General features: G+C 39.9%; 1 non-coding gene across 1 annotated transcript; it reads left to right on the top strand.

Annotated features, from left to right (window-relative positions):
- The first annotated feature begins 32538 nt into the window (after positions 1 to 32538).
- Positions 32539 to 32653, top strand: LOC118254026 (U5 spliceosomal RNA). The gene has a single exon (XR_004780577.1). It is a non-coding gene; the product is annotated as a U5 spliceosomal RNA (small nuclear RNA).
- Positions 32654 to 288358: the final 255705 nt, after the last annotated feature.

Genomic DNA, 288358 nt, shown 5'->3' with positions numbered 1-288358 from the left:
GGATCCGGTGGTGTAAGGTGCTGCACAGAGAAGTGAGCTTGCAGTCTAAGTTTAGCACACCCTACAGCCCTGTGGATGGGTGTACGTTACATTCTGGCTGCAATAAAATTAGCCCAGTAGTGATTTATTATTGATATCAAATAAAAATCCAATTGATAATCTAGATTCTCTACCTCCAGGAGAATATTTTCTTTCCTTTTTTAAGATGCCAGCCAATGTTTTATAATCACAGCCTCTGAGAAGCCTGAAACTATAAATGGAACATTATAGTAATTCAAGTGGAGAACTCTCTTCCACTCCATTTCATCGCTATTTGTTTTGAGTAACTTATATTGTCATCCGAGCCTTTTTTCCTCCTGGAAGGGTGCAGCTCCACTCATTGTGGTTATGCCAGCTGCCTGCATTAGCTCACTGAGCGCACTCCCTGTAGCCCAGCCGGGTATTGTCTTTCAAACTAAACAAATAATTTTATTTTAAAAAGAGAGAGAAAGAAAGAGAAAATGTCAGCCAGCCACCCCGATTCCCCATAGCTCCGCTTTCGCTGGCTTTTGTGACCACTGTGGCTGAGGTTGTGTGCTCTGTACACAGGGAATGACTGCCTGACAATAACAAGGAATGATCTCTTACTAAAATCTACATTTAAATATATATATAAAGGGATTTTTTTATTAACTTTAATATATATATATAAAGATAGTGATATGAGAGGGAGGAATGGTTTTAAAATTAAGAGAGGAGATTTAGATCAGATGTTAGGAGGAAACTCTGTGCAATGAGGGTGGTGAGGCCTTGGCCCAGGCTGCCAGAGGAGCCGTGGGTGCCCCATCCCCGGAGGTACCCAAGGCCAGGCAGGGGGTCCCTGCCCATGGCAGGGGATGGAGCAAGGTGAGCTTCAAGCTCCCTCTCAAACCAAGCCATTCTATCATTCCACGCCAGTCTATTTATTATCTATCAGACTGGATGAGGCCCATGTCCACCATCCTGGTGTCACATTTTGGCAGAGACCAACACTTCACGAGAAAGCACAGGATGCCAGGGTGACAGCAAGTGTGGAGACGGCAGATTATGGGAATTTAATTCCTTGAATGCTAAGCATATGTGTACGTGCATATGCATGTGAGAATATACATGTGTGTTAAGAAGCCATTGTTAATAAAAACAAAAATGATATTGATAGTTGATTATTGGTTCTGTTTTTACCACTTCATACTTGATCACAGTGAAATTCCAAGAATATAAAGCTAATATTTCAATTCAAGTGGGATTTCAAGCTTGACTCTTTCTCACTTTTAAAAAATGCAAATAACTAATTTGAGTCAGGATAGAGACCTTTTGAATACCAAAGTAATATTAAAATAAAAACATAGTTTCATGTTATGCAAGTATCAATATCCATTGATTAAGGTCTGATCTTTCAAAAAATAACATGTAATAGTTATTCACTTTAAATGTTAACTACTGTTAACTGGTAGGTATGTTGGCTGCTTTTTAAATAACTTAATTGCTTTTCAAAACATTTGTGGTGAGAAGGAAACTCCAAATGTATGGGACAAAGCTCTATTCATATTAATAGCAGGCAGTACTGTCCCAGACCGCTGTACAACACGGCACAGCATGGACTTGGGGATTTATTGAAGAGGTTGGAGTCATGGAGGTTTAATCCTATGTCCTTCTTTGTTTCTTTATCTTCATCTTCTCCTCTTTGTTTCTCAGTTTTGCCAACTATAAACCACAGATAATAAAACTGACAAACTAGCCTAGCTCTTAAAAACAGAATTTTGCTGTTACAGATTGTAAGAAATTTTCAACTGTGTTCTTCATACAGTGAACATTCTACCTGATTAGACGATTACTATAATTGATACCAGAAATTGATATAAATTTTCTGAAAATATAAGTGCTATTTCAGAGCAGTTGCAAGTCTTGAAGGAATCTGATCAACTGTAGTAAATAACCAGGAACTTCATTAATTTTCACTGCATATCTGAATATAATATTTATAGATAGAAATACATAGAGCTTTTAACTCTGTATGCAAACCAACATTCATTTCAGAGAATATAAATCTTTCAATTAAAAGTCTTTGAACTGAAAATGTGCCTGCTGTGAGTAACTTAAGATGTAAGTGTATCAAGTGGCATGGACACCAAACTAAAAATAGATAAATGAATTCTTAAAATTATAATCAAGCAGAATTTCCTTTCTTTCTACTTCTGTAAGTAAGAAGTAAGGGAAATCTTTCTCGTCATTAGGAAAGCCGTGAAGGTATAGAGCGGGAGCTAAAGCAACTGCAGCATCCATCAGGCAGGTTTGTGAGGGATGAAACCCCACCACAGGTGCTGACACATGCTCTAGGGCCAGCCCCACACACTTTGCAAGCCCACGCTCACCGTTGCTGCACTCTTGTTAGAATTATTTTTCCTCTTTAGCTCAGACAAAACAGCAACATTTGCTTTTCTCCGTTTTCTTTCTTTTTTATTTTTTTTTTAATATTCATGTAGACGACCACTTGCTAGGCACACCATCACACTTTCCGTTCTCCTCAAAGGAAGAAGGAAGGAGAATTGATGCTACTTGTAAACCTTGTTTCCATGTTTTCCTTTTTTTTTTTTTTTTGTCACTTTATTTTAGCACACCAGTAAAACTCTACCACATAACCAACTTTTAATTTAGGCCAGCTGACGAATACAGCCTAATAATAGCTTAACAACAAATAACTGTGGAAAGGACAGTCTGTATTGATATTAAGCTATTTAAAATGCCTCATTTCCCTCTAATTATAAAAAGAAAAGCAACTGAAAACAAAGTAAAGGTGTGGCACAACCATTAGCGCCTAACCAAAATTCCTACATGCAGCCTCCCAGAAGTGTGGATTCGGCTAGAGTACAAGTAAAATACAACGTGCCCAAGCTTTTGTTTTATAAGGCAAAAAAAGCTAACCAAAGTGTAGTTTGTAATTCTCTTGCTAAGACAATATTAAGGAGAGAGAGAATGGGCCTGACCAGCAAATAATTATTCAGCAAAAAATATGTGCAGGTGAAATGAAACTTCATCTTTGGTTTGGAACTTCTTAGCCTTTGAATGTATTTGCAAGAAAATCGCAACAAATTTCCAGTGAAACTTCTCCCATTGCATCCCTTGTTAAGGTTCTACCTCATAACGTCAACATGAAATATTTTCAGTTGTGAGGGAAGTATATATATTTTTTTCCCTGCACAAAATATTTTGCCAAAAAATATAGCAGACCTGCAAGATTTTTCAAGCATCTCTTCGGGTGTCTCAATCTCCATCATTTATAAAATATATATGTATATATATATTTTTTTTCTTAGTCTCAAATTGTTGTTTTTACCCTAGAGAGCATTCAAACTATCTGCATATTAGACAGTATTTAAACTATCTATCTGCACATGAGTCAGAGTCAGTCAGGGAGGCCACAAGTAGTGCAACTTTGGGTCATATCCTAAGGAAAATACCATCTGAATTCCCTGGAAGCACCAGGAAAATGAAGGGACATCTGGGGCAGGCCCCATTCTTTCAGTGAAAGTCCCCGGAGAACCTTCATAGGTGGCCATAGGCCCGCTCTGAGGAGCTCCATGCAAACCTATCCCAAAGGGACCTTCCGAACCCACGTTCTGGTGAACAGCAGGGCAAAAGCAGGTGGAACAGGGTCTGACGCCCGGGCGATGGGCTCAGCAAACACGTCCATTTCCAGTGACTCTAACAGTCGGGAAAGAATCTTGACAAAACAAATGGCTCCCCATAAACATGTCTAAGGAAATTAAGATGCTACAACTGATCCGCTTTAATAAAATTACGCAGTCGGCTCTGTTTCCAAAGTTAGTCACTGTATTTTCTGCATCACGCCATGCAATTAATCCTTCCTAAAATAAACGGACTGATTAAAATTCCATTATCCTGACAGTTCACAATAAACCATGGGACCAATGATCCCCTTTCTTTTTAACCATTTAAGCCATTATAATTAATTCTGGATTTATGTCATTTGCTGGTAAATGTTACGATCACCTTACTAACTACTTAAACAATTTCAAACAGTTGCACTCGTTCTCAAACATGTAAGCAATGGACAATAATTGAACTATTTAACCTGATTCACATTTCATGAAGTTTCCTTTATACACAAAGCTCAGTATTGAGTTGCTGGGGTCTAGTTTGTTTGCCTTTTTTTTTTTTTCAGTATCTAATTAAATGTTCATAAAAAAAAAAAAGTTAACACTTCGGAAAAAGATGGGGAAGTGTCTCAATTTGCCTTCATGATTATTTTTGTCTCACATTCAATTTGTGAGTGGAAAGAGACCTCTGAAGAACATTCTTTTATATTATTATTTCAAACATGCTAAAATAATGCCAATATTTTTCTTACCAAATTTTCTGCAATTTATTTTTGCCCAGACTCAACCTTCCTTAGCATGCCCTGTGTTTTAGGATGACAACCACTACACTCATAAAAACACATGAAGTTATAACCATTTTTCCCAACGGAATCAGCTTTTGCTCAGAATGCTCTAGTTTTTACAGCAAACACTCCAAGAAATGAAACCAATCCTACAATCGAGCTTATTCCAGGTAAAACTATTTGAGATTTCCTTTGGCCTCTTTCTGCCATCCCTCCTGGCCCAGCCGTGCCAGAGCTGCTCCCACCAGACCCCACCATCCTGGCTTGGGAGGGCGCTTGGCCATCACCACTCTCCAGCCCCTGATAACCTCCCAGTTCTCATGACAGTTGTGTCACACCAAGCACAAGTCTTGGTTTGCTGTCAACCCCTCCTGACCTGGCTGCCTTATTCAGGCAGGACTGCTTGAATCAATTTTCACAGGACTGGGGGGTTGTGAGATTCCCCCCTTGTCCCTATCTGTGGCCAAAACGATGAGATGCAGTTCTTCTACACAGTACAGTGACTGTGCAAAATATGAAGAGAACAGCTAGCTTGGAGAAGGTGGATTTACTAAATCAACTGCTCTCTTGCCTGTATTTTGTGGGTACAATTTCTTCTGTACATTAAAATTTCCAAAAAGAAATCTAAATATAAAATGAGGTGATACAATGCTAATAAAATTACCACTTAAATAGACTGGTCTTGGTTTTGGAAAAGAATTTCAAAATTTTAGCTGTAATTCAAAAACTGTGATTGCAAACAGAGATATAATCTCCAATATTTTAGAAGGTGGAAATCCATTTTCTAACCAGCCCTACTTATGACTGGGTAGATGGTTTACTTATCCAAACTAACACTGACCTTCAAAAATGTTAGGGTTGATGTCAGTGTTTGGGCTGAGGTTTGGTTTGGCTAGTTCTTATTTTTCCATAGCAGTTTACCCATCCCTAGAAGAGATGCAGCTCTGAAATGAAATAAAAAGAATAATGCTAAGCACACATAGGCCAAACCGAGCTTCTACTTAATAAAAATAATAAAAAACCCTCTTAACTCATCTTTATCTGGTTGCACACAGTGCTTTTTAACACAGCAGCTGATCACATTATGAAAACCATCAACCATAATAGCAGTGCCTGATGAAAAGGAGGAAAGAAAACAGATTTATTAAACAGCTAAACGTTGTTTACATTGATAAATGAGCCTTTCTAGAGATCCCAAAGTTCATTTTAAAACCCTTTTTTAGCAGCTATGTAGCTGGCCAGCTGCGGGAGCCTCCTGGGATTCCCCCAGTGTCGTTCGCAGAAACCTTCCTTCTAAGTTTCTCCCGAGGTCTCCTGAGCTGTGCCCAGGTGCTGAGATTTAAGGATGTGCTATTCCTCACATCGGCTGCACAGGATGGACTCTCGCCCATACTGTCAGCACCCTGCGAACAAGAAAAGGCCTTCTTTGTGCGCTCTCTCAAGGCCCTGCACTGTGGCTATCTCATTCTGTTTCGAATTAACATTGGTGGCGATTTCCGCTGGGTTTGCTTTGTAGAAAGACCTCTATGTTCTGCGGCGGCTCTCCAATTGCAGGGCGCCATGGGAGGCTGCAGGCAGATGCAAATAGTGTTGTCTCAGGTCGCTGCCGTGGTTTTGCTCGCCTAAGAGGCTTAGAAGCAAAGAGATGGGGGTTCGGCCATTAGCAGGCCGGTTGGGCACAAAGAACAGAAAATTGGGTTTCAAGATATAGGGCGAGCTTTGCACGATGTGTTTTGTGCCAAACAGCGATGACTGCAACGCTGAGTGCAAAAATTCTGTCTTCCTTCCTTTGGCCTCCAAAAACGATGGAAAGGTTGTGCGTATTCATTGGGATAGCTGCAGAAATCAGAAAGGATGACGCCAAAATACGTTATTGTTACAGAATATGCAGGACAGGATACAAAAGCCCAATAGTATCTAGTGAAAGAGCTGCAGAGAGTATTAGATCACAACCTAGACGTGATATAAATTTTAATCCAAGGTACAGTGTTTAGACAAATCATTCCTGAGTCGTGCTCCAATCTCAGAGGTCCCATGTACTCCAACCACCAGGAAACGTGCGGAGCGAGGGGCAGCGCCTGGCAAGGAGTGCCGACTTCCTGCGGCTGCATTTTCCTGCACTCGTAGCAAGATCACAGACAATATATATAGGCCTGTACAAACATACAAGGATGATTAATACTTCCTTGTGATTAATGGCATGTTTACTCCAAGGAATTACTCAATAATTACATGAATGTTTTTCCAATCCTTTGATATATTTTATTACTTTACAGCAAGCTGCACCGTAGATGCATCATGAGATATGGAAAAAAGTCAGGGTCAAAGCTGTGCTTCTGATGCCGTGTCACCAGCCCTGCTCATGGCCACAGACATCCTCTCAACAGTTTGGTTTGGGCTTATGGGTTGTGAATTGCCCCATGGTGGCTGAGCTGACAGTACAGAAAGTACAAAAAGCCTTGTCCATGTATATATTTGGTAGAAACCAGTTTCAAAAAGGGAAGAGTATTGTACTCAAATTGCGCCCACAGTCCCAGAATAGATGGATGTTTTTGCAAAAGCAGACGGGAGAGTTAACTTGTTGACACTGTACTTTAAACAGTAGGATTCAAAGTCAACAGAAGGTTGGTGAAAATATCTCTTCAGATTTATTTATTTATTTAATTGCATTAAACAAAACTTGCCTTTACTTCCCAATAAACCAACAAATAAACCGAAAACGGGCCAGTTTTGCCAGCATATTCCAGTTTGGCAATGCAGATTTAATGCAGTTCAATCAGCATGGTTGTGGGGTTAAATATCTGAAGAATATTTTGCATGTCATGTATTTTTCAGGCATGCATCTAACAGCTCGGTGGAACCGTAAGCATTATGCCCAAGCGGTCTTCCTCATTGCTCCCAGGAGCACTGGGGAACAAGCAAGGCTTGAGACCTTAAACAGAAAACAGCCAAAGCAGCTCCGCAATAGCATTAAACGTGCATCGGTGCACGCACACGCGCTCACATACACATGCTATTTTTCCTCCTTCCTTTTCCTTTTTCTTCTCTTCTTTACCACTGCATTTTGCAATGCAGTGGTTTTTTGAACATATCTCTTAACAAGCAAATGATATTTGTAAATACAGTTATAGTTAATAATAATTACACTCTGCATTTTCAGGTAGATTGCAAGCTATGTGAAATGTGGAAACTTACAGCAGGAAATACATTTTTATTTATATTTTGTGTAAACCTGTTTATTAATTAAACACGTTAAAAAGTCAAAAAGAACATTAAAATGATCACTATCTAAAAATATTATATAAAAAATAACCCTATAATAACATATTATATAATACTATATATATTAAATTTTATATATATTAAATATAATATTTTAAAACATTTTCCCTCACAGCATTTTATTATAATGGCAGACAATCTAGCACATACAGTGGTCTGAGCACAGTAGGCTTACTGGAAAGGAAATGCAAGTTTCAAAATGTATATGCAGTATCCAATTGCATTACAGATACAGCTTCAGCTATAACGAACTATTTTCTTAATGACTGTCTAGAGGAAAAAATCACTGAAATGATGGATTAGACATCTCTTATAATTGTTCATTTAAAAACCCATTCATCTCCTCTGGACTCCACAGTGAATTGCTATAGACAGACCAGACTTTAGAAGCATTATGAAAATGCAGGACTTGGGCAGGAAGAGCTCAGATGGGAGGAGATACCAAAAGTGAAGGGATATGTAAAAATAATAATAATAATAATTTCCTCCACCCAGCCCTGAAGGATGATGCCCACTTTAAGGAATCCCACAATGATAAACGGGTTTCCTATCACCACAGTGATCCAGAAATCATTTTATTGTCCTTATAACATATGTAATTCTCTCCATCTCCTTCCAAAGACAGAAACTATTTCAGGTTTATGCCTGAGCAACCTTTAGGCACCTTACAGGATATTTGGGAGTATTCTGAATTCAGGCTTTTGTTTTCTAGCTTCTCTGGTGCAAAGAGGAATGGATTTATATTTAGTCTGTGTTTCTGTGACTATTTTATAAACACAGGAGTTCTGAGACAAAATAATAATACTGTGAAAATGGACCAACCGCAGTGATGGCAAATATATGGATCACATTTTAGTTTACAGTTACACAGAAAATGTTTTGCTAAAGTGGTGGTCCACAATGTAAGACTCACTTTTAATTACCCAGTACACTCATATTTTAGTCAAAAAGTAAATAGATAACAGAGATAGAAAGAAGGACAAGAATTTCAGTGATCATGAAGTCATTGACTAGACAACTGAAATGACATATTTTATTAATTTAACTTTGGCTGCATAGCCATAGCATTCCATTGCCTGCATAGGAATGTTTGATTTTAAGCTTTTATCTTTCCGGAGAATATTTTTTGCCCTTAAATATGTGAAGGTTATTTGTCTAACTCTGTTAAATTTCTAACTGCATTAGCAAATACTGTTTACTATTATTTAAACTAAAGTTAAAATTATTAGATATGAGATGAGGGCAATGAAATAGGAAACAATAACATTTACTTTTCCTTGTCCAGTAAATAATAAATATTTTAGATTTCTTACTTTAACTGTTCATTTGACTTTCCAGTCAGAAGCATTATTACTAAATATATAGTTTATTAGTATATTAGTAAAGAGTTGCTGTAGGAAAAGACTAGATGTTAAATTACATTTTCAGCTATCTTGACATGCCATATTTGGCACAGCTTTCTCAGTGAACAAGCTGGTCTATATATTTCTGAGGAATTAAAACCATATGGCAACACCTTAAAAAAAAATCCTTCCCTGGAAGCATCCTTGGTGTTTTCAAAATGTATATGAATTAAATATAGTCATATTTATTTATAAAGGATCTGTTAGGATTAGACATAGGCCCTCACTTCTGCTCCAAGAATGAAACTGCCAATATACTGCTCTAAGTCAAAACTTAGTGACTTTGTTTCTAGTAATAGCCCCTTCGACGCTAAATTGAACAATGTATTTTATTTTGGCTAAGCTCAACTTTAGTGATGACTGTTAAATTAGGACATTGATTAGAGGATGGGAACTTTCCCCTGCCAAGCCAGATAACTGGTATGATAATATTATCACTTAAAGGAGATTCCGGTCTTCAGTGTCGTTGGAAGGACTTCAGAAGACTTTAAATTAAGAGAAAATATTTGGATAGATATTAGCTAGTGCTCTGTGAATCAGTACTGAAACGGGCTTGGAGCATCCCTAGTTTAAGGGCAGCCGGCATGTGCAGGAGGCAGGAGACCTCAGAGCTGTTGAGGCACAAAGCTCCTTCCAAAATTCACATTCAGGAAACAGGACCAGGAAGGTGGCACAAGTGAGCTCTGGACAGATACAGTAGTGCTCCTTAAGTTCATCAACGGTTGTCTAATATTAATATTTAGAAGGTCTCCAATCTCTCCGAGGAGATGAGGAGGAGGGGGGTTGCAGTGCCTTCTCTTCCTCATGCACTTGAAATGGAAAAAGGTGCCCCTCTTGTTGAATGACCTGGTGACATTATAAGCTTTGACAAGAAGAGAAAACTCCTCCAACTCCTACCCAGCCCAAGATGTGGTCAAATATATGACTTAAGCGGAAAGCATTTGATTAGATGAATGTAGGTATATAAAACCATTCAATTTGGTATAGATATTTTGATATAGGAAACATATTTTCAATTTTGTATTTTATGTCAGTGAGGAAGCATGTAAAAACTTTTCAGCAATATAATACCCTAAAAACTAAAGCCCTCAATTTTCCCCCTCCTCTTTTCCTATATACTTCTTGTATATTTGCACATTTGGCTATGATGACAATTAGTTCTGTGCTACGGGACTGGATTGATTTCGCTTTCTGGGTCTCGTCCAGCTAAAACGTTACAGGTTCAAATACAGAAGCCTCTGGTTAATGAACTCCAGAAAGTGTAAAATACTGAGGCCCTGCAGTTACACGATCACCCTTCCGAACAGAAGCACTAATATCTAACAAGGCGAGCTACTGTTCTACCCTTTAGAAGAAGCTCATAAAAAGTAGGTTTAATTTGTCTGGGAAAAATAGACTTTAAAAAAGTGGTATAAGTTCCCTGGTGGAAAAACATGCTTCTATTATGAAGCCTTCCCACCAAATGTCTTGGAAATTAGGCAAAGTTAACATGTCCAGTTGGAGCTGAGCCAGGAACTGAACAGTGGATGTTCTCTTGTAAAAATCCTGAAAGCTGCAAGTAACCCATAAACAGTTTGCAGAGTGAGTCAAAATGGACCATTTTATGTTCCCTAATGGAAATACAGCTTATTTGTACATGGATTCAAAGTAACAATGTGATGTCATCAAATGATTTAAGGTCAGAAGCATAGCAAGAGTCAATATACAGTGGTGGATGGAAACATCCTATTCTTACTGAAGTATTTTGGAGGAACGTCCAGCACTAGGGTTTGTCTTGGCCCTTTGGAGCTAGTACAGGAAAACCTCAGCAGCTCTATTCCTGGAATTGTAAGGTGGGAAGTTTACTGTAACCATCAGTCTAAGGTGGGCTTCCAGGACTATTAGTGAAGTTTGCATTCAGCTCAGAAGAAAAGAGAAATTTCCCAAAGAAAAGCACACCTCTGACTGACATGACCAAACGATCAGTATTCAGCCTTATCTCCAGAATTAACACTGAAATTTGCAGATCAGATTAAAAGCACAAATGGTTTTGAATCAGGTATTCTAGTTCACAGATTTGCTGTGGAAAAAATGCACACCTGAAAAAAGTCTCCCTTGAGGATCAAGCTTCCTCCAAAGCAAGGGGAGGCGGGATGTCCCTCAACCTTTGACTTACTGCCAGAGGCCCTTTTCTTGCATTCTGAAATGTGAGATTTGATCTCTTCTTTCACAATATGATTTTAATTTGTAAAGTGGTTTTGAGCCTGTGGCAGAAAAACCAGAAGGTTGAAGTGTTGTCCAGCACTGATACACATTTTTTTCCAAAACTTTAGAACCAGATGGGCTAAGAAGAGTCCTTCCACATGTCTTTGAAAGGCAGAAAACAGCAGTGGAAAGTTCAAATGAGGTGCTTGCAAACAGATAAATATGCAAATTTTGCCCAGATAATATAACTCCCATAGATTATTTAGAGCAGCAAAAGCTTGTTCATCAGCAGTTAGCTTCTTAACTTCTTGAAGTAAAGTTTGACAGTGGCTCTTGAGCCATTTCTATTATTTACATCATGCCATTTAGTTCATTACTGTTATACTTAATTATTAAGATAAGAAAACATACACATCTTTTGGATTTGGATCTTGCTTTGCACTTAGTTATAACGGGTTGTTATAACATTTATTTGTTTAAGAACTTACTATATACTGGTCTAGCTCAACTGCTTACTGAAAAAGCCAATACACAATCTCTAATTAAGGATGAATTTTGGAACGTGAACTTATGTCTGAACTGCATGTTCTGGTCTCAGTATGAATATTAAAAGTTTCATAAGAAATAGTATAGCTGACATGAGTGGATAAATGGAGAATATAATTAATAGAAAGGATTCTGATTAAATAACTGAAGATACATGCATGGATCATAGAGCACACTCAGGTATCTCCCCAGGACATTGCATTCTTTACAGTCCCAGCTGGCTTTCCTTTACAGATGTTTTCCTACATGGTTTGGTGAAGTGAGTAGGATGACTAGAAACAAACACAGGCACAGCAAAATGACATGAGATTACCAAGGTCAGATGGAGGTAAATGGTAGAATATAGTAGATCTCTATTCCCTGACTCCCAATCCATGGGTCTTTTCTTATTCCATGGATTGCATGGTCCATCTTGTCTAAGAAAATTTCTGAAATAAGTTGGGAGCTTGCTCTTTGAAAAGATATGGGAAATATTCAGTCAGTTATGGAGAAATTTTGGGGAAACTTTCATTTGGGAAAAAACAGTTCATTGTTTACTGAAAAAAATTAAACCTATAATTTTCAGGTTTATTTATTTTGATGAAAACTTCTAAATCAGTTCTACTTATTTATGTTTGCAAGCAGTGCACTCATTTGTCTTTAATTTTGGCGGTAGGTCAGTTGCAAATTCAGTGGAACAAGTCACTATTTAATCACCTTTCTGTATTTCATGGCAGCTGCCAATTAGAAGGTGGGAGAGAGGTACGGATAGGCAAGAACCATCTGGTGTACTCTAAAAGTAGATAATTTAGGAATGACATTTATTTGTATAAAAAATAGTGCCTTCTCTTACCTACCTGTTAGGCATGGCCCTTTCATGAATCTTGCCCACTGTTGCAAGAAAAGCAAATTGGAATAAAATGAGATGCCAAGAACAGCACTTGCTGGTTGGGAACATTACTGTTTTATTATAGGAAAATGCCTGTATCACACTCATAAAGAAACTATTAAAAATGTAGGTAGGCTACCCTTTCTACCTCCTTCCACATACCCACACCTACGCACAAAACCTTCCTTTCTTCTGAGCCCCAGTTTCAGCCAATTTCTTTATGAGGGTTGTGTCTAACCGAGCATCAGGAAAGTCACAGACAAGGAAGGGTATGAGTGGGAGGAATCATTCTGTTGCCATTACGATTCCATAAAATTTCAGTCCAAAAGGTGTAGCTTGGGATGCAGTGAGTTCACTCATACACACAAAGTCTGCATAGGAAAGGAGTGCCTACAAACCCAAATATACACATCAGCATGTGTAGGCTCGTAACCTTTGTACTTGTCCTGCAATAAGTAGACATGATTCTGAAAGATTTAGTTAGATACACGCTAAAATGTTGCTGAGAAAGAGAAATTCAAGAGGAGAATTAACAAACTGCCTTCCTCTTCAGCCTTTTGGTTGAGCTGTGTGGAGCTGGAGTTGAGCAGAAGCCACTAAATAAAGCAAGGAATTTAAATGTTGTTTTCTTGCAAGTTGACTGAAACCAAATATACTTGATAACAGGGCTAAGTCCTTGTGGGAGCTGAGCCGAGTCTTTCACACATTTCCTCAGGTAGGAAACCGCTGTGCAACATTTCAAAGAAACGTCCCTCCCATTTTTCTTAAAAGAGCTCTTTAGTGACTCCCTAGGTTGTGGTTTCTGAGTCCCACACACTGGACATGCCACTGGTTCTTTATAGGACATGGTATATGGGAGTCTCTCAGGAACATATTTTGCCTCGTTTACAGATCCACACTCCCACCCTGTGGCATTACCTGGCCTGGAAAGCCCACAGAAGACAGAGCTCCCTCGCTCCAGCCAGGCCCATAGCCTTGCTTTTGGGACATGCTCTTGCCTCCAAGCTTATAAATAAGGATGAGTCTCAGGGATTACACAGGAAAAAGAGGACACAATTCAAAAGTGTTTTAGAGTAACCTTGAGGACAGCAAAACTCAGAGCTCAGTCCTCTTCATGCACAGTAAAAATTGAAATTATGTTCACTGTATCAAGAAAGATCCTCTGGATTTCTACCAGATGGGACAGAGGAATTTAACATCTGGAATTCATCCAAAGGCTAAAAGATCTTATAACTATAATGTCTGTGCTAGACTATTTCATTTCTATACAGTATTTTCATTTCCAATTAGAATATACATGCACTCAAATCACTATGCATGTAACTTTCTTATGGCAGCCTCTCACAGAGGGTTAGCATAGCAGTTCTCGAGAACTATTATGGCTTCAGCCTACCTTGGGTTCTCCACATCCAGATTCCCAATTTTTGTTATGCCATTGTAAATCTAGAGAAACTGCAGTGATTTTAGTGAACTCGGTCTAGTGGAAAGCCAAAGTAAATACAATGAGTTGTCAAAGAAGTTATATCACATCTACACTAGGATAACTGAAAGCATAATTTGCACTATTTTTTAATAATATGGTGTCCTAGCTCATTAAGAATGAGATCCTGCAAGCACTTACATACGTGAGTAACTTCCTTCATGAGAGTAGACCCTGTGCTGTCTATTTTTGTGAAGAATGCCAATATGCCAGATGTTGGGACTTCAGCAGAAACCACCCTGACTTACACCAGCTAAAGCTCTGGTTTACCATGCATTTCTCATACAGAGAAATGTCTGCTGGGTCCTTCTGATAACGTCCCCAGGAGATGATAAAAATAATAGCTAAGAAGCCTCGAAACAGGTTTCTGGCAAACACTGTAAATCTGTAGAGCAGAAAATCTTGAGACTTAAGGATGGGGTGGTGGGGATGGTAAAAGACTTAAAAATAGGATTGGCTTCGAGTGACAGTCTCAGAGTCAGATGAGAGATGAAACTTCTGGCTCCTTTGAACTATTTGGCACTGAAATCATACAAAAGCTGGGAAGGAAGTTACAATTCAGAAAGAAATCCTTCATGTTCAGATAATCTTCTTGCTAGCAGAATCTGATCCCTCAATTCTCCTTCCTGTGAAGCAACAATAAAGATAACTCCTGTCACAGCCACTGCTATTACTGCAACGGAGCAGAACAGTCTTCCCAGCCAGCTGTATCCCACCACAGCAACAAACACTCATTACCACATTTATATTTCAGAAGAGTAAATGATGTTACATCTTGCCTAAACAGTGTGCTGGTAGCACCAGACCCATTGGGAACAGATGAGCAAAACGAGAGCAATAGAAAGGATAAATTCAAAGGTGAGATCTTGGTCCCATTAAATGCAGTGGTAGCACTCTCACTGTTTTCTAAATCTGGGCTTTGCCCCAGATTAGATTCCAGTGACACAATTTTCCATGGTGGCATGGTATGATTGAGGTAAAGCATTGCATTCAGCTCCTTCCATTTAAACTATTTCTGGGATATAGGAATGAAGAACGGAGTTTGTTGGGGGTTTGTTTTCAATGAAAAGGTGTTCCAATATACCTTTAAAAAATATGTTCCAGAGAAAACATAAGGAAATTAAGTTTGGGTATGGCTACACAGCCATTTCCCCCAGCCCCCAGCCCAGATTCACTTAGAGACATTAAACATCATCTTGATATTTCATTTTGAAGGCTCCTTTCTTCAGCCTTTTAGAAACAAATTTTACCTTGCATACAGTTGTAAATAAAAAAGTAACAAAATCAATTCATCATGGACTTTTATGAAGTGAAGAGAAAGCTAGCACACACCATTGGTTATAAATTGATTTCTGAAGGCATAAGGACCAATAAAGCGCATTTCTTATTTGCCCCCATCTACTTGCGTGGAGTTTCCTACAGGTCAGAAGGCACACGAGCTAAGGTCAACCCCTAGGGTGTATAATTTGCAACACAGTGCCTTCATTTCAGAGCTTCCCTGCCACAAGGCGCAAATATGTTTTCCTTGGCCAGAGGAACTGTATGAAATAAATTATTCTGCAGCCAGTCTGACAGAGCTGGGCATGGGGTACAGAGAACTGGACAATTTCCCAGTGGCCTCTTGCCTAGAATTTGTTCTGAATACATGAAGCTGAGCAAGATTTGCAGAAGACAGATGTGGAGAGTGTGCATTAATTCCCAATTCAAGTTTATCTCTTCATGTCACAAAAGGACAATGTGTTGCTTCAGCAAATCTCACTTAGCAGAACGCGATGTGACTTCTGCCATAGCTGGGAAACTCAAATGTATCTATGCCTTAGGATGTTTAAGGTGCTTGCTCTCAAACCTAGTGTCTTATCATATATTTCACGGCTGTACAGAAAGACTTCTAGGTTAAATTTGTTGCTGGTGTAACTCTATCAAAGCCATGTGTGCAGGGCTCTTGTCACAGGTTACGTGACAGTGTGAACCTTACGGCAATAGAGCTTATCTGATAAAGGGGTAAAAACAGGACATGCAATATTCCTTTTGTTTTGAAATATATGCTTCCATTTTGACCAGAAAAAAAGAAAAAAAAAATACCCTTAGCTTTTGCTTTAGATGTTGAAGGTCAGATTAAAAAAGCTATTTTGGTGAAGAAAGTCAGCAAGATGAACTTACGGAGGTTTGCTTTTAAAAATACAATTGTGTATGATCATTAAGTAAATACTCTTTTCTGTTCTGTTTGACTCTAGACATGTACCTGTCCTGCCTCCCAAATCTTCAATATATTTAATGTTTAAATGCACACATACAACAAATGCAAGGAAGACAGGGCAGGGAGGAAGGAATTGGGGAGAGGGGAGACAAGAACTACTGGTGTAGTTAATACAAAAATATTAAAAAGCTAACCAAGTCACTGAGTTTGCTATTGGGAAAAAAAATCATGTAAATGAGAATTTGCCATTTACACAATCATATGTTATGACATTGCAGTGATACAGACTTTTGGGTTTCTTAAGAAATAGACATGCAGATATTGCTTAACAGACAATGCTATCCAAAGACTCTAGCCTCTCAGGCAGAAAGGTAATATATGCTAACTATGGGATTTTATATCTGTAGAATAATATACATTGTGCCAGCAGGTGGAAAATAACCACTCTCTTTATTATATAGCCTTAGCATGCAAAAGTTGAAATATTAACACTATTGAACACAGACCTACAATCACCTCTTTCTGTCCTGCAAGACTATTAACGCAATTTCACGGAATCCACCCTAGCAGTTTATGAATTTGCAAAATAAAATACAATAGTCCTGTTAGTAAATTCAGGCATCTTTCTGTCCTGTGTCAGTTGTTTCAGTGCTTCTTGATAATATCTGCTATCTACCCAGAAGTTGCCTGAGACTCCTAGCTACTACAACAGGTGATACCAAGCCATGACTGCCTTTTCTGCATATTTTGCATGATCCCCAAGGAATCTGAAAGGTAACAACTGCCCCATATGTCTAGGTAGCTGCAGAAAATCTCCCCTGAAAAAATCTCCCCACAATTAAGTGCTTGAGTGGCTGCCACAGAGGCAGATTAAAGATCCAGAGAAATCAAGAACTGTATAGTTGGCAAACACTAGTACAGGCCAGGCTGGAATTGCCATGGGTACTGACTCCTGAAAAGAGTTAAAATAGAAAATATATATCTCAGCAGCTCCATGTCATGGAATACCATCAAGATTCAGAACAAAGGATAAATCATACAGATTTAAATAAAATAAATTTGTTTAGAATGAAACTATGTTTTTTGGTGAGGGAGAAGATAATTGTAAGAAAACTTTACTGACTTCCTGGAGAATCTGTTGATTAAGAAAGAAACTTTGATTTTTAAATTGAGGAAAAAGCCTGGGATCCCTCTCTTTCTCTGAGTTATTCTACACATTTACTGAAAAGGAAAATACTATGACACAGGAAAAATGAGGTCCAGAAGTTGCTTCTGCACTAGGTCATACAGTAGCTGCTTGGAAGGACAAGTCCAAATCAAAGGCAATGCAAGGTGATGGTTTCATACACTGAAATTTTGACTGCATTGCTTATTGAGGCTTTTTTCTGCCTGAAAAACAAACATTTTAAAACAGCTGCATCCCGCATTGCATATAACAAAGTGGAAAATGCGTTCCTTTCAGCCTTCAAATTTGAAAGCAAAGACCTAATACAGCAAAAGTCTATCAACTGTGATAAGATAAATCCTGCATTATTAAAAGTGAGAGGAGGAGAATTCTGGTGCTAGTGACTATCTGAGTGTGTTCCCAGAAAGTCTGGCTATTATTTCATCTTGAATATTCATTCAAAATAGTTGGGAAGTCAAAGCACAGCAAATATCTCCTGGCGCTTGTTGGACATACCTGGTACATTATTTAATAGTTAAGTGGGTAATGGTGTGAAATAAGCCTACAAAAACCAACACACTTCATAGTTAATATTTTTTCAAAGTGTAGTTAAGTTACTATGACACATCTGTCATAACTCTTATGGGGTGCTTCATAATGTGTCTGATCTTATATACTCCGGGCTGTAATGTATCTCTTGAACTGCACTAGACCTATGGAAACTGAATATCCGCAGGTCAACGGCAATATATTTAATAGTGTCAATAGAGTATATAGTTACAACGGTAGGGTGTAATAATGCCGAAGTCTCATCTTGTTCTAAAGGATCTTCTTTTCCACCTGTGCACTGACTTACGAAGCTTTGCAATTCATTTTCCTGGAGGAGACCAGCACCCAGGTGGGATTCTGGCATCATGTTGTGTGCTGCCATGGCACAGGGCTCTCCGCCTGATAAAAGCCCTGATTTCTGCATGCATCAGTCCTGCAAGGAGCTCTCTGAAATCTCCTAGGCAAGGAAAGGAGAGTGTCACAGAGTCCTGTGAAGCTGATGAATGCTTTCATGTACTGGACTGGACAGTGAGGTAAGAATTTCCAGTCTGAGAGACAGTCCTACCATTACATTTTAGCTAAAAATGCTCAAACTGAAGGTGAAAAAATAGCATTCACGTCTCATTTTCCATAACTGAAAAAAAAAAAAAAAAAAAAAGAAAACCATAACCTGTTGTGATGGTGCTTGAAGCCTCAGCCGGGGCTCCCAGTCCCTGAAGGCTGTGGTGAGAGAGGTGAGAGAGCGAGGTCGCCGAGAGGCCAGGAGGGCTGTGAAGCCCACACACACCTTGCTGTAGTAGGTCAGCCTCCTCCAAGTCTGGATTCAGGGATAAAAATCATGGGGCAAAGCCTCCCCAGAGCCTTGCCTCTTCCTCACACAGTGACAGACTGATTTCATGTAATGCTGGCCTCCTACAGACGGTTATTACTCAACTCCTGTTCTTTCATTAACACAGCATCTCTATTGCAGCTGAGAAACTGTGCCAGTGGAGAGCAAACGATGGTGAAATCTCCAGCTGTTCTCCAAACTGAACCTCCAAAAGGAGCAGATGTTGCCTTAGCACACCGGGAAAAACAGACTGCTTATTAAGGTTGCCTGCTACAGACTGCAGAGCCTGACACAAATTGCAATTAAAAAAAATCTACCTCATTAATCCATTACATTTATTATTTTATAACTTTATTGAGATGAAGAACTGTTAATACTAAGGATCTGCATTCTAGATGAAAGTAAATTTGCATTCTTAAATTTTATTATAAAAAATAGGGAGTCTAAAAAGTTGAAGGAATAACTGAGCAGCACTGCCATAACTCATTTACTCTCTTGTCAACATCACTTCAAGAATTGTTTTAAAGGATGGCATGGGACCATCCACAGGGGCTGAGGTGAGCACTTTCTAAAAGCTGGATCAGTCCACACAGCTTTAGCACACTGACCCAAGGTTCTTATATATATATTTAATAACAACAATGCAAGAGATTGAATGTTTACTGATGAACAAAGTTGCATTTGGTACTCTTGCTATGACTGAGAAGGACCTACATCAATACCTAAGCAAACCAAGAATTTTGTTCTATTCTTGGAAGTGACCCTTTTGTATCCACAACTGCTCTCCAGGCGTTCAAATGAAGAGGAGCAGAGAGGCAGACAGTGATCTGCGTGACAGCAGGTCTGGTACATCTGGGCCTCAGACACCTACAGCTATGGGATTCCCATTCAATACAGCACGAAGTGTGAAATTTGGAAGTCTTGATTTTCACTAGCAAACTGTGGGTCTGGGCTGGCTTTGCTTTTATTTTTTAATCCACATAAAAGGAGAAGAATCCAATGTAACAGCCAGCTACCGAAATTATTCCTGTATTACCAGCAACGAAGGTTTGAGTCTTGAAATATGTTGGATTCCTCCACACTTTGAGAATGAGGAGTGGATTGTACTTTATGGGTACCCGTGATTAATTGCTATAGTTTTAGGTCAAATTGTCTCACAGAGCCCGAGCTCTGCTTCGTGTTAAGTGCTGACTTCCAGGATTTTGGCTGAGCTCAGCAGGGAGATGGGAGTCATTTCCAGGGAACAGACTTAGCTCCAGATTCTGATTTCAGAGAAACCTGAGGGTGTCCGGAATATTTCTTCAAACCTAAACCCTTCTCCCTGGCTTGGACAAAGACACAAAAACCGACTCCACTTAGCTCAGTCTGCAAGACACAAAGAGGGTGAGCAGAATTGTGAGTTCTTGATAATATTGTCCAACTTTGAAATATTTACTGGAGTTCCCTTTTAATAGAGTTAACATTATCAAATGATTTGAGGGGGCATATTAAATGTGGAGCAGACACCTAACTGTACGGCAATAGGGGCAGTGCTTCAGCTCCAACATTTAGCACTTATCTCTGCACAAAAGCAAGTAACTCCAGAGCCTCCCATCCCGATGTCTGGGGTATGGGCTTTGCATACAGCACAAAGCTTATAGCTGAAAGGGTTAATGACAGGGTTTCCACCTAGAGGCTCTTCTTTAAAAATGAAATGAAATGAAATGGAAAGAACTCAAATCAAATCAGATCCTCCATCCTTCTGATAGAATGGTGCTAAAAGGTTAACTTACAAAATGGTATTGCTCTTGGGCCGATCCTGTGGTGGCTCTGTGGTTTCCGCCTATATAAATTTGATAATATTTTACAAATGCAGTATATGAAATATATTCTTAACATGTGTTTAATACATTTACAATCTATTAAAATGAAAAACAGAATATGCTTCAAATAGTGCTTGGCTATTTGCTTAATGCAGTATGTCTGGAACATGTTAAACATTATTTTAGAGGTAATTGAAACATTTCACACACATTCACCCTGCGTACTGTATGTGTGTACTGCGTGCACTTTGGGGGCAAATCTCGCCCCGAGCACACAGCCTGAGTATCCAGGCTGCAGACCGAGAGGTCCTGTTGGAGGTTCCTGGCATTTCCCTTCCTGCAGAGGTGCCCCGGTCCCCATGGCTCTCCCAAGGAAGCATAATTCCTCTCTTCCTTCGCCCCACTGGCTTACGGCCAGGGGTTCCTTGTAGCTTAGGGCTCTCTGCATCCCTCAGCTTCAGTTTTGCTAAATAAATTTGATCCAAATTTACTTTGGGCAACTGGTTACCGAGGCACAGCATATTATTTCAGCTCACTTCGGCACACAGCCTGTCAAAGCGGCCATTAAATACTTCTCAGATGAATATTTATGTAAATACACATGGTACAGGAATATTCCTGCGTAAGTATTTGCTTAGTTTCACAACATGTTCCTCTCACTCATGCCAATGTTCCCAAAAAGTGAACAAGGTGTATAGAATAATGATGGAGAGAATTCCTCGCTCTTACTCAAATAAATGGCCACAAAGACTTGATTATAGTATTTTCCTTGTTATCTCTAAATAATCATTCCATGTCCCATATGTCCCCCATATTAATACACTATACGCATGTATTTAAGGTGATTGAGTGGCTATCCTTACTCCAGGGAAGCAGTGCAGTTTAATGGACACAAGTGAAAAATGTGTTTATTTCCAATGGGAAAAGAATAAAAATGAAACAACAGTTGTGATGTGTCCCATGCATCTGACTTCCCTATGCCACTACCTTCTCATTATCTGCCTGTGTACAACATATACTTTTCAGACTAGAAACTTAAGCTTAGCTTGCCATACAGCTTTATGTTTTCCCATTCTTTCAACCTAGCTCAACAAATAATAAATATTTGTATATTATTTATATATGTATATATAATATATATGTATATTATATATTATTATAAGAAATATAATAATAAATATCATAAATATTGATAGAGATAGTAGTTAAGCTTCTAGCTGGCTGTCAGAAAAGTTGTACTTCGTGTTGAGAGATTTGTTGCTTGGAAGAAGGCCATGTATGTACAATGCAAACTCCTAAAGCTAAAAAGTCAGGGTTTGCTCTGTGTGCATGTGGATGTTTTGCTTAGCACTTAGCATCCAACCCCTTTGCTAGAAAAGGAGCTAGGAAAGCAAATTAATTATGGAGAAAACATGAGAGATGAGAAGGGAGAAGATCCTTGTTCCCATGAAAACAAGATAACAGCAATAATCAGCCATTTTCTGTCTTATTCTTAGCTGGCAGTCTCATACAGTATGGGCCCTGATATCTCAACTTCGTTTTCCCAGTAGAGCCTTTTAGTACATGTACTGCCTCCTCCTAACTTTTTTTCATCTTTCTAAAATCTTTTCCCTTTGCCAAGTAATGTGGGCAGCTATAAATTTGTTCTGGTTGTGGTAACTACAAGTTATTTATCATTTCAACTTTGGTTGAGACACAAATTTTAGCTGGGAGCCATTAGAAATAATAATAATAAAAAAAATCATCAAAGCTTAAAACAGCCTAAATTAGGTCTCATTACAGTGGTTTGTGGATGTTCAATAATATCTGTATGATCCTTTTTCTATAGCTTCTTCAGTGAATTCCCTTAGTACATTCATTCAGGTAAGATGGCCCTTGAAATGAATTCATACAAGAAAGTAGATCAATCATTTTATAAGGACAGCTCAAGCCAGAGAGCATAATTTTAATGTATCATATTTCTGTCCCTCTTTGCATTTGGGCTATACCTCAAGCAAGCAGCTAATGGAAAGGAGAGACTGTACTCTGTATTCCAGTTTCTTCAAAGGAAATAACTTCTTTCAATTTGAGGTTGTGCTGGGTAATTATTCTTTTAAGAGAAGAATTATTACACAATAAATAAATAAATAAAACCTCCTGTTGTCTTAATGTGCTCTATTCATGCAGCCAGACGCTTTAAGATATTTTGTAAGGATTTCAACTGGAAGACAGTTGCTGGCAAGTACTACATAATATGAAAGGTTCTTACTAAAAGGAGATTGCTAATTGCAGTCATAAATGTCCTACGTACCAGGACTTGAATGCCTATCTCAAAGGCAAGGGTATCTCTATCAGATTCTGAATGCCCCCAGAAAGTTTTTATTTGAAGCTGATTTTCATGTTCATGGTAGATCTTAAATGTAAATGTTGTCATCGATACTAGGTCTGTCATCTGAATAAACCAATAAAAAGTAGAGTTGAAAGAGTCCAGCATGGCAAAAGCCCCAGTACTGAATTTCTTCAAGTAGTGCACAGGGGGTGGAACAAACAGTTGTCCAGAGATACAGGAGCAGATATTACACATTTGGTGTAGAAGAGAAGTGGAGAAGCTGTATCACTCACATCTGTAGTGATTGCTTCTGTACTTTGTACTGACAAGAGCCAAAACCCTAAATCGGCCCCATGGCTTAGAAATAATTTCTAGTCCTCTGGATAACAAACATTATTAACTCTTTCTGCTGGTGTACAAGGCTTTTTTTTTTTTTTTTTTTTTTTTTTTCAGTTTTAGTGTGTGAAAAGTTTTCTCACCATTTTTCAACTTTCACCTAAGGGCAAGGAAGGGCAAATATCTATCTACACAATTTGCTTCTCATTTAAAAATTCTCAGCATTCACAATGCTGTGAAACAGAGACACGGCCAGCAAAGAATTTTAGTTTGTGTACTTTACATTTTTGGCAAGTCAGGTTTTATTCCTTGCCTTCTCCCTTTCCTTTCATCTCATCTTCTCCTCCTTCAAGCCACTCTGTCCAAACCCAGCTTGCCCTTTCAGCCCAGGAGCCTAAAGGAAAGTTTGTAGATTAAAAATTTGAATAAACTTCATTTGAACAGTAAACAAGCAAAAAATGACCACATTGGTGTCATGTTCCTGATAAATATTAGGCCTGACGTAGGTTGGGGTTTTTCTTTGGACTTCTGCTTGCTGTTTGCGTTCCAGGAATACTTTTTTTTTTTTTAATCTTTTTTTTTTTTTTTTTAATTAGGTCTTTTCTTCTTCTTCTTCTTCACCTTATTCTAAGTTATTTTTTCATTATATTGTATTGAAGTTCTCAAAAAGTAGACTTTGTGTCTGAAAAACAACCAGACATGCATGTCCTCTGAAAAGCAATTTCCACATGAAAAGTAAAGAAAGCTGCCAATGCAGGAATTATTTAACTCAAGCAGAACTTATTAATGATAAGGCAATTCTGAAATATCCACCGGATTCTTTGCCTCATCCTATGCTGAGTTATAGCTTCTCATGTGACTCGAGCAATTTTTAAAGCAAAGAATGGCAAAAGAGGGACAGAAGGCACAAGTCATCACGTGAAAGAAATGGAAAAAGACAGGTTTTTGTATATGGTACAGAAAGATGGACCATAAGATAAGACTCAGAAAATGATCACAGGTCTTCAGAAATGGGTGAGATTATGACAAATTGGACTTTCCAGGTCTTGGAAGCCTCAAGTGGTTTTTTTTTTTATTATTGTTATTATTGTTATTATTGTTATTATTATTATTTTATTTTATTTTATTTTTTATTCAGAGCAGTGTTTCAAATATAGGAGTGGCTGAACCGCAAAGAAATCTGACTGCCCACATACTTTTTCCAGTGAGTCTCTTTCTGAAAACAGGTGACTTTGCTGGTGAGGAATGAAAGGTTTTAAAAATCTGCTCAATTGCTAAACATAAAATAAAGATTAATCAACATGTGGGAGATCTGAATACCATCCTCTACTAAAAGGCTCAAGTTCTGAATTCTTTTAACAACACAAGTAATTTCAGCAAGCCCTGAATAAAAGTGTTAGGGTAGAATCTAAAGAAATTAAGAAATCTGAGCCCAATACTGCACATTCCACTGAAAAGGTTTGCTTGGACCAGTGGTCCCAACAAGGAGATGTCAGAGAGGCACTGGCTTGTGTCCAGTCCAGAGCTCACTGGAGAGTGTACAATAATTTTCCTTATCTTGAGGGGGACAGGATCAAATCATAGGTGGGATAAAGCTACTCAGAAAAGTAAAGGAGCCGTCAGTGAGTTCACTGCATTCTGGGACCAGCTGAAAAGAACAGGCAGTGCTGAACAGGCAACCCAGAATGTGACTGGGAAATATCTGGGAAATCTGATGATGCATCTTTGCGGAGACTGGCCCCATCTCTAGCCCTGACACAAGACCCTTCTTATATTGAAGCTGTTTTTAAAATCCTGGACAAATTCTGCAAAATACGCTTTAGTCAGCATTCGGTTGAATTTTAGTAATGGTCAGCTATGTTTTGTCTCTCTTTTTTTTTTTTTCTTTTTTTTTTCTTTTTTTTTTTTTTTCTCTCAGTCTGTTCACCTTTATCAGTCCTGTTTTGCATCCCTTTGTTCAGCCTGCTATTCTCTTAGACTGAAAAGTACCTGCGGCAGGGTCTGCCTGCCTTTTATTCTGTGTTTATCACAGAAGGGACCTGTCTGAGACCTACACACACTGGTAAATAACAATACAGCTGATGGCTTTGTTTCAATAGCATTCATGTCCTACTTTCTGAAAATACTGCAACAGTTGAATTTATGATAATACCTAGTCACGACAAGTGGGATCTGAGCTGATAAATACCAGAAGAATGAATGAGCACTGCAGCCAGACAGCAAGAGCATTCACCTGATCTCTCTGGATAGGGAATAAATAAAGAAACAAACAATTCTGAATGTTAAATACCCTTAATTGACTGATCAACAATAACATATACTATGTATTTAGTGCAGTATTTTTCTTCAACTATTCAGATTTTTTTTTTTATTTTTTTATTTTTTTCCCTTCACTACCATTGCATTATCTATAAGAATTCTGCAACTGCTCCACCTAAGGCTGTGGTCTAAGATGGGCTGGGCATGTTTATTTGTACTTAGACTGGAAACCTCCAAAAATAAATTATAAACCAGGTGTATCGAGAAGTGATGCTAAGTGACTCAAGAGGTGGCATCCGGCCCACTGAGTCAATACTGCACTGAAGATCTGGCACCGAGTGAGGACACAATGTCTTCTTGCTGGAGCCTTATGCAAAACAAGGCATCAAACTTCCAGATTTTCATATGTAATATAGCATATTGTTTTCTCTTCATTTTCTTAGGTTTCATGAGCTTGCAGCTGGGAAAGTGAATCTAGGTTTTCTGAATAAGAGACAAGGCCTGTTGGAATTAAGAATGGGTTACTCTCAACCCATAGCTACTCAACACTTTGTCAGGAAGCCCAAGAAGATGGTAATGCTGGAACACCCCAACCTAATTCCAGGCTGCCTTAAAGCTGGAGGACTTGACTGGGCTCTCAAGCCTGGACTCACCAGTCCCTGATGAACAGCAGCAGCACAAACTCACCATCTTTCCCATTAGGATGCATTTCCCTCCCAACATTACAACCCTTGCTGCTGGAGGGAACAGAAATTGCATATGTTCTGCAGCTAACAAGATGACTCACGACTACTGCCAATAGTGTTTGTTGTACAAATATTGCTCAGACAAAATAAACAAAATAATCACTGGCTGGCAGTCTCCCTCTGCCACCGCAGAAATGGAAGTGTCATCTATTTTGGTGGTCAAGCTGCAAACGGGCAAAGAGATCTCAGCCTCGCCCCGGTACCGAGAGTGACACCACACGCTGTGGCAGCCAGGAGCTGAAACATCGGGGGCCAGGCCAACACCAATTTCATATCCAAAATCGAAAGGAAAGGAGATCATAATACATGCCAGGAGAGCAGCTTTGGCTTTTACGTTTCCTGAGTGAAGCAGTCTTTCAGGGAGGGTCCCTTGCCCACACCGATACGGCCGGACACAGTGCCAGCCACGCTACCGCAAAAGGGACAGCCACTGGCGTGTCCCACGGCAAACAGCTCCCACTGGGACAGAGATGCTTCATGGCAGCCCGGCTACATCACTCTGTAAACCTATTGTTGTTGACTTGCCATTACATAATTTCCACCAGCATAAATCAGCGTGTGTTTAGAGATGAAATTTGGTCAGCAGGGTCTGAGAGCTTTCCAAGTTTCATGGCTAGTTAGCTCCATATTACTTCCCCAAATGCTCCTATCTTTGCCTGCTCCTACAGAAGTTTCCAGTCTCATTCTAAATGACTTATTCCTTTTTTTTTTTTTTTTCTCTAAGAAAGTAAAATCTGTGTGCTTTCTTATTAAGCCACTTTATTCTTGGCAGGCTTTGAAAAAAGGCCCTACTTCAGCAATTTAAGCTTTTCTTCCTGGAGGCACAATACTCAGACACGAGGAAAAGTAAGTCAAGAAGACAAAATAAACATTTTTTTTTTTCAGGAAGACTCTAAGCCAACTGGAACTTTCAATGAATGATTGAGAGACTAGTGCTTTTGATATGCGCAAATACATCCCAGCAATGCATACCCCATGCAGGCATACACCACAGTGCTGCATATTGCAGACTTGTAGTGGCAAGGGGGGAAACTCTAAGAGATATTGGACTTTGTCCCCAACATATTGGCTTCGAAATGCACATACTGCTCAGTAAAGGTTGTACACGTTTATGAATGACTCAATTAAATTTCTATTACCTGGAAAAAAAGGAGGAAAGGAAAGAACCACTGTTTTTGAGTTGTTCATAAAATATTCCAGAATAGCCCAGGATCTAGAGTGTTTGACAAAATCCTAAAGCTTGCATTTACCTTCTACTCTCCATTTACCTGCTCAAATAAGATAAAGCAAATATCACCGGATTAATATTGTGGTCTTACTCAGACCAGATTTATTAAAAAAAATATTCAGGATCTTTAGTAGTATATCGCACTCTGCTGTCTTCTTTAAACTGAAGCATTTTTATCTAGCAAAGAGGATCCAAATGCCTGATTGGAGAATGCATCAAAATAATTAGTGGGAAATCAGTGGGAAAGTGATTCACACAACTACAAAAATTACACTAATAGAAATTGCCAAATAGTTCTGGGCATAGAAATCATTGCCTTGAAATATCCTCGAGCACCTTGAGCAGAGGACACCCATGTACACATCATATGTCCTAGAACCTGTACAAATTGACTCATGAATTTGCTCATGGATGTCAAGTCAGCTTCTTGCTCCTAATTACTTCTTTTACTGAAGACAAAAGAGCAGAACCTCCCACACAGGAGGCGGAAAGAAATGCATTTAATCCATGACCCTGCCTGACTGTACAAGGTTTGTGTGTCTAGCACTACTTCAGGGCTTCACCCTTGAGGTGACCAGGGAAGAAAGTCACAGTGAGAGGAGTTCTGGAACCTCTCCCGGCAAGTTCAGATTAGTTTTGTTCTTGAGGATGAAGAAAACTAGGGGATTAAAACAAACTCTGAAATCATGGACTCTTCAAAAACAAATTAATGCCAACAGTTCCTGCTCTAATTACCCCTGCAGGCAGCATTTTAATTCACGAGGCTGGCAGAACCACATAGGGCAGGAAAGCAAACCGTATCAAGGTGGAACTGAAACCAGAGGACCAGCATATTTACTGTGATTGCAAACGCCACCTTCTGTGTGCTTAATGCTCTTGAAATTTATTCCATGTTTATGTGATTGATATGGGAGAGAGAAATGCAGTTCAAGCCCAGTTCAACATGGCCCATGAAACCTTCTCTATTCAGATGGCCTTATACATGAAATAGCTCTGCACCACTTCTGTTCCCCTATAACTGAAATTGAATTTGAAGTTCAGGTTATGCAACAACATAGCATTGTCTCATTTTATTAAGGCCACCAGCTTCTGGAGGTCTTTGGCATGTTATTGTTCTCAATTAACACACTTCTCCTCTTTCTCTCTGGAATCCTTCCCGCTGGTTTGCATTGTAATAATACCTCCAACGTATAGTCTCCGAGATAGATTTCAATTTGTGAGGCCAGTTTCACTTCATAACCCGCTATTCACAGCCCCCATTCTAACATGCTGCATTAATTAGGAGGACATTAGTAGAAACAAACAAACAAACTTTTTTTTTTTTTTTTCTTAAGAGATTGCATTTGTGTGTGCAATGAATCTTTACATTAGAAAAAGCAGTCAGCAAACGAAGCCAGACAGTAGCTGTGTCTTTTGGCAATGGGAATAATCTAATAAAACATCACCTTTCAAAGACAAAAAGAAAAAGAAAAAATCTTTCTCTGGACACTCAGTAACGTCACCTCAGCACGAAATATATTCCACTCTTGGTTTGTGTTTTTTGGACCAATGCAGCTTAGGATGGTTGTTATCCCAAAACCATGCCACCAGAGTTGGAATTAATAATATAAACGGTGCGCCCAAGCTCTGATTGACAGCTCTGATTCTGTTAATACCTTCTAGTTGGTCTTCTACCACGGTCACAAGTTAAAATTTATTTTGACAAGCTTTCTGCTAGTTATGGAGGCTAGAAGCTTTATACCGGGGTATCCAGTGATTAAATATCTGGCATAGATTATCAAAAACTATAGGGAAAGGCAAGGAAGGCCTCTTGATGACAAACTAGATCCTGCAGTGCATAGAACTTGGTTTTAATTAAGTTATTACCTTCCTTAATAGGAAGTAGCTGCTCCTTTGTTCTTTTGCAAGTCAGCAGACAGTAACTGAGCGTGGAATGTAAGCAACTCAATTAAGGAAAGGCTGCCTTGATGGATGCTTGCCTGTACATGGAGGTCGCCCCGCTAAAGTACCTGCTGGTTTCTGTTTCACCCGGTGGAGACTGCCACTGCAATGAGCAGCACAGGATTTCTGGGGTGACAGTGTCATGGCTCAGGCATATAAACTCTGCGAGGGTCAAAATGAGTAATTCAGGATTAAGAGGAGAGCTCCTGGGCTTAATCAGTGGATTCATAGTAATTAAAGGCAGAAAGCTCTATGAGTCAACCCATTTATTTCCCAGGGCAGTGGCAGGACTGTCTCTATAGTTCATTTTCTATAAGGCCTCAGTGCACTGGATGAGTATTTCAAAGATTTTTCATAAGAGAGACTTCTGTATTCTGCCTCTGTATAATCTTTTTGATCACCTGTACCAGTAGCATTCAATAGCAGTAACAGAGAAGCCAAGAAAAGCCTATTTCTTCCTTCACTTCCACAGCAGTAGCTTATAAATCTAGAGCCACCACTGTTCCAAATATTATGATTGAGTCCGATTCTGATTTCACTGATAGCAATTTTACTTCACAAAATGTCAGTAACGTCAGCATTAAGTGCAAAATCAGATCCATTAGTTTTCACTTTAATCTCATAAAATTGACTCTAATCACTAATTACAGCAGGAAAAACCCGAGGTGTTGAGTCTGCAAGCAAAACTAAAATCAGTTATTGTAGAAAAGGGCAGCACAACTCACAGAGGGATGTCTGAAATAATCCATTTCTATTCTTTACCCCTCTGGAACCATCTTTCCTGCAGACTTAAAAATTCCCTGTGGAGCAAAATGTGATATCAAACTCACTCCAGTCACCTAGTCTTTATAGAATATTAGTTGATGTAGTGTAAGACTATAAAATCCCATGGGATACTGCAGAAAACTGCTATGTAGGCTATTCTTGTACAGAATCAATCAACAGCAACAAACATCCCATACCATAGCCCTGCTGGTGACGGTTTGTATGGAAGTGCAGTCAAGCACAGATGCTACATATGGTCACGAGAATCGCTCGTATAGAGGGAGTAGCCACCCAAAACTAAATTCAGACTATACACTTTACAAAGAGGTAATACCCGTGAAGGGTTTATTAGGAAAAAAGAGACAGAGAGTTTAAAAGAAAATGAGAACAAGGCCATTTTCAGAAGTCTAAACTTTTTTGGTCAGAGCCTACAAGTGAAGGTGTCAGTCACTTCTCTCTCTTTGTGGATTACTGAACCTGTGTGTGAAGGTAGTAGAACTGTTGCAATGTTTAAGAAATGGGTATTTAATGTCTTTAAATAGTGAAAACAGGGAAACATTTTAATAGCAAAGGAATACCAAGCACATTCCATACTATGCTGTATGATAATCTCAGATATTTTATTACACTGAAATCTGGAAGGACTGCTCAGCACGCCCTGTCCGTAGAGCTAATAGGAGGAGCAGTACTGAACTGACACCTCACTTCAGATGGGGCCATAGGCTATAAAGATACCATGGTTGCCAGCAGATCTCACAGTCAAAAATGGGAAAATTACTAAAAGACCAAGTGGAGTTAAAATTAGAAGTCTTACTTGCTACAAGGGAATGGGAATAATTGCTACAATAAAAGAGTATAATTCTATTATTGTTATTACAGTTATAATAACAATAATATAACAATTATTATGTTTCATTATAGCAATACTTGTGATTGTAATAACTGATTTAGACAAGACACCAATCTGTAGTACAAATCTTTTTTTTTCTTTTTTTTTTTTTTTCTGCACACAGTCCTTGCTGCTTGAAAGAAAGATATTCTGAAACCTGTTGATTATACATTTGTGTCTGAAGGGTGAGGGCTTTTTTCAGTTAATTCATAAGAAATTTTAGGACCTCAACTGTTCACTACCAAGTACTTTCACTCTGGCTGAAAGGAGAGATTTTATTCAGGAGTAACTACTGATTCATCAGAAGAGGAAATAACAGAAAATCAGATCAGAGAGATACGACTTTGGGGATGGTCCTATAGGGAATGGGTCCTCAGTAAATACTTTAATTAATAAAAGAGCTAGAGCTTGCCTTGAGAACGTATCCAGAGAAGACAATAAATGTAGAACAGCTTCTCTTGTGCTAAGCTAGCATGTTCCCAAATAGACACATGGGAGATACGATTGCATAAAACATTGGTTGCACATAAACTAGGAATGTTCCTGTGAGGCAAGCCTCATGTTGACAGCTTAAGTATCACTGAATAAAAAGCTAATCTCATCGTAGACAATGACCTGGTTGCACAGTCTTCATCATGGATAGCATCAGCTACAATTGTATAAAAGGTAACTGAGATTTAAAATATGAATATTTGTTTCTTGGGAAGAGTCTTAGCTAACAGATGGTTCAAGATTGCTTCCAAACTCCTTGTAGCAACAGGCACAAAATGCTTTAGGAGAGTTCATTTGTAAATAGATACCATCAGAATAAATTGGTATGTAGGGATCAGGAAAGATCCTACCTTGGTGGCATATCATAGATTATTTCATTTCTGCATTATGCTTTTTTGTTTCATCAATGCATTGGAGCCATTTCAAAAGGCAGTGAATGATCTAGTACAGGCTTTCCGCATGGATGACATGCTCTTTTATGAAAATAACTTCCCAAAATTCTTGCATATTGAGCTAGCCAAATACATTTCATTTCACATTAGTTCAGCATGAAACTTCATCTTCTCATAGTGTCTTCAGAGCGTTATTGTTCCAGCAATGTCAATCCCCACCAGCTATGCGCACGGTTCCTTTTGATGAGCTCCCCAGCCAGACTATGATGCTGTGCTACTCTGGGCTGACGTGTGTAATTAATCCTGGGAGTTATGAAAGTCCAGGTACATAATGAGGGATGTTGGGAAAGGGATGTGTATCCAAGTGGAACTTTCTCAAATTTGTGAACCAGGACTGGACTTTCTTGCAGGCTATATTCATCATATCACAGCTTCTCTGCAGATTCATCTGCACACTGCTCTCTGGTTTCTCTTCAGATCCTATAAATCTTTTGCCTTTTACAAACAATTTCCATGGAGAGAAACTCATGAGTTTCATCACTGATTTTTTTTTTTTTTTTTCAGGCACCGTATTTGATATTTTACTTGGAGGTTGGTTAATATCCAGGCATCCTTTAGACAATTATGAAGCTTTTGTATAGGAAATGAACATCTAATCCCCAGATCCCATGAGACTATGCACCCTTATAGAAGGAATATGGTTTTCAAGAAAATCCTTTGCCCTTTGCTTTAAGAAAACCCTTTGCCCTAAGTCTCATAAAACAAAGCAGCTTAGGGATCTTTGCAATAGCAGGGCTGAACTAAACATGCTTAACAAAGTTTCCCTTTGTCAACAGCATTTTAGTGAGGTTCCCTCCTGCAGGATGAGTGTCAGGCTTCAGGCTAATCTCTGTAATTCTTTAACTAGAGATTTGCACGTTATTAAGTGGTAGTTTTCTCTGTGGGTGGAAAGCTATCATGCAGTAGAACATTCCTCCTGATGGAAAGCTCAAATGCTTCATTCTTCACATAAGAGGCCAATGCTGTGTGTCTCAGCTGAAGGACAAAAATGGCAAAGGAAATCAGAATAAAATCCCTATTGAAAGAGGGGATTATATTCACCACATCTATCCATAGGCTGTGGGCAAGTGGAGATTTCTTAAGTTAGCCCCAACCATTAATTAGCCTCTACAGGTAATTACAGATTTTGAAATGATCATTGCTGAGCATAGTCAACAATCACAGCTTGGATTGCATGGGACAAACTAGGAGATAGTGTTACACTGTGAAAAAGTACTGAAGAAGCTAGCAAACCTCAGGGTCTGTCTACTTCCAGCATCCACAACAAAGACTATCTTTTACTGTCATTTCAGCTAAATCTTGATAATCTTGATTCTTTTCTACTGGGAGACATGTTCCACACACAGCCTTTTAAACATAGTAAGCTTGTTACATCAGAGACTTGTTTTTGTTTTTGTTTTTGGCTAATACTATCCTTTTATAGACAGTAAGAAAAAAATACTTTCACTTTTTATAACTGGGTACCAAATGTTTAAAGGTAAACTACCTCAGACCCTCTGGTCTGAGATAGAGCTCCTACAAACAAGGTCCACGCATAGCACACCAGCCCTGCACCAGTACAAACAGTGGGGAAAGTGAGAAACATGCAGGAGGCTGGCACGCTAAGTTCTACGCGAATCTGCAAGGTGGGAAATCAGAAGGAAACTCTCCATGCTCTATTGAAGCCATTTTGGTGAATAATCTACTCAAGCCTTTGGCAAACCAGGGACATTTCTCTGAAACAATCCATCCCATTGTCATTTATTAAGATTGCTTCCACATCCAACTTTAAACCTCCTTCCCTTAACAAACAGAGGGCCAAACTCCCCTGAGGTCTTTACAATGGCTTTGCTGGGTCCCTGTGCAGGCAAACTCCTGTTGGCACTGCGATTTGATCCTCAAGCTTCATCTTGAATTCATTTGCGTGTGGCATTTGCATGCTGATTTCTTTGACGCCCTAATGGTTCAATTTCAAAGCACATCTTTTCCCTTTTATCTCTAGCTGAATGAGATGTCTCAATAAGCGCCAGATAAAGACGGAAGTCTTTTGTCTGAAAGCACACAGGCATGGCCAGCTGTGATGAAAACTGGCTGAAGTTTCACAGGCTGCTTGTCTGCCTCCAAACTGGAGCTCCAGCTCCTTTCAGTCTGGAGGAGCAGAGTAGGGGAAAAGGCCTTTCTTGTACACATGGTTGCCAAAACAGCTGAGCGTCTTCCAGTGTTTATTTTTCCTTCCAGAAGTTATTTTTGAGAAAGGGTTTGAGGGGAGCAAAAGGGAAGGGATCAACAGGGAAGAAAGAAAGAAAAAGAGAGCAGACAATAACAGTTAAATCAGTGATTTGTATCATATGAGGTATTAGATGGAACACCATCTTTATACTGAAAGTAGACACTGCCGTTTGCATTTGAGCCTCTGAGCCAGACGTTATTCAGTTGTTTAACAGTGGGATGTCCCTGTGCTTTTTTTTTTCTTTTTTTTTTCTGATTTTAAAAAGACTTGCCTTTGTGCCTTTGAGTTAGTTGACCTGTTGAATACAAACGGTCTGGCATTGAAAAACAAAGGTTATTTTTTGAGCCAGCTAATAGTGAACAAAATTGTGTCTATCTTAAAAAAAAAAAAAAAGTCAATAGGCCTACAGGATGGCATAATTAAGGAAGGATTATTACAAAATCAAGGGTACTAGTAAGGTGTGCATTTTGAATAATATTTTTACAGGTTTTAAGAGATCTACCAAATATGAAACCTCCTATACAGTACTCAACACTGGTTACATACCAACCACATTTGCTCAGGGTGGTGCATTAGAAATTGGAAAGATCTAATTCTACTGCCTAAGCCAAAAAAATCTAGATGGTGAGTTTGTTCCCCAAATGATCTGCCCCGAAGCTAAAGCAAGATTATGTGTTTTTCATGGAGTTATTGAAAACATACTGAATTTAAGCTCAAGAGGTCTTGACACGTGGAGAACAGTTTAAAGCCTGCAAGGCCATGATGCTTGTTAGGATTATACATGGTGGAGACTGACTAGCAGTTGCCGATTTTGGTCTCATTACAGCCTGTAATGCGGTTTGTGCAGATTGTAGCTTGGCATGGGCTGCTCTCTGTAAAACCAAGGAGTAAGAGCTACCGGCGCATCTTTGACCACACTTTGCACAAAGACTTGGGTGTCAACCTAAACGCTAACACTCCTGCCAAACCAGCGCCATTTTATTAGCCTTTCAGTAGAATGACAAAGAAACACAGCTTCCCTGCAGGAGCTCCAAGGGGTTAAATTCGCTTGGAGAAAGGAAAGTCAGATGGGCTAGTCTCAAATAAGCCGCCCATCTGGGAAATGTCAAGTTTTCTCACAATGTTTTTAAGGGTTTGTAATGTGGCTGATCGTTTGCATGCATGAAAACAGCATGGGAATGCAATATTTCCTACTATATGTGTGGTGGAGCCCTCCAGTCCAGCTGTATTTTCCTTGTCATGTTCTTGAATTCTGACACCATTTAGAACATGCCAGTTACTACCGTAGAAAATGCATTTTCATTCTGTTCCTTGGATGAAAAGCACATTAAGGCAGAAGAGAAAAAACAGCAAATTCTGAAGTTAAAGTTATCAGTGAGGTCTCTTTTGCCTCCCCCCCCCTTTTTTTTCCTTTTTTTTTTTTTTTTTTTTTTTAACAACATATAATTTCATCAGGGGGTTGAGTAGGTGGGGGTAAAACTCAGTTTGACACCATCCTAAAAATGAGAATGTGAAAGTCTGGGCTTGATGCCACAGAGGAAGAGAGAGAATGATGACAACATTACTGTCACTATATTACCACACACTGTAAATTAAAGTTAGTGGTAGGCAGTTTAAGCAGTATTCCTGTCTGATTCATTAAAAAAATACAGTAGCTATATGGGCACAAAAGTCTTGTTCTTCATGTATCTGATATATGATTGGAAAGTTGCATTATATCCTGTCTTGAGGAAAGGCCTGTGCTCTCGGCATCCCAGGCAGAACAGCAAATTTGTAGCCATTGACTTCTGCGGATAGGACCCCATGCCTGATGTGTTGGCCATGTCTGAGGAGAATCGTCGCTGAAATATGTGAGCCAGATCCTCCGTAGGTGTAAACTGGCAAATCCCTATTAAAGTTAATGATTTACTGATTTAGTCCAGCTGAGGTCTGGCACTCTGTGTGCAAGTGTCAAGAAGAGGAACTATTTATTCCTAAGTGAACCATTAACTTCGGGTCCTTTATGTTCATCTCTGCAGTTAAAATTCCTACTGCATTTCTTCAAAAGAAAAAAGGGTGATATATACGTGAGTCATATGTCTACATACCAGGCACCATGAACAGCAGAAGCTGTAATTAGTACTTCTCAATAAAGCTATATGAGTAACTGGCTTCTCCTTTTACTGCCAAGTCAAGTATAAACTTTTTGGATCAAATTATTACAAAAATATTTTAATGCAAATTGATACATCACAATGTGCTTCTTGGGGGTAAAATAATGCTCAGAATTTCATTTAGATTCAGGTCTGTTTAGTTATATTTTAATTTGACGGAATTTTGGAAAGCAAAAGTCATGTCAGGAAGAAAAGAACATTTCACTGTCAAACAGCAAAACAAAGTTTTCTGAATACACCCTATAGACATATGTATAGACATATATATCATTCCAATGAGTAACTGAGCAAGAACAAGATGAGTACAGTATGCAAAGGTGTCTCTAAAACTACATATTTTTCACCAAAATATGTTTTATCAGAACATTTTCACCCAGCTATATTACTTTCTGCAGAGACTTCTACAAGAAAACATATATTTTCTAGGATTATCTGCAGTGCCTGTTGTTTGTATTACCTTGTCTGTCTACTTAACCATTCATCTAACCTAGACAGTATTTACAGACAAGAGTAAAGGAGATTGAGGCCTCCACATGACCACAACTGGTACAGTAGGTCCTTTTGCAGTGGAGGTCAGGTTATCCATCCACACAGGTAGCAGAGATGGATGCACTGCTCTCTCTGCTTCGTTTGCAGACAACTATGACACCGTTTGAGCCCATGGTGTTTGATATCAGAATGTTTTTTATTCTGTTTTTCCTAAATCTAAAGCTCATTTATGGCTGCGTGACTATAACACACAGGCCTAATGGAGCTGTTGAAAAGAAAAAGAGTAACAAAGCTGAGAGCTGTTGGCCTTGTTTCTGTTCCTGTAATTTATGCACTTATGGTTGCTGCTGTGCTTCATTTTTAAGGTGTCTGAGGTTAAAATATTAAAAAAAAAAAAAAAAAAAAAAAAGGAAAAGAAAGGAAAGGAAAGCAAAGCAAAATCTATAAAGCATTATTATTGTACTTGTTTAATGATAAGAAACTCTTTCTATTTGGTGACTACTTCTGCCTGTTTAATATTCTTGTTTTTCTCCTCTGAGTGGAGGAGAAATCTTGCTTGAATACCACATCTAGCAGTTCAGGTTTGAAATTACTTGGCTTTGGTAGTCAGCAGTATTTCTGCAACTTGTAGCCCACTTCTGCAGACAGAAGAGGCTCATACTGGGGTCACAGCAAGCTGTAGTGGCAGCCATGGGAAAGGTAAGCCTCGCAGAGTGTAATTATCACTGTTTGATGCATGTTGTCCATGCAGAGATTGGTGGATAAAGCAACTTCATTAAATAAAAATGGAGGGGAAAAAAAAAGAAAAAAAAAAGAAAAAAAAAAAAAAAGGAAACAAGCCTCTCTTCTTTAATGCGACCAAAATACACTGACTTCTGTTCCCTCTACAACGACTAAACAGCAGGTTTCCACCAGATGAGCTATATGAGAACATAATTTGTCTCAATGCCTTATTTTGTGGTTGGGATGGGCAATTAAAAAGCCATACACATGCAATAGTCAAGTCCCAGACTCACACCTAATAACTGTACTGCACATCATCACGGCTTCAGACAAAACAATTACATGCAAAAAGACAGACCTATTACTAATCCCACCAAGGACTTTGCGCAATCAGATACTTCCAAGAAATAGGATCATATTTCCTGAAGTGTCTTAAAGTTATCATTGACTTGTTACATGAGATTTTCCAAATACACTCTGGATGGAATATCATTCTTGGTGACTTCCAGTTCTTAATGAGTCACCTCTTTACAATCACTCAAGAACAATGAGTATGCTACTGATTTCAGCGTGCCAAAATTTTAATTTTAGTAGGCTCATTTCTTGAAAAAAGAATTTGTTGCTGATTCCAGTGACGGAGAAGAAAATAAAAGTCTTTGTTTTTACCACCTTTAGTCCTAATAATAAATGAATGTGTAGTGGCTTCAGCCAGTATTATTACTTAGAACATTCATACAAAAAAAAATATCATTTTAGGTCAGCCAAAACTATTGGCGAATTTGAGTCAAACAGAAAGAAGAAAAATATTAAAAAGACAAAATTTTTATCTTGAAGCTTAAAAATGTAATGACCACAGGAATGCAACAATATGAGATCTAAAATGTTACTGAAAGCATAAAATAATTTCCCCTGTGATAGATATCAGAACACCTCTTATTTCAGTTTGCTGGTTTGATTTATTTATTGCTTTGGTGCTCACAAGTTGAGCAGACTGGGTTGGAAAGCAATCTGAGTACAAGCTGTGAAAACTCATAGAATATCTGAGTTGGAAGGGACCCACAAAGATCATCGAGTCCAACTCCTGGGTCCCCAAAGAAATAAAAGTCAGATCATGTGTCTGAGAGAGTTTTCCACACACTTCTTGAACTCAGTCAGGCTTGGTGCTGTGACCACTTCCCTGGGGAGCCTGTTCCAGTGCCCGACTACCCTCTCGGTGAAGAACCTTTTCCTGATATCCAGTCTGAAAAAAAAATACAGTTCCTGCTTCCTGCTGGGCATGGGCTGGGCTGTGCCATGGGAAGGCCGCAGCGAGCAGGCCGCAGCAAGCAGGCCGGGCCAGGCCGCAGAATCTGGCCAGGACATCTCCTCTCAGAACATCCATTTCAACATTACAAAATTTCATCTAAACTTGTAGCTACCTGAGAATGAAATGGAGATAGAAATTATGAAACAGATTTTTGTTATTATTATTTATATATATATATATTTACTTCTGGAAGTTTTCTAACTCTTTGCTATGCTGGTGAATAATTTTATCCAGAGAAAACAAAGCCACAGCCACTGGACATGAACTTCTCTTCTTTTCTCGTTTTTGCGAAAGACAATCATACATGTCCATGCACACTATGAATGTGAAATGTATGCACAAACAGTGGCACAAGACTGAACAGCAATTTGAAGTAGAATATTCTGGTGAAGCTAAAATTATTCAAAATGTGAGTTCCAGCTCTTAAAGATGATTCTACTCAGAACTCTGCTTTAATGAACACTTGGCCAGGATTAATAAATAAATCAGCTATTTTTCTGAGATTTGATTTCATCAAACGTCATTAGACAAACTCCTATGGAATGTTTAACATGACATTGCTCTTATCTAGCTGCCCAGCATGGGACTGCTTTTTGGAATCATCCGATACATTTATTAAAAGCCTTCAGAAGGTCACTCACACTGCAAACTAAGGTCAGCCATAATAATGTCTGTATTTAGATGGATGAACTGCTCTGGGCTCCCCCACCTGCTGAAGGGTCTAATGAGCCAGCTGAGAGTTCCTGTCATAGCAAACATACCCCTTCTCAGTTATAACCCATAGAGTAGGTTGAAAATGCGTGAGCATGTAGAGCTTTAGGAATAGGCATTTGACAGTGATGAAAGAAATAAAAACAGGCCCAGAAGGAACACTGACACGGAGCTGAAAAAAAAAAAAAAAAGTTCGCCTACACTACGGCGAAAGATATAACGCGTTTCACTCTGAACTCTGAGCACGGACCTTATTTATGTCTCTTTTAAACCAGATTGCTAGTGAGTGATACGGTTTGTTTCTACAAGGATCCTGCGGTAACAGTCACAGAGAGCGAAACAGCCTCAGGTGCAGACAGGCCACCGTAAAGCCTTCCACACTGCTCGGCCTCCTCCAAAACGTCGTGTTACTGTGCAGACAGCCCATCCATTACGTCCTGTAGAAGGAGATGATAGGGATACCAGGCTTGGAGAAGGATTCTGCTTCATTTCCTCAAGAAAGGAGCCTAAATTTACTACGCAATACAGATGCTGTTGCCCCACCTGTTTCAGAATCATTTGTTTGTTAGTCAGAGTAACTTAAATGGTGGCATTTAGGGAAGGACGTTTAGGGGCTGGTGTGTCAATCAGATGATGATGGGAGGGCATGGCTGCAGCCAGAGGAGCTCTGTTACCTCCACTAATGGCACACAGCTTTCCGTGTGCCAAGATTACACACCACAGTGACCAACCTCCTGCCAGCCACGACACAATAAAATACAGATGTGTACTTCTTAAAACAGAAACTGAGCAAGTGAAAGAAAATAGATTTGGCACATGGAGCTGGGGTAGGCTACAGGCTTCCCAACAGGCACAAAAGGCCACCACAGCGGTGCGGGTGTGACAACCAAGGCCATCCCCTGTCCCATGCCGAGGCAGGAGCGGGCTGGGCACCGCCTGAGGGGACGCAGAGGAGGGGAGCTGTCGGGAACGCCCCGCTGACAGGAGCGTGGCTGCTCCTTCTCTCTCTCTATCTGAAATCCATGAAAATCGTTCAAAATTAACCAGTCTATACACATATATTTATCTAAATACGAACGCCAGGTAAAAACTGGCACCGCCGCTAAGGGCTGAGAGGAAAAAAGCGGTCTCGCAGCGGCGGCACGGCGCTGCCATCTGCAGGGCGACGGCGGCAACGCGGCCTCGGGCCCTGCGGGCCAGGCAGGGCCGGCCAGAAGCAGGGTGAGGCAGTGAGGAACAGGCAGCGACAGGAGATGGAAGAAACAGGCAGGACAGGACCCGAGAAGGCACAGAAAGGATCAGCCCAGATGGGGCAGGTGGTGCCTGCGTGAGCAGGCCTCAGCCATGGTGGAGCAGCCTGAAGCCATGACAGGGCCCTGAAGAAGCGCACCGTTGCCTTCACTGGGTCTGAAGTATTTCAGATCATTAGAACAGGGACTGTCACGTGTCTTGTGCACTCCAGTTGTAGTACCAAGCCAGGCCAGTGTTAAGCCTGGTGCAATGACAAGATCACACTAAGAAGTTATATTGATAACCATGGTATTTACAGCACATCACTAATAATGCCACTGGGGCAAATCCTCTGAAGGAAATTAGGGTAATCTAGGAACCATGTGAGGGTAAAAGTTCTGTGCTAAACTGGGGTGTTACTGTGTGAAACCTTGTGAGAATCATAGAATCATTAGGGCTGGAAAGGACCTCCAAGATCATCTGGTCCAACCACCACCCTACCACGAATATCACCCTACCACCAATATCACCCACTAAACCACGTCCCTAAGCACCATGTCCAACCTTTCCTTAAACACCCCCAGGGATGGTGACTCCACCACCTCCTTGGGCAACCAGTTCCAATGCCTGACTACTCTTTCTGAGAAGAAATATCTCCTTATTTCCACCCTAAACCTTCCTTGGCCATTGAGGCCATTCCCTCTAGTCCTACTGCTCATTAAAAGTGACTTATTGGTCATCATGCTGAGTTTCCCACTCACCATTGGGAAACTCAGGTATAAAAAGGGGTTATTTAGGATTGAAGGACAGGGAATTGTTCAAAAGGCCCATGGTAGGGGAGGTCTTAACTAGAGACAGGACATTTTGCTGTAAACTTGATCATGAATTCACTACTGCCCTTCATTCAGTAGGAACAGTCAAACCTCTTTCTTTCTGTGATCTGTTGGGGGTACTTAGATTATTCTTTACTATTAGTCACATTCGCTGCCCTGTGATGAGGCTTAGCACTAATTTCTGCAGGTGACAAGATGATGTAATGGTGCAAAGGTACCTCTGAAACTCAGCAAAATTAAACAATTTGCTTCCTACTAACTCACTGTAGGTTAATGCAGAGAAATGAGTGATGTCAACTAGTCTTTATTCACAATGCAGTCAGGCAGAGTCATGAAAAATTACAAAAAGAGAAACATGATATTTTTTCCTAGTGAAGAGGCAGCTTTCAGCTTCAGGCTTCTGAAAGGTTTATGAGAAATTTTCAGAAATATTTAAATTTAGAAATAAAGAAACTAGTATCCCTTAGAAGTGAATCATTGCCTGGAGCATGTATATATATGTATTATCTATTCCACTGAGCTGTAATAAACAAAAACTACCTTACTTCAGAAAGCGGACAGCCTATGGGTCAGGTTTAGCATAATAGCTGTTTTTTAGGCAAAGATCTGTACAGCTTTGGTGCCTTGGCTTTGCTATTGTAAACTGTCTGCTTAGCTTCATTTCAAAGCATGGGGGTTTGAAATCAATCATGGTTTGCTTTTGGTTGATACTTGTTTGCTCTACTTCTCAGCTTTTAATACTTCACGGCACTGACTCAGAAGTCTGTGCCAAGAACTGCATCACGTTGATATGAACAAAACTCTTGCAAATTCAGGCTGGCCCTCAAAATCCATTAGTGCCCTAGGAAATTCAGGAGTTGGAATCGTCGCAATAGAAAGGTATAGATTTGGTTTACATATGTTGACATGAGGATCTCAGTTGCACCCGTTATGAGAGTAACCGCACTTGGTGATGAGTGAGTGGGTTCTCCAAGGGGGAATGGAAAAATCAGAAATGGACCCTGTGTGGGAGCAATACGCTAAGGTGCTGACAGCTTAATGAATAACTTGACTGTTATGACAGTAGGACACCTTGCAGTTCCAAGAGCAAATATTTGAAATCATATGCAATGCAGGAAATGTATATATGTATGTAGAGAATACATGGCTTACCCGTATCACTAACAGATGGTCTATGTTTTCACTTCAGAGGTTTTCTTCTGCGCAATCATGAGTTACTGGGGGTGAGAGTGAATCCATAGCTTGCAACTGATGACATAAAATGGAACAGTGTATTAAAGTTCCCTTTTTTATGGTGGCCATATGGCTCAGAGGTTTTGGTAACAGCTAATTAAGATATTTGCCTGTAGCGCCCCCCCCCCCCCCCCCCATAAACCTATATCTCCTTCTACTGCTCCAAAAGCTCTAGTTAGCCGAGATGGTAAAACAAGGTGGTGATTATAAGAAGATTCTTTACAGATATATCTGTATTAAAAAAAAAAAAAAAAAGAAGGTGGGGGGAGGGAGAGAGAGAAAAGAGAAAAAAGGATTCTGGTCCTATGCACTGTTATTTACATTCTTCTAAAGCTCCAGTGGATTATGAAGACAAAATCTGGCTTTTGTCTAAAGCAGGCTTTAGGGTTCATATTAAAGAGGAGAATTTGCAAGGATCTGGAAATACCATTTTCTGCCATGTATCAGTTCTGGGGACTTGAAGACTGTTCCAGATTTACTTATCCGGAGCCTCTTTTACACCATCATTCCCTAACACAACTGAAATCAGGCAGCCCTTCTTTTCTATGAAGGCTGTGAACAGCTGATCCCATCAAGAGTTATTCTCTCTTGAGAATGGATGGGAATCCTTGAAATTCATGGCTTTGGGGATTTTCTTCACTTATTCAGGGGTGGTTAGTATCTTTTGCAGAATGCTCAGATTTTGAGCACCTTTTTTCCTTAAAAGTAACTATTTTGCAAAGAAGCTGTGACATTTTTCATTAAGAAATTCACTCTTTAGCCTCCTGTTCGAGAATACTATTTGGTTTTATCAATTTGTACTGTGTATTAGGAATAGGATATTTTTCTGTTTCCAGAAAATAGACCTTTATGAATGTTCTGCTCATATTAGCTAAAAAAAAAAAAAAAAAAAAAAAAAAACAACTTTGGAAGCTGAAGACAGCGAATTATTAATTATTTAAAGCAGCAGAAAGAACAGACCGATCCACAATAGAAAAAGAACATGATGGAACTCTGGAACTCCAGTCAAACTGTTCCTACAGGACTGGTGGAGGAAAAGAAAAAAAAAAATAGACTGCCTATTGACACAATGCTGTAGGAATTTATTCAGTACTAATGTAATTGATGTGAATAATTGGGGGGAATAGATCATTATGATTAACTGAAATTCACTTTTTGTTGTTGTTGTTGTATTAACTGCTAATAAGGAGAATTAGTGCACGAGGTTTCCTTAAAGGAAGCACTTCTTCCCATGCTCACTACCGTTTTAGCTTTACTTTTCTGGTTGTTACGTACATCTCACAGTTCATCTTGTGGGAGTCAACTTTCCAGTCCTACATACAGAATTTGGTAGGGCTCAGTCCTTGGGGAAAGAACAGTCCAACACAAGCATTTCATGTGAGCCTGGCAAGGTAATTGTCTCCTGCAGCTGTCAGGACTAATCACTCAATGCAAACCAGGCCCCAGCATTTGTGGTAGCCTGAGGGCAAGCAAAATATCAATTGGGCTACAAATCAAGACTGCAGCATCCTCTTGCACCATGAATCAGTTAAATGAGACAGGCAATTCAAGTGCTAAGTCAACATGGTCTGTATAAACAGGAGTTTGAAAACTGTATTTCAGTGATTTGCTTCACCTTATTTTTAGAAGGCAACTAAAAAAGAGAGAGAACATGAATAAACTGCTTGGGCTGGGCAGACTAATTTGGATAAAATAACCATAATCCTGATGTCATCACAGAAATTCCGGCTGAATATATATATAATCTATGTTGGTGGTTGGAAAAAATTTGATCAACTTTAAAAAAAAAAAAACACTCTATACTTCATTCACGTTCATTTAATTGCAAACTGAAGCAGAAGTATAGTATACTAGATGTCACTTGAAATGTTTGTATTCATCTGAAAGCAAAGACTAGGTTATCCAGCAAGAAAGGTGGTGCATTTGTGATTTGCAGACTGATTTACAGATAAAGAAACTGGAATCAGCTTTGCAGAGAAGAGCCTTCTAAGTAGGAAAACCTTGTGACAATAAGCTGAGAGATGAAACTTGGCAATTTTGCCTGAATGTGTAGTTTCCACTCATCCCAAATTCACATTTGAGGATGTGACTCAAAACCAGAAGAAAATTGCAACATAAGTCCAGGAAATTATATGCCACTAATTAATAGTGGAATAGTGATGATTACGTAATTATCTTTTTGTATAAAAGCAGCAGTAAATAATTTCCAATGAGTTCGATGGACTGCACTGGTCATAAAAAGAATAAAAGACAGTAAAATGGGCAATAACAAAATCAGCTGCTGCCATCTCGCCGCGGATGAGACGTCTCCTAAGGTGTGGTCGCATATGCCCTTGTCCAGACACTTTGTAGATTATTCTTGAGGCAGTGACATCATCGGGAAGAAAAGCATTGGACATGCCATATTTACTGCCAGTTTAGTGGTAGCTCTTTCAGTCCAGCGTAGACAGGCATGGCTGAACAGAATTTCATCTCTGAACACAGAATTGGAGGAAAAAGAACCAAATATAATAAGAAAAAAAGGGAAAAAAAGAAAAAGCAGGCCAAAAATGACGTTATATGTACAAGCAGCTTTCTGTTTAGACTGGGACACCACTGTACTGGGTATGAAGTATAATGTTGTGCTGATAAGGGGTAGCTCCTGCCTGAGTCTCCTCCCACAGTCTCCATCTGTACCAAATCATTCACGTCTACCGTCTGTCTGGCATCATTGATTTTCTTTCAAGGTAAATATTTTCCTTCACTAACATGTCCAGTAATGGGAACCCAGCCCATTTGCACCATCTTAAGTAGGTGATATCCGTGTGTTTCTATAATATATGTTTGTAACACACATCAGTACTCAAAATGCATTCTCCTCTCACTTACACTGCTTCTGCACTGATGTAACTCCAATACCTCTGCTAATCCTTTCTTACACTATGGGGAGAATAAGAGTCTTAGTGTTTCTAAATATGAAGCTACCAATATAGTACAGACCCTTGATTGTATGTGCCAGCTGTGTAGAGCACAGCCTTGGACATCAGTTTCGACTCATCAGATGTGGATTTAAATAATCATAACATCCACATCTCGTTTGCGACCAAAGATGAAAGAGATTTCAAAATGATGGAATAAATAAATGGGGTTTGGGAGACTGAGACAGGAGTACCTACTCAAGATGGAGAACAGGCTCAAAGTCGAGCTTTAGTCTAGCATCATAATAAATGAGTATTTCTACTTTGAACTGGAATAAAGTAAAAATACTATGGCATAGAAATTGGTAAAGATATTGAGTGTCATCACTTTGGAATTGAATCAATCTTTAGGAGTATAGGGAAGCTTCATACTTGAAGTTTTATCATTGGGGTGTCCAAACCTGTGAGAATAAAAATAAAAAGCTTATATACTTTCATGGAAAAGGGTCATTCTCTTCAACCGAATTAAAAAAAAAAAATCCATGTGAATTAAAAACAAAATCCATGTTCTTCTCTGCTTTTTCTTCTTGCATTTCTCTGGTCTATGCAGGAAAACAAAATAAAAAAATGTGGAAGTGGCTGAAGTACCTAAATTTCTCTTCTGAGAAATTTTATGTAGAAAAGGTGGATTCTGCTGTTGTATCCTATGAGATGTGCTTGCACTCACTTCCACTGTAAAATGTCATCTTGGAAAAAAAGGGAAGGAAGCCAATCTGTGTACTCTGCATCATCCACACAAGCAGAAGCCCTGTATTGAAGATCATGTGTCAGGTCTTGAAATGCAAAACCAACTCAAGTATATCAGCCGCTGCTGTCACAGAATGGGACAGAAGACGACGTCAAGTAAACATCATCTTTATCAGAAAGGAGGGGGACTATGAGGCTATTGCTTGCAACTTGCTCAAAGTTCTGGGAAAGGGGTAAGGCTCATTAGAGCCGGATATCTGTGCCGACTTCCCGCTCCCCCGACTGCCACTTGATTCTAGACGTGAAGAACAGACAAAAACTTATCATTGCCAGTGTCTTTAAAGATGCCCACACATGTTCCCTGCAGACCAGAGAGAGGGGAAAAAAGCCTATTTTGTCTGGACAGGTATCAGTTTTAAGCTTGTCTTATCTTCACACACCCACCAACCTCCCCATGTGGGAGCGGGACTATCGCTGTACAGTGTGCAGGGTGAACTCCAGCTCTGCCTTCTGAGGACTGATAAGAAGGGATGCATGAATTGCCCTTTTCAGCCAAGCTCACGGTGTGCAGCCAATCTTTATCTCCAGTCTTAAGGAAGGAAAAGCAGAAACCAGCTAAAAGCCTTTCTTTCCCCTATTCTCTGATATTCTATAAGTCACATTGGGAGATTAATATTGCAACCCTTCCCTCCTCCTCCCCAACCCCCCAAAAATCCCCATTGCAAATAAGCAGGCTGATAAATTTCAAAATAAAAACAGATGTGGCAGGAAGAATGATTTATGGACTCCCCTAAACACTTCAGTTTTTATATAATGCCAAAGGTTTTTATGCCTTTTTCCCCCCCCCAGTTTTATTGTCTACGTAGTATTATTCAACCTATTTCTACTTCCAGATTCAGACAGGAAGAGAGAATAGGACCAATACCCAAGTGAACAAGCATGGGAAGATTGAAGCACTACGACGATGTCATAGATCCAAACTGATGGCTGCAGTTTACAGATGCAAAACGGGAAAAAAAATGTGGAAAGGAAGGAGGAGAACGGCAAACAAAATTCCTCTCTTCCCCAGCTGCCTAGTGGAAAGTCAATTAACAAAATGCAATAAATGGAACTCTTTATTGGTCAGTAAGGAGAAAGAAGAAATAACTAGAACAGGGAAAAGTAAAACTGAGGGTGATAAGTATGGTAGTGAAAAAAACAAACAGAAGTGAAGGGAAAATGCTATGCTCAAGTGCCAGCTAAAGAACGGTAAATTCATCTGAAATACATTCCAAGAACTTCCAGCTACTCCCAGTCAGCTTCTTGCCTTTAGGCAGTGATCCTACCTAATGTACGCTGCTGTCCTTGGGAAGGAGTACAGATTAAGTCATGCAGAAATGCATGTATTTGGAGGAGAAACTTGGGGAATAAATTTCCATGGCATGGAAAGGGGGTTCAGTGGCTTAAATTCACATTTACAACATATATTATTGAGAGTAACTGGCAGTCTTGGGATGCTTCTAGTTTTGAAAACTCAAGCTTCAGATACCTTAAATGGGAGCTGATAGTACAATTACTGATATTTGGTTATTAAAATCTTCATTGAATGACTATATCTGCAAGACATTCAAATTATTTTCCCGCTGTACTCAAGGCCTTACGGTAACAAATCTGTTGAATTTATTTTTACTATGTATAAGCTTATTTTTTAAATTTCATGTCATGTTAAGCTTCCCCAAAGACACATGCAAATGCCCCTATCAGTGTACAGGTAAATCCCCAATAAACCGGGAGAAAATGTGCTTTGCTGGACAACATCCAGGAGAGGAGGTGCTTGAACTTGAGGCAGTCGCATGGCACAGTTGCTGGTATCTGTGTGCTGGTTCAGATCACATGCTATCTAGATTTCTTTGCTGGCTTTCTAGCATTTCATGCCTGTTTTCACTCAAGTGTTTATTTCTATAAACAGACCTAACCTTAGAAAACAATATAATGACATCCTTCCTGGGGGAGGAGGGGGAGAGAAGTTTCCTCAAATTACTCAGGAGGGTTTCCGCTGGTGTTTTATTTTCAATAATCCAAGAGGTAAATGGCCGCTTTTGAACTCTGCCCTCTGCCCTTTTTATTTTGCAACTTGGGCAAAGATCAAGCCCAGAGTCAAAAGTGTCAGCAAAAATGCCTGTGATATGCGTGTGCTTTCCTTTATGAAAGTCCTTCTGATTTTGTTTACAGAATTTGTTATAAACTCAGAGTCCAGATTAAAAGCAAATGTCTAAGTGTCCTGTGGGGAATTGCAGAGTTGAGGATGCAGCATCTAAGAGATGCACAGGGTCAATAGGGAGTTATGAGCATTACCAGGGAAAAGGGAGCAGAGTTATGATAAAGGTGAAATGTGGACATTGAGGTCATGAAGAGGTCTAAAGGTAAAGGTGGAGAAGAAAAAAAAAAGTCAGACAAAGTACCACAACCACACCAAAAACAAGACAAAACAGCACAGGAACAAAAAAAAAAAAAAAGAACAGGAAAAAAAAATCTGTTCAAAGTGGTCCAAACTTCTAGCAATATGGCAGAATCCCTGGTGAAGAAAAATCTACCAAAAATGTAAAATAGAAACAGTCCAAGACAGAATTTACCAAACCATGCTGAAAACAGAAAAAAATCTAGATATCTAGGGCTCCTTCTGAACACATCAAAAGGCATTTAGTAGCATGACGTGCAGAGAAAGATGACATGAGGGAAAGCCAACTGTATGCCTACTTATTCACTTTTCATACCCCTCCATCCCAACCTTTATATGAATGTTGGCATGCCATCTTCTGTTACCTACTGCGTCAAGACCTCTGTGCCACAGACCCAAGGGGTAATAAAACCCTTGGCTAAAATATATAGTTTAGCAGTAACATGTCCTTTTAGATTATCAAATAGCATTTTTCATTTTGAGGAAGGATCTGGAAACACCGGAGAGGCAAATGGACTAAATAGGTCTCTTTTCTTCAGAAAGAGCTTCATGGTAATTGCTGCTGACAGGGCTCCTCTACAGCAGTAAGGTCTCAGGAAGAGCTGGAAGCCATCTTAGAGCTGATTAACAGGAGGTGTTATCCCTGACCCCTGTCATGCCGCGAACAGCTCTAGGCCCAGCACCAGTGATAGGGAAGTGGTGGATATTAGTTGATCTGGGATAGGATTAGGAGGAAGTGGATGAGAAGTAAATTGATTTAAGTTGGTTCCTGAAATGACTATAGATAACCAAAAAAAAAAAAGCAATCAAGTTATAACTATTTTGAGGCTGTTAGTGCAACTGTTGAGAGTCATTTGTGACAGGGCTTAGAGAACCAAATTTGTGACGTGGTGAAGGTGGGGCTGTCTACAGTGCTCGGAGTCCTCCAGAACAAAACCACTTTGGATACCCCCACCTACAATGTATGCAGGTGGATGGGAGCCCAACATGGAGAACCTCTTGAAATTACCTTAGTTACAATCACACCTAATTAGTAAAAAGAAAAGGATACAAAATGCTGCACCACAGTGCATACATTCAACTGAACAACAACCTGTAGGCACTACTAACTGGTATGGAACTGAAGTATCATCTTGCAACTAATGATCTGGATTTTTCTTTAAGCTACACTAAAAGACTCTTCGCATTTTGTGCAACTTAGCAACTATACTGTAGCCTACGTAGCTTTAAGCATATTTGATTTCATTTAAGTAAAATGGGCAACTGTATAGCCCCAAGAGTCTCTTTAATGGGTCACTCATCCATCAGGTTAGTGGGCAACAGGCTGCTTGTCCTTTGTGGATTGTTCGTACTCTTACAGCACAGCATCCCTCCAGCTCTCCCGAGAGCTGCTTTGAAATGGCCAGCATATACCGAGGATATATTCAGATTTCACTTTACCCTGGCTGTCAAACTTTGTGTATTTTTCCAATGTCAAACAGATTTTAAGATTGAGGAAGGAGATAATGTGATGATAAAAAGACTTGACCATTTTAAAGGTAGCTTTTAAAATATTATATATAGCATGGGACAATTTACTTTTTCCCCAAAAATCTCAGTGTTAATGGAACATGTATACATAGACTGGGCCAGAAACATACTTTCATAAAGAAAATGTGTGCATTACTCTTACGTGCATGTGCACATGCATGGACACAATCAAACATGGTGCTGGATTTTTAGTTTTTCCTCTAAGGAATATTTTAAACTTTCTTTTCTATCAGCTTGTAAAACATTATTTTTATTCTTCCTTTAATGGCCTGGGCTAATTACTTACAGTGACCTTTGACCTTCAAGTGCCTTCATTTATGGTAGCGCATTCCTTTCAACAGAAACATATTGGCTTGATTTTACAGGGTGCTGATGTCTGGCCTGGCAGCCCAAGCCTCAGCAGTCCTACCACCATCTACAGTACAGCCAGGTTTTTGGAGTCCAAAGCATCATCCTTGCACAGGCAAAGTTGCTCAAAAACTGAAAATCTCACCTGAGCAGAAACACCAAGATTTGCTTTCAGTATTAAGATTCTGCCATTGGAATTTATTTCAGGCAAAAATGCATAAATCAGATTTGGAAAACTGTGGAAACATCTTAGCTAGATCAGGGAATGAAGCAAAGTTTCATTTCACTGGTGGAAAGTCCCACCTGGTTTAATACAACCATACAACCTAACTTCTCAGGGGGACTGAGCCCTGCACAGCCAAACCATACAATTGCTGTTAATTGCTACATGATCTAGATCTAGCAATTTTTGGTGAGGTATCACTGCATTTAATTTCCACAAATTAATATACCATATGGAATACTTTTAGTGCTCAAATTTTCTAAGAACAGGAGCCTGCTCCCCACTATTTAATAGTAAAATCCAGGCATATCACCAGGTTCCAAAACTGTTGCTAGAATTTGGCAAGGTTACTCTGGTGAAAACATCATGAAAGAGTTCTGTTAAATACATGCATGTTCCTGAAAATAAAGAGACCCAAGATCCTGGAATATCTATTACAAGCATCAACGGGATCCCATGAAAGCAAGGAATTTGAGGTGGTCTCGTGGTTGGAGCAATTGGTCAAGTTTTAAAAAAAATATACCTTCCATTTTTGACAAATTATTTAATATTTTAACATGGAAGTTGCTCAACCTTCTGGCCCCTGTTCAAATAGTCATGAAAGCCCCATATTAATTTAAAATACAGGAGCAACTCCAACTCCATTCAAAAAGATACTTGGATGCATGGCTGAATTCTTGAACAGGATGGGCAAACTGAAATGGGTTTTCTGTCCCAGCTTTTTATATTCAACAGAACTCACGTCTTGTGATGGGGAGCAGTTACATAAATATATTAAAGCTACTCAAATGCTATTGAGATGATAGAAACAGCTAGCTAAACAAAATATCTGTGGATATTCTGCAGTACAAAAAAAATTGTCAGTGCTTGTGTACCTAAAAAGGCAAAGCAAAGGAGATGCACAGAAGGAGATGCACTCAGCTTGCTTGAGAAAGAAAATGAAGGGTTGTGCAGAAAATGAATATGTTCCTAGGTGTTTTGCAGTAGTAACATAGTTTTCATGATAAGCCTTTAAGCTTCAGGGTTATTTTTCTTGGGTCTTTTTAGATTCTTTTTTCTTCCTCAGCCTCCTCTGCACTAATACAGACTCTCAGAGAAAGACCATTTACTTGCTCTGTTGTCAACGCATCTGGACATCTTGTCAAAACAATATAATTTTACTTTGTAACTTTTTGACACTGGTATTTATTGCACCTGTCTTTAGTCATGATTTATGACTTGTCTGGTGAGTATTACTCTACAGCTCCAAGTTTACAATACCAGATAAGTGAAGCATTTGAAGTCCCGAATGGGCTACAGATTTATAGATGTATATTCCTCTCCCCTCCTCCAAAAAGGGAAATTAAGATGAGCATTTTCTCCCATTTTTCTGGGTGGTAGAAAGCAAGACAATTGAAAGTTCTTTGGAAAGAAAAAAAGACTAATGCTATCTGCTGCTGTCCCTATTAGGAGGATTACAGTTAAGTGATCTTTGTTAGGGGCATGCTCTGCAGTCAAAGTAGGGTTTTGTTTTAGTTAATTGATAGCTGGCTATCTGTACAGCATTTTAACACCAAAACTGTGCATCAGTAGCAGGGACATAGCATTATGACTCTTGGAGCATTTGGAAGTTTATCCATCAATTTGACATTCTGAATTACTAGGTTTGTAACACATTTCCTAGGATAATACAATCTACTTAACTCTAAAAGGCCAAATAGGTAAATATCAGCTTCACCTGAGTAGCCTCACTGAACAAAATTCACACAGATAATGTTAACTGCCTATGAAAAAACTGTCATAGAATGAAAATCTAAACATTTCATTAAAATAATCTTACATTGTAAAAAAAAGGACTAAAAACTAGGTTTGGAGCCCTAATCAACCTGACAGCATCCCTTAAATATATAATATGCTTGAAAGGTATTTATTATTCTGCTGCTGTTAGAGCGGGTCTTTCAAATTTGCCAGACTTTAAAACAAATCCGGGCTTCCTTCCTAGTCAACGTTCTTTTCAAATCTGATCCGGTATTGCAGCTGTAACACAAGACTGTTGACACAGTTTGGGTGTTGCAATACAAGTATCCCTCCAGCATATCTCTCATCTAAGCCAAAGCAACATGTGAACATGTGAATGTCAGACAAAATTGTTTTGTAAACATACAGTCACTTTCATTTGTCAAAATTTCATTAAATTATAAAGGAATTTGACAGGGCTTACTAACATAACCCCCTAGGGATATATGTATTAGCAAGGTTCCCCGCGCTTATCATTTTTCTGTTCATTCATCTCCACCAGTCTGATGCTTTGATAGAAATCAGGTGGAAATCAGACACTGCAAGTGCTGAGGAGCTCCGGAAAGAAAAGCTGAGGCTTCTTTTCCAAGTACTTTTTAGTGCTTTAAAGATAAATCAAATCTCTTTATGAAGGGTACATAGCAAACCACAGTACGAGGAGGCAGAGAAACCCCTCGCTCACCAAGCCATTGTCTCAAATACAGCTTGAGACCAGCAAAAGCCAGTGACTTCCTGTAACGAAGCAACACAGGACCTGGTGTCTGGAGACAACACGGATTGGCTCTCTTGCCCCAAACTTTGCACATTCTCAAATCCTTTGATGGACTGCCAATGAAAATATTGGGCAGGCATCAACTGTGAGGTTGCCATGGAGATCTAGTAAGCCAGGGCAGTGGGAGCACAGATTTAAATCAGCAGGACTTTAACAAAAGCCTTGATTCAGTGGTGAGTTCTTAGGTTAGATGCTTCTGGGCTTTAGCAGGGTGCGCAGAAAATTGTGAATTTACTACAAAGCTTGCTAAGCAATTGCAAACCACGATTCCTTCAGGGAAGAAAGCACAACCCTACTTTTCTTTCTGATTCAAGACTGACCTTTTGAATTCTTCCTTGCCCCTTAAAATGAGAAATAATGAGGCTTGCTCTGTAACAGAGAAAGGCAACTCATTGCCTTTTGGACATACCTGCATTACAGTTTTGGCTCACAGAATTATGCCATCAGTTGCTACATGTTCTCAGCTCACAAATTACTTGCTGCTTTGAAAAGGTAGCAGAAATACCTCCCATTGCTGTGACAGTCACAGAGAACAATGTCTGTACACAAAGCTGATCGACCTTATATTTGTCACAGAAAAAAACATTAAATATTTTTATCATTAGAGAGCCTGCTGTCAATTTGTTTTATAATGCTGCAAATACAGAAAACCTTGACAGAGTAGACAGACATAGCAAAGCACTATGCTTTCAAAACCCCCTCATTTCAGCTGTTGTGCACAAAACTGTGTATGGAGACATTTAAATTTCAATGTGACTGCATTTAAAGCAATATTAGACTCATTTAATGTATTTTCATATTTTTTTCTGTAACAGCCAGCAAGTTTGTGGGATAATTGTGTATAAACTAATGTGAATTTGTACTCGCATGAAGTAGCTGGTTCTAGTTTAAAAATAGAACTTACAAATTTAGCAACTGAACTCCTTAAATGTGATGAGCATAAGACTTGAATTTAGAAAGAAAAACTAAGATTTTACTATATTATGAGGCTTTAAATGCAGAATGAAAATAATGTTAAAATAAGAAACTTGATTGTTTACAGATTTCCATCTAACTAGAAATATTTTCAGGCACTTATAACAGTAATTAAATTATACATCTTGATAAACAAGCACAAATTACGTGAAATTTTATATGAAGTTTAAATGAACCTCAGACCATTTAAAGATTATCTTAGGAGAATTCTTGAAGCACCAAGCACTAAGGGCTTTTCTAAAAATTTGAGTGCTGATGTTCTTTTCTAGAAGTCACAGAGACTGGTTTCAGGTTCAATGGCAGCAAAATGAGATAAATAATCTCTATCCACAGCCATTCAACTGAGCACAGTTCGGTGGTAGAAGACATGATGTATGATATTCAATAAGGAAGAACAACCAGTAGAAGCAATCATTTTAAACAGATGCCAGTGTGGCAATAATAGCTAACATATGAAAGGAACAGTAAGCTTCATGTTTCTGTCTTCAATACCATCACCAGCAGAGATCAGGCTGAATTTCTATACAGACATGTTACTCCACAGTTCTGCACCCTATGGAAGGGTTTAATCCTCCATTGAAGCAACTGGCAATGTCAAAAAACCCTGGTAGCCAGGCTTTGGTTTCAGTTTATTTTACATTATCAGTGAAATGGGGAACAAATTTCAACCCAGAACATTTATCCATTTAAATTATATGGAATTTTGCTGTTATTCTCGGTGTCACCGGACTTAATCCAGTGTACAAGGCTTGATGGAGCTTTCACTGGAATTGAACCAGAACATCCAGAATGCCACGTGGAACTGATGTTCCTTCCACATGCACCTGCCTTATCTGAAACATACCTAGATGGGTTTACACCAGATAACTATTTCATTATTGACCTGAGAGATCAGGATTAAATCCTTAACAGAGAACATGATGAAAGTCCAAGAGACTTTGCATTGGCTCTGGTTTGTTGATAAAATTGCACTAAACAAATGATAATTTCTTTAACACTACCACCAGACAGTTAGGATGTTATACCAGCACACAGTGCTTCCATTTCTTTTATATATAAGAAGCACAAGTGAATTCTTTTGGTAGAAATTGGGGAAAACTGCATTGCTACTCATGCTTAACCAACTCTACCAGTGAGTTGCCAAGCTCATGACATCATCACTGGCAACATGTGAGCTTCAGATTAGAAGTAGCCTGATGACATCAGCCTTCCAGTTTCTATCTAACAGATGGTTTCTGTATATTGTGCAATTTTAGATCATTATTCATGGTTTTGGTCAGTATAATTCAGGAAGCAAAAAAACTGCCAAGAAAAATTGACCTGGAACTAGTTCAAAGAGACTAAATTATTTTATTGATTAGACTCCTTAGCTTTCATTTTCCAGCAAAGCCATCATGAATCATCAATACACAATAATATCTGAGTAATTTCTATGTGAGCTGAATTAAGTGCTCCAAAACAAGGTAAGCTTTGAAGGATTAGGCCTACAAGCTGTTTGAAAACAAGATAGTTAAGAAGATTTTCTAGGCAGTCCTGAAAGGGGGCCAGAAACTATTTACTGAGGCAAGTGGTTTGTTTGAACTGGATTTTTATTTATTTTCATATTATACTTGTTGACTTCATATCCGCCTTCAGCTCAAACACTCTGGAGAGGCCTGTTTTTCACCAACATGAACATAGGCCAGAAAGGAAGCACCTTTTGAGAGGCCTCATCAGGCACAGGCCCAGCACTGAGATAAAGCACTGTGCAGGCCCAGCAGGGCAAGCTTGGAGGAGGGAGGGAAACAGAGAGGGAAGGAGAGTAAGAGAAGGCCTTGGAATCTTTTTATTACAAAGATTTACAAGAGCGCAGACATACAGAAGCCTTCATGTAACAAATATTCAGAGGGCAGTGATGAGTGAAGCTACACAATTCATGTCTAGTATACACATACCAGTCAGATTCATATATAGCACAGAGTACACAGGTTTATCACCAAAGCATGCTATGATAGAGATCATCTCCCTTCTGACCAAATATTCTTCTGACTGACTTGGTTTGCAGGCATAGATTGCCCCAACCATCTTGGTGGCAGCAGAAACCAGGGAGGCAGTTGTAGAGAGAAAAAGGGGAAACAGTTGAAAGAAACTATCCAAACTTAGCTTTTGGGCCTTGCTCACCATCAAAAATGATACCTGACTATCACTCCTATATCAACTCTGAGGCCCTTTGAGATTGAAAAAGATGGACTAAGTGCCAGGTTTGCCATTTAGTTCCCTAGTGTCCTCTAGCCACTATTGGGAGGCAGAAAATGATTTTTTTTTTTTTTTAAAAAAACCAGCATTCTCCTTGTGAGATCTACAGTTATTTAAATCCATTTGGTGATTTGCTAGAACCCACCAGTGGAGTATTTTTGGAGTAACAATGCTAAATGGTGAGTTGCACATTGCAGGGACTCCTCCTGCATATACCAGGACTTGCCTGAAGAAAATGAACTGCTGAAATTTTGGGAATCCTTCAGCTACTGGTGTGAATAACATCAACATGCTGGACAGAGATTTTCTTTTCACGAAGGACTTATGCAGAATACTATTTAATCTTCGTGGGAGTCCCGTCATTTGTAGAAAAGACCTCAGTAGCAAGAAATCAGAGGACAATTTCTTTCCCATGGAACAGAATGAACCATTGCATTTCAAGCAAAGCACCTCAGTTAGCCTATTTTCAAACTGAATATTTATGATTCCTGCTATTGACAGTCAGGCTGTTCCCTAAACTGGATGCATTCTTGCCTTAGATTTTTATGAGCAGCAAAACACACCTTAGCCAGGTCAAATATCTATTACCTTTACAATAACTAAGGTTTCTGTATATTGTCTCTGCTGAGATTTTGGTTGTTTGTTCTCCAAAGACAAGAACTTTCAGTTTTATAAGAGTATAATGCAAAAATACCACATAGAAATATTAGAACTAATAATCTTTCAGTTCTTTGCTGCACAGAAGAAAATGTAACAGCTGCTCTACAGGCACTTTTCCTCTTTTCTTGTCACATTTAAATAAAAGACTATTAAGATTTAGCTATGTAAGATGTTTTAAGCCTATGCTCATTAATACAATCCTTCAAATATTTCTGTACAGAAAACCTACTTATGAAAAATGCACAAGTATAACTTTTCATGTGGTAAGTTCCACATTACTACTATATGTGCTAACTTTACCAAGATTTTTAGAATAAAATCCTAGAGATTACTAGATGCTGTTTAACTAAATATCTTCTTATCAAACTATGTTGGTTTGCCAGATCTAAATATTTAGGAAAGACATCCTAGTTTAATTAAAATCTTTATGGGGAAAAAATTCAGGCCTTCCCTTTCCAAGTCAGAGAGAACTAAAATACAGCATGTAAAATCTGTCTTTCCATCCCAAAACATATGGTTTGACACAATTCTGTTTTGTAAGAATATTTTACAAGTTTGGGTTTTGTTCTAATGTAAAATTAAAATAAATTTTAAAACTTTGAGGTTGGCTGCAAAGCCGGAAGTACTGCTCAAATGCCAAAGTTAACACCTAGTTTTTGTTACTTAAGTTGCAGGTGCTGAGGTTGCAAAAGTTGGGAGAGTTTTTTTTTTTTTTTTAAGAGAGGCCCGGATTTTAAAAATCCTGTGCATAATGCAGACACCCTATTTTTGGCATGCTGCAACTTGACCCCAGTAACACAGCTGTACATGCAAACTGGTATCATCTGTACAACATGATTTTGGTAGAAATGTTTATACCACATCAGAAATGTAATTGGAAGAAAGGGTTGTGCACAGAGCATTTTCAGGTGGAGTGAAAGATTCTTCAATACCAGCACTGCTGACATTCTTGACTGAAAGAAGAATGAGTATCCTCAAAAGCAAATGCCTACTTAATTACCATTTTTATTCCTTCATTTTGTTTGACAGAATAGAAGCCTACTTGTAAGATTATCATAGAACCATTCAGGTTGGAAAATAGAAGATCACTAAGATCATCTAGTCCAACCTTTAACCTAGTAAGGGTAGAAGCATTACATTGTCAAGAGTTTCCAAGCTGATCAGCTTCCCCTAGAGTGGCTCTGGCGGAGATTATCAACCATGATAAACTGCTCTGTACTCTCATTTCCCACTAATAGCGTTCTGAATCTGAATGGAAACCCAAAATATTTTTCCATTTTAGAAAGAACGTCCAAGAAAGCCCAGTCACAAAGCCCAGGGTTGTCAACAACAATAAAAAGATTGAAAATGACCTGTCTTAACCTGAGGGAAGGCTAAACTAAAAGTCTTACCTCTTTAGATGATTATCCAAATTTTTCATGAAAACTAATCATAACCATAAAAATGTTCTTAGATATTCCTTCTCCATACATATATAGCCAATAAGTGAACAAAGACTCCCTAAAATTTGGATTTTTATTAAGAGTTAGTATTTATTGCCAAGAAACATTTTGTCTTCTGGTTATTTTGGGTTTTTGTTTGCCAACCATTTGAGTAGAAAAATATTTCTTCCTTCCTGATTTCAATAGCCAAATGAAAATCAATGTAGTGATCAAGACTCAATTCTTTTCTTTCAAATCTCATGCATTAAGTACTTTTCTCAAACACTTCCAAATTGGACAGCATCCCTCTCTGAACATCCTACTTCAGGAAGGGGAAAAAAATACATTTTCCTTATCAGTTTTGTGAGGATCAGCTCAGAATTTTTGTAGTATTTAGCACACCACATGGAGGAGACAGCATGGATTTGGAGGAGGATGTCTACAGATAAGAAGTTTCTCTTGGCTATGTTTGCCAAAACCATGTAACATGCTGATGAATATTTGCTTTATCCCATTTCAATGTTTTGTCTTCATTTTCTTGCTCGTAAAGGAGAAAGTCCTGCTTGAAAAAATGGAGAGGGAATATTGCACATGCTTAATATGACCTATATTTGCTATTGCCTAAGTAATCTAGTGAAATATTAGCCAGCTGGAATGGGGGAGATGATGCTTGCATAGTTCTCCAACAGTGACCCTTGAGGACTGGAACATAGATGTATTAGTTATAGCCAGAAGGGAGCACTTTGTCTCCTAAATCCCTTGGAGTAAGTTGGTTTTTCTTGCCAGTCTGCAGTTGATTGAGTCATCACAGGTCAGTGATGACTGTGGATAAATATTGCCTTTGAAGACGTCAGACTTTAAAAAACAGTACAATAAATTCCCTGCACTTGGGCCGAGTCAAATTAGCAGGATTGCAGCAGTCACAGCTGGTGTGAAAGGAATATCTGTGGAACCTAAACCAACACCACCATGTGGAGACCTGTGTAACAAAGAGCATTGGACTCATGTTGTTTTCAAGGCTTCTTCTCCTGGGGCATTTGCAATTACTTTGTTTCCTGGGCTTTCCCTGTCCCCATCTATGCTTTTCCAGGAAATCAAAGTCCATACAAACAGTACAATATACAAAACTTGAATGTTTCAGATGGAAGGTGGAATTTATTCATCTATTGTTCAGGAGTATCAAGACAAAGACCACCAACCTTCTAATTTGACTGAAATAGACATACAAGGAAGAAAAGATGGCATTCAAACCTCCCCACAGGTCCTCACCTTCAGCAACATCATGATGCCTAACAAAAGGATCTGACTATATCCTGTCAGCTCCATATGCAGAATATTTCATGCAGCATTCCCAATGAAAGCATGCAGATTTTACTAATATATTACAATGAACAATTAAATATAGAATCTGTTAATGTTCACTGAAGATTATATTCCTATGAATGGAATTGTCATTCTTGGACAGGCAGAAGGTCAAGAAGATGATTTCCCCCTTTAGCTTCTCTGAAATTAACCCCAAAATTCAACATCAAGACCAGCTATAGATTAAAAACCCTTGTTTTTCAAGACCTATTTTGCTTCTTAATGGATTAAAATAGTTCCCAGCTGTGCAAAGTTCTCATTATGTTCATTACTTATAATGCACCTCACAATGAGATGATTAATTCAGCACACTTGCAGACCCCTCATTGAATGCTGTTGATTAAGCAATTATGTTAATCCACTTGTGTTTGTTTTCTCACTGCTCTGATGATGGTCAGGGCCAATTTCTTTGCTGAATTATTTCATGTACATGCTAGCAGCTTTGCTAACATTTGCAAAGGCCAAACCCACAATTCACTAACAATATGAAGGTGAAAATTGCAGATTGTCTCCAGTGTATTTTGGATTACTAAGAAAAGTACTTAACTTTATTATGATTCTTCCTTTTTTGGGCCAGCTCTTGTAGTGGAGTGACTTTTTTTTTTTTTTTTAAATTTTGGCTTTAACACTGAAGTGAAATCTTCAGGCCAAGTAGGGATGAATCTTCATCTCTTTTCGTACTGATTTTATTCAATAGATCTCATATTTCCACTAGACTCATAATAAAATTGTTTTTGGAAATGTTGTACGGATGGATATGCAAGGACCCCAAGTATCATGCCACTCAGTCAGAAACCTGGTGTCTGCAGGAGGAACCTGACCAACTCAAGTTGACTACCACCATGAAAGATGAACAATTGCTCTTCTTACTTGCCATAGATTCAATCTCTACTTTGATATAAAGCAGTAGATGACTAGAAGAATATTCTCCTACCTTTAGATGAAAGTATTTTTGACAGTAACAAAAATGGAAAGGGAAATACTGTGGTAGGAGAAATAGGCAATGTATTTTAAACAGTCTTTGCTCAGTTTAGTTGGATGGGGCAGTGGTTCTTTAAGTATATTTGTCAGTTACCTACAAAGACATGTGATGGAAATATTTTCTAGCAGCCAGAAACATCCTGCCCTATGCAATACACTCAGCTCTCTGGGTGTCCGAGGAACCACCAGCGATCATTTGTAATAGTTGTCGTTTACCGTTCCGCCAGCTTAGCCAGCCACGATGGCCAGCTTCAGTGGAAAGGAAAGGAAAGACTGAACTGAGTTATACCTCAACAGACTAAACAGTAACCCCGCAGCAGTGCCCAGCTTTAGTTTGGTCGAATCACTGGCGGATCTCATGAATAATAGACACATGAAAAATGCTAACAGACTTCCCACCCGTCAGAGGAGCCAAAACCAAAACGCAAAATATTCATACAAGCCAAACCTGAATGCCACTACCTATCTTAAAAGACCTTTGATAACTTTTGAGTTCCCTATTTAGGAAAAATGATAGCAGCTTATCAATGCAAAGCTGCAAGATCCATGATAACCTCCAAGGCTTTCTATTTTTTGCCATTCTTTTCCTTAGTTTTTGCATTTGAGTTTATATTTACAACAGCTCCACCAATGCTTTCTGAATACAGACCATCAGTGACCACAGCTTTTATTTCGGGAGGTCCATTTCCGTAGCAACAGCTCATAAAAGATACTAAATAAAGCTTAGATCTCTGCAGCTCAGGTTGATATATTATATATTAGTCACTGCAGCGTGTTGACGGCTTTCCTGCAATGTGGCCTGTATCTTTTTTATTATGTACATTCTTGGTGAGTGTTGGGGAGATTGATCCCATTCTGGTATCCAGATTTTAAAACAGATGTGAGGCAAAAAGCTGCAGAGGGTGCAGGGAACGGGTGCAAAAATCGAAAGACCCTGAGAAAAAGCCTTGTAGGGAGCTGCTGAGGTTTGTCCAAGAGGGCTGAACTAGCCTGATACCAGAGTAAAAACACCTTGAGGAAAGGAAAGCACAAGTTGCTGAATAAACCTAGATTTACTAGCAAAGGATTAGTGTGATTAGCAAAGGGAACTATTAAGGAATCAGCAAGTTCTCTACATCTTTTGTCTTCAGATCAAGAGCAGACACTTTTCTAGCAGTGATGTTCTAGATAGATGGAGATTACTGTTATTGGTAGGATGCAACAGTGAAATTTAATGTTAAACTACAGAATCAGGTATTGTCTTCTAGATTTAAATTATATTCATCAATTAATAAAATTTCATCAAGGTTGTCAGAGGGTTTAATCAGGGGGTTTAATTCAAAACAAGCTTCTTTCCAAATAAAATCTTTGAGAGGCTTTGAGAGGAAGCATTATCCCACCTCAAAAAAAAAAAATCCACCAACATTCCTGTTGTAGGATTAAAAAAAAATCAAATAAAGCCTGAAGGACAGTTGGCAGTCATAGGAAAATATTTAACCTTACAGTAATGAATACTTTTCTTTGTTCTTTCCAACTCCTCCAAAAAGCAGCATTATCTGGTCTTTTCTAGCAGCACTGTAACTTAAAGGTAGATCACAGAACAATTATTTTTGTGCCATCCAGTACTCTGATCTCTTTTTATCTGCCCCCTTATCCTCCCCATGAACTGAGAGTTCTGTAACTGTTTTTATATATATTTTTTATAATCTGCTTCAAGGAACCAAGAGTTCCTAGTACTTCACAAGGCAGTTAAGTACAGTGTGGAATTTGCTCTTAATATTCATCCACATGTTTTATGAATTTCCATATTTGAGCTTAAACCTGGAGTCCAAAGACAGACTTGTTTTAATTCATTTATGTCTTAAATTCAACACCAGTTTCTATGTTCTCCTATTTTGGGAAACCTGAGTTGAATTTCTTAGCAGAGGAGAAAACCGATCAGAATTTTTTTTCTCCTTAAAAACTGTACTAAGATTGTGTAGCCAGCTGTTACTCTCAGGCCAAACTCCCATCAAGTTCAGCAGAAGGCGCTTGCCATAACGTAACATTAGAAATCATGAAAATCCCAATAGGCATAAGGAGGTGTTGAAGGGGGGTCAAGGAGCATGATAGACATGAAAAGGCTTTTTTTTGCAGCTGGTTCCTTTCTCCTATCAACTGTACAAAGACAGGCAAGGGAGAGGGAGGGCAGCAGAGAAGCGAAGCTGGATTATGAAAGGGGCACGCTTTCCATCCATGTTCAGGAAGCCAGGGAGACAAAAGGCACACAGCAGCAACCACATGGCAAGGGGGCTTCAGAAAACAGGCTACTTCCCCTGTTGTTTCCTCAGAAGTCCAGAATCCATTGCTTAGTTTGTTTTTCCAAGGAAATAATTAAAGATGTGGATTAAAAAAAGGTAACAAAAGACTGACCCTTCTTTTTTTCCCCCCCCCCCTCCTTTTTTTCCTGCCTGTCTGCTTTAAGGGAAATCATTTTCATACCCCCCTTCCGCTCTCCATACACAATGACAGCCCCAACACTGGGGCAGGGATTGGTTTACATCCCAGTAGAAGGGAATACTTAAGGAAACCTTTGGCAGTATTATGGATTGAAGTGCAAGGAGATGGTTTTATCAGGAGGCTTCAAGGCTATTATTGTCCAAATAAACACTTGCTTTGCCAGACATGATCTACAGCTGCTGCACAGAGACCCTTGAATTTCATCTGAATTTCAATCTCCACGTCCTTTCTGCCTTTCCCACTTCACTGTTTTCAGACCTGAATAGCCTACTGTACTGGATTACTTCATTTTTTCCATCTTAATAGGCTTCACTAGGCTCTGACTCCTGACTTCCTGCCCACGACTCTAGTCCCCACTTCATCTAGATTTAGGAAGCTTTAACACATCCCTTCCCCAACACACACACACCCATTTGCCAGGGGACCGGATGCTCCCCCAGACCTCGCTATCATGATGCAGCATTTCTCTGCTGATCAGAGCAGTGCTATTTCAGCACAGCAAAACCCCGTGCTGATACACGCCTCCTCACACGCATTAGAGGCAAATTGCTTAAAAAAAAAAGTAAGAAGTGGCTGAGCCAAGCTCACCAAAATAGTTGTTAAACCCTTATCATTTTCCACTTTCTGATATCCATGCTGTTCTGTAGTCTGGCAAACAGACGCTTAAGTGACAAAGTACAGCAGGAGAAGCTGTTTCTGCAGCATCGTTGTGATATAAGAAAATAGATTAAGCTTCACTAAGAAGACCATTTCTAAGTAATTTCAAAGACAGATCTGCAAAAGGAAAAGAGTAGGAAGGAATGTTTCAATTTGTTTTCCTCACAGAAAAAAAAATATTTCAGAAAGAATTTATTCCAGCAAAACAGCCAGGAATATAAAGCTCTTTATATAATATCTTCAGAAGTTATCTTCTGCTTACTCTTCCTTCTCAGTCTTGGTTTAGAAATTCTGAAGTCTAAATGGTCATGTTATCTTTATCATATTAGGTATTTTAACGCAAAATATACTCACTACCAAAACCACTGAAAAACTAGATAAGCCAATACACTCATACTGAATTTAGCTCATAACTTACCTGAGCAACTCTCTGTAGCACAGCTCCCATAGACAAACCAGCTTCTTCCAAGCTCGCTTAGGCTAAATACTAAATATTCAACCCAACTATAGCACAAAGCAGGAACTTTACTACAAGCGGTTCCCCAAAGATGCCAAACTCAGCAGAGCCCCCAGGGGAGGGTTATATTCAGGGTCTGCCTCGTAGTGCAATCGTTCACACCTGGGTGCTCAGACCCAAATGTTTTTGGCCTTGCACCATCAAGACTGCTCAAAGTTCCAGCTGGGATCACTCTCTTCTGTTGGTTTGCCCTAGAAATAGTACTCCAAGTCTTGTGTGTAGCATTGTTTAGCATTCTAATTAATATCCTGACTTTAATTACACAATTTGCCAGATATATAAACTGTTTTCTATAATAAACACAGGAAAAGCAGCCTTCCAATAAGGGGAATCTTTGTTTGAACTTCCTAAGAATTACACTAGTACTGGCACGCACAATGATACCCTAGATGTGCTGTTAATGCTGTTCTAATATATATAATAACCTCTTAATGATTAGAGATGCAGAAAAAGGTTGGGTAAATGTAGCTCCCACATTTTGATTTCTATCACAAATTCAGAAATATTCATTTATAATATTTAAACTTGAGAGCTGTCAAGTTGGAACTGCAGATCTCATATCGATAGCCCATATTGATAGCTCTGAGCTTTGCCCCTAAACTCAGTATCTTTTTAACTCCGTGCGCCAATCTGAATGTTTTCCTCCTGCCACCAAGAAGGGTTCAGATCTGTGGCCCCACTAAAGGACTACAGAAACAGAAGAGCCAAACCACTGTGTCGTAATTGTTCAAGACATTCCATGCTTACTTCAGTTTAGAGAGCAGATCACACATCCATTTCTGCCTAACCTAGAAATCCCAATAAAACCTTGCCCCTGATTCTTACTCACACCACAGACATGATGTTTCATGTACTGGTTTTTGCAGGTGATGTTTTAGAGAGCAACTGCATGGCTTACAGCAAACAAGCCAAGCTTTAAAGGACAGTTGGGTTTTATCTGGTACTTTGGTTTGTTCTTGAGTAGCTGAAAAATTACTAAGCTGGGTTTTCTGTTCTTTTATCCATTATCCTTCTTTCTGGATCTTGTGAAGGTAAGTTTTTTATCACCAGTCCATGTCTGGAGCAGTGGTGGTTCCTGCAGCTCCCCCTTTAGGATGCAGATAGGGGTTTTGCATGGGGATAGCACACAGAGGCATCCTCAGATGATGATTACACTGTGGCTCACTTCTGTAGGAGGCAGCCAGGTCTGAGCTCTCTGAGTGTGTAGGTTTTGTTTGTTTTTTATACCTGAAAAGCAAGACTTCATAAGTTTTGCATTTCAAACCTTAATCTTTAAGTTCCTCACTTTCCACCACCTACTCAAAAACTGAATGCAACATTTCTAAACCACTTCAACTTGATATACCCCATTTAGTTTGCGAAATCTAAAGAAGCCTTTCACAGTTCTCTTGGTGATGGGCATTGGCATTAAATGTAGCATGTGGGAGCCCCTTGCTTTGAATTTCCTTGGGGCATAGACAAGCCATGTTGTTCCTGCACCTTGATGAAATGATGAGACAAGAAGGAACCTTGTCTTACTTAGCTGACTTTGGGTCTGGGCTTCAAAAGCTGCTGTCAACCAGGAAGGGGTAGATGTTTAGACCATTAACATTTTCTCCTTGATTGGTCTGGAAAAATAGAGAGCCTTCCTTTCATGCTAGCAAATGCAATATACATATGCAAAATAAATACAAGTTTAGTTTCTTTCTACACTGCAGTTTACTACAAATAAACAGAGCTGTCCTTCACAGACACACCAGCAGGATTCCTCAAAATGTAGCACAACTTACAGAACTGTAGGACAGTTGTTACAGTCCTTGATTATGTCGTCAGCACATCTCTATCTGTTTTCCCATGAAATTGAAGTAATTAATGGCTTAACACATGCCTGTGGTTGAACCGTGACCCTACAGATATGATAGTAAAACTATCGGGATTTTTTATTTATGTCTGTTTCCATTAGAAAAAAAAGTATTCCTGAGACTCAGCTATGTGCATGACTTTTCTTTCACTTTGCAAGTGACCAACTTTCAGTCTTTCTATTAAAAATAAAAATTTAGAGCACAGCAAGCAAAGATAAATGTGTTCAATCACCTTCCAACCAGAAGTGCTGTTTTATTTATTTATTTATATATCTTGCAGGTGTCTCTATTGGGCAGGGTCACAATTAATACATGTGCTTGCATCTATTCAATTGTGTTTGAACGGTTTTTTTGGCAAGCTCCTGATAGTATTCATTAATTCCTTAAACTATTGGTTTCAAATAAAATAAGGGAAGGTCCCGGAAAATTTTCCATTCCCATTGTGATTTCTCAATCTCTTTGAAATAACCTCAGGACAGTGCTAAAGCAGGACGCTATTTTTCTCTTTTGAACCCTGTTGAGGTAGACACTTCCATCACTGCTCTGTATGTTGTGTCATCTCTCTCCATTTTGAGAGCCCTACCATCCTGAAAACATCAGACTTGACATGAAACCAGCAGTAAGCTGCATCTGATAATGAGTCTTCATGTACCTGTGTGGTCTGATGTCAGAGAAATAGCTTAGAAATGGGAAATCAGATGAAATTACACGATTCTTATCTCCCCCCACCCCACCCCCCACCCTGTAGAGGGCACAAGCTACTGATTTAGAAATTCCTTAAAATGAAGGGAAACTAGCAAAAAATATTTTTCATGAAGTTTTCAGGACTTGTAGCAGAAATTAGCAAGGGGCCCTAAGGTAGTTATCGACTATGCAAGACTATTGTTTATTTTTACACAGGAACTAAAGGAGAAAATATCTATGCTTATTTTTCTTTACTTAGCTGAAGAAATTGTATAGCTTTTTGAAAGGGTTAAATAATTTCCTTCTTTCCTGCACTCCTAAAGCTTTTCTTGCATGCATGTGTGTGTGAGTGTGAGGTTCCCCACTAACCACAACTCTGTTTTCCAAAAGGAAATTAAAATGAAATACATCAGGCATGCTGGGATTTCACACTTCAGAGACTTATAAAGCAGTGTCGCCTGTTTAAATTGATTGTCACTTTAACTGCCCACAGCTACTCTTCGGGAAGGGAGCTTAAGGTTTTACTGTTCTTAATGGGACAATATCTCTCTTCCAATGACTTAATTTAGGTTGTGCTGAAACTCCTATTAAAAGCAGGACTGTTAATATTTCATTGAAAATGCCAATGATGTCAGGAGTAGCAACAGAAAGTTACCTGCCAGGCTACAAGAAAACCATCCTTTTCCCTTGTGATTTGCTAACGTCCCACAGGAGGGAGGAAAGAAGCGTACGAAGGATTGCATGAAACCTCCACCCTCCTCAGGGCTGAGTCCCTTTGTTTCTTCATGGTCTGCAACTTTACTCGCTGTTTTATTGTTTGTGCCTATACCATTATTACTTTCATGATAACAAGTTTGTAAGTAAAGTATCACAGATATTACCAACAAAAATGGCCAGAGGGTCTTGAGAACAGGGAGTTAAGACCTTCCCATTTCTACGCTGCTCATTTCTGGGTCTCTTTTCACAGGAGTTGAGGAGAACAATGAGCGTGGAGACGGGAAGCAAAGAAGCAATGGTGGCTTTAACAGAGAAATAGCTACAGTCTCACAGATACACCATAAATGTGAATGTTTGAACATTGTGCAACACATCTTCAGCCAACGTAAATTTTTGTACTTTCCTGATTGCAAACTCTAAGCAGTTATGACACTGAACAGCGCTAGAGGTTGCATTTCCAGAATTTCTTTAAAATCAGGCAACTCTGTTTCTTGGGTAAAAGGAGAGCTCTTACTATGCGCTTAGCAAACTAAAGCTGTATATTTCTCCACCATGAAAAAAAAGGAAAGGAAAGGAAAGGAAAGGAAAGGAAAGGAAAGGAAAGGAAAGGAAAGGAAAGGAAAGGAAAGGAAAGGAAAGGAAAGGAAAGGAAAGGAAAGGAAGGGAAAGGAAAGGAAAGGAAAGGAAAGGAAAGGAAAGGAAAGGAAAGGAAAGGAAAGGAAAGGAAAGGAAAGGAAAGGAAAGGAAAGGAAAGGAAAGGAAAGGAAAGGAAAGGAAAGGAAAGGAAAGGAAAGGAAAGGAAAGGAAAGGAAGGGAAAGGAAAGGAAAGGAAAGGAAAGGAAGGGAAAGGAAAGGAAAGGAAAGGAAAGGAAAGGAAAGGAAAGGAAAGGAAAGGAAAGGAAAGGAAAGGAAAGGAAAGGAAAGGAAGGGAAGGGAAGGGAAGGGAAGGGAAGGGAAGGGAAGGAAAGGAAAGGAAAGGAAAGGAAAGGAAAGGAAAGGAAAGGAAAGGAAAGGAAAGGAAAGGAAAGGAAAGGAAAGGAAAGGAAAGGAAAGGAAAGGAAAGGAAAGGAAAGGAAAGGAAAGGAAAGGAAAGGAAAGGAAAGGAAAGGAAAGGAAAGGAAAAAAAAGTGTGGGGGGGAAACCATTATGGCAATAGCAGCCAGAACGTTCACCAAGCCTGCAAGCCAAGGCTCCCCACTCCCAGCTGAAGTGCCCATGGAATATATTATTTCTTGAAGATCCCATCTTATTGGAAAAACCCAGAGGTCAAAAGAAGATCTCTGAATAAATTTTAAGGTGTTCATAAAATTCACTCAGTGCTCAAGTACTGGGTGTGATGCAGTGCCAGGACGGGTGCCACAGCGCAGTCCCTGCAAGGGGCTGGAGAGGAGGCACGGAGGGACAAGGAGCACATTGTCCTGACCCTCCACACACAGCACCATGTGGCCGCCTACCAGGAAAGTGAAATATTACTATTTTGAAATATCTCGTTGAATCTTAGATTCTTTAGGGACTGCTGAAGCCCTAAGGACTCTACTTTAGGCCCCGCAGTTAACATTTTATTGCTATGGGCTCCATATATTAAATGGGGAGAAGGATATTTTCCAATTTTGAGGTTGTCAGCAGTCATTTCTGTTTGCAAGTTTGACACATACATCATCTTAGGAATTTATTTGACTGACAAATGCTGTCCAACCCAAACTGAGCCATGCGCATAGATCTCACTGACTATGAGATTGAGAGTTATTTACAATGCTGTGGGATAATAATTGCATATTAAAATGAAATAAGTACCATACGACGAAACCTGAAGTGAGCATTTACCACATTTTAGTGCAAAATATTTGGTTCCTTGAAATTTCCTTCTACTGTTATTAAATCTAACTTTTGGGCCTAAACTTGTGTTCGTTACAGTGTCAAATATAAAGCAATTAGAATGTTCCCCTTTCAATAGTAATATATGAATTTTTTATTATTGGATGTGGCTATTAGACATCATCAGGCTTGTGTTTCCTGAATGCTGATTATAGAAAACCATGTCAGAATAAGAACAGTGAAAAAAAGACATTTTCAAATCTTAAAAGGAAAGGCTTTTAATCTGTGGGGTGGAGGAGGTTTTATAGGAATAATATATTGACAGGGAAAGGCTGCAATACTACAAGCTTTATTGTCCTGAAGTCTCATTTCATAATTTGGGAACACAGTTCTAGTTTATGAGTACAGGGCAGAAAGGGTAGCTAGTTATAAAATAGCATTAATATAAATCAAAGTTGTTACAGAAAGAATGAGCAGGTTACGTTTAAGATATTTCAAAGCTTCTAGCTTTAGAGAAATAGGAAATGACATATATATACACAGAGATCCCAGAAGAAAAATACAATATGCAATTAAGTGTCAAGGAAGGACGCTGGATATGTATTGATATACTGCAAAAGTGAAATCTGTGTGGCAAAGTCATTTGAAAGGAAGCTGTGGCTCCCATGCTACTTAATTTCCCTGGTCATTCCCCGCTTCCCTTCCTTGAATAATCCACAAAGAAACCAAACTCCAAAAGCCATTACCAGCATAGCACTGGAGTACAATAGTGTTTATGGCACTTTGCTTGCCCCGCCAGGGACTCCTGCAGTGGGAACCTCAGCAGTCTGTGTAAGGCCTACCAGCAAAATGAAATGAAGATTGACCAGACAAACCTCTTAGAATAATGGGATAAGTGGAGAGGATTTATCCAAACAGGAAACATTAATTTTCCACTTGTGAGGCTGCTCTTCTTGTCCATCACTTTGGATCCTGATGAATGTTTCTTTTCAGCCAAGGGCTCCTGACAGCTTTATACAGCAGCACAATTAACTGGCAGTGATGGACATGTATTGTTCAGGGGGGACTATGTTTGATTTTAACCTGAATTTAGCCACTCTCCATATTTTAAGCAGTGTCAATCACATATTCGTGCTTTGACTTCAGTAAGTGTTTGATTCTTGTCCCATCTGACCTGGATCATAAGGAGACACTTGGATGATGGCAGAGCTTTCAACAATGCCCCAGTTGGACTTTCCTTATTGCCCCATGCTTATGGAGATCCTGGCCCAGCTTATTCCAAACCCGTTACAGCACTGGGGAAGTTTCAGGTTTTGAAGTTCCTGCCCGCACTCTCAAATGCATTTTACCTGAAGTTCTGCAGCATCAGATATTGAGAAATATCAGGTTCTCCTTAGGGCACCCGCCTTTGCTGTCATCTGTCCTCCCCTTCAAGGAGAAGATAAATAGAATGTAGCAGCAGCATTTAAAACACTGCTATACTCAACTCTACTCTATTGCAGAAAAGTAATTAAAATCCTAGCTGCTGACTCTTTCCCCTGGGATCAAATTTTTACTGGAAATGAAAAGGAAAGGTGGTTGAACTGTGGAAACATTTACCAGCTGCAGGTATAATACTGTGTCTGTTGTCAGAGTGAACATTTCATTGGTTTATTTCTGGAGGATTATTTAGAGGGTTGTGGTCTTACGTCCAGGTCTCAAGAAAAAAAAAATATAGCCTATGAGGTGTGCCTTCTTTCTACAGAATAGTGATTTGTTATGTGTTTGTCTGAGTTAAATATAGCAGCCAGTCATTTTGCACAGTCCGATATTTTATCCTGCTAACTTTTAAAAAAGAAAAAGAAAAAAAAAAAAAAGGGAAATTCTTGTTTGGATAGATGAAAAAGTCAGCAGAAAAGCCACAGTTCTTACGTTTTCTTACGTTTGTTTCCCTGCAGGTTCAAGTGCTCAGTATTGTAAAATTCAACAATCAGTCAATATGATCAGGCAGTTTCAGCACCACATTTTGATGCTCTCTGTTGACCATTTTCTGGCCAGTGACAATTCCTCATCCCTATAAAACCTTTATGGGAGAAGAATAATTGTGTATCATTGAACACACCTTGATTTTATGGGAGGGAGGAGAGAAATGCAGATGGCCTTACTAATGTTTACCTGTCCTAACAGAAGGTCCTCTGTCCCACTGCTCGTGCTGCTGCTTGAGGTCGTCAGCTATGCACATCCTGCAGATTTCCTGGGTCAGGATGAAAGGAATAATAGAAATGTTATACTGCACTGGTAATTGGGTAAGCTCTGAGGTTAAAGCAGCTTACCAAGTCACGTGGATGGTGCTTTCTTGTTTTTTATCAAAATTTGTGGAATTTTCTTAGATACCTTTTTTTCCTTCTTGAACAGATTCAGTTTTCTCTAGCCACAAGTAGTCTGTGCTGTTGCAGGAGGCTTCAGTTGTTCAGTTCCCAAGCTTCGCTGGGAAATACCAGCTTAACAGCAGTATCTCTGAATGACATCCAGCAGAGATATTTATTTTTCCTCAACAAGATTTATTTGGCGCCCGTCCAGGGCTCAGCCTTTTCCCTGTACTCCCTTGGATTTTCCTGGAGTTGCCCACTTTTCCTGACTGCCTGCATTCATGGCTCTGACCTGAGCAGCCCACAGCCAAGTACATCTCTCTGCACAGGGAAAGGTGCCTGCCATTCCTTTCATATCGGTTTGCTTTAGGAACTAGGTTCACTGTGTCGTTTCATACCCTCACTATGCGACACTTACTGCCATACTGAGGTTTCTTCTTAGATACACTTTCTGCATTATCTTCCCTTACATTCTCATTACGGTCTGTAATGGGATAAAGACACATATTGAAAAATCCTGTCTACTTTGGGCATGAGACTATTTACTTAAGCTAGCTGACTTACATATTTTGGTTTAATAATTATGACTCTGCTCCCTTGTAACAATCTAGTGAACCCTACTATTTTCTCCCACTGAAGACCAAAAAAATATTTACACAGCATTGTGCTCCTCAGGCTAAACACTGATGTGATGCTCCACTAATCATGGGAATCAGTGCAAAGATAATCGATTAATTTTTTTTTTTTTTCCAATGATATTTGAACCAAGCCTACATGGAGAAGACAGTGAGCCTTTGTCTGCAGGTGGGAAGGAGAAGGGGAAAGAGATGCTTCCTGTCTTTAAGGTGAAGAAATGTACCTCGACTCACTTTTGTTAGGAGGAAATGATACTGAATGGAGCAATAAGTGAATCTAAAATATTTTCTTGGTTGTGAGTGGGAGCTAGCAATGCATCTGAAGTATCACTTGTGTCTATATAAAAATGGAATACCATCAAAAAAGCTTCTTGGCAGAACTGGTACCTACTGTGGCCAGCTGAAGGTGAATGTGCTGTTCCCTCTGTTATTTGACTGGGCAATCGTGTCCAACGGGAAGATGAATAACACCTAGGATAGGAGAGAAGCTGTGCTGAACCTGGGCGGCTATCCAGAAGCAGCTTCTCTGGAAGCAGATAAGCTTAGTGCAAACAGACAGACCTCACCAACGTCCCCACAGCTCTTGGGTTTGCTGTTAGCTTTGGAAATACTCTATTTTAATTTTTTTCCTAACAAATGAGAAAATGGTTTGGCCCTCTTTGTCCAATTTGTCTGGAATAAGGAGGCTAAGAGTTTCATGGCAATGTCTCTTTTCCTTGTGGTTCCAGACAGATATGTCAAAAGAAAAGGAAGATGGGGAAAAAACAAAGAACTATCTGAACATATCCTACTTGGTGTGATTTATACACCAAGGGACTATTTTTGTTGTTTTACACTTTCAGTGCCAATTTTCCTTTCCCTACTTAGAATAGATCAAGAAGGACCACATTATGGGCCTGCTGTTGTTTGTGCTGATGGTAATCTGGCTACCAAAGTCAAGTTAGAATGAGTAAGCTTTTCTATCTTTATCATTTATGATTTGAAGTTTCAGTAGATCTCTTGCTTAATCCAGGGGAAAGTACCACGAGTAGGAACATACTTTGGTTTGCAGTTTATTTTTCTCTGCTTTCCCTTGCCTAATTCAAACAAACCAACATTTTCTTTGATTGGTATTACTAAATTGAAGGATGGTATTTCTCTGGAGTCTCCCTGCTACTCCTGGTGGGTTGGATGTGGGTTGTTACAATAAACATAATGAGATGCTGGAAACAGCTGGAGTGATACCAAGTTGTGGGCTACTTATTTCTTAATCAAGCTTGTTAAATAAACAAAGCATCAAGGCTGAAAAGTGAAAATTTAATTATCTGTTCATTACTAAAGCTGCTATTGAATCATGAACTGTGAAGACAGCAAAAAAAAAAAAAAAGTACAATATAATTTCAAAATGTGATGTATTAGTTTTGGAAATAGAATCTACTGATGTGGCTTGAAGATAGCAGTGTGTGAATCCAGAGATATCTTGGCTTAATGCTATTCTAGGGTCCAGATTTCAAAATATAATTATGGACACTTTCCTCTTTCACTTGTTAACAATTTTCCATAGGTTTTGTCTTGTTCCATTCAGAAAATGTCAGTGATGTTGAGGGCAATCCATGATTTGAATTTCACGTGATGAACTGTAGCTCGTAAGTTAATCAACTCGGAAGCTGATGTTAGTAGGCATGAACTGGTTATAGTAAAAGTATAGAAAAAAATATAGTAGAAGTATCTTCCAGAGATTTTTTTCTCCTCAAAAAACAAAAAACAAAAAAAAAAAAAAAAAAACAAAACCAACTTTTACTGAGACTCTAAAGCTGATGAAATCATTGATCAATCTCTTAACAAGGGAATAAATATGCATTAAGCTGTTTGTGCTGATGGACTGCTCTACATGCTTGTCTGAAATAGTAATCTCTTATGAGCATGGTCATCTGCCACCAGGTACAAGAAATATATTGCTTTACATTAAGAAATCTATTATTATGTGTTGGTTTCAGTGTTTTATTTATTAAATTAGATGATTTATCAATGCAACTTTTAGATGACAACATTAATAAAACCTCTAGAGAAGACTGCAAAATTAATGCCATGTAGCTCTGTTAGAGTGCCAAGTCCAGAGCTAAAGCAAGACGATTGTCAATTAAATATTTCACCACAATTTTTTCATTGCCTCTCAGTAACATGCAATTGCAAGAGGACGTCTTTTCAACCCAACTTCTGTTCAGTCCATTAAAGGATTTGCCAGAAGCTCACTTCTCACGTGGACAGGGAGGAAGCAAGAATCTTTGGATGCTTTTTCACTGATGCAGTCCTACCATTACACCTGACTCCTCCAGACACAGTCATGCTCAATAGAATCTCTTGGGACTTTTTAGTCATCTAGTTCCCTGATACTTGCTTATTGTTAAGCTAACTGGTTAACTGGTTGGAAGACCAGTTTCTGGGTCAAAGCTATTCACTTACTGGCTGTAAAATGCGATGTATGTAATTCAGATTGCTAAGGCATCAACTGGGTTAAACCTCCTCTAGCAGCTTAAGTGTCTGACATTCCTTTTGCTACAAAGCCATCATGATCAGAAATGTTCAAGTTTTTGTTTTACTCCATGAAAATGAAGTGATTAGGGTGGGGAAGGTGCTTCACATTCAAGAGCTTTTTTCTCTTTCCTGGGGTAATCATTTACATTTATATATGTATATACATGCGCGCACACACATAAACATATAAATATATATTGTTTTTGCCCAGCTCTTAAAAATGTTCTGCATCTAGTGCATGAAGCCACATTTACCACTAGCTGGAGAGAAAACATATTAATATGAAATCAAATATTTGGCTTGTTGAATGCAAGATGTAATTACATTCACTTGAACACACTTACACCTGGGAAAGAAACCATACTTATGGGAAAAAAATAATTTTCAAAGGTGTTTTCATGTCTATCCTGGGAGAGAGAAAAAGTGTGGGTGACTTTGCTCTAAATATAATAATGTGCTTCTTTTAAAAAAAATATATCTGAAATTTTTTATGCCACAGCTCAAATCCTGTAATTACAAAGTAGCCTTTGCAAAGAAGTTTTTTACCTAATTAGTACTTATTGGGTTCATGGAGCAACTTTTTCACTAAGGGCTTAAAAAAAAGCTTTTTAGAGAAAACATCCAAAAATAGAGGACTAAAGATTTGGCTTCTCTCTGATCCCTGGCAGACCCCACCTCTTGACTTGTATTTGGTCATAAACAATTTTAACCACTTTCCAGACAAGTAAGATGAACCTTGCTGAGGACAGGGTGGTGGTTCTTTCCTGGGAGAGCTGTAGCTGTAAAATGAAGGATGCACAGACAAGTGGGTTTGGAGTAGCAGCTGCTACAATGCACAGCCCACGAACTGAAGAGAACTGAGCAGTCAAGTGTGTGAAATAAGTCCCATCCTGAACAGTGTTGGTAAAAAACAGCCGTTTCTGTTTTCTTGGGACCTCAGTCTAAAAAGTACAGGCTTTAATGTAAGCAGTCTGGTAGTTTGTTTAATATTGGTAGAGTCTCCCATTTTCCTAAAACTAAGCTCATGCTTGATTATATTGCTGTACCAAAGGAAGCCTGAGATAGGTGAGATAAAATAAGGTAATGAATGTAGACATTTACCTTTCCAGGTAGATTGTTTGCTCCATATTACTTTACCTTAGACTTTATACTTTCTGTTTAATTTCTGACTATAATAATCTTTAATATCAAACAGAAGCAGGAAAGGCTTTTATTTTCAAACATTTGCAGCCAAATTTTGGCAGCCTAAGAGCTACAACTGCATCCCTCGTGTAACCTCGTTCAAAGCAAAATAGATTTTAATCAGGTCTAAATTTGTCCCTAAAGATTCAGATAAGTTTCAAACAAGCCGTAGAGATGGTGTAACTCAATATTCTGCAAAATATAAAGCTTATTACATTTTTATTATTTTATTTTATTTTATTTTATTATTTTATTTTATTTTATTTTAGCTGGTTTTCATCTAGCCTAAATAAATGACTGGGCTACAAGAATTACCCTGCAATTGTTTGCATGTCCAATAGGCCATGGTGGAAGCTCCAGGGCTGCAATAGAGAAGGATGCAGTGCCTGGAAGATGTCACTGATTGTTAACTTCTTTTGTTTGCTTTACAAGCAAACCCACTTAAAACAATTCCTAAAATTGGTTTCAACTGCCTCTCTGTTTGTACACATGTAATTTAAGTGTTGTTTTTTAAGACAGTATAGTATCGAGAAATAGAGCAGGACAAAAGTTAGCGTTCAGAACTGTCATTAACACCACTGGTGGATGCCACCAATTTACAATTAGACAACTCCTGTGGTTGAAACACTTGCTTGTCTAATCACAAGAGAGCCAAAGGAACCTCATCTCCATTGTTCAATTTCATTGAATCTTTGTATCTTCAGTACAAAAGCAGATCTTTCCAGACTTCCCCTGGATGCATCCCTTCTCTGATCTGTGCCATTTCTGCAACACAAAGTAAAATTCAGCCTTATAGTAACATCCTGGATCTGTTTCTTTTGGGGTAGGCTGTTTTTCCTTCCCTGCAAGTTAAACGGGATGTTCAAAGCCTTGGAAGAAGGACTAAAATAATCAGCAATTTATTTGACAGCTGAGAGTATGCTTTTGTAGCTGTCAATCAACTTCTGGAAAGCCACAGACTGTAAGGCTGAGGTAATGTGCAAAATGAGACACATGTGTGCAAAAAACACTGTCCCTAAGTGTTTTCAAAGTGTCAGCATTGCCAAATACACTCAGTATTCAGTGTTCATAAATAAGCTTCAGTTCCTAACTTGTTTTAGGTTTCCTAGCAGCTTAAATAACTTCTGGACATTTAATAAATGACAATCACATAGACTTCTATATAGCCCTTTTATTAAGGGCTCTCAAAAACATTTGATGCGTGCTAATTATCTAAACATACAATCACCACTGAGGGAGAGGGATGAGTATCCCTGGGCAGGGATAGAGATAGCATCTTTATGGCTATTTTTATGGCTCTATCTTTATGACTTCAAAGCTAACTTTTTTCCAACATTTCAAGAGGATAAGGGAGATGAAACCTGGGTAAGGCAGGAAACTGTGGCAGCTGGTAGATTTATTCCTACTTACTTTTGGTTTGTGGAAGCCGTTTTCAGGGGTAGTTCTGAATTTGGGGGTTAAAAAGGGAATATGCTATTTTTATGGACTCCATTCAAAACACTCTAAAGCTTGATGCTGTTGCAGAGAACTTCGTTTACTTTCAAATTAAACCTTCAGTGTTGATATTGAAGGGATATATTTCAACATATCTGAAAAAAACTTGCATCCTCCTTCTCCCCCTGCCAATTGTTCCTTTCTCCAAATTGTAATATGGCAGAAAAAAAAAAAAAAGAAATATTCTTTCTAAATCAGCATAAAAAATGACAAGAAATTCTGAAACTTTCCAGGTTCCCCCAAAATCCCAATCAGCCTCAGCATGGTCCTGCTCCGGACCCCCACATCTCAGCTCTGCACGCTGCGGTAATGGAGTACTCAATGGGTAACTCATGCTCTGAGGATTTCTCTTTGCTCTACCTGTCTGTGCCATAGGATTGGAAGCCTGAATCCCCCTGCCATATCCCCAGGGGGCTCCTGAGCTTGCTGGTTCACTCAGAGCTTGCGCATTGCTGCATGGCCAAAAATCCCACCATGCCTGAAGCTCAACAATTGCAAGAGCTGAAGGCTTCTTTTCACACAAATAAAGCAACCCAAATGGGACTTAGAGGAGGAAGGCTTTAGCTCTTGATATGTCGTTCACCTGTAGGTGCTTGGTGCTAAAGGAAAACGTCTGTTTTTCTTATTTTCTCTATTTTTTTTCCATTTGGCAGTTGAAGCACTGAAGGTAGTTCCCTTCATTTGCCAGTGTTTGCTCAGGTCAGTCCCATCTTGCAGTTTCTATTCTTTGTTTTCTTTGCATCCCGTTGCTTTTGATATCAAGCCAAGTTCTTGGCTAAAGCAACGTCAGTCTATCCCCGTGGTCCCACCGAGCTGGCCCTACTGCATCCCTGTGCACAGCCCAGAGCCCCAGCCCTCAGTCTCACAGTCTGCCCAGGTTTTATTTTAAAACAGAACTGTCTGAGACAGCATTGGAAAATACCAAAATCCCAAGGTGGACTTGTTTAAAAACCCTACAAAAATAATTGCAGCTTACTGAAAACACTAAAAGTCATTTCAGAAGTTCATATGCATGTTTGAAGATTGGACAGTTTATAATCAAGCAAAGATTCAATGAAATTTTACCTCAGGCTAATATATTTTGTCAACCTTTTTATTTTTCAAACTATGTGTCTGTGGCTATTTTCTGCTGTCCAAAATACCTTGCATCCTTCTTCATCATGGTGATGGTTACTGAAAGGCCCGTGGCACAGTGCTGCGGCCACCATCGCAGCCAGCGAGGGAGCCTGATCTTTTAGTGAACTTTTTCTCTGTGGCAACGCATTCCTCGTGATTTGCAGTTGTATTTATGATGTGTTGTAGAACATTTCCAGCTCAGACCCAGCAGGCACAGGAGGAACCCACAGTTGTTGGGTTGGTATTTGGAGAGGGAATCTCCTCAGCTGGACTTGAAGGCCACAGAATTTCACACACACAGGCCTGTAACGAGGCCAATAAGTCGTGTTTAGCTAACATCTATCTTCCAAGACAGAGCTTAAATTAGATCAGACTTCAAGAGAGGTAGAATGCACCAGTTCCTCAGGCTCTTCCTATAAAAAGTCACTCCTCCTTTTTAAAAATGGATATCCTATTTTTATCTTCATTTTGGCTTTAGTTTGTTGTTTTTATGCTTTTCTCTGGTGGGATGGAAAGTCTCTCTTGCCAGATATTGTGTTCCCTTTATGCATGGCTGCCACAAAAGTGTGCTTACCTGAATTGGTTTTGTTCTATTTAGTCTATGTAATGGTGATAAAAGAAATCTGATACTTAGTTCAGCAACCTTAATACGCAGCAGCATCCCACAGTCATTTTTATAGTCTACATTAAAGTTACTGTGATTTAATCAAGTCTCGATCTTCTCTCTGGCTAACTACAGAAACTGAACACCTTACAGTTTTCACAGAGCAGCTTTTCTTTTCCAAGTCTCAAATCTTCTTCTCGCTTTCTATAGCCCCTCTGTAATTTTTCAACATCTTTCTTTTTATAATTCCCTACATCACAGAGCTGTGCTTTCAGAACATAAAATAATCTCAGTCAATTCATCCTATGTGCATTTTAGTGATTCCTAGTTACAGTAACCATTATTGTGCCCTGCCCTCAAGTTGCATATTTTGAAAAAAATAAAATAAAAAATAAAAACTCTCTAAAAGAAAGTAAAAAAAAAAATCCACCAAAATAAAAAACCTTTAAACACTTGCTAGTTCCACTCCCCCCAAAATTTGTGAGGCTTCAGTCATTCATTTTTAACATTTATTCATACATATACAAATCTTTCATTAAGAGTCTTTCATTACATTACGGTCCAGCCTTTTGCACATTACACACACACACACACACACACACACCCCTTAATTTTTTCAGTAATAATGTGAAGGACATTATTATAACACGATCATTTTATTCTCCAAATCTCCATCTGTCTTCCTAGGTGCTCCTTTAAATTTTACTTCTTCCCTAAAGATAAACGATTGCTCATTTTACTTCTGTGGTGCTATTCTCAGGTATTGTATCTCTCTTAGGTAAGGTTTACTGGCCTTCTTCATTTCTGGCTCCCATATCACATATCTCCAGAAGGCCTGCAGCTATGTGACTACCTGCTCCTTCCCTTGGGTGCACTGTCTCTTTGCTAGCCATGTCTTCTGAAATCCTTCCAATAACGCCTGAAGTTCTGTGGGACTTTCACATGAAATTTTAGAAGGGGATTTTATTTTTTTTTTTAACATATAACACAAGTTTTCTCTCTCTATATATATAGACATATATATAAAGCTTTTTTATATGTGTCTTAATTTGAGATGTGTGCAGACCCATGAAAAATCTCCATACTGTTCAACTTAAGATTTCTAGCACTGATAACAATTGCATGCCAAAATTCTTCGCTTGCTTTTTGCCTTTTACTTATTTACCTTCTCTGACTTTTACTTCCATGCTCCCATTAAGATTGAAAAGTATATTGAGTCCAAATCCACTCCAGAACATAAACTTGAGTCTGAGTAACCTTCACATCTGCCAAATACCTCACCTCTCACTCACTTTAAGTCAACGTACAGAGAAAACTCTAAATATATCTGATCATCCCATCTATTTACCTTAAATAAGAGCTATTTGGATGATGCATGCAAGCAAAAATGTACTCATGTCCTGGAGTAACTTAGCAGAAGAATACAAAACACAAATTAGATCAGGAGGTTTGTGCCTATCATCAGAATGTACATTATTATGTGCACTACCTAAGCCACAATCTCTTTTGCAGCATTTAAAACCTGTTACTGATGGAGGTGCTTTTCAGTATGAGGAAAGACTTAACTGGGCCACGAAGTTACAGGACTACATATAGTCCAAAATTTTGACTGTATAATCTATATGGCATAGTAATTTACCGGCACAAGATGGTTCATGTTCTGGATACCAGTAAGGTGGAGAGCAGAGACAAAGATTTTATGGGCTGAATGAGTCCAATAGCTTTTGCAGTATTGGTATAAAATGCAAATCATTTTCTACAGTGATACACGTATGAGATAGACACTGACAGATACGAGAGGACTTTGGGTGATATCCATCAAAGCCATGAGAATGCCATTCATAAATCTCACTGAAATTTCCTCGAGGGCTCTTGGCTGTTGTTTCCTTGGCCTGATGCTCTGCAGTTTACCACTGTTGGCATTTATGCTGTGTATGTAATTTTGAGCTGGATAGTCTTGAAACCATTTAACTTGTGGAAGTAAATTGCTTGGAGCACTATGAAAATATCATTGAGACTGTGTGGTTTTTAAACTCTTTTTCACTGTACTGTGTTACTGAATTATTTCCAGCTGCTTCTAGACGCTCTTTGTTGCCTTGCAATAGTAAATCTGCATATCCCACATCATTCAGGTGATGTTTATGTGTTTGGAGAAAATAAAAATCTTCTCAAAGTTCTGCTATGAAGCACTGTCAGTAGTATTGCCTGACACATTTATGTTTCTGTGTTTGGAAATGTATTTACATTTTGACACACCTGTGGTTTGTTTCGGAAATGCTAAACATTAAAACCCAGGTATATCCTTTTTCCATTTTATCTCCAACAAATGTAGATTAACATTTGGCTCTAATGATACTTCCATATAACACAGAGAGTTCTGGTAAAACTTACCATGAAGCAAGCAGCTCAATTTAAGGTGCCAATCCAAATTCTAGAGTTCTCAGAGTCATTAATAGTAGAGAATAATAGACAAAACTGGTGTTGCTACAGCATCTTTAGGAAGCTGTAACCCCAAACAATGGGGACATTAATTTTGTCGGTTGTGTGTAGCCACACTTTAGCTCCTGACAAAACTTTGAGTCTGTTGGCAGAGGAGACTGTCATATACAGGGCCATGGAAAAGAACAGAACTGTTACCTTTCCTGTCAAAGATCTGGTAATAGCTGAAGAAATCCAACCTTGACTTGGCTTCTATGAGCCAAAGCATAGACAGAACTTAGGTTCCGCTTCACAGTATTTTGAGCTTAGAACAGACTTTGTCTGTTTTGAAGTATTTTAATGATAACCTAAAAATAAAAACATGATGAGCTAAAGGTGTGAAATAAGCAGGGCTAACTCATTTTACTGGGTAAGCTCTAACTCTTTAAAACCATTGAAAACTTCTACATGTGAAAATAGTTCCAGAAAACTCATGTTGGTAAAAATCTAATGAGAATTCACCAGACCTCCTTTACTGTTGCTGTATTACTTCCAAAAATAGGTTGTTTTTAACTTTTATGAGAAACTTGTTCTAGCTGAATAAAAATAAAATGCCAATGATAATAGAAAAAGAACTGTTAATTGATTTTAAATACTGGTGGTCTTAAATGGTGCCAAAATTAATGACAATGATAATATGTTTATGTAGCCCTTTTTTATTCCATAGCCCCTTACAAAATGACTTACAAATTATTTAAAGAGAAGAGCAGCCAAATGTTGGGTAAAATATGGCAGTAGTATTACAGCACACGGCAATGCAATACAGCATCTCAGGATGGTTTTCTAATTGAAACTGCAGGAGGAATATTGGGAGAATATATTACTGTAACTGGAATTTGTCCAGATTCCTGGGATTTACACACTTTTACAATGCTTTCTGGGAGATCCTTAAATATCATAAATGCTCAGGATAACCATCTACAGTGCCTGTCTAGTGCTCTTGCTATGTTCCAAATAGAGTGTCAAAAATAGCATACCCAGGATGATACTTTTAGTAACCAAAGCTAGCAGAATATTAATAGATGGTAAAGTCTCTGTTCTCACAAAACCACTAAAAGCATGTTTTCAATTGCAAGAGTTTTAAAGTGGTTTGAGACCTGATGACTTGTTTGTACAATAGGAGCTTTTAAAACAGGTCTCCAAGACAGTCTGAACCTCTTGGTCATCTCTTCCATTTTCAGAAAAGAAAAGAAGAAAGAAGAAGAGAAGAGAAGAGAAGAGAAGAGAAGAGAAGAGAAGAGAAGAGAAGAGAAGAGAAGAGAAGAGAAGAGAAGAGAAGAGAAGAGAAGAGAAAGAAAAGAAGGAAAAGAAAAGAAAAGAAAAGAAAAGAAAAGAAAAGAAAAGAAAAGAAAAGAAAAGAAAAGAAAAGAAAAGAAAGGAAAGGAAAGGAAAGGAAAGGAAAGGAAAGGAAAGGAAAAGAAAGAAAGAAAAGAAAAGAAAAGAAAAGAAAAGAAAAGAAAAGAAAAGAAAAGAAAAGAAAAGAAAAGAAAAGAAAAGAAAAGAAAAGAAAAGAAAAGAAGGAAAAGAAAAAGAAAAGAAAAGAAAAGAAAAGAAAAGAAAAGAAAAAAGAAAAGAAAAGAAAAGAAAAGAAAAGAAGAAAAGAAAAGAAAAGAAAAGAAAAGAAAAGAAAAGAAAAAAGAAAAGAAAAGAAAAGAAAAGAAAAGAAGAAAAGAAAAGAAAAGAAAAGAAAAGAAAAGAAAAGAAAAAAGAAAAGAAAAGAAAAGAAAAGAAAAGAAAAGAAGAAAAGAAAAGAGAAAAGAAAAGAAAGAAAGGAAGAAAGAAAGAAAGGGAGGGAGGGAGGGAGGGAGGGAGGGAGGGAGGAAGGAAGGAAGGAAGGAAGGAAGGAAGGAAAAGATGCTAGAGTGTTTGTTTGCTTCAGGATTTCTCAAGATTTCCTTTCAGAGTCATTACTCAGTGAAATACAAGCTCCTGCACATGCAGTGCATGTGATGCTTTCTAGGGGCAGGATGGCAGTCGCATGCAGTTGAGATTCAGCTCCCATGTTCTTCCTGTCGCTGATCTGGATGTGTGCCATGCAGAGCCTGGCAAGCCTGCCACTTATTTTGCTGGTTTATTCTCCCACTACCAGTGGGATTGAAAACTTGCAGATCTGTGATATTCCAAAAGCTGGGGAGGTGCTGATTTCTCCTGATGTAACAGTTGAGAACATTGTTTGTTCTTGCTCCTGGTGACGGAGCTAGTTTTCATGGGTGAGGGGTTTTCTTTTTCTGAATTTGCCTTGTTGGATGGGAAAATATCCCAGCATTCTCCACTTAATAACACAGTACAGATCTACATGTTGGTGAAAGAGTGTATAACACTACAGAGACAGCTTTCTAACTAATGCAAAAGAGCAGGTTTTTTTGTGGGTTTCTTTTTGTTTTGTTTTGTTTTGTTTTGTTTTATTTTATTTTATTTTATTTTATCATTTTATTTTATTTTCTTTAAACTCACTGGTTATTGATTTCAATCACCCAGTTCATCCACTTCTGCCCAAGGATTTAAAAAACAAGTGACAGTAAGCGTAAGGCAGACGCAGGGTCTTCCAAACAGTCTAATCCTCCTCCTGCAGTGTGGGTAATTACGTGGCACTTCTGTTTATTTTAACAGACTGTTATCTCCCCGAACAACTCTGTTAGTGACCTCACTCTCCCAGAGGGCAGCTGTGACATCATCAAATGGCGATACTGCTTCCTGATAATTTTAACCCCTGTCATAACCAGTTATAAACTCATAGAGAGACTCTGGGTTACTCTGCAACTTTCTGAGATAGCCTCATTTTCTTTTTTGTAGAAGAAGAACACATCTGTTTTACCTGACTTGTTAGTGCATGTGGAACAAAGCGTGGTTAGCCAATTAAAGTCTTTCTATCCTGGCATCCATTACAAATGCTTAATTCAAAGTGCATTGGTAACCAAGAGTATGTTGAGATTTAACTTTCTAAAAATATTAAAGGATTTTTTTTTTCCTGCATCAAAATTTGGTGGCTAGGCAAGGGTGAAATACGTCGTACTACCGTAGTATTGCCTTGATACTGGATGTGCTCAGAGCATAATGTCGATCCAGTAATATTAACATATTCATGCTATAGACTTACCACTGTTTAAGAACAAGGGATCGTGACTTGGAAATCTTCCAGTTTCTATGCCACTCCCAGCACTGATAACTTGGCAGTGATTGCAGTGTTGAAGGTATGCATGCAACCTCTGGTAGAAGGGTGATCATTTCTAACAGGAATTATACAGCTTTTACATTCCCAGGTTGACTGTGAAGAGCTGCCTTGATAATATTTTGCATAATTCAAATTGCAGTCTAGTTAAAGTCATATTGTACAGTGAGCTCATTGGTAGTAACATCTAAAAGTAAATAAATCTCACCAGTTAAACTGGAAGGTTTGAATTTCATTTCAGAAATTCCAGCTCTGTATTGTTCTGGCAACCTTTATCTTTCCATCATCCTCAAAGCATCTGCAAAATAGAAGTAAAGGATTTTTTTTTTCTTATACACAAAATGTCAAGTAATTTGTTGTGAATACAAATCATCACCCTCTGTACTGTACAGAGAGGGAAAGAGATGGAATTTTTACACAAAGCTATAGACAAGTAAAGAAGGGCCCAGTGTTTGCAGATGGGTAAGGTGGGAGAAGAATCAAGGGTGGTTTGCTTCGGCTGGTGATCTGTACTGTTGTAGGAAATTGAGCAGATTCTTGTATAATTTGTTACCTCGATGGAGCTATGAATCCGAGGATAGATTTTCATCTTTACATGATTCAGATGGATAGACTGTATTTAGCAAGAAATGATAAGAACTACTACTGTCTCCACAGTGAGAGATTTTCAAATTCTGTGTATATATACATGGAAATTTGCACTTCCACATTTGCTCCATGCTTTTGCTGTTGGAAGCTCTTGTGTATGTCCTAAAATGTGTGCAGAATAATCCGAAAACTTGTTCCTAATGCAAAAACATAACAGAATCTGTTTATCAAATACAAATGCTAGCGCATATGCATTTGCATCAGGTGTGTACAAAAATCATGATTTCAAGTGGTAAAGCTTTTGAACAGTCCTGTGCAACTGCAGTGTATACTTTGAGATAAATCCACAGAAGACTGGGCCAGGATGTGTTTTGATAAAGCCTCTTTTATTCATGTGAAAACCACAGATATTCTGCCCTTGTTTTCTTTAAAATAAATTGTTATTAGCCAATTCAACAGGCAGGTAAAATGAAAAACAAACAAACAAACAAAAAAGGGAATAAATATGAATCCTGCAAGTCCAACCTTGAACTAACATTAATAGCTGTGGTGATCATGATCTGTTCCCTGCACAGAGGAAGGAGAACACCTACCCAGGAGCACTCCAGAAATCAGATGTCATCGGATGGTCAGCTCCACACTTCTTACAAACACATTGCCTGATCTGATAGCTAAATTTATTGTTGCTCTCACTTTCTGTAAGACTTTGATGTAAACTCGACTCAAGAACAGCTTGGTCAGGAATATTGGCTTCTGGTTAGAAACTCTGACCACGAGTGGATGGTGTTAGTTATTCCTGAGTGTGCAAAAGCAACACAAGCTGATTTCAAAGAGCACTTGGCACAGGAATATCAAGTGTTAGTGCAACTTACTCCAGCTGAGAGTCATTATTTCCAGTGGCAGTGGAAAACCATTGAGAGCTCTCATGGGAAATTGTAGAAAATGTTATGGCAGGAATAATATTAACCCTTGCCACTGTTTTATGTGAAATTTCCAGTCACAGCCAAACTTTACTAGGAAATTACTCCAAGATTTTAGAAAATGACACTTTTGCCACCCATGATTTTCATAACACAGGAAAAGAAAATGTTAAATCCAGTCTGCTCTCATGCATCCCAGCGCAGGGAGCTAAAAGAGAAAAGCAGTTTCTGCTCATTGCAGGATTTCACAAGGCTGCTGGTAAGGAAAAGGCAAGGAATGGAAAAGGCTGCCTTGGAAGGAAGCAGAACTAGAGTCAGAGAGGGATGGGGGAAATGGCACACTGAAATATCATTGCAAAGGTCTAATTTAAATCTTCAAATTTCTTTTTCTTCTCTAGAAATCAATACAAAATAAGGGATTTCAATGCACTGGGAAACTAAGTCACTTAGTTAACTGTTTAAACAATTAAAAGCAATGAGATTGTTTTGATTTCAGGTTAATCTGGGCTTCAACAAACAGCCCTGAATGAGAAGCTCTGGATACATCTTAAGTATTTAGTCAGTGAACCCAGATTATTCTTGCCATCAGGCACTAATTAATGACTAGATACCCAGAGAAAAACTCAGATCTTAAGAAGTCCCATCCTTTAAAAGTCTCTGTATTTTGCCATGTGGGACCTAGAAGAATTATGCTGTTAAATTAGGTGTCCTTAGTGGGAGGCATGAATCCAGGCACACAGCTCAAGATTTAAGAAGATTCTCTATATTTCAGCTGAGATTTCTCATAAATTGTAGACTGAAGTCTCTGTTCAGGTAGGGTATTATTTTGTGATTTTATTTAAACAGGTCCTGGGAGGGGGGGGAACAACACACAACACACAAAAACTAACTGCTTAATGAGTGCTTTCTGTCAATAAACATCCTGAAGAATGGTCTACGTATTGCTGTAATGGCATTAATAGTAATCCTGTAAACAGTACTTCACTGATTCCTCTTTGCCAATTCAGCCAAGAAGCAGAAATACTAACTAGAAAATGTAACTTAGCTCAGAGGTAGAAATTAGGCTTGTTAAAAAGTGTGATTGCTGCATTCATATTTTTCAAAGCAGTCTATGGTTACTGTTTAGAAATGCAGACACCCCCCCCACACACACACCTCCACCACCTTTATAAAGCCTGCAGTTTTGCTATCATTAATAAAGCCAAAAGGGAGAGGTGGGGCCACATGTGGTGTCAATACACTTTAATTAAGTGTAATAATTCCCCTTTTCCTGAGGTAGACGTGCTAAGACAGATTTCTCTTCAGAGATTTATGCCTTGCCGATGTATTTCTCAGCTTTTCCCTCTTCTTTCGTGTGCAGAGCATCAGTGCCCTCTTTGGGAAGACCACGATTCTGCAGGACTGTCCTGGGCAGCAGCTTCGAGTATTTCTACACGTCCGCTCTTTTTTAAAGTGTTTTTAGAAAATGAAAGTAAGCCTGGAGCCAATGGCCTTTTCTATTTGAGTTCCATCACACAAAATGCTTAGCAAAGCCATATCTGGATTCCAGCTGCTCTCTCAAGAATTTAATCAGTAATGTTAACTGAGAACATGCTGGGGGCAGTTGAATACCTGTACAGGTATGGTGCTTGCTCTGAACCTTTCAGCAGGCTGGTACAGCCTGGGCTGCAGCAACATCCTGGTCACTCCTGATGGCTGAGCTCCCTCGTCTCCTTTTCCCTTGGTCTGAAGAGGGCAATGAACAGGGGGCGAGCACCCAGGACAACATGGGGTCATAAATGCTGTGCTCCTATTTGGGCTGCAAAGCTGAGGTAGGCAGATCAGGCCAAATTTAGTGGTGCATAGATCCCTCAAAAATCCCACTCTAGGTAATTCAGTAGTTGATTTGATGGACGGAATATGCACTGAAATCACCACCTTTCTGTGCTGCCACATGGCTGAGGTATAAACTTCAGCTATCTTGGTTTAAGTCTTGCAGGGAGGTGTGCAGGGTCCTATATTTATCCTTCCATTAGAAGAAGACTTCAAAATTGCAGTGTGGAATTGGCGATCTTATATTTTATAAGGCTAAGAGAGTATCTGTTTCTTTTTAGTATTTAGTTCTTGCACATGACTGCAAAGTCACTGAACTTTTCTGGCCGGCATCTGCCCAGGTCCCAGGGAGCAACAGGCAGTGACAGAGCTCCCCAGAGCATCTCACAAGAGAGCCCAGCAGCCCAGGAGGGAGGCTCCGAGCTCTGTTAAGCTGAGCTTTCCGGAGAAAGGGAAGACTGAGTGGGAGGGAGGGGATTTTCAAAGCGATCAGAAGCAGATAGCAACGCACAAAGCTCTGGATTAAAGGCGCTGTTGCTCACTGGAGGTCACTTTTCATCCTGAAGGATAATTCTTGCCTGCTGCTGGCTTAAAAACACCATCTCGCATTCAACATCTGTTTTAGCAATCTCTTCCAAAAACAAAACAATATTCCCCCAGCGATTGTGGTACAACAACACAACCCCCTCTGCTCCCGCCTGATACCGGGAAGTGCCCTGCTGTGCTGTAAACCTTGCCCTGTGTTATTGCGCTGTATTACCCCCATACAAGTCAGGGGGCTCTCTCACTTACACATTAAATACTTGGGAAGGATTCACCTGGGACCGAGAATGAACAATTTTGCTGAAGCGAGGAAACCTACAGGAAAGTACTAATCAGACAGACAGGGGGGTTGGGGAAGAAACGGATCCTGCAGAAGCTTTTGCTTGATGCTCAGTATGCATCAGATAAGCAGGAAACTGTAACATCAGCCAACTTTGGTTATGTAGCAGTCTGCAGGCAGTGGCAGATCCTGATTAATCCATTAGATGAATAGTTTAACCCCAAGTTTAACTTTACTGAATACATGTGCAGCAGAGCTCCTATAAAAAAGTGCTACTTAAATTCTCGATCTTTGATGTGCTATCCATGCAAAATATAGCTAATATAGCCCAATATAGCTAATGTAGCTAAAATATAGCCCAAACATCCAACTGCAGGAGCACTTTGTCTCCTTGCACAGGAACTTCATTTCTAATTCCAGCGTCACCAGAACAAGAGAAATTTGATAATGCAAATGACAGTGTTATTTAGTAAGTGGAAGAGTGTCAGATGATGCAGGGGGAGAAAAAGGCAACCAACCAAACAGGAATGATTTCTACAATGATGTAAAAAGAAGAATTTAATCCAATATCTCTATATCTCACCAGACATGAATTGTCAAATCTGTGTAGGAGTGGAAACTTTTTGCATGGGAAGGTGTGAAAGAACTGTGTCAAGCCCTCATCACAAACAGATTTCTGGCATTTAGTGAGCTGAAGAGGAAAGTTCAAAACAAAAAATCCTGGAAAAAAATGGCTTCTCCTCCCAGGCCATTTATGAGTCAAACTTCCATAACAACTCAGCCTCAGATCCAGTGTGGGAAAAGAGACATTATAATGTGCATACATGATTTTAGTTCTGCTTATAGCAATGAAAAGCTTCCTTTTGTGGCTGCCATGCACACACACACACAGTCTGAATACCCTGACAATGATTTGAAACTGTAAAACTCAGCTGTTCGTCCATGTCAATTATTTCTTATTTGCTCTTTCACTATCAATTTCACTGAACTGTAATTATCCAAAATCCCCAGCTATTTCTGATTGTATATGGCCATAGGAAACTATGCAGATCTTTTTCTCTGTTAGTCATGTCCTGAATCATGATTTCTGTTGCACTGGATGTAACTGTCAACTTCTTGCACTGGCACCTATCCTACTATATAGACACCTATTCTGCCCAATGTGGGGCCAGAGGTTTGTTTGACTTTGCCTCAGTGCCCACATAGGCATTTAGGAAGTCAGCTCCACCTGAAATGGTGTCTATTATCTTCTATACAATTTTTCAAAATTTGCTGCATATATTGAACTATGTGGCTACTAAACATTTTTGGACCTGGGTCTGTTTGGTACTTTGTGTTTCAGGGAAACTTGTTCTTTTATTTTCAGTAGAAATTTAGCTCCTCCTATAGTAAGTGTCTAGAAGGAAGCTCTGAAAACCTGTCATCAGCCTGGAATAAACTGTAGCTGTTGCTAATTTATTCCAAAATTCAGACTATCACATCTATTTTCTGTCTTACTGTTCAGAAAAACATTGTGCTTCTCTCCCCCAAAATATAGCACATTTTCTAATGAACTGCATGTAATTTTCTTCCAAAATATTGTAAAATGCTGGACTTTTTTTTTTAAAACATCAAATTGATAAAAATATTATCATATGGTAAAAATATATATATATATCTTATAAGAGAAACATTGAGATTTTTTATTTTTTTTTTCCTATAGCTTGAACATAACATAGTATGACAGACAAATCAGATTTCTAATTTCATTTTTAACACCTTAGTTAGATTATATACCAGTTTAGGACAACCAATATCTGCTTCCAAATATTACCAGACATGCTTTAGAATTTGTTCTCATATTCAAAAGATTATTTCTGAGGCTAATCCAATGTAATGCATTTGAATCCAAACATCCCAGTTTAGGTGAAATTCAAGCTCACCTTGGTGGCTGGAAACAGCAGTGACCCGTGCCTTATGAATGTGGAAGAGGTGCTTGCAATTTGCAAATCCATCTTTAATTTAAACCCATGAGTCATATGTTTTATATTTTAACCATCCCATGGTATTTGCAGCCTTTTTCCAAAAACCCTGCCTCACCTACTGAGAGGCCCATCTACAAATCTTGCATGTCCTCCCTCCCGAGTGCCAGGCCTCCTGGGTGTGCTGGGACACTGGTGGCACTGACAGCCTGGGCTCCACAGGGTCTGCCTTGAGGGTCCCCACCTGTGCTATGCTGACCATGGCACTGGAGGCTTTCCATTCAGACTGCAGTCCCTCCAGTGCAAGAACTGGCTTTTGTAAGGAGTTTGCCCACCTTTTGACATCAACTATCAAAAAGAAAACAACCAACCCTTCATAAACAGTCAGGGTTCTGTGCTAGCACTGTAACAAAAATTGTGAACAACGATATTCCGTGGATACCTTTGTGACCATTTAAGTCAGGAGTTGAGGATGTTCTTCAAACATCGTGTTATTACAGGTCTGTGTGGCAGCTTTGTTTCATTAGAACAACAGAGTGTTAAAATTGCCTTCATGAAATCACTCTTAAATATCTGGACTCTCAAGGACGGGTCCTTGAAAGAGAAAGCAATAATCAAGAGGAAGCCAGCTATGGCTCAGATTTTATAATGTTTTCCTGCTGTTATTTTCACCACAGGCTATTTTATTCTCCCCACATTTTTTTATTTTTTTTTCCTCCATGAAGTTGCATTTTAAGGTCACATCTGTTCGGGGCACATAATGGTTTTTATGACAACTTTCCAGAGAAATGGAGAACTTGAAAGAGGGAACTGCAGTTAGACAGGAGCATATCAGGGGGGGATTTTTCTCCATCTTGTGATATTTTCTTATGTTGAACTCAGATGATCTGTCCCTAACCAAGCAATACTTGACCTATCCTGTAACAGGCCCCAGAGAGTGAAAACAGCTAAAAGCAAAGTGGTGGAGAAGCACGGACACCAGAGCAAGAGTTCATCTGCAAGGTGCTGTGAGTTTACCTCTCACTGAAACCCAAGCATTATGAAAGTAGAAAAAATACAAGCAAGAAAAAAGTAAAAATATTTTCAAAAAAGCCTACGTTTAAAACATGCAATTTAAAGGTTAGAAAGAGCCTTTGAGAACATCAAGAATTACCCAGCTCTATAGTATATCACATAGCATCTCCAGCAGGGTGTCTGTGTAGGAGGGGGGGATTGCCCTGTTCTTTCACAGCATTGTTATTTGCTGGAAACTTGTTATGTATTATCAGACCATTTCTGATAAATGAGACCATCCTTTTCCTTCTTGACTGGCTCCCTCAGCCATCAAATGACATCACAGCATGAGCTGGGTGACATCATGCCATCATCACCCTCTAGGAGGGTGTTGGGCTGATGGGGACATGGATGCAAGCAGTGGCAGGATTGCAAAAAGCAGCAAAAAGAAGCTGTTCTGGCATATTGTGAAAGGACCCAAATCCGGTACTGCAAGCCATGGCTCAGTTCTGCTTCACTAGTGCTCGCTGTGTTGTTCCATGCTGCCTTTAATAAGGTTATATTCGCTGATATGCTCTAAGAGCAATTCTTTATCACTGGATTTGTAGAACTTTTTACAGACCCTTTTTGATCTTGGACAAAGCAAACATTTGATTTTCTTCTTTATCTAATAACCCCTAAAACCATTTACAGGCTTCATGGTAAACAGAACCCTTGCTGAGATTAAAGCCCTAAAGTAGAAACATGGAAAATATCAATTGCAATAAAATTGCTGCCTTTTAGTGAGCATAATGAATACATCGTGCATGTGGTGTTCATATCCTGGCCTGCATTAGTGCTGTCTATGGAGTGGTGAACATGTTTTAATGCCAGTGCTCCTGTGATCCATGCTCTGAGTTGTCAGTGAGCACAAGGCGATGCATTGGAGTGAGAGCTCAAAGCATCCCCGCTGTAATTAACTATTGAATTAATGCTTTAATGTGTCACCTCCTCTGGTGACTACAGAAACATCTTTTCTTTTAGGAACACCTCATAATAAATGTTAAAAGATGTTAAAAGGATGACTGCAAAAATGTACGTCCAGATCTGTACGGCAGCAGACCTTCCTCTGGTCTCTATCTGTTAGCTTTGGACACACTTTTGCCTTAGGGCTCTGAATGTCCAAGCCCGCTGAACAGCAAAGTCAAGGAGAACTTCCTCTGGCACCACAGTTAGAAACTAAGTAAAGAGTGAATCAGAGGTTGTCTGCTCCAGCTCAGAGCTGGGCTGCACCTTTACCAACCTGCTGTTGGCATGGTGGCAGAAAGGCGCTGCCGCTCCAGCCTCCCGCATCACACTCCAGGAAGGGGGTCTAGCTCTGCTTCCTCACTGCCTTTTGCTTTTCTAATCCAAATTGACTCCAGGGTAAATTGCTACCAAACCAGAAAGGTAGCGTTTTAAATCCATTTTCTACCAGTGCAAATAAATTCAGAAAGAGCAAGGCAAGAGATTGCCAGGCTATCCTTCCCCAGTGCAATGAGTAGAAGATCTTATTGTGGAAGTGCTGCATGAAATTATGGCAACCAACTTCTGGGAGCTATACTGGTAGCTCTATCATTCATGTTTAGCCTCCTGTGGGTGCATTTTTCAATTGATATCCCTTAAATAACCTTAATTATGTGTATGTTAAAGTGCCTCATACAGCAGGGAAAATTGAGGAAGACACTTATTAAAAAGAGGCACCAGCACATGTGGTATTATTTTTACAGTCATCCAGTGTGTTGATATAAAGTATTACATTTGAGTCAAACCTCATTTGCGTGAGTAGTTAAAGTGAAAGCCGATCTGTCTTTGCATTGTGGCTCGAATGGCTGTCCAATTAGCGGAATGATTAGCCCGGCTAATATCAACAGAACCATTCCTGTGTCAATTTGACAGTTACATCACCGCACAGTTTTCAGCCACTTCCTGAGGGTTTCTGAATCAGACCCAAGAAAACTGCAGTCCTACAAAATATCCCCATGGAGAAGGCATGTTTCGCAAGCATCGTTTTAGGAAAAGCCAGCAAACGGTTTCTTATGGAGGCCAAATATTTGTGTTGACATTTTTTCGCAATTTTCCAACGTTTTTTCTAAACATATGATCTGTTGTTTTCAGCTTCTGCTTCTGGAAAGACTGCTGAAAATTTGTTTGTTTTTACTGAGATTTTACTTGACCTTGAATGCAAGTTATTGCTAGAGCTACTGAATAGTGGTTTATGTTGTTGATATATTTGCCATAAATCATTGCAGAGGAGCCTTAAAGGTGCACAGGAATGTTTATTTGTTTTATTAAAAAAAAAAAAAAAAGGCTGCTTAAATTCCCAATCATTAGCAGAACACCCTTTTTGCTTATGTAGAAAGTATACAAATAAATAACTTCTTTTAAGAATCTCTATCCTTGTTTATCATCTGTGGTGTGTTACTTCTCTCTCCTTTTCCTCTCAAGGAATCCAGGAAAACAAACATGGTTCTGTCTTTATCTGCCGCAGGATAAGTCAAGGTTTTCTCTCTCTCTTTGCTGCAAGTTGTTATTAGTTTCTACTCTTTCCACCTGCTCCTCCATCACCCTCACATTTTGAAGTTGCTTCTGCAGACTCAGTGGCCGGACTTCCAGTGGATTTATAAAGCTGTGAGGTCTTCATAAGCGCTCTGGTTTGAAAAATAAAGAGGAAAGTGTCATGTTCTGGGAAGAAGCATTTAAACAATTCCTAGTGGGTCTGATTTTCAGAAAATTTGGAGCATCTGCTTCTGAAAAAAAAAAAAAAAAAAGCTGTTTTGAAGGGAATCCCAACTGGGCATCTGAAAATAGAAGACTCCCAATTTCCTATGGTGACATATGCGTGTCATAAGACGTGTGCAGGGACATTGCTTCAGAGCTCCTTGTTTTGCCTCTCCAGAGCAAACGAAGTGAAGATGCCAGTGGAAGGGGCAGGAGCTGCTGGCCAAGGGGACCCAGCAGAGGAGGAAAGAGAGGTTTGAAATTTCTCCCATTCCTGGGATTTAGCCTGGGAGGAAATCCCACGCTTAGAAAATGTCCCAGTAACACCCAAAGTGGATAAGATGTGGATAACTTTCTGTCCAACTAAATGTTTGGGCTATTCCATTTCATGCAAAACCAAAATTAGAACTGGAGTCTTTTGTGATCTCATACTAGTTTCTTTAGAAAATCTCAGTACTGATATTAATAGCCCCAAATACTGTTCAGAGTTAGGGATCCCACTCAGAAAGACTACCATATCAAGCTTGTGAATCATTACTAGGGTCTTTCTCTTTTAAAAAAGTCACATTCTTCAGCAAGTAGGCCACCATCAACTTCACAGAAAACAAAACCAATGGTTGCTTCAGTCTTGTTCAGTCCTCCCTGTTTAAACTTTCTATAAATAGTTAATCTCTCAAATATTTATTTGGACTCAGCAGTCCCACATTCAAAAGCAATGTCCTAGACATCATTGTTTTCTTCAGTGTTCATTTTTTCCCATATTCTCCTTCCAGCCCAGAGAAAAGTTCATAACACTAAACGGAATAATTTTAAAACTACTTTGATCAAGTGTTCTTGACAGCTTTTTCTGAGCATGTTTACACATTATTCTAAAAGGTAGAGTTGTTTTGGAGAGAAGGTAGTGATTGTCCTTTCCCAAGAATAAACCAGAAAAGATCCAGACAGTGCAGGAGTGGTTTTCTAATAAGCGATTCTGCAGACATATAAGTTTTTGGTAAAATAGTCAGTAGCTCCAGGAAGCAAAGTCACTTCCTTATGGATTTCTAAAAAGTGGATGATAGGCATGTCCAAACTAATGATGGCATAGCAATGACACCGGTGCTAAATTTGGCTGTGGCAAATTTGGGCTGGCACCAATGACAATGAGCTATAAATGTTTTTTAAAATAACTTTGGCACCAGGAGTGGGGATCTGTTCTAGATTACCATCAGTGCTGCTATGGACGTCTGGAATTTCTTCCATGTTTTTTCCTTTCCAGGCTCTCTACTAAGATCCATGTTGGAGTCTATAATTATTAGGTCTAGAAAAAACTTTGTTTGCAGTAGTACACTGCAGCTAATTTTTTTGATCTTTTCCATAACACAAACCTGGATTTAATCAACTTCCTCTTGTGGTTATATCATTTGCATTTATGTTCAAGATGAGGAGTGAAGCCAGAAAAGCACGATGAGTTCTTCCTTCATTAAGGAAGCACAGAGAATGAGTTCAGGTACCAACACAACCCAAAGTCATTGAATTTAATCATCTGTAATTTGTACATACATTACATTTTAGTCAGTGTCTTTTCATTTCTGTTTCACTTGCAGTGGAATCTTCTCTTTCTCCCAAATACAAATAATCTTTTTTTTATTTTTTTTTCATGTTTTTGTTTAATAAGAAATTCTTAATTTTCTTTAGTCCCAAAGGATTCCTCTGTGGGATGTCCTTTGGTAAGACAGGAAGCCAAGAACACAAACTGTGTTCATAGAATGGAACAGTAAAATCACTTCAAATCCAAGAAATGATTTTTGTTTAGAAAGTTGCTAAATGTGTTTTATTGTCAGGCATCATGCCCCATTATCCTGGAAATGTCCAGGAGTAGCATTCCTTCCCCTCCATGCCCTAAGCTGACATTGACTGAAATCCTTCCATTAGGGGAGTTTATAACAAGCAGAATTAGGTTGTTGCTTTTAGTTCAAACACATACCCCTTCATTTCCTCTAATTTTATACAATGTAAATAAATACTCAGTGGGGCTTGGAGGCTACTGGAAAGCACTGAATGCTGATCATGTGTTCTAAATAAGGCACTCCCAAAAAAAGCTATGCCTTTAGGCTGAGGAAGGTAATTGTCAGTTGTCGAGGGGAGAGGTCGAGGGGTGCAAGTGGGCTTTTTCCTGTGTTTGTCTGAGAGGATAAACAGCAGGGGAGAAATGCTCTGCTAAAATAAAACAAAGCAAAAGTATGAGGAAAATAGGTGACTCTGCTGTTAGATGGCAGAAGGTTTACGTAAACTGAACTGCTCTGTAGGACTGATGGTCTCCACTCAACAAAAAGGGATGCTTTTTTTTCTCATGAAAATCCTGCTTTTTTATTCCTTTCTTTTTTTTTTTCCCTGAATCCATGGCCTTCCAAGAGCAGAAAATGATAGTCTAAAAAGATTTGTTGTCCACACCAACTCTGAAATTGTTGAAAACGAAGCGCACAACTGCACCCATTTCTGTCTTCCAGGTTTAGATCTGTTCCTTTGACTACTAAATAGATGTTTTATTATTGGCCTGTAAAACGTCCATACAAGCAAGAAAAGGCAGTTTAAAGTGTCTTATTTGCAACAGTCTTAATGATTAACTGGCCTCAGAATAATGAAGATTTTGCCACCACTCAATCTCTAATCAGTAAATTGATATGTTTCCAGTTGGAGGCTCAGACCCAAAGTCTCCCTTTCTCCTGCTTCAGACAGTAAGATTTTGAAGCATAGAATACAAATCAGTTTTACTCGGCTATAAACTGGTCTTGCCCCTCTAGTAGAAGGGCTAATTAAAAGCAAATACCATCCCAGAAATTATAGAGAAGTATTTGCAGGAATATTTCACCCATTACAAATAATGCTTCCCCCCAACACACACACACTTCCATGCACTGAAGCTGGCAAAAACAAGCTCAAAAACATTAAAGAAATCCATAGATATCAAATCATAGAAATGGTTTAGCCTAACAGAATAGTGTCTCTATTCTATTCCCATTTGTTTTCTAAATTGTTTAATGCAAGGCACAGCCTTCCTTTAATTTTAGTTTTTTTGGCTAGCTTTAAGAATTTTAAAGAGATCATAATGATCCTTAAATCACAGATAACTGAACCTATAAAACACAAACTCTGGTCTCCTCATAATGTCATCTCTTGCCAGCTCTCTGTCGGGAATGATTTTCAGTCAATTTGATCTTCAATAAATAATAGCCTAGGTAAACAGGTGAACTCACAGTAGGCAGACTAATCCTCTTACCCCTTCCCTAACGCAGATGTCTCCCAGGGCCAGCAGGAGGGACAGTTATGAGATTGGCAGGCCATACAGCTGTGTCCATTGCACTTTTTCAAGGACTTAAATAGCCCTCAAGTGTGATTTTATACTCTAAAACATCCTAAAATATGACCACATCCTAAATGCATTAAAGATTGTTCCAGGGCTCCTGTGGTTAAATGGAGGAACCAATATCCTTGAGTAGCTCTACAAATAGGAAAAGAAAACGACATCAAATGTATAGAAGACTATCATGGTGAATAAAAGGATATGAGTATTTTGCCTGAGTTTAAGGAAAGAATAGGGAATCAAATATCTTGCCAATATCTAGGTTCATTTCTTGCTGTGGTTTGGGGCAGAATGGGGATAATGAAGGCTGATCAAAATGAGCCAGAAACTATCATACAATTCCTTAATTCCTTAGACTTCTTGAGAAACAAGATGACAGACAGATAAACAGACAGACTCATGCTTGCCTAAAGGCATGCTGTTTATCAAATTTACACCAAGATTTTTATCTTACAAGGACTGAAATTGTCCTTAGATTTTCTCTTATTGCAGATTCAGCCCTGAGGAGTATTCTCTGTGATTTCCTTGGAGAATCACTCTAAAATAACTCTTATTTTTCCCTAATAGTTTTACTAACTCAAGATTCATCCTGTAGAACTTTATAGTTCCAAAGTATTTCTCATGGATAGGAAAGATTAATACAAATGGTTGATTCTTTAAGATAGCTTTAGCTGACTAAAAATCAGATACAGAAAGCCGGTTTTATACATTCATTCTTTTCTCTATATATTCTATTCATATAAATACATTTTGTCTAGTTTTGAACTTAATGTCATTGTTTTTGACATGACTGGCTGTTTCTAATTTGAATTTTACAAAACTAATCAGGAAAGCCAGGTAAAATCTATTCAAAAAGAACAAACTCTGTCTGTCTGGGAGACTCGATGGACTGTATGGACTGTCAAGCCCTATAGGATGTCAAACCCTACAGAACAGCTGAATGAAAACAGATGTGTTCAGACCCTGCTCAGTGCTACCTTCAACATGAATGAAGCAGGTGTTTGACTATTATCAGCTAAGCTGAAAAGGCTGGGCTGTTTTTTTCCTTATCATAGGCTTTCAAACAACATGCTTGCAGACTAAAATTAAACTCATTCCCACTAAGCACTTGAGAGATTTTGGTCTCATTTTACCTGCCTTTCTACCCCATATTCCTTTCTTGACTTTTTCCCTTTTTAGTCTGAGGCACAGCAATTTGCTGAGCAAAGTATCCAGCCCAGCAATGGGACATAATCCAGTGCAGTGGGTGGCTGGATAATACCGGGGAGAAATTTGAACTAGTCTAGTCAAAGTAAAATTGCTAAAGTAGGTTATAAAAGCTCTTTTTTTATTATTATTATTATTATGCTCATGTATTAGAATTTGTTCCATATTTTTGTCAGAAATTCTGAAATCTGTCATGGTTTCATCGGCTTTTAAGTTTGATTTTACTGATCTGATGCTGTGAATTGAAAACTTGGTTCATGAAACTCCTTTTGATCTGCATCTATAATTGCCATTCCTGAGCTGTGCAGTACATCTGTACTCCCTGGAAATATTGTTGGGCTAAAACCCAGAAGATTTCATATCCACTAGAAGAAGCATTTCTTAATTTCATAAGTGCATCCTGGGTTGGAATTGTTCAACAGTAAGGTAGCAAAGTTAAAATAATAGTAGCAGTAACAGTAATAATTCAATAATATATCATGAATTAAGATTTAAATCACAACCCTTTGAAGGGCTTAAAAAAAAAAAATAAATCCAGTTGACCACAACAGTTTCCATGAGGTACTTACTATTTTATTTGTATAAATAGTATTGAAATATATATTAAGGAGTGGTTTATGAGACCTAACATATAATATGGTGCTGGATATCAATAAATATATTACAGACGATTCATATAATATTTAAAAAGGATTAGATTGGCAGAAGTATAAGGGAATTATATAGACTTGCTCTTTTAAACCTGACATTGATTCTTCTATCAATTTCATTGAATCTTCACTTAGAAATTTATGAAGGGGTGATCATTTTCTAATAAACATTATAAGACTATTTAGAAAGCTCATGAAAAACCTTCTCATGATTGATAAGAGGTTTTTCCATAAAGAAACAATTTGTTTCTTTAACTATTTCTTATAGTCTAGTGGCTTCTTTTCTGACTTAAGAGTAGTGACCGTGTCTGTTCTGCAAAAGGAGAACTCTTGACCTCCTTTGCAAGTGGAAATGATTCTGATCTTTACATCATTGTCTCCAGATTGGTTTATTCTGAGAATCCATGACTTAAGTTGGATTGTCAGCAAGAAAGAGAATGCGAAAAAGGAATACTGGCCTTGGAGCAATTTTCTTCCCATGGTTCACTGAAAAGCATCTTCCCCATCTGCTTTCTCTTTTGTTCACATATTAGTTACATTATTTCCTGGATCCTGCTTTCACAGTTTCCTTTGCTGTTATGTGGTCTGACTAATGTATTATAATGAAGCATAGGTAGAAAGAAGCTGTAAACTTGAGCTGGATGAATCTTGCCAAAATTTATCTCCTTGCAAAGTTGATGAGGTATCAGGGTGGTCTAGAGCATGGGTAGGTGGCACAGCCCATGTAGTGCATTGTTGGCCACTGTAAACAGAAGAAATGTAAGTGACCAAGTCACTTGTCATTGCTTTTATTTGTACCTTCTCTGCAGTCTTAAAGAAAGACATTCATGGAAGGCAGTCAGCACTGGAACAGATAAAAGAACAATGATATGTTAACAGATATTCTATCATATTAAAAATAATTGGGTATATTTTTCATTATTCCAGCAATGACTTTGCTCCCTGTTGTTGTATAACTTTGATCCTTCCAGGAGAGTGAAATACTGAAATACGTCCAGTATTTCTTAATTCCTTGCCATAGCAATGAGCACTGATTCAGGCCCCTACTGAGCATTTCAAGAGCACAATGACATTTAGTAGCGTCAGTTTTGGATTCTATATAATTGCAGCTCAAGAGCCTGAGTTTTGGCTGCACTAATACAATCTACCCCCAGATAAATAAATTAAAAAAAAAAAAAAAAGAAAAGAAAAGAAAGAAAACACAACTCAACAACACCTGAATAATCTATTAGATATCTCGTCCGTTCTCCTATATTTTCTCAGTGCTCCTTGTCTCCGCAGTTGTCAGTTTGCAGTGTGCCTCTTTTCCTTGTCAGACCACAGCCCATTTCCTACAGCTTCTCCTCCCTCACTGAACTGCATGAGGCAAAGGGCCGAGATTTTCCATTTTCTGAAGGAACAAAGGAGCGCCATCAGACCAGCTTTGGCCATGAAACTCCTTTCTCACTCTGAGCCAAATCGCCTTTTCTTCCTCCAGACCTGGTTTCCGCAGCCAGCTGGTGCATCACCCATCCACCACACACTCTTGGCGTCCTCACAGAGGAGTGAGGAGTGCGTGTGGCCAGGGTGCAGGAACCGCCGACCACCTCTGGCACAGGAATGGCTCTTGAGGGACCCCAAGGAGGCAGGTGCATCTCAGCAGAGCAGCTCCAATGGCAAACCATGCAAAGCGATTCCCCTTGCACCTTTCCCTTCAGCTTGCCCTTTGGCGTTATCTTTGCTTCAGCTCGAGCTCTAGAGCTCAACGAGAATTTTATTTTGCAGAGTGAACAAAGGCCATTCCTATGAGCTGTTCGTTACCCAACACAAGAGCTTTATGCTTCTTGCAGTGCTCAGGACCCCCTGGTGAGTAAGTGGCTGAACTTTCCACACTGAAACCTGGATAAGAAGTGCTGAAAATCATGTTGGAATAATCAAAGACACCTGTTGCTGGTGGAGACTATTTTCTAGTCAAAGCACAGCTTTTGCTAATAGAGATATACAGGATCATCAGAACTGCTCATAAAACTAAGGCGAGGGTTTCATTTTTCTCCTTGTGGGCAAAGTGTTCGTATTCGCTTTCCTCTCATTCAAAAATAGTTCAATCATCGAGGAAAATGTTATTTAAAATGTTAAATAGGCTCCCTCCCCTCAAACATCTGCCAGCATTTGCCTCTAAAATGAAAGTTTAGGAGGATTTTGAGGAAATGAAACATTCATGATATTTAGCCAAAGGTCTACCTTCTTCTGAGTTATAAATCGTATTTGTAGAACAGAATCTCCTAGAAAAATTTGCCTGTTTCTTGTTTTGGATTTGCTGGATCACACTCTCTATTTCTTACTAATTCTTCTAATAGCAGCTAGCACACTCCATGCATCCTGACACTTCGACTGAAAGCTGTTTTATCCTGTTGTTGTTGTTTCATAAGAGACAGCCTGAACATTCCATCTTTGCATATCTTGTTTTTTAACAGCTCTTTGATTTGTTGCTGTACTGCTTGCGTCTCTCCTGAACTGCTTCATATGCTATTGATTTTCTTCCTCTTCGCTGGAGTAATCTCCTCCTCTGACTGATGTGAGATTTCAGGAGCCTTGTGCTGAGGCTTCCTCCTTCCCTTCCAAAAGAATTCAACAGTCTCCTCTCTCTCTTTTTTTTTTTTTCCTTACATCATCCTCATGGCTCACATCCTTTCTCTGAATCTCCCTCCTGATTCATTATGTAACCATGAATCTCTCTTCAAACAGAGAACATCTGGGGATGGAAGGAGAAGAGTATAATTACTATAACATGTGGTAAGAACAGCAGATTATTTTGGTATTATCATTGCAACTTCCTTATATTTCTCCTGCTTCCCTTTTGGCATTGCAGATGATAGAAAGTAGCTGAGTGAAAAGTTTCCTACCAGCTCCCTCCAGAGCACAGAAGGCAGGCTCTTGCCAGCATGCTGGTGGGCAAGAGAGAGGCTGTCAGTGAGGTCATGGCTTGAAATGCACACAATATCAAATGATGCCACAATTATTAGGTGCTGATATGATGGCATTCCTGAAGCATGTACTTGAATCAGTGGCCCTTAGGTGTGGGAAGAAGAGAGCAGTGATTCAGTGCCATCAGCACCACCACACCTGGTAAGCACCATCATGGGATGAAGTCCACCAGGAACAGGTCCATCTGCCCCTTGGGGAGATATTGTGGAGAAAGTGAGAGACTAATGAGATGAAAAACAGACCTATCCCCATGGCATCTCTTCAAAATCCTCTTGTCCAAGAAGTTTCATACTAGTGAGTCTGGTGCTGTTACTCTTGTAATATTTGGGGGGATTATTAGCCCTTCCTTCTTTGGAGATGGTATTCTGTATATTATGTATATGTGTCCTCCATATTAAACTCGTGATGAAGGAGTATGTGGATACATTAATTGAATAAGACTTGCATTTGGTTTCTTAGCAAATAAACTTTACTATGCAGGTTCTCAATGCTGACAGACAGCATTTTTTGTACCAATAGAGTCCCTGAGATGCATCTCATCCCCAGCTGTCAAACCAAAATGCCCACAAAACCTGTGTGTGATGCTGGTGTCACGCAGCATTACAGATAACTTGGCTATCAGAGATTACATCAAGCAGCGTATGAATATATATGCTAGGAAAATGTAGCTATATTCAGCATCTAAATCTTGGATTTTCAGCGAGTTGTCTTTTCTGCACTGAATGCCATTAACCATGCTGTAGTGTTATCTGTATCCATCAAGGTTGAAAAGGGGTGGGTAGCTGATAGACAGGCATGAAATCCTGATCTCCAACAGCGATGAAAGAAATATTGATACTCTTCAAGATTAACACTTCAGGATAAGTTAGCTCTTTTGTCCTATTTTCATCTTAGTACAGTGCCAAGTAATCTTGATTGGGGTTTTGCCTACTGTTGCAATACAAATATACAAAAGTAGTTCCAGTATAAATGCACATAATTTCTTACACTTTTGTTTTCTCTTTATTACCTTTGCTGTTTGACAGTGGCATTTGCAGTAAAACAAGTGGTTACTCTCCCTCAGAGTCCCATCTTCTCCTCCTATCATGCTTGATCCCACTGCAGGGACAACTCATATGTTGAATTTATGAGACTGGAATAATTTTTGGAAGAGCCCACAGTGGTGCCATAAACACAAGTTCCAGCTGAGGGAGAAATGAGTCTATAAGTGAGCACCTCTTCACAGTCCCTCATGTTAGCAAGGGAAGTGAAGGAGATTGATAGCTTACGAGTATCGCTGGCATCTGTGTCTATATCCCCTTTTGTTAAACCTTGGCAAATAACAAGAGAGGCTATATGCCATAATACTTAAAGCTCAGTGAATAATTCATACTGAAATTCGTGTTAAAGAAGCTGACTGTGTTTCTGTTCATGAATTACCCATGAGCAGATGTCAATTTTCTAAATGTGCACATTATTAGAAAGTATTCATCAGATAATTTCTGCAAATACTCTTTAGCTTTCTCTTTGTTTTGAATTCAGTTTCTCATAAGAATTCAGTATTAAAATTTGACCTATTTTCATTTCATGCAGAAACCAGAGAATATAGTCTCCTGATTTCTGTTCAGAAGTCATTATTAAGTGTGAATACTAAATTTCAATTAATATTCTCTATGTTTTATATACTAATAATTGTTTGGCTGAGGTTTATTGCTAGTTGTCTTATGTGTCAGAATTTTCATGTACTCATAGGAAACACCCATGACAAAACTATGTGCAGAATTGATACAAATCAGTGACCAAATGCAAATATATGCATGCAAATTATAGTATTTTCTTCATTCTTTCCCATAGCCAAGTCCCTGAGTAATATCTTCCCCTTTTCCATCTTATTTTATTCATCCGTCTCAAGGCTTCAAAAAGTATTGTACTAAGTCGTCATGTTTTGCTTTCTTATCAGTCCTTAAAGGAAAGATCCACTGTGAATTTTTTCAGCAGCGATGCAGACATATGATATCAATTTAATACAAACACCGTGTGGGACTCGTTGGCCTGGGCCATGGGCTGCAGATCAGGGTTTCTTTGCTGCTATCATATTCGCTTCCGCTTGCTTCTGCATCTCTCCCCTCCCAGCTGTTCTAGCAGAGCTCCAGGGTTAGCCCTGACATGGGGCACACAGGATTGCATGATGCCCTGTTCCCTGTTTCATTTCTTGACCCACTGAGATACCATACAAGCCCATGAGCTGAGTGCTCTCAGGTTACTTTTGCCTTAATATTGATGCCTTTATTCAATGTTGACTGAAACTGCTGTCTGCTTTGCACTGAAAGTGAGGAGCAAACTTTGGAGAGTCATCTACCACCTTGTCTCTGCTGAAGGAAGGGTATTGAACAATTGGGAGAAATTAGTGAACTGCTCAGGCATTATGCTTAGATCAGCACAGCCACTCCACAAGGTAGTTTCTGACCGGACGCAAACACATGTTCTTTCTTCCCATCACCACTGCTACATGAAGCTGCTCAGGGATTCAATCTCTTAGAATAGACACAAGATGAGGAGAGCGAGGTGAAAGGGGAGAAATACACTCAGGCCTGGAAGTGTAATGGTCTCTGAGCTGCTTTGCATTATGTGGAAATCTTTCCATATGGCCTGGGCTGTTTTTTAACGAAATAATGTAAAGCTGCCAAAGACTCTCAACAGATAAATTTAATCTTGAGTGAAACACAGAGGACAGATCCTTCTCTGGCATAGCTGTGATGAAACCCACAGAGAAATGTTGCTTTCCACCATCTGAGTACCCAGTCTATAAGATCTGGCTTTAGGGGATGGAAACCAATAGCAAAACATAAGCTTTCAGCTTGATATACTTATTGAAGGCCAATGGTGACTGGTGCCTACCAGATATACAGAGCATACAAGATGTAAAGATGACGAGCAGTGAAGAGACACAATAAATGGAAATATGACAGCTCACATATACAGAAACATAGGAAAAGGCATTTGATTTAATTTTATCTGTCAAATAACAAAATATTTCTTATGATAAGAAACAAATAAACTGTACTTCCCATCAAAGTTTGATGACAAGAGTAGTTTGATTGCTTGGTTGCTTGTTCTTATTTGATTTGTGGCATGAGATTGATGAGTTTCTCAGGTGTAGTTGAAGGGAATAGCTGCAGAACACTATTCATTAGATTTATCACAGATCTGTACTCACAGAGAAGCACCAGTGCAAGTGCAATGACTTCCTCTAACTCACAGCTGTGAATATGGAGTGTGCACAAATTAGCTTTCCCGTACCCTCCATCTCCCTCCAAAAAGACACAAACCAAAATCTTTCCTTCATTTTGATTAGATCTCACGTGCTTTAACTATGACGAGATTTCTTGAAGTTACCACTTTCCTTTAAAAGCATTGGTTTGTTATAAAATAATTGCTGCAATCTACAGATGATACTGTAAGCAAAAAAAGAAACAAGCAAACAAATAAAAATGTGTATATTGGTATATTGTATATACTGGTCTGTCAACCGTTTTTAAATCTAAGAGACTTCCAAAACCACAGATCTTAGTTTCCAAAAAGGCTAAACTTATTAGAGGATAAAAGTATCCAGAACATAAAACTAAATACAGACTGACACCTTCTCTCTGTGGGGAAATGTCTGTAGTATTGGAACATTTAGTCAAAAGAAGAAGGTTCCCATCCTTCTTCTGCCCAATGTTCGTCATCCTAAAGAACTCCAGACTCTCGCCCTGGGGACAAATTCCTTAGACTCTCCATAAATTCAGTTGGCTTTTGGCTAGTTTACAGGCCAGAGAATGGAGCTTTTTATAAGAGAGAGGATGCAGAAATAAGGTTCTTATAGCCTTGTGTAGACATAACAGAGGAATATGAACCCAGCTGCTAGATTGAGGGTTTGGGGTTTCTACACACAGGAACACACATTTCAGGCCTGCTGCTCTTTCCATCCAAAATTTTATTATGGACACAGGCATTTTCTCATAAACCACATGGTAATATCTTTCATCTCTTTATTTGCTCTACAGGACTGTTTCCTTCTGTGACAGCAGGAGAAGAAGCAGTAACACTTCACAATGAGTCAACCAAGCGGTTGTCTGCAATAGCACAGGAGCCACATTCTCTCTTTTGGTATCAAGTAAAGCTGTATCACAAAAGTAGGCAGTGCCCTGCAGATCCTCCTTTCTGCTTCTCCTCTTTTGCCTCAGAAACTCACGTTCATGGTAAAATACTAGCACCAAATTTAGAAATATTTAGATCCAAGTCATTGGTAATCAGCTGTATATTTTTGAGGGCAAAGCACAGCCACTGAAATACCTACAGGAGACACTGTTTAGTGCATCCTTTGAGGTCCTTGTGCAAAGAGAATGACTTCTTGTCTTATGCTCAGTCCACGAGCACATTACAATGCCCTTCAAGAGTCTGATGCAACCCATGCTTCTGTCCCACAGTAGATGCAACTCTAAATTGCACTTGACCTGGAGATATTGTTGGAAGTGCCATTCTGTTATATATATATTTGACATAAATGTCAAGACAGATTAAAACAAAAGCACCATTATATTTTCAATCCTATTAAAAAAATACATTAAAAAGTCCCCAAATCTATTTAAACAAAGTCCCGCAGAATGCTCATAAACTCAACGGCTGTGTGGAAACTATGCACATCTTTCAGGAAAGTTCTAGTGCTTGTTCAAGGGGGAAGAGATCTTTCCAGCCTCTATTCTACATAAGTTTTATTGGTCACAGTCTTCCTATTAATTAGCAGAAACACCAGTGATCTCGTGGGTTGCTTCTTATTTCTGAGGTGTTGCCTGTTCTCCCTCACTTGCAGAGGCTCCTCGTGTTAAAAAGCTGACCTCAGGCTTTGGGGATTCAATAAATCTGTTACCACATTCCTCTGATAAATATTTTCTCAAGCTGTTTAGTAGAACTGAACAGCAAAGGGAACTGCGGGTAGTAAGAGTGGCCAAATAAACATTCACATTAGTGAGCTGATTTTCCAGCAATGTTGGTGCTACTGGAGCTGGCCACCATGGGATGCCGGCTGCCTCTAGCCACGTGGATGCTCACTTAGGCCATTAAAGGTACCTTGATGCGTGGGAGATCAAAGGCGACCCGGGAAAACTCTTCAGAAAGAGACCTCTGTGAAGAGACCTTCCACTTGAAACAAAGGAATCAGATGGTGCAGGACACAAGGCAAGGGAGTATCTCATTCAGCATGGTGTCCTGGGGAAATTTCCTCTTAGCTAACATGGTTGAACAGCCATTTCATATCAGAAGGAAAGATGTGGGGTCAGTTTCAAAACCTTCAGGGCTTTTAATATTTACTTTCAGATTCAGATATTATTCTGTCCTCCCTTATTCCTCCATATATCTCTGACTTGCTAAATTTATGCTCTACACTGTGTCTCATCACAATGAATTCAGTATTAGTACTGGCGATCCCATAGGCAACTGGGCATCCATGGGAATAAGAAAATCTTCACTTGGGCCTGAATGGCCAGAGGTTTTTTTTTATGCCGAGTGAAGTACTGGTTTGGATCAAATACTTAACTGCTTCTAGCACCATTAATTTCTGTATAATTTTTGCAGAATCTGATCATTCCAGCTATATCAAACAACTATCTAACACTTCATCTTTTTAATTTATAATCAGTGATGAAATTTCAGTTTGACTTTTACTGGATGAATTAATATAGGGAAATAGCAAATGATGAGAATCTTTTCCAATTTAACTCAGTGTCTTATCTTTTCTGCACTGTTTCCAATGAGTAAAAAGAACAAAAATAGAACAGGAGGAGAAAATAATCTATATCCAACAACAAAAATGACAAAACCAATTTTGTTTTTCATTAAAAAAATAAATAAAGCAAACTACAAAATTTCTTGATTCCAAATTCTAAGTTTTGAAATAGATCAACATTCTTTCATTACATTAGGTTTCAGCGTGCCTGAAAAGGCTATGAATGCTTTATGTTTAGGTGGTTAATGATAGGGTAGGAGCAATTGGTCTTTTGGCCTGTTCATTGGGATCTTGGAACTTGACCTATCAGGACTCCTTGGCCTGGTTTGGTAATTAATTTTCCATATGGCTTAGAAATCAGCTTTACTTAGAAAGTAAAGTTCTTTCAAGAAGAGCAGCTAGACATTGCTAGAAGTACAGCAAATTACAGCGCAAAACTATTCCAAAAGTTAAACCTCAAATTGTCAAAGGCATTCCCTTTAGCTAGCATTGCCTTTCTTGCAAACTCTCATAAATAGAAGTCCAGCAAAAAAGAAGCTGATAAATTGGACATAGATGTATGAAGAGAAAGGAGCCAGAGACCAATACCTTCAAGACATATGTCTTTATTTACTCAAACATAAATCAAACGGAGCAGGAACTTCTGCAAGTAAATCGGATTCCATTTGTATGTTTTTCCTGACACATAAATCTGGCTGTAGCAGAATGGCATGAATAATAGAGGAACCGAACTCCCACAGTGACCAATCTTTCATTGAATCTGGACTGATAACTTACCCTGCTGAGCTGGACTTTGGTGCTGCTGTGGTGAATCATGGGATCACCAGAGGCAACGTGGACATGTGTGTGCTGAGCAGGTTCTCTGGCTGAAGGCAAAATGTCTTGGATAGGAGCTCCTATGTGCTACTGTAGATCCAACCTTTATTAATGTTATTTGCTAGACAAAAAGGGCTCTATCTTCTGAGGCCTTGGAGCAAGAGTCTGCAGCTGTTTAGGTAACAAATAGCAAAATGCAATGCAGGGGATCTAAAGAGAGCAGTGCCAACTGGCAGTGAGAAGAAATAAACTACTTGCAGATGTGTTTGTGCATGAACTTCCCAATGCTGAAATGTAGCAAGAACCCAGCTATTCTCCAAGACATGGGGGAATGTCCTTCAGGGTGTGACAGGAGCTGGCTTCAGCCTCCCGAGTCCTCAGTCCCCAGCAGGCATATTCCATCATTTACAGCACTCAAGCTGATGCAATCACCCAGAAAGCTGCAAAATGATAAGGCTTTGTAATATTTCTTTGCAAAATGTGCAAGAGTCTTCGCAGCAGCAGCCATAGCCATGTGGCTCAGATACAAGTCACCTGGCTGACAATAGTTGTGCTATATCTATGTGAAGGATTAACTATGAAAGGCTTTCACAGCCAGATTCATGAGGCATTTCCAGGAGAGAAAAATCCCCTCTTTCTTAGCTATGTTTTGCTGTCCAAGCTGCTGAGACTGCAAATTTTACCATCTTATAATTTGAAGAGACCTTAGGTGAATCCAGTTGCACTCTTAGGAATGTTATCTTTGCAGTTTTGGCAAACAGACAATATTTTCATACTGATTCCTCTTGCTTGCACTAAAATGGAGGAGGATGGAACATGAGAGAAGGTTTTACTCCTTTGGCTGACAAAGTCTGCTTTGAATAATAAAAAATAAAATAATAAAAAAAAAGTATCATGCAAAATATTATTAATGATCAAATCCACAGTTTTTGCTAAGCCAGAACATTACTCAAGGTCATATCCCCTGAAATCCTCCTTTGACTGATGGAGTGGTTTCTTCCAGTTTAAACGCAGTCACAATATTATCCCTAATGTAAACTGGCAACATGGATGTTTTTGCAGTTGGTGTTGGTAAAGCATTCCCAAGAGTGGCAGATCACTTTCCACCATGGAAAAACAAATTCCACCCTCCCTGCCATCACCCCCAATTCCACTCACCTTTTCCAAACAGTACATTCAGTAGGAAATCCTGATGATGTTAAAGCTACTTCTGCTGAAAACCTGGCTACATTAATTGGTCCTGTTCACTTGATATATGACATTTTCTAAGTCAAAGTTTTCCTATTCTGAGCATCCATTAATTACGTCTCCAATGAGGCCTTCCTGGTACTGTATCAAATCCATTAAAACCTATCTTGCAGGAATGGAAAATGAGTAAGCAGATCCATGAAGAATAACAAAACAAGAAGTTCCTCCGGGATGTATTAAAGACTACCTTAATGCAGTAGGGTAGGCTGTCAGGGCTAGAGCAGCGAAACGTCTTAGAGGTTGGGAGTGGAGAACAAACTTAAAAACAGCTCTTTTGAGCAGCAGATTGGCACAGTAACCTGGAATGATCGCATACATTCGGGCTGTTGATGCTGAGTGTCACAGTGTCGCAGAAATACCCTGATACAGAGCAGGAGGAGCACAAGAGTGGCTCCTGCAGCTCAGGACATCATGGAAGTGAGGGAAGGATTTGATTGCCTGTGCTGAAAAATAATTGACCTGGTTAAGGAAAGAAAGGTTGCAGAGATGAGGGGAGGGAAGGAGGAAATGAAGGGAGCCTTATTTAAAAAAACGCAGTGTGGTTTTAATTCTACCACAATTGAAGTTAATGGTTAAGCTCCTCTCAGCTGTAAAGGTCTAGAAGACAGTTGTGAAATTGATAGTTTTTTAATGACTTAGTGAAGAAGCCATCTGGAAGGACAAAGTGCTGCATTATTTCTAGATTTGAATGATGCTAATGTGTTGTTCCAGCATAATACCCAGCTACTTAGGATGGGTGTACTGGAAAGGGGCCAGGTTGATTTCTCTATCAACCTCTGGCTGGCAATTTCAGTAGGACATAGAGACAAATTTTCAGTCTACACTGCAGATGAGTCTTCCACGGCTTCAGATACTTATCATCTGATGAAAATCTTTTTATTATTACTTTTTTTTTTTTACTTTTTTTTTTTTTTGAGGGGGGGAGATGTGTGTGGAAAGAAGATGCCACAAAGAGTGAGTTCTCTGAAGTGACAGGGATCTGCCATACTTCTTGAGACTGCACTGGGCCTGTCACCAGGCCTTTTCACTCTCCTGCCTCCCTTGCACTGACCAAAAGTAGGGCAGGGCCCGAAGTAAGACCTCTGACAAAAACTGCATGCTGAAGACTTTATTCTAGGCAGTCCTTATATTTTGGGTCTCTGGGCTAAATATAGTTTTCTAGTTTTCAGGATGTGAATCTAGAAAAATAAGAATTAGAATTGATTAACACTGTGTCAGTATTTTTAATGATGTGAGATATATCTACATGGTATATTTGTAAGTCTGCTTTTAGGTAGATGCAATTGGGCTGACAACATGCCACATAGCCATGGTTAGGCTGATTTAACAAGCCTCTCTAAGAGAAAAACTGTATCACATTAAGTTTACATACAGCCTATGGATTGGAGTTGAACCAGATCCTGCCTACACTGTGCTGATTAGACATTCTCTACCCTTTGAGAATTGTACAGATTTTTAAATATCCATCTACCCGTCCTAATAGCGTGCTGCTTGCTTGGGGTGATATCCATCTTCATGGATTTTAGACATTTTAAATTTAGGCATCAGTCTTCCTAGACTCCCATTATCATGAGAGGAGAGAAATGACTCTCTCTGGAGAGAGATTCATCTCATGCTAAAATAGGTGTCTGAGAAGGAAGAGAGGAATAGCTCTTTGGAAGGGCTTATTCCTGTAGGTGCCTAACCAAACTTATAGCACATGAATCTCAGCTTATCCCTGTCCTAGTATCCAGCTCTCCTCCAGCTTCTGCGTGCAGGTATCTGGCAGTGCATGCACTCATCCTAATGTTTCTGTTCTTTATAAGGTGTGGGCATCTATCTAGAGATATATATGAAAAATAATTAAAATTCACCGATGACTAAGAAGGACTTTTCATATTTCACTGTCTACTTATCTCTGTTAACTCAGATAAATTAGGTCAACCGGGGAATGTGGCCCATGTGCTAAAATCATCAGTGAATGATGTCATGGTCAAAATGAGTCCTCTTTTAGGAGTTTAAGAGGTAATTGAAAGGTTATTTTTTTTAGAAGTTCACTTCATTTTTTCTAATGGGAAGTAAATGAGATTCAGGTCATACTCAGGCAAGCTCAGGGTGAAGTCATAGGGTGAAGAGAGGGAAGATGGAGTTGAAGATTAATTTGATTAGGATTTCTTAAGATAATATTTGATTTTATGAGGGGTTTAAAAGCAGCAAGGTCCATTTACTAAATCTGAGCTGTTCATTCTTTTTTTTCTCTCTCTCTCTTTTTTTTTTTCCTTTTTTTTTTTTCTGGGCTACACTAGAAGATACAGAGCTTTGGTTGGAGTTAGGTAGCCACAAATGGAGAAAAATTAATACCAGTTACAATAAAAATCTGCAAAGTGTTAGCAGAATAATTGGATTTGATTAAAAACAGTCACATATTCTCTGATTTCTCATAGAGTCTCCTAATTTTTGCAATATTCTACCTACAAACTTTTAACTTCGGTGAACAGGAAGAGCTTTGAATTTTACCATGGACAAGTAAATCTAAGAATCCATAGGAAGAAAACAATTCCTTGCCATACTTGTGGTTTCTTAAAACATTACTGAAAGGTAGAGATTGGTCTCTTGTTGCTCCCTAAGAAACTTTAAACTTTGTAACTAACTGAAATAGGAAATAACATGGATTCAAAGAATAAAAACCCAACAGTAGTAGACATGAGATAAATTCCTTCAACATTATAAAACATCCAATCTTTGTAAAGTGTGATTAGATCCAGTACACCGCACACAGACTGAGGGTGTAGGACAACGACGTTCTTCTGGTGCAAAAACAGAACTGTAAGAGGAAAAAAAAAATCTATAAACATAATATATTCAGAATAATTGTTTCGATTTTGAGGACACGACAGTTCTGCCAGCCATCTTAGTTCTGGTCAATCCATTAGTGTCACCAAAATTAGAAGACATGAAAAAAAATAAAGGAAGAGGGGAAAAAAACTGTCTTTCTGTTTGTAATTTATGAATGTGTCCCCAAAGGTGGCAGGGCTATTAAATATCTATCAAGCTCCAGTGTGCCCTCACATCAATTGAGTTTGTTTTTGCAGGAAGTTTGGAGTCTCACAATAGCTTTACCGGTAAATGGCAGAAAGTCCTGGATGCCTGCAGTAAGGATTTTATACATGATTTATTTTGTTTTAAAGCTGTGACAATCAACAAACAGCTAGTATGAAACCTGTGTGAACAAGAACCTGAAAGAAGGAAAAGGTCTTTACTCCAAGTATATGTTTTTTGATTCCTGAGTTAACAAAATAAGGCAAAGTGTTTTCAATGGGATAGATATGTAATGCAAATTTGGAGGAGGAGAAAATTAAAGTGTTCAACTGTATCCCCTAAGTTTTTTTCTTCTTTCCCTACAAAGAAACCTGAACCAAAGTTCCAGGGGTGTTTAAACCTGAAATCAAACTTGTAGTTTGATCCTCTCACTACAACCAGGTATTTGTGAATACCCCAAAATGTTGACATGTTTGTGATCCACAGTCTAAGGCTTGCCTCCCCACTTCATTACAACAAAAACATTTCTGGTGAAAATACGTATAAGTCTGAAGATCAATGAACCAGCTTATGCACGCTCTTGCTTTCCTCTAGGACTTTGGACAACAGCCCAGTGTAGACGTCATCCTGCAAGTCATACAGACGCTATTTTCCTTCATCTCTTCCAGGAGCTTTCCTTTCCCTGCCACCTTATCAAAGACTTAGTATTTAAGCAGCTTATGCTTGATTCAGCTTGTTTTTGATGAATTGGCCATGGACCATTTGGACAGGCAGCTCACAGTAAGAGCTGGGGAGCAGAAACCACCAGCTTAAAGGCTGGGATAGGCAGCAGGGGCAGGCAGGAGGCTGTGCCCTCCATCAGCAGCATGGGATCCAGAACAGCTCGTCTGTCCACAGCTTAAGGACAGCCTTTCCCTGAGAGCAAGAGTACCAGAACACATCTCCAAACGTGCTGGTTTCTTTATCACCACATCTCAGCAGATAGCTTCCGTGTGAGTTTCACACATCTCTATCTGAGAAGGTCTTTTAATTGTTTTGTTTTATATCCTGGCCCTTAGCATTAACTAAGACTTCCAGCTTTATGGAGACAGGATCCTTGAAGTTAACGATTTGCCTTGTTTTCCTTCCAGTGTGTGTTCGAGACAGCTTATCTAGATTTTTTGGTTCACTTTCCTGTTTGCTCTTCCTAGAGTTCCATCAGTTTAGACCGATGTGTGCTGTAAGGGGTCACTAATGCTTGTAGCTTTACACTAACATTACCTCACTACTGTCAATATTTATGCCATTGTTACAGGGTGGTGTGCTTAGATGAGCACACAGCAGCTTGAATTCCCTTTCCACTGCTACTAGCATGTCTCATCACCATAAACACTAATGCATTTAGTAAGGTAATGTTTCTTTTCTGGATGTGCAAATGGGGACAAAGTGATATTCCCCAGTTCATACAATCTGTGTAAAAGCAGGAACTTCAACCTCCACCTCCAAAACCAGGAGCTACTCCTAACGAAGAACCAACTTCTGTTAATACACAGAGCACTGAGGAGCATCTGAGTAAGGAGAGAACAGTTTCAGTACTGGGGAAGGTAAAAAGACCTAGAAATTAATTTAAAGCATATTTTTCTTAAATCCATGATGGTCCAAGTAGGCTCGGTCCTAATTTCATTTAGGTTTGGGAAGGGAGTTCAGGAAAACAAATGGGGCTCTCCAAATTAAACATGGGTGGAAGTCTGTGTAATGAATTGAATTGGCCCTAGGATCATTTTGCTCATCCTTGCTTTTGTGAAAATATTTGCAAAGTGACTTTTGGGCCAGCTGAGAACTGCCTCTGTTTGTTAAGGACCGCAAAGAATGTTTAGAGTAGAATTTTGGAAATGTCTTTGAATAATGTGGATTAGTGGTTGCCTGTGTAATGTAAAGTTTACCATTATTAAATACCAACAGTAATTAGCAAATAACATCTGAAAAATGAACTTATATAAAAAACATCTTCAGAGAATGACCAACTAACACAGGGACTTACAATACTGGGAAAGGTGCAAATAATCCTGAGGGTTGTCGTCTCCTCTTCCCCTCTACCACCAAAGTACTGGAAAGGTCTGTGGGCTCCCTGGAGGGAAGGCTCTTGGATTTCTCCTGCACCAGCCTGGGGTGGAAAATGGGACTGATCTGTTCTAACCTTCAGCCTGACCAACCTGATTCATCTATTCAGATGCTCAGGAAGCTCAGGGACTATTTGTTAAATATTTTGCAACCGTTTTCACTAAGAGGATCCCTGGAGTCTCTGCAGCCTGAGGAATTGGGATGCTAAGGGGCTTTTTTCCACCTGTGCGGGATTGGCACCCTGGAGCAATGCAGAGAGCGCTGAGGGTTTTATTGTTGCGGCTGGGGAGTGCTATTCTTCCTGCTGCAGTCTGCATAAAGCCAGGCTGTATTTCTCTGAGCAACAAGAGCTTTGAGAACACATGCAGAGACACATGGACACAGGAAAGAAAACAAGTCAAAAAATTAGAAAGATGGAATAGAAAAGAAAAGAATAATAGGAATCCATGATTTACAAAACTGCACAATGAAAGGCGGCAATAAAGGAGCATGGAGTTTTATCAGATTATCTGAATTCATTTGAGAAGCAATACAAGAAGTGAAGCTTTGTAGCTCTAGAGACAATATTCCTGCAACTTTTTATATCTATTCAAATGTCTAGTGTGTGGATTTGTCAAGCTTAAAAGACTAGCAGACTTGGCAGCCTAATTCTTTTATCTGCAAGCCAGGTAGGGCACAGGCAGCTACCCAACTTTCCCATATTTTCCTGCCAACATTTTCACTTCACACTTGAAGGGACTTGGTGCAGAGGGTACATCGAGATGCAGTCTTTGTGTTTGTTCTGCTTTGTAGCAGAGACATACAAAGATGCCAATGATGTGTGAGGATTACGGAAAAGGCTGGCCCTTTGTTTACTTCAAAATGAGCTGAGAAGATCCAAGAAATGGCATTAAGCAGCACAAGCTGAACCTGGCCTGGGAAACAAGAGTCAAGGAAATAACTGGTAACCGGTTCGGGCAGAGCAAGTGCCGAAGGGACCTATACTGACTGGTTGCCCAAGACATCCATCTGGGACATACACTTCTGAAACTAAAAGCAAGGTGCCTCCCTGGCCTCATTACCAGGGCAACTGAGCAATTCTCCTTCCATGCTGTCTTCGTGGCTTGTTGGCCACATGCCCTCCAAAGAGGCACTCGCTCAACCTTTACATCAGGAGGATGTAAATCCTTCTGCTGCAGTGCATCTCTCTCTCTCTGCAAAGGAGAGACATGACTAGTGCAGAGACAATATCCTGCTTTTAGATGGTGAACAGCAGGGGAGACAAATTCGGCCTCTAGTGAGTATAATATGTCCACATTAAGGGTACAGACAGGACCTAGTTTTGTGCGTGTTCCCAGTCAAGTGGATGAAAGACAGCTCTAGGTCAGAATCTGTGTAACAGTTTTAATGTAATGCTGTGCCTGAACTATTAATCCCAGCACTGTGGGTGATAAAGACATATCCCAGCATGCCCACGATGGAGTAAGGAGTTGAAACTGCGTTTCTTTTCTTTTAAGTGAGCATTCCAAGTTATCTAATTCCCATTCGGACTTAAATATGCATTCTTGTTGTCTGCAAGCTAAAATTCAATATCTGAAGATATTTTGTGCTACAACCATTGAAACCTAAAACTGTTTTTTTCCCTATTAGTTTCTGATGAGACTGATTAAGATGTAGTGAAGTCACATCTGGGATGCAGGGTAACACATTCCAGCTCTGCTCACAATAAGCATCTCAGATTTACTCCTGGATCTCAAGTGTTTCCCTCGGATACAGGATACTGCATTCCCACAGAGTTCTTAAATCCCTGCTATGCAGCAGAAGTGTGTGGTCAAGAGTATTTCACATTGTTGGATAACAGATTTCAGCAATGTTTCTCACATCTTAAATGCAGCAGAAGATCTAGTTTTTGAGAGAAGAGCCATAGACTCATTCTTTTCTAGGAAACAGCAAAAATGAGACATCAATCAAAGTCAGAAAGGCTCCATCTAAAACCCACCTTACCTTCCCCCATTTGAATGTGTTCTTACTTGTATATGGACACTAGCTCCAGATAAAATGACTGATCTTCTCCAAGAAAAAGGAATGCCTTCAAACATGAAATATTCACTTCATTTATGGCCTACAGCATTTTTTGGAACTCCATGCTGTGCCACAAACCTCTGGCTGCAGACCTTTCCATCAGCCCATCCAACTCGCCCCTTGCCTCGGGACATGCTGACTCCATAGCAAAAGCTTATGCAATTCATTTTAATACCTGTCCGGTCACCTCATTTTCATGGACCACCCAGACCTCACTGAGCTAAAAACACTCTGGAAGCTTGAAGATAGCCATATTTCCACCTTATTTGTTTTTTGTTTTGTTTTGTGTTTTTCTTTTCCATACAAATAAACTGTGACAGGCTCACGTTGGAAGTGATTGAATCAAATTAAACCTGTTTTCATTATATAATATAATATGTATGGACTTGTTTACACTAATTGGAAACTAATTATGTGCCTCTGTTAAACTGGTAGGCTTTGACTGTGGGAGGTTCATGTACAACACTTTATGCTTTTCACTATGAGAGCTATCTCAGCAGTTTAAAGCTACTTTATGTAGAGGGACAAATGGAGCAAAATGGCCACAGGAGCGAAGTGGTGTAATCTCAATGAGCTAGAGCCTTGCAGATGGTGAAAATCAACTTAGCTACATTTAAGTCACCATGAAGAGGAAATCGTCTAGTGTCTGTCCTTGCTCCGAGGCATTTGTAAGCTCATTTGGAACATAACACAATGAGAAATAAAACAAGCCATCAGGGAGATCTGGGGAAGTACATGGACACCACAACTTGTGACTGCTGAGCAGAAATGTGGTATGCAGCAGCATGGAAGAGCAGCAAGGTGTTTCATTATTAAACTCATAGAAATCGTTAACAGAAGACTTGTTCTGTTTTGTTTTGTTACCACGTTGTGTCCTCTACGAATAAAGAGATAGAAGGTAACACGTAAAGAGCCTTGTGCGACAGAGGATCACACAGTCATGGAATCCAGCTGCTGTACAGCCCAACCAGATTTTCCACCTGAAGTTTCCTTATGTTGTTGCTAAATCAATGAGTCTCTCCTTTGGGATGTTAGCTGCACTAGAGTTCTCAGGACAAATGCAAAAATTAAGCCATTATCCAAAAGCTGCTTAGATGTATGTCACTAAAGAAATCGAAAATATCTTTGAGGAGTCATTGAGACAAACTTACCTGGGGCACTAGCTGGAAAAGCAGACTCCTGTGGCCTCAGAATCAGAATAAAGATTAACCTTGTGGCCTAAATTATACCTGCAGCAGCTTTATAGCAGTTTAATTCCCATGTGTTTAACCAAATGAAAATAAGGGAAATTAATGTCAATCTGCTTTAAAATCTAAGATGCTACAGCTTTAAAATCTGGAGTCCCTGATTCTTCAGACCCTGCTGCTTTATAGCCCTTGAAACTATGCTTTGGGTCTGTAATTTTAAAGGGATGGGGGAATTAAATTCACCTGGGATTTTTAGATCCATAAATGCCTATGAGTCTCACAAGAACATACATTTCTATGTATTTTAGGATTTAAGATGTTGTAAGGTACAAGGAGGCTTTGCTTCAGGTGTAAAATATTCCAGTTTTATGCTTTAGCAACCAACTGAGAATATATCAACAGTGTAGAGACTGAAAACCAGTTTACGAAAGCTGGCTGAGCTGGTTCTAGGCTACCTGTTCAGAGGCTGCTGATACTTTTTCCTGTTCCATGGGTATACACAAAGCTGAGACCCATCCTGGGATAGAGCTTGTGTTCATCTCAGAATTAGTGCCCACAGATTCAGGCGACAGTCTTGGAGGAGTAGCTTGAAGTCATTTACAAAAAATTAAGGCCTTTTTAATAATTGACAGGCTTACCACCAACTGCGCTTTCATCTTAATTTGAAGGAGGAATGGATAAGAAAGAAAGAAAAAAAAAAAAGGAAAAAATAGAAAAGAGAGGGCAGGAAAAAAAAAAAAAGGAAGCTAAAGAAAGCAATGAATCTTGCGTATCATATATAAGCTCCAGGGGCACTGACATTCTGTGCCAGTGTCTTATTTGCATGGCTATTTCAAAAGAAAAAATAAACAGAGAACTCCACAGCTGCCGATTAGTATTCTGTGGCTGTCCAAGCTCGGCATTGCCCTCGGCACCACCACCACCGGGAGCTGCCGAGGCTGCTGATGACTTACAGCTGAGTCCTCCTGCAGCCGGGCTGCCGAGTTTATCAAGCTGAGGTGGCATTTATTTTAATCTCATTTGCTGTCTGTATTGGATTTGCAATACAGGTTGATTACCGAGAATGAGGAAATCTGAATATTTTATTTTTCTGGTGAAAGTGGTTATCAAAGAGTCTTTGAGCAAATGGGATGTTCAGCCCCAAACACACTCTGCTCTCTCAGCAGTGCACAGATTGGCAATGTGGGCTCCGTTTTTTTTTATTTTTTTTGCAGGGTTTCTATAGTGTTATGTCAGAGCATGATTTAAATGTAATAGCAATTGTTTGGCTTGCAATCCAGGAGGAACATGTGGTACCTTTTTACAGTTTTACTATTTTTATAAGTTAAGCTACATCATTTTTCTGTTAGCTTAGAGTATCTGCGGTTCCTAGGGAGAACTTTGGTTCAAGATTTCATTTTTTTATTCTTTATTGTATGTGTGTGTGTTTGAAATAGATTTTATCTTCCTTTTCCAATTGCTTTTAAAAAAGGTTTGTCTTTTTTCATGTAAATCCAGATAAAACCATCCCGGTCTTGTCACCAGCACCCTATTGCAACTAGAAGTGGATATTAAATTACCTTGTCCAACTGGCTGATTGCCATTAACACTGAGACATCTAACTTATCCATGAAGTCACCGTATCTGAGACAAGAACTGTCCCATATAATGATGTTGCTTTTCAAGTCCAAAAGGCTACTTCTCTAATAGAAATTTCACAGTAACCTCTACTTCCATGTAGTACCATTCACGCACCCATTAATCTATGATGACACAAATGTTTGTGGAAGTGAATCTGAAGGTCACATGCACATGTGTTTGTGGAAACCAAATGCTCTGTTTGAATGTGCAGTTATTCATGCCAAAAGAGTGTGGGCATCCAGCCAGGGAAGGAAAAGAAACAATCCAGCAAGATCCGTCTGACCAAGCAGGGCTGGCAAAACCCTCTTGACGGTTTCATATTGAAAACCAGTACTTGTCTACGTCGTTTTTAGAGTAACAAATGTTATCAGTACCCGTGCCTTAAATATGGGCTGGGAATTTTGTATGGGGGAACGGGCTGATGTGTACTGATATGTGTAGGGCTGACAGAGGCTCATGGAAATAGCTCAGTCCCCGACAAGCTGCTCGTGGATATTTTACAAAAGGAAAGCCCACTTGTCCAATATTTTGTCGCACCCACTCCGTTGGCTCTGTTTACAAACGGACTACAAATGAAAATCAAATTCTATCAGATTTCAGGATAAAAGAGAGTTGAGCTCCTGCCCCATCGCTGGATGCTCTCAGCCTGGTCCTGCTTGCTCTGTGATTATGGCCTGCAGCCGTGACATTACCCCAGTCCATACCTACCAGCTCTTTCTGTTACTTTGGACCAAAAGCTGAAGATGCCTTCTTTAATCTTGATATTATATATTACCATCAAGTCTGAACCACAAACCCAGCTTAAACTTGTCCCCAGGCCATAGCCAAAACTCATCAATTTGTTTTGTTTCCTTTTTGAAAGGAGGTGAGCCAAGAGCAGCCAGTTGCTTTTTAAAGGGAAGTATTCAGCTGATGAAGCACTCAGAAATAGACAGAATTAATTTAGGATGATCAGTAACTTGCAAGACCTCCAGGAGTTCAGTTAAAACAATTCACCAAAATCTCTGGGTGTCTTCAGCTTCTCCATCCATTAATTTCTGAAATGGAAGGGGCAGCTCTCAGAAAAGAAAGTGCCCTCAGTGGTGCAGAGCGTGAGAAGGAAACTGTACTGGTTGTGTGTGGCCTTGCTATCAGCTGAGTGAAATCAAACGATTTTCATCTACAACTCTGTGTGTTACTGAAGAGCGTGCATGACATTGCTGAGTGTGTGCTCAGGGGGCTGTCAAGATTCTTTTTAACCGCGTGGTATTTTTTGGGGTATGCACTTAAGCCTTGAGTACATGGGGCAAGTTACCAGTGAGATCATAGCAGTATAATTATAACATTATTATTAGACACACTTATTCCAGAATAGAAAGTACAGAGAAAGCTATGCCACTATAACTATGGCAATATAATTAGGCAGTAGACAGACTTCTTAGTCAGGCTAAATTTTCTAATGTGGGTCTGACGCAAGGCTGACAGAATACCCAGGATAAAGTAGATGACGGTGCAGATTTCTACAGAGGAGCCTGTGCTCAGGCTGCACGTAATAAATGCTGAGCATCTTTAGAAATTTGCAGTAAAAGATATTCTGTCCTGATTCAAGATACAGGCTTTGCTTTCTGTATTGGAATTTAGCCCTGCAATATGAAAATGATTCTCAGACTGCAACAGAGCATTTAATATCTTTATTTCTTGGAGAATTTGACCTGTCTCATATGAAGTAGTGAAATCCAGAATTTAAATCTGCTGTTTCACTCCAAAGCTGTATATCAGACTGGGAATCTCATCAGAACTGCATTTCTTGTGAGATTTCCAATTTCTGAAGGCAGAAATACCACAAGAAAAGACTTGCTTTACTCAAGCAAAAGCCAGAAATTTCAGAGACGTGCAAAGCTAAACAAGTGAAACACCCCAATTGTTTTGAGACACAGAATTTTTTTTAGGACTCATGTTAATGTGACCAGATCTCTCTATGGTGCCTCTTTGTTTCAGCCATGACAACCTGACTGAAAAATTGCCATTTCTCAGCAGTTTGGGCAGATTTCTTATTTCTTTGTGCTGAACATATTCTCTCTTGCTGAACTCAGAGCAATGAGAGGGCTCCACACAGCTAACCATTTCTTAGAAATGGAAGAAAGAAACCCCAAATCAAAACAGAAATTAGCTCAACATGTTATTAGTGGTTTAAAGGGGAGAAGCTATAATATTGGAGTCTGATGTGGTCCCACTTGTTCCTAAAGAGGGTTAATTTTTTTTCTTTTTTTTTAATCGTAAAGTGTAAAAAGCAACTTGCAGCTTTCTCTTCTTTCTGACAAATCATAAAGATCTTTAGTGCCCTCTACAGCCACATTGAATTCATTCATATCCAAAACAGTCAGCTCACTTTTTGTATTCTTGATCTTCTTTCTGTTTCTCAAGTGAGCTGCAATGTACAGTCCTTTAAACGAGCTTTCAGCACTGCATTAATCACGTGCCTTAATGGGCAAATTCGGCTTTTTTCTTGCTAATATATTTGCATGTTCTTTACGTAACACAAAGCTAAAAAGTACAGTCTGTGCAGCTGGAGAACTACAAGATTATTTCATTTCCAAACCAACTATGCTACATGTGGTTTATATACCGAAAAGAGAAACAGAAGGCACAATTTTCCTCCCTGTGCACTGACACTCCATCTCTTCTGCTTGTAGCCAACTGCCTCCGATTGTGGACAACGCATGGAAAAGTCTTGAAAACCCCAAATTACTTTGCAGCCTCATACATTTACTCTGAGTGATTTACACAAAGCGTAATGGACCTGTGTGCTGTTTTAGAAAATAAAAATAAAAAAGATGAAGGCATCTTGACTGAGCTTACGTAGCAGTTTCCAAGGCCAAAGAGCCAAAGACTGATCAAGCTCTCAGACCAGAGTAAATCAGGATGCTACAGAGTGAGCTGCAAGTTTGCGCCGAACCTGGCCATAACCATAACATCATCTCACCCAGCATTTCATCCACATTCTTCTGTAGCAAACACGACATCTCTTCTTAGGTGGCTTGCCTTTAACCGCAAACCGAGGTTTTGTGTATTTAGCTTTGCCCCACGGACAGCTGCGCTGCTTCCCACCCAGGAGCAGCTTCCACATGTCTCCTGTAAATACAGCCCACATCTGCTGACCTGCCAAGGAGGGTTTGCATGGTGGGGCCATGAACTGTCACAGCCTTTTAAATGGTGCTGCTCTGTCATTCAGGGTGTCCCAGCACCTCAGCCTTGAGGCGTGAGCCTGATGTTTTGGTTAGCAAAGCAGCCCCAAGCAGCAGCCCGTGCTGGAAGACAGCCTTGGGCCTCCTTGTATTTGCCCACACAGGTCCTTGCGGGTCATGCTCCAGCTTGACCCAAGTCACTTTAAAATTAGCTCAGGTGTGCCACATATTTATACAAGCTGCCAAAGTGTTCCTGGATCATGGAAGAGACAAAATGGCAGGAACAAGGACAGCATCACTTGGAGGCTCTGCCATAAGCAAAGGGCTCGGTATGGCGCTTAGTGCCACAATGCTGGCCGCTGACCACAGCAGTTCACACAGGCCATAGGGAAAAGGGCAGTTGCCCCATCCCAGACGAATTTAGGGGCTGCGAGAGGGGTTTTCCAATTACATGCACTGTTTGTTAATGGCAGAAGCATTGTCCTTTCACTGCGTTGTTAGCACAGCCAATATCTCCAAAATAACATCTGTAGGAAAAGTTAACTGATAGGAGCTGAACTATTACTTCATCAGCAACCTTATGACCTGGAGAACTGTTAAAAACCTAGATAATCACAAACCTTTTATTTATAACTAGTAAATTATGCCCATATGTTTCTGAGCAGATACTTTTCTCAGCAGATGAATTAACATGCCAGAAATAATCCATGTTAATGCACATATTTTTCAGCAACCCCTGATGCTTAATATGGCTAACAACCCTTTGGTTTCATTATGTTTCACCCTCTCTTCTCAACTTTAGATTTTCCTGGAAAACCCACTTATTTATTTATTGGGGGTGGGTGTAGGTGCAAAAATAAAATTTTCCAATTGAAAATATCATTCCCCTGTGGTGCTTTCATTTCAAAATATGTTTTGATTTCATGTGTGTGTGGATATGAAATAATATCTTGAAATGAAAACCTGTGTTTCATTTTGAAATGTCAGACTGAAAAAGAAAAGCATGTTCAGCTTAAGATGTCATTTTATTCCTATATTTAAAAATATAGAAATAAGAGCCCATGTTTAATTTTAAGTGCTTTGATTTTTTATCACATATAACTTCTTTCCCTCACTGCTGACTCTTCTCTCCTCTGTGTTCCCTATCCATCCTTTTCTATTTTGGAAAAAGACAGAAAAGGCAATAAAGTAGCAAAATATGGTAGAAATATTATTTCTCTCTTTTTATTTTTTTTTCCAGATAGCATAATTTGAAGATTTTTTTTCAGTTTATAAAAAAATGACAACTTTAAAAAATAGAACATTTTTACTTTTTAAAGTTTTCTGACACTTTCCATTTCTACCATCTAGAATTAAGACTCTAATTTTGAAAAGCTATAAGGGAGACATTCCCAAAATCAAAAATGAAGAAGAAAACTGAATAATCTCACAGTATTATGTATATGAAGAAATATGAAGTATATGAAGAAAAGCCTGGTCCAAACTCAAGTTGTAATCAAAATTTGAAATTAATAGTGGAAAGAAACCATGTGTTTTATACTGACATCTTGTTTAAGAAAACTACATCTTCCTTTTAAACTTTCCAGTTTGATTTGCAAATAAATTAAATCAGCAGAAAACTTCTGAAATCTGCAGAGGAAAACAAAACAATACAAAACAAAACAAAAGAAAAACACCTAATTTAGTAAAACTCTGCTTTCTCATCAGAAGCTTTTCATCCTTCCTGAGTCAGGCTCGGCGGGGGTCTGACAAACTAAATACAGAGATGCTCCTCCCCGAGGCTAACGTTGCACGAGGCTTTGCTGTGTGAGGGGAAGGAAGGGTCGAGCATCTAGCAACATCAAACACTGTGCTGCCCCCTCACAACGTTCACACGCACCCTTAACCCAGGGTGCAAAAACCTGAACTCAGAATGAGATACACACTCAAGAAGGCGTTCCTGGGAGGCAGCACGTGCTGCCTCGGCTCCCGCGAGTCTAAGCGAGTCCTCTGGGACCTCACGTTCGCAGGGAGGTAGTGCAGCTGTGAGGTCCAGGCTAGGAGAGATGCTGGTGGGCACTCCATTTGCCAGTAAAGCAAGCCACTAACACCTTCAACCGTCCTCGCTTGGATAACAGCACTGTTTGTCTAAGGCTGGGCAAACTCCTGGAAAAAAAATATTCACCCCGTTAAATGCTGTGGGCTGAGAATATCAGCCACACGAAAGCACTAACATTCAGGATATTTCCAGTTGCAAGCTGGCTCAGGGCATGCAGTGTGTGTTGTGTGTTGTGAAGGAGCACAGTCTGTTACCATTTACAGGTTTATGCCGCGCACACACAGGCACACACAAATTATGATAAAGGGTACAAGTGTAGAGTAGCTGATGACAATAAAATAGGATTAGACTGGAGCCTTGTCTTCACTTAGGGATAGAAAGGGAAAATCTCAAAAAAGACAAGTTTAATCCAGCTGTGAAATGTTTCAGGGGCTCTTAGGCACATATCATACACCGAGTAAAGAATAACAGAAACAATAAACCCATGATAGACACATGCGAGTGCTTTGAGTGGCTGTATAATCACTTTATGGTTTTTAGATGAGATGCTGATTTCATATTTCTGTTACTTCACGTGCACCATGAAAGTAAACAGTGAATCCAGACTGATTTGGGACGAAAGATCAGTGGGAGAGAAGAAATGTTACACTTCAGATGAGTTTTCTACCCCGTAAAGTCAGCATTTCCATGCTTCTGTGTTCTTTGTCCAGTTCCACACACCCACCCCATGTAAATTCTCTCTTGCAGAAATAAGAAATGCGTTGCTCTTGGTAATGCTTCTCATTTTCCGTCCAGTTCTTAAAATATAAACATATTTTTCAATTTTGTATAATTGATCTGCTGGGTTAGAAGCTGTTTTCGTACAGTGGGAGCAGCTGACTCCGAGCTAACCTTGCTGTTTGACACAGAGATTGAACCCAGCTACAAGCAGACAGCTCCAAGCTGCAAAATTAGAGATGAATTTAGGACAGAAAGTGCTGATGGTGAAGATTAAGAACTGTTTTTAACAATTAATATTATCTGAAAGCTGAACTCATGCTCAGGTTTTTTTTCAGCTTCTCTTTTGGAGTGGGTAATGCTGGATGGATCATTACTTTTACCTACTCAGCTTTTGCTGTGCTACTACAGAAACTGTACAGAAGCTGTGAGTAGTGGGTATAGTGAAATGAGGAAGAGAGAGTGCAGTTGCTTAAGGCTGCAGCTTGGTATCAAAGTTATATTTTTTTTCCTTTGTGAAAAACTCCTTTACTCCCCCATCCCCAGTCAGGTTGCTGCTTCGAGGAGGCAATACACATGAAATCCATGCAAGCTCCCCCACTGTGCTGAAGAGAGCGAACAAGTTTCCAAATCTCAGTGAAACATTTGCAGCGCAGATGAGAAGTGGGGAGTTGCTGGATGTTATCGGGCAGACCCAAGGACGTCAGTTTCTGTGGAAAAAGGAGGCAGAGGAAAGAAAATTAAAGGAGAAGCTTGGAGCTCTAAACTTAGCCTAGATGAACAAGGGAGGATTTCTGTTTTAATAATCATTAGTCTATCATTTTGCAGATAGTGAAATGACTCCATGATTCATTTATTTTGTGCAGTTTGCACCAGTCCAGTTTCCTGCCTCTACCTCTGGCTATTGCTTTTTGTTGCTGCTGACTCGGTTTAACCAACCTTGACACTTTAAGGCCAAAAATTAATCTTCCAAGTAAAAGATGGCCAAGATTACTAAATTATGTGCCTCTTCATTATCTTTAGGTACCTCCTTAGGACAGATGAATTGCCTCAAAGTCAGGAAAAAAAATCCTACAGGGAGAAAGCAAAGAATAATGTGCAAATACTGAATGAGAAAATGAATCCTCACCAAAGGAAAAAGGGAAAAACACACATGCAATTTTTTTTCCCCCACTCATTCTGTTTCCTTTATGTTCACTGGTTCAGGGCCGCTGGTAGAAGATGTAGACATATATTAATACTCCATGCAGAAAAGTAAATAGTGATCTCCGTCCTCTGGGATTCAGACGTCTGGTCTCAGCTGTCCCAGAGGAATCTTCCTCCATTGCCTAATGGTCTCTGACCATAGCAGATCCATTTAAGGGATACCATATCATTTTCTAAAGCCTCATTTAGACTCATACACACACACAAAAAAAACCATCACGCTGTCACATTGAAACGATTTCAACCCCGTAAACCTCCTTTTTCTTTATTTCTCGTAACTAATTTAAAATGCAGGGATGTATTTAAGAAAGAAAAGGAGAGGTAGAGGAAGGAAGGAAAGGATATGGCACAGGAGCTAACTTTCCAAAATTGCATTAAATGATGGATTTTAAAAGTCCATTTTAAAGAAAGTTGTGTAACTTTTTTAGAACAAGTGCCTGCCATAAAAGAGAGAGAGGGGAAAAAGACATTATCTGGTCTAGTAGTTTTCAGGAAGTTGTGGTCCCAATTCCCTAAAAATAAAATTTCTTTATTATCATCATTTTATTTATTACTTCTGTTAGAGTAGCACCCTGAAAACCTTAGCAGCACTCAGGATCCTATTGTAAAAACAGATTATTGGTGAAGAGATCTAAGGTTTGAAGAAATTTTTAAAAACAGCATTGGTGTAAATACAGAAATTTCCTCCAGAAGAGGGTCAGGGAGCTCACAACTTTCTTTTATTATTGGATTCTGATGAAAAATGCATACATCATTGTTACTTGTGAACTCAAGTATTTAAGATATATTTATTTTGACTTTATGGAAATTTTACACTGTGACAAAAGCAAATTTTATTTTGACAAGCCTGAGTCATTTCAAGCTACACATTAAAACAAAAATCACAGCAATAAAAAAATTTACCATGAATGATTTGACAGAATCAATATGTGCCTGCGAACCTTTCTGGTTAACATGAGAGGGCATTTCCTGGTGGGAAACCTTTCTGAATGAAACTTTTCAACCAAATCAAGTCAGATTGGAAGCTGCCCCAGGACAGACAAGACTTTAATGGAAGCTCATAAAATAGGAAGAGACTTGCTAAAGGACATCTTGACAGCAGGGCCAGGAGCAGAATGAAGTCTCCAGTGTCCTTATTCACAGTGTAGTTTCATCTGTAACTGTACATGAATTTATTCCTATGCAGCAGTCCCATCCAGCACACCTCACAATTGCCAGCATGGGGAGAAAAATCAGCCCATCTTTCTAGCAAATGACTGATTTCATGGACCACTCTGGTAATGCTATTAAAGACGATATTTTTGAACAATAAGTAATCTGTTCTCTGGGATATTTGTACAGCGGAATTCCTTTCTGGGTCCTAATTTTTTTAACAAAGAAAACTAAATTGCTATAGGTAATCTAAAACTATCCCAAACAATTTTTGGTAGGAAATGTGGTTGGTGGAGAGCCCATCTCAGAGAACTTTAATTTGGGGGGATCAGAACTTTGGTAAAACTTAGTACAGTTCTGAAATCAGCAGAGCAAAAATCTGGCCTTACAGCTTTAGGAACAATGGAATACTTTATAATATATTAAACCCTTTTGATACCTCCAGCTAAAATGAGTGGAGTCAATTTGGGCCTCTCTTAAATGACAGTTTATCAGATGCTCCCCTCTCAGGGCTTGCTACACATCAATATCAGCAACTGCTTCCTTAACCAGAGGATTTTCATGCCTTAGGCTCTGACTGGGATGAGATATTGGGGTCCTGCTTGGCCCCACAGCACCAGGTGAGCTGGGCTGAACTGACCATCCTCCTCTCTCCCAGCCCCAAATCCACAGCGAACAGCATAATGTGTTAATGCAGTGCCCTCTGCTGGGAAAATTATACCTTTTTACCCAAATTTCAGGAGACTTTAGGTCATACAGACTAGGAGTTTTGGAGTGGAGGGATCTTCATTCTGCCTCTGTTGTTGCTGTAGCCTTGGGGAGGCGATTCTGTAGACAGGGAGGCTTGGGCAGCTGTTGTGTTTCATTGAATTTGCTATTCATTTTCTCAAGTTTCCTACAAAAGGCTTTAAACCATTTCTACAGATTGTAGTTGGAGCTCCCTGCTGGAGATAGAGCATTTCAGACTTCTTTCAAAGGACATATAATAAATAAACAACCCTGTAGCTTAGAAGAAAGGCTATGGAAAAAACAGCTACATCACATGCATACATCTACTCTGTAGCTGTATGGTTCCAATTTGTTCCCTCTCTATTGCTTTGGAAGCCAGATCCCTGGCTGAAGCTGGCATGAGCGTTGGTGATATGCTCATCTGTGATCATTTGTCAAGAAAACAACAAGACAAGAAAAGCAACAAGAAAAAAAAAATGTTGCTAGTGATACAATCTTCCTGAATGATCTAGAAGTGTAGGATACCTGAAATGAAGATAAAGACCTTTCTTAGAGTACATTTAGCTACCTCAGATATGTAGCAGAAAGGGAATACCAGGACATTTTTCCAGCTACAGGCAGGAGACAGTCCAAAAGAGCTACCTGCTCAGCCACGTTATCCTACATATAATACAAAGTTTTGCCTTGCATCTCTGGCTCAGCATCGATCTGTGGCTTCAGCACTTTCTGCAACGTGTTGGGCATCCACCCCTCCAAGTGGGTGTTGTCCTTCCGGAAGGAGACATTCAACCGCTGGCAGCAAAAGGATCAATCTGTCAGACCTCAGAGGAAGAGGCAGTTTGGGGAACAAGTCTTTTGGATGCTCAGCCAAAACTGAAACAGCAGTTCAGTCTTTTCGGGCTTTACTTGTTCCTGTGTCAATGTGTTTGCTTGCTGGAACATGACTGACAGAGGATTTGGTCTCGTTTAAACTAAGGTGCATAAGGTAATTTATAAAGTTAATAAACTTCTTGTGTTAGCAAAACAGATATGTGCAGTGCACATCCTTTGATTTTATTTAATTATATGTAACAACTATAGCTTGTATTTCCGGATTTGTTTTAGTGCAAGTTGCTCTTTTACATTTGTTGAGACCTTTAGAGGCAAAGGGATCTCAGTGAAATGGATGCTCAATCTATGTGAAGTGACCTGATACATATTTCCTTCATATCAGCTCTTAAGTCAGCCGTACATATTGTCTCTTTAGAAAATAAATAAATAAATAAAATAAAAACAGAAAATGTCGATCAAGCCATGATTTCCATCCAGTTAGCTGTCAGGTGTGACCTGATACATATTGAGTCTAAACCTTCAAATGAGAATAACACTACCATACAAAACCCCATTAGACTTGTGGCCCATTATCACCACAGCCTCTTTACAGAAAAGCCAAACTTACAGGCCTAGAAGCAACAATAACGTCATACATATACCTTTTTGAACATAAATGAGTTGAGACTTAAAACCCAAATAGCTGTTAACTTCAGAAAATTCAAACTTAGAAGAAGGAATAGTTTCCTCTTGGATGGCCTGTGTTTATTTTAACTGTACTTCAGTCTGTATGATTAGCGCAGCTTTCTTGCACAGGATATGGGGAATTGCAAATGTTAATTTTTCTGACACACTATAATTACTGTGGACATCAACTGTTTTTATGCACTTCTCCAAAAATATGGTCAATAGTGTTTGCACAGGAAATTCTGGCTTGCAGGGAACACCCTGGATTTCATCCATTCTTGCTCTTCACTCAATCTCTTTGAAAAATCAGAAAATACCTAGTTTTACTTGTTTAATTTGTAAGTTGCGTGAAACCTTGGTTTTTGGTCTAGACATTGCTCCTATATCCATGCTGACTATACAAGTTTTTCAGGAATATCTTCTTTATGTCTTTCAAAATGTTCCTAGCATTCTACTCAAACTAAGAATATATTTGCAGTTCATTTTTGCTGTCTTTTTTTGGTATGAATAGGGAATCAAAAGAAAGTCACAGGCTAGTATGTTGGAGAGGGAGAATCAGGACACTTGGACTCTAAGCCCTCTTGAAATGATTTTCCATCACTGTACTGTCACATCTGCAATTAGTGGTGCATTTGAAAGCAGTAGAGGATACTCATGGATCACAGTTTTATGCAGAACTACTCAATATTCTGCAAACCACATTTCAGCACTGACCACTGGGCAGAGGCCACTTCTCCACCACTTTTGTTCATAGTGCAGTATTTATGGCAAGGCAAAAAGCAGGATGGAGCAGCCGCACATTGTGCCCACTGTCATGTTGTGCTCTACAGTGATTATGTGTTCAACCTGCCTTACCGTAACTGTATAGACAGTGCAGAATTTGGTCAAGCTGAACACTGGAATCTCTTTTGTCTAGACATCGAACACCAAGAATGTGATTTTCATCTAAAAAAGGAAGGGGAAAGAGAAGAAGAAAAAAAGAAATGCAACAGCAGCCACGTCTAATGATTTTCCATCATTTTACAGCATATCTATCCCACCTCAACACGTCCTGTAGAGGTGTATTTTCCTTTTGGAGAAGACAGGAAGCTTTCACAATGGCTATGCCTGTATCTTTTCTTACTGTGTCATCCAATGAAAGATGTTTTAACAAGGACTGCATATACCCAGACCCTGTAGCCTGTGTGTTCATGTCATTGTTGGACACAAGCCCACATCTTGTTATTTAAGACCAAATGCATCACTGCTACCAGCTGAGCATTTAAGTCTGTAGAGTAATAAGAACTTAAGTCAAGATAAAAATGAGAACAGTCCCATTTCTCAGGCAAACTTTACCCAAATATCAAATTCAGTGTACCAGTAGTTCCCAAATATTATTTGTGATCCTGATCTGGCCTAGAGGCAAGAATACTACTTACACAGACTCTAGCTGCACTGCACATAACTTTTAGGAGATGCTATCCTGCCAAGTACTGCCTTTGGAAACATATATTTGCATGCTGAATGTGTTGGTTATGGAGAGATTTTTGTTTGCTTACCTTGTTTGTTGTTGTTTAGTGTGTGCAATGTTGGAGAGCTGTTCCCCTTTGCATGTGTGTATCTATAGGATTGCTATAGATACCTATAGATAGATTATATATCCTTTGGATTGTTTTGAGTGGCTAGACCAACTGTGAATTACATTTGTCTGGAAAATAACACATATCTAGTGCACTTCAACTGAAAAAAAAAATAAAGAAAAAAAAAAGAAAACAGAACTAGCTTAATGGATCTTACCTTAAGCACTTCTCTAGCTCTCAGCCTAATATCTGGTTACCTCTCAAATGGGAATTCTTCAACACAACATACTTTCATTTTAAAAAGAAAGATGGCTTGTTGAAAGCAAATGTTTTTGTGGAAACGGATCAACTCTGACAAAACCTTTTTGGAAGAATTTCTTGTGCGAAGCTAACAAGAGATTGCCAGAGTAGCCTTTGTAGCTAACAATCTCTTACAATGTATAAGTCTATTGACCTCAAGTTCTATCAGAAAGATGCAACTTCCAATGATGATTGTATGAAAACCAATGTCCTATGTCATGTAGAAGTCATCTTTAAAATTTCAGCTTTAGGTCCTCAAGAATACACATAGGACAAAAATTAAAGCCAGAGGAACATCAGTCTGGCTGTTCTCATGACAAAATAGGGCAGGTCTTCCTATGATTCAAAGCAGTATTTAGGGCGTAAGAAAAGGTGAAAATGAGTGAATAAATTTTGTCAATATCAGAAGGTATATGGTGCACACCTTTGAGGAAAGAATGCTGAATGATAAATAGTTCCTGAGAAAAGGGAAAAAAAGAAAAAAAAAAAAAGCGTTTAACTCAATCTGATATTGTGAAAAAGCAACAGCCGATGACAGCCAGCCAGTCAGGGCACATTGCAGAAGGTGTTTTTCATGGCTGTAATCTAATGTCATAGTTTTTGCAGAAGTGGAATTAAAAATCTTCAATTCTTTGTGGTGAAGACAGACAGATGCTTTCCTGCTTTAATTCCTGAGTGGCCATAACACGTTCGTTGACATTTCAATTTGATGTTTTAATTGGCTGATTTGAATAAAACTCAGACAGGTTATGTTGCTCAGTTTTATTTTGTGTCTCCCAGCCCAGAAGCCAACAAAAAGAAGACAGCAGGACTAGGAGGGGCAGTGACTTTTCACCTCTCCAATTCTCTCAGTGTTTTGTTTAGCTCTTAATATATTTAAATTCATGCCTTGTTAAATTAGAACTGCATCCTGGAGGGACTGAAGTCAGCCACTGACGTCCAAAGAAAGGGTCCCCGACATTCCTCCCAATTGTCCAGGAGAATGTTTTCTTTAAAGATTAGTATTATTTTTCTAATGGAGCCATTTGCAGCTCTAAAAACGTACACTTTGCATACCTCACCACACATCTCACGGGTGTGCTGCAGCCCTAGAGCCAGAGGAGGTGGTTCCTTAATTTTTCCAAATTGTGGAGGCCTTTTGCTGGGGTGGACCACACCTCCCCATTCCTGCTGCCGAAAGGGAAAGACAAAACTTTCTCTAGAAAGTGTCTCTCTAAAGGCTCACAGACTGCTCAAAAAATCACTTTAACCCATCAGGAAAATGGAGCCATAAAGCAAAGGGCACTGTGACCTTGCTAACGTGTATACCTGCAGAAATCAATCCAGCCCTGTGCAATTATCATTCCTTGCCAGGAAGGTGAGGAGTCAAGAGGGAAAGAGGAAGACCAGGAAAGCAAGTGCTTTAGCTGTGATTTCTCATCTAAGACTTGTTCAGGACCCGCCTACAAATCACTGTTCTCTGAACACTAAAAAATTAGAGGGGTGGAAGTCCACTCACTCCCTATATCTGGTGAATACCTTATTACAAATCTTCACTGGCATCAGTGGTAGTTACTTTCACCCCTTATTTTTTCTCAAGTAAAGATATATGGACTATACTAATATTTTTTTTCCTCTGTACATACATAAACGTGGGTCACAAAAGGATATGCAGTTTCTGTCTTTTCTATCAGCTTTCCTGTGTACACAAATGCTACACTTGGGTGAGCAATTAGAGCCCAAGAGCAGTATCTGCAGAAGCGATGCAGCTTCCTATCCAAACATTCCTGCTGATTATAACTGTACATGTGTGTGTGTGTGTGCGCACATGCATGTGCTCTGGTTCAGTGATTAGCCTTTGCCAAGGAGAGGATGACAGGGATGAGGTGTTTGGTGTATTAAGAAGCAGGTATCTCAGGTACCATGGATGAAGCCCAAATCTGAGTAGGAAGAGGGTTTGCTCGTCCCAGGTTAGTGCTTGAGGTGGAAACCCACAGCACAAAGCTGCCACAGCCCATTAGCAGAGCTGGGCATCCATCTCTGTCAAGGGGAAGGTCAGGGCTCAGTTAGCATGGAATCTGAATTGCCTTCACCCTAGAGAACCAGGCGTGCTTGGCTGGGACTGAGGTCACTGTCAGGGCAGTAGCGGACTGCTGCCTTCCAAAAAGGGATTTCAGCCTCATCTTTATCACCGTCTTTGCCTCCAAAGAAACCTGTATTCTCCTTCTGTAAATTCTCCTGCTTCTCAGCATAGAGCTGTCCCATTGTCCTTCTCTTCATGTTCCTGTTCTCCACATACACCCCACATAGATCCCATGTCTGTTTAGTCTGCCTGAAACTCTACATCAGATGACAGAAATAATCCAGTAATAATAAATCACTGCCTCGTCTCACTGTGGTAAGGAGTGCCTTGATTATAGTGAGTAAAGTTTTATTGTTACAAAGGTAGCTTTGCTGAAAAAGAGTGAATCAAAGTAAGGTTTGCAAAACTTGAAAAAGTATCAAAATTTGTGGGGCAAATCCTGAGCACCTGAGGTCTGCCATATTTCCACCACAACTAGTTCTTTCGTGATTAAGCAACATAAACTCAGATTTGGCACAGGCATCAGCTCAGAAAAGAGTTTGGTCCTTCATGCCTTCCAGCTATCTATCTGCTACTCTTGAGTGCTGTTAGCATGTAGGAGGCTCCAGCCGTGACACATCCTTGTGTGTAGAGGGACTGGCAGTCCCTGGCCCTTGCTGGGAAGCACTCTTGGGAGGGACGAGCCAGTTCTCGTTGACGTCTGCAGGTGCTCACACCAGGCTGGGCTTTCATCCAGATGAATCTTTGACTGCTTTTATTAAGAACTGCCCAAATCCCAACTAAAAATAACATTTTTAATTTGATCCTTGGCTAAAAAAAGCAAGGAACATGAAGAAAAGCAGTAGAATTAACAGGCTCCACATTCTTGATAAGTTTTGTTTTTGGATGAATCTTATTCAGAAAGCTCTGCTTCACTTGCCTTCAACTCAAAATTGACCCAGACACACAAAAATCTCATCAACTTCGGTACGAACGTCACATGTGTGCCTATGAACTGAACTGGAGCATGTGGGCTTATACTTTGCAAAAAAATAGACATTTTTTTTCATGTAGCAGAAAGGAAATTGTGCTTTACTGTATTGTTTACTCTTCCCAGTACTTTAATTTTCCCTTTGTTTAATATTTCAGCAGAAGCCATTTATCTTCCCTGATGATCAAATAAACTGGGTGGTAAAATAACGGATATGCAATTCATTGGGAGAGGGAGAATGGTATTATAAGGTAGACCAAAGGGATATAGTTTGGAAATCCAGTAATGTGTGATTTGCTACCTCATGCTTGCCACAGTGCCCGAGGGAAAATATTGTTTCCTCACACCGAGCAAAGATATGGGTTATTCTTTAACAACACTGCAGCACAGGGGCTTGCAGCTCTGAAAGCTGATACCTGACTGCTTAAAAGAACCACAACTGATTCAAAGCAAGATCTTTCTCGTCCATTAAGATAACAGGCAATGAAGGTAGCTATCAAAATTTGGTTTTCTAGGAGCAGGAGTAGCTAATTGGGAAAGACAGCCCACGGGGGCGAGCTCCAGCTGGCTTGAGGCTCAAGTGTTGGGAACAAAATGACACTGCCTGAAAGACAGAGATTTTTCTTCGGTGCTCCAAGACCTTGAGCCAAGGCCAGAAGAAGTCTTTCCATTGGCTTCAGGGGGATTTCCAATGCAGAAGACACAACTGAACCTGACCCCCAGTGTGGCCCTATAACAAATGGGCTTCGCTGCCGAGTCAGATGTGTGAGATATTTCACCACTATGGAGACTCGCTACCAGAAGACAGGAAATTTTAGACTATTACTCCTGATTAATCTTTTTTTCATAGGCAGATGGCCAGGATTCACTTGACTTATCTTTCCATCAATAGTCTGTGGAGTGCAAATGCTTATCAGCCTTTTTCTGCTATGACAGTCACTTAAACAAAAGGCATTAACATTCCCTGTAAACATGGAGTATGGCTTTGTGAAAGAAAGAGAACTGAAGAACTTCCTGATATCATTTCCGAGCTTTATAGAGGGGAAAAATAGGAATACAATACCCTGACGCCTTGTAACAGGGAGCTATTTGATTGTAAATAACGTAGGAAAATTCACCTGCTCTTTTTAATCCAATTCCTATTCAATATTTTCTTGTGAGTTCTGTGTCTGGTTTTAAAAGACACGCAGGTTTTAGATAACATTGTCAACAGGAAAACAGATACATTATGTGGAGTAGTTATTTCATACTTATTTTTTCAAGATAAATTGCTAAATAAAAATTAATTAAGAATCTGCTATGAGTATTAAAGCTCTTTTAAAAAACACATTCTTTTTTCCTCTGATCTGATTTTTTTTGCTTGAAGATGGATTAACCAAATTAAGAACGGGAAAATGTAACATGACATGCCTTTGAGGACCAACCTTAATTTTTCCAGCATATCTCATCTAACCACATGAATATTTTTTCCTGTGAAGTAGTATTTAAATATTTATTTTAAAATGCTGAAGTGCCTTCATATAAAGACACAAATAATTGCTTTAGTCGGCAGGCCAAAGATCAAATAAAATACCTAAATGCAGTTCAGATACTGACATTTATTATTTTTTATGGGGAAAAAAATGTACCCTAAAAGAAGACCTCAAAATACTTGATTATTTCAGACTGTGGGTGAAAACATTTTATTATTATTTTTTATTGCTATCTTATATTTTAAAAAGTAATAGATAAAGTAGACAAATATCCACAAGCATATGTATGGTCATATACTAGGTATAGCCTTTTTTTTTTTATTTTAAATCCTAATAGACTCAAAGACTTGTGATGTTTCTTATAGTTAGGGGAACATGAAATTCTGCTTATATCAGTTTTATAACTACAATGACTGAAGCATCAGTTTTTTCATTCAATCTTTAGTACACTTTCAAATTAGGAATTCTGTTTTTTCTCTGTGAGATCTCTGGAATCTAATAGTGGGGTCGAGCTCTCATTGTCATCTTGGCCTTAAGTGCTGTCGTGTATTTCGGTATCTCTGCTATTTGTTCATTTTCATTATAAAAAAAAAAAAAAAAAAAAAAGCATCATATCTAGGACTTGTACAGCTAGTCAAAAACCTGCAGAATGTTAAAAAAATATATTGTAGGCAAATGGATCCACCTGCATGCAGATGCATACACAGACTGTAATTATTTCCTAAGTAAACAGCTAAAAAAAGTGATGAGAAGAATCAAAGGCAAAAATAACATATTTGATTCTCACAGAAGTGATCTAGCCAGGTTGAATCCAAATTGTGTGACCTCAAGTTCTTTTCCAAGAACTGAAGTGTGACTTTTTTCCTGGTATTTATAAGAAAAAATGTGACTTTTTCCTCATTCTCTCCTTGATTTTTGTAGCAGAACAGATAAAATTTCTGTTATAAGATCACGTCTTTCTGTTTGCTAAGTTTTGTTTGTTTGATTTTTAATTATTGCTCCTTTATTTTTATTATTTTTTAAAGGACCCTTTTAAAAAATATATATTTTGTTTTGAGAAAAATTCTAGGCTAAATCAAAAGACAGCTACACTGAACTCTACAAGCATTATCAAGGCATTGAATGTATATTTATATTTAACATTTTTTTTTAATTTGACAGCTTGAATTTAATAGATATGACAAACACAGACTCTACTACACATGCTTTCTCTATGTGTAATTTCCAAGCTTGTTATGATGGAAATTTCTGTAGTTTCCTGTCCTACATGAAGTGCCTAGGAGAAACCTGCTACACAGCCACTAATGAAGAAGGGATGAAGAGTGGAGGTGACCTGAAGGACCTTTGCCACAAAGAGCCCAGGGGGTAGGGGAGCACATTTTCAGCAGTGAAGCTGAAGCTTTCCCAACTGGGCTTACTGTAAAGCATCCTATACAGGACTACTGAAGGAGACCGCACTGTCCTGGCCTTTCACAAGTTCTGTACAAAGTCACAGTGAAACAGCAGGTCCAAGTAGCATGGCTGACTCTTCCACTCAGCTTCGATCAGTATTCATTGACTCAAAAAGCTGCAGGTTTCTGACAGGATAGTACTAAGAAACCTTCCAGCACTACCGCTACTCTGTCTTGCTGAGAAAGGTAAAGCTCAAAGGATCTCATTTCAAAGCCTGGGCTGTGTTTCCATCATGTTTTCTGCATGTGGTTAAATCCTACCTTTGACTTTAGGCTGGGTTGATTCCAACAAATCTGGCAGCAAACACTGCATAAAGGCAATGTCCACACCGAGACATAAATTAGATTGCATGAGATGGAGCTGGTAGATATGCCAGAAGTAAAATGGCAGTCAAGCTGAACTAAACACTACAGCTTCATTAACAGCCAAGAAGCCTAACTGAACTGTCTCTGCATAATAAAACATTCTACATTTCTGAGTTCAGGAAGGAAAACAATTTATAATGTTAATCCCACATAACTAGAGCTATTCCTAATGATGCCAGCCTGCCCAGGCATGATCCAGAGAAATGTGTTCTCTCAGTACTGCCAGATTTATTGTCTATTCATCTCTCCTCTGAAGTAGAAAAAGGAACATTCAATGACAACTTGTTGATCTGTTGGACTGTAAATGTTATCGCAGAGAAACTATTTATGATATTTAGAAACAAAAAAAAAATCAAATATGACATTGTACAGAGATCAGTTGCATAGGTGACACTGTCACTTAGGAGTATTCATATTTATCAATACAAGCACATAAAAGAGGATAGAGATTATAGTGATGTAAGCTGCTCTGAAAATCTGCTCTGAAATAAAGGCTGTCTGTCTGGTGGAATACATTATGCCATGTTCCTTTACTAAGATTTTTCATTCAGTAATAAAGGTCCATTCTGAAAAAGAAAACAAAAATTTAAAAAGGCAAGTTACATACACAATAGGCCACTATTTGGTAACAATGCTTGACAGGGAAAGCAAATATGGCTTTCAGAGCATTAGTTGCAATGAGTGGGGCGGTGAGCAGAGGACTTGGAGGTAGGCACTGGAAACACGTCCACAACGTGCCTGGTATGATTGATGAAGCAGTTGTTGACTTGGACGGATTCTGCTCAGAGGGAGGTGGCAAATCAAGGAATTTATCATAGAAAGCTGTAAAGCAGGACATTAAAACAGACATTGGGTTTAAATATACAACAAAAAAGAGGTTAATTTGTTTTCATCTGCTGGTTACATTCCAAAAGGTGAAGTTTGTTTTTTCCTCTTGAACTAGCTTTAGAGAGGAGATACGCACCATATGCCACCGGTTGCTCTTGCAGACAGAGCTGAAGCAAGATGTTTGCCAGAGGTTTGAACTCTGGTGAGCATGGCCTTTCCCTCCCAACATTCATTTCCAGCTGTTTATTTGAATGTGACTTCAGGCTGGTGAAAACGTGCTGGATTAACAGGCCTTAAAAATTAAAGGCTTTTGAGCCAGGCAGCAGGTAAAGCAGAGGCAGCTGTCTCTCTGGCATCCTAAGGTGGTAAATATTTGGAGGCCAGTGGGTGACCATGGTTTGTAACACAGTTGAGGCTTTTTTGCCTGGTTTTTGTTGTAGGAACTTGCACTCATTGCACATGCCCATGTAAGACGGCAAAATATTTCCACATTCAAAGATTTGTGCAAGTCAAGGCCAGAGGGAGTGTGGTGTTAATGTAGTTAAGCCTCTGACACCTATACAGGCCAAACAATTTAACCTGATGGCTTTTTCAGTAAAGGTATTTGTTCAGTCTCTGGTAGCAGCAGAACCCTGAGTACATAAAAACGTGCCTGAAGAAGACCAGGCACCCTGTAAAACCATGCCTTGTTTTTAAACTATTGGGATCCTTGACATGAGTTCAAAAGCTCCTGAGATGTGGTCACTCCGATGCTGGTGGGGATGCAGTCAAACTTGTCAAAGGCTGCCTGCTTGAAGAGGAAGCCGAATCTGAACAGGACAATACCGCAAAACATAGCACGGACGTGTGCAGCAAGGCTGGGTCTGTCACTCTCTATCAGTCAATATGTACAATCGCTCAACTGCCCCTTTACTGCTTTGTGTTTTCTAATATGTCCCACTCTGAATTCCACCAATAGGCATAAAACATCCTATCATACCAGTCACAGAGACAATTATATAAGAAATTTTTGTTTTGTTCTCTCCCTCTTTCTTGATTTCAGTTTAGAGAAACAAAGAGGTCCATTCATTCAATTTGCAGCTGAGTCTCTCAGGTTATGTAAATTGTTAAATCATCCATGGTCTTTCTTTTTAACCATATTGCAAGCAGTGAATTTCCATACCCAGTTTAAACTTCAATTGATCTACCCCAGCAAACACAGAGTGAGAGAGATTCATTTTCTTCCCCTTCCTTTCTTCTTGTTAAGCAATATGTTATATTTCTACTGAGAATAATAAAAAGAAATCTAAAGTCTTTCATGAAAACTAAGTGGAATAAAACATTGTGATATAATTAGGAGATGCCTGTGGACTTCCTTTGAGTTTTATTCATTTACATCAAGGCTTAATCTAGAGCAGAGTGTTCAAAGCACAGCCAAGCTTCCATTCTTACTTTCTTGATTTTTTTTTAATTATTACAATTTTTACCTTATAATTTAAATTAAATAGAAGTTTCAGATTACAATATCCCTGTGAAAACTGCTTCTTCTGCTCAATTATTGATGCTTACATTGACTTGTTAAGATTGTTGTAGGATTTCTCTTCAGCAGGAAACTATAGTAATATTAGAATTACTCTTCCTCACTTAACGGATGCATTTTGTTTTAGTTTGTGCACACCTCAGTTCCCCCACAACTTTCTGTAGCTCAGTTTCAAAAAGGAAAAGAACATTATAAAATCTGTCCAAGGCAGGACATTTATACTTAGTTTTTGTTCAGGGAACATAACTCTTTGCACAGGATCAGCAAGTTTTCCTGTCCTCCTGGCTAAGCAAAGCCACAGTCCTCTGGACTGCTGTCCCTGCTGAGACCCTACCCTTTGACTTCTAAAGGCCTAGCCAAGAAGTAAGCCAAATAGCTCTGCACTGAGGCTTCTGTTCAGGAAAGCACACGTATCTAGTGTAGCTAATAAAAGAACATTTTTGAATAGCACAATAGTAATAGATAAGTTTCATTTCAACTAGCTTTAGATAGAGATTTCTTCTGGTTAAAAAAATCAAAGTGTCTACCTGCACAGATGAAAAAGGCAACAGCTAAAAAAATAGGAAGTAAGGTGCAGAGTTAGGTAGACAACTGATGGGAAGTATATAAACACCTAGACTAAAAAACAGAGTAGAAAATAATCCCATTAATGCCCATGCAACTTTTGCCTTTGGTGAGACAGAAGCACTGAAGTCTGAATGTGTTAAAACGAGGACTCTGGCACTACATACTCTGGGTGGGCTTGAGAAGTCTGGTATCCATTAGGGCCCAACATTCTGCCGAACCAAAAGATTAATTCTCTTGCAGGGACCTGGGCAAACCAATAGCAGCAGAAAGTTAATCAAGCACTGATCCTCCCAATCCACTTAATCACAGCCAGCTGCTACTTAAAGCCCATGAAGAGCAACATCCCCAGGGCAGCCCTTCTGGGGGAGGGGGGAAACACAGTGGGGAGAGCACCCTGGACTGGAGAAGGGCATTAGAAAGCTAATAAAATAAAAGTTAATTCCCTCAATCAAGGACCTAGAGAATAGTTCTGGGAAGTTCTAAAGCTTCCAATATTAATTTCTTCCCACCTTCCCAGCTGCTTATCCCTGGAAGGCATTTGATTTGTACTAAAATATTTGCTCATAACCCTAGTTTCCTCCTGGAGTGTACGCAGACTGTGCAATGCCTGAGACTTGGCTGTGTTTTTTTTCCCTCTTTCATTCCAAGTGTCTCTAAAATCTTAAAAACACGCACCACGCCAATACGGTTTACATTGGCTGGATAATCTTGTCTTCATTTTCTTTTGAGGTATGTATGGTCTCTTGGCCATGTCATCCTCTTAATATAAAATTTTGCCTGTTTTAACAAATGTGTTATTCCCCATTTGAACTTTATTGGACTGGAACATTTTGAGGGGTTCTGACAGGATTTTAGGTGTTTAAGCTTCCATATAGGAAATCCCTAAGTACATCGTAGAGGCCTCTTTGCAAAACACTTGAACACTTCGTGTGATGTAAGAAAATGCTTTTCTTCCTGAATTCACATTGGGGAATCTGAGATACTGATGGATTAAGTGACCTGATAAAATCACCTGGCATGTCTGTGACAGAGTTTAATTCACCATCTCTTAGTACAGGGTTGAAGCCAGTGCACTGATGAGGCCCCGTATCCCAGTCGAAGATCGTGACACTTAATGGTGGAGTCAAGAGAGCATTTTACGGTCTAAGCTTGTGGAAAGTCATTTCATTAAGAAGAAAACTGCATTAAAATTTCAGTTTGGTCGAACAAGAATGTAGGAAGCCAATGCACTGAAAACAGGATTTGGATACTCTCTACCTGATTATTAAGATCATTTTTTGAGTGATGTATATGTAATATGGTAACAAAAACAACAGATCTCTGCAGTGGTAAAATTGGTTTGTCCAGAAGCTGGAACTTTACCGGACAAGTGTACAGTCCTGCATCCACAAGAGCTCTCACACCAGAAACAGCTGATGTTCCTCTGTCCTGGAGGACACATATGGGCATCTGATGGTGTTGGCATGGACACAAGCACCTCCAGTGCCCACAGTAGGAATGGACTAAGTGACTTGATAAAATGACCTGGGGTGCACTGTCTTCAGGATCTCCATGTGGATGGGAATCCTGTCTCAGCATGGCAAAGCCTGGGGCAAATTACAGCTGTTGGCAAATTTCCTGTGTAATTACAGTATGAAACAAAACCCCACTTGGTTCACCATTTTAACTTGAGTCTGCTATAACTGGGTTGTTTTTTGTAAGGAAAAAAAGTTGTCATCAGAAGGAGCTCCATTTAGTTTCACCGGTTTCCCTCTTTTTCACGAATCTGCACAACATTTTTAAAATGCAAAATATTGGTCAGCAGTTTCATAATGTTGGTTATTATCTTTGCCATGGCAAATACATTCCATAATGCTTCCCCTAATATTTAGTTTTCTGAAAAGTTTTCCACCAGAGAAATATTCCTGCATAATAAAAACACAGCATACTGGACATACCACAGACTTTCACTTTTTTTCTTAGAACAGGAAATGTCAAAATTTTAAACAAATATTTATGTGTATATATATATATATACACCTAAAAATGCACAAACACACATGAAATCTCATCTCTTATCCCTGATAAGAAAAAAACAACCTGGTAATTCCATCAGCATCCTGTTAAAAAAACATTGCTCTTTTGAAGGTACATAGCTCACCTTATAAAAATCAGTGGGAATTTGTGTTCTATTCTAAAGACATTTCCATCACTTCTGAATTTTTTTGGTAAGCCATCAGCAAATATTCCCACTCTTCTGTTGGCAAAATAATTTAACTAGAACAGTCTTTGGAGGTATGGGGGTCTCCACTAATTTCTGCAATTTTCTGTAATATAACTTGACTGACTTTTTTTAATTAATGCAGATAGAATTTTCCATGTGGCTAAAGAAAAATCTATTTAAAGTAGGGATTTCTGTGTATTGTTTTCGTGTTTAGCAATTGCTGTCTAATAAGAGTACTTTCAAATTATTTTGTTTTGTTGCCACTGGTTACGTTGCTGCCCTCCCCAGCTGTGTGCACTGCAGCAGTTCTGTGCTCCAGATGTGTTGTGCTCAGCATCCCCTGCAAGCTCACTCCCAGAGGGGCTCATTTCCAGCAGTTGGACACCAGTGAGGGACAGCACGGTGAAAAGGCAGTCTGGATTTCTGAGGAGAAGTTCTGTCATCAGTCACCAAACACCAGGATTCCCCCCCATCATTAAAAGCCAAATGGAAGAGAACAGTTTCAAGGAGCTGAATAGAGTTTTCATACATCATTAATGGGATGATTTAGGTTGAGGAACATTAAGGAGATCGAGCGATGCTCAGGAGAGATCTCAAACATTAATGGATGCAGCTTAATTTAAAACTCCCTTCCTATGGCCATTTCAAAAGTGATTTATTATCATCAGACACCTGAAAGTGTCTGCAAGGCATTGCGTTCCTGTAGCCAGATTCAGAAAAGCCATTAAGCACATGCTCAAATAAACTCATTAACCCAGCACTGCCTAACTCTTGGAGCAGGGGAATCATTAACGAATCCCCCACGCTATTTTAAACCTGGCTGTATTTTCTGTAGCAATACTCAGTCCAGCCCTCGTGTTATCCATTTTCTGCCTCCATCTTCTTGCATATACCCCTGTAATTAGTAAACAACTCCAACCCAAAGTGGTGAAGAAAGTTTGTGGACTATTTTAAAAACAGTGTCCTTTGCTAGAATTACTAAAATTAATAATGACAGTTAGGCTGGGAGAGGTAGCAGAAGAAACTCGCACATCAGGCAGGGGACAGGCCCTGGCTGCAGTATGTGTCTGGTGCTCGGTGAGGGAGGTGCCAGCACGGACAAGGACCCCTGGGAGCCCCAGTGTGGGGCCCTGAGCTCTCAGCCAAGGAGGACAGCCCCATCCCTCATGGGGATGACATCGTTCTGCAGTGTGAGAGCTCCATGAGATCAGATGGAAAAGTTTAACACTACCCTCGCAAGGTTTTGGTGCATGAAGGATGGAAAAAAAACCCTGAAGAACATCCTTAAAATGTAAAACATCTTGCTCTTTTAATAATCCCATGCGGTATGTTTTCACTTTAGCAATAATTGTATTTTCTTTTTGCGTATTTTATTTAACAACATTGCAGGGCGCAGCTAATCTGTTCCATCTGGTGAGGGAGCTAACAATGTGCTGAGCACAGAAACCACTGCCTTTATCAGGCTGCCATGGTTTGCAGAAGCAATCTAACATCCCGAATTATTCCCCGGGAGAGCTCGCACTCTCACCTACTGTGGACACTGCCCTCATTGCTGCTATCAGTAACCATACTGTAAGTGCAGGTGTTACAGAGGTTCAGAAGTGTTTGGTTACAACACATCAGTGTAACAGCAATTGCATGGAGATAGATGAAAGTCCTACAATGAAAAAGAAAAAAAAGAAAGTGGCTTTTCTAAAGCTGATGTGACGATTTCTAGTGGCATGTTTATACTTCATATTACAATTTTCAAATCAAACAAAGCATCCTAACCAGATTAAGAGGTGTGACAGCTAACATTTAACAGTCACGCTGTAGCATCTTCCTCAATCTATCCGGTGTGTGATGCTAAACAGGGAAAGAAATACAGCAGCAGAAAAAATCCTCTGCTCTACTGCACATTTTGATTCATCTCAGAGCAACTCTCTCATGGCAAGATCCCTCCCGGCTACCTCCACTGTGCAAAGGATGGTGTCGAAGTGTCTGGTCACTCTGCAGTCTGCAGGCAGGGTTGAGCCCAGCTTGGTGCCATGCTGGGATGGGCTGGATCCTCCTGGGCAGGTGCTTTGAGCCTACAGAGGGGGCGTGGTGCCCAACAAGCCCACCCGGCCAGCCCTGCCTTGGCAGAGCCAGCCCAGGGTGCTCTGGTCCTTCTGCAGTGTCAGCGATAGAAAGCAGCTGTCAAACAACCTGTTCAATTAGCTTAAAAGCTGCTTTCTATTTCCTGAGTGGCACAAACCAGTCCAGGTGTGAATCCAGCTTTCATGAGCATGCCTCCAAACTTCTTCAAGCCCTGCGAAGCTCCATGGAAAAAGTAAAAGTCGCTGATGAAATGCAGCACTTTCTGGAAAGGATCATCCCCCACTGTTTACTGTGCAGTGACACAGGGGCTTAGCACAAATATGTGGAGATAAAATCTGGGACGGTGAAAGCCAGACAAATAGGAGAGATGGAGCTGCCCCAGCTGACAGGCAGCCCTCCGAGCTGAACAGTTGCGGGTAGGCTCAGGCTTCAGATCGCAGCTTTTAGCTGACAATGATGCAAAACCGAGCCTGGACTGTTGTGTGCCTCAGGAGAATTTGGGGGTGGAAAAGGAGCAGAAAAATCAAATATTTACAGGAGAAAAGAGGAGACTCTTATAGTAGCAACTTAATTTTAAATCATCCAGCAGCTTGAATGCACGCAGCAGACAGTATTATTGCACCCAGTCCAGGGAGGGGGGGCTGTTGTGGAAGAGTGCTAGTGAGGCATTCATGTTCAGTGTTATTTCATTTTTGATATTGTTTGGCAGTTTATTCCTAGAATATCTCATCTGCATACATAGTATAGATATGTCACTCTTCTTTTTCCCTAGCATATCTAAAGTATCATGTTTGATTTCCTCTTCTTTATCATTTTTTGTGTAACTGCAGAATTCCCACACTTCACATCAGAAGCAGCTTGAATTAAAAAATAATAATAATGATAATAATAATAATGAGAAAAAAAAAAAAAAAAAGATTGAAAAGGAAACAACCATAAATGGAAGCCACATCTTTGGACACGATCAAGTTCTCGGTCTCTGCTGACGCCCACAGAGCTGCACATATTTATTTGGAGCGAGGACACACTGCTTGGTGTGTAGTGTTTGTTTCTCCACCAAAAGCCTTCCTGATGTTCCAGTGTGGACCATTTTGAGGGGAGTAGTGAGGTGGTGATATAGCCAGTGCCAAAGACTCAACTTTCTAGTTGACTAACAAATTCTGATGACTTGAGCACAGGAAAGAGAAGGCCCCCTTTCACCCCCAGATACACATCTGGCCTTGGGCAACCTTGCTCCTACAGAAGAACAGCCATTCTGTCCTATATACTGAGGCAGATCAAGGGGGAGAGATTCCTCATATATAGAGAGATCCTTCTGAACATACAAGGGAAAAAAATGCCAACTTGGGCAAATGCAGGAGAGAAGTGTGGTTTTCTTCAACAAGCTAAGTAAAATGGTGAAAAAAATGTATTGCTGGGCATGCCTGCAACCATGACAAAATCAACCTACTCTCTCCCTACCCGGCCCCCCGAGAGAAGAAATTGATTTCATATCACATTTCACACTTCATTTATTCTGCCTCCCCCAGAGAAAGGCCCCCACACAATGACACAAAAGACATCAGTTTTATTTACTGCCCATCTACTTGTGTCTTTGTGTCCCGTTGAGTTGCAGGAAAGCAAACCAGTGTGGGAACCTGGAGGATTGAGATTGTTCAATGAAGCTTGCCCAGTGGATGCTAGCACAGTAAATCATGCCTGACAGACTATTGTTGTAAGGGGGGCTTTTGTTTTGTTTTGTTTTTCTGGAGTGGTGTTGGTTTTTCCCTAGGATGGCTTTGTAGTCCTGGAGCAAGGGTGGGTGCTGGGGCTGGGAGAGGGGCACGGGAGGCATGTGCACTGCAGCGTGGGGGGGAAGCCCTGGCACAGGGCCCACCGCATGACAAAGTGCTTTGAATGTTCACATTCCCTTTTTTGTTTTCCTTTCTGATTATCCTCTGGCTCTAAATATGCTAATGAGTCTGGCATCTCCTTCAGTATGACTCAGTAGGGCAAGAGCTAAGATAGCTGATGGGCCTCCAGCTCACCCAGAAACCTTTACAAAGGAGCTTATGAAGGGTCCTTCATCCCTGTTCCTCCCTGGGTGTTCCTGTATGTGGCCCACTGCCCTGGGCTCCCCCATGTCTCATGCACACATCTTTTAGGGTGAAACTTGGACCTCATACTTTAACATTTGAAAGATCTGGGCTTGATAACACCAGACTGGTACATCACGTCAGAAAGAAAAAGAGTTACCCATAGAAAGAAATGCTCTAAGAAATCATTTGACACCTAGGAAGAGAGAGATTGTAACTCCTTTTGTTGTATGTCAGGTCTTCCTGAAGTTATACAATGACAGCAGAGAATAATTATCCTTCACGAAGTTAATATACTTACACTTACTAAGGCAGAAAAAACATCTCTCAGAAGAGAGCTGGCATACATTTGTGTCCTGCAGATCTTATTCAGCTTTGAGTGGTTCTCATACATGTCAGGCCATTCATTGCTACATAGAAGTTCAAATATTAGAAAATTTTTAAATAGCAAAAATATCAGGTATATATGCTCATAATAAAATCACAATAGTTAAAAAAAAAAAAAAAACAAACTAGGACAGACAAATATTATGAGGTCTTGTGCAGCAATGTTCCAGAGGTGGATGCATCTTTGGAGATTTAAAATGGCTGTTTAGCAGTGCAAAAAGCAGGTTACAGAATGACCAATAACTACTAAATGCAGGGAATAAACACCATTAACTGGCGGAATAAAAGAAACTAAATAAATGTGCCCTTCCTGTGTGGGATCATTATCTATGACCATAAGTGTTGCACTAATTGTACTGGTGCTGAAGTAAAGGAATTTAGCATTGCTCCCACAGGGGATGGGGCAGCAAACACTCCTGGAAAATAACTGTGTGTAACAGTGAGAGAGGATGAAGGGAAGGTCAATTAAACAATGGTCAGACACCATTAAAGATGGTCAGACACCAAAAAACATTACGAAGAAAAACTGTGGAATCTCCATCCTCGGACTTATTCAAAATTCAACTGGATATGACCCAGAGAAACCTGATTTAGCTTTGAAGCTGCACGTGACCGATGATGGCTGTGCCTGAAGGTGCAGGCAGAGCAGACAGACTCTCCCAACCAATATAATCCAACAGTTCTGTGGTCTCTCTTGGTTTGACTGAATGGACTTTGTATATGGGCTGTCTTTCTCAGACCTGTATATCACCATTTGAACATTAGACTGAGGTTCACGAAACTCTTTTGCTAGGTCTCAATACCTTCCTTGTAGAAATGTCTGAATCAGCCTGCAAAAAAAATTCATAATCTTTGCCGAGAGTGAGGGATGAATGACTGGCTCTTAGCAAGAATGTTTAATGCATACGATCAGAATTAATCTGCTTCCCAGCCTATGAACTCAGATCCCTAAGATATAGCTGAATTCAACTGGAAATCCCAGATGGAAATTCCTCTGTTTTTTTCCTAAACAACTAGCTCTGGTTGCATGGTTTGAAACAACATCGTCCTTTATGACAGAACAAGCTGAAACTCTAATTCTAGAGTGCTTAGCTGCCCTGGACAGGTTGGTCCCTTGGCTTCCCATGCCCACTGAGTCTGCTCGATTCCACTCTTCATCTAGATTACGAAATGTACTTTCACCCCACAGTGAAAGCTTTCCTTTTTAAGTCACCAGACTCACAAAACCAACCCGTTTCTATGAATGGGCTCTATTTTGATGAATCAGCATTTCCCAGCAGTAAGCTTTCCATCTGAAAATTCCTGGCCATCCTGAGCCAGACGTCTGATCCCAATATTTTTCTGTTCTTCAGAGCCCATGGGGAACTCCAAGGCAGTGGCTTGCCCATTTCCCCCCAGCCAGAACAATTCAGCAGTGACACAAAACAGAGTGCCCAGCAAACACAGCCCATTGCAGCTGTCACCTACTGTCACTTCTTTTTATTCTCTCACATAAAGGCAAATTCTTCTGAGCAGGGAAAACATTGGAGATTTAGAAACAACTGTTATGAGGTAATGCCTGGAAACACACTTACAGGGCAGGATTCCTCCTGCAAGTTATTTGTTCAAGCAAAAAAGCCTAGCTGACAATACCATGCTTAGCACTTGGGTCGACAGGCATGGAAAGCCAAACATGCCACTTAGACAACCCATTGTCTTTTTGGCCTGAAAGAAAAAGGTCTGCCACTTGAAGTGTGGACAGAAGCAATGCTCCACCAGCCAGCTGAGCACACCCTTTGCAGTGCCTTCTCAGTTTGAAGGGTCCAAGGTGTTGGCTTTCTTTTTCTCTTCACTGTCTTTGTCTGCATCCCATCTGATATAGGTTTTTCTTGCCTGCTCTCTTGGCTTAGGATCTCTTTGCTTCAGCTGTGTGTCCTTCCTCTAGGCCTGATGCCAAAGTCACAGATGTGCAAGATGGGAGAGGAAGACCAGGACATGGAGAAGCTTGTGACTGAATTTATCAACAAGCACTTGACATCCCCATGGTGCTGTTTATTTCACTAAAATCCCACCTGTGCACTGGAGATCTTTCAGCCAAGCCCAGCTGGGAGTAAAGCTAACGACTGAGGAGAGCTGTGCAGGCTTTTACACCTTTCAAGTGCTCCTCTGTAACTACAGCCTGACATAAACAAATGTATTTGTTTCCCTTTCTTTTTTATGATCTTCTACGTGAGACAGTCACAAGATATTTGAAGCTGATGGGTAGTAGAAGGGGTCTGCGTTGTCTGCCCAATAAACTGAAGAAGCTCAAGAGAGATTAGGAGATCATGAAGAAGACCAAAATGGTAAAGCTTTGATAGCATGGATGTGCTTTTTCACGTGGCATTTTGTGTCCTCTTGGGACTTCTTCCAATGTCAAATCACCTCCAAGCATGCAGATCTTATCTCTCAGGGGTGAAACTGAGCAAATATTTAGGTACATGAAATGCACATGAAGAGCTAAATAAACTGCTGATTTTCAGCTGATGATAGTTAGAGTTTCTGCAGATGTCTAAACAATCCACCTGTGTCCTTTCCAAAGTAAGTCATTTTCAGGATTTCCCATGTTCATGATGGGAAAGAAAAGCAACAGATTTCATAGCAAGTTGGTATTGGCAAAAAGAAGCCTAAATTTTCTTTTTGTTTTTGACAGGAAAATTTCTCTGTCTAGAGAACCAATGGTACAGTCTGCCTCCTGCAATTTTTTTGTGGTAAAGCATCACCAAATCCAAGGAGATACCCAAGAGCTTTGCTTTCTCAAGGAAACATTTGTTAGTGGCAGAAGACCAGGCCTGAAGTAAATAGCACTAGTTCTGCTAGTAGTTATGGTAGTAGAAATGTAAAACAATGACATTAAATAGATTTGTATGATTTTTTTTTTTACTTGTTTGTAGCAGTGTGACAAATACAAGAGTGTTCCAATATAAATTAGACACTGCCCATAAAACTAATACTTACTTAAGGATATTTCTTTGTATTTTAATACTTGCCAGAAAAGCCACCAGTTTTTCCAGGTATGTCCTTTTACAGCTATGGATGATAGGGCATTGCCTTTAGGAAGTAGCATGAAGGAAAACTTATGGAGTAATATCAGTGAGGAACAGAGAAAAATAATGAGTTATAACAAAATAAAGACAAAGAGAAATGAAGCCTCTGTGGTGGGCTGTGCAAAATATTTCCAACCTTCTTTCTTGAACAGGAAGAAAATAGCTTTTCAATCAGCTGAAATTGTTTATGAATATCTATAAACAAAATTTGTTTTGTTTGCTCCTGCTTTTCCTAATTTTTATTTTTTTCAAAAAAAAGTTAAAAACATCAACTAAAAGATAAGTTAAACTATTCACAATCTCCATATTACTTCTATTTTCAGCAATAACAAGAATTATGGCTTTGTGACAACAGATCAGTAATTTCATGGGGAAAAAATAAAAAGCACAGGCAAAACATTCTGACCATCTTTGGCATGAACAAGCATAGACCATGCTCGGAGTCTCACTGTGGGAACAACTGTCTTGGACAAACCATATCTGTCTGCAGTCATCAGTATCCTTCTTGTCAAAACAAATGTGTTTATCTCCTTTGTAAATGCTTTGAAACATGCTGTATAAGAAATTTTATACACAAGGGTAAAATCACACCTAATCTAATCATTTACATTTTTACTGAAACAGAAAGACAAGAAAAATGTACATCAAAAAAAATTTTTTGTTCAGCTGTATTTTTTGAAGGGGGAGAAAAACAAAGCATTTGGTAGCAATTAATATGCCCCCTACATTTGCAGTTTTAATTCCTGTGCAGATGCGTAGTGTTGTTATTCTAATAACTTCCTGTGGTGCTCCCTTTCTCTGTAAACCTCAACGCCAATTAAAATGTGATCCATCACCGAATGCTTCCGAAACAAAGGGGAATGTCCAACTTTCTGATACAGCCATGAAAAATCCCAGTCAGTCAAAAGAAGACCCAGAAAAAAAAAAAAGCATTCAAGTCTTCCCATTTCTGTAAGAAAGAGTGGAAGAAAATGTTCTTTTGTGTAAGTCTTGTAATAGAAACAGACTGAGGGATTTAGACTATACTAGGAGAGGCCAGCCAGACTTCCACTCAGCAAAAAGGTTGATTAATAAATGCATCCAGATTCTTGTGCTGAAATGACAATGTCTGGATATTCACCCTCTGGGGGAAACGTCCAGGATTGGATGGTACAAGCAGATGTATCTATGGTTTCGCGAATAGCTGAAGGCAGCTTTCAGGCAGGAGCAAGTGAATGCCTTCCCTTCTTTGTCTGCAATGAGGAGAGGCAATGTTGTAATTGTGCAGAGATACACAATTGTGCCGCCAAATAGAGGCTCCGAGCCTTACAGTAAATAAAAGGTGGGCAGCTCATTGGTGGCTCACCAGCTTATTAAAAAGGTCTGATTTGCTTTTTCTTTCCACCCTCAATGTTGCAGCTTCCTCTGTAATGCAAATCAGCATCAAACAGAGGGTCTGAGCACTCCTGTTTGTATGCAGGACACAGCTTTGCCACCAAGGACAGTTTTTTTCATGGTTCATATTTCCGGGCAGCATCCCAACATACCCTATGGTCAACATTAAGTAGGATTTGCTCAATGGGCCTAAACTGGCTTCTCCTGGGGAATGCTAAGACCTTTCTTGTCCTCTTTACTGCTCTAAGAGCACATGAGTCACCACCTCATGATAGACACTCAGGACCTTGAGAGACACTTGGTGTACTCCAGCAGCACTCTCACTGACTGCTGTATCAGTGCTGCACCCATGTAGTATGGAGCTTGCTAAGGTTTAACTTTAAGTTATACCAGCTGTAAAAATCTTTTGCTGGTTCTCCAGGAGGAGTCTCAGCAGCTGTGGAGAACATGGGGGAGCTCTCTCCAACTCTGTGGTGAAAACAAGCTTGCAGGACATTGTGCTCCCAGCTGTCCTTACACCATCATATTTAGTTGCATGTATAAACTGTAGGGGAAATGTAAGTTTAGGGTGCATGATATTTCAGGACTATACTCAGAAACCTGGAGCTTGTCTCTAAAATAAAAGACAAAGAATCCATTTCCAACGGAAACACATTCTCATTCACACCTGAGCTTTTCAGCTTAATCCTGGGACTTTAATTCAGAGGTTATGGCAGAATGAACATCTCCCCTTTGCATAGCTGCTGAGTGCATGCTCTGCCCCCCATTCAGAGGCAGGACCGTAATAAAGAGATGCAAATGATTTGCCTTTCTCAGTGTGAAACTAAGAAGTCACCACAGCCAAATTGCAAAGGACCAGACAGATGTCCTCCTGGAGTTCAAGGGAGAGGAGGGACTGCAGAAGGAAAGGACGGTTTTTGTTGATTTGTTTATACCTTCTCTGAGCCTGTTTTCTCTGGGCAAGGATCCTTGCCAAGTCTGTTTACGAAGTTCAGCCTGGGGATCGTGAGAATTGCAGCTCGCATGCAGCCTGCGGTCCGGTGCTCCGCATCCGCCCTGCCCCAGATGTGCTCTTCTTCCTTCTGCTCTGCACTGGACCTTTAATCCCATTTCAGGGGAGGGAGGCAAAGATGAGGGGAACACAGGAAGCATACATAGTAGTGGAACTATGTGCTAGTAAAGTATGCTAAAAACCTAGTGTCTTAATTGCTACCTGTCAATCAGATTCCAACAATGTATTTCTTATCCTTTACATATTTATTCATGTGAAAATTCATATAATTTACAGATTTGAATAGTAAACTTTTTCTGAGGGCCATGGACATGAATCTAGATTACTATTTTGCCTTAAAAGCACTGTTTTTCTGGCTATGATACCTGTTTCTATGTTTCACTGTCATGTTGCTGGCATCAAACTCTAGTTCACGAACCAGATCTGGAAGCAACATAAAATGATGCAACTCTGAGGACCTCACAAGAAATATGCTACTTAATCCTGTTTAAATCTGCCATATATATGCTCATTAGCTGGTTAGCCAGGAGTGTGAGAAGCCTAAATTGTCTTTCAGGAAAGTCTTTGAAATTAATGGCTTAATTTTAATGTAATCCAGGCATGAATTATTGGGAGACCAAACTCATGATCTCTTTGCAGGAAAAACCACGTCATCTTTCTCCTTTGTGATTTAAATATACTTTTTAGTGCAAAAGTTAATTTAGAAACAAGAATGGTATTCCTTAATCATCCCAATGTGTTTGGATATGCTGTTCTCTCGGACCTGGTGGAGGTTTTTTTCTTGATCTGATTCATTGGGGTAGGTCCTCTGCTATTTATCAAGAGCTGCAGACTTTGAAATCTCTGATGAGGGAAATCTTAAATGCATCAAGGCTCCTAGCAGTCTCAAGGATGACTTAAGTGGCTAAATATGCATGTGACTAAGATGACAGTGATGAAAGCAGTATTTAATGTTAATGATTGTGTTTATTTTTGATATTGTACCATTACTGAAGAGTAGAGCACAACCGTTACTCAGCTATACCACCCTATGTCTCCATAGGAATTCAGGCACATGGAGATTTCCTCTCAATGGATGACAGTAGTGGAGCTGAGCACCCAGCTGCTGCATGGGGCTTCCCAGAGACCAGCAGAAACCAACCCAACATCGTAGTGCTCACAGCTATGGGGATGAGACCACCTGGCAGCACCCAAGGTATTTATGGCATGACTTCAGCAGAAGCATCAGTATATTGTTGAGGAAATGAAACAGGGGACAACTGTCAGTAACAGAAAGACAGGATGCTTGGTGGTTTCCTATCATTTTCCCTTCCTGATCTCTTCTTCCCACTGAATTAAGCAGGTGCTTAGCTCCTGTTAACACTTAGCCATCACTGACTCAGATTGAAACACAAAGCAACACAAAACAAGAAACAGCAACCCCCAGGTCTGATACACTCTGCAAGAAGTAGTGGGGTAAACACTAGGGAAAAATAAATTACTCCAGTCTGTACTGGCAGGAGCTTTTTGAAAAGGCACATCTGAAAACTCTTACACTACCTATATCACCCAATCTATGTGGTCATAGAAATAGAATAGAAACAAAACAATTCTTACATATACAAAGAGCTCCTCCTTCAGCCTTACATCAATCAACATCTTAGATCTGGATATCTATTCCTGTAACACTATTTTGAAGCAATACTAGCGCAATTGTTCTCAATCAGACATGTCTTCCCTGTTTTTATCATATTCTTTTCTTCATGTTACTATAGGTAAAAAAAATGATGGTTCTGGTCACCTCTAAAAGTAGTGGAGCATTTGTGTATATAGATAGAAGAAGGAATTTATATTCATTCTTGTTCGTTCACGATAAATTTTTTACAGAAACATCATATCAGAGTCTCCCACATGTGGGTTAGGAGATTCATTGTGCAAAAAAAAAAATCCTGAATTTATTGTGTTAGGGTGCATGATATGGAAGTGTCGTCAGCAGAAGATGAGAAAAATGCTAGCAGTTTGTGTAACATTTTTGCCCTAGTTACCCTTCGGTGTCATGTCTTCTATTCCTTTCTAGAACTGACATCCAGGTTTACTAAGGAAGTACCCTATTAAATCCTCTTTCTTAGAGGAAAAGGGTGTGCTTGCCTCAGATTCTGTAGCCTGTACAAGATGGAGCTTCAAACACAAGAATTGATTTTCCTCCTGTCATAGGACAAGTTGAGAACAGCAACTTCTTCCATGCAAATAGTAGGGGGGCTTCTAAAATGTGTTTCTTGAGGAATCAGTCCAAATCCATCACATGGGGCTTACAAATAAGTTGATTTTTTTCAACATCTGATCATGAATCACTCAGGAGAAGTCATTCTCAAGCATATTCATCAGTACACAGAAGAGCAAAATTTCTTGCCCCAGACAAAGAGGAAAATGCTTTCTGTTTAATGAGATAAAGCAGAGCTTCAGGGATTTGCAACAAGTCCCTTCTGAAATCTCCCCCAACGTCCTGTAAAATCACCCTTCCCCAGTAAAAAGCAAAACCAAGGAGATTCTGGGGAGCTGTTGAATTGGCTAATTTAGCCTGGTGTATACACCATGAAAATATAACTAACCTAAGAAAAGGCCTTTCACAGAATCCATTTACAGGCACAACATGAGGTCAAGTTGTAAATTGTTCGGCCGGGTTTGTTTAGCACAGCCTTGATGGATCAGGAATTGCTGACGTTTTCTGCAAGGTCCGTATTTGCTCAGATGGTTCTGGAAAGGTAAGCAGTGATTTCCATTGCAAAGGGAAAGGTTTTAAAGGGTATGGCTGCTTGGGCTTATCCGTCCGAGCGAGGAGCACAGGCATGCATGCGCTGCCTACCCCGAGAACGCTAAGTGAACCTGAAAGCCTCCCAACATCTGGCTGCAGCTTGCCTTTGTTTGCTTTAGGCTTTCCACACAGACGACCACCCTGGCTGAGAGCACAGGGATGAACAGGGCTTCTTCACGCATGGCTGGCGAGATGTGTGGAGTTTGTGTACCAGCCATGTCTTCGGGGATGGGGAGAGAGGCTCTGGCTTCAGAGCTTGTGCGCACGTTATCCTTCCAAAACGTGTTCCTGGCTGTGTGAGGGAGCTGCTCTCATGGTGATTTATCTCCCTCTTTCTCTAGGGGGTCACCTACCCTGATACACTTCAGGGTGCATTAAGGTTACTTAAGGACCCTTCCAGATACACCGTGACCTTCAGATATCAGGGTTCTCCTTGGACATTTCAGCTGGAAATGAACTTTTATGTGCCAAAGCCATTTGCTCGAATTTGGAGGATGGTGCCAGGAAGGAATTGCCTTGTCTCATTTCAGGAATTCTGCTTCTAGTTTTGGTTGACAAGAGAGACAGGAAGAGAAAAGGAAAAAAAAAAATAATAAGTTGTTTCAAAATTAGACTACCAAACACCAGCTGTTTTCTGGAAAGCAGTATCTGTTCCTCTGAGATTTGGTGCTGTTTTTCTCTCATCTCAGGATTCAGATTAATATAAAATTTCATAATTTGGCAGCTGTTATTTTATATGGTTTGTTGTTTTTTAGAAGAAAGATGTTGAATGGTATTTTGTTTGTTTGTTTGGTATCTTACTGCTCCATGGAAATAGATAATACCAAGGAGTTGTACAAACGATGAAGCCACCTAACTTCTGCTAATAACAACAAGGACCTGCCATAGGGGACTTTCCAGATTCCCTTTATGCCATGTAAAACAACATTGTGAGAAGTAGTAGCTTTTATTATACCCTGATACAGGTTGAAGAAAAAAACCTTTCAGAGTCCTAGCACAAGCCTTTTTCAGATTTAATATAAAAGTAGCAATCTTCAAGATTTGTGCAAGGCTTTACCTACCCCAAGATTTCCCCCCCTTCCCCTTAATCTGTATTAGTTGTTGTGCTAAAAACTATCATCTTGCAAACTTAGCATATATCATGTAAACTTTTTGTATATTTTGAGGTGATTGTAGCCCTAACTGTGTCATGACTTCTTTTCCCGTAGACAAATTTCCTGATCTTGCTGGCATCAAGGCTGCCTAGTGAATCGTTGAGAGTTCAAGATGGCATAATACTGAAATATGAATTTATGTTTCTTCCTATTGTGTTCTTTCTGACTGAGATGCAGTTTTCACTGTAATAATGGCATTTTAAGCAGTTTCTATTAATGTTAACGGAGCTCCCTCATGTGGATGAAGAGGAGCTTTTGCTCCATGCTTCCAGCTCACGGGCAGCTTTTGCTGTCCTTCAGCGGGTCAGCTCTTGCGAGTACTTCCCCATCGGCTGACTGGCTGATAAACAACAGGGAAACAAGAAAAAAAGTAGTTGAATTTAATGCTTATCTACCGACCTTTTTTTCATGTTATATTACATCCTGCAGCTTTTGTTCAAATATCCTTCAGATCACGTCAGTGTTGGGAAGTCAGCTTATTCCTTTCACTTGGAAGGTCACATTCCTTGATGACAAAGGAAATATTCTCATTTTCCAAGGACTTGCTCTGCCATATAATAATTTACACAAGTCTCAATTTGAGATGCTCGACAGTCTGCATAAACTAATATTGCATCATACAACAGAAACCTGTTCTGCTCACAGGTAGAGAGCATAACCCCCCCTTTGAATGTGACATTTCCCTCTGCTTGGGCCTCCTTCATCTGAAATGGTCTGTGCCAAATGCAACGAGTATATTCAGGGGTGTTACATGTTGTGCAAGCTCCACGGGAGATAAACAAAATTCACAGGATGCTTTGGGATAGAATTAATTTTTCCATCACAAATACTTTCTTTTAAAACAGAAAAGACACATAATGTCTTAAAGATAAATGCAAAATCATGGCTTTTTAATGTATGCCCATGCATGAATCCTATTATACACTGCTGAAAGTGAGCTCCATTCACATGTTTGAGTGAAGTCCTGACTTGAAACCAGTCAGGAAGTTCTCATGACAATATGATGGCATTTTCTCAGCAAATATCATGTTCTTTTATAATGAGCGATATAGAAAGGCATAAATCCTTACTTCATTTTGATAAAAAATTAAACCTATCCCTGGAGGATGAAATAAACTAGGGTAAAATAAAATAAATAAAATAAAATAACATAAAATAAAATAAAATAACATAACATAAAATAGAAAATTTGGATCCAGGGCCAGAGAGGAAATAGAGCACCCTGAGGTCATTGCCCCTGTGCATGCCTCTTCCAGCAGCTCCGAGGACAACAAGGGTTCGTGCAAACCACTCTGGCAAAAGGCACTTCAGAGGAGCAGGATCCAGGTATGCCAGGTCCTGATTCGACGCATGGTGGCAGTAAGGGACTGGCTCTGCAAGGGCTGCGAACCCCAGCACAGGGCAGCGCTGCCCTCAGCACAAGGACAGGCGGCCTCCTAAAGGAAAAAAAAAAAAAAAAAAAGTTTTCCTTTTTACATAAGATCACGGAGCAAAGATGTTCTGTTCTGAGATATGACTCTGAAGAATGGCATCCCAGCAATGTCTCTTTTCTCTCCCATGCCCTCAGCGCTGCGGGCCTGGCTGCCGCCTTTCCTTTTTACATTGTACCAGCGCTTTTCGAGCTGGGGGCTGCTGCACAGGTTGTTCTGGCTTCAAACTCATCTGAGTAGCCCCAGTGCTGGCAAATCAGCTCTTGTACATTCTCACAGAGTCCCTGTGCTTTCTCTGTATTAAGGACTTGAACTATGAAAGGACAGAGTTATATAATCCATGGGTGTTAAGCTGTATCCTTGGAAATGTTCCTGTTTTACATGAGAATCCATATCACAAGGCTGGGTCACCAGTTTGCACCTGCTCCATCCCCCTAGCTCAAGGACTGCTATATTATGATTTCTGAAGTGCAACAACATCGTCATGAAATACAGCTCAGTGCTATGGCATTGCCCCAGTGCTGCTGGTACAGATGAATCCCTGCGAGGCAGCAGGAAGGATGCAGAAATGGGCATGGTGACCAGCAACCCATGACAGGGGCAGGGCATGGCCAACTGCTGTGTTCAAAAAGAAAAAAGTCACCACACCCTGCTTTTAAAGGGGAAAAAAAGAAAGAGAGAAAGAGGAAAAAAAGCAGCAGATGACACCAAGGGGAAGGATGCGAGCCCTGCTCTGAGGCAGGTGTTTAAATCCCCAAGGTACGGCCATCTCATCAACGTTTCCTCTTGGTTAGCCTAGATAGTGCTACACAGTGGCTGTGGGATGCTCCCCTGGAGGAATGGAGGATGAATGCCAGGAGGTGACACCTCAGAACATGTTGTGGTGATGGTGAGATTCACAACATCCACCTTTCTGTGAGGCTCCAACGAAAGGCTGTCTTCCTTTGATACCCATGGGTGGTATTTACCTAGTAACATTTAATTCCTTTAACCTACTATTGCAGAAGGGATGAGTGGAATCAATCAGTTTATTATTCCCTCCATATCATGGTTTAAAGCCTATACAATAGGCTTTACACTTTTTATCCTAATTCCTGCATTGCTTTCACCAACATTTTATGTGAATAAGCTGCCCCAATTTATAATTGCTAATTGAAAATTAACGCAAAATACTTCTGGTAGCTCACACTCCACTTATCTTCCCTTAACCAGTTCTGCCTTGCTTGCATCAGCCACCACATACCCAGAGAGAGAGTGGAAATCCTCACTTTAATCAAAGAGAATAAATAAATAAATAAAATAAGGCATTTTGTTTGTTTGTTTGTTTTTACAGTCCAGTGGGATGTGGATACTTTTTTTTCCAAGATCACCAAATGCCTTTCAGTACAGTCCCAATAATTAATGGGTGATTCCAGCTGCCAAAGAACAAACCTTCTGATTCAGAAAGTCAGCCAAAGTCATGGCAATAGTGTAGGAACCTGAAGGTTTCTGTTCTCAGGTGTTTGGTGCCACTTCTCAGTATTTCTCTATCTGATTGCTCAGCCCAGCATGCATTCCAAATCTGTGTGTGCTGTTGTGACCAGAACTGCTGAGTTTGGGCCAAGAGTCTGGGAGAAGCCAGTTGGAGAGGTGAAGGAATCATTCACATTAACTATGTACAGACCACCCTCACTCTCCCCATCAGCAGCATCCACCTCCCAGCCCCTGCTCAGCCAGGAGAGGACACATGGCCATAGCAAACAGAGTGGACAACTTTGGCTTACTGTGGGGCTGAGGTCTCCATGCCCTGTCCTACATGCTCCTCGCCCAACAGCCCTTTCAGCCACAGAAAACCCAAGCCCATCATCCTGCCTGCCCTTCATGAAGACACAATATCCTGAAGCCCAAGTGCTGTGCCTGTCAGCTGTCGTATAAGACAGCTCGAGGCAGCCCTGGCAAAAGGTCACTGGATAAATATGTTTTTCTCTGCTGTTTCCAGGACACAACCCAGGCACCTTTTGAAGTCAATGCTCTGGCATGTGCTCCACCGGTCCTTAAGGAGTTGGGTTACCCAAAGCCTTGGTGGCTCTTCTAGGAGTGCTGCCAAACTGAAATGGAGCACTGCGACCTCAGCTCCTTGTGGTCCCATGATGAGAGAGACAGGTGGCAGATGACGGGAGATACAAGTGCAAATCAGGCAGCCCAGAGCACGTTGAGCACATTTCACAACACACTTGATTAAGGTTAATGAATACCTGCCTGTTTCCGATCAGGAATCTACAGCCACAGAAATACCAAAACCCTCCTTTACTTTTCATAATAAGGGTTGGCTGGCTGCCACTGGAGGGAAATGTCAGTAGTTCAGTAAATGAGGAAGACAGATCTACGCACCACCCAGTTACCTAATGGAAACGAGCAAACAAGAAACTGATCTCTGATTAACACACTCATTAGCTCACAGAAAGGACAACCAAGAGCCAGATGGATTTAAATTTTGTCCGAAGACCATCTGTGCGTTTGCCTGATTTCCTCCAATTCGGATAATCATTTGGGAGGTGCCAGTTAAACATGAGCCATCACTCAGTGTGAGCAATGATGCTGGCTGTTTAGCCCCTAATTTCACTAGGCATGAAATGGAACTGTCTTGGGTGAGATTTCCTTTGTTCCAAGAAAGGAAAGCCAAGCTCGTATTAGCATCTGGTATAAATACTCATGGCACGAACTTCTTTTCTACAATGGTTTCTAGCAATCTGGGAAGTCACATGATTATTTCATATTTATCACATTGTAAGACAAAAATAATTATCTCAAGAACAATATAACTTAACTGATTTTTTTATTTTTTTTTAAAGAAATATAGCGTAAGTCTCAAAAACTTTGGATTTAAGACCTTGTTTACAGGAATATTTCAGGCACAACATCTGTTAGTCATGGGTAAGCACATCCCCCTTGCATGTATTACCATTTAGGGCAGCAGAAAGATTTATCTGAAATTAAAAAGCCAAATTTAGCTATAACTGAATAAAAGAGCCAGCTAATATTTTGTGTATTTATGGAAGAAAATAAGGAAATGAGCCTAAAGATTACTTCAGACAAAAACAAACAATAATAACGATAGTGAGTTTGAACTAAATCATCTCTTTCCTGGTGTATACCATTATTTTTATATCACTGTGGTTTAATGAGGCCTGTATCTTATTGTACAACTATATCTGCTTTTTGTATTTTGACTTATATGAGGACCTTTCCCCAATGTCTCTCCCCATGCACTGCTGTGCCCATACACAGTAGAAGACTTGCTAAAATTAATGAAATTAATTTCAGCACAGGACAAGATCTCATAGAAAGGGGCTAGAATGCATTTCTGAAGGTGATGTAGTTTGTCCCATTTCCTAGCATGTTTGCAAAGGCTCATAGGACCTATTGGGAAGCATTAGTACTTCCTGATTTCCAACAGATGTGGTTTTGTTTTTTGTTTGTTTGTTTGTTTCATATTATGTGGTTAAACACAGTTTATTGGAAAGAATATGAAAGGAAACATTTTTGATGCCCAATGACAGCTAGACACTTCTCCAGACCACCAACAAAACAAGTTTGTAAGAGAGAAGTAGGTTTTTTGAGTGGGCTGATCATTTCCACAAGGCTTGCACAGGCCAACTCTTGGCATGCTCTGCCATCAAGGGGAAAAATTAATAGAAATTCTCATACAGGTGGTAATGAATGGGATAATGAATGAATTAGGGCTACAGCAAATCACACGAGGAATGGATTCAGGTGTTGCTGGTGGTCCCAAATAAATACCTCAACCCAAAGATCTCTTCATCTCTTTGAAGTTCAGGTGCAAACCTTAGTAGCTCTGGGTTATGGCCAACACTCCTTGCAATTAGCTGAGATGTAGATTATCTGGACTTTGCTTGGGGTTGGCTGTGAGATAAGAACTCTTAGTTCCTGCAGTTTTGCTAGGCTTAAAAAATAAAAAAATAAAATGACAAGTGCTGTCAGGCTTTTGTGCAATTGGGTCTTCATACTTTGGTCCCTAACAAAAGATGTTCTTTCTCAGCTCTGTAAACACTCGACTCTTAGCCTTTTATTGTTCTGTAGAAAGAGAAATGTGGCATAAAATGTGCGTAGGCAGGGTATCAGTTTCCTTGTATTGATTTTTGAATAAAAGAATTGTTCATTTAATATTTTTGTTTGATTGCTTTATTAAATGTATTGATTTGCAGCGCAAGCTTAGAGAAGAAATAGGATGCCCATGGCTCACAGCTATTCTTCAGCAAGAATCCCCATTAGATAATACATTATATGAAGAATTACAGCTGCTGAGGCTTAATTGTGATTAATTTATTCCCTCCCTTAGAGTGGATTAAATTTTAAATTTGCAAGTGTTTTAATCCTTTCTTGAGAAAACAACTCTGAACTGTCTGGAGTATGGCTATATTATATATTATGGTAGGAATACATCTGTTTTGCTAAGGTTATGTTATAAATGACAGGAAGAGATTACTGTCAAGTAGTAGATTAATGTTTCAGAACTGTATATGCTATTATGGGATATGGAAGTGAAAACAGTCCTGCAAGCAAATCAACACAAGTACTTTTAGAAAAGAAAATCAATATTATTACATCTAGTCTTCAGACAAAGAAACAAGTAGAGAAAAGAACATCTTGGGGACTGTGAGTGCCAGAATTTGGACCTCTAATCAGTTTGCTCTCCCATTATCTCTGCCTTATTGCATATGCTTGTGCTGGGGCACAAGCAGAACCACCCAGATGTCCGTGCAGAGATGGCCCCTCTATGTACAAACAAGCACAGATGGCACAGTAATTTTCCTGATCCAAACCCATGGATCAGAAAATGAGAGGCTTTGACACAGTAAAGGTGTCGGTGGCTTTGATGTTTGTAGTGGTAAAGCTGACGTCACGTGGTTATAATAAAACAGAAAAAGGCAGCTCTTTAAAACAACTTGGTCAGTTTGCAGAGCAGAGTATATGTCGGTGTTTAAAATAGCAGGAAATTTTATTTAGATTGCTAAAGAAACTCTTCCAGTCCTCTGTTCTTACACTCCTCATTAAAATACTGAAGTAGAATTTGAGTTACACTAACACCTACTTCTCTAGTGTTCTTAATTAAAAGCCTTGGGGGAAAGAAGGAAAATAAATAAATAAATATTGCCTGAATCCAAGGATCATCCAGTTTCAGATTTGCATCTAAATTTTAGCCTTTATGACCTTCATCCAGAATTAAGGGCCAACCAATAGATGGAGGAATTCACAGCCATTTCTGCAATGTACAGAGGTGGGCAGAGAGTGGGTAGAATTAAAAATTACAAGCAGAATTTGTACTTTTGAAAGCCACATTGTTTGGGCATTTTCCACCAATTTATGCTGAAAACAGTTCTCTACATGAATATCTTAAGGCAGATTTTTTCTGCTTCTGCTATTTAAAATGCATTTAATTGCTAAAAATGTTTCTAAAATTTTGGATAAGGGAATACTGCTGGTATAAATAGGTAATTCAAGCAGAAGTTTCAAAAATCAGTACAGTATAAAAATACCGAAAACTGAGCCTGTGTTTTATCATGTTTATTGAAGAATGAAACATGTACAAACCACAGTACAGTATTCATTTATAATTAAGTTAATAAATCTAATCAATGGACTTAGGAGACGCAGAGAAGGGAGCAATGAGAGGGGGGTCAATAATAAAATCAAACACTTCAGATGAAGAGTACATCAACAAGACAAGACTATTTAGTGCCATTCACACAATTATGTACATTTCTAAGTACCAGGGTACTCCAGCTCTGTTAGGAGGCACCAAGAGCCCCAGCAAGGACACTGACCATGTCCACGGCTTTCACTGAAATGGGTTGCTCAACTTTATTAAGATCTCTTTATTAAGATATCTGGCTGAATTTATTATTTGCAGAATTCTCTATTAAAAAAAATAAGAAGAAGAAGAAATTGGGCAAAGGACCCTTAGCTTGAATGTTTCATTGTTTCCTCTGCTTCCCTCCTGCACTTGCAGAGCCCAGTTAAAAACCTACTTCTAACAACACAAGAGCCATTTTTACAACTGCAGGTCACTCAGGGATATCTCAGTGCTTTCTGAGGCTTGTCCCAAGCTCTTTTTCAAGATCGGGTTGCATACATGGGCACTGAACCAGCAAGCCTGTCTTTGGGAGGCGTAAATATTACCCCAGGGCATGGGGGTCCCGCATACTCAAGGCTGATTAGCACAGGGCCAACCACGGCGGGCTGGTCACAGGCAGCTCCTGTCATCGACTCCTGGAGCAGAAGGTGGGAGGTTTGCAGGAGCTGCCTGCCAAAACCCTGCTCAAGACACTCCATGTGGCTGCGTTCGAACGCTTCCTTCCACAACGCTCTTGTCCGTGTGATCTTTCCCTCAGTTGCCTTGCTATCGCTAAATCGACACCCAGATTTTGGTTAAAAGGTAGTGAAAATTGTGATTTTGCAGTGGCCGATGTCATTCTGAGCTCGGGGGTCCAGCATTGACGTGTGGAGCAGGACCAGCTGCCACAAGCTGCAGGTGCTTGCTGAGGCTGGAGTCACTGCAAAGATGACTCATTTTCTTTTCCGCAAAATTTTTGATTTCTAGGGAATGATCTATTCACTTGCCTTTTATACAACCCATAGACAATTTGCTTTGTGTCCTGTCTATTTTTGGTCCATTTGTTTTCTTTCCATCTGTCCCTACCCTAGGACCTGATCTAAAAATAGAAAAGGAGCTAGTGTCCTCTAACAGGGGAGAAGGATCCTGACAAATGTTTCCATAGCTGTAGTAAAACAGTATGCAACCATGAGCCATGAAAGTTATTCACAACAAACTGACTGATTTATTCTTTATTTATCCTGAATAAATGCAGCATATATATAGACAAACATTTGTTTTAGAGCCGCTTCTGACTGCATCGCTAGGGATGGAAAGTTCTTGGTGAAAAGCAATAGCCTGGAGAGCACCGCTGAGGTATCATTTTTCTGAAGGTTTCCATTTTCTGGGCATTTGAAAGAGCTGCAGGAGAAATTACTAATGTTACATGCAATGAGCGTGATCCTTGGTTAGAGAGCATAGAATATAGAGCATTAGATGGATAAACAGCACATGCTTTGTCAATCAGAAATTTTATTCAGTTGCAAATCAGGTGTAACGAATAGCTGAAGACAGTAGCCTGGAGATGGACCTGAACCCCCCAGCAAGCACCCCAAGCACCCTTAGCCAGGGAGTCCTGCAGCAGAGCCTCCCTGCAGAGCACTGAGGCACACTGGGGGATGCAGCAGTGAAAAGCTGAACAGCTGTTGCCTATGCTCAGTCTATGCTGTGGATAAACAAAGATTTAATTTTGCAATAATGTTTAAACCAGCATCTTTAGAGTGAACATATGTTTATACTCATTATGCATATGTTTATTAGAGCTGGTCATAATGTTTTGACAGAAAAGTCCAATGAGAAAATACAGTTTTGTCAAAACTGAAATGTTTTGCTGGATTGTTTCAATCTCTTCTTCTCAGTAATAGTAAAATATTTAACTTCAAGGCAGTAAACATTTCACTTTAATTTTCCTATCACAGTAGAATATTAATATTTAGTATAAAGCTTCCTTATTATTGAAGCAAAGCATGCCAATGTTTCTGATTAACCACTTTTGGGAATCTTCTCTAGAGATTTTTTTTGAACATCTCATCTTCAGAATTGGAACTATTTGCAAAATTCAGTCTGTCCCCTAACAGAGAGGAGCAGCAGTCCAGGCTGTAACTGCAGAGCCTCTACCTGCTGAGCACACAAGACATGGGAACAACCACTCCATGAGATAAAGCTTGAAATTATGCTTCCTGAGTTAAACAGTTTTGCTAGTTCTCATGGTTTTATCAGAGGCATCCCGCTCTATGTTTTGTTTTTCAAAGCCAGTTCCCAGTATCTATTGATTTATATTAAAGTCAAAGTGAAAAGGAAACAACCATCAACAAGACAGACATTTTCTGGCCACTGTGGTTTTTGAATGAAAATCTAAAATATGAACCAAGAGGCTCAGAAACCAGAAGTCAAACAAAAGTAGCCCAAAAGGCTTTTGAAAAGCCTTATGTTTTTTCCTAAGTCAGTCTCATGATTTTTTCTTGGCTCTGATCAAGTATTTCCAAGGATCAGAGGCTGACAGTATTATAATCTTCCTTCTGTTTCTCTCAATGCATATGTTATATTCAAGATTTTTCTTTCTCTTTAGATGCTTCTTTTTCTGCCTTCTGAAGTAGATGTTTTTGACAGCCAAATTCACCTCTTCTACTAGAAAAGCCCATTTTACAGAGACTGTTATGTTCATTTTCTCCAGATCAAAGGGGGGAAGAAAATACTGCTTTTTGTGCACTGAGTTGTATCATTTTATTAAAACTTGACCCTAACAAAGTGTGGTAAAAGCTGGCTCAGAGCCAGAGATGGATCCCAGGGAGCAAAAGACAAGCAGAGTGAATTAGGAACAGCAAAAATGAAGGAGCTCTTACAAGGAAAGTGTAGCAAAATTTGAAGATGCTGCAATTGTCTAGCTTAAATTTTAGTAGGAATTGTTGTTCTGAAGTACATAGTACTTTTTTTTCCTTGCTTACTAGATAGAGTTTTTTAGTAAATATAATTCAGAGACCTTCATAAAGTAAGATCTGTCTTTATCTTCCTTTTGTATAGTACCCAGCACCAAAAAAACAGTAGAGCAATCCACCCCATTTGCTATACTTTAACAAGTAAGAGAAATGTAAATCAATGCTGAATTATGGCGTTAATTTTGAGGAGTACTCAGTCAGAAGAATAAAGGCAGCCCAGTACCTCCCCCCACCCCCAGAATCCCAGCACTATAGCCCCCCATAGCAGAACCTCCAGACAGCAGAGCCCAGACAAAGCAGTATTCAGAGCGTAAGAAAAGCTATATTTTCTAGAAGCACATAACTTGAAAAAAAGCAGCTGAGAACAGTATCAGAAATCCAGACTGCAATAAAAGCATCACACCTTAAAGCCTCTATGAACTGACTAAAGTTATTAAAACACATAAATAAGAAAATTTGATGATGTATCATTACATTGTCTACAACCACTAATACATAAAGAGCACAGCATAAAGTCCCTGGAAGATGCAACCTACTCTACACTAAGCAAGCCATGGCAAGAAAAAGATCTTAAATATCACTCACGTTCCACACCTGATAGGACATTTGCAGGTGCCTGCACTGAGGATGCAGATGGCACTCAGCTGGCATAGTTCTCCCATAAGAGTATTAAAGCAGATGAGGAGGCCCTAGCATCTTTTTTCCTTAAAGAGGCTGTTGGAGGAGTAGAGGCCTGGAGGTGTTCTTCTGTGGATCTAACGCAGAGTAAGTTTTTATGGACTTAATCTCTTTATTAAATTTTTCAAGCTTTTTACTTGTTTATGTTTGGAGAATCTAGAGCTGTTCTTGTTGTTTTGTGGTATAATTCATGCATTTGTCTTCTAGGTAATGTATAATTGGAATAGAAATATCTATTATTTATTATGCAATTTATGATAGTAAAGTATGTCTAGGCTATGCAGAAAGTGCTTGTTTTGTTTTCTTTGAGGTTGACATTCATTGATCCTCTTGTGCTGTTGTGAGGTTAAAGTCAGCCATGTACAGCAATTGTTTTAGCTACTGCTGTTTATAATGGATAAGAGTTTATTACAAAAAAAAAAACTTTTTCCTGTTCTTCTGGGTTTTCTAAAGATAAAATAGGGCATTTACTAAGTGTTTGAGTTTATTGACTGTTGCTTGGACTCATCCATAAGCTGTAGAATTGGCTAGGAAAAGCCACCCTAACTGCAGAACATGTGAGGAAGCATGTTCCTGGACAGCAACATAACAGAGCCTTGTGTTATGGCAGTGTAGTGTTAACACTTTCATTTTCCACAAAAAGTGAAGAATAGTGTGTAGAAACAAAGTTGATCTTATAAGAGCTAATGTTGATAAAATGCTCTGAAGCTTTCAGTATTCTGAGAGCTGGCTGTGTTGATTGTAGATACTGGCTCGATTCTGGCAGTGTTGTGAAGAGCTGCAGTGCATCAGAACTGGGATTACAACCTTTGTAAAAGAAAAGATGAGAAGTTTCCGTACATGTATCTATGTGCTTTAGACATGACAATGGAATTTCACAGATTTGAAGCCAGTTACCAGCTGTGTAACAAGGGCTGGAAGGCACTCTTGGTAATCTGATAGACTTGAACATAAAGCACTAATTTTCCTTTCTTGGGGGTATATTAGTTGAGAGGTACCCCATAACTTAGTGGTTAAAGATAAATTCAAGAATGCGTGTGTATATATATATACACATATACTATTTTCAATAGTGGCTGTGATGATAGTAGAACATGTGGTTATGTATCCGTTTAGGGCTTACTTCCAACTATCTTACAAGTTTATTTTTTAATGTGACCTCTTTGTCTTTCTCCTCTTTCCCCACTGCCATATAATACTTGGCTTGAAGACTGTAGTTCTCAATGGGGCTATTTCTACTGTTTGTGGTGGAGTCTGGATCTGACCCAAGGCGAGGGTGTGTAGAATAGAGTAGGTCCCCAGTGGATAGGGTAAGAGTGACTTCCTTTCTTTCCTAGCAATCAACAAATAGCCACCTCACCTGTTTGTTTTTGCTCTTTCTCTCCTGCAATTCAATAGCTATTGTCAAACCCTAAGCTGTAAGCGTGCAAGCTATGTATGTAACTGTGCAGATGGGTGAAACAGATCTGATATGATCATGTTTTAGCAGCTAGCCAGGTGGACCTCTGAGGCAGAAAGAAGTGCTGAGAAACAACTTCTATGTGATGGTGTCCTAGCTGAAAAAGCTTTCTTTCCTTGGGGTAGCCTGGCTCTGCCTGTGATGTGCTTTCTGGGTATTGGGTCCATGTGGGCTGCCCAATGACTGTCCTGCTTCCTCCCTCTTTAAGTATCTCCTTTGCTAGATCTCAGCTCTAGGGATGGCTCTGGGTTCCTACTTTCATTGTTAGGCACATGGATGGTGCAAAACATTTTGCGTGACAATTGGTAGAAGAAATATTAAATTACAGATTTTTTTTTTTCATTTTATGGGGATACAGTCTGCAAACAAGCAGACCAGAAATTTCTTTTGCAGGCTTCAGCTAGCTTCTTGTTTAATCAGTCATTACTTGAATAAGAATTATTGTCTTCTGTTTGGGAGAAAAATTACTCTGTCAGGACGGTGTATGGCTTACTGTAGCCAAGCCAACACAGTGAATGACAGAGCAATTTGATGAAGTTAACTTAATTGAAATTGTGTATTGATGGCATAGGGAATCCATCTCCAGTGCTGTATGGTTCAATTTGGAAATGATTCTGGCAATCAGAATGTGCTCAGTACTCTGAGTGGGTATTTGGTCAGAGTTCCTAACCACCATGATAAATACTTTAAATAGGTACAGCTTGTGAAATGTAAATACTGATGCAAGGTTATTTACAAATAGCCTCTGGGTGTCCAGTGACCTGACTGGTATTATAGCAGCCATTACTTCTATTTCATGCTGGAGGACTGCAGGTGGTGTGGAAATAGCAATTTGCTCTGTTGCAAACATTTTGTATTTTTCAGTTTCAACTTATGTCAGTATTGCTGGTTGATAGCCAGCTGAAGACCTCTTTGAGCAGCAGCTCCTCATTAGTACATGCAAATGTGCTGATAGAGCTGCCTCAGGTGGGGAAAGCCTGTGTTCCCACAGCTGACTTCCACTGAATGTCTTTGAAGATTCTCACAGAATATTTACCTGTATAGGATAAAAACACTACATTATTTTTCCAAAGCATATTGAATAATTTTTGTGGCTTTAAACTAAGTATGGGGGAGGTATCTTCTATAATCAGAAGGCTGTGTTGCCTCCTAACTGGGAGAGGCCAAAACCTGCTGGAACATTAGCTGAATGTCTGATCAAATTGGTGTGACTGGTCTCTGAAGATTGAATCTGTTCATTATCCAATTTGACAGTACTTTTGTGTCTTTATAGGTTTGTCAAAGAAGGCAGATCTGAGAAATTTTGTAACAGCTTTGCTGGCAAGGCATTTCATCTGTTAGAAAATTCATGTAGCTACTAATCTGTGCATTCAAAATATTTCTACATACAGTTTAAATTACTCAAATTTCAGAGAAAAATCTTTAACAGATTGTTATTTACAGTCTGTAAGATCAGCACTGTCATAAACAACCTTGGATTCTCTTTTGTGTGAACAACATTAATGATTCACAAGGGGACAAACATGGATCACTTCAGCAGTCTTGATGCAGATTCCAGGAGTCTCAATTTTTCTAATAAAACCTATACTTATATGCTTATAACTACATATGTTTCTACATGCATAACATCACAGAACGTATCTTTCCTTGCTTTATCCTGTCAGAAACTCAAGTCCTCTTGTCTTATTTGCAAGCTCAACATTTGGTTTTATTTTGACTTAGAAACTGTTTGAAGCAAGACAAATGACAAGGCAGCTGAGGAATTTGAAGGTAGTCAACTGCTCACATTTCATATAAAGGTCAGGATTCAATTAGCTATGCTAATGTGCTAGCCTGTGCCCTCCTCTGACCAGGCTGCAAGTTGCTGACACCAGATGATTCTCCTCTACAGAGAATGGGGCCTCTGAAGGTTCCTGGTCTCAGTGCAGAACAGTGAGAAATAAGATGAGGTACTTCAAATATTTTTTCCTATCCATTCTTCCTGCTCCTAATCCATGTCAGAGTGGGTGATTTCCTAGAGCCAGGTGTGCCAGGAAACTTTGAAAATTTTAACAGCACCTTTACAGAAAGGATCTTTTACCACTCCAGCAATGAACAGTGACCCTAACATGACTCACCAGCAGATGTGAATGAATGCCAATAAGTGCAGGACAGCCTAAAATGAGCTGACCTCTTCTGTCTTGAGTGTCTGTGCCTGTGAAGTGTCCCAGACACTACTGTCCCTCACTCCAAAGGCAGAAAGTTGCAATTAGAAGTAAAAGCAGCAGCAGCTGAAGACTTATTTGGCATCCTATGATATAAATTAGAATATGTATGTGTGCAGGGGCTCTGGCTTTAGCCTGTTTGGAATGAACTACTAATTTGTTTCACGTTTTTGGATGGCTTTGGCAAGAAATGGGCACTTGGTGGATATATACCAATAGCAGACTCAATGACCAGTGCTTTTTACTTCTGGAGGTGTGCTTTATAGCTGTCAGGTTTATGCTCAAAGTATCTTGCTACAAAGAAGCATATATTTACTGTAGGGTAGAGATGCAGAACTATTTATATAGATGGCATGTTCTTGGAAGGAAGTCAGTAGTGAGACTGGATCAAGAGGGCTCCTTCAGACTAAAAGAAGAAATAACTCATCTCATTTCTGCATGTCTTTTAATTTCTGTTAATTTAATCCCTGTCAAAAATCAAGTCACTAAAGAACACTGTGTAAAAGGTTATATAGCTTTTCTAAAATTAATTCTGACTGCTTGTATATTCAGCTAACATGTCTGAAATCAAATTAGAAGCCTTTAAAAAACAAGCTCTGTATACCAAGGTGCAGACCATCTTTATAGCTTTTCTTCTACAGCAAGTCTGCTGCAAAGGAACCTGGAGCACTCTTCCACATCTCTAATTTAGAGATTTGAGGCCTTGCTCTTAGAGGTGCTCTCTGCTGTTATTGCCAAAAACAATGAATCTGTCCAAATAACCTCTCATTCACCCCGCTTTTAACCACCTGTTTTAGAAGGTTTTGGCATTTTATGAATTTATGTAGACCATGCCAGGACAATAAGAACCTAAAGTTCCTGGAACGCTACTGGTTCTCACTGTGATTTTCTGTCCTGGCCAGTTGTATAAGAACTGGATATATTTTGAAAAATGGTATAAAAAATGCTGAGGAATGAGTAACACTTCATATAATTTGCAGAAAAGTTGAATTAATGTGACTGATCATCAATTTGGTTTTCTCCCAGTTACATAAAATGACTGCAGTGATTTTCATCTTATATGATGTGAAGACCTCAGCTCAGCATGAAAAAATTTCAAGAGCTGCTTCTTCAACTTAGGTTTCCCTCTTTTCTGTTATGACATCTGAAAAATTAGCATATGTACATGACTGCTCAGCGGTTATTTCTGATCATCTGGTTTAAACTTGATGGAACTGACCAATTTCTTTTTCAGAGCCAGTTAACAAACAAAATTTTCAGTGTGGTTCAGAAATGTAAGAATATTCAAGAATCAAATGAATCCAGTCTGGCTGCTAACTTTTCCCCAGTTACTTTTGCAGTTGTGGGAAACAATCACATTTATTTTACATACCTGATCTAAAACCTCAATATCTTTAAATACAGGAATTGTACTGCATCTGTGTATGGGTGTATTTTGAGTACTGTAAGGTGCCCTTATGGTGCTGCAGTCCCTTCATCTGCATTCTCTTGGGAATGATTGCTTTACATTGTGGAGTTCTTCTCTGGAGCAGAAACAGGTATTTGTACACTTCTTGGGTGGTTGATTGGAGTCTATTCTCAGTTTATCAAAGTGCCAGACTCCTGGATTTCCAGATGCACAAGACAGTAAGAAAAAAAAGATATATAGAAAAGTTCTCTGAAAATTTCTGATGGCAAAGCTTCAGTCTTCATAAATTGTATGTAAATTGTGCAGCTGGAGTGGTAGATGGTGAAAGGATTGTGTTAAAGGCTATTTTCACTGTGTGTGGAATTGTTAGATTATGCTGATGGATGTATTGTTTGAGAGGTGAAATCTGGAGAATCTCTACCTCAGTACAGAAAATGACCAATGACGCACAAACCATTGAAGGATGCTGTTAGACAGTCTCTAATAATGAGCTATTGATAAGTTACATTGTCTTTTGGCCAGGATACTCCATCCTGATGATAAAAGCATCTAATAGCAGAATTACAGCCTTAGCAAACAGGTGAAGGCTAGAGAACACTTTTGAAAGTGAGTATAACTCTTCATTAAATTAAGAACAAATATTCTCTTCTAAAAATAATAGAATAAAGGGTTTAGAGAATGAAGAGTTTGTTTTGCTTACACCCATTCTATGGCCTTATTTCAGTCATTCAACACAAAACAGATTCACTTTGAGTGTATGGACTTATGGATGATTCATTTTAATTTTGTTTGGAGAGTACAAAGAACTTGTAATTGTGTGGGGAATCTGGGTAAACCTCAGGTCTGGCTGAAGCAGTCAGTCCGGGTAAATGTGACTTAGGTGAAACTCAGGTCTTTTGCAACTCTGTTCCTGTTACCACTCAGTGGCATATTGGATTTACCCCTCTAGCTTTTATAAATCTGTTGGTCTAATTTTAGAAAAGGTACAGTTTGCTTTGAGATGTATGGATGACTTAGACTAAAAGTGCATAATGAGTACTATGGTAACTCATCCAACAATAGTAAAAATAGATATTCAGTTTAAAAAAAAAGCGCCCATAGCTAAAAGTTGTAGCAGCAAGCTGAAGTATTAGCTTATAAAAAATGGGGTCTTCTGCTACTGAAATTTTGATCAAACAAGGCTTTAGTATTTTTTAGCAGTACCTGAAGTGTCACCTTACTTGAAAAGCTATTTTCTGTTTTTTTCTGAAACTTTTTTACTTTCAGAAGCATACAGGAGAACTCAGACAAAGGTTCTTTCAGAGCAAGAGTACTTAATTGTTTCTGCTTTATAGCAGCATTCTGCATAAAATGGAGAAGGAAATGAGAACATGAGCAGTGGTAGATGGAAACATGAATGAGGACATAGCAGAAACCTTGTGACCTGTGTTCCAAGCAAATTTGCTTGGTTTACCTTGAATCATTATCTTTCATAGATTGTGCTGTGTAGAGAAAGAGATTCAAGGTCAAACTTCTATGGAGGTGACATCTATTTTTAAACTGCACAGATGGCATGAGCACCCTTGCTAGAGCGCTTCTCCCTGTGTGTAAGTTCAGGATATGTTGTAGTATAACCCTAGCAGTGCGCTAATCTGGTCAGCATGCTGCATGTTTGTACTAAGCTTTGTACCCCCAGCAGGCCAGTCCCTGACATGCTGGGAAGTGAGGTCCCTTGGGTCTGGAGACTTCACCTGCTGTCAAGGACAAATGTGCTTGTTTGTATATGCTCAGAGGGTAATGAAGCTCCATTGTTTAAAAAAAAAAAAAAAAAATTACACCCCATGCACACTGCTTTTAAAGTATATTGGTTGGTAGCTCCATTTGTCTCTAATTTAAAACCATTTTCTAGAATTCACATGAAATATATCCAAGCTCAATTAATATGTGTGTTACTTTTTGTGCTGGCATACTGTAGTTACAGTTAATTCTGCTGCTTTCCTGCTTCTGGAATCTATAGGAAGCAATAATTCTTTCCATTAACTAAGGAGCTATGCTTTTTTAGGGTATGTCTGGACTGTCGAACTGCCTTGGACTCTGTTGGCAAATGCAAGCCAAGTGTGGCTTGAGAGCTCTTCAGCTGCATTAGCCTAGTACTGTGCCTTAAGCTAATATGGCTTGCTAAAATGGATGGTTTGGTCAATCTGACAGTTTCCTGTGTTTTCCTTTCTTAAATTTTCCTTCTGTGCACTGCTTGAAAAGCCTGGTGTCTTGGATTCAACCCAGAACCCAAAGGCTTTCCTGATGCCCTGCATGGAGTATGCTGTGCCTCAGCACTTGTCTGCACAGCATAGGTGTGCTTAGGTCATGATTGGGTGAATGGTCTGGCTTTGACTAAGTTCAAAGTGTTACATTAATAATTACATAATTATATTGAAGATTTCCATAATAACCTGCTGTTTAAGACTGGGCAAAAGACAAATGTTTCTAAAACTGTTATTGTTGTATCTTTCCCTAAGACCTTCCCAAATGAAAGCTTTCTCCCTTGCATAAGCTTTTGAGTAAACATGAAATAAATTCAGCTTGAGCTTGGTTTTAAACTGTTCATTTTTCTTGTGCTCCCTGGAAACTGTTAAAGGTTTTTAGTTTTTCTTTAACTTCCTCTTTCCTTTTCCTCCCTTTCAGCCAGTGTCAGTTCTATAGCCTGTTTAGTTACAGCTGTCCCTCAAAGCTGCTGCATGAAATGTGTTGGATGGGGCATTATTGATTTTACAGCATTGGCTATGAGTGATGTTGGATAATGTAATGCCACTGCTGAAGAGAAGAGTTTCTTTAACCCTTTACATGTTTACTCTGTGCCTGCTCAAGAAAAGGTGTTAAATGTGAGAATTGCTTTCTGGGGCACTGTGAGAGAACACCCTGTATGGTTTGCTGGTGTATTTAAAGAGCTATTCATGCTCTGTGGATAGTACATGGTGCTTGTCAGTGATTAGCAGCATATAGTGTTACAGGTGGGATTTCACTGAAGGAGATTCTACAGCAGGATAAAGGGAAGCTTTTATCTGTGTAATATGGGGAAACATTGCTTTCATTAAAATGTTTCTATTTTTAAATGGCATATTTCACTTCTTACAATTAATGTAAGACATCTGAAGAGTATTTGAATATTATTCAGGTCCTGTTCTGACTCTTGTAGTCAGTTATTTCAATTCCTAGCACACTTATGGTTTCATCAGTGGTTGATGAGTGCTAAATGTCATACTAGTATCATTTGCACTACTGTGAACTACTGTAAGTGCAGCACAGATGTTGCAGAGAAAAACTGGTTTAAAACCAAATGTGGAAATGTAATGACAGGCAGCACAAAATCAATTGGTAAAGGGTAGATTCATGGAAACAGCAAAGATTCTTAAGAGTTGGAACCTGCAGCCTCATTACCTGTTTTGATTAGTTGTATAGGTGGCCTGCCCTGCTGCTTCTGTTCTTGTCTCAGACCAACTGATCATCCTAAAACTGTTTAGCTGCTATCCTAGTAGATGTGCAATGTTTTCACCAGGTTGAAAAGGGCCTCATATGGCAATATCCCTAAAACTTTGGTGTTGGGACTAATCCTAACCTACTTTGGTTTGTAGCAACTTGTCTGGAAATGTGAAAACAGCAGGATTTCTTCTGCTGGAAGGCAAAATGTTTGAACAGTTTAGAAACAAACTGTTCAATTTAGTCTATCCTTCCCTGTGCTCCCTTTATGCAGCCAGTTGTTTGTCTTCATCCCAATATGAGTGCTAATCTGTCATATGGGGGCCCAGTAGGAATTCTCATTGGATGGGAAGGATGACAGGAAGGAATACAGAAAGCTGAGGGAGAGTTGTTTTTAGTGGCAGTGCACTCTGCTAGCATTGGGGGGGCTGAGGATGATGGCTGTTATCCTGGGAGAACGGTTCCAAAATGGGGTCAGAAAAACTTAAGCACCTCATAAAACCTGTTATTTTTTCTGATGTCTGTATTCTGTATCTATAAAATGGATAGCTCAATTGAAGAGTTCCTCAAATTTTACTGGGTTCAGTGTTAAACTCTGCCAAAAAACACTGCATGGAGAATTCTTGTACTAAGCACAGTTAACCTCAGAAAGCATTTTGTTCTAGGGTAAAACTAGAGCAGGGCTTTCAGCTTAACTCTGGCATCTAATATATCTGCAAAGCTGTATTTAAATGTTCAATTTTAATTTCAAATTAGATGTAGGTAACACCAAATTTCTCCACCTGGTAAGTAGGCTATGCATATATAGGGTTCCTTTGAAAATGATTTTCTTCAGTAGGTCAGAAGAGGTCAGCCTGGGACTAAGGGAGTTTGTAGAGTTAGCATTGAGTAAGTTGTCAGTGTGCCTAGCTGGGACATGTCTAGAAAGTGAATTTAACTCTCACCATAAATTACTTGTCTTGAATATCTTGACGGCAGAAATGTTTATCTTTAGAAACTGGTGATCACGGTGGTATTCATAAAGTAATTATAAAATATGAATATTCTTTGGAGTCCCAAACCCTGAGTTTTTCTTTTCTAACAACATTCTTGATACTTCTGCTGATATGCCAGTGTCTTGAATAGGATATCTGGTTTACAATTTGCTTGAAACCATTAGTTTTCAGCCTGCCAACTCACTTAGCCAAAAGTGCATTGGTTTCCATCAGACTGGCTTTCCAACTAGAAATGCCATTGGGTAACTTTTGCACATTAAAACTAGAAGGAAAGCTAAAGTACTGTATGCAGACTGACATTTTGTATACACTATCTTCCTTTTTCAATTTAGTTTTTTTCCATGCCATAAAATCCCTGGAATACATGGACACAGCAAGGATGGAGTCATTGGAATATCATGAGCCAGAGATGTTTTTAGTGAATGCAAAACATATGAGACTGCTTTAGCTGCTGCATGTGAGTGAGTGTGCCAATACTTGCAAACTATAGAAGTTTTCTTGCAGTACCCAGTCATATAAGTTCTTGGACCTTTATCACAGAAGCTGAAGGTCTGAAATTCAAGGATGGGATGAGCTAGAGCATTATAATGTGGGATTGATGGGGCAGTTGCTTGAAGAGGACTCTGCAGATAAGTATGAGTTGTATTTCTTTTGCAGTGCTGTCTCAAGCATGAGGCTCAAACAGAATTAACTTCACTAAAGCTTAAATGAAATCAAGTTAATGTGACGTTAATCAGGATTTCTGTTTTCCGCATGTGTAAAGGACCATCTTGCTTAGCACTGGTTTATCTCATAGTAGGGGAAATCTGCTGGAACATTTTAGTGTAGGTAATGCTGTTTGTGAAGTGATGGCAGGGGGGTGAAGGTTGATTTTTAACAAATTTAAATGTCCTTTAAGAATGCTTAAGTTCTCTGAAAACTTAAGAGAACTTAAACAGTTCTCTGAAAAGGTGACAGGCGCTTGGCTTCCATTCTTGTGTAGAACAGAGCTGTATGAGCAGTAGGAATATTTGCCTCATTCAACTGTAAAGAATTTCTCAGGGAAAACTGTGGTTATAGGTACCTTCTAAAATGTTTGCTTATGGTGTCAACTAATATTAGCTGCAGAATTAATAAATTCTGTGTTGACCCTTCCTCCAACTATCACTTATTGTAAAAACTCATTCCAGGGATTATTTCATAATTTCATGACTTCCAAGAATAATATCGCTTGGACACTTTATGCTCTAGACAAGTATTTGAATATGTCCCGGGGGGAGGGGGAGGATCATTTATTTTTTAGTTTCATAGAGATCTAAATTTGTTGGACTGAAGAAATAAAGGAGTCGTCCATTGAGCCCCTTCCAGCATTAACAGTGTTGTAGAGCTGGTTACTTTCTTTAAACATCTGGATCTGAACTTAAGACCTCATAAGTAGTAACTCTGTCTAAACTGCACTACAAGTTCTGAGCAAGGAGGATTTATCTTGCTTTAGTACAAATGAAAGGAGAGGCTATTGCTACTCAACAGTTAATGAACCAGTAAAACGTCTTTAAAACCAATATAACTGATTCTTTTCTGTGTAGTTAGCTTTGGCCAGTGATGCTCTCCAGCTGTGGAGGGGCTTGAGCTATAGCCTTACTTGTGTTGTGTTCTTCCTCCTCTATCTCAATGTGGAAGGTTGACAGGAGAGATTAAGGTTGATTATTTAGGGTAAAAATGGTAAGACATGTTTATGTAAATGAGTTTGTCAGCTGTTAATAGCCTGAAGCACAGTAGCTTGTGGAGGTAGGAGTGAGACCAGGATTCTTGTGCCTGGTGCTGGAGTGGGTAAGGTGCAGCCCTGTTCTGCTTCATTTGGAAATGGAAAAGGTAAGACTACACTGACTGGCAGAAGTTTTATGGGCAAATGCAGGTTGATCATGATTAAAGATGCCTTCCAGCAACATCTGGTGGTTGCAGATGGGCTTGTTTGACCCACAACCCTCCACCTGTTTGTCTTGTTTCTGCGAAAAGTTGTTGTGCCTGGAGGTGGGTTAGCAGAAGTGAGCTGATTCTCTACAGACATAAGGCTGTTAGCTTAATCAAAGTGGGTTTAGCAAATATTCACTTATGCAAATGCACTTACAGTACATGTAGTATGTATGCTTACTGCCACAGTCTCAGACCACTGCAGGTCCTCTGTCTGTGTATGTACACAAGAGTTTTACTTCTTGCTTTTCCTCAAATGCAATTTGGGCCTCTGAGGCATTCTCATGTCACTGTTTTGCCATCTGTGGTGTCTGGCAGAAAGTGCAGGATGACCTTGCTGTTGCTGCTTAAGGAGGCTTTGAGCTTTACAGCATCTTTCATCTGAGCTCTCCAATCACATTACAAAGATGACAAAGCCTCGTGACACCAGGCAGTGTTTAGCACACAGCCATTCCTTTCTGAAGGTCATGAAAATAACCAGAGTATTAGTAGCTCCTTGGTAGCTATAACCATCATTAACATGCAAGGGGATGTTATTCCATAGGCTAATAAAAGTGTCATTAAGTAAAGACTTGACAACTTGGTTTCCTGCTCTTCCTACCATTATAATCCCTGGCTGGGGATGTTTCCTTAGCACACAGCAAACTATGGAAAAGCTGTGGTTTCCAGTCTCTTTTGTGCTTTTGTTCCGAATACTGATGGATTACTTGGTCCCTGCATTCAGACCAGATGATTTTGTGGGAAAGAGATCAGGCACTGCAGGATATCTGCACTGTGATCAGAGCCTGAACACCAGGACTGCCTGGCCTGTCCAAGGTGTGGTCTTGGACTGTACAGGTGTTAGGGGAAAATGCAGTTTCAGAGCATCATATAGAGCTGCAATGTAAATGGCAGGGGGCTGTAAAGCTGCAGGCTCCTGACTGTGCAGCTTCACTTGAGGGCCAGGCTGGAATATGATGAACATTCCTCTCCAAGCAGATAGCTGTAATAACAACAGAGGCAGCAAAGGTTGAGTTTGGCACACTAAGCTGGTGTATAATATAAATGTTCTCTTCTTTCGATATCTTTCTGCCAAGGGACTGAACAAAGTGTCCATTAATTTAATATTTCTTGCATATATTCTTGCTTCAATTTCATTTTTCTCTCCTATTTTGATAAAAGCCAGAGATTCCGTGTTATATTATGAATATGGATTTGTAGCCAGCAGCTATGTGGAAAAATCAATACATTTCCAGTTCACTCCCAGGTGTTTCTACTAACTGGGAGGGCAGTGTCTGCTGCCAGGAATGTATTATGCTGCCTGCTGATTAAAATGGATCAGGGTAAAATGGCTAAAAACTATTGCAGGTTTAAGGAAGTTGTGTTCATTGGGGTTATATATTGCCTGAATTAAGCCTCAGTTAAATCAAAGATGAGCTCAAATGAGGAATGCAAGATATGCTACTTCAGAGCTAATTAAAATATACAGTTCTATTAAAATTGTTGCACACCTTTAACAAATCTATGTAAATCAAGTCAGACACTTTGTGACAGATCAGTGAAAAATGACCTACCCTAAAGTGATACTCATTGCTCAGCTACTTGTCTGCAACTGAGTCCTCTAATGGAAAACATGTGAAATGTATTTACTGAAGGAGCAATGTAAAGTGATAGCTAAAAGTGTATAACAGACAAAGCTGAAAAGAATATAGAAATAAAAATGAGGGTTTTTTTAAAGCTGTAAACAGTCTCCGATCAAAAAAATCCCTGGCAATTGTGCAAAAAAGAAAGTGATAATGCTTGTCTGCATTGCAATTGCAGATTGCGTTTTGGATGTGATGAGTTGGGATGCTCCTCTTTAAATCTGAGCCAAAGGCTATGCATAGTTAGATTTAAAATAGCAGTCTGAAAGCATCTAGAACTCTTTTGCTGCATGCTGTCACATCTTGGAAAACATGCTGGTTAATTAAGAGACTGCAAATGAAATGTTTGCTAAGTGAAACTGAAGACAGTTGTAGTAGCAAGTTGCTTGGAGTTGTACCAGCATTATTTGAGATAATTTGGGTTATGATTCATTAGTAGGTATAGAAATATATATAAAAATATAGATACAGAAACCTCACGTTTCAGGGATGAAAAAATATTAGTCTTATATTATTTCCCAAGAGATTTCATTCAACTGCCAATGTCATCAACAGGATTCCATCATCCCTGGGTATGATTAGAAAATTTCTGGCTGAAATCACTGGGAGACAAATTAATTTCTGTGCCCTAAGCATCTTATGGTTGGGAGCTGCCTATCTAAGACTTGATAATGTAACACCCAGACCCATCTGAGAATGCTATCCACAGCCTGTGGGATTTTCTCTGAAAAAGAATATTTTAAAACAAATTCATGCTGTTTACATGTATGAATATTCACTGTGGTTCCTCCATGGTACAACAAATGTGTTCCTTGTTCAGCAAAGCTACTGCATGTGTGTTGAAGTCTTACTGCTCCTGTGAGATTCTGCTAGGTATAAACACCCTCTCCATAAGTTAAGAATGTATTTTAACTACTGTTGGTCTTTAATTTAAACAAAACCTACTTGGTACATGAGCTTTCTGGCTCAGATTGGATTTTAAATAACTTCTAAAGATTAAATGTGAAGTGTTAATTGTTCAAAACTGTACTTTATGTATGGACCAATTTATGCTATTTGATCTCAGTAGCTTTGGATGTAGTAAGATTGTCTGTACAACCACAAGGGCTATATAAACTTTGTTCTAGGCTGTGAACAGCATTATATTTGCAAAGCTATCAATTTATGCTGCAGCAAATGGGATCAGAATGTAGCCTAGTCACTGAAATTGATATAGCTGTGAAGATTTATGCTACCTGTCTGCCTGTCCCCATAGAGTTGGTCTCTTTTTCATTGCTATAGGCTGCACAGCACTTCTGCAAGTGAATGTAATTCACTGTGTGCTCTGGATTTGAGATCTAAGCTAATGACTTGTTCTGACACTATCTCTTGCTGAGCTTAGTTTTGTGAATTCCCTGTTGTTTTTTCTATTCATCTTGAATAAACCAAAGGTTATAGACTAGAAACAGAAAAAAAGCTTTAAGGGGAGAAAAAGCAAAAGATCCTGCAGAATTTCTGCTGACAGTGCTTAAGGGGAGCTTTAGCAGTGTTTGATAGCTCCCCTGATTTATGGGGTGGCCAGCATCTTAGAAAACTTCCCTCCTCTGTTTGAAAACACTTGTTCAGAGTACCTAAATGAAAAAAAAGGTGAGGTTTGGCACAGTGTTTATCAGCCTTCATTGACTTAGAACCTATAGGAATGTCATACTCATTTTAGAATTTTGTACCTTTATATTTAAAATTTGATATTTTTTGTATTGTGTTGAAAGATGTGATGAATAAGCAGATTTTTCTTATATGGCTAGTTATAAGGTACTTCTAAACCTTGTCTTAATCTTTGGCTTCATTTTTTTTTTTGGAAGAGGCCTGCAAGCTCTAAAATGCAGGAGAAATGTCTCTTATGAGAAGTCATTCTGCTGGCATCGGTGGTCATCCTCATCAGACTTACTGCTACCAAATTGTTAGATCAGAACCGAAATAACAATCTATGAGAAAATGTCAAGACAAGTATGATATTCATCTAGAGGTTGCAGTATGCTTAGGAAATGTTGTGTAAGTGCTGAGTAGGGCTAGAAGAGGGAAAGTGGTTTAGTTTTACTTTTTCTTCTAGAAAAATTAAAAATGCTTGCAGTCTTTTCTAACCTGTTAAAACTGCGGTCTTGTGTGGTCACAGCAGCTGATAGAAAATGGAGTTGTGTGGATTTGTTACAGTAGGAAAAGGAATGCTGCCAAACAGATGCCCAGGAACTCTTCCTGACTGTGCCAGAGAAGCTGGTGCCCTGGGGAGTGGGGTCAAATGCAAAGGGTAAATTCCGAAGGTCAAACCCAAGTAAGGCTGGAGGAGCTTGATGGGCAGAGAACAATCCACACCAGGCTGGAGGCTGTGGGGACTTCTCACACCCTGTCAATCAAGCTGCCCTTTCCTTTTATACTCCATAGAGGCTGTGAAGATAGTAAAAGGAAAATGCAGGCAGAGATTGACAAAGCAAAGAGCAGTTGCACAATGCCAGTGTGTTCTCACTACGTACATGGCTACTTTAAATTTGTTTTTGCTTAGCACATATTAGAGCTGCACATTAACTATTAAATGCAATATTTCTTGTTCTGGTATTCCTGTGTAAGACATCTGTTTATTTTATCACAACTATTACAACTTCCTTTCTAAAGCAATGCTTAGAAGGGAATTGATCAGTCAGCACTTTGTAGTTACTGTTTCATTTTGTTTTGCATTTGGAAAATGTTCAAAATAAAGTGTGTGAGGTTATAGAAATTATCTGATAATGCTTTCTGTATTTGTTTAGCTAATGAAAAGGATTGAGTGGTGACTTAAATGTAGTCATTTTCCCTTTCAGGAAGAATTTTGATACTTAAAAACATATTAATCTGCCAGGGAATATATAGTATTGCATTGGAAACTGAAGCCATACAAATTGAAATTAGAGACCGGGCACAACTTTAATGCAGCTTATTGATTATATTCTGGAACAAATTGTCAAGGGCAATGAAGATATTCAAAGGCTTGAATCTATTACCCTAAAAGTAGAATGTGTATTAGCAAAACACTAGCTTATGCTTAGTCAACCCAAGTATATTCAGCACAATAGATGACTGAAATTAGTCTTCTGGTATAGAGAAGAACAAATTGAATACTCTAATATGCTTTTTTGATTATAAATTCTACAGCTATTACCAAGCAAATATTACCTAAGTCAACATTGGCAGACATGTTTTGAAATGCTCTTGCATTTTTTTCCTTGGTTCTGCATCTGCTTAGTTGCAGCTGTTCTACCTTTTTTAAATATATGCATGTTATGTACAAGTGAAGGAGACATTTCTTGGTGTATTTCACTTGCTGACAAAGAACATGACAGCATGAACTGGTTATGCAGAAGATGAAAATTATTTGAAAATCAGGTTTTAGCTGGAGTAAGAATCTCATTACAGAAATTGTGTTCTGCTTGGTTCTTAAATGTAGGTGTGATCATTGTAATAAGGTATAGTGATTGTGACTAAAGATTACTCAATTCTATCAGCTTCATCACAGCTATTTACTGCTATGTTCTGGGAAAGGATTAGTACCTTAAGTGACTTCTTGAATTTCACTGTTTTCTTCATTCCCAAAATCATTGAACACCAGTTACCATTAAGCACTTTCAATAACTAACACTCATGTGTTTAATTTTTAACAAATATAATAGGGTTACAGAGCACTTATCAGGGAAATCTGCAGATTCTTCTTTAGTCAATATTTTGGATTTGAGTCCTTACTGTCTTTGGCTCATGACACAATTTGAAATATTAAGTGAGATCTGAAATAATTGCTGTGCTGGACCCTTTCTTTCAGGGCTAAATTCTGCCATATTGAGAACATTTGGTGTTACCTTATAATTCAAGATCTCAATACATGCTCACTTCAGGGTGAGTTGAACTCTTTCCCTGAAACTTCAGAGTTCATAAAGTCATAAAATCCTTTCTCTTTTCTCTAGCATCAAAATAAAAGAAACCCAATGAATTTTGTATTGAACTAAGAACAAGTTTAATGTGTTCTGTCATGGAGAAAGTGTTCTGTTGTGGATGAGATCCTCTCTGCATAAGGGGCAGTATTGTGGCCTGTACTGCATACACAATACTTCACCCACAAAGGGAAAAAGTCAGCCAAGCCTTAGCTAAGAACTGAAATCAAGTTGCAAGCAAAGCAAGTAAACCCTCTGTCATCCAGCACAGCACCCACTCATGCCTGACAAGCTGAAGTGTTTAATCTTGTTAGAACTTCTTCAGTACAGGAGGTGGGGAAGGATGCTCAGTGCTAGAAGTGATAAATTCAGATTTATCATTGCTATTGTGGTCAGCATCTGATACTTTGCAGGTGGGAGCACAGTCAATGCTTCAGCACCTGAGTGGTTGTGGGCAGTGTCCCCATCATTGATGCCTTCATTCCTGAGAAGATATTTGAAAATATTTCACATTTGGAGCCTAGGATAGGAACTGCTCCTGTTCCACTTTCATCACCTCTCTGATCTATACGTGTTACCCTGAGGTAATCCTGAAGTTTGGCACTAGAGAATAATCCATGCTCAACCTCTAGGAATTGCCCATGAAGCCAAGTTGCTCTCATTTTAAGGATAGGTTTTCTGTGTAGCAAATCAGAACAGAATTGCTTCCCCGTAGCTTTTTTTTTTGTCCATGTGATTAAACAAACCAAATCACAGAATGGCTGAGGCTGAAAGGGGCCTCTGAAGATCACCTAGTCCAACTCCCCTGCCAAGCAGGATCACCTAGAGCATGTTGCGCAGGATGGCATCCAGTTGGGGTTTGAGTATCTCTGGACAAGGAGACTCCACTGCTTCTTTGGGCAAACTGCTTCAGTGCTCTCTCACCCTCCAAGTAGAGAAGTGCCCCCCTCTTATTGAGCTGGAACCTCCTGTGCTCCAGGTTGTGCCTGCTGCCTCTTGTTCTGTTGCTGGGCACAACTGAAAAGAGCCCAGCTCCATCCTCTTGACACCCTCCCCTCAGATATTTATACACATTGATGAGGTCTCCCCTAGTCTTCTCTTCTTCAGGCTAAACAGGCCCAGTCCTCTCAGACTGTCCTTATATGACAGGTGCCCCAGTCGTCTAATCATCTTCGTAGCCCTCCTCTGGATTTGCTCCAGTAGTTTTATGTCCCACTTGTGCTGGGGAGCCCATATTTGCTCTGCAGTATAGAAACAAATGGCCAGTTTAGGAATGTCACTGAGAATGATCCTTACAATACTGTAGCTTTTTCCATATGAAGAGATGTTGATGCACCTCACTATGTAGGGCAATGATCCTGTGCTTCTCTATTACATAAGGAACCAAGACATGTGGAGATGCAATTCTGCTCTGGCTTCTCTGCTGCTCTGGTCCATGGTCTTGGCTGTGTCACTGTTGCTGGGCTCGTGTTTCACTTGGAGTTGCTTTGACTTTTTAGACTTCAAAGTATGCCTTGTTATGTGTCTGTACTACAGTGTGTTGGTGCTGGATCTCTGCAGTTAGGTGTTGCTGGAACAGGTGCCTCCATAAATTATTGTGCTGCTGTTATATAACATGGCAAAAACTGGGCAGAGCAGCTGTCTACTGCTTTCCCCGGCTCCTTCCAGTCTTTTCCTTCTGCTCTTGAGGATGATTTCTGAACTGGCAACTTTCTGGCTTGCCTTGGCCACTGTCAGTGCTTGGCCCTGTTCTGACCTGAGGGTTAACCAGATCTAATTATTCACAACTGAGTCCAGGATCAGTCCACTACACATGATTTAAAGGCAGCTTTCAAAAGCATTTGTCTGCTTGAAGAATCCCAGAACATGCTTCTAATGCATGCTGTTAAATAACAGCCTGACAGAAGGCAAAGTCAGTAGAAAAATCTTCTGTAGTTATTGCTGCTTCATGTTGTACTCAAGGAGGTGTCATCACAAAGTAGGCCTTAATTTCCTATTATTTCATTGCAAATTATTTTTAATTAGTCTTCCTTGGAAAATCAGGCTTTATTAATGAACTGGAGGGAAATGCCTTTTTATGGCTGGGACTTAATAAGAAGATGGGAAGTTCTAGAGCACCAAGAAAGCTGAAAGCCCCAGATGTCAGTAAACAGATGTTCTGTGTTGGTCAGCTACTGCCAGGCCAAGGCCATAATCCTTTATTAGTGATTAAAATTGTCTATGGATCTCTAGCTTGCTGTGAATGTTAATTTAAAGAGCTTGTTTTCAGGGATTCTTTTCACACTTCTCAGCTGGGGCTTGCTGCTGTTTGAAACCAGCATGGGGGAATTTGGGAGCAGCAGCTGCACCCTTGGCCAGCTGAAACATTCACTGCTCCAGGTGGAGCTGTGGGCAGCAGGGGCTGCAGACACTTGTCCTCCATGGCAATTGTTGTCATCTTCCCTCTTTGGCTGATGAAGGAAAGAAGCAGCACAGTGCTTCCATTTCTCCTCCACCTCTGTTTCCCTGAGCTCTTTTATATGCACAGACTTCCTTCGTGCTTTTTACCTTTTAGTTCTACCTGGAAGTTCATAGAAGTGAAATAGAAACAGGCTTCTTGCACGTCTGGATAAGTGAATTTGAATTCCTGGTAGTTACATAACCAAAGGCTGGATTTCTTTTGTGTGCAGTCTGCAGGCAACTGATTTCACCATTTTCTTGTGATCAGCATGACTTTGACACTGATTTGGCTCACTTGTGTACAGCAAGGTGTGGTTTCAGGCTCTTACAGAATTAACTATTGCTCAAGCAAGCATGTTGTGAAGGTAGGAGGACCTCCACACCTGGTACCTACAATTTTAGTCTGTTTAGAGCATGTACTCAGAGTATGTTGGAATATAGTGGAATGCTATGGGAGGTAAGTCAAAGCTTTCCTTCCCCATTAATCCTGATTACTGAGTATGCACTTAATGTCATTCCCTTCAATTTTTTATAAGTATGGGTACAGCAGAGTCCATCCAGGACTACTTTTTCTACAATATATAATGGAATCATTTTTTAACGGGAGTCCTGTGGAAAAGGGTTCTTGCCTTTGAAAAAAGGTTTGGGTGCTTTATTTCTGTTAATGGCATCATTTTAAAAGGAGATATTAAAGCTAGTTAATATGCTTGTAATTTGAGGGGTTTTAGCTGCTGATAATCACTGTCCAAACTGTTTCTTCCCATCATTCCAATGATAGCTTTTTTCTCTCCCTCTTGAAAAATGTGGAAAGAGTACCTGGGGAGGAAAAACTATGCAATCCAATGCATGCATGAGCAAAACCGAAGATTTCCAGGCAAATCTACTGAATCATATGATGTAGATAATAGGCGTCTGTGTCTCTTTTGAAGTATATTTTATGATGATAATGCTACAGGGGCAGATAGTGCCACTGCAGGAAAAGATGAGTGCAAACCTTCTGCACAATTGGATTTGTAAAAGAGTGAAGTTATGCTTGCTACAGTCCATGCACACATCTTTACTAGACATGCTGCAAGCAGCCCAGCTGTAGAAGCACAACACCCAGCATAGGCTTAGCGATGGTACCCAGATATGTTGCTAAAAACAGCCAGGGATTAAGCTGGGGTCCTTTATCTCAAAGGCACCTCCAGAGCCTGGCTAAGGGCTGGATGAACAGTGCTAATAACTCACTTCCAGTCTCTGATTCTTGTTGTTTTTTGTATTCCCCTTTTACTTCAGTAATGTTTTTAATTCTTTTTTATTTTTTGCATTCTCTGAATGAATCTGAAACTTTTCTAAGAACAGCTAAATAGTAAACTTTTCTGAAATCTTATTGATTCTGTATGGGCCAAGATTCTGTCAGGTTTTACCTGACCATGTTAGCTCTGATCAAGGCCAATGCTTTCTCTTAACTCATCCTGTTCTAGGTTTAAATAATGGATTTGGAGATAAAGTAAATCATTAGCACAGATGTCTTCCTAGTTCCTTTCTGTTGGTGGGGTTATTTGCCTTTCCTGGTCAAGTTTTCAGCAGGACTGGTGTTCATTTGTGATAAACAGGGAATTTACTGCCTCTGTTTTGTGCTGGAAATCCGGTGAGGTATAATTTGTAATGACTGGGATTCCTGTATTTCCTGGGGTTGATTTGGCAGGAAACACCATCATTTACTGCCTTTGTGTTGATCTTTCTCTGAAAACCTGAATGAATGGACTGGAACATGAAAGTGCAAAATATGACTTCAGGATTAATAAACCAACTTTGTATTACTAATGTGCTGTCTTCTTACCTACAGTGTTCACTTTCTTTAATTGCAAGTTAATAGTTTGTGAGGCTCTTTAGTGAAATGCTGTTTTTCCTTTTAGCTATAATGCAAGAAGCAGATGAGTCTTGGTCCCTCCAGCTGTTAGAGCCTTAGTAATTTATGAAACCTGATGTCTCCTTTGCCTGTTATCTTCATGCTAGCTTAAAGGTCATGGAAATCAAGAGAGACCTAGGGTTGTACAGAGAGAAGGGAAGATAAAATGGATGGATTCTTCCTAAGAATTATGTCCAGGCAGAAAAAGTTGTTAGCCAGTGGTCCAGGGTGCTACCCTATGGTCTGTGAGATCCTGCCAGTCCCCATTCTAGCCTTACATAGAAAATAGATTTGGAAATGATGGATCAGGTAGAAAGTTCTTCCCTGTCTCCATGTCCAGTGGTTAAGTGACCTCTGTGTCTCTGCCAGGGCCACCTGTCCCATTGCAGACAAGTCACCTGTCCTTAGGCGAAATTTTCTTGCTCTTGAACTTTTGAATATTTTCTGTAAACAATTTGGAAACTTTATTTGTAAATGTTAGATCTGGTTCTGAATATGAAGGCTGACATAATAGGTGACTAGTTCACATCCCACTCCTTCCTGCTTCGTTGTGATCTTGTTTTTACAGTTTACCATCCCCATGGCAGTTACTGGAATGCTGAATGGCAGGGGATGTCCAAAGGTTCTCTAACTTTGTACAGTTAATTGAGAATATAATAAATTGTAACTGAGAATGTTCCATTAGGGAATCATAATGGTACTATGAATGTCAGTGGGAAGGGGGAAAAGAATCTGTGCTGTGATGTAAGAAACAGCAGTTGGCAGCAAACCCTTCTGAGCAGGGGAAATCTAAGTAAGAGCCACTTATTAACCTTGTGCTACTTTCTTGAGTGTTTCCCAGAACATCTCCTTGGTGCTTCTGACTTTCTGCCAGGACACCAGCTGTGATCACTGTCCAGCCTCCTCTCCCTTTGTGAAGTGTTACCATGATGCTCCCCAAAACCACTCCCTGCCCTGGAGGCTGCCTGCTGACAGGGTCTCTCTGTAATGACAGGCTCAGCTGAGAATTTCACTGCAATGAGGAGTTATAAATGCAAGCACATATAGGCATGCTCACAAACATGAGTGCATATGTGAAAATAATTTTTCCTTTGTACTTTATCTACCTGTAGTAAGTGTTTTTTGTCTTTTGTTTGAGAAATTTGTCACTCTGTTGTCAGCCTGCAGTAATGGCTCAAGACAGATCTTCAGCTGATGGAGGCTGGGCAGCTTTATGGAAACTGGCAGGGTGAGGCAGGCTGATTCACACTAGCAAGTGGACCATAAATTTTAAGAGAATCTCTTCAAATAAAAACAATGATCTTTTTTCCTTTTGGCCTATAAGATGAAAATGGAAGCACTGTTTCATTAAATTGTCATGGGGGCTTGCAAGTTTATCTTTGTAGAAGTCTGCTCAAAACAATATATTTTTTTCTGCTTTTTCTCTCTAAATGTTATACTCCTCTGGAGGCAACCTGCTGAGGAAGTGCTGTTATAAACTGTCCAGCACATGAAGTTATATTTGCAGAGATGATTCCACACTAAATATAGCCTGTGAATTTCACCTTTGACTCCTAGCACCTTTGTATTTGAAAATCAGGCTGTTTTTAACTTCATGGGGGTGACACCTAGAGTCTCTGGTTCTAGGGTGATTATGTATGATTGCAGTAACCAGAGGGCTGAGTAACTTTGTTCTAGCAACATTGTTAATATTAACATTAATTGCTCATTCCTACGAAGCTGTGAAGGCATCCATGCTCATCCTATAGTGATTCATTATCTGTGTAATACTGTTCTTGGGATCAATGCAATATGGAAGCTTCTATTTTCTTTTAATAGCAGATTTTAGTTTACTAGAAGTTGTGATCACAGTCAAACTATGGGAGAGTCATCTTCCCTGACAGTGTTGGTGGTAGTTCTCTTCATGAACAGACAGCTTAATAATCTCACACTGCAAGAGATTAAATGCACCAGGAAGTGCCTCAATAGTTTATTTTCTTAACCTTTTCCCCTTTGTAGCCAAGCATTTGATTACAAATGTAGATTGTAAACCTGCTGTGAACACCAGCCCAGCCTTCTTGTAGCTTGCAGGCATGCAAGGTCTCCTCCTGCCCCTGGGCTGAGCACTGTGGAGCCTTGTACCTGTCTGCTTGGCATCAGGCAGCATGTGGGCATGCCTTGGGAGCAGTCTGGCATTGCACAGCTGATGTGACCACTGGGGCATGTCACCTGGATGGAGGAAGGACAACACAATTCAGGCTAGACAGCTAATTTCTAGATATCAGAAAGATGCTTAATTTTTTATGTAGGTCCTGCCTCTAGGAAGGCACCTCCAGAGCTCCAGAGGACAAAGCAGTCTCTTCTGGGTGGTTATAGATCCATATGTTCTGATTAAAAGTATCTTTTTAAATATTGAATATCTTCTAAAAGGACTAGACAGATAGACATAGCTATTTGCATTGCTGTTTGCCAGGGGAACAGTTTAGGACTCATTTTCAACATGAACTTCGTCTTATGGCCTGGAAAATGATGTATACTGCCTGCCAAGAAGCTTGTGAAAGACTTGTGAAGCTGAGCTGGTGTGGAATGAGCCATGAATTTTACTTGTAATGGATAGGTCAGGTAGTGATGACTATCATCCCTTTTGTTTTCTTAAAGCTGTGGCAAGGGGACAGGGCAAGAGCTGAAATTCATAAATCTTCTTTGATGGCACCTGATGCAAAGAAAATGGGCTAAGTAGCAGATGCATGTACAAGACCTCCATCATGGCTGTATTAGAGATTAATAAATCAGTAATTAGATCACTAGTGATACTAAGGTAAAAGCTGGAGAATGTTAAAATAAGTCAAAACTTTACCTCCTACTGAAATTAGCAGAGGCTTTATGTCCCCTAGCCTGCTAACAACTCCTACCAGCCTGGCAGCCAATATTCTCTCTTGGAATAGGAATGCTTACGGACACCCCTTTTCAGTGTTGAATTAGTAAATGTACAAATAAAAATAGTAATTATTAAACTTCTGTGCTTCAACCACTGATTTGAAGTCAACTGATTCTGACAATTAAAGTAATTATTTGGCTTACCCAGTCCCTTCTACTTCCAACTCTTATTCAGCCCTTGATGGTATCAAATAATTTCCTGAATGAAACAGCAATTCTGCCTCAATAAAATATTTATGGTTGTGTCAAGTGTTTCCTGACTTCTGCTTTGAGCTTGCTTTTGCTTATTTGAGATTCATGTTTCTCCATTGCTCTGGGATGAAGAAACAAAAGCTCCACTTGTTAATGACAGAGACATGAGCTACTTAACTTGGGGTGTCTGAAATGGCCTCTTAGTTACCTTTAGCACTCTTCCTCAGGCAACATCTCTTTGAAAGAGCTAATCCTCAATAGTCCATTTTCCTAGTGAATGAACCTCTTGAGAAATTCTAAAAAAAAAAAAAAAAAAAGGCAGATAAACAGATTTAAAATGAGTGTTATAAGGTTCTTTTTATTTTTTTTTACCAAAGTCTTGAGCCTCTTATCAAGTTACAGGTAATCTCTCCCTTTCCTCCAGATGAAATGAAGTTATAGCTGTGGATTTTTTCCTATCTTAAGATTCTTCTTTATCAACCATAAGTCCAGTGCTGAACTATAATAACTCAGGATATAAATGTAAACATGAAATCTGAGACAGCCAGAGCTGTTTCTTTGGGTTTTATTATTATTAATTTAATAACAGGCTTGTGGCCAACTGGCATTTATGAATCTTGTTGTTGTTTATGAAATCTAAAATGGAATTAACCCTCAATAGATGTTTTCTTAATGCTTCTTTCATAACTGATGCCAGACAAGGTGACTAAATCTAATATGCCATAAAAGTTAAGCTCAGCCAGCAGATGCTTATTTTCCATTTTGTTGCTTACCTGTCAGAACAGGACTCCAAACAGGAAGCAGCTCGTACTGCTCTCTTTGGGGAGGCTGCATGTTCCTTTCCAAATAGTTTTTGATTTGGTTTGGAATATAAATTTGTCTGACCAAATGAGTGCATCACAGCTGTTATTACTGCTTTGTTTTTAAAAAAAATCTTGCTACCTCATTAGAAGCTTACTGAGACTCTTCAATGGGTAGTAGTTTGTCAGATTTTAAACTAATGGAAGACTCAATCTGCTCAAGGATCATACTAGCTATTACTCATCACTTAAGAAAATTGGGGCAGATTCTATTATAGTGGAGCAGTTATTTCCTCTGTAACTTGAGGAAACCTTCAGGAAGGGGGTAGGAATGAGTAAGGAACTTTGGGGAATTTTCCTTTCAGAGCATCCTGCTTTTGTGCAGGAATACATAGTGAAAGCTGCAAATCAGGAGAATTTTTTTTTGGAACTGGCGGAAATTTTACTGTTTGTTGGGGAGATGAGGTTGGTAATGCCTTGTGGTGCTGGATGTGTTACAGCCAGGATTGTCTTACAGCAGTGCAACCTGGTGGCTTCATGAGCCTAACCAATAGAAATTTGAAGGAAGGGGATAAATGTCATTGTATTCTCAGAAAAACTTACTGCATTTCCCCAGTGTGATGACTGAATTCAGTGTAAATGAGTCTCCAAGGTTTGTGTTCAATTTCCCTAATGGACAGATATCCTTTCCTTATCTGTGACTTGAGGTTTGTATAGTGTTTCACATTTAGGGCTGTTGTTTCTTTTTTTTTCTTTTTAGCCTTGATTAACTGTTACAATCAGGTGCATGTCTGCCCTTGCTGAATTAAGTCAGTTGTGTTTACAAAGCCATGATTCCTGGAAGGGTCTGGCAGTGGTTCTGAAATTTTCTCTATCAGATGTGTAGAGCCTGATTTTTCTCCTTTTCGTATCACACAGATAATTCATATCATAGCTTTGTTCTTGCCTTGGATTTGGGTGTGAAAAGAAGCCTCTTGCACCTTTCGATTTTGGACAGAGTCTGGATTTCTCTTATCTAAGCAGTGTGCCCTGGCCCCTTACCTCATCCAAAATGCATGAGCAGAGCTGAAGGCCACCAAAAGCATTAACTTGTAAGTGTATTTCGGCAAGGTCAATTTAGCTACCAAGATATCTTTTATTTCCTAGAAAAGAAAATGAAATAAAACCAACCTTTTCTTCCCCCTGTATCTACAGGAGGAGCAAGGCACTGTGAAGAAAAGTAATTTTTGGTGATTATACTTTATGTAACTTGGTTTAATGGTTCTGGTTGCCACTAGTCCTGCACTGGAGAGTTCGCAAGGGTGGCTACATAAGAGGAAGCTCAACTGTTAAACTGCCACAACATGAGGGATGGCTCAAAAATTAAACTCACAAGCCTATGGAGCTTCACACGGTTTTAGAGATCTGCTGCAGCTAGGAAGGCTCAGAAAAGTCAAATGGCACAGGATAAGTATAAACCCAGCTCCCCAGTCACACTTGCCAATTTCAAGTATGTGGTTCTGTGTCTTGTGAAGTGTTGTAAACATCTGGGTTACTTGTTAAACTGGGATGAAATCAAACAGTGGTGAAGTGGAGGGATGTCATGATTGTGCCTGACCCAGATGCCAGATGGTTAGATAACGGGCAGCAGTGTGTGGCTCTGCCTTATGGTGGTGGTGGTTGGCAAGCAGGCTCATGCTCTTTCTGAGCCTGAGCAGCAGGTTACAGCTGGAACTTGTTTGTTGAGCTGTATTTAAAAAAAAAAAAAAGATGCATATGAATAATATACAGGGGAGATGGAACAAAATGCAATGCATTTACCAGTGTTTGCTTTCTCATTCTTCCTTTCCCGAATTTTTACTTCGACTAGCACATGAAACTTTATCGCAGCCCATAAGTTTTCCATGGATTGTAATTCTTTCACTCCTCCAGATTGCTTATCTGTTGTCACCTTTTCCCTCCACCCTCTCAATCTCAGTTTTGTCTTCCTTTTTTGTTTTTTTTCCGCCTTCTGAGCAATTCCACCATCCACAGTTTTTCATTGCAGCCTATAGAATTGCTTTCTTGCTTGGGCAAATTAATATTTGCTGACATACATGATTCTCTTCCAAGGAGCTCATTGGTTTGGGCAAGAGTGCTTGCATTCAGCTCCCTTTACTGTGCTTGGAGTCTCTTCTAGCTGCCTTTTATTTTATTAGTTTGATTTTAATAAAAATGAAATATAAATAGGAATCCAGCCATGTATCTTCTAAAGCAATTTTCTTGCTGATAGTTCAGTACTGAAGAGTATTCAAACTTTGGCTTATTTTTCTACATTAATCTCAAAATGGCAAACAGTTCTGGCTCTGTACAGTATCTTAGCAGGCAGCTGGAGGCCTGTGTAAGTATGCAATGCCTGAGTCATGGTACCATTCTTGCTTTCACAGGTGGAATTATGATTATTTTTATTGGGAGTGTGACTGTGATTATTTACCTCCACTTTGGGTTTTTAAATGCAGTGCAGCTGTCTTGTTCTTGCTGAACAAACAAAAAGGCAGCAACTGTCCCAAAGAGCTTAGGAGCTGAAAATAATGCCAAGGTGACAGATGGCTGTGGGCAGATGTGGAAGCAAACAGACACAAGTTAAATGCTCTTCTTACAGTAACTCTCCAGCAATACACATTCTCTTTGAGAGAGCCAAAAGATGATGGGTTACCAAGCCAGAAACTGTAGCAAATTCAGATGCATATAGCATAAGGGAATTTTTTTTTGCTTTGTATTTGTGGATTTCTTATAACAGGAGCCAAAATACCTGCTGCTGCCTTCTGAATGTAATCTCAGGTAAACAGACACTTGATGCACTGTGCCTGTTGAAAGGGTCTGTGAGTAAATATTAGTATGAGGTAAAAAATACAAGCTGAAACTCAGTCTGGATAGGGAAAAAGCAGTGAAGTATCTGCTCATGTGAGACTGAAAACCCAAGGCCTGATCCTGCAAACCTGACTCACCTGGGGTCAGGTTCCTGTGGATGCCCTTGGATTCAGTGGGATTTTGTAGGACTGTCACTTTGGCTTCAAATTCAGGGAAGATGCAAGTGCTTCTGATGATGTGACCACTGTCAGCTCAATGAACAAACACCACTGGAGTTGTTCGGAGCTTTATCAGGGAGGGACACTGGAGTCTTTTGGTACCAGGGGGCTCATAAATTTAGGGAGTGTTACAGCAACAAAACACCAGTCTGTACAGGGTATAATACAGATGCGAGGTAATTTTCCTACTTGTACATCTCTTTGGGAGTTAACTCTTTCCTATGTGCACAAGCAGGCAGTGGAAGAGGTGCAATCACCTTGTGACTGGAGGGTAGTGCCGACACTATGGGCTGGTTTAAGTAGTTCCCATTGCAATGGGGAGAAAACTCTTTCAAATATTACGCTGCAAACTTTCAAATTCAGCACCAAAAGAAAGCTCTTGTTTCTCCTGCCCATCACTTTGTGCCAGGAGAACAGTTTGTCTGGACTCTGAGATAAGTATCAAAAATAAAATGTTTTTCATAGTTGTCTTGCACTGTATGTCTGCAGATACACAGGTATTTAAGGCTTGATCCTGTTCTAGGCTGAGGTAATGTTTATCAAAAAATGTGAGGGGGTCAGTGGGGGATCTCAGTTGATTTCAGTGAGTGGAGGGGCTGCCTTTTAAACCCAGATGCTGTCTCTTCTGCCATTCACACCACTGGCTGGCATTAAAGAGCTCAGAGGGTAACCTGGCAGGGATGTTTCCTCTGCCACCATGGGGAGGGTGAGTGCCCCATGAAGCAGTGGTATTTTGTTTTGATAGATAAAGGGGGAGAATGATGAATTTCCTCAGCCAGTAATGGCTCTTCAGAGTCTGAACAATATTTTCCAGTAAACAATTCTAATCTTTAAACATTAAAAAGTTAAATAACATAGGGCAGGTTTTGGAGAATCTGAATCTTCCATTTATCTAAAAAAAATAAATTGTAACATAATGTATCCAGACACATTTCTAATAATATTCCTTTTGAACAATGTACAATGTGTTCTGTTTGAAATACCTGGGAACATCAAATTGGGTCCTATGAGTCTCATAAAAATACAACTGATAAAAATGGTGATCTAAGAGAACACCATTAGCAAAAGACATGGCTTTGATAAAGCAAAAGAGACATTTGGCTTTAATGGTAATTGCAAAACCAGCCTCCTATTAAAAACATTTTCATTTAAATTGTCAGAATTTACTTTGTAGTATGCTGAATAAAATAATTAGAAATGTCTCTACAGTGCTGGGCTTTTTGTTATGGGAAAGTATACTGATTTGCTGCCAGGCTCCAGTTAACAGAAATCAGCAGCAAATCATGCCGCTATCTTTGTATTAGGAATCTTGTATTAATATTTTCTAACTAGGACCAATCAGAAGTAGTACCATTGTTAGTCAGATAAACAACCTACCTATTTAAATAAGGACTGCGACTTCTGGACACTTGGGAAAAACATGCAAAGCCTGGAAACTGATGTGAAACTTCCACTGACTGTGCACATAAATATGTAAAGGCAGAGCCTTTGGGTTTGGCCCTTTTGTGTTAAAACATTTGCTCTGTCTTGGATTTCATACTGACCATTTGTGTATTCCATTTTTTTCGTTTAAAGCAATGTGGGGAACAATGGGTCCCCAAAGTATTTCAGATTATTTGGCTTGAATATCTGATTTAGAAAATCCTGGACTAAAGTCTTTTCAGTGCTAGTATTTTTTTTTTTTCCTCCAGAACTTCTACCTCATTTTCAGTTTCAGAGCAGGATGGGGAAGGTGCTTGGCAGAGCTGTGGAGCTTCAAAATAAATCCTAGGACTTCAAAGAACTGGTGTAAAAGGCAATGACCTCACTTCCATGCCAAGGCAGGTGGTATGAACTGCTTGGTATTTCTCCCTTAATGTGTTTTTTTTGTAATTGTTATTGTATTATGTTATGAATAGGTTAAGGCCTCTACTTTTGAGTAAAGCCTTTTGTCCTGAAGCACTTCCATGGGGTGAGGCTGATCGCTGCACCCTCTCCTGAGCTGCTACTTGCTTGGTGGCAATGAGGGGAGGAGAAGAGAAGTCTGTAGGATGTCTGCCTGTCACACCTGGGCTGGGGCTTCTTGCCCCTTGCAGAGGCTAAACTTGCCCTGAGGTCCTACTAAGATGTTTTAAGAACCTCAAGGTCTAAGTCCCTGATGGGTGGCATGCAGCTGGCCAGCCTCAGGTGATTTCTGTTCTGTCTTCCCCAAGCTGCTTAACAAGCAGGTGCCTTTGTCCTAGTTGGGTATCTTTGAAGATGAAAAGCTGTTTTCAGCATCCTATTTCGCTGCTGTTTTACAGAAACCCATCCAAAGACAAATTGAGCCAACAGAAAGGCTCCATTTCTTTTAAAGCAGATATGTAGGGAGCAGTAAATGAGCTTTTATGGGAAGTAAAAACCTTTTGTTGTTTCATGGCTACCCAATACCAGAGGGAAGGAGGTAGCTGTGTGATACTTGAGAGAGAGCGTGGCTTCAGCAGGCCTCCTTTCTATCAGAGGAATTGGTCTTTTACTTATCCATATAGTAAGTATTAATCCAACCTCTCAGCAAGACACTGCTGTGGTTTTGACTAGTCCCCAGTAACTTCAGAAATAAAACAGTCTGTTTGGCACAAAAATCACATCTGCCAGCTCCTTTTGACAGATCACAATACAGTAAGTAAATTCCCCATGGTCAGTAATGCTGCCATGTCAGATGTGTGATTCCAGCAAGTTTGTCTTTGTTAAGTTTCCTGAAGGAATTGGACTTTGTAGCTGCAGAGCAAAAAAGAATCTTTTTAGTGCTTTTTCACACCTTTTTGTCATGTTTGGGGACTTAATTTTCAATTTTGTTTTTCTAGTGGGAGGTGGGAGAGAGCAGAGGGGAGCAAGAAAATGAATCCAATTTGGCAAGCTTATTTTCTTTCTATCCTGCAGCCAAAGCAGGAAGGAAATGTCTTGCAGTTGGCTGCTGTCCTTTCTGGATGTGTCTTACTGTTTAAAGTAAAATGTGATGACTTTGGCCACCCAGGGTTCAATGCCAAATTTAAGATGGTCTCACTGCGAGGGAAAAACAGGTGTGATATGGTGATGTTTTCAAAGGGATGAAGGGATGAGAGGATAAATAAAGCAAGTTCTCTGCTAACTGAATATAATATTCTGAATGACAGTGAGGTCCAGAAAATGTGTATCATGTGGGGTGATTGAGGATTTAGTGAGATTACCTTTAATCTTCATCAGTCAATAAAAAAAAGAGAATAGATCCTTTCCTAGAAATACAATGACATGTAGTATGTTTGCTAGAGCTGGAAAATTGGCACAATGCATTTCATGTCATAATAACATTTAAATCCTCATAAGTTTAGGCACTAAAGTTTATCTGCTTTGTGCTAGTGCATCCATAGCTAAATGCATTCTTCTGTAATGCTCTGAAACTCCATATCTGAGGGCTCAAACTCCTCTGGTGACAGAAATAAGCATTGTTCTGCGGAGATGCTTTTGGGTTCTTCCAGTTCTCATTGGAAAAAAACTTTAAATAGATACGAGCTTTATTCTGATAATGTGTTGCTGGCTTATTCTTTTGTCACCTCACTTTCTTACCTGTTTTAAGTAAGAAAAATCCAAAAGTATCAGGAGAGGTCCCACTTGCACTCTTTTTTGAGAGTTAGAAGATGCTGAATGTGGTCTAGCACTGAGGATGCTGAACAACGCTGGAGAGACCTGGATTAAATTTCTTATTCTGTCTGCACTTTGAGGTCTCCAGAAGAAAAAATGTTATGTTAGAGCTAGGCAATAATAACAATTTGTCTCTGTCTCAGACCCCCACTTCAAAATTGGATAAAATTACTTCCATATCTTACAACACTTTTTAATACATTAGAGGTTGGAAGGTTATAAAATAGTTTGCTGTGGATGTATGGGACCTCTAGGATAAAACATTAGTTCTGCAGGGATTTCTAATTAGCAAGTAACATAGCAAAACCTTGGCTGCTTTTATGGTGAGAAATAATCAAAAGAATCATTCATGTGAATGTTGCTGATCACCTCAGCCTGTGTGGCTGTGGAAATCAGTTCTAATACATGTATGGGTTAAGGTGTTTATGTAGAACCTACTGATGTGCCACAGAAGGAATGTTCTCTATTGGATCAGATGAAGAACAGTTAGTCATGCACATGGATTTAGTGTGTGGGCCTCAAAGAATGGGCAGAGTTTCTTCACAGAAAAGGGTAGAGTTGTATCAAACAAAGCTTATGCTGACTCCAAGGAAAACTGCCTTGGTCAAGCAAACCCTAAGCCTGTGGGATTTTGCTTGTGAGAAGGGTCCCATCACAGTAGGTAAGCTGTCTTGAGACTAAAAGTATGCTATAAGCCATTTGGTTTGGTGTTAAGAATGATGTCCCATTTCTTTGAAGTGAGCAGATGTGTGCAGTCATTCTCTGACAGCCTTGACAGCTTTCAGGGCAGTATCTTGAAGACTCAAGTCTGCATCTCAAATGTAACTTGCATGTAAGCTTATGGTATAATCTTAAATTTTTGTATTCCTGTATCACGTCTGTCAACCAATCATGGGTGAAGCTGAATGATAAATAGCCCATCAAAATAATAGTCCTTGGGATGACAAACGTGAGCCCCTGCAGAGTCTGCAGTCTTGACTGTAAAATGAGGCAAGGTAGGCGCAGGAAGGGGAGCAGGCCCACATGTACATCCTCCTTCATATGCTCACCAAGCCCATAGGGTGTTCAAGAAAATAGGTAAGTAAACTCAAACTGCAGGATGTAATTACAGGCAAGGTGTTTCTCTTGGGGTTACTGTTTCATAACAGATTTTGAACCAGTATTTATTTTTTCAAGTTTGACTAAAGAATGCAACACACTCAGATTTAGCAGCCTTTTGCTTAGGTGACAAACTTTAGCTTCCGTGCTTTGGAGTAGAAGCTCTGGTCTTGCAGATAGATCTTTCTTATTTTTCTGGTACTTCAATTCAGGAATTATGCTGTTCTGGTAAATGTCAACTATTTTTCAGTCACAAAAGTTTGTTGATGAGTATTCCATAATAAATCATTCTCTAAACAACCAAATACCCTGTCTGGAGACTGGCTGCTACAAGCAGTTTGAGCAGCATTTGGCACCAGAATTTTGTGAAATTGTCAGTTTCCACCTTTTTGAGTGTTCGCAAAAGTTTGCAAAGTTAGAGAGTGACATTTCTTGTTTTTCAGCCAGCAAGAGAGGCTATTTTGTGGTTAAAAAGATAAATTTAGTGTGAGCAAAATCTTATGGTATTAGTGACTTGCCACACATGGAAATACATTAGATTGCAATGTTATTTTCACCTTACTAGAAAACCCATCTGTCTTCAGTCCCATTAAAAAAAAAAAAAATCAGATGGAAATGCTATAGAGAACAACAATTCTTCCAGGAAAATGTCAGCAAATCCGTCACCTTCCTTATTACTATCATGTAAATACTGATCAATTCAGGATTTATATAGTACAAAATAAAAAGTATATGGAAAGAAAATGGAAGAATTGCAAACATTATACGTTTCCTATTTTGCTACAACCTGATGAACGTTTGTGATCCATGCTACTAGAAGAAAAACTTTTACTCTTTAGCTACAGTTCTGCTCATAGAAATTTGCATGGCTTCATTAAATTCAGTTGAAATATTTGAGCTTACATCAGCTCAAGACTTGGCGTTAACTTTGTGCAAGTGTGTATGCACTCACAATAACCTACTCGTATCCTTCTTGTGTAAATGGCTGTGAATAAACATCCATTCATTGTTTGCCTATCTTTCATTGGACTTGTCTGTGGTGTTGCAAAATTCAGGAATGCATTGAGATTTTTTTTGGTCCTGAAACCTTATTGATGCAGCTGAAACACCCCACACACTGGAAGAAATGCTAGAGATATCTAAGGATGAGCTGTTTTCTGCTGGGTGTGTAAAGCTTGCCATCTGTCTGGCCTGAGAGGTACAGTGCAAAGTGCAGTAGTGTAAATGTGTATCTGCTGACTCCTCAGCTTTACAGATGATTTCTGATGTCAATGCTGGTTTTTCTCCCTTGCAATCACAGCTGCATACCACTCCATTGTCACAGATGCTTTTTGGCAATTAAGCAAGCTGTTACTGTTCACAGCAAGTCCTGGCTCCCCAGTTTTATTTGGAAACCTTTACCTTAAAATGGGTAATTGGCTTCTTTCAATCCCTGTAGGTTGTTTTTTCAAGTTTTCTAATTTACATTGCCATGACTGGGCAGCAATAAATCAAAGCCCAGCTGCAGCTACTGATCTCCTATAACCCTTTTTTCTTAGTTGTAATTTCAACTATAAGCTCAACAATAAGCCCATCTCTTAATCTCAGCATGAACAAATGGAAAATGGTCAAATGACGCACAATTTTAAGCTTCTTGCTGTATAAATTAGACAGAGTGCGTCAGTTCACTGGAATACTCTGACCTTTTCTCCTTAAAAATATTGGGGAGGGGGAAGATCTGGGTTGAGCTCTAGGTTAAGTCTTCTCTATTTACAGTGCACAACTGCCTAAGCATATAGTACCAATAAGTACAGAAGTTGGTGCTTAAAATATATGGGGAAATGGAAGCCAGGGCATATAGAGAAGAAGAGTGCCAATAAAAGCTGGACTGTTACTAGCTTTCAGCAGCTAAATTTACTATAGTATTTGTATAGGATAGTATTTCCTATCCTAAGTTTAGGGAATAGGGATATGCCAACTACCTGAGGGATTTAGAACTGAATTCCTAATCATTTTCATCAGAGCATTGTCCTCCTTTATTTCAGCTGTGATGTGGTGAGCCAAATTTGGCCCTGGTTCTCCCTGATGCAGGAGGCTGCTGAAGCCAAGTGAAGGCAGAGCTTGGCTGCTTGTGCTGCAGGAAGGGAAGCCAGGAGCGGCACTGACATGTGGCCATGGGAGCCTGTCGGCACCCCCTGCTCACCGCAACCAGTGCTTGAGCAAGTCCACTGCACTGCTGCGGGATAGCTCGAGCATTAATCTTGCTCAATACAACCTGTGGCTGTATGCGTGGAGCCAAATGAGGTTACAAATGGATTTATTACAAAAATCCCGTTGCTTTGGCAGTGTTATGGGGATGGGTTTCTTGCCATCAGTGCTTACATTGTTATTGCAGTTCTGTTGTATTGGTTGGATTTGGTTTCAAATTGCCATAATGGTGATCAAGTCATACAAAACACCCAATGTGCTTTATAAACTCAGCAGGTAGGTGATTTTTTTTGTATATGGGCATAGTTCTCTATATGCAATAGACAACATTTGGAAAGGATTTTTAATTGCATGTCACCTGATGTTCAATTTAAAAGAATTATGGCTATAAAAGAAGCTTTTTCAGAGTTTCCAAAGGTTCACATTATGTACTCATTACTTTTTAGAGAAAGCCTGTCTTGCAAAGTGCAACCAGTGCTTATTTGCTGTTCTGTTCTCAGCAGTTTCTGTGCCAGCCCTGTGGAGTCAAGCTCTGAGCTGGCCAGTGGGTTGTTTCTTGCTGTCATTTGCTTCAGCATGGCTGTACGTGTTTATGTGGAAGTAGTTACTTCACTATTAGTGTCTGCTTTTCTTGGCCTAAAAGAAAAGGTTCAGAAATGTGGAGAGAGAAAGGAAAGGGAGGAGAAAACAGGACCTGACTTCAAGGACAAGGATTTTTACCTTTCAGGGCTACCCACAACCTGAGGTGTGAGCTTAAAACCACCAGAAAATGCAATTTTTTCAAAGCACTTTATATCAGTTATGTTCTCAGTATTTCTCTGAGATAAGGAAGGAATCACTTGGTGAGATTGAAATGAAGCTGCCAGCAAAAGTTTTCACACCTGATCTCAGTCAGTCCAGCAATGGTGGTTTGTGATATTGACAGCTCCTCCACCAAGGCTGTTCTGCCTCCTTTCTGCGGGACAGTGCCCCTTCAAATATCTGTGCCCATGCCTGATGGTGCTCATGGTCACTAACCGAGAGGATACAGAGGCATAGCTCTGCCATGGGCCCCAGTGCTCCTTATTTCAGTGAAACCAGGAGAATTGCTTCCAAAAAGCCAAGAAAGCTGGGGCTGTCACCACTGGTCTCTTTCTCCCTAGCAGCAAGGACTTGCTGTGGGATGAGTTAACATAAGGCCAGGCACTTTGCAGATTTTTAAATGAGTTTCTAACAGTGAAATTCACAGGGAGCAAAGCTGCTGGAAAAAATGCATTGGAAGGGGGGGAAAACTGATGGAAAGTCTCAAAGTGAGGCTCTAGATTATTAAAGATGCAGGACTGCTATGAGGGAGACTTCTCAAACTAAATGCAGCATGTACTTATGGGAGTGAAGTGCCCATGTGTGCTTGGGGTCCTGCTGCCCTACCGCTTCTTGAGATGAGTGGGATTTGGCTCCAGGCTGCTTCAGGACTCCCTGCCATCCCCTAAACATAACTATGTGCATACAGTGTACCCATATTTATCAACAGCACGTTTTCATTTTTCCTTACACACCTTTCTTGATTCACCTACGTTGTTGTGGGTAGTAGAGCCATAGAACTTTGCCATCTGATACACACAGTACATGAGCTCATTTTAAGAAGGCTCAAACCTGCTGTTTAATGCATTATTGAAAGCTGTTCTTTATTTTTAAACTTTCCAGGAAGTTAAAAATAGACCTGATCCTTTTCATTCTATTATAAATAAAGAGCAGATCAGAATTATGCATTGAATGCTGTATAATCCATTGGTTAGGGATTACATCTGGTGAATACATCAGAGTTAACTGAATCAGGTCTATTTAAGTTTCTTCAAAAAAAAAAAAAATCTAAATTGATTCTTGGCTATTTCTATACTGTCAGGATTAACAAGGTGGTCATGATACTCTTGCTTAGCCTAAGTGTACCTGATCATCTTTGGCTTTGAGCTATGTATTTTCATCCAGTATCTGCAGAAAGCAGAAATATGAGAATGGAGTCTCAGTGGAAATGCCTTGAATTTGTTCTATATGTGGGTCTATATTTTCTCAGAATATTATCTGGGTGAGAAAGGAACATTCCACAAAGAATACTTAAAAAAAAAAAAAAAAAAAACTGTTGCTTTGAACTGAATAGCATTTGGGAACAGAACCCTCTACCCCATCTGTTATTGGAGCACTCAGCCTTAAAACCTTGTATTTTGCTGGACAAGAACAGGGACAGTACAACCTCTGAAAAGTAGAGCAACCTTTAGAGATCTCTGAAAGTGATCTGGCCCAGCATGAAGGTGCCTGTGAGCTTCCTGGGTACCAAAATCATTTTTTCAGTTTCTGTGAAAATGACTGTGCTGCTAGGTATTCAAGCCTTAAACAACATTAAGCTGCATAAATGCAAGGAAAAATCCAATCAGTGCTTAGTTTATTGCAATGAATTTTTCAGAGAGCCACAGGGGGTGGTATGTGATGCTGTGAATAATTAGTCATTACAGGTGGGATTTTCAAAAGTGCTTGGGGCTAGCTCAGCCCCACTAATGCCAGGAAGATGGATGGATGAATGCTCTAGAAAATCTTGTTGAAATATCAATGATTAGAGCTAACCAAGCACTATTTTTTATGTATGCCCTTGTCTGTGGTCTCCTTTACTGGAATTTTGGGAACTGAGAAAAGCATCTTGTGGGGAAAATTTTTATTCAAAAGATAATTCCTCATATCTTGGTTTGAGTTTTTCTTCCAAAGGAGTCTAAGAAATCATGGAAGAAAAATGGAGGGAAAAAATCAGCTAGTTTCACCAAGTCTGTCAGTAACTGATAAATTGAGATAAAATATTGTGGTGATCGTTTTCTGCTCAAAGAAATACCTCTTGAGTACAAAAATACTATGGACACAATTGTTTTTTCTTGTGCCATGAATATTAAAGGGAGGTGAACTCAGCTCACATGTTTTGTAATCCATCTTGTGTGCTTTTGCAGTTTTCTGCACCTTAAAAATACCCAGCTCTGTAAGAATAAACTCTTATTGAAAGGTGTTTTTTGGATGTAGACCTACAAATAAATTGTTCTAAGACAGCTACAGAGTGAATTTGTAATGAATGCTACTTTTCCAGAGAAATTATTCCTGTGTGTATATGTTGTTAAAAGAATGGGCTGAGCAAGCTGTCCACCCAGAGACTCATCTTGAACGCAGTGGAGCAGAGAAAGTAACTTTGCTTGTACTCTTTGCAGATCTCCTGCAGAACCATAGCCCGCTAATTGGGGGAGCTGTTAGGGCCAGCTCTAGCATGCATTGCAGCCTCATATCCCATACTCTGCTGAATGTGATCTCCATATGTGAGGTGTAAAATATTTTGCGTGTGGTCAGAATTGGTGTCTGCTCCTTAGGCTCCAGCTTTTTCCACCCGTAAAATGGAATACTTACCCAGAGAATGGAAAGGTTCAGAGAAGGGGGAACTTTTTGTTGCTAGAAACTTTCCTGCAAGGTGTTCCATATCCTATTGCTTATGAACCCTCTGATCTATATTTACAAATGGCCTTAGAAAGGCAGGTAAGCAAAAATAGTGTTGGATGAAAGGAATATTGCCAGCCACCTGGCTCACCGGCTTAGTATTGCATTCAAGTCTTTCAACTTTGCTAGAGCCTCCATGAGGGGTGTTACAGCTCAGGGGATTAGAAGGAATGAAAAGCACTAATTCAGCTTTCCTCACAGCGAGTAGGTTACATCCACTGCTGCCATCAGTTGCAATATGATTTTCTGTTTTCTAATAAAGAGAGGAGTTGGCTGGGGAAGCGGACATGCTAGCTGTGCAAAGACAGCGGTGGCTGGCTACCTCTCAGAGCTCACGCTGTATTTTTGGAAAGAAATTCTGGAACAGCAGATGGAAAAACGACAAGCTAAGAACAGTGGCCACCATTTAAAAGTAATCTGGAGATGTGTTTGTTCTCAAATCACTTCTCAGGCTTGCAGATGGCGAAGTTAAAAGGAAAGGTTTCTGAGTGCGGGGTTTTGTTAACACAGGTATGCTAGTTTTATAAATGGTTGTCAGAGCTGACCATGTTGACAGGCAAGGTAGGTGATTGCTGAAGGAAACAAGTTCTTCAGCACCTTGGAGATCTAAGCAGATCGTCAAGGGTCAAGGTTCCTGCTCAACAGTAGTAGCAGGAAAAAATCCTGTCTTGAATTGGCCCCAGTTCCCCACGCAGCAGTTGATGGCCTCTTGTTCTTGGGGTGACAAAATTCAACTTTCCTGTTGCTGTGCAGAAACCTTGAGCCAGGCCCTGCTGCAGTTCTGTTTTGCCTCTTGGGGGAAAGGCAAGAAGCAGCAGAAAATAATTTGTAAATAGGCTGGGTTATCAGGGACTCCTGCTGCAATATAGGAGAATTAGAGTGAAGGTTTAGTAAGGGGAATGCTTCTGGCCCATCCTCTGTTTAAGCTAAGTGTTAAACTATTTCAGTCCTTGTTGTCTTGAGCTTCTGCCCATGTGATTTCTGGTCTGTAGCAATTTTTTTTCCTGTGCATGTGTAGCACTGCCACTGGATGACACCATTCTCATTTCTGGAGATACCATCTATTGCAATGAGCCACAGATTGCCACACTACGAAGTATTTGATTTGGATTGCTTTTTAAGATTCTTATGTCTTGACCTATGTGAATTTTCCACTTTAAAACAGCTGATTAATGCTCATGCTACAGCAATTTTAAGTTCCCAGAAGCAGCATAACCTATCAGCCTCCAACAAAGCTAAGCAATCCCAGCTGGAGAAGATTAGGAAAGGTCTATGTTGAGATGTATGTAGGCTCTAACTGCTGTGCATTGCTCTGGTTTGTAGAGCAGAATTCGGCTGTTTTGTGGGAGAGAAATTTCTGTTGCAGTGCTCTAAGCAAAGGAGAAACACCACCGGGTTTATTTAGCTGTGAAAGGCTGACTTATGTTCTGCATCCTGTGTGCTAAGTGAGCAGCTGAAGACACTGAGAACAGACTAGACCAAAGTCAATGAGCAGCAGCAGTTGGAAAATGCATTTTCAGTAATATTTTTTTCCTGACATTTTCCTGACACACTGCAAGTACCTACTTGCAGCACTGGTTCTCTACTGATTGAAAAATTCTGTAAAGATGTCTTTATGTTCAAGTTTCTCTTCTTGCCTAACCTTGAGATGAATCGAAAGGTTTGATGGAAATCTGCTCGGTTATGGCTGAATTAATAAAAACTAGAGCTGCTTCAAGTTTATATGCAGGTGTTTTATGATGGCTTTTGGAGCAACCATTCATTACATGTATGCAGAAGTTGTGTTGAAATTGATGCCTCTGACTCCAAACCCTGTTTGGAAGGTACAATCAGCTGTAAAACAACAACTGCAACAAAAATAAAAATAGTCATAAACATGATTTTCCCCTAATGTAACAACAGCGAACTGTTCTGGTTGTCTTTCAGCATTTTCACACTTTTCTAAATATACGCTGAGAAGAAAGCACAATACAATAGAGCACTTACTGTCATGAAGTGAAGGCAGAGAAGCAAAGAAAAGTACATTTGAGCTTACAGAGCTTTCTTTTGCACAAAAAAAAAGTCAAGAAGTTGCTTGTACAGAAAGATAACTCTCAAGCAAGCTGTCTGTGGAAATATGGGTGTGTACAAGTGGGCTTCATCACTTACTAAGCTGTAAATGATTAGGTCTGTAATGTTAAGTGGAAACATATAACAAAAACTGCTTAAAAATAAGCTTTCCAATCTAGAGATCCAGGATTTTATATTTACAGTTTTTTTATGGATGCCATTTTTCCTTTCCAATACAGTCTGTCATTGGTAGAGAAATTAGACATCTATTCTACTTCTCAAAGATTTGTTAATCTCTAACAGGTGCTTTCCAGGCATATGCATACCTATCCCTTTGTTAGTATGCTCTCGATCTGCTTTTGGGACTCTTTCCCTGTCTGCTCTTAAAACTCAAGGCCAAAAAATTTGTATTTGTCTGCCTACTATTAGGTACCTAAATCGGTTTCATGTGTCATGTGTAGAATAAGAATACAAAAGCATGCTTGTAAAGGGTGGTTGTAAAGCTAAACTTGCTCTCTGTGAAGAGAACTACTTACAGAATGCAGCAGCTCAAAGTCTGGCCAAACTTACAGGATGGGTTTATGGATGCCACCTCCAAACTCTTCCCTCTGTGACTTCTATGGAACTTGGAGAAAGAAACAAAATGGTTACTTTTTCCTATTAAGCTGAACTTGCTGTTTTAATTCTGTTGCTTGTGTGGCCACCAGCTCCATGTGGGAGCAGTTGCCATTGAGTTGTGTGTACAAATGAGCCCCTCTGCTTATCATTTGCTACTGATTCCCTCAGCTGTTTCAGAAGTCTGCTTTTCAGCTAATCAGAAGCCTCTGTGTATGATGGGTGATTTTTCAGCAAGGCTTTTTTTTATTCATAATTTTTCTTCCTTACAAGTCAAATGTTCAGTTCTGTGACTTATGGTCTTGATATTAAATATTTCTAATGTTCACTGTTCATACAAATACTGCTGCAGGGGTGCAGGAACATGTATTGGATGTACAAGAGACGTTTGGGTAGAGGAAACCTGGTTAAGGCCATAAAATTAGTTTTGTGGCAGAAAGGGGAACCAGAATTTGACTCCTACAAAAACCTCTTGTTTGAATAATACTGCATCTGTCTTCTCAGCTTAGGAATTGTGTGAATTAATCCAAATTATTAATGTCCCACCAACAGACCTAAAATAAGATTTATTTACATTAAAAATGAGAAAAACTGAAGCTTCTACCTCTAACTGGGAATGTATGGCCTTTTTCAGATTGTAGGGAAAAGGTATTATCCCATTGAAGCAGTGACATTTTGTGCACTTTATTGCTTTGTTTGGTCTGGAAGGTCATTGAAGTCTCATACCAGCAGAGATCATGACATCTTTTAGAGTAAGAAATTAACTGGGAAGAGTCTAAATGGTTTGTCCAAAACTACAGATCAAGCCTATAGAGAGGTCAGTGCACCTGTGATAAAGCTGCTGAAAGGACCCTGTTCATAGGTGAAAAGAGGACCCTCTCTTCTTTGCAGGGAGTCAGGGTGAGGAAATTGGAAACTAGGCACTGATGGAAAAAAATAACTGCCAGGTTGGAGATAAGTGAATAAAAATACACTGCCAGAAAGCAAGGACAGCTGTGGTGTTACACCCAATGGCAACTGTGGAAAAACAAGGCTGTAAAATAAATATACACATGGGGAAAGGTTAGGCAGGCCCTACTTTCCACCCTACTGTTACTGTAACCCATATAACACAACACCTTGTTTTCAGTTGTGAACACAAGAACAGTGAGCTGTTTGGTGTTAGCTAATGGAAAGGATGGATGGCAGTTTGGGTCATTCAAAATTCACTGCTTTGGTCTGTCTGTCTCTGTAGGGCTGTGATCCTCAGCTATAGGATAGAGGAACTGCAACAAATACCACAAGAAAAGTTTGTAGTTAATTGCAAAGCTGTATTTCAGGGAACAAATCTGCCTCCAGTGATGAGAATTGGCTTCATTTTGTAATGACTGTCTGTGTAAATACCCAGCTGAAAAAGGGTTTTAAAGGTCTGTTTTCCTCCAGAGGTGCACAGGGGGCTTTCAACAACAGGATGAGAAGCTGTTGTGGTGGGGTGTGCAGCTGACAGCAGGGCAGGGTGATGGTGTGGATCACAGCTGAGATGAAAGGAAGGATGGTGCTGTGGTACTTCAATATAATCACAGACAACATGCAGCTGCTGAAACAAAATGAAGTGAAAGTGTCCTGTCCCTCAGGACAGACATAGCTGCTGTGGCTGCAGATACTGGAGAAAGGCTGAGAGCTCCTGGAATGATTATAAAAGTAATCTTAGTGATACATGCATATTCATCACAGCACTAGAGATGGTAATATCTTCAGAATATGATAATTTCAAATGCTTGAAATCGCACTGAAACAACATTCTGCTTGAAATCACGCATGGCAATTGAGTTGTTTGGATTTCTCTAAAGAAAGAATTTTCAGTCTGAATTTTTCAGCTTGTTCTTTAGTTTGGGAATTAGTGGTTTTCAAAAGGTTAAATGTTAAAATTATCTAAATGTTATCTCTTCTGTTATTTCATACATGGCTCTAAGAAGTTTTAACTTTGCCTTAATTGTATTACTCTATCTGCAGATTTATTTCTTCATTATATTTATATAAGCCCAACACCAGGCTTTAAAAACATTACATTTTTGAGTATGCTTATGAGAATATACTGTATTTATCCTAACATGGCTATATCGTCATTCTATCAAAAATAGGTACAAATCAATTCTGCCTAGAGCCTTAATTAATGTAAGGAACTCAGTGTTCATTCTTTACTAATAGAAGTGTGTGGCATGAGACAAAGGTCGTTTGTCCCTGGGAATAAAAATAGGAACCACTATAACTTCACAATTAGTTCCATCACCAAAAAATATTCAGGTTTTTGTACTGTTCTAAGTGGGAGCATTGTGAGATGTTCTATAAATGGACACAACATCAGAGGTCAGCAAGCCACAGTTCAGGAACTGGCACAGAAAAAGGTAGAAACAATAACAATGCTACTTTTGTAGTTGTTTGAAGACTTTGGCTTCATGTGATGGGGAATTCTAAGCACAATCTAGGCAAGAAAGAGGCAACTACTGAAAGCTTCCATTTCCACGGAAGATCTGCAAAACAGTTTTGGCCATGCTGTCTTCTGTTCCTTCCGGTGACAATTGATAAAGCATTTGGATCTTTTTGCTTGAGGTTTGCAGGTCTAAATATCGGGAAATATTTCCAAAAATCAGTCCCAAATATTCTGGGGAGGGGAAAAAAAAAGAGGCAGGAAAATTACAAACAAGTCTAACTTCTGTATACCAGGATTCCTTCCCAGTAACAGGCTGGATGAGGGTCATTGCTCAAGTCTCCTACAGTCACACAGGTTATTATTAGTGCACCGTTGGTGGTGCTATTTAGGAATTTCCAGTATACCAAATGGTAACTTCAGTTAGCATTGTCAGAAAAAATACCACCTATAAACTATTTTAGACTTAAGCACATCAACAGTTACTAATACAGTGCTTTACAAGGCTCAGTAAGTTATGGAGCTAAGCTCTCTGTTGGTAAAATAAAACCAAACAATATTTAGCCTGCAACTGTGCACATACAGCATATAAAAAGTTACTTAATTTTCCATAGGGAGAGGGAGCTTTTTATGCTGTAATTATCAGGTAGCAGTTGTTGTGCTTGCAGAAATGTACTTGCCAGTTTGACAAATGCATTTAATAAGATTTATTGTTCAACATCTGACAAAGACATGTTTGTCCCATTATAATTTGATTATTTCATGCATACAAAAACAACCACTATATTCATGAAAAGTTGTGCTAAGTAGGTGTAACAAGTGATGCTTGTACAAAAGGCAAATATGTACGAAATTAAACAAGTAAAAATTAATACCTACACTGAGGATCACAAAGGAAAATGACTAAGCAAATAAATATGCAAAATGTCAGTGTCAGAATAAAAAGTCAAACAATAGAAAATGGCAGAGTGGTGTTTCTGCAGAAACAAAGAAAATTAAGTGTCAATCTGTCTTGATTATTGAATTGATTATATTATTGGACTTAACTGAATATTGACAATTCCAATTTCTCCTAAACCTTTTCAGGTCTGCCTAATGACATACCAAAGGCTGTAGCCAGTGTCTTTGATTCTGGTACTGAATCATATGGCTTACTGCAAAGTTTGCAGTTGCCACTGGCTAGGCCTAATTAAGAGGTTGTAATCAAGCCATATCTGAGCCTTGACCCAACATTCACTGAAGTCTATGATAATCCTTCCCTCAACCTCGAGCACTGATCACTCATCCACTTTAAAGCAGTGACGTACTGCATGCAAACCACTCCTTTATTTACTGTGCTCCTCCAGGAAAGATCTGATTCTGGAGACTTTTTAGAATTTCCAGTATTCATGAAGAGCTATCAGATTGTTAAAATTGTTGAGGATCACTCTGTACTGTACATGACATCTTGTAAGCTTAAAAACATTGCTGGCATTTCTTTTCCAGTAATCACTGGAGAATGATTTGGACTAGGCTCTGTCCCTGCCAGACTCAAAGTTGCAGAGCCTTACTGTTTTGGCAAAGAGTACAAACAATTTCCATTGTGCTATTCAAGCAAAATATATATATATAAAGCTGTTGAATCTTGTGCTTTTACGTGTCTTCATTTGGCAAAGGAAAATGTAATCATTAAACAAATCTATTTATCTAGCAGGTCAACTCTGATGTATCTTAGCAAGTAAAAGCTATCATTACTGCGTGTCTATCTCGAGTGCGAGCTCTCTTAGAACAAAGAACAGAAAGCTAATGCTGCCAATGAGATTTTATAGCCTTTCAGTGTCTTCCAATACCTTTGAAAGGAATTTTTATTCTCTATAATGTGCCTCTTCCTAATTTACCTTTGGAATCACCCTCCATTTTAATAAAGTAAAAGATCTTTTCATTCCATTATGATTAGTCTTGGGGCAAGTCGATGTGATTTATGGAAGGCAGATACAAGCTCATCCTACTTCTTGCTTCAGCCAAAAGCCACGTAGGCATGTAGTTATCCGAGCCTGGGCTCAGCATTGTGTGCACAGCAGCTGCGTGCTGTATGTTTTGAAGATCTTGCTGTCTTGAAAGACTAACAGGCTTGTCTCGCACCTCGGCAGAACACGAAGCAAAGCCTGGTGTATTCCCAGTGAGTGGCTTCCAGGTTCGGTACTATCATCTGTCAGATTCTTACCTGCAAATGTCTTGCTAGTTGTGAGGCTGTTTTTGAAAAGGTGTAGGGAGATAGATTATTCATGTCCAGGTGTAAATAACTGCACAAAAGAACCATGTCTGAGTGCTGTCAGTGTTGTGGATGCAGTTTTCCCACAAATCTTTCTTTTGCAGCTCTTCCTTTTTAATGAGTTTCATATCCTACTAATCCACTTTCTCTCTTGTTTTATTACAAGCTGGAAGTGTCCAAATCTTTCCCCATCCGTATTCTGACTGTACAATATGTTGTATTTCCAGTCCAGTAAAACTTAGCATTTATGGCATTCCAAAAGCTGTTGCCCATTAGCAGTTTCTCAAGCTCCAGGGTGTTTTGCAACATAGCAGTCTAATGATTGAGGGGAAAACAACATAATCATGTGCTGACATTCCGAGTTATTTTATAAGCCACTTTTATCTCTGACACTCTTTTCCTCCCTGCCGTGTTAGTCTAAATCTGCTCCATCCACTGCTTCTTCATTGAAGTGTTTCTGCAGCTGAGTCCAGAGGTCCTCCTGCAGCTTCTTTGGGAGGCAGGGGATCTTCTATACTGTAGGGCACAGCCACCCCATACACCAAAAGAAAAGGGATTTCAGCCACTTAGCAGCTACCAGGACTCTGCACCAGAATTAGCTTCACACATGTTTATTGTCAGGTTTAATTTAACATATGAAGAACAAGTAAAATCTGTGGCTGGCTTCCTGGTGTGCAGAAGTGATGGCGTTGCTGGACACGTTATCCACAGTTCTCAACTGGGCTTGGACTAAATAGCTCTGAAAATGACTTTCCTGCCTGCCTTGAACAGTTAGGTGTGCTCATACTATTGCATATTCAGAGGTGGTAGCAAGTCTCAGGTACTTCTTTTCAATAGGAAGGCTTATTCACAGTAATTTAGCTTCCCTTGTATAGCTGTTCCAGAGGAGTGAGGTCTCATGGTCACATAATTCATAGGCGATGAGTATGAAATCTCTGAGGTCCAGCATGGAGAAGAAAAGAGCCCACAGAACTGTTTTCTCCTAGTGAAGGGGGTCTGCAGGATGGCAAAGCTGGAGGGCTCCCAGTTTGAAGCACATGGCAATGGTAGCATTGCAGGCTGTGTTTAGAGGTTTTCCTGCTTTGGACACTGCAAAACAATTTTGGTTTCCTCCCAAAGGTGTGGGTGGACAATGTGCCACAAATCCAGCCTCTTCGAAGGGGTTCAGTACAAACCGACTCCCTGTGGGTATGTGGCTGAGCTTCCCTTGGATTTCAAAGTTCTGGTAAACTTAAAGGTTATGTACAACCTATGTATGATACCTCTCCACACCAGCCTGAGCAACTGACGATGCCTCACCATTGGAATATGAAGTTCTAAACTGGCCCAAGTTTCCCGGAAAACTTTAAAATTGTATTGTTTTCTGAGTAAACAGATTGTCAAGTTACAATGAAATACCAAGCTAGTCAAAAGTTTGCATTACGTGGGCTAGTTAAGTTTTTACAGAAACATCCTAAATTTCCTTTCACTGAGCTGAGCTTTACCTGTGCATTTACAAATCGAGTAGTAATCTCAAGTGAAATTATGACTTTTCCCATAATCCTCAGAGAAGAGGGGGAAAAGTGTGAAACTGAAGTCTAATAATGTGCTCCCTCTTACACAATGCAAAATGAATAATGCAAAGTAATTTAGCAATGTTTCTATTTCCTGCTTGATTTCTTTAATCCCTCTAAGAAAAGTTGGGGAATCAAAAGTGACACTCACTTTCAACATGGAAAGTTTGAGGCAGTGGAAAATCATTTTTTTTGTCAGTGATATTTATAATTTGCCAATTCACTGACATTTTCGGCAATTGCTGTATATGCCAGTAAATACCAAACACCAAAACTTGGATGTAAGACATGAGAAGAGGATAGTAAAATGATAGGGATTGTTTTTTGTGTGAGCCAAGTCTGTTACCTTTAAATGAGATTGATCATTCTTAAGACAGATCAACCATTTCTGTGGCTAAAAGTTTTATAAAGACTATTGTCTTGTTAAACTATGGAAGAGGCAGAACTTGAACTCACTCTTAAAAGTATCTGTCCAAAACTGTACAGTTCTGTTTATGGTTATACACATGAGGCCAAACCACTGTGACTTCAAAAAGAATTTTCAGAAGAAAATAGAACTCTCGTTCATTCATTCCAGAAATTAAATTTAAAAATAATTAAGTAAATTGAAAAATAAGAAATTTCTGCATTGTTATATGTTCATAGTTTCCAGTGTTTAGATGTTAAAATTGTGGTCGTTTTTCTTGGTGGCTGACTAAAAGAATAGAGAAGGGAAAAAGGTCCAAAGGGGATTTAATTAAAGTATTAAAAGTTATGAGGGGCACAGCTGTCTGATCACTTCATTGTCCCTCAGGGAACAGTCAAAGGGTCAAGATTAATGACAAATACACTTAAAGCATGTCAAAGGAAAAATATCATACATGTTTAAGCAGCCTTTGGAATTAACTGTTGCAGGAAGCCACATGAGTATATGGTAGATCTTGGCTTTTTTTTAAAGAACTGGATTATTTTATAAACTGTAATAGCTAGGAGGTAATATTTATATCTCGATGTTTGACAGCTCTAAACTGAGCTATGGTACTGGTGCTAAAGTCTTACAAGCTCTTTGCACAAACAGGAGTGAGTATTGCTGTCTAAAACAGCAAAGCCTTACACAAAGTCAAAAATCTAAATGAAATATAAGCGTACATAAATTAACTTAGAATTTGGGTCAGCAGATCATTCATCTTTTTAAAGAGTACCTGTTGAGATATCAGAGTCTGCAGAGTCCCAGAATATAAGATTCAAAGTCTTTGTACCTGAATGTACGTGTGTTAGATCTCTTACAGATTGCCTGACTGCCACAAATTTATAAAGAAAAAGCAAAATATTGAAAGTTCTGGTGAAATACAGCTTGTATTTCAGCAGTTCATTCCTGTAGCAGCTGGGATGCATACCCTTCCCAATAGTCATTGAATATCTGGGGTCAATTTTGCCAGAATTAATCCCCACTGCTTCTGTATCAACACTTACATTTACCATTAAGGAAGAGGCAACCTGCCCAAGATACTTGTAAGCAGTGAATAAAATGTCACCTGCTGCAGCATATTGACTCAAAATACAATGTACTACTCTTAAGGGCTTATTCTGTAATCTCATTTGGCTCCTGAAGAAAATCTGTCCATCTCTCCACTAGCTAGGCATTATGAGTCAGTCCCAGGTTTGCAAAAGATTCACTTGTCTATCCTTAATTTATTAATAGCATAGCAGTTGCACGTTGGAGTGAAAACTGACAAAATGCAGGCAAACTTCTTTCCCCTCGGTCCTTCCCCCAGCCTGTCTTTGCAGAGGTTCAGCCTTTGCTCAGCCCTCTCTTATTCTCATCTTCTTGGCCTTAGTCTTATTTTCAGAAGTCGTATCTCTTGATGTTTTCTCCTCTCTCCTCATGTGTGGCTATTGCTGTAATGGAGCCAGTGAGCTGGATCACAGAGGTAGTCATACAGCTTTACTCCTCTATATGATGTTTCCACCAAAGGTCACAAGTTTCTTTTCCAGTAGCCACAGCTGTGCTCTCTGCTTACTGAGTATTAGAAGCAATGTGAGTGACTTAGTCTTTCTACCCAGTTCTCTCTCCACCTCCTGGATGGACAAAGGAGGTCTCCATATTTTCCCCAGCCCTAATTAAGGCATGTAATGCACTACTGTGCTTCATATTTAGGATGAGATGCCCAAACACCAGTTCCTTCCACAAGGGAACTCAACAGCCATTATGTTACCTTGAATCAATGAACTGGAAAAGTCACATAATAAAGCCTTCTTGCAGCTTATAAATACCAAAAAACTACCTCCTTGTAGGTCTTCGTGCCTTCTTTATTGTAAAGCTGCAACAAAGGAGTTGTGCAAGCTCACATTAACCGAAGACCTGACTGCCTTTTATTAAAGTTGTGCTGATTTGTTTTTCTTTTCTGTTTAAGATATTAGGAATGGGCAGGAAAATCTAAGCATTTAAATAAAGTAACCTTGTGAAATTCTAGCCAAACTGCAGTGGGCTTGTTTCAACTGTATTGATGGTTTCTTCTTCAAGTACCCTGGCAAGCAACAGCTTCAAAATATTAGCAATTATGTTTGAATCAGAGTTGGCTGAAAGTTTGCAAACACAAACAAAACCATTGCAAGCCACTGTTAGTGTGTATGCTATCGCCAGGTTGGAATGAAAGCTCAGTGCCAATGCATTTGAAGCTTACCTTAAATATTCTCAAAACTGCTGTCTGTGACCCTGGAAATTTGATGCAAGTTGAAGGCTGAGAGATGCTATATGCCAGGCATGTATTCACTCCCTGACTCCTCAGATAAATGAAAGGTGGTCAGAAGGAGAGTGAATACAGCTTTCTCCCATCTCCATCAGACTATCCTTCAAGGGAGGATACAAGAGGAGAAGCTGAATTAATTGCAGCATGCCATGAACAGTTCTGGAAAGCATAGCAATGGAGAACAAAGGGCTAGTATGTCAGCTGCTGCAAATTAATAGGGATTCACTAAGCCAAAAGAGTTATGCCATTTTAGCACCAGCTGGGGAAGGATCTGGCCCACTATCTTTCACTTACATGAGTTAAGAAACAGAGAGATTCAGTAACATGCCTCTCTGCTGAGTCAATAGAGTAAGAACCTTTCTTTCCATGTGCATTAGTTTTGCAGCTATGGCAACAGTGTATGCGTGAGGGAAGAGATGGCTTAAAATAGGCTCCTGCTCCTAGTTGGAAAGAGCTGACAAGCAAACACGTGTGGTCACCCGAGAGCAGAAAGGGAGGCGAGCGCTATTCTCAGCCTCCTTTCAGGTCATCGGCCTCTCCTGCTGCTGGAGGCTGGGCCTGCGAAGGTGGATGCGCGCGGGTGCAGCAGGGACTCTGCTGTGCCTCAGCACCTTCTCTGAGGCTCTGACATCTCCTCCTCCTCCTCACCCCTTCCTGCCATGCTGACTCATCTGCCAGCAAGCTGGGATGTGTTCAGCAGCAAGAAGCTCAAGTCAGGCTGGGCAGCCGTGGAAGAAATTGTTTGTGGCTGGTCTTGTCCACTGAAGTATTGTAAGGTCAAGGCAAACTCCTTAAAAACTCAAAGGCACAGCGAAAAGCCTGCAGCAATGACTAGGTGTTATAGGATGTCCCTCTTCCAACTCTAGCTCTACTACACTGCAGAGGGAAGGAGAAGGTGAGGGAAGTAGAAAATAGTAGCTTTAGCTTGTAATCTATAACCTGTTTTGGTCTCCGTTAATTAATTTGGCATTGGCTGTATTGCATGCTATTATTAGTCTCTCTCTTCCCTGCTGCAACAAATTAGGGCTTTCACATCTGCCTAAAAATAAAATTTTCCTGTCTGCTGGCTAACAAGCAAAGCCAGAATGCAGCATATGTGTAATAAAGATGCACAGCTGTTCTGTCTGTGAACTCAGGAACGTGGAAGGGGGTGTTGTGTAAGGATAATGTAGGTACCCAACTGCAAGAAACAGTATTTCCCAGAAACTGTTGGAAATAAGGCACTGTAGAGGGATGGTTACAAAAGACAAAGCCAGAGGGAAGCATCCAGGAAGATTACCAGAACTTAAATGGAAAAATGTTAATTTGTTTTAATTCTTTCTTTAAGCCAGCCCTGTAAGGTGACATTCTTGATTAAAGAGAACTGGGCACAAGGGAAGGGGTGTCATTCCCCTGATATCTTATTTAATTCCCAGAATCCCCTAAGCTTCAGAGTGTTCACAGTTCTCATTTTCTGCCTCTCCAGTCCAACAGCTTGTACCAGGCCTCACACCAGAGCCATGACTGCCCTCCCTTTCATCCCATGGCACAACAGCCACAGTGGTATAGGAGAGGGCACCCAGGCACCTGTTCCTGGGGTGCACCCCAACCCCAGGCACAGCCTTCCTCTGTCCTAGCCTGTAAGCTGAAGAAGAAAAACATGCCTCACCAGGGCTTGTGACGAGAGCAGCGCTGAGCCCATACCTTCTACATGTATTTAATATCAAAGCATTTCACAGTATTTCTTACTCCAGGGAGCCCATGTGTGAGACACTGCTCGCCTACCAGAAAGCATCACAGAGAAAAAGCTGTAGGGTTGGTAGCACGTTTTATTGTCTCAGCAGCCATGTGCTTAGTAAGACTTCTGTCAGCTCCAAACTGTTGCTTTTGCTGCTTAAAGTGCTCTAAGCAAGAAGTGAGTGATATGTAATACAGTATATGCGTTTTCATTCTTTCCGTGGCTCAAATAGGCAGGCATCTTGGAGAGAGCAGGTTTGAGCTGGTCTAGCTTTTTATTGCCTGACACATTTAGATATGCTCTTTAGATAAGATTAGCTAATGAATTTCCTTTGACAGTGGTATTTACTCTATCTCTGCATTAGTTACATTTCTGTGATGTAGGATCCTTGCTTTGCTCTTTTTCATTCTGTCTGCATGATGTATTAATATTGAAGTCTGTTTTGTAGACAGTAAGCACTTTTTTTTTTCAGAATTTGGTTAAATGGAAATGGTCTGTTTTACATTTGCATTTGGCCTCAAAGTGACAGCATAGAGTGGTTAAGTAGCAAAACAATGGGTTGCAAGGCATTTTTTGAGATAAAGCACAAAAAAAGTCTGTTAATCAGATTAATATAAAGTGTACTTACCATATTCATATAGATGTGTTAAGAAGAGACCGTAGTAATTAGTACACCTAATTTCTGATTTTACGTACAGGAAATAGTAACCACTCAAGCTAGGGAACCTGACTCCAAGGTCACGCGGGGTATCCTGCCAAAGCTCTTTCCCCATCAACAAGATTTTCCCGGTACCTGAAGGATTTTCCTGAGGCGTCACTGGAGCCCAGACTACTGATTACAAGCTACCAAGTCAAACTACCAGACTGTGCAAGAAAAAACAGAAATAACACTCTTGTTTTTCTCCTTTTCTTGTGAATTACATGACATTTCACAGAAATGACTGCAAAAGTTTTTCCATTCAGTCCTTAGCACTGGTTTGGTGACACACTTGGTAAGATTAGCAATTTTCCATGCACTGTAAAAGAAAACTGTTTCTGAAGCTGACTAAACCTTTCCATTCAAAGACGCATTTTCAGGTTTTTTACAACTTTGAAAACCTTAAACCTTGGTTCAAGGATGATATTTTCTCGGCCAGGAATCCTCATCACGATTATTAGACACAGTCAAACACATTCAATTTTACATTAGCTGGACTGTCATCCATGGCTGTTTCTGGCTATTGTTGGGCCCCATCATTTAATCGTTTTCTATGCTCATTTTCCTGGGTTTATCTTACGACACACTTCCATGCATTTTAAAAGTGCACAAACAAGATAGTGCTCATCAGAGAAGGAGAAATCCTGAATTTTTTAAAGTATGTGTTTTGTCTGTTGAAAATGAAACATTTAGAATAGTCAATATTTATAATCAAACTTTGTAAGCGAGTATACATTTGAAAAAGATGTTTTTCTTTTCAAAAAAAATAAAAAAATTAAAGTTCATTAAATTTTAATGTGCAAAACATGAAGTTCCAAAAATCTGTTTTCATGCACTAAATTTTATGTGCAAAAACAGATCATTTTTCAACTGAGAAAAACATTTTGTCTGAAAAATATTGATCTGTGGTAATACCATGCATTGCCAAATATGCTTTGTCTTATCTCTCCTGACTTCCACACCTTTCTGATGATAGAAAAAGCAACAGCTTTCCCTGTTGCTAATGAAGGTCTAATTTTCAGAGCCAATGTCAATATCACTCTATTGCTATTTTCCACTTAAAAAAAAATCAGTACTTCATTTCATCTTGGTAAATGCACATATGAACAAAAGTAAGACTTCAAAGGCAGAACCGGACATCAACTTATTTTCTGTTTTTAAGCTTCCTAACCAACTATAGTAACTACTAAAGCTCAGCAGTAGGGTAAAAAGATATCATGAAATGACTCTATTTGTAAGAGATTTCTGAAAGCTGCTATTAACGTCTATTAGTGCAGGATATCAAGAACTACAACAGTGACTCATGCATGTTCCCTGAGCCCTGTGCAGTTCGTGTAGGAACGTCCTTCCTCAGAGAGAGCTCCTGCTGAGAGAATGAGGAACATGCGGTGATTCAGCACGGAAGATCTGTGTAACTTTCTCTGTGCTGAATCAGAGAACCAGCCAAGAGCAAACCCCTGCATGCAATGACCAACACTAGGGCTGGTGGCCTGCAGGGCTTAAACACGAGTCCAGCTCTGCAGTGTTGAGCAGCATAGGTCATCGATGATGGACTGAAACCTGGGGTCCTTTAGTCAGGTTGTCCTCCATCCAAGTGACTCAGCAATGAAGCTGGAAACCCTGCTTAGGGCTTGCAGAATGTGAGTGAATGGGTTGGGGAACAAATCATAGATAGAGAAGGCAGTCTGGGACTTGCTGCTGGTCGGAGCATGGACACCGATGGTGTGTTGTCAGGCGGGGGCTCAGCACCACCATATGCAGAAGGATGGAAAAGTCACAGGCTGCTGGCATCTCCAGCAAGGAGAAACGTTTGGGATAGAGGATTGAGTAGCAAAGCAGGAGTGCAATGGGCTGGCAGTTCCTGCAAGTCTGAGTCTTGCTGGTATCTCCCCCAAAATGCGGGGTTTCGTTGGCTTTCCAGATTAAGTGACGTGTCAGCATGCACTCTGTGATCCTGTGCCTCTGAGAAATGTATGTGGAAAAGACCTACAGGGTTTGATAGAGATGGAAACTGGGAATTAAATCCAAACCCATTGAAAAACTCCCTTTTACTGTCAAACTTGCCAAAAAGTTTGACTCTACAATGCATTGCAGTCAATGATAAAAAGGAACATGAGGCGATGTTTTTCTACATCAATAAAAAAAATCTGTAGGGATCCATGGAAGAGATGCAAGTGTCTGTGAAATAATAGTATTCAAACAGCTTCAAAGCTAAAATAGAAAAAAGTTTTAATAGGAAATCAGTGTTTTTAATGAAAAAAAATGAGTCTTGATTTTAGAGGTTAGATCTGTCTTTGTCAGTTAAAAGCTGCTCTGCTCCCACAAAACAACATCACTAATAGGAAGAATTATACTGCCTGTTTGCCCTTTCTGACAGTTTTCTTAGAGATGGATTGGCCTGAGAACACAGCGGAGCACATGGACCTTACTCTGCTCCGTTTGATGCTCTCTGTATCAAAACAAAGCGCTTGGTTCTCAAGCAAGACCACCTCATGTTGTCTCCATCATCACCTTGCTGTTATTCAAATACTTGGGCTGATTTATGTTTTCCAGTGTCTTTAGATAGTTGTTTCAGGCCCTGTTCCTAATTATTTTTTTAATGGGGGTATTGTCATGCTATAGATGTATTTGTTTAAATTCTGGCTGACTTTACAGGGACAGTTTTTTAAAGGAAGAAGAAAACGAAAATCAGAGAATCAAAATACACGCTAGCTTTTTTGGGATAGGTGCCAATCCAGTTTTAGCTGGCACAAGAGCGAACAATAACTGTGGGATTATCTGCTCCTTTTTCATCCAAATAATCACTGTTTTTTATTGTGTGATATTTCACCTAGCTGCTGTGTAGTTCATAACCCCTCTCTGCCTAGCAGAAGAGAGCAGGTCTTGTATTTACATTCAGGCTCTAGCTTCATCAGCTCTGTTCCTTAGTGAAGACAGATGGAATTAAGGGTAAAAATGAAACCAAAATCACTTGGAATTTTCACCCATAATTTACTCCAAAAGAGAGCTGTTTCTCCATATTGTCACCTTTATAATTTACTCTTCTTCTGCAGAATGAGTGGAGTTAGAATAGCAAGTATTTTCCTCAATATTATGAATCACTACCTGTCAAATTTTAGTATTTAAGCCAGTCTGACAAACAATGAGGAAGATTGTACATCAAGCTATTTTTTTCTAGGTTTTCCCATATTTTTTAATTATCTAGCATCCTGAGACTTCTGAAGAAGAAGAAGAACATTGAATTGGACATTTTCACAGGCAACAGAGCGAGGATCTGATCCAAAATGGTGACTCCTGAAAATGGAGCTAAGGATTATTACTGAGCATAAGAGAAGCAAGGAGTGGAAGTTGGCAGGTAGAGAAAGTCATATTTTAATAAGGATAATTTGGGAAAACTCATTTTAAATAAATGAACAAGGACAATTCTTGGATATATTCTCAACCAAAGACAAATCATCAGCCTATTTCCCCTGGTCTTGTCGATCCTTCTTTCCTCAGGTAGCTGCTTTGATTAAATGACAGTAGCTGAGGACATTGCCCATAGCTTAGCTTAGGGCTGGGTGAAAAGTCAGGACCGAGGGATGGGTGGGTCTGGCAGTGTCCGGCACGTCTCAGCACCTGCCTCTTCACACTGACTTTGAACAAGCAACCGTGGCCTCCAACATAGCCAGAGAACATGAGGAGGAAAAAAAAAAAAAAAAAACCTTCTCTCAAACCTTGACCAAAATTGTTCAAGTTTACATTCTTTAACTTCTAATATTGGCACCGCTGCTAATGCTTTCACTCTGAGAGTGCTGCATGCACACAAAAAAGAGAAAATAAAGAAAAAATTACAGATGGAAAAAGTGTGCTTTAGCCACAGCTGTTTCCTCCTTCCTTCAAAAAATGAATTAAGTGCCTTATAACCTAAGGGAGAAAAAATGATGGTTTTCTAAGTGAAATATGTCCTGTCAAAAAGTCAGCTATAAAAATGCATATTACTCAGTAAGATAATCTCTCAGAATTATTGCTTAATGGTTTAGGATTTGGGTTTTTCTTAACCAATCATTCCTAATATTTCCATTAGAAAGAGAAAAAAAACTAGCCATTGGTGACAGATTTTATGGAAAAAAAAAGAGAGTGAGGAAAACAGACAAAAAATAAAAAAGCAAGGGATTTTGCTCATGTGATGGTGTGTCTAGTGGGGGGGGGGGGGGGGGGGGGGGGGGGGGGGGGATAAAAAGCGTATAATCAACTGATCAACTGCTCTGTTAATTAAAGAAGAGATGAGAGTACCTTCCCCCCTGAACCTCTGAGTAGAAGTTTCTGGCTGAGGTTCATCCTCCCTAATATCAGATACTTAGGTCTGTCTGTTAAGACAGAAAAAAGAGAGAGACAGTGAATGATCTGTTTTAGGCAGATTGAATAATTCTTCAGGGAAGTTCATTTCTCCCCATCCACCTGAAATCCTAAAAAGATTATTCTTAACACATGCATCACACCTCACTCACAGCAATTAGGTGGGACAATTGCAAGATGCAGTGTTTTACAGAAAGGAGAAGAGATCTAAAAGCAAATCTAGTTTTAAGCAGCAACTGAGCTTCGCCTACCCGTTTGCTACTTCAGAGAATAGTGCTGGGGAGATCTTAAAGCTGCTTTATCATACCAGGGGGACAAGTAGTCAATACAACCCGAAGAATAACCATTACTTCAAGATCTGGTGAGGTTGGTATTGGACACTCCACCTGAAGCTTTCTAACTGACAGCAGCTGCATTAAAGGCAAAAGAGTGGAAAGGACCCAGCTTCATACTAACGCTGATGTAACAGCATTGGTCATCAGACAAATAAAACTATTTCAGTCTGAAAACTGAGTAGACTTAATATGGAAACCAGTAGGGAAGAATGGATAGAGCCCTAGCTTTATATTTCCTCAGGTCCTTGTTCCACAAATGTTCATATTTTAGCATACAAATGTCCCTATTTCCTTTCATAAGGTAACTTAAATGCATAAAGCCAAGCATATTTGGAAATGGTTGCCAAACACGGGTCTAAAACAGAATTTAAATAGTCCTTTAAAAAATTTGCAACAGAAAAGTAATTTGGAATTGTAAACCATTGCTGCTTGGAATAGAAGACCCGTGTCAAAACAAAATAATCTGCTTATCAATCTTTAATTGAGTTTTCGCATGAGACATCAGGTATTAACAAAAATAGACAGGTTTGAAATAAGAAGCAGATGGTCACCCAACAGTTCTTGTCTTGGAAAATAAATGAGAGGAAAGAAAAGCAAATTGACTAGCACTGATGGTTTTATATACAGTAATCTGGTCAGAGATCTGGAAATAGTTGACAATTAATTGAAATAACACATTGCAAATTGTCACCGTATGATGAAAAATCTTCAGGGGGAAAAAAATGTTGTTTGGTCTGGAAATTTGGATTGTACTGAAGTCATTGTAAGGAAAAAATGTAACCCAACTCAACCCAAATTTCCACAGAATTTTCCCACCCAAAACATTTGAATGGATCTTAAGTACAAGCTGGTATTTCATGTTAGACTTTTTAACCATCAAGAGATGGTGTCCTTTATCTTGTGTGAAATGCTGACACCTTCCTTTAAAAAAATCTTTCTTCAAAGTCAAATAAAGCTGCCTGAGAACCTTAACCCTGTCTCTACCAAGTACCAGTATTTTACTATCCACTTCATGTGTATGAAAATAGTTCGTTCCAGTTCAAGTCTTAACCTCATTTCTCGTTCACATAGGATGCTTATCAGAACATGGCATTCAGGCCAAACAAGCTCTTTTATAGAATATGTTCTGCTTTATCTCCCTCATAAATAACTCTGTTCTGCACTGGAAAAGAAAAAGGAAAGAGGGGAGGGAAATGCCACCCACAATGAGGCACATAACTAAAAGAAATCAAACAAAGCAACCTGAAATCTCCACATTGCCTGATTTTAGCATACATTCAAGTGAGAAGGACAAGTGATGGTTTTGGGGAGAAGCCCGTGTGCATGGAATTCTGTTGTCACCGCAATTCTTGCATTATCAGAAATTCCAAATCAGCAGGAGAATTTGTCACTGAGTTGCAGACTTCCTTTGCCTTTGCACATGCCCTGGCAGCCAGGTTGTACAGCTGTGACGTTGGTTTTGTTCCTCAGCCTGCAATGGCTGAATCAGGGGGCACTTGTGCTTCCCACCCCAAGTCAGAGGGAAACAGTGCAGAGGATGAGGTGGGATTAAAAGAGAGAGAGAGAGGAGGAAAAAAAAAAAAAAAAAAAAAAAAACACCTGGCTGCAAAACCTGATTCTTGTAGCCAAGTGGGAATTGAAAATATCTTCTTGTTACATTCTTTCCACATCTGCAAGGGCCATACTTAGATTTCATTAAAAAATATTTCCTCTTATCATGAGCAGGTTCTGACATAAGCCAGGTATTTGTTAATCCTAACACACTTTCTTTTTTAGCTGCTCAGACTTTTCCTGTGAAATCTTCTTGTTCTGCAATTCCTTACGTTTGTAAAGAGGGCCTGCAGAGATGCATGTCAGGAACTTTGTGGGAAGGTATAGTCCAAAGTCAATGTCTAAATCATCCTTTTTTTTTTTAGGAAAACGTGCTTATTAGCAGCAAAGAATAACCATAGATGTGTAAATAATGAGTGTGCAAATAGAGATCTGCACCGTGCGTGTAAGGACCTTGGACAACCCAGGCAGAGCGTGAGCTGTTGCTTTGCAGCAAGACTTCTCAGCTGCATTTTCCTGACTATGAGCTTCATTTCCCCTCTTCTTCCTGCAGGTAACTTCTATCTGCAGCTTTCAAAAACCTTTCTAATATGTTTTGTCTTGGATAAGGGGGTTCTGTTAAACTGGGTTGTCACTGATATTCATTTTATTCCAGCAGATTTTTGCCTGTGTTAGTCTTTGCTACAACATGAAGTCAATGGGAGTTTCACCACTGACTTTAGTAGGAGGAGAAAGCAGATTTTTAATCTGCCTGTGCAGTATGTTTTGCCCTGAATAGATAAAGTATTGAGGAAAAGAGAGAGGCAGCAATGATAATGATAAAAGGAATTAATTGCTTTTGCCAAGCTGTGAAGAGGAAGCTGTTCTCTTACCTTTCTGTTTTTTCTTAACCAATGAATATGCGTATATATTTGCTCATGTTTGAGACTCAAACCGGTCCTTTAAATTGTGGAATAAAAAGGAATGTCCTTATTTGCTGTTGTTAATGTGAAAATGGAAGAGCTGCAAAGCTTAATGTAGCAATATGCTGTGACCTGATACACATAACATTTTCTCAAGAGTCTGCGTGTGACACAATGGCTACGATTAATCACTGCATTATTAAGCAGTGATTGTTTTGTTACTGGCAGGGGTGAAAGTGAAGAAAGAACCGATGAACTTTCTTCTGAGCCCTCAGATTTTAATGCGACCCCAAATTATGCTGGGGGAGGAAAGCTTCTAGAGGAAGAAGGGGCTTGTGAGGACCCCAGGCAGGGCACTGGGGAGAACGCGTGGGGTAGTGGTGCTCATCGCCACATCCCAAAAGAGGAGCTCATTGTGGGGAGAGGGTACAAAGAATCCAGGGAATGGGGACTCTCTCCCAAGAGGTTATTAAATGGGATTTACTTGTTTTGCCTAAGGAGAGAAGTCTGAGGGGAGATCTGACAGCTGCCTGTGAGTGCATCAAGGAGGCAAGCAGCAGGCAGAGGAAAGTTATTTAAGAGAAGAGACAATGTTGGCACGAGAAGAAATGGGTATAAATAGACAGACACTGGAAATCCCTTCCAGTAGAAATAGCTAGGACACATGAGGAAAAAACAACAACAACAAAAAAAAAAACAAGCCAATTTTTTAAATGAAGATCATGAAAATTGATTACACGCTTTCTGTGGCAGCTGGGATCTCTCGCATAGGAGGTCCATCCTCTGTTTCTACAGAAGTAATTTTCCTTCTTCTGTGTTTAAAGTTAAAGCTGGCATCAAATACAGTGGTGCCTCTGCACCATCCGAATACAGAGAGAGAGAGCTGGATACAGGACGTTGCTACCAAATATCTGTGACTTTAGATGCTCCCTCTGTGTGATGGAGTTGGATTCGGCATGTAGCACCAGAGCCCATCCAAGTGCAACCCAATCCAACTTCTGCTGCAATGCATTTCGCCAGCAGAAATGAGATGCTTTCCTGAGTCTGAAATGTCTTCTGGTGTTGTGTGATCTCATTAAAAAGTCGAGATTATTTTTGTCTTTCTAAGTAAAAGGGAAGATTTACTGTGTTGATTTGATGACCTGATGTGTTTTCTGGACCCCGCAGTACTCCAGTCTTGGAACAAATGAAGATGAGCGCATCCATGGTTTTCACAATAGCATCTTTTCACTGTGGCACTGGTACAAATGTTGTAGCAGAAGAGGTTTGGAGTGTTGGGCGGCTTGCTCCAGACAGGCAGAGGTTTGAATGATCAGGAAAAACAGGATAGGAACAAGTTCCTTGCACACATCTTTGCTGTTACCCTTGTCAGTAAGACTGGAGATGTCGTAAAAAGAGTCTCCACTTGTTATTCCTTGAGTTAGATTTCTGACCTTAGATTTTTGGAAAGGTTTTTTAAAGTGTTGGTATTTTTTGTTTGTTGGTTGGTTTGGTTTTGTTTTGTTTTCCAGCCCAGCTAATGAGCTGGAAATGCACTTTGAACTATGCTCATTTGCTTTCCCTTGAATTTTTGGGTCATTTGCAGTAAGCAGGCATCCCTCTCAAGGGGAGAGCCTGACCTGGTCCAGCACAAGCTTGTTCAGATTCTCCAATGTAATGTCCAGTTTCTGCTTTTGAAAACTGGCATTTTTTAATAAAGTTTTACATTTTTTTGTTGTGGGTTTTTGCTTCCTGGTGTTAATGTGGTATGTGTAGTTAAATAAAAATCATAACAAGCTATTTCAAATGAAAGGAGCCCTATAAGTGGTCACTTTTTAATTTATTGTTTTTTCACACATGAAATGTTTACTCTTTGCTTTTCCCCCAGTATTAACTTCTTCTACCGAAAGCTCATATTTGCCTTGAGTTTTAAACTTCAGTTTCAAAAACTATCGAGCAAAACCTTTATTATGATGTTGCTAAAACAAATCTTAATATGTAAGATTGTCACTTGGCAACCATTTCTGAACAAAGGTCATACCCAGTTCAAGAGCATGGATGTTGGCAGTCACGAATGTGGCGGGTCTCGTATTTTCTCCTCTTGAGCAGTCGTAGCGGGAGGAGGAACAGTGACGTTTGTAGCTCAGCAGGAAATATCTGGCTAACCAGATGTACTGAGAGCGCCGCAGCAAAGATGACTTTTTCCAAACCTGCAAGGCTCCTTATGCCATTTGTCCTTTTGCACCCCTTTCCGTGACTTCACACTGCAGACATGAGCTCTTTGGTTTTCTCTTTGAGGATCCTCCATGCCTGCAGGACCAGAACTCTATTTCTGCCTTGGGCTGATGAATTGCCCAATTCCTTGCCTGCACTCTCCATCATTTTCTCTTTGCAAACAATTGCTGTCTCCTGCTTTATGCAGAAATGGTGCAGGGCAGCAGCAGCCTCATTTTTTCCTCTGAAAGTCTTTCTGCCATCAGGTCTGGATCTCTTACTCAGTAACCTTGATACAGCAGCAATACAAACAGTCATTTGTAATAACCAACCCCAATTCTCTTGCATGTGATGAAAGACTCGTGTATTAGAGACAGGTCTCTGAACTTCAGTTCTGATGTTAGAGTTTAAAATATTCTTGAATTGAGAAAAAGCATGAATTCTTATTTTTACTTTTAATGTAAAAGAGATGCTCCCTCAATTAGTCATATCTGATGCCCTGCTGTCCTATGAGTGTCCCTGGTGTCTCCATGTCTTTTATCAAGGGCATAGATTTTTTTTTTTTCTGTATCTCCACAGGGTTTAGTACACTTTTTATCTTATTGCTGTTACTTCATTTATATTTTTCCAAGTTTAGGGGAAGTCATCCAACCAAAAAAATAAAAAATGAAGCAAACTGGTAGACTATTGTTTTCTGAACATTTGTTGGACAAATTAGAAGCTCTATACAGAGGCTTAATGCTATTGATTTTTTTTTATTATTTTTTTATCTCCACTCCCTGCAAAGGCGTTACAGATTGACGTTTGCTTAGAAAAGGATACTGCTAAGAAAATATTGGACGAGTGGGTGGCGAAAGCAATAAGCTGCAGGTCCCAGGGCAGAGCCTAGCAACAATGGGCTGACTTTGAGCCAGAAAGATTAGCAGAAGGTTTCAAGGCATCGTGACCTCAACAGCCATTTAAAAGCAGCTGCCGTCTTGGAGTGGAATCGAACTGGGTTTTGTGGAGCACTTTTCTGCTCAGCGCTGAACAAATGCTGAGTCTTTGTTACAGCTAGCCAAAGCGGGAAGCTGGAAAATTAGACTCAGATGGCTTTGGTGATTCCACGGGCTGTTGTGGCTGGACTGGACCTTGTTCTGCCCTGTTCGAGGTCACTTTCTCTATGCATATTCTGAATTCTGTGTTTAAAGTACATCCTCCTCCCTGTTAAAGAAAAGGTGCATTTGTGTGAGCAACTGGAGCAGTCACCAGCAGACCTCAGAGCCCTCTCTAGGGCTGGTGTTGGTGTAGCAGGGCTGGTGAGGACTTTCTCCCAAATTCCCCTGTTTCAAAGCATTACTGATCCTAAACATTTATTTTGAGGCTCTCTGCACTGCAACCCATAGCACAGGAGGGATATGGCCAAGCAGGAAGGCGTTTTGACTAAAGAACTTGTGTTTAATTATCAAAACAAATGACAGAAAAATGGGGGACTCTCCCTATGTCTTCAGAATGAGATGGCATGTTATTCATAGGTTCAAGATCAAGGTAAAATATGATAATGAGGTCATTACCAAAACCTTGGCTTTGACTTAAACACTAGGAATCTATTTAAAATAAATTAAAACACCATTATAATATTTTTTTTTTCCTTGTGTTTGAGTTGAATTTCAGTCCATGGTCATGAAGCTCACAATTTAAATGTTGTTTCAGAAAATTTCATGAAAAATGAATTTTAAACCACATGCTTTTCCAAGTGATGGCAAAAGAGTGAGTTTGGAGAAGATGTCCTCACAGAAAGGGAGAGCAGAATTCCCCCAGGGAAAGCTCATCCCAAGCAACCCCCGCAGCTGCGCAGCAGTTGCCATGGCAAAGCAGTTTGATTGTAGTTTTTAAGGCAAGATGCTGGGTTGTACCTGACTCAGATGGCAGTGAAGACTGTGGCTTTAACAGTGCCACTCTCTTTAATACTGTTGCATGGAAGTCATCCTCCCAGTTTCCGTGATGCCTGGGTTTAAGAAGCAAGGGCTTTTGAAAAGCTGGGTGGATGTACTGCAGAAAACTGCAAAGGGCTGTTCATTGGAGCCTGGGAGGTCCCAGGAGCATCACGAGTATCCAGACATTGGCAGCACAGCTGCTAGGAGAAGCATGGTTTAAGGCAGTCTAAATAATGCCTCTGTCCCCTTTTGATTACTCTACATCTACGCCGAGCTCAAAGCCTCTCTTTTTGCATTTCTCCCAAAGGCTGACAGATCTCATTATTTAAACAAAATCCATCCACCCACCCACCTTGGGCATGCCTGCCAAATGGCAGGTGGAAAGAGAGGCCTGCCAAGGACTATTGACATCTATACAAGAAACCAAACAACCAAAAACACGTGAAACATCTCTCCAAAGTGCAGCTGCAAAAAGTATTTTTGCTAGGAGCAGTTGTAGCTCTTAATGACTGCTGAGCCCTGTGCACTTTTAACTCACGTAATCCTTTTTCCTACAACAGCACCATCTTGGAAGAATCAGCCAGGGACTGTGAACATATTTTCCTAGGACTTGCATTCTTGCCATGCATTAATGATACCAATGGAAATGCATGGGGAGTGGGAATACAAATACCACTACCTTAGAGTTCAGATACTCCAGAGGAAGGTTTCCATAGGGATCCAAACATTTGGACACTTACCAGGAGCTGAAATTAGCTTAGGATTTTCAGAAGAGCCCCTGGGGGTTAGATGGTTTGGGGGACTTAATTATTTTAGGTCCTTTGAAAATCCCAACCTTAAAAAGGAAAAGCAAGGCTCCATGCACTCACGTACCAGCAAGGCCAGGACTCATCCCACCCAGCTTTAGACAGCTATTGAGGGTGACTACGTAAGGGAACAATTACATCTCCGGACAGGGAATGGAAGGACACAGATGCTTCCCCCAAATACTTTCTTTTTTTTTAGAGGGGAAACCAAGGCCTAAAAATGCAATTTTCAGGACTCAAGTAGCAGGTTCCAAAAGGCCATAGTGGTACATCAGCTTTCAGATGTCTGTTGTAGCTGATTGCTGATAAAGTTTCATGAGTTTGGTGTCTAAGTAGATTGGCCCAAAGTATGTAAAAAAGTATTATAAATAACAACGAGGGAAAATCATCTAGATGAGGCAAAAATCAGTGGGACAAGTGGCCCCTACATTCTCCTTTCAGTGCTGGGATTGGCATTTAAAAGCAGGCCGCAGTTACGCAGGACAGTGCATGAGCTGGTGGGGGTGCTCCCACCTTCCACACTTGCCCTGAACACAAATAACACACTGTGGCTGGCACTGGCACAGGTTCATTGAGGAGATGAAGGGACCATGTCACCTGCTGGACAGCAGCTCGCTGAGGGTCCTCACCTGGTAAGGAGGAAAACACTATCTTATTCCAAATACACAATGCATTGAATCCAACTCTGACTGAAACTAAGAGGCAGAATATAAATAAAATTAATTTCAAATTTTTAAAGTTATTTCTTTTCCCATTTTTTTTTCCTCCCTTGTATTTAGAACTGAAATTTGGCTTTGACCAAACAGTTAATTATAGAAAGAAGTCAAAGCTGTGAAATGAATGTGCACACAGGGCTGGCGAGAATTTCAGGCTGAGTTTTATGTCAAAAGTGGTGCAAAAAGACTTATCATGAAACCATTCTGATTTCATGTCTGCATCCGCAGCCAAGGCATAGTCTCCACTAATATCCCGTCTGTAAAGTGCAAAGGCACCACAAACACAGTTAAGAACTCCACTGCTTCGTCTGCCAAAGATCCTAATATCTCTCCTAAGCTGATTCATTCAACACTTGCTTAATGAAAAGTTTTTCAGTTTTCCTTTTTATTGTCCTTGAGAAATGATGCCAGGTTTTTCTCCAGCCAATTTCATCAGAGATGACTTGTGGAAAGGGATAAAATTTCCTAAAGGCATTACATGCAGCCTCAGGATCAGTTGTGATAAATTTCTCCAGCATAAAACGATCAGAGGAGCCTAGGACTGGAACAAAAGATTATTGCAGTATTTCAAAGAGATATATAGTTTATATTTGCCCAGCACTTGATGATATCTTTGTTATTTATGAACAATAAATAGATGCTAATTTAAATGCACATATCTTTAAGAAACACCTGTGCAACCTACGAACAGGTGAGGGTGAGGGAGAACTTATTGCTAGTTGCCGAGGCAGACCAAATCAGCTATTTTATTATTTCACCCTATTGAATTGGTCTGTTCCCACCTGGGTAAGTAGTGCTTACCTGTTCACAACTCCACACAGGCAACGAGAGTCCTCCAGCCTCTGCCCATCCCTCCAGTAGTCACTCATCTGCCTCCCCTTGAGGGAATGTCTGGGTATCTTGGCTTTAGATGGATGAAGAAGGTCTTTAGGCTGTTTTGGAAGCAAATTTCCCTTTGACACATGCTTCTTGCAGAAGGCAAAAGTGTAGCACATTGCAATCCATTTGTAAGCTCTGGGAAATGGATCTAGGAGACTGGGCCTTTCTCCTTATCTTTGCAGATACCAAAAGGTTCAAATGGATTTTGGATAATGGCAGGAGCTTCTCAGCATTCAACAGCACATTCCTTGTGGTGCTGGGACACAAGTTTTCATTTTATGGCATGTTTCTGCTGTCCTGGTATTGCAGTACTCCTCTGGTGCTAATGACTGAGCACTTCCAGCAGTGGTATAGTGCTGTCTGACCAGAGCTTGAACACACACTGCTTGGTGGTTTAAGGAAAGAAGCCAACACCACATTCATCTTTTCACTTGTGTGGATCTGGTAGTTAATGGTCAGTTGTTGCTGCTCTTTAAACTTTTCCTGGGCCTAGGCTCTCACTGAGGAGGTGTGCTGTCGTTTCATTGAATTCATCTGCTGCAAGGCTCTGCTGTGGTGTGCAACTCTGCTCTGGGTTGTGTGGTCACTGCTCAGGAGTGATATTGCTGCAGTCAAGGCACTGGTCTGTAGTGAAGCCAAGATAAAAACCAATAGGGGTGCTGTTGTGATTGCTCAATTTTGTGTTTCACATTGATCAAACAACTCGTTCACCTGAAAAAGGCTGTAAGCTCTGGTCCAGGATGAGATCCTAACATCCCCTGTAGCTTTCTGCTCTTGGCTTCCTAGTCCTTGTATCTTCTCATTAGAAAAAGAAATGTAAAGCACCTTGCAGAAATACATGTGTGTATATGCACGTGTATATATATTTATATATGTGTGCGTGCGCTCAGTAGTCAGCTAGAGGGATGGATGGAAAATGTCTGCAGTTCAAGGGTTAAAGGGCAGCTGATGCTGTATGGAAAACTTCTCAAATATCCTATTTATAACAGTTCTGTCAGAGGTCAGATTTTTCTGTGTTTTACTTCCCTGAGGGTATTTTTATGCAGAAGGATATTTTGTCAGTTTACACCTGCTGATTAGATGACCTCATAGGAGGTTTTTGGAGGTTTAGGGCCATTTTAGGATTCCACTATTTGGGGGGTCAGGGGCTGCCTATTCCTCTGTGCTCACCTACTAGAGACTGTTTTGAGTACTTGTAAAACAGAGTGCAATAGCTAATATTAGCTAGGGACCACTTATCTCTCTGAGAATTTTTTTAATCTCTAAAACATTTCTACACGTGGTTTCTGCATGTGCCTGTTGTTAGGTTCTAAAATGTTGCCTTAAGGTCATTCCCTCCTTACCTACATCCCCACCCACCTACCCTTCAACGTCCTTCTCTAATAACAGGAATAGCAGAAGGGAAGATTCATCCATCTGGTGCTGTAACAGTGCGCTTGGACTATGGACTCTGAAACAAGCTGAGCTTGAATAATTACCTGCCTGGGAAAGACCAGCATTTTTCGTAAGCACAAGGAAAAGTTCCACAAAATTCTGCTGCAGAAAGCTTGTGTCATACCATAGAAACCAGTAGCCAAGTGTTATCTTCCTACCTGAATGTTGGGAGAATTCATTAGATGTGTTTAATAGAAATGTTGCTTTGCTAGGAAAAACCAAACAGGATTCTTCATCTAAGACACATACTAAGTGTGGAGAAAGAGCAGATAATCTGTAGATAATCCAAGTGTTTTAAGTGTCACCTTCCCCTGCAGAAAGGGCTCCTGCTGCTGTTTTCTAAAGATCTAGCTGACTGCGGCCTCAACCACTGCATGTGTCCGGGGCAGGGTGGGTGAGCGTGGCACCCGCCTCATGGCCAGAGCAGTGAAAGCTGTGCTGCAGCCTGAGCCCAGCTTTGGCTTTTGGTTTTGGGTTGGTTTTCCCATTTCAATTTGTGTAGCATTAGAGCCTTTTGTTCTCATATGAAATCTGATCAAAGTGGGATTTGAACAATTGCTGTAGTGAGTCTGGCTTTGTAAAATCTTGCAGACAGAATTATTCCATTTGACTTCTTTTCTGGGGTTTGTTTTCTTTTTTTTTTTCTCTCCCTTCTGAGGAACAGCAAAAAGAAAAATTATAAAATGTTTCTATCTTTATTTTACTCCAAATTAAGATTCCTTTGAAATGTATCAAGCAAAATCAAGACTATAATGATCCATTTTTAATTGAAAGTACAGAATTTCTGAACAATTAAGACACCCAATTGCCTTTTATTTCAGTTGAAAAGCAGCTCTTGAATCAGGCTTAGCTGAGTCCATTATTAATTCAGGAGGCTTTTGGGAGCCTTGAGTGCGCCTAAGATGCTTTCCCAATTCACTCTGCGGGCATTTGCGTAGCTCTACTTGCTAGGGCGTGCAGTTTGTGCAGAGTTTGCATTTTTTCTCTTCTCCAGCTTTCCTTTGAACATTCCTTCCTTGTGATCACTCTGACACATTCTGTCCTTTGGCTTAGCTAATGGCACTAACCAATAAAATCTAGTTGTCATAGAGGTGTTTTGTTCCCTCTACCCCTCCATGCTTTGCTGATATTTTCATGCATTAGCATTTTATTGAGGTATCCCGGAACACTGATTTGGCTAAGATAAGAGCTCTTGCGGCTGAAACTCAGGAGAAAAGTCACAGAGAAAAAAGTTGTTCAGGTTCAGAGAGGGTGGCGAATGATAAGGAACCAGGGACAGAGAAATCCTTGTAGAACTTACTTCTTAGGAATTCTTTGTCTTATTTGAAGCCTATGAGTCTGTTCTGTTGAGCTGTCTGGCACAGCCAAAGAGATAGATACAATCTGTCCCCACAATGACTCAAGACAACAGGGGTGTAATGCTGAGGATGAGACCTGCTGAGCCTCTGCAGGTCAATCCTGGGGAGAGAGCACACAGCATTTGTGGCCCCAGAGAAAGCAATGAGGGCACCGCCATGATGTCTTATTCAAATTGAGCAAAACTCAAGTTCAACTGCTTTCAAGCTTTTTTTCCTTTCAATTTGAGGGCACGTTTTTAGGCATACAGCATAACTTTGCTGTTTGTGTGGCTGCTTTTATCAGGGGGGACAAGGGAGCTTAGGACTGTGCCAGTCTCCTCCAAAATCTTCTGCTGTGGAGAGCTTGTGGCTGGCTGGTCCCTGGTGCTCCAGGACAACTTCACCTCTAGGTGCTGGCCGTCTCCATCGGTCTGTGAGATGGGTGTATGATCATGCAAAATGGTGTTTTCTCCACCGCAATATTCAACCACAGACAAAAAATTCAACAGCACATTCATTTTGGACTAAATTAGATACATGCCGTTAGTGGAACCACTTGATATTTTCAGAGATGCAAGGAAAAGCTAGCTGTGGCTAGAAAACGTACAGAATGACGTGTTAATACTGAGTTAATTTCAGTTTCAGAAATAATTTTGAAAGAGGTTCTGCATCCTGGCTGGCAGCTACACCAGTGATCGAATCCTGTCCTCTTGGCAGGTTATATGGTTGAGAGAGAAACATAAACTGCCAAGTTCATGCTTAAGGGCTGGGAAGCCGTGGTTCTTTTCTGTCAATCTGTTTTGATTTGGGTGGGTCAGGAAGGAGAGATTTCCTGCTTTTACTTTTCACAGTGAGTGGAAAAAAAAAAGAAAAAAAAGAAAAAAAAAAAGATCTTTAGGAGCTAAAGCAAGTGCTAAATAATATTAATAATGTTTGGCTGATCATCAGCTTCAGTGAGGTCTGAAGACTGGTGTGGCTTTGACTGCGTTTGGTTTTGAAGCCTAAAGGAATGGAAATGCCCATCTTGGAATTAAGTGGGGGAGGAAGAAATTATCTGAGAGTTTCCCTGAGGCTTGATATCAATACCAGCACTGGAACGTGGTCACCAAAATCTTGAAATGTGAAGGGGCAGGGGGATTCTCTGCGGAATCTGCCAAACACCTTCAGCTGCTCTTGAAAGGGAGAGTACAGGCTCTGATCACCCAGTAGACAGGAAAAGTTTCTTAAGAATTTTATACATGTGTAAGAGTTTATATATACACATATATATGAATCTATGTGTATAAACAAAAAACACTCTATATGTAATTTTTATGCAGCAAAAGCTTAGACTCTAACTGTAAAGCAATGCTTCATGCTAAGGATAGCTATCAACAGAGGAACAGTGCCAAGAAATTAATGAAGGAATATATTGGTAAGCTCAAGAGACAGTGAAATGCAAGATGCCAGTCTTGCATCTTACCTAACTTTTTTCTTCAACGTTAAGATTTTCTAGCTAATTTTCTGGGTATTACATCTTTACAGGTTCTCTAGTACTGACGTGTCTCAATATGAGAGACCAAAGTCCATGACAATAAAACAGGAACTTGTAATGCAATTCCAATCCCTGACAGTTTCTTAGTACCGCTTATCCTGCCTTCCCTCTACAGATTTAGTCATCCTAGATTTCCTTCCAAATGTGAATGAGATAGCTTAAATCAAACCGTAAATTATGCTTCCACTTATTATTTGTTTGCTAATCAGGATGGAAATGAAAAGAAGTTGTCAACCAGGACTCTTTCCCACAATATCCAGGAAAATATCAGTATTTGGTGATTTAACAACAAAAGGAAACTGGATTGCACCTTGAGGAAGAAAGAAATAACCTGCTAGCCAGGAAGAATAGAGGAACATAGACTTTGCCAAATAAGCTTTAAAAAAAAAAAAAGATACTAATAATTAAGAGGGCCTGTGAGTGAAGCTAGTGAGGACAGAACTGTGATGCTTCCTGTTAGTAAATACAAAGAATAGACTTTAATAGGACTCCAGGGGAAAGCAATAGCTTGGGAATAGCCTTGGGAAGAAAGACAAACATACACAGAGGATGCAAAACAGTGTGAAAAGTGATTCATGGGGACTCGATGCTGTTCCTAATTGTTAAGACTTTATTGTATTAACGCATTCCTACAAACTGAACAAAGACTTTTGATTTCAAAGCAGTTTGAATTGCATGCCCGGAGCCAGCCAAAGCCCACGGGGAACACCTGCTGGGGCGTGCAGAGCAGAAAAAGCTTGGATGAAGGTTAAGGCACGTGCAGATAGGCAGGAGAGCCAGATGACTTACTTGGGATATCTGACACAAGCCCTCTTTTCAAAATACTGCATTAGTGTATGTGAATGTATGGCCGTGTTTAACAGGACTTGTGATGAAAAGTATATTAACTTCCAGCTATGGGGTTAAGTGCACAGAACTATCACAGAAGAGCTGGACCAGTCCATGGCCTGGCTGGTATTTGCATGGAAAAGCTGGTGTTCGTGCATCCTGCTGCTTCCTATTGGAATCTGCTTTATTGTTTAGAGCTGCTTCTGTACTTCTCGAGGTCTCAATTTATGGACACCTAAATCTTTTCCAAAGTTGTTAAGGATTCCTGCGAAGGGAACATAAAAGCTACTGGCAGCAAAGTTAGGCTTCTTTAGACATGTTTTATTGGTGTCCTAAACTAAAGGTGCCTGGACCACCACAGACCAAATTAAAAATCACTGCTGCCTTCCAAAGTGGAAGAGCTTCATACTTAGAGAAGAAGGTCCTAATCCCATCCTTCGATGAGAACTTGAGAAGCAGAGTGCAGACTTATTCATTCCCAGTGTGCCCAGGTGACCAGCTCTGGGTGGATCCCTGTGCTTGGATCTGGTTTGGATTCCAAGTTGTTTTTTGTTTGTTTGTTTAAGCTCTTGGACTTATACTCCTCAGGCCTGTTTATCCTCATGCTATACTGAATTTTCACTATCAACACAGCTTGTGTTACAAAGACTGCAAAATTCATTTCTGCAATGAAATGGAAGCTCTCAAGGAGATATTTGGATAATTTGTCTTTGTAGAATTCATTATCAGCCACACTAAAACATCTGAGCTAGAAATCAGTCCTTGCTTACCACAGCATTCAGGAAAATTGAAGCATTTTATGTTCATTAACTCAGATTATGTGCATTAACCTCCATGACAATTTTAAACAGATCTTTTACAGATCAGATCTTTCTTACTTTTCTACCTGTGTTGCCAGTTGACTTCTATGTGCTGAATGGCAAAAAAGATCAGGACAGCACATACTGTTAATACATTTCAGAGATTAAAGGCATGTGAATAGTATTTAGTCCAGTATTTTTGAACATAAATGGCTATTCAGGTAGAACGTACATGTAATATTTTGGAAGCTTTGATTTGGAAGCTTGTATTTGTTCATTAGTAATGGTATGACTAGGAAAGCAAAGGACCTGTCTTGGCAAGTACTCCGTAAGTAAAGACACATGCCAGCAGCTGGGGAAAGTTCTCTGGGTGGGAGGGAAGTGATTGAAGATTGCACCCTGGAGTACAATCTTCTCTGCTTTGTCTAGTCTGATTACAAATGATTCAAGTAATGAAGTTTCTACTATTACTCCCGGGAAAAATCTGTGGTTTTATGTTACTCGTGACTTGGGCCATTCTTTAAATCAGGGAGCGAGGAATGTTCATCATTCATATTTTATTAGTGTTCTCTGAACTTTCAACATTTACATTTAAAAGTGTGAAAAGAAAAACACTGGGAATTTGTTTTCAGGAATAATGCCACAGAGACACACACGTGCCTTTATAACACACACACAGTAACTCCTCACCTATGTTGATGTACTTCTCTGTTCAGACCCCATAGATACAGTTGTTACTTCTGACTGGAGATTTTTTTAATCAAAGTGAGACAAGCAAATAAAACCAGCTCAAACTGCATAATTCCCACCTGCCCCATTTGTAACCGTGCTTCTGAAACTTGCTAGGAAATTCAGCAGGTCAGAAAAGAGGTGTGTGTGTCCCAGCATTTGTATCTATTTTCATGCCTCAATTTGAATTACTGGTGTAAAAAGCAGTAGCTAGACCATCAACCACCAAACCCCCTCCAAAGAACATCCCTCTTTCGCTGTCATGTTGTGGGTTGCTTCCCAGAAGGGCAATCTAACCAACAAATATCCCAACATTAGCAGGTTCAGGGCTCATTTTAGAAATACAGTGACGTCTGTCTCCCTTGAAAGTCACATATGTTAGTTAGTACAGCCTAGTGGTATTTCTCTGAGCTGGCCTCTGCTGGGTGTGGAAGCAGCAGATATGGGAGCTAAGAAGGTTTGAAGCGGGAACACCACATCCCAGAATGACTCACCAGCCTCAGCTGTGGGTGCAACAATTAAACACTTTTCATTTTAAGAGTGACACCTTCCCAGCATTAGTTGCTTTACAAACCTATGGAAGCTAGGAGAGCACATTATTGAGTATAGCTGAAGGCTTGTTGCTCTCTTTTACTTCAGAAGCAGGGTGATCACCTAGATGGACCTCAGAGCCACCCTGTATGTCCATCGAAATGAGCAGTGGTAAATACAAGCAGTCCCAGTACATGTGGCTCCTTCCCAGTGAACTTAAGTAACTGGTTTGGCTGATTTCCTTGACTGTAGCTTCTTCCTTGTTGGGTGGCTGAATTAAAGCAAATAAATTAAATATCATGCTGCTTACAGTATAATAGACTGTGTGACATACACTCGTGCTTTCGGGTAAAAGCAAAGGATACACAAAAGTGAGTGAGAAATGCTCTGTAAGCAGGTTTGATTAGCTGCTATCTTCCTGTTTGGCATAAGAATAGTGAAGTCCTGGAGGCACTCAGCCTGCTGGAATGATCTGCTGTGTTAGCTTTTTGTTACGGCTGATCAGCTTGTTTCCAGCTTGGATATTGAGAAACAGTTTTGTTGCTTGTTTTTAAAATAGGTAATCTTGCCAACGCTTTTATTTCTCTTCTAAGAAGTCTCTTTTGACCCTTCGATTCCTTTCTGTGCTCCTGCTATTATGAGCAGCATACTGTTCTTTCCCTGTCTTGCACTGAATTGCCCATAGGCTAGGAGCCCTTCAAATAGCTCAGAGGTGGCAGAGCTGACCCCTGCACAATTAACTGAAGAGGTCTCAATTCAGTTAGGTGTCTTTGCTTTACAGGACCCAGGAAAGATAAATACTCTGAAAAATAAAATCTGTCATAGGAACTGGGGGAGAGGCACTGAGCAGGAAAAGCCCTGCTGCTCAGCTCTCTGATTTACCCAACAGGATTGTTGATGTGTCACCCTGAGTTGATAACAATTTCAAGGTTGGAACGGGACTGCATTTCAGTTTTTGAATAACAATAAAAATATTGGAGCTAAATTGATTGCCCAGCACTTCCTGGGAGATGAAGCAGTCTGCTTGTGCTTGGACATCAATATAGTGGGTTGCACATCTCTACAGAGACCCCAAAAGAGTGAAGTGTTTATGACCTTCATCTGTCCATAAGTCAAAGTTTATGGGCCATGAAAACTTGAGCCATGATGAAGCATTGGGTCTCCAAAAAGCATACTGCAGGGATAGCAGCATGGCTAGATAAATGTAATATCTTTGGCCTCATGGATTTGCTTATGTTAAAAATACATTTAAGTGTCCTGCTGGGCCAGGGCTTGAGTGAGAAGATGTAATTTGTTTTGCAGTCTGATAACACACCATCAAACCCAGGACCATCCCACGCAGTGGTCAGCTGATACCGAGCCAGCTGATGAGGTCAGGTTTAAATATGTGAGCTATTGCGCAAAATGCACTGAACGAGAGGGTGGATGAGTCAAATCAGACCTGACAGCTGAAAGTGAGAAATGCTCCCTTGTGCTTTTGCAACTGTCACTCTCGTATTTATATGGAGAGCGTAAACTCGTTGGAGTAGGAACTGGGCATTTGGTTCTGTATTTGTACAGCAGTGGCCATGACTAGGACGGCCCATGCTCGCTGAAACACAGGTATCTGATACTGGGATTTTCTGGGTGTGTGAGACCCCCTAGGATTTCCCCAGATAAACAACTATTGAAACAGAACCTTTCCATAGCAACGTTCTGATTTGGGGAAAACATCTTTTGACATAAGTTTCCAGAATGGAATTTCTCCCCAAAACCATTATGGCCCTTATGTGCGATGCAAAAGCATGATAGAGGAAGGACATTGGGGTCACCCCACATTTCAGGTGACTACCTCAGCTCCCAGGCTATGCCTCGCTCCCTGCTGGGCTGTCTGCTCTCTCCATTCACAAGCACCTACTTCTTCTGAAGTCTTAACTTCATTTTATGGCAGACAAGATGCTTTATCAAAGTCTGTGAAAATTTCATGGCAGAAGAAAAACATATTTCCTGGGCAAACCTGATAAAGTAAGAAAAGCAAAGCTCCCTTTGCTCTGTGGTGCACTTCACAGGTGTTATCTGTACTCAGGTACCAGACACTTCAGGGTTGGGAGGCGGTCAAGGTGAAAGGAAGCATTTATCTCCATCATTAGTTCTTTTTTTTTTAGTTTCCTTCTGCAGTGGTTGAAAAGTAGAAAACAGAATTCCTCCTTTTGCCTCAGATCCCAAATCAGTGAGGCAAAATACCCACACTCAGAGAAAGAAGGGTCAAGTCCAGCATTTCACAACCAGTCCTGGCTGACACAAAAGAGACATCCTCACCTTGGCTGTGTCCATCCTTCTGGTTGAGGCTGGGTTTCTCGGGTTTTTTTTTAGCCACACTGTGAACTCCCCCGGATGGGGTATTTTGAATGGTAGCTGTTGCTGTGCTGCCTAAAATGAGCAGTGCAAGAATAGCCTGCTCCCCAAAATATATGTCGTCTTTCAGTTCCAAGTCTTATAAAAGCTCTTTTGCCTGTGGAGCACATGCCAGATGGAAAGTGCCCCTCTGATTTCCTCTGAACACGCGTGCAGCTGTTACTGCTTCCCCCTTTTTTTTCCTAATGAAATTTTTAGACCTCACCTGTTGACACATGCATTATAGGGTTGGGAGGGGGGTCGTGTGTGTGTTTTGCTTTTTTTTTTTTTTTTTTTAACTTCCCTTATTCTCCTAAAGGAAAATGACTTGAGATGTTTTAGAGAAATGACACAGGGTAGAAGCTGTGAAAATACCTTTGACATAGTTTTAAGGGTGGGAAATTTCAGATACCGGCAAGCCTTTCTGCCCACAATACTGTGCCTGGCTGGAAAGAGTCTTTGTTTATAGCGTGCTTTATTTTTTGAGACAGAAGCTGGAAACTGCCCAGGTCTTAGGGGGAATACCAAGCATTGAGCTTTGACAGAAATAGAGCCACAGCTTAGGACACTGAAACAAATGGAAGACAAAGTGATGACCCAGATCCAAGTTATTAAGGGTAAATACATATTGACAAGATTGTGGATTAGGTAGAAGGTACTTACACACTAAAGGAACTGTCTACGCATTGTGCATCAAGTAAAGTTTACTCTGCAATTTGTGGCTTTCTCAGAGTAGTTGAGTTTTCATTTAAAAGAAAAAAAAATAAATAGATCAAGGGGAAAAAAAGCTACTTCTATCTCCAAGCACCTACCGTGTTGTGAATACATGACCAGCGCACTGAAACATCATGACAAACCTGGCAGGAAGATGTTTGTGCCTCTCTGGTGTTACAGCTGGTCTTGTACCTCGTAAGGATCTGGCTCATGGTGGTGTCTTAGCTTACATATGTCTCCTTCTCTGCAGGAGCTTTCGTTACTCAGTTCACCTTGAATCGCCCCTTTCACTGTGGCTTGCAGCTCTGCTCATAGGCTTAACAGCTCCTTCTGCGTCTGGTGATGCTATTAAGAATGACCCAGGAAAGTGGAAAAAAGTGGTTCCTAAAATAGGGGTTGAGGGAGGACAAAAGATTTTCATTAGCCATTTTAAGAACCTGAGTTGTATGTGAATGGAGTTAAAGAGAAGGAGGCAGTACAGAGCAACAGAGGGTTTGGAAGCAGGTGGAAAAGTATTCTCAAAGGAAAAGATAATTGTGGCTGAGCTAATCTTTCACATCTCTTAACTGGCTGATATCTCTAGCAAAATGCGAAGACTGAGCGTTAAGCAAATAATAATACTCAGTTTAGCTGCTGGTTGATGCTGATCATTTTCTTTTAATGGGTTGTACGGCACCACTAGTACAGTCAGGTGTGTGGTACACATGCACCGAGCATGTGCCTTGCTCCTCAGTTGCACCTGGATGATTAGGTGAGCTTTTATTAGGACAGCAGCACCGCTTGCCATCATAGCACGTGACAGTCATGACTCAAAATGGGTGTCAACAAAAACCTGATTCCTTCAACTGTCAAAGAAACCCTTGCTTTTCTGCAGTACACCATATCAGGGAATATTTTGAAGGGGGCTCTGAACACACATTATTTGCTTATATAAAGCGTAGTCTCTTGGAAACAGTGTGAGATAAGAGCTAGGAAACCTCAATTCTTCCTCAGCTGGATTAGCTGACGATATCCTAGGTCAAGAAGCACGTTGCTTTAGAGAAAGCCTCCAAGCATTGTTAGGGTTATATTTAAGAGTGTTTAAATGCTTAAGGATGCAGACAGGTCCTGAGGTGTGCACCTGAAGATCCCAGCAGGCATCCCGAGAAGGGGTACAGGCACCTCAGTTTTGTTTGCTTGGTAGGTCTGGGAAAAAAGAACAACCAAGGAAAAACTCTTCACCTTGTGTCATGCAAACTGAATTTTGTTTCAGCTTCCAGCAACATAGAAAGACCAAAATTTATTTGTCCTGGAGCAGAAACAGATCATTTGAACTGAAATTAAAAATCTCTCAGACAGAAGGGATGCTTTAATTGTGCTTTAGTTTTTTGTTTGTTTGTTTTTAGGGAGAAATTTAGTAATCTTTAAACAAAACTTGAATTTTTTTCTGAAGTGAAAATTTTCCTAGAGTAGAGATGAAATTAAAATATATTTTATTGTGGTACTCTGTTTTTGCTTTTTTCCTGACAAATTTTATCATCAGTGTTTAAACTTTCTTTATGAAATCTGAAGTCCTATTCCAGCAGGTTCTCTCACATGCTACAGACAACAACAGATCTTTTAGGTTGTTGTTACTGTTAGTTTTTACTATACTGAATTGATCCAACTTGTCATCCTGTAGACCCACAAGCCTCTAGAGAAAAGGGACTGAGATGCTAAAGATAAATTTCCAAAAGTGATTTGGTAGCAGAACAACCCCCACCTGGTTCACTCTGCTGAGACATTCACAGATAACTCTCCTTCTCCCAACTATTTCTCTTTGGTTAATATTTCTGTGCATTTCTTCTTTATTTATCAAACATCCTTCAGAATTCAGCCTACCACCTCCAAGCTCTTTGGGCTCTGAACTGCAAGGTAGGTGCAGCATGGGGACGCCTGGTGCTTAGGGGGTGTTTTCAGCTGCCCCCCAGATGTTCACCTCCTGTCCCCACAACTCCATGCCCGGGGATGAAGTGTTCTGGAGGTCGCAGCACTAGGGGACACGGAGCTATTTTCATACCCACAAACAGAGGGTGTTTTCACAGGAGAGCGAGCAGGAAGTTATTGTTGCAGCTTACCTTGAATAGACAAAGGGGAAACCACCAGCAATCGCAGTGCAAGCTCCTGCTCCTCCAACATTCAACCAGCACAGGAGCTTCGGGGGCTTAAAACAAACACGTAGGTCCGCTCCATTGTTCCTTGGTTTTCTATAGCCCTTGCTTGTTTAAAAATGATTTAGAAAGCCTGCTAGTGCTGAGCCAGGCTTTGTGTTCTTTGCATGTGTTATTTCAAACTTGACTTTGTTCAAATTGTGAGGATTAGGAAAAAAAAATAAAAAAAATAATCCATCGTTATTTTCTTGCTTTGGGGGTGGGGGGGTTGTTGTTGTTGTTTCAGTTTTTAGTCAGCTTCCTGTGTTTACTTTTTCGGCCCGCTCTGGTGGTGTGCTGACTTCTTGTGTTTACTGGGCTGCCAGCTGCAGGCCTGCCGGAAGGCCTGGCCAGCTCTTCCCGTGCGTTTCTGGGCTGTGCCCCCTTACCCCCTCCCGCGGCAGCAGTTCCTGACCTGCTTCTCATGTTTTCCCCTTTCCCGGGACAATTACTGGTCTTCATTAAGTACACAAGAGCGTATTGCAAGTTGTGTGTTAGCCAGCTTCCCGGAAGGAAACTCAAAGTCCTTTTGGCCAGCCATCCGATGCGGGCACCTGAAGCTGGGGTGACACAGTACCAGTTTATTGTATCCAGCATCTTCTTGATAACTGCCTGCCACATTTCACCACTAAAGTATATTCTGCTAAGCTGAACTATGAGGTGCTCTCCCAAGCACGGACACATCCCAAATATCCTTTTGTCACAGTCTTGCAGATAACAGAATCTGCCTAACATGAACTCATTCCCTTGAAGGAACTTTCAGACCCATTTTTCATTTCCTTCCCTAAACATAAAGTTGTTGTCCTGCTGTCTGTCACGGGCATATTGGAAGAGATGCAGGTGCAGCAAGAAGCGTTTCCCCTGCAGGGCAGCCCCGCTAGTGCCATCAGGAGCCCCAGGGGCAGGAGGGTGCACGCACACGCAGCCCAGCGCCAGCCCTTTTGGCTGCAGCAATCCTCCGCTGCAGCATATTTCTTGGTCAGGACTGTGCACTGTGCTCCGATGCTCCCGGATATTTAAAAGCAGGACCCAAAAGGGTTTATTTCCTGTGCTTCTCTGGCAGAGCAGAAGTTCTGCCAGTTTGGGTTATTTTTTGAAGCATGTAAAGCAGCCCAGAGCCCTATTATAAAAGCGGCAAAAAAAAAATAAAAAGAGCAGTTTGCATTGTCTCAGCTTGGATGCCTCTTTCGCTGGGGAAGCAGCACCACCTACCACCTACTCCCACCCTCCAGCTGACAGCCGGGGGGGGGGAGTTATTAACTTGCTTTGTGAAACTGGGGACTGATATTACCAAACTTGGCTCACATCCTTCTGGTAGCAATTTCTTTACAGTCTAAATTATTCTTTCTGAATGCAAGCAAACTCCTTTAGCACTTTTTGAAAGAGGCGAGCAAACATACATACAGGATAGTATTTTCAGGAAAGAAAAAAAAAATCAGAAATCTAGTCTAGATTTATATTTCCATTGTTTTAAATGATGTCCCCTCATAACCGGAGGAATAACCTATTCCCTTTCACTTGTGTTAATGTCAAAGCACTTTTAGCAGTATGGCTTATTCCAGTTAACAAAAGCAAAATAAGAGCTATCACTGGAACTGCTGATCTAATGGATTTCCCTTGGCTTTTCGCTGGCTGGGGGGAAAAGCCATTCTCCTGCCCCATGTGGTCATGCTCTCAGAGCACTGAAGCTGAGGCCTGAGGCAGCATGATGCCACCTTAATGAAATGCCCTTAAGTGCCTGTGACTGTCCCAAACAAAGTTTTATTTTCACAATTTGTTTATGTTTCCTGAAGGGTGTAAATAACCAGCAGAAGTACTGCTAAAGCACCGCTTCTCTGGAAGACATGAGAGATGGGTGTCATCAAACAAAACCAGGAAAGAGGGAGAGGAAGGGCAGTGTTACGAAGGACAGGAAGGTGGATATTAAAAACAAGGAAAGCATGAGAAGGATAGACACATCAGACTGAAATAGCACACGTGAGAAAACTCTCCCAGCAGTTATGCGCTGCCCTAAAATGAGAGATGGGGACAGGAGGAAGGGGAGTGGGAAACTGTCAAGAGACCCTTAGTATAATCTCCATCCAGAACCAGTTAAAAAAGGAAGGAAACTGGAATCTTTCGCTACAAAATTCTGAAAGTCCAGGTTCTTTTGCAGGAGAAATGGCACAGAAAAGATACAGAGAGAAAGTTAGTGTAAGGCATCATGGCTCTTCATCTCCAACGCCTGCAGGCTCTGAAGTTTCTGTGCCTCAGAGGCTTTTCTTTTATTGCTGACAGCAAGGAATTTAGAAAATACACAAGATGCCACTTCAGTTAAGCTTTAGTTTTATCTTTTTGGCTGTATTTTTTAACTGTTTCATTAAAAGGGGGAAAGCAATAAGGTTTGGTTTCTTATCAAAATGGCATAATTAACCTATTACCTTGTTACTAAAACATTGCGTAGCTGGAATCTGTGTTATGCTTTGCAAATAATTAAATAAATTGCTGATTTTGCAAGATGAAATTAAAATGCCAAGTACAACCCAGTTATATGGCTGTAAAAGTTGTGGATTTTTTTTTTAATAGAAGACAAAATGTAAATAGCTCTTTGGAAATTTTCTGAAGTGTATTAACTTACCTACTGAAAGATTTCCTTTTCCCTTTGAGATTTAGGTTTGGGTTAATTTTAATGTTTGTCAGAGCAGTGACATTTAGTGTCTTTCCCCTTTTTAATAGCTTTGATTAATATTTTTTTTTTAATAATTTGCTCATAAATCCACCAATCTGGGACCATTATACATTGTACTTTGGCTCAGGACCATAGAAAACAGTGGCTTAAATCCCATACATGCTTTGGCATCCACTCAATATCTAGTACATTCATTTATGCTAAATTTACTTCTGTTTTCAATATTTCCAGTGTGCCCTAACCCTTTTGACCTACAATCTGCTGTAAATCCCTTTTACTACTCACTGACACGTGACTTTATAAATCATGCACAGGCCACAAGATGATCCTATAACTGAACCCAGTATTTAGACTACAATTGAAAGGTCATAATTCTGGGCATGTTTAAAGGCACAGCTCGTAACAGCAGTTAGCACATGATTCAATCTTTGACCTTAAAAGCAAAAGGAAACCAAGGTTCCTGCCCCCCCACCACTATGCACACATCATGTTATTTAAAATAGGCCATTCAGCTGATAGATAAAGCAATTTGAATTATTCATTCCTCAGAACCCACATCTTGGAAATATCTGGCACCAGCAAATGCTGCAATGTTCTGCAACTCGGAGGAGTCTGCGGGTGTATGGATTCAGCTGCTCCCTGAATCCTTTCCCAGAGGAGGGAGAGGCTCAGCATATTTTCTTACCATATCTTTCTCACTGGAAACCTCAGGAAATTTTGCTACAAGGGCAGCAAACTGCAGATTTGAGGCAGTGTACCCAGTAGTTAAGATCTTAGGATTGTAACTGTGTTGTATGAAACTGCCTGACCCAGTGTTTTAGAGTTTTGGGGGTAAAATAAGCAAGTTCAGCTTGCCATTGAAATCAGCAGGAATGTCCTCATTAGCTGCCTCATCCATCTAGCACACAGCCTCGTCTACCCTAAAGGTTGTTCTCCCCCTCCTGCTGCAACTGTGATGACTCCAATGGAGACATTTCCAGTGTAGATACCTGCCCTTTGGGAAGATGAACCCACAGCAGCTGCTTGATTTTTGCAGGTCTGTCTCTTGTTCAGCAGGGTCCGAATGTGCAGTTTCATCTGGTCTGCATTTTCCCAGCTCGTCTGGTGGTTTATCCCACCATTCCCAACCACCTGAGAGGCTGATTGCTTGAAGAAACTGTTCTCTTATCAGTGCAGGAATACAAATTGCTGTATGCAGGTGTGAAAACCCAACGTAGAGCAAACTCGTCTGTGAGCAGAAAGAGAATGTAATTCTGTGAGCAAAAATTATTGGCTCTGCTCTGCCCATCAACCACTTAGCAAGGCTATTATTTACCACTTGCCTTGCCTAGTACCCCATAAACATCTGACTTGGCTTTTCATGCCCAAGGTTTTGAAAACACATCTGCACTCAGGGAAAGTAGATTACAATGTTGTAGGTAAATAAAAAGGGAACCCAATCCAGCGATGGGGGGGAGGGGGGGAAAAAAAAAAAGCTTTAAAAGCAAAACAAAAATACAAACCTCTAAAAATTCAAAGCTTTTCACTTGGCAACTTTTGAAATAACAGACTAATGCTTATAACATTGCATAACATTAGAGAACATTACTCATGAAGAAGTGATGTAATGTGACATCTGGTATTTGGAAACTTCAGCTATACGCTAGCTATATGTTGTCTTGACTTGTCACAGTGCTTGCAAGATACTCGGTGCATGGAAAGCATGTGTGTCAACACAGCCAATGTACAGCTTCCATGAGGACTGCATACCTTCTGTTGGCACAGGTCCTTGTCTTCTCTTGCCCAATTTCAACTGATTTCCAATCACCTTCTTCCTGCAGATACATATCTGCCAAGTCACAGCAGTTAGAGTTGGAAAAGGCAAACGGTAGCATGTCGGAAGAGTAGTACAGAGCTGCTATTTCTGTGTGTGGAAGTTGCAGCATGTAGAAATAATTCATATATTCTTCATCTACACTCTCAGTTTTAAGGACAGATGAGCTAAGTTAAAGGTATATAATAAAGTTTTGACAAGTGCTTTACATGATGTCGTTCAGTGGGCAGCGGCTGGCCATGCAGCCTTCCCGAATTGCTCACCATGAAAGGCACAAGAACTGCTTTTACACTACATCATAAAAGTTAATTTCTTTTAAATTTAATTAAAACTTAAGTGCTATCTTCAAGTCCAAATACACCTACTCTCCCTTCTGCAAACCTGCGAGCTAGCATCCAGTCTACCAGCTGCTGTCCGTGAGACGTGATGCTTGTGCACCAGCACTGGTGGGATGCTGGAGTCAAAGCAAGCAGATAATGGGCATATAACTGGGACTTTCCAAAGCGTTCACACTAGGCTGAGTGTTCCCACTGAAAGCACAAGGGCAGCCTTGAAACCTGAGCCAAGCTTGGCAGAAATCAGAGATCTGTGTTCTTGCAGCGCTCGCTCCCTGCCTCGCTGCCTCGGTCTGTGCTGTGCCCCCTGCTCCTCCGTCGCTTTGATTGATTTCCCCTATGAAACATGAGCTGAGGATCTCCCATCCTCTATTTTTATTTTGGGTTTGGATCTTGCTGAGCTTCTAGCAGGCTTTACCTCCCAGGTTGTATTACAGATACTGTTCAGGCTCTCTTCTCACCTTTTTCCCACCCACCTAAATCATTTTTATCATCTCTCTCTTACTTAGAGAGAGAAGGATCGTATTTCTGCTCTGACCCTGAGGGAGAGCGGCTGGCCCAGCTCCTCCAGGTCTTGCAATAGCTGCGTGAATCGTCCAGGGCCCAGCTGCCAGCTGCAGACCTTTTACCTCAGCTTGTATTTGTTGGTTTGTCTCTCGGGCACCGCTGGTAAGAGAACACCCTGTGAACAACTGCACATCATGAACCTCAGGAAAATTCCGCTGTTATCCTGTCCTGTCCTTCACCTACCACCCAAGCAGCTTAGGGACTGGGAAGAACGGAAAAATAAAAGGCAGGAGAAATATTTCCTACTGAAATTCACTTACACCCTTTTTGCTGGACAGAGTGCAACCTGAAAGGCGTAAACCCAATTGCAATCTGCTTCCATCCAGTGAAAAATGGTTTCCGTGGGATAAAATTTTAGGATAAGCAAGGCTGGTACTGGGGAAGGTTTAGAAAGCTCCCTGCCACACGCCAAAGTTTCACCCATTTAATGCTGTGAGGGTTTTAGTGGTATATCTGAAGGGGATGTGACCCAAATGTAAAATGAAAAAGTTATCCTTGTTCTCCCTTCCTGCACAGCCTATTACCAAACTGTATGTCCTCAAACCCAAGGGCTGTGGCATTTCACATTTGGCATTTCACTAAATCAGCCCTAGTTTTCACTAATTTCTTGAAACATTGAAAGCTTTTGTGGTTTTATTTTTTTCTAATATTTCCATATCTGTTCACTTTATTTTTGGGGACTTCCTAGAACTTTCCAGTTCTAGGAAGATAAGTTGTAAAGATCACGAAAAAGTCATGTACATTTATGTTCCATTTAATGTAAATATAATAATAAATCACTTCAGGTTATAATTTTTTATACACTTCCTTTTTCTTCTCAGAAATGAACCTGAATATAAGGAACATCTTAGTATCTGTGTTAAGTGACATGTCAACAAACCAGCTCCTTTCTCTAGTCAGCAGGTTATGGAGCTGCTTAACATGTTCTCCAAAAGATGTTAATTAATATGGATGCCTTGTGTTTTCTTTAGTTATAAATAGCATAAGTGGGTGGTTGGCAATTGGTTCTTCCTTGCCACGTAACTTTTTTTTGGGGTAAACTGCAGCGCAGTAAGTGTTTAGCATATGATTCATAGGAAGCACCCAGTGAAGACTTGTAATAGGATAGATAAAAAACAAAGTAAACTATTCAGAGCTGTAAAATGCCTAGCAGGTCACCTACTTTATTTTCCCCTCTGACAGTGCTGGGTTATTCCCTGTGATATTTACTTCTGTAAATTACTGCCTAATAAACTTCATCGAAAAAGAGTATTTCCAGGGACCAGTCCAAGTGTTTACTATGCAGCTTCATCTGAATATTTGCTAATGAATTAAAAAAATCAAGTGGAAAGTTCATAGCACCACAGTGTTGGAAACTCTAAAGAGCCACAAGAATTACAATGAACTATTTTCCATGTCTTTGCTCTCCTTTTTTTTTTTTTTTTAATTATTTTTGGTTACGAGCTTTCTCTGAATATGTATCTCTATATAACCCACCTTGGGACTTTAGGATCCATTTACAATTGGTGATAATAATTACATCCCATTTAAGATAGCTTAGAAGAAAATTGCTCAGGCATGGTTATCATGAGCATAGGGGATAATTTTACATTAGGGAAAGCTCTGTCCATTATATATGGAGGGATTTTCCTTATATAATAACAGAAAAGTGTGCTACTTTACTCCAGAAGTTCAACAAGACAGACTCTTTCTGCATCCTAAATTAGTCATTTTCTTCTTGGATCGAGTCAGACTTCTTTTCCTTCAACTTTCCTTCCCGCATAACCTACAGGCTTAAGTCAAAGAGATAGATGGAAAAATCATTTGTCCACTAGAGAACGTTTACTTAGTTATGAAAGTAGCATATTTAAACTACTTGAGTAAAAGGCCTGGAGGAAACAAAGTTTAGATCCCAGGTCTTCACACCAATAGAAATTGGTCACTAAGATACAGAAAGGGGCTAATGAACAGAGTTACATCATATGGATTTCATCTGGAAATCATTTCATGCTTACAGGTTGTTTATTTTATTTTCATCCTTCCATCCAGATCAAATTTTGCATATAATTTATTCTTGATCTCCAACTCACCTGTAAAGGAAAAGACCAGTACTCACTGTTACTATTTTTTTAATTTAGTTTGTCTATTTAAATACACATAAGATTCAGATTATTTACTATTCATTATTTCCAATTAAAGTATCATAACGGAAAAAAATTAAGAGTTTACCTGAAGGACAAAAATTGATAGACAGAAAAATAAGAATTATAGAAAATTACAGTATTAGTTCCTCTAGATGTGGCCACTGTAATTAACAGAAAAGACTATTAATGAGGGCATTTTGAATAAAAAATTATTTAAAACTATATTCTCCTTTTCCCAGTTCCAGTATGAATGATTTGTCTATCACTTTGCATTTTGTGAGCATCCAAATGAATGTGCATGCACACACACACGCTTTGGTGCTTTTGTCTACGAGTGCATAGAGTTTTTATTGCAATCAAGTGCTACCTGCCCACAGCTCCAGAGAGCACTGAGCAGCACTTAACTGCAGGTGAGGCAGGATCACGGTGTCCACTGCCTCCAGGCAACTCCCAAATAGCTGAAACTGTGCCAGCAAACATGCTGGGATCGGAGTTGTGAGAAACATGACTTAATGCAGTCAAAATTAGTCCGAGGGGGCAGAGACAGCAGGTGAGAGAGAAGGAAAACAGTCATTGGCAGCCTTTGAACCTGAAATTATTCTTAGAGGCAGTGCCTGGGGGCAAAGGAGGATGAACTTTAGCACTTTGCCTGAAGAAATCCAAGAAGAAATGTTCTCTGGTCAGCCCTTTAATAGTCAGATCACCTCCTCAGAGGTGTTTACGTGCTTTGTGGAGCTTTGTGAGGGTTGGACACCTGGACTCTCCTCATCATGGTGAAGAGCAGAGGTCAGCAGAGGAGAGGGGCGCAGACACATGGAGCATTGGGGTGGGAGCTACAAGAAAGGAGCCTGGAAACAAAGAGGGGAAGCAGAAATCCCGAGCTCTGACAGTCACTTGGACTGAGGCTGGGAAGTCATACATAATCCTTTTGAAGACTAGACTTCCAAAGAAGCCATTGTTTGAGTCCTGGAATGATTTGTGTCTGTACTTACTATGGAAGAGCTTCTCTAATCATCTGAGGTCATGGGACCATGATATAATTATTGTGAATGCCACTGCTAACTAGTACTGAAGTACCAGGGAGGAGAAGGTAGCACAGCTGACAACATGGAGACTTAAACCTCCCCAAGTCTATATATGCCTGCATTCTTGCAGAAGGTTTGAGGTGATTTTTTCTTCCTCGAAGCACCAAACCAAACCGTCTCGTAGGGAATACACTTTTAAGGAATGCTGCCAACTAGTATGTACTGGCCCTTGCTTAGTAAATGACTTTCGACATGCACTGGGATGGTGTTTTAATTAACATTTCAAAAAAAAAAAAAAAGTAAAGAATGATTTCTCATTTCTTTGAAGGTCAAAAGGTGCTCAGGTATCATAGGAATGGATGTAGTAGGAGAGCTTAAAGAGGCAGAGAGACATGTCAAAACACTTAGATATCACATCCCCTTAGAGTAGCTATTTTCTTTCTGTTATCATGTTAAATGGAGGTATTATAGAAATTAATCTCCTGTTCAGGCATGCTCAAAAGATAAGGCAGAGGTGGTGGTAGGTACTTCTTGTTCAGAGTGCCCTTGCTACATTTGGCCAAAATAATAGTGTGCTTAAAATAGGTGTATGATTATTTTGTAATATTGTTATCCCACTGCAATCAGCTCTACAAATGGATGTCATTACTTTTTATAAAGGCACGGCACTCACAAGTATGAAAGGTTAATTGGATTGTTCTTTAGCCAAGCACAGGGCAGGGCATCTCACCTGTTCTGTCTTGGAAGTGATAAAAGGAGAAAGCTTGCCATGGGAAAACCTTTTAAACTCCAGTGCTCAAGCTTCTCCGTAGCAGAGGCCATCAGTCATACTGAACTTTACTGAGAGCTTCCCAATGCACTTCACTTGAACTTTTAAACTGCTCGAGTCAGCTTTTGTTAAAGCTGGGACCCCCAGATCAAACTGGTTTTATATGAAAGAGGTTGGTTTACCACAGGGAATCTCATCTGTTTTACTCAGGCTGAATTTGCTTCTGAGCCTGCACATAAAGAAATAACCGTTTTTACTGTGCTCAGAAAAATGCTTTACACCAAACTTGAAGTGTGTGTGTGTGTGTGCGCATGTGTATGAGCCCCACACTTATGCTCATGTCTGTGGGGAGGCTGGACACTGCCTGGCCAAACAGCTTTTCAGTACAAAAAGTAAAAAGTAAAAATTCACCCCTTTCAATGATATAAGAAGCATAGTAAAGCTCTCTCAAATATGAAAACTTAAATTAATTTATTACATTTAAGCTTGCCTGGGATGCAAAATGGTAATAATAGTAATGCAACGCTGTTAAGTATGATTTGTCTTTTGAGCAGTTTTGAGGGATGCTCTAAGCTGAACGATGAGCCTACTGTAAGCAAAAATTGAACGCAGCTCCCTAACTCTTATAACAAATCTACACACCTACAGGAAAGAATTTTTATCAAGCTGAATATGTGACAAGAGACTTTCAACAGCTTGAATGGTCTTAAAAGTGCTGAAAATTGGTAATTTTCCAAATATATTTCCTCATCTAAGGCAGTAGATCTGTTTAAACAGCTGAGGGTATAAAAGGCTTGCAAATAAAATGTTAAGTTTGCAGGTATCTATGACTGAAAGTGACTCAAAGGTTAGAAGACAATAATAGAAACAAGAATAGCTGGACTCTAATCCTGCATGTTCCATGGTGGCTTCACCTACAGAGCTACTTCCATTTTGCAGTTTCTTTAGAGGAACGCTTCAAACCTGTCCTTCATATCCTAGCTGAACCTTTCCTATCTCCTTTTCTACCTCTTATCAGCACCAGCACTGACAGCCATTGCAGAAGTGCCAGTTAAGCTGTCCAAAACAGTAGCTGAGAAATGATGCTGGAGAAGGAGGAGAGCAAGTCTCAGGCTGTGATGTGGCAGCATTCAGATCCAGCTGAGTCCCAACAGTGGGGTGGGCAACTAGTTCTGAACAGGCGGCAATAAACAGGGCTGGAAACTTCTCAAAATGCCACCGGAACAGCAGTTTGGGACCGTGCTTTGGCTAGCCCATCAGAATATAAATTATTCTCACCTCATTGAGCATCTTGTTGGCTTAATAGTTAATATACTCGTGCTTCCTGAGCAGTCAGAGCGCAGGGAAGGAAAGGAGCTGTAGAGGTGCAAAATATCAGTATTACAGTAAATTGCAGAGGGGAAGCACACTGTCATTTACACATAAAAACAAATTGGAGCTGTATGCTGACTGGCTGGTGGGTGGCGAGAGCAGCATCGAGGCTGTGATCTACAGCCTCCTGGAAAATAAAAACCTGCATGATTAAACTTCACGTTTCTCCACAGCACTGAACAATTAGGCAGGGTGGAGGCTGGTTTCAAACAGGCATAAATCTTTCTTCCTTCTGCCTGAATCTCACGCTGATAGGAATAAGTTCTCTTATCGGCATCTGATGGTAAGAAACAAGGATCTAGATAAAGTTGTTTATTCCAGTCAGGTACTGGCATGATGTGAGAAAACACACTGGGAGACCAGATGTTCAGAAGTTGGCCACCGCAGGCATTTGCTTGGGAGCAGGAAAAACGATTTTCCCTCCTTTTCCCTGGCCTGGAATTGCATGTTATTGTTTCCTACAACCACCTCTGGTTTTTCTTTCGGCAGCCCGCAGACCTGTCAGAGCAAGGCAGGTTTCCTTCTCTTGTGCACGTTCCTCCCGGCCTTCTGTGGGGCTCTGTGTTTTCACAGCAGGTCCTGAGCACCATCAGCACACCAATGATAAATACTCCTCGGGATTTGGGAAAGCATTCAGCTGAACATAACGAGTAGGATTTAAGCACTTGTTTAGTAATCCATTTGGCCACACCAGTAGCCACCAATCTCCTACAGGACAGCGTTGACAGCTCAACTATTAGGTAACTTGTATCTCCTGAATATCAGAGAAATCTCCTGGCATTTACAAGCCCCTGGACAATAGTTTAGCTGGAATGGGCAATTAAGTTTCTTTAAGTCCCTATGAGTGATTTGAGCATAGTTGGCAGTGTGGGTTGGTGGAAACTTTCTTGCAGCTAGCTAGGCTCTCCCCAGATGCACCAAATTCATGTCTTTCATCCATGGAGAGATTCAGTCCCAGAATAGAAGGACAGCATTTGTGGATGACTTTGTTCTTTTCGAGCTTGTTCAGCTTTTTTTTTTTCTTTTTTTTCAACTAATGATATTTCCTTAGAAGCTAGACAGAGGAGAAAAACACAATATGAAAATGTTCTTTGATCTTGACCAAATGTTTGCTCTAATAAATAGCTAATTAAAAAAAATGAGCAGAGCAGTATAGTCTCATCTGTCTGCAAATTGTTTGTAGTCTACAAACACAATAGGAGATAATCAAATGTCTACATAATCTTCCCTTTTAACCTTTCAATAAGGAAGTTTTTCCACTCCAGCCATACCTGAAGCAATTAATAGCTGTGCAGTGGGTACATCTTGGCAGATAGGATCCCTTTTGAGGGCAGCCCATTGTATGCAACATAAAAATATTAGAAAGCACTTCATTAACCAATCTGAAATGAAAGTATTCAATCTTAATCCTGTCATCAAGGCTGCCTAATTAAAGGAATGGGCAGATTTATGAAGCTGCTATTTTTAACGAAGCCCCGGCACATTCAGTGCCTTGGACTCTCAGCGCGGCGGAAGTGATGTCAGTGGTTGCCCGAGAGAACATGAATTATGTTTACAATATCCCAGGAGAACTTTTGTATTTTTCAACTCCCACAGAAAACTATCATATTTAGCTTCACATAGAAAACCTCAGGCACAGCTCCAAGAGATTTACACAAGCTGAAGCTGCAGCTTTATTTTTCTTTCATATTTCATCTCACAATATATTTTCCTGATTCCTTTTGTTGTCGTAAAAGCCGGATCTTTTACAAGTCCAGTTTAAACTAGTGGAATGAATTCTTTGCCTGATCAGACAGGAACAAGTTTTAGAGGTTCCTGATAAGTCATCAGACACACCCCAAGTTTGTGTTGGGGTAAGTGGTGACAGCATTTGGCCAAATGAGGTTAGGGACTGGACTGTGGATGTGCTGGGACACCCATAAACATATAGAGAGTAAATTTGGAATGCGACAGGGGATTTGTGGGGTTGGGCCCAGAAGAAAGCAGTCCCTGCTCAGCCCATTGGCATTGCTGGCATGACCTCTGCCTCTCCCACCCCTTAGAACTGCAGCACTTTTTGAGAAACTTCCTCATAAACAACTCGTTCATACAATGAGGGGTCTCCAGAAGTATCTGCAAAACAGCCTCAGCCCCTTCCTTCCACCCTCTGTTTAAAATCGTTGTCTTTAGCGATGCTACCGGGGGAGAAGTGGAGGGAGGAAGGTCCAGGTTTCAAACTGCAGTCATCCTGCAAAGACTGGTAGAAACAGTCCTGATTTTAAAGGGCAAAGACAATCCCCCTCACATCCCTCAAAAAAAAAAAAAAAAAAAAAAAGGAAAGAAACTGTTAATGCAATTTACAGAGAACAAAACTTCAGGCTCAGAGTGCCTCCAGTATTTTGTTCTTAACATGTATTGATGAAAACCTTTTAGCATTATCCTTATATTTAGCATCGTAATAAATGTTCTGCATCCCCACGCTGCCATCACTGCTCATTTAAAAGCCTAATAGCTTAATTTATGACAGGTTTTCTTTCTAATGCCACTGTTTTCATTCTCATGAATTATAGATCCAGCTCTATATACCATGTTGGTATCAGAGAAAAAATAATAACTTCTCTTTGTGAAGAGACAAAATAAGACAGAAAACTGCAGTGCGACAAAAGACAAATGTATTGATTAGAAAAAGGCTTTTCTGAGCCTTGGCTTGGAACAAGCCTCCTCAAACCCTCTCCCAGATTCTGCCTCACTCAGCCTGGGGGGAAGGAACCACTGCCTTTAGCAGGAACTTGATTTCTTCCAGCAGACCAGTGAGCAGAATAAATGACTACCACAGCACTAAATGGGCCAAATCCCTATCCTCTTGTCTAGCAGGGTGACCCCTCACTTTCCTGTAATCTATCACGACCTCTCCCAAACTAAATATTCCTTTGTAAATCCTGACTTGGCCACTATCCCATCTTGTAGTTGAACATGTTTTACTACTAGTGACCAGCATTTCACTCCTCTATCTGGACTCCTCCTTCCAGGGGTCCCAATTAGCAAGAACCATCATTCCTTCTCTTGAATTCCTTCCCTCCCACGATAGCTTATGTTGGTACAAATGGGCAGATTTTTATGTGTTGTAAGCGAATGCAACATGAGGCTCACACACAAAATATAGAGGAAGAATAAACTATTTAATTCATTTTTCCTCTTAAGTTTAGAGAACAAAAATACTGCCAATTATCTAAATATCTTCTTATGTCTCTGCTTGTTCTTGAGATATTTTACTCTCTTCAAAATGAAATTTGTGAATGGCATCTTTTTTGTTTTGCTATATACATTTGTGCCTGCTCGTTTTCTCCCCTTACACAGGGAATCTTGCCAAAGATATCTTCTATATCTCCTACATCCATATCCTCCTTTTTCTCATTAGCTGACAGGCTGTTAAGTCCTTATTCTGGCAATTTCTTTTGCAAACTCTTCATTCCAGAAGGAAAGAATGCAAAGGCCAGGTAGTCAAACATATCTTTGAAATACTTTAGGCTTCTTTTCCTCTTGTTAAAGCATCCTAAAATAAATATATTCTACACCTACAGTCTGAAAATTTTTACAAGGCAATGCTTTTATGAAAAGTTATAAATCGCAGCGGAGATAAGAATGCAAACGAAGAATGTTGTATATACAATTGAACTTCAGAGGTATGAAGGTCTGGCAGATGTGACCAAGACATTATTTTCTAATTGTTTCCTCACACAGAAACTATCTTCCTCGTCAAAACCTGAGGGACTTACCGGAATATAGTTTATCCCCGTGCCTGCTTCTGACATGAGTAACTTTGCCATGCTTACCTTCTCCTCTAAATCACTCAGCATGGGCTGGAAAGTTTTACATCCTTTCTTAATATTTACCTATATCTCTTCTGCCACTACAAAGCAGAATTTTCACTACTAAACGACAAAACAAATGCAATGGAGATAGTAAAAAAGAAGGGAGTGAAAGCATCTTTGAAAACCAAAATATTTAAGAAATTCCCAACTAGTGTTGAAGAACACAGAAATGCCATCACTACTCCCAGCCCCTGCTTTGTTCTGGAGGGCAGCAGTAGCAGTCCCAGATGAGAGAGAGAGAGAACAAAGAGAAATCTTGTGGAGAGTTTTCCATGAGATCCCTTTATCTATCATCACTAAATAGCAGTTTACACCAGCCCGTACTTCTGCCTGTGGAGATAACAAATTAACAAGGAGCTGTGCAACTTTGATAGTGAATGTCCCGTTTTTATTAGTGCTCTGTAGTGCTGTATAGCATACAAGCAGCATCTCCGACCAAGATTCCTCAAATTACTTGATGTGGATCAAGGTGGTTAGTTATTTCTTAGTAGCAACTGCTGTAAGATTGTTCCTGTTTCAGTGGTAGATTGCATTTGTCAAGTAGGTGTTGTCTTCTGAAGAGCACTGGGTGATCCTTAAAAGCAAAGTGTTGTGACTTGTGTAGATATTCACTGGAGATGCCAGGTGAGCTACCTGCTGACCGAAAGGACTGAGGCTGCTGCCATTCACTTCTCTCCAGCACACACTGATGATACTGATACACTGCTCTTACTTCTGTGGGACACTGGGCAGTTGCAAATATTGACTGATTCCTGTTCCTTAAAATTGAACTTTTCAGAGGTGCTCACAGGGTTTCACCAGTTCCTTATAAGGGAAGAAGAAAGCCTAAAAACTGTGTTTCTGGAAGAGGCAGAGGCGTTTGGTCTATCAAAGCCTCTCAGAGCTCTTTCATGGAAGACCAAAGCTGTGCTCGAAGTCAGTCCCTGCGGCTCTGCTGAGGCAGCTGTCCAAATGAGAGCCCTGCTCCCAGCTGGCTGGGAAAGCCGCCTCTGCAAGCACATTTCACCCCTGCGCCGTCTCCCCAAGGGGCTCAGCTGGGCCCATGGCACCTTCTCAGCTTGGACCCAGCCACGTCCACCCCCCAGCTCTGTCCGAGGAGCTGGTTGTCATTAGTTTGGCAGCATGTGCCTACAGGAGACAATGAATGGCTGGAGAACAAATAAGCTGACAATGTCAGAGATACTATTGGATGGGAAAACTGATATTTGAGATGAGCTAAATTTAATTATGATTGTTTAAAATTCTTTCTATGTCTTCTCTATATTTTCTCCTCTGGTTCTCCACCACCACCCGTGTTCCTATTTCAAATTTCAAATTGCTGCACTGGGATGAGCTTGGCAGCAGAGGCTGCGTGGGAAGCCCTCAGGTCCCCAGTAGCCCATCATGAATCTAGGCATGGTTCCATTGGAAGCCGGCCTTTGATTCACCAAAAGTTTGACATAGCCAAGATACTTCAGAAGAAGCAATTTTGGGTTTTCTGCAGAAAAAGAATGACTTCATGACTTCCAAAAATATTCAAACCAGCTCTAACCACTACATCTTCAACAGTGATGAGCTGCTACCTCTTAATTAACCCCAAGAATAGCTAGATTAGATATTTTGCTCCATTTTGAACAAATTATTGTATCCTCAAACAAATACTTGTGGGTAGCTAAATTAGTCTTTACAAATGTATAAACTAATTTGGGTTAATTGTCAGTTAATCATCTCAAAAGATGAGGCTTAGGCATTTCTCTAGAAAAGAATGCAACAAAACCAGAAAGACAATACATTTCTGATATTTTTAAGGTGAAAGAATAACAAAAACTAGGCAGACCATTCAAAAACTTTTAGCCTACTTTTGTACAGCATCAAAACAGCCATAGGAAGAAAGAGATACGATGTTGCTCATTTCTTCTGGAAGGCAAAATTTTAATGACAACTGACTGTTCTTTGAGTTGGATCTCTAATATCAGCTATAGTAGGCACTGGTGTGTATGTGACTGACTAATCTGGGGGAGCAGAGTAAAAGAGTGAAAGATATTTGGGGAATTATTTTCAAAAAAGGAAATTGATATCCAACTTGCAGTGTGATAGGTACTTTCATGGTTGTGGAGGTGAATGTCTTGAACCCTGTCCTCTCCTAAGGAAGCAATAACATTGCATTACTTTCTCAGTCCAGCTTCATCTATCCCTTTTTTATGGAAACTATGGGGATGTTCATTCTGAAGGTAACACTAAAGTGCAGTAGAGCAAGTAATGTTCCTCCACCATTGCCACATCCTCAAAATGAGTCATTGAGTCCTGCACCTGCTACTCCTGGGAAGAGAAGTGCATCATCTGGAAGGCCATGGGGTTCACCCAAATAAGTGGCATGAAAATCCAGCTGTTGCAGGGAATGGTGCTGGCGATTCAGTAGGTGGCACTACTCCCTTTGAGTCAGGACCAACACTCATGCGAAGTTAGGGAGCTTTGTGCAGTAGCATCTGGTATCCCTCAGCTGTCACATTGAAAAGATTCTTCTTCCTCATGAAACAGCACATCATTAAAGATCCCATGGCATGTTTCACAAGACTATACTCAGCAACACTGGTGCACTGAGAAAACTTCATTACCTTTTGCCTCCCCAGATTTCTGTTTCCATTAGAGAAGGTGATTTACTTCTTGTCAGATACAACTCTGGTTGTTGGCATTTAATAGATTACACCTTCCACATGAGAAGATGTCTGCTTTCAGTGGAAGCGTGTAGCTGAAATTGTATGTTTTTGTAGAATAATTCAATGCTTTTCAGGAGGGCAGTGTATCAATGTCAGTTGGTTTTACTATGTTTCTCAAGCTGCTTTGTCCATGGTACATGAACCCAGCATTTCTGTTGGATGGTGGTGATATGAGCAGAGACTTCTTCATTAGCAGAATTGAGCACAAGGACTGTCTGAGTTAGCTGCAGTATGATTATGTGGCATCTGTTTAGTGTGTTTGGAGGCATCTCCCTAGGAGGAGTGGCAATGTCACTGTAAGAGGTGAGATTAGGAGGGTCAGTATCCTTCCTATTACTCACCTAGAGAGAGAATAAATTCAGATTGTAGCAGAGAAGCCAGACTACTAACAGCAGGGTTACTCTTATGAGATGAATTTAAAGACCTCCACCTGTTTATCCCTGAAGTGAGAGTTCTGGAGGAAGGGTTGTGTAAATACACCTGGAGATAAATGCTAGAGGAAATAAGACTGTTTAAACTAAAGGAAGCCTTAGCAGAAGAACAAATGACACTAAAATTATGATGGGTACAATTAAGCTGAACACCACATAACTAGCAACCTGAGCAAGAAGAGTCTGGAACCACCTTCCACTGGGAGCCCAGAGTCTAACCATTTTTAAGATAGAACTTAATCATCTTATGAAATGGCTTACATGATGCAGCTGCCGAACACAAAGCCTCTTCAACCTGTTTTTGTGGTCACACTCCAACAAATAACTAAGATCAGCTTCCTAAGTACATTTCCAAACCGCCCGTGCCCTCTTGCTATGTCTCCATCTGCTTATTGCTTGAACCTGTGACTTTGTCTGGCACGTGTGGTATGCTTTGTACTGTTTAGTACCTCTAATCCCATTTCTTTTTGAATCACACTTGATGCTGTTTTGTGTAATGCATTACTGATGTGGAAAAGAACGAATGCACATCTTACACAAAAACAAAAGTAGTCTCCCGTTTCAGGAATGCACTGGCAATAATCCACCAGACAAAGATTTCACTTACAACTGCAAGAATGGACATAAAAGGTGAATGGTTGCCTTCCTGAAAGAGCCCAGGAATGCCACTGGGCCTCCAGTCTTTGCTCACTCAGACGATACCCATTACAAAGTCTGTACGAAGCACAGGTTTTTACTACCCACCTTCTCCTCCACACCCACAAAAGCCTGTCAAGCCCCATACCTTTTATGAATAAGTATTATTGCCCTGGGTAAAAGGGACGGTGAAAACTGATACTGGTGGGCAGGCATTTGCTTCTCTAAATAGCAGCAGAAGAAAGTGAGGAGTGAATGGACATGGCATTGCCTTTCCACTTGCCTTTTCAAGGAGGTCCTCTATCACTTTTGAGTACCTCTCAGGAGTAGCACACAAGGCTGATGTCCCCAGATAAATTCTGTTGTTCAGAATAAAGACTTTCTCAATGCTTTATGAAACCTATCTTAAAAAACCAAACCAACAAACAAAAACGCTAGACAGAACACCAATGTTGCCTATTTTCTAGTTTATGGAAATAGTGAAGGTAGAGTTAATGATAGGTTCAGTCTGAGAGCTGAAGCAACAACAAGTCAGAAAGTAAAATGAAGTAGCTATGTCCTCTGCATTGCATAGCCTGAACCAACTTTCGGCAGTTTTTCCTTCTGTTTTTCTAGAAGCCACTGGTGACTTTTTTAATTTGTTTTCTTAAAATATTCATAATAATTTGTCCCTCTTCAGATGCAGGAAAGATGACGTTTCAACTCGTGCAAAAATCCAGCCAGCAGAGGCATGGTGAGAGCATTTATCCTCTATAATCCAGTCTACTGGTAGACTCTCTGTTTTGGATTCAAAGAGACTAAATGCAATGTTTTTGTTGTTTTGTTTTTACTGTGGGCTGTGAATCAATGGAACTACAGTCTAACTTTATGATCTCCTGGGGAGCCTGAAATGCTTTTGTCTCTGTGATCAAACCCCTTTTCTTTGTCAGCAAAGCAGACTAATTACTGGAGACTGTATCATGTTCAAACCATTCTGTGCTGGAAGCGAATGGGGAGTGTAGTAAGGCTGGGAATATAAGCCCACCTGCAAACAGATCTCATCATGGGCTGCGTGTAAATCGAATCATTCAAAAACATATGCCTTTACAAGGAAGGAAGAACCAAATATTAAGTGGCTAAGAAGAAAACATGCTCGCGTTTGTTTGGATTTGGATTAGTATGGATTTTATAGCTGGAGTTGAACGATGTTGGCCATATGGCAAATCAGAGCTGTTTCTAGGGTGCTTAAAATGTGTAATCAGTTCAAAGAAACTTTGCGGCACACCTCCCCGAGCAATTACCAGTGCTAGTGCAGTTAGAGGGAAAAGACGTGGCAAAGCAAGAACAGGAAGCTGGGAAATGAATTCCTGGCTTTATCCATCACTAAGAAGTGTTTTGTCAAGTGTCACTTAAGTTGTCTGCACCTTCATTTTCTCCACTTTAAAAGCCGTCTTGTAACACTGACCTCACAGTGTATGAGCTAATTAATTCCTATTGATAAAGTGCTTTGCAATAGCTTGTTGACAGGCACTAAAGGAGTGCCCAGTGATGATACTGTTGTTATGGCTGCTCTGGTGTGTTGGGAACCGAATTAGGACAACTTCATTTCAGCTGTCTGCCTCTGGCAAGTGAATCTTAAGTGACCTTGAGATCAATCAGAAAAGAAAACTAATCTGTCAGTCATATGAAATGACCTATCTTAGCCTGCTTCCTAGCTATAAACTGACTGAGATTTACGTTTAAGCTTTCCAAGAGCACAGAGGGAAGAACCCTTGTTATAAGTGAGATGTTCCTGGAAATCTTTAGATATGTTCCATAGAATATTTGGAACATAGATCTTAGTCCTACAAGATCATTTCTTTTCACTGTAGCTTAACTGAGCCCAAGAGCCAGAGATGAAAAGGAATACTAACTCGGAAGTGGGAAATTGCTATAATTGGTAGCTATGAGGTTGATGACTATTTCGGGATGATTTTACTGACATAAGTTAATATTTCAAATACATTTGTATTCATGTATTCACATATTCATTCAAAACATCATAGATTAAAGAATTCAGATAGTATTTTGGACATAGCCAGGCAGACATCTGTAGTTATTTTTCTCTTTGTCCTTTTTTTTTTTTTTTTTCCCCTCCAATTTTCTCTCTAGCAGTAACTGTCTTTGGAGCAATTCTGGTACACGGACCATTGGGCAGCATGTCGCCTAGCCTGAGAGCCCTTATTAGTTTTTATGTCTGAAAGACCAGGTTCTTCCATTGCCCACCCCAACGGAGTACCTTGGCAATACTAAGCTTTCATACAGTTTTCTTCATTTTTAAATCTCTTTGATCTGATTCTGCCCTTGTAACATTGCTTGGAGGTAGATAATTAGCTTGGTGCCAACCATGCATTTGGCACCAAATGATGTATAAAATACCACCTTTGACCTCTAAGATCCCAATTAAAGATCCAGCCCTGCAGGATGCTGGGTACCCTGGGAAATTCCTGTTTTCTTTATACTCCTTCAGTTAAAATGTTGGAAAAAAACATAAGACTTCATAAGCTGAGGCCTCACAAAATTTTATTTAAGTGCACATTAAAAAATCTAATTGGTTTTGTTGTGAAGTTTACAAGTGATGAAACCATGAGAAAATGTAACAAATTTGCTTTACATCTCCAAGATAAATTAATAGCATAGCTGGTGGAAAGTCCAAAAAAAATTCCCTTGGCCTCACATTTTGCTCAGTATGGAATGGAACTATCTATGTAACTGTACTTCCAAAGATGAGTTTAACTTTCATTAAGAAAATCAAAATTATAGCTCAGAGTGGATTTAAAGTACACAAATGGTGAGTGCTACATGATTCTCTCTAGGTTTTTGTACTGTGCTTTGTGTCTGCTTTCAAACAAATCTTACCAGTGCCAATTGTAACCCCTTCCCCAATCATGAGGAATTTCTGCTTGAGGATGTCACTGGCTCCAGTGGTCAACTTCTGTATCACTGCTCACAGCCTCTTCTCTGGGTGGCCACAAGCACCAGATCTCTGTTTTTATCTTTTGATTCTTACACAGCTGTTGGAGGGAAACTCACCCAACTACCAGAAGCAACTCAGGAAATATATTGGAAATATGTTATATTCTGGCCATGCTCCACAGCAAAACCTGGGTGTACTGGCCAGCACAAACGGATGGAAATCCACATGGGACATTTTTCACATTCTGCAGCACATGCTGCTTACGGAAATATATATATATATATATATTTCACTGGAAACAGGCACAGGATGGAGGGACTTTCCCTGTCCTACTGTCACAGTGCCACCAGAACTGGTGTTGGGAATATTGAGATACCAGCATCTGTGACTAGCAGATGGGCAAGCCCACACTCAGCAAGGAAAAGTGCATAAGAGGCAAGGAGAAGTTGGTTTGTTCTCACCTGTCTTAAGTATGCTCTTAGAGCAGCTTTGCAAATATTTATGTTAACAAGTAAGTGGGCAGGTTGCATTCATGCCCCTAAAATGTTCCCAGTGATGTGAAACCTTCCCCCAGCCCAGTGTCTTGTTCCCAGAAGATGCCCATAGCTGGTGCGAGAGTGCAAGGACGGGCGGACAAGTTCACTGTGGTCCTTTGTCTGCACACTCTCCCAGACCCCAGCAATTAAGGGATCAGCTACTTGCCAGAGCCACTAGTAATTAATATTTTAAAATATTAATAAATGCAGAGCTGCTTATCTACAGCAAGTGAATGGGAGCATGTGAGCAGCACGGGTGATTGTAGCAGGTGACTTCATAGCAGGAGAAAATATCAGTCCTTAGCACAGCTGTCTGAAAGGCTGCTTTGTGCTTTATTTGCTGAGGACAGCTTTAATTGCCACCTTCAACGACTTAATGGGGAGGGGGGATGTTGCAGAGGCAGCCTTTACTCAGAGCTGTGCCATAGAGGACAAACAGCAGCAGACGCAGGTTGCAGCAAGGGTAATTCTAGTTAGATAGAAGGGAAAAAAAATCACCATGACTGTGAACAGGTGCCTGAGAGGCTGTGAAATCCCCACCCATAAAGATATGCAAAACTCAATTAGAAGATGAGGCCCTGAGCAGCGCAGTCTGGCTTTGAAGTTCACTCTGCTTTGAGAAGAAGGTTCCTTCTAACCAGAATTATACTGTGACCTTATGAATCTATACCTGTGATCTTTGACTTCACACAACTATAAGCTTGCTATATGCATAAATATTTCCTGTAACTTAGCCTTTCCCGGTGCTGTCTGTATGTATCTTCAGAAAATAACATTTTCTTGGGCATGTCTGTGCATCCTGAATGAATGTACTGCCACTTTATTATTCTTATTGATCTCCTCTGAAATATTAATCCCTGATACCCTGATTTCATTTAATAATTATTCTTTGGTTAATCACCTCTCACCAGCACTCCTGCCAATAATAAATAAGAGGGGCAGGGCCCCTCTTGAGCCCCTTGCATCTCCTGCAGTTGGCATTTGGTTCGAACTGGTTTCACACAACTGGTTTGAAAATTGGGCTGCCAGAGGGAGCAATAAACAGATGCCTGAGTCATAGAATCATAGAATTATAGAATCATAGAACATCCTGAGTTGGAAGGGACCCATAAGGATCATCTAGGCCAACTCCTGGCCCCACACAGGCCTACCCAAAAATTCAGACCATATGACTGAGAGCACAGTCCAAACACTTCGTTAACTCCGACAGGCTTGGTGCTGGACTACGTCCCTGGGGAGCCTGTTCCAGTGCATGACCGCCCTCTCAGTGAAGAACCTCTTCCTGATATCCAGCCTGAACCTCCCCTGTTGCAGCTTGATACCATTCCCTCGGGTCCTGTCACTGGTCACCACAGAGAATAGATTGGTGCCTGCCCCTCCGCTCTCCCTCGTGAAGAAGCCGTAGGCCGCCATGAGGCCTCCCCTCAGCCTCCTCTTTTCCAGGCTGAACAGGCCTAGTGACCTCAGCCGCTCCTCATACATCTTCCCCTCTAGGCCCTTCACCATCTTCGTAGCCCTCCTCTGGACACTCTCCAACAGTTTCACAACCTTTTTTTACTGTGGTGCCCAGAACTGCACACAGTACTCGAGGTGAGGCCACACAATAGCAGTCCCCATACTCAGGCCACCAGTCTGCTGAGTTCAATCCCAGATGGTGCGTTGACAACAGAAATCCTGCCCTGCCACCTCCTCCTTTTGGTGGCTGGTTTGCAGCAGTAGGCTAACCAGTTTGGCAGGAAGCAATGACATTTCTCATATTTTCACCCATTGCTGGCATAAAAGCCAAAGTAAAATCATTTTAACTTCAGCCCATCCCATGCCCCAGCTGTAGCTTTGTGAACACTTTGGGAATCCCTGTGTGCTAGAGGAGTGCTACAATTTCTGCTGCACAGATGAAGAATAGAGACATGAAGGGACAAATTTTCAGAAATTCTCAGCATGCACTGAAGGGACCAAAAGAAGACAACTCTTAGATAGGCAGCCAGCTTTCTTCTTCTTTTCTTTTTTTTCCTCTTTAATGCTGAGCACTCAGCAGTTCTCAGCAGCCCCATCTTTTAGATGCTTAAATGGGCTCGGACTTTTATTTTAAGAAAAAGAAGTTGGCTGTTAAATGACTTGCCCAAGCTCACACAGGGTGTCTGTGGCAGAGCCAGCAACCGAACCCAGATCTCCTAAGTCCCAGGCCAGCCTTAACCACAAGACCATTCTTCCTCTCACAAAGATGATCCCCATCCCATAGGAAAAATATTCTAACAAGATTAAAACAAAATCCTATAAAAATACTTAAACCTGAACAAATATGTAATAATTGCTATTCAGAATCCATGCAGGGTCTAATTAAATCCATATTCTGTAACCTTAATTTAAAACAATCCCAATATTATTTTTAGGTTTTGGATGTGGATTTATTGCTTCTATCGGCAGCATGTTTGGCACCCGATGCCATGCAAAACTCTGTTTCATCGAAGTACTGGCAAAAAGCTTTATTTTCTGGACAGCTGCTGCAGCCTTGCAACAAAGGAGAACTAGCAGCTTCATTTCCCTTACACGGTGGCTCAGATTAAAAAACATCCTTATTGCTTATGCCTGTTGCTGTACCATCCAAAAGCAGGGTGGTTGTATTACTGATAATGTAAGCAAGTCCTGTCTGATTTGTACACCGAGCTCTAGTTTGGGATTAAGCTTTAATTCCAGAGATACAAGTTATATAATAAAGCAGAATATGACTCCCCAAGCTATTGCCGACCTTCCAGTCCAGTGAGCAGAGGACTGCAGTGCTGCTTGCAGAAATCCAGCTGAAGCAAATCATTTGATCTCTTTAGGCATAATTTCATTTTGCCTCTTGATTTAGAACACAAGGTGCAAGAGACACGCAAGAGCTTTCAGAAGCCCCAGGAGTTAAGCCAAGCTGTAGGTGTTGTTTTCACACGTGAAAGAGATAGTAAATGGTCTTCTATTCATAGTAATTGAAAATAAGGCACGTGGTAGCACATATCTTCTGATTTTTTTCCTTTTATTCATTGTTTCATGCTTCTGTAATTCCAGGATTGGTTAGAGGAACTAACCACAATAATACAATTTTTTACAACATTTCTAACTTAGTTTTGGTCAGGGACAAGAGACTTAAATACTTCTGGTAAACTAGAACAATGACGCCTCTCTGAACTGAACTTGAAGACCGTGCCATTAAGAATTTCAAAGCATCTATTTGGCCTCATTTCATAAAACCTTTCAGCTTTGAGTGCCTATAAAAAAGGGTTAAAAGTAACAGCAGAAAAAAAAGTAAAGACATAAAATAACCCAGGCCAGCTGCAAAGCCAGGACATCTCTATCATTCTTACCCTGAGTCTGGGCACCTGTGAGGCCGATGTCTCCTTGTTCATTATCCCACAAATAAACACTCCACTCCAGCCCTCAGTCACGGCATTGGCCTTGAGCCTTCAGCACATACATGGCTACAGATCAACATTAGGAAAATAGTAAGCAAACAGCAATAGCAAAGATCAAGCTGGATGGAAGGAGAACAGGAACCCAGAGTTTCTCATCAGACAAGCCTGATAACTGGCCATTCCCCTTTGGGGTTCACTCTGTGTCCTTCAAGGATGAGTCTGTGCATGCAGACATTTCATCTGAACTCTCGTTATTGCTGTTTCTGTTGAAAAACAGCAATTGGTGCTTACCTTGCCATGCCCTCCTTTTAAAATCTTCAAAGTTTTACCCCTGAGCACTGCAACTTCGTATACCTTGCAGGCTCAAAAATCCAGCCTGGGACAGAAAACCCTTTTGCTGCTGGATTAAGGCAGCATTCAAAAGATGTGTCCTACCCCTCCGAAGCTTCTCCCTGGCAGGCTGATGGTGTACTGCAACCCTAAAGAGAGAAGGTGCCTGCGAGAGCAGCAGTAGTAAAAAATCCTCGTTCAGGACCACTTGTGGCCAGGTCAGTGGCAGCCCATACACTGTCACTGCTGAAGGGCCTGACTCTGAATTGATGCTTAGGCACACGATCAAAGATGAAGATGTGCTTTCAGGGTGCTCCAGAAACAAATTGACACAAGAATGTAGTCCTGAAATTGGGCACTGAGGGAAGTTTAGGCTTTGCCACTGAGATGTAGCCATACGGAGAGGAAAAATGTGCTATAAAAACAGAAGCCATTGTCTGTCATTACCTCTTTATCTTGCTGTGATATATATGTCCAGCCTCGCTTCACTCTGCAAACCACTGTGGCTGGAAGCATCCATCATCCTATCAGCTCAGTTGGATTAATTATGCTCAATCAAAATGTTTCAAAAGAGAACAGAAATGTCTGCAGCAGTTAATCCTGTCCATTGAGGTTGTCAGAACATTGGCATTTTACACTTCAGTTCAATTACAAGACAAATCTGCTAATGGGACATAATCTTTCAGAGTAAACAAGGAAGCAAAGCACTAATATTCTGGCAATTGATTTATGCAGGGTAAGTAGTGCAGAGTAAAAGCTTCAGGAAGCCACATGAGTCAGGACAGCCATGAGTTTTCGGTGTGCTTTTCCTTCTCTTAAGCAAAAAAATATTACGTGAAGTCTCTTTTTAGCTGACCTGCATTCAGGAGTCAACGCTTAGCCAAAAGCACACATCACACCTGGTGGGGTCCTCTCCTCTCCCCTCTCTCTCCATCCCCTCCTTCAAGGAACAGGGTAAGAAAGGGAAGAGGTGAATCATAGCACCCTTTGCTGTAAAGGGTGAGTTTGCAGGGCAGGATGTGCCTGCCATGCAGATGGGAGCTGGACAGGACCAGACTGCCATGTGGCAGCATGCATGCAGGGGCTGGGGGTGCTAAGGACAGGCCCCCATCTCTCCCCTTCCACCCATCTTTTTGGCTCAGCCGTGTGCTGCAGACACCAGCAGAGCCATGAAAAGTGAGTTCTGCAAAGGAACAAGTTGAGAGCTCCAAGCATTTCTTTGACTAAGCAAACCTTTAAAGGTTTAATTAAAAGCAATTTCAAGTGATTCAATAGTCTTCCCACACAAACTGAAATTTCCCAGGCAAGCTGATCGAATTATTGCTATGTAAGTCCATGCACACGCACATCTCCACGCACGTACACATGCACACACACACCTCGTTATCCCTAGCACATTTTTAGAACAGATGTGAATCCTTTGTAGCTTCTGTCCATTGCTAGGTTACTTACAGCACTGCAGCTTTGTAACTCTGCCTAGTCACTAATATCCTCCAACAGCCACTTGGACATCATGTTATCATTAAGCATTTATAGCAAATCAACTGCAATTAAAGATTTATAAATCTTATTGCATTACAGCACAACCCAGAGTAAGAATTCCTCCTGAGGTCAACTTTCCTTTCTAGTATATTTTTTAAAGGACAATACCATATTGGATCAGTCATCAGTGTAAAGTGCAGATGCTGCTTCTTCATAGCTTTGTCTGAGTGATTTGGGTTTTGATGGAAGTATTTGTTTTGGATCATGGTATTTATTGAGGGAGGAAGGGGCTGAAAATTAGAATACGCCAAAAGCTGCAAGTCGGTATGGTGAAACTCCTTTTCACCTCTGACTCAGTCCTTTCAGCAACTTGTCATGACACAAATGGTGCTAGGCACAAAGTGTATGTGCTAGTTGGCCAGGACAGATATGGATTGATAGCCATGGAACCCATCTCAAACAAATGTGCTTCTTCGTAGGACTCATTAAGCCAGGCCTAATGCCAGGAGGCATCTCTGCACAACAGGATATTGGACAGAGTGGACAAACCTCAGAATGAAAGGCAAGTCCCTAGAAGTAAAATGGAGATGGACTAAAACTGCTGATGGGGAGAGCATCGGAGCCCCAATTGATGCTGCCTTCGGAGGATCAGCAGCGACAGCAGCACTTGCCCAAGGGCCAGCAGTGCCACCCTGCTCCCTGCACAGCTCTGAGCTGCAAATGCACTGGGCCAGCACAAATTCAGCACTGTCTGCTAGAGATAAACTTCAGGCAACTCACCTGAGCTCTCAGAAGGTCGAGCAACTTGATGAACCCTCATTTCCCAAGACCTGGCCTCCTCCTGCAAATACTGCACCTGCCCAGAAACCTGCACAGCACAGCGCAGTGCCAGAAAACGTGCAGCTCAATTATGTTCAAACATCCGTCTGAGGAAATGTAAGCAATTACCTCGTCCTGGAGGAACTCCATAACTCAGCCCAGCAGTTGCTGTTAAACTGCATCTCTGTCGACCTTCATCTCTGTTTAGCAAATTTCACTAGAAAGGATGTTGAAAGTAGAGAGTTATGGAAACCTGAAATTTTACTGTAAAATGATGACATTGTGAGGATCAAAAAGGATGTTGTTGTACTTGGGTACAACCAGAATTTTACGGCACATTTGGAACTGAAGTCATGTATAAATACTCTTTCTCAGAGTACCCATGGGATTGTTTTTTTCCCAAGGACTACGAGACTTTACAAGCTACTTTAAGGAAAACAGCATTTGCCCTTTCTGTGAAAAGCTGGACCATACGACCCCAATCCACTCCAGCCCGATCTCTGCTCTTTTGGAGAGAGGAGGGAGGGCTCTACCAGATGTTTACCAATAGTTTACTGATGGTTACATGGTGGATGCTTAAAATTACACCTCAAAATTCCTCTTTAGCCACCAAAGTAGCAGACAGACTTATAAAGCACTTTAGCACTCACCGCCCCCAGTAAAGTCAATGTTTCAACATAACCACGCTTTGGCTCGGATCAATCTGTGGACTTTTTTTTTTTTTCCTAGTTTTTCAGTTAAGACTTGGAGCATTTTTTCACCTTTCTGGAAGACATTTGCGCACAGAAGCTGTGCAGCACACCCACTCTTCCATTAGAGGGTGGTTAATTGTTTCCGGAATGGTTACAGAAACGTGTGGGTCGCAGCCTGAAGTTTTCTGCGCGTTTGTCCGCACAGCAGATGAACTCCTGCCCAGTTGGCAGCCGTGGATGGGCTGGAGGCAGCTCCGAGGGTGGGCTCTGCCCCAGCAGAGCTGCCGCCGCCTGGGGACATGGCTCCCTGCTTCGTGAGAAAGTGCTCCTGCGGATCCTGCACAGAGCAGCTGCCCCCTCTCCATGAATATTAAATTCCCTGTGCTCAAAAAAAAACCCTCCTCCTTCTCCTCCAAGCCTCCATTTACCAGGACTTCGTATGCTGTCCCGCATGTCGGGGGTGAGCTGCTCAGATCCAGCCTGATAACACGCTCTCCAAACTGCAAAATCCGCGCTTCGCCTGTCAAACCTCAGCACCAAGTATTTCACTTCTGTTTGTACTGGATCTCCCCAGGGACAAGTGATAACATTTTGACTTGTGACAGATGCTTCCTTCATAAGGATATTTTCCAGGCTGACTTTTCCCCAGCCGCCTCATAAAAATAGTCTCTTTTTATTTGAAAAGAGTTATTTTAGCTGTTGGGATGTGGGGGAGGGTGCTGGCATCCTTTAAAATTTGTCTTTTGATTAAAAATGAAACATCTAATTCTGAAGTAATTAACATGGATGTTATTGGATGTACACTGATGATTACATTATAGGACTGGTTATCAAAGGATTACAGTTAAGAGGTTTAATATTCTCCAGCTGATCCTGTAGCAAATTAATCCGGTCTGACCTTTACTGTTCTTTGTTATGTCACCATAGTATCATTTCAGCTATATCATCTCTTACCCCATTTCAGGAAAGTTTAAAAAAAAAAAAAAAAAAAAGTAGGGAACTTGTAAATCATATCTTTTAGGATAAAGACTAACAAAATAAAACTTAGCTTGTACAACTGATCAATTGAGAAAAGTAGATCTGAACTGTGAACTGTTGCACCTCTGCAGATCTTATATTCCTGTTATAACGCTAACAAACCACGAAGAACTCCATTGCCTCTATGTGGTTTACGTTCAGTATGAGATAAAATGTGAATTGCTTGACACCAAATACATATTGTATTGTGTCCTCTTCCTAAAAACAAATTAAAATATGAGGCCAATATTCTGCATTTAGCTATCTCACGTTCGAATCCATCATGTTTAATCCCCCGGTGTCCACATGAAGCCCACACAATTAAGTGTTTATATACGACAATGCAATCTCACAGCCATGAGGTCATACTGAGCAGAGTGGATTAAAAACATGCTACCTCAGTATAATAGATTCAGACTTCATAGATAAGAAAAGCTGCATAATGACAGATCTCTGAGCTTTTTGTCTGACTCAGCAGAGAACAAAAGACTAAGCCAATTAAATAACTGACATCTGCTTTTATATACTTTTGCTCATATCCATGTAAAGCCATCTTAATAGGTATTTTTTACTACTGTCAGAAGAGCAGGTTTGTCACTGATCAGGTCTGTGCTGATGAATCTTCCTGTTGGAAGTGTTAAAACTCACCAGTGTTAGCAGTCAAACATATGATCAAACACGATTACAAGAACACATACTCCAGGGCTCTGTAAAACCGGGAGAAGATCCAGCAAGCTCTCACGGAAACAGAGCCCGAGCCAGCTTTGCAAAATGCAAATGCCTTGCTGATAAGCCACAGGTGCACAAAACCGCACTGGTTCAAAGGAGATTCAGAAGGAGGGAATTTTCTGTCCTGGCATCCCTCCCTCCATGGGACACTTTATTTAGCTCTACTCCTTCCCAGGCAGTTCATCTCCCGTTTAGGATTCTGGGCTTAGAATGGCTGATTTTTTTGTGTGCTCTTAATCTTGTAATGCCAGACCAGTGCTGTCTTACCCGCTGCCTGGATAGCAATCTTTATTTATCTAAAACTGTTGTCCACATTCCCATGAAGCCATTCTACCAGACCAGCTCCTGAATCTCTCTGTACATAATATCAGTGCTCCTCAGCTTCAGTTTTCCTTCTTGATCTGAATTTGGATTGTCCATTCTGTAAAAAGGTCACAACTCTGCTATCTCAGAACAAATTGCTAGCCTGAATTTCTTCTTCTCTTCCTAGGAAACTTAAAGCATTATTCAGTATAAATATAATCTTATATAAGACTAATGACAATGCTTATCATTTTTTTCCTCTTCCTGGAAAGGGAATTAGAACTTCATTGTTCCCTTCAATCTGCTAAACCCTCGATTTCATATTATTGCGGTTACCTGTAGCAGAAAATACTTTTCTCATGACCCTGAGGAGTTGTGGCACCTCCCAAGCCTCAAGACAAATGATTACTAAGAGGAAGGCAGCCAAAATCATGATCTAGCAGCTTGTTGAACATTCTTCTTGTGAAAGCATCATACCTTAAAACAAGCCTTGTAGAGCAATGGAGAATACAGAGAATTCTTCTTTACCTTAGCCATTTATTAGCCAAATATTTGGATATCTGGTCTGAGCTAATCATCCAGGCAGCCTATTTGGTTACTTGAAAGTTAAAAGGCATCTTCAGAGGTGATTCAGCCCACCAGCCTGGATGAATCACCCCTTTCTTTCCTGGATCACTCCACATGGAGCCTGGGGGTCCACCTCAGCCACGATGCCCAACTCTTAGATGTTCAACATTACATCACACAGATGCCTACATAGCTGTCCCTGAAAATACAACACAAGAAGATATGTTTAGGGCCTCAACTCCTGCAGACATATTGTCATAGACCAGAAATGATATTAATTTCCTTTTTTCTCTGTTGTTTCCTTTTCTCCTCTCGCTGTTCTGTTCACATGGGAACTCTTGCTAGTCATGAAAGTATTTGTGTTGCAAAATGGAGCAAGTGTAGATTTCCCAGCATCCATTTCAACATGGCATGAAAACACAAAATCTGTGTATGACTGCATTATACGTGAATCACAACAGTTGGAAAGACACACCCCGTGTATGGTCCTCCAGTTATGCAATTGTGTTTAAGAAATCGGGCATTTCTTCAGATTCTACTCCTAATTTGCCAAAAGGAATTGATTGCCCAAGTCCATCAGTTGCCAGGAAATGTATGATGTTCAGCTCTGCTTTGATAGAGCAACCTGGAAACACTAGTAAATAGGATTTATTCTGTGACTGATGCCATTTATTTCTACACGATTTTAAGTACCTATAAATTAAGTGGTCCACCTATAAATTAATCAAAAATTTCCCAGTCTGTCTCTCAACATTCCTTTTGGTTGATAGTAAGGGTAATAAATTCACTTTATAAGTGTCCTGTTAGTACTATTATTAGTTTTGTCCTCATTTCCCTTTTATAAACTCCTGGTTTGGGTTACATAGAACACTGAAAAATGTTAATTGTTTGAACCAAAATTGTACGTGCTGGAGTGCAGGTTTCAGACAATTTTTCATTATTTTTCCTCTCGACTTAAAATAATACACTAATTTTCCCTTTAAAAAAAAAAGAAAAAAAAAAAGAAGAGAAAGAAGAGGAGAGGAGAGGAGAGGAGAGGAGAGGAGAGGAGAGGAGAGAAGAGAAGAGAAGAGAAGAGAAGAGAAGAGAAGAGAAGAGAAGAGAAGAGAAGAGAAGAGAAGAGAAGAAGGAAAAAAGGAAAGGAAAGGGAAAGGGAAAGGGAAAGGAAAGGAAAGGAAAGGAAAGGAAAGGAAAGGAAAGGAAAGGAAAGGAAAGGAAAGGAAAGGAAAGGAAAGGAAAGGAAAGGAAAGGAAAGGAAAGGAAAGGAAAGGAAGGGAAAGGGAAAGGGAAAGGGAAAGGGAAAGGGAAAGGGAAAGGGAAAAAAGTTGATACATTTTAATATTGTGAGGCTTTAGGGCAGGGGCTTGGGACAGAGCTGCAGTAAGATATCTGCTTTTTGCATTTTGTGTGACAGTTTTCACGTGTACATGATGTATATATATATACACATACAGGCTGCACTTCAAAAAGTGGTAGCAGACTGATATTAATGTTCTCTCTCACCCCTTTTTCTGCATCCCCTGAAGAAGGAAACTTTAGGGCTGTACTTTGCAAAGCATGCTACATTGCTGGACACATATCCAATGTTTTTAGTTCGCTGTTAGTTTACTGAAAGCTGAGCGAACTCTTCAAGTCCCCGAAGACACTGTGCAGCAGATGGCATTTACTAATATGTCAAACTCCAGCTTGGGAAACTGAGTGGAAAGTCAACTCTTGGACTTGTCAATAAGAATGATGCATTAAAAGTTGGTGTACAAATATTAGGTTTAGTAATGCTTTAGCACTGCTTGTTAAGGAAAAAGAGTATTTAATGACCATATTTTCTAGTCCGAGTGTATTTCCAACATAAACTATGATACTAGCAAACACTATCACTTATTTACAGTCCACTCTTAGCAGTTTATTAGATTTTCCAAGATGTATTTTTCATTTAATTGAATGAACAGTTAATGAACTCCTAATAAATACCTTTATATCCAAGCAACACAATGAAATATCTCTCTGTGCTCACAGAGCTGTGGTAACAGTGCAGTCAGGATCCCTGACTTTCCTGTTGCCTAAATCAAAGCTTTGATGTCAATATGAAAAGTAGCAGCTTTGTGTCAGACCCTGAGAAGCCATTGGAAATCTTTTTCTCCTCTCCATTATGGTTCTCTGGAACTAAATCATCCAAATTCTTCTATTCTACTTTTCCAGGAAAGTGTAATTTTCCATCCCGCAACATAAATATATATATATATATATATATTTGCATTTATGTTTTTATTATATTCAAAGGAACCAAACATATTAGTTTTCTTTTGTATAAAATAACGTAACTCATATCCTAGGTCTCTTAATCTTTTCTGTAAGCAAATAAGCACACACACTATGCAGAGGTTTTTTGTTGTTGTTGCTGTTTTTTTGTCCATATGTTTTTCAGTAAATCCAGGTCACAACTGAGATCTCTGTGTATTCAACAGGACACTGTACTTCCCCCCAGAGCCTATATGTTAGCTAGAAATGATAGGCACAGGACATGTGACCCACTTTACAGATGATGGATAAATATAAAAAGAGGCATGATATTTCAACAGTGGTAGAAGTGAAGTTCAGATCCCCTCCTCATGGAGTGCAGTCAATCTCAGTGATGCTGAGGTCCCAGAAGAAAAAAGAATACATAAAAATTGTGCTGGGAAAGAAAACTCTGCTTGAATGTCTTTTATTAAAAAGTAATGAAAACTTTGCCTGTTCTGGGGCTATTCTGTTAATTGCTGAAATCTAGACCTAGGCTATCAGCCGTCCTAAGGAGCACTTATCCTCACCTTTACCAGCACTGTGCTCATTCTCACCAGCTGATGATTTGGTCTTTGGTCATTTGAGTGCTACCCATGCTCAGAAATGTTAATTAAGAATAACAGAGCCTCTCTTGTGAATAGTGGTGGCTCTGTTTCTTTAGTTCTTTTAGTAAATACTGTATTTCTGAAACTAGAGCTCCTGAACTGATTTATGTTACAAGAGTAACTTTCCCTTATAATTAATTAATTGATTACTTAGTTAATTGCTTAGTGATGTGATCACTCAGGTCTGTTATGGCATCTGGTATGGTTGATAATGAACTCTTACTAAATGGCTTGTTCCTGCTGAGATCTCTCCTCAAAACATGGGGTTTGCTTTTGTTTGGATCTGAAACAGAAGGAGGGTTTTCCCACACCCTGCTCTGATCCTTCTTTTCATCACAAATTTCACATTTTGAAATCTTTTGGTAAGTTTTATCCATGATTCAGGAGAAAACTCTATATGCATAGATTGATGCTTGAAACATTTCATGAATAGCTATGCTCTAGTGAGGAGACATTTATTTATACAGTTTATATTAAAAAAAAAGTATGTAATTACATCTCATTAATGGTTATAGTGCATGATTTTTAGGAATAAAAACTGTGTGTGTTAAGGTTATTTTCTATTAAAATTATTTGGGTTTAGTTTTGCTTTTAGCTAGAATTTCCTTCAGAAAATATAATTATAACAAATATTTAGTTCATTAAAATTTCAGTATGAACGTTTGAAGGGAATTAATTATCTCTGGCCAGGTTATTTCTTGAATATTCATTTCTGATTACCATCAAAACAAGTCATCTTCAGGCAAAAATTTGCAAAAATAATGTTTGACTTGAGCATTTAAACTTCTACAGCAAATAAAACTTTTTTTCTAGTGAACATCATCTACAACATTTCTAAAAATTAATATACCCAAATTGAAGTGTCCATCCCTAAAAAATGATATCTTTAATTTCCATTAAAACCTGGAATACACTCAGCTGCATTTCATTTCATAAAAGCCACCCTAATGGATTTTACTTCAGAAGCCTATCTTTTGCCCTGTGCAATGACTTTCAATTAAGTGTCATCTTTGTTTTTATTCCATGTCTGGCCCATGATGAGATTTAAAATAATAATAATAATCCTACTGTAACATATCCCATTTTCCAAAGACTTATTTTATGCTTAATTTTTAATGAATTATAACAAATCCCTGAACCTTGTGGAGTTTGAAGCCAGCATCAAGTTTTTCAGGGCAGGCTTTCCCTTAATGTGAGATTTTCTGTTTACCTTTAACTAATCTCAACCCAGGATTATAAAGCAGAAGTACATGGAAAAAGTATCTGGTGAAAAAGTAAGGAAGCCGTGCTTGAGTACTGAGCAGGTTTGTTTCATGGTTGACCAGCTCTCGTTTTCATTTATAAAATTGAATACAAACTACTTGTATCTCCTTTCTTTCTAGCTGTAACTGACCTGCATTAACCTGGCTACTCAATACCATTGGTTTTATCTTTCCAACACAATAGATACAGAAGTCCTCTTTTTTCCCCCCTTTTCTCTTCCCTCTCCTCCTATTCAACTTCAGCACCATTTGGGAGAATGGAAAAATTAATTGATTTTCCCTAATGATGTCTCAGGGAGCAGATCAGGTTAACTGTGGGCAGCAGCTGCAGTTTAATTTGTGAGCGTGTGCAATTGAAAATTATACACTCCTTGGATTACTGCACCTGACCATGAGGCTGGCGTGCTGCCTGCTGTGTCTTAAAAAATAAAACTCACAAGAAGTCTACAGAAATTCTAGTATCTGTGCGGATGTATAGAAGGAATATTAAAATAGCAGAAAGGGGAACAGAGATCCGTCCATATGTGTCTGGAAAAATAAGGAAGTTAGTAATTTTCTTAAAGAAATCCAAGAAACTTGCTCTCGGGAGTTACTTTGATGTCATTTGGTGGTGTTAAACCCAACCTTACTGTTCAGGAATTCTCTCAGCAACTAGAAAGTGAAACTGAGAAAAAGTAAGCAACAAGCATAAATGATAAGGCACTAAACACTGGTTAATAATCTAAAGTGCCAGGAAAGTATCAAAGTGTTATGATTTTAAGTGTTTTCAACCATATTTGTAGTTTGTTTTGTTTAAAAAAGACAGTTTCAACCTGAGAAGAATGTTGATCTATGCTGTTATTTTAAAATTGGCAGTGTGTGTCCATTAAGTTGAAGCTTGGGGTTTTTATTTGTTTGTTTTTCTAATACTTGACATGTTTAAACTTAAGTCATTTCACTTCCAGAATATGCTTAGTTTCTCTTAGAAAACAACAAAAAACGTATTTTAGGTGTCCCTAAAATAGAAAAAGAGAAACCAGTGTTTGGACCATTAGATTTTTCCATTTGAAATCATTAATATTTTGCAATCTGGATGAAGCTGTGGATATTTGTACTCTGAAATGTCAGCCAGAATCTTACAATTTCACATACTTGTCACCATTTTACAGGCTTCAGGTTCATATTACAGATTGGTGGTAATATTTTTCAGGTCAGCTAAGTGTTCCCTTCTCCTGCCTCCCTTTCCCAAAATCTCACACTTTAAAGAAAATCAAGAAACAAATTGGAGTTCCAGACAAATACATCACCTAGATATCACAAGGGCAGCCCTCATTCAAACCTTGGAGCAGGTTGGGCTCATGCACGTCCGATACAGCTATGTAACACCACGGGCAGTGGAAAACCTGAACAGAGATGCCTACAAACTGCAAAGATGATGGCTGGGTAAAGGGACATAGGGGTGAGTAGTGGTCTAAATTCTGGAATAAAGAGTAACCAATAAGCTGCTTCAGAAAAGGTGGGAACAAATCATACTTAGCTGTTACGGGATAGTCCACCCAAAGAAAAATTCCCATCTCCTCTCTGGAAACTGGAAGCTGCCCCCAGTCTCTGCATTTTCCCTGCTTTTTGTCAATCCTTTTCTTTCAATGCATTTCCTTACATGTCACAGGGAATTCCCGGGCCAGCACTCCAACAGCACAAGTGACTTGCGATGCAAGACAAACTTCCACTTGCGCTCCTGACAAATGCACAAAGCACAAATGTATGAAGCACAGCTGCACTCATACCCTCTAAATGTTTCAAAAGGGTTTGTCTTCCAGGAAACGTGGTCATTTGTCAGCTTCCTACACTGAAAGTGCTTTAAAGCAAATAGCACTGAAAATGACAGCCCTGCAAACTACTACTTCCACTCATACTTACTTATATTTTTTGTGCAGTCCATCTGACAGGGGCAGAGGAAGAAAATCCACCTTACTCTATGTCTTTGCAACAGGAGAGAGGGGCAAGCTAATGCAGTTCACCTGTTCTGCTCTTCTGGCAGGGTAAGTTTTTCTTCTTTGCTTATATCTTGCCCAAGCCAACATAAAAGGTTTCTCTGTCCAAATACTAGTTCTTTTGCTGCTTTGAGCTCAGAAAGGGAGAGAATTTATCACTTGCAATTTCGTATTGTCCTGGTTCAGAGGCGATAGATGCAGTCTCGAGCCACTGTTGACATTCCTGGCATGTATGGATAGCACAGGCAGTTTACATTTACAAGCCAAAAACATAAAGAACAACCTTTCGTAAGCATTTGCTTTTATTGTGACATCTCAGCTGTGCAGCTGTGCTGTAATCTCCATGCCAAGGAGATGAAATCATTAACTTGTTTGAATTCTTGCTTTTATCAGAGCAGAGCAGCTATCATAATGGAAGGAGTAACTTCTCGCTAGGTTAAGTGGTTTTAATTTGTTCTTAGCAGGAGTCTTTTGACTCGACTGTCGGATGGCATTTATATAATGCCGATCCTCTTCAAAGCACTTCTGCAAGACCAATTATCTCAGAACACGCTCTTGCAAACTCATTGTTGCTGCCCTTCCTTTGTAGTGAGCGAGGGACCGAGACACCAAGAGCCTGCTGGCCTGGCTGCTTGGGGCTGGGGGTCGCACCTTGCATTGTCCCAGGCTGCCACAGGAGGAGACATCACAGAAGGGCTTAGGAGAAGTCACAGTGGTGAGGGTCCTCTCTGCACCCAGAAAAAAATGGAGGAAAAAAAAAAAAGGAAAGCTAAATCCCCAGCAATACCCAGAGTAGCCCCTGCCCTGCTGCCCAGGATAGCAGGGAGCAGTGTAGCTTTAAATGGAGAAAAATACTGCATATAAGGAGGATTTTAAAAGGGAGTCTCAGGTTCAGGTATTCAGGATGAAACATAACAGTTTTCTGCTCTTACCAAAAAGTTTATCTGGTGCCAGACAAAACATCAAGTCAGGAACACAGTGGGTTTTCATGAGGGAGAGAGGAGCATATAGCAGTGTTAGGAGTTGTGTTTTTTAAAATGTGGAAGTATTTATTTAAAAAAAAAAAAAAGACTTTGAAACTAAGAAGACTGCTCTCTTACAAGAAGTTAAGATCTTGTGTGCCAAAGTCACTTCTGAACTTGGGACTTTAGTAGATTTGGTAATTTGGTAGCATCTCCTGTGTTTTCACCTTTTGGATGAGGTCTGATGCTCTCTGCCTCCCCTGTCTGCGGCCTGTTTATCTCAGGTAATTCAGCAGTGAAGACATAACCTCAAGGGCTTCTAGAATCAAGAGAGGTGGATGAAGGCTAACCACAAACACAAACAAAAAACATTCAGGAGCAGGCACCTTCATGCTGGTAAAGCTGAGAGCAGGAAGACCCGGGATTACACTAAGGTGTCTAAGGTCAGACAGGTTAGACTGAGGTCTAAGGTTCCTAGGTTTCAGAAGGACCAGTTGCCATCTTACATAAAAAAAAAATCTTATTGTAGACAGGTGATCTTAGATATTTGTAACAAAAAGAAATAAGGTATAAAATAAGATTTTGTTTATCCTAGACTCCTTTTATGATTCCAGGTGTCCGATGTACAAGGGACTGTAATTCTAAAGCAAACAGTGACCGTGGCAGTAAATGTAATCCCTGAGGGGCTGATGTGTGTTTATATCATTCCTCTAAGGCTCCAGATCTTCTCTGTAACGAGTAAAAGACAAATATTCCCAGAGCGGGAGAGGTGTGTGGCTGAGCGAACAGTTTGCTGAGGCCCAGAAGGCACTGCAGACAGGAGACAGCTCAGAGAAGGTGATGGGAGAAAACCATTCACAAAACTTAAGGAAATCTCATGAAAACATGGACCTTCATCTCCAATAATTCTGCACAGAATTTACTCTTCCTTGCGCTCAAATTGTCCTTTCTACGAACATTCATGAATAGAAATAATATCTGTCAGGAATAAAACCTGTGAATATCCTGGACACAGCATCACTTTGTTCCAGCTTTTACTTGGGGGAAATTGGGGTCTACATGCTTTCCTGTGCTGTCATTACAGCTTAGAAAGGGCCCCTTTGTACCATCTGTCTTAAGTTCTGAGAGCCTCTGCCATACGGCTTCCAAACCATAACTTTCTGCATTATGTTTCCTGCAAACTGTTCCTAGCCATTCCTAGCTCAATTGTATCAAACTCGGGCAGACTGGTGTTATTTCAGAAGAGTTCACAGACAACAAATAGCAGCATTTGCTAAATACATGACTGCCAGATTCTACGTGGAAGAGTAATAAAATGCAAAGTACATAACTCAGCTCCACATAGCTTGGTCTGGCTGCTTGCCCTTTTGCCTCTGAATTGCTTTTTGAATCCCTGCCCTGCCCAATACAAGTGAAATTATTCTAATTATACAGTTTGAAAGAGTCCCTAGTGACACGCTGGATAGTGATCGTTTCCTAGTTCACTGCAAAACAAT

This window comes from Cygnus atratus, chromosome 18 (genome assembly GCF_013377495.2).
Source record: "Cygnus atratus isolate AKBS03 ecotype Queensland, Australia chromosome 18, CAtr_DNAZoo_HiC_assembly, whole genome shotgun sequence".
In the NCBI taxonomy this organism is placed as follows: domain Eukaryota; kingdom Metazoa; phylum Chordata; class Aves; order Anseriformes; family Anatidae; genus Cygnus; species Cygnus atratus.
This window is presented reverse-complemented; position numbering and strand designations above follow the sequence as displayed.